The sequence below is a fragment of the Pan paniscus genome, chromosome 5 (assembly GCF_029289425.2).
Source record: "Pan paniscus chromosome 5, NHGRI_mPanPan1-v2.0_pri, whole genome shotgun sequence".
Lineage (NCBI taxonomy): Eukaryota > Metazoa > Chordata > Mammalia > Primates > Hominidae > Pan > Pan paniscus.
In genome coordinates, this window is record NC_073254.2 from 67,442,020 (window position 1) to 67,725,884 (window position 283,865).

The 283,865-nt window shown below is 41.9% G+C and overlaps 6 protein-coding genes, 2 non-coding genes and 1 pseudogene across 10 annotated transcripts; 3 read left to right on the plus strand and 6 right to left on the minus strand.

Annotated features, from left to right (window-relative positions):
• Positions 1 to 7,081: 7,081 nt before the first annotated feature.
• Positions 7,082 to 24,543, minus strand: GSTA4 (glutathione S-transferase alpha 4). Of its 2 annotated transcripts, none has more exons than XM_003828948.4 (7): positions 24,387 to 24,543; positions 23,292 to 23,396; positions 16,494 to 16,545; positions 14,583 to 14,715; positions 13,591 to 13,732; positions 11,698 to 11,829; positions 7,082 to 7,721 (listed from the first exon to the last, which is right to left on the minus strand). In XM_003828948.4, exons 2-7 carry the CDS (start codon positions 23,376 to 23,378, stop codon positions 7,599 to 7,601), a joined length of 669 nt encoding a protein of 222 aa, XP_003828996.1. In that variant the 5' UTR covers positions 23,379 to 23,396; positions 24,387 to 24,543; the 3' UTR covers positions 7,082 to 7,598. The 2 variants fall into 2 exon arrangements, with proteins under 2 accessions (XP_003828996.1, XP_054969651.1); XM_055113676.3 differs by having other exon boundaries at positions 23,292 to 23,536; positions 24,387 to 24,500.
• Positions 24,544 to 30,416: 5,873 nt separating this feature from the next.
• On the minus strand, positions 30,417 to 70,423 carry CILK1 (ciliogenesis associated kinase 1). 2 transcript variants are annotated; one of them, XM_003828946.6, is made up of 13 exons: positions 70,288 to 70,423; positions 67,090 to 67,144; positions 61,686 to 61,807; positions 60,218 to 60,297; positions 48,349 to 48,481; positions 47,452 to 47,623; positions 45,206 to 45,373; positions 42,791 to 43,111; positions 41,164 to 41,354; positions 40,896 to 41,044; positions 38,555 to 38,683; positions 35,427 to 35,549; positions 30,417 to 34,415 (listed from the first exon to the last, which is right to left on the minus strand). In XM_003828946.6, exons 1-13 carry the CDS (start codon positions 70,386 to 70,388, stop codon positions 34,261 to 34,263), a joined length of 1,899 nt encoding a protein of 632 aa, XP_003828994.1. In that variant the 5' UTR covers positions 70,389 to 70,423; the 3' UTR covers positions 30,417 to 34,260. The 2 variants fall into 2 exon arrangements, with proteins under 2 accessions (XP_003828994.1, XP_063461385.1); XM_063605315.1 differs by lacking the exons at positions 67,090 to 67,144; positions 70,288 to 70,423 and adding an exon at positions 62,660 to 62,796.
• Positions 70,288 to 90,742, minus strand: LOC129397965 (uncharacterized). The gene is made up of 2 exons (XM_055113677.1): positions 90,600 to 90,742; positions 70,288 to 70,560 (listed from the first exon to the last, which is right to left on the minus strand). Exons 1-2 carry the CDS (start codon positions 90,643 to 90,645, stop codon positions 70,418 to 70,420), a joined length of 189 nt encoding a protein of 62 aa, XP_054969652.1. The 5' UTR covers positions 90,646 to 90,742; the 3' UTR covers positions 70,288 to 70,417.
• Positions 90,743 to 94,614: 3,872 nt separating this feature from the next.
• On the plus strand, positions 94,615 to 94,884 carry LOC130541593 (uncharacterized). Its single transcript, XM_057302520.2, has one exon. The coding sequence runs from the start codon at positions 94,615 to 94,617 to the stop codon at positions 94,882 to 94,884; it is 270 nt and encodes an 89-aa protein (XP_057158503.1).
• FBXO9 (F-box protein 9) lies at positions 94,871 to 127,163 on the plus strand. The gene is made up of 13 exons (XM_055113678.2): positions 94,871 to 95,003; positions 100,284 to 100,370; positions 102,697 to 102,853; positions 105,693 to 105,752; positions 107,679 to 107,778; positions 109,820 to 109,950; positions 111,321 to 111,435; positions 121,242 to 121,360; positions 121,547 to 121,637; positions 122,280 to 122,375; positions 122,701 to 122,794; positions 124,323 to 124,474; positions 126,534 to 127,163. Exons 1-13 carry the CDS (start codon positions 95,001 to 95,003, stop codon positions 126,640 to 126,642), a joined length of 1,314 nt encoding a protein of 437 aa, XP_054969653.1. The 5' UTR covers positions 94,871 to 95,000; the 3' UTR covers positions 126,643 to 127,163.
• Positions 127,164 to 155,709: 28,546 nt separating this feature from the next.
• GCM1 (glial cells missing transcription factor 1) lies at positions 155,710 to 177,550 on the minus strand. The gene is made up of 6 exons (XM_057302521.2): positions 177,463 to 177,550; positions 174,280 to 174,490; positions 162,803 to 163,055; positions 160,750 to 160,862; positions 159,546 to 159,674; positions 155,710 to 157,691 (listed from the first exon to the last, which is right to left on the minus strand). Exons 2-6 carry the CDS (start codon positions 174,352 to 174,354, stop codon positions 156,951 to 156,953), a joined length of 1,311 nt encoding a protein of 436 aa, XP_057158504.1. The 5' UTR covers positions 174,355 to 174,490; positions 177,463 to 177,550; the 3' UTR covers positions 155,710 to 156,950.
• Positions 176,538 to 176,638, minus strand: LOC112440145 (small nucleolar RNA U3; annotated as a pseudogene).
• Positions 177,551 to 182,506: 4,956 nt separating the features above from the next.
• LOC112440185 (U6 spliceosomal RNA) lies at positions 182,507 to 182,610 on the minus strand. The gene has a single exon (XR_003028373.1). It is a non-coding gene; the product is annotated as a U6 spliceosomal RNA (small nuclear RNA).
• A 65,013-nt stretch (positions 182,611 to 247,623) lies between these two features.
• On the plus strand, positions 247,624 to 247,787 carry LOC112440301 (U1 spliceosomal RNA). The gene has a single exon (XR_003028466.1). It is a non-coding gene; the product is annotated as a U1 spliceosomal RNA (small nuclear RNA).
• The last annotated feature ends 36,078 nt before the right edge of the window (positions 247,788 to 283,865 follow it).

A 283,865-nucleotide genomic window follows, 5' to 3' on the forward strand; every position in this document is an offset into this window, starting at 1 on the left:
CCCCCACTGCCTTTTTTTTTTTCTTTTTGAGACAGGGTCTTGCTCTGTTGCCCAGGCTGCAGTGCAATGGTGTGATCATGGCTTACTGGGCCCTTGACCTCTTGGGTTCAAGGGATCCTCCCATCTCAGCCTCCCAAGTAGCTGGGACCACAGGTGCATGTCACCACACCAGATTAATTTTTCTATTTTTTGTAAAGATAGGGTCTCCCTGTCTTGCTCAGACTGGTCTTGAACTCCTGGGCTCAAGCCATCCTCCCACCTTGGCCTCCCAAAGTGCTGGGATTACAGGTGTGAGCCATCACACCTAGCCTTCAAGGGTCTTTATAATCTTGTTTCTCCTCCCATGCATTCATCCTTTGCCCTATGGTCTTATCTGCTGAATACACCTTGTAAAGGGAGCCAGTCTCTTTGCAGTGACATTCTACTGACAATGTTAACAGTCACTCTGGATCGTTGAGGCAAAACAAGCACGTTTTTCTCAATTACTTGAATAGTTAGGCAAAAGCAGGGTTTTAGTGAGTTTTCTGGATAATAAAAATTATAAGGAGCGAATTTAGGAGACCGCCAGTTTTAGGGATGTTTTGGGCCAGAATATAAGATGTCAATTCTAAATATATTATCAATAGAAGTATCCTTAACATTTACCTTAGCTTCAATAATGGATCAGAATGGCCTATCTTTATTACAACCAGCAGATAAGAATGTGTCACTGGAACTAAAAACTCTCCTGGCTAGCCCTGAATTTTGATTTGCTAGTTTAGAAAGCTGTAGCATCACTTTTGCTTTAAGTGTATAATACAACAGAGAAAGAATATTTTAAAGTTGGAAGATAACAATGATAATAACACAACCAAGGGTTCCAGTAGAGCTTTAAAGTATAGCCTTATTGTAGCTTCAGTAAAACTTTAAATTTACAGTGATTGATTATAAATTATTTCTCTCTACTTTTCTAACATAAGACATGTTAACAAAAGACTGAATTAGTTGGGTTTGACATGCTACCAGCAAACATGGTCTCCTACATGGAACAAGCCCTTCCAAAAAAGATCTCAAGCATTTACATGGCACTTTTAGTACACAACCAACCAAACAATATTACTGTGGAGGAGGTGATGGTCACTTACTTTGTAAAATGATTAAGGAGGGAGGTCTATTGCAAGCTTGTATAAAAAGCATCTTCTCCAGAGAGCACTATATTTCATTTTCGGAAACTAAATTTCCTTTCAACTAGGGCCTAATGGATTGATTCATGTTTCCAAAACTCACAAGAGATTGACTTATACCTCCAAGGCTTACAAACATATTTACATGAAAAATATATCTGAGTCAAGAAAGAGACTTTTATCTACCCAGGTTTTTGAGACTTCTTGGAGAATAAATAAAGTGAGCCATCACATGGCTCATTGCTGTCGAAAGACTGGGGCGAGTCCTAGAAAAATTTGTGTGAGAATTTTTGAGTTCTCATCTTGGCATAGTTCCCTGGGGATGTAGAACCCTGAAGGAAGACCCCAGGGTCAGATCATTTGAATTAAATCTTCCAAGCATACATGGAGTAGATCTGTAGGTGCAAGAAGACTTAGTTTACCCGTTAGACACCATGGCACAATGTGGCTGGGGCCTATGTCCTTTTCAACTGGGTACAAAATTATCTGACATTTGCCTGAGATGGAAAAAATGTAATGGTCCAAATAATAAGTATTTTTAAATTCTACTAAGCGTATTATGTCAACCAATCAACTGAAACACCACTTAACTCTTAAATACTTATTTTTAAAATTACATGTAATGTGTGATGCAGGTATGGGGATATTTTAATACGTCTGATAGTATGTATATTAGGCATAGACAATAAAAACCTTCAAAAGGTCTTGTCTACACGTACATTGGCTGTTTTTCGTTTACATTATCTACTCTGCAGAAAACAGTATCTGTTTATTTGATAGACTCAGGCTTGGAAATACTAAGCATTAAATTAACCACAAAGTTAAAACAGTTGCTGAATATAAGTAGAAAATTAGGCAGTAAAATATTATAACTATCCAACCAGGCCCCCAAAAGAGTATGTAAGAACTTCACCACTCACCTTCTCTCTTAGGCTCTTATCTCCAGGGTGCTGAGGGGAGATTAAGTGAGGGTTTATAACCCTCTCCTTTCCTATTGAAAGCTCTGCCCACTCAAAGTATCAACCAACAGTCATTCCAGTTTGGGCCACACCTCTGGGGTTTCACTTTACATTCATTTTTAAAAAAATATTTTATAGCACATTGAGCTAACTAAGAAGAAAGTAACATTCCACTGGCTATAACAATTGTTTGCTGAATACCCTTTTCTGCCAGACATTGTTTTAGGATTTGGCTCTATAAAGGTAGGTATGACAGGATTTCTGCACCTGTGGTGCTTACATTCTAGAGGAGGATAAGCAGCACATATATATTTTTTAATGTGGTTTGTTCAAAATAATAGCAACAATGTATTGGATGATTATAACTTGTGTATGAGTTAATGTATGAAAGCAAAGTTACAAAGTATGGGAAGGGGCAATTAGGAGCACTGTGTTATGAGGTAGCTGCACTATTTGAGAAGTGATATAGTGTTACTTGAAAGTGGTCAAGATTAGTTGTTAATATATACTGCAAATTCTAGGGCAACCACTAAAAATATGTTTTTCAAAAGTATAATTGATTTGCCAAGAGAGGAGAGAAAATGGAATCATATAAATAATACAACCATATGTGATGGTTAATACTGTCAACTTAATTGGATTGAAGGACGCAAAGTATTAATCCTGGATGTGTCTGTGAGGGTGTTACCAAAGAAGATTAACATTTGAGTCAGTGGGCTGGAAAAGCCAGACCCACCCTTAATCTGGGTGGGCACATCTAATCAGCTGCCAGCGCAGCTAGAATATAAAACAGGCAGAAAAATGTGAAAAGACCAGACTAGCCTAGCCTCCCAGCCTACATCTTTCTCCCATGCTAGATGCTTCCTGCTCTCAAACATCAGACTCCAAGTTCTTCAGTTTTGGTGCTCGGACTGGCTCTTCTTGCTCCTCAGCTTGCAGATGGCCTATTGTGGGACCTTGAGATCATGTGAGTTAATACTTAATATTAACTACATATAATATATATATATATATATATATATCCTATTAGTTCTGTCCCTCTAGACTAATACACCATACAAATGGAAGAAAAAAAAGAAATAAAGGAGCAACAATAGGAAACAGCTACAAACATGGTAGGTATACATCCAACTACATCAATAATTACTTCAAGTGTGGTCTTAAATACACCAATTAAAAGACAAAGACTATCATGAGTAGATTAAAAAAAAAAAAACAAGACTCAACTGTGCATATACAAGCAAGCCATTTCATATATAGAGACACAGATTGATTAAACAAATAAGCATGCCAGAGGGTGCTGAGTGCTATGAAGAAAATAAAACAAGAGGATAAGAAAGGGGTTATGTGGGGGCTGGGCGCAGTGGCTCACTCTTGTAATCCCAGCACTTTGTGAGACTGAGGCGGGCAGATCACTTGAGATCAGGAGTTCAAGACCAGCCTGGCCAACTTGGTGAAACCCCGTGCCTACTTAAAATACAAAATTGGCTAGGCGTGGTGGTGCATGCTTGTAATTCCAGTTACTCAGGAGACTGAGGCACAAGAATGGCTTGAACCTGGGAGGCGGAGGTTGCAGTGAGCCAAGATCGCACCATTGCACTCCAGTTTGGGTGACAGAGTGAGACTCTATCTCAAAAAGAGAGAGAGAGAGAGAGGTATATTGGTGTATGGGGATGGGGGTGGGGGAAGCTCTGTAGATCTTATGGTCAGAAAAGGATTCCCTCACGTGGGGATATTAACACTAAAGGAATAAGAGCCTGCCATGCAATGTTCTGAGGCTTGTTATTTGGGTTAAAGGAATAAAATGCACATTCAGCCATGAGGGAACAACAGCAAATACAAAAGCCCCTACTGGTTATTGTCTGTTGCAGCCCCTGTCCCGAGGGATTCACTTTCTGCTCTGTTCCATCCCCTAGGGAGGTTGGCCCCTGCAGAACTGCCTCGGCCAGGTGAGGACAGGAGGAGGGTCAGAGTCAAGTGTTTCTTCAAGCACTCAATCTGCCAAAACCTCTCCGAAAGTGTGGCTTTATTCTGGGTCCCTTGGCACTTCTGTCCTAGACACCAGGGTCCCAAGCTGTCCATTTTTCCTCTTTTGTTCCTGACACTGAAGCCTCTGCAACTGCCCCATTTTTAGGCATGGCTGTGCACTTTAACCCCGTTGGTTCACGTGTCGTGGCTTTTACTCAGTGAAGCTCTTGTCTTCCTTCTGCTGTTTCTTGCACCCTGTCTCACTCATGCTGACTTTGGGTTTAGCCTTGAATGCTCAGCATGTTGATATTTTTTGAGGATCAATGATCCTGTCCCTGACTTCCTACTCTATTATCAAAGTCTGATAACTCATGAAAATTGTGGGGGGTAATGGTGATGGTGGTGGTTGGAGGTTTGAGACTAAAGGGTGGGAGCCTGCACCAAAAAAGGAAATGATGAAACTGGGGTAATGCCACCTGAGGCAGAACAGGGTAGGAGGGTGCTGATTTCCAATATGGAAAGCAAATTGCACAATTTAAGGTCATGCAACCATGAACACGAGAAACATGGGAACCTCTTTTTGTTGGAGAGGGCCTGGTCTCTTGTTTTTATTTCTCTAATCCTTTAATTCAATGCAGAAGCCAAACTTCCTCCCTGGTTTTTCCCTCAAAGAACCAGATTCAGGGGCCCTCTTGTGTCTAAGAGAATTAAAACCCAAGCAGCAAGTACTTGCAAAATGGTTTAAGGTCTATATAGCCAGCCCTTGATTAAAATTATCAGGCAGTGGCACTGGGTAGTCAAAATAGCAACACAGTAATATAAACTAGCCCAAATTTGCTGCCATCCCACAAAACTCAGTACAGGTTGAGTATCCCTTATCCGAAATGCTTGGGACCAGAAGTGTTTCTGACTTCAGAATATTTTTGGACTTTGGAATATTTGCATTATATTTACTGACTGAGTATCCCAAACCAAAAAATCCCAAATCCAAAATACTCCAATGAAGATTTCCTTTGAGCTCCATGTCGGCACTCAGTTTCGGATTTTAAAGCATTTTGAATTTCTGAGTATTTCGGATTTCAGATTTGGGCTGCTCCGCCTGTAATACAGACCCCTGAGGATTGTCAAGTCAACTGTTTGTTCTCATGTATAGTCTCTAAATATGTGTAAAATGTTTATCTTCCCTGAAGAGTTTAGAGGGAAGTTTGAGGGGAACCACCCTTAGGTTGGATGATTCATTCGAAGGACTCACAGAACTCACTGAAAGCTGTGATACCCATGGCTATGGTCTATTACAGGGAAAGGATACAGATGAAAACCAGCCAAGGGAAGAGGTGCATGAGGCAGAGTCCAGGAGGGATCCAAATATGGGCTTCCAGATGTCCTCCTGTGGAGACATGGCAGCGTTCACTCCTTTCGGCAACACTGTGTCAATACCCATGGTGTACTGTCAACTGGGGAAGTTTACCCAAGCCTTGGAGCCTAGGTTTTTTACTGGGGGGTCCATCAGGTAGGCCTGGCTGACTGCCCAACAGGTGATCTGTTTTCACTCCGTCCAGAGTTGAGCTGATACCACGTGAACCAGAGCTCTCACCCAGTATCACATTACTGGTGTGGCTCAAAGCTCTCACCCTAAATCACATTGTTACTAGCTGGGTGGCCCAAGACCCCCAGGCAAACAAAGACACTCCTGTCAGGTCTAGCATTCAAAGGACTTAGAGACTGCCTTCCAGAAGCAAAGGCCAGACCTCTGTTGGGGCAGGGTGAAAGTCTTTACTACACACTTCCCATTTTCTTTTTTTGTTATTGGCTACTGCACTCAGGGGCCTGGCCAGGGCTGGGCCTCTTTCTCAGAACAGCAGCCTAGGTCAGCACTGTTCCTCAGGCCTGCCTCGGGGCTGTGCCTGCCACCAGGCTTTTGCTCTTGCAGGAATTTTAAATATCAGGGTGATAACAGAGTGCTCACATTATGTAAATATGAAGGCAAATCACTGCCTTGATGTTTGCGCTTGATTTTCCTCTGACGAAAACAGTATTGATTGCATCAGACAATGATCACCTCCCACTTGTCTTTTCTTCTTTTGTTTCCGCTGAGCAAAAAATCCCTTCTGTAGCGAGATAAATGAGTGAGACTCTCATCAAAAACTTGCCTTTCCTTAGTTTTAAAATTTCTGAGTAGTAGATACTCCAAAAGCGGCAATTCTTTCCTTTTTAAAATTACTTCTGCTGTTTACATGTGTGTCTCCCCCTACCCTATGCTGAATTCTTCTAAAGCAGGGGCTTTGCTCTACGATTCTGCCTCCTGGCAGTCTGCCTGGCATGTAATAGGTGCTTGATTAGTATTTTTTTTTTTTTTGAGATAAGGTCTCACTCTGTCGCCCAGGCTGGAGTGCAGTGGCATGATCTCAGCTCACTGCAGCCTCCGCCTCCCAGGTTCAAGCAATTCTCCCACCTCAGGCTCCCAAGTAGCTGGGATTACAGGGGTGCTCCACCACGCCGAGCTACTTTTTGCAGTTTTAGTAGAGATGAGGTTTCACCATTTTGGCCAGGCTGGTCTCAAACTCCTGACCTCAGGTGATCTACCCACCTTGGCCTCCTAAAGTGCTGGGAGCCCCTGCGCCCAGTTGATGCTTGATGAGTATTTGAGACGCGAATCAACACCAGTTTAACAGCAGCATTATATTAACAGACCATACTTTTAGTTCTGAAATGCAAAAAATTAGAAGCCTACAAATAACCATTTTGGGTAGTAAGAAGATAAAAATAATATATATTTGCATTTTCTTATACATGTGTCAGATGTAACTGGAAGGGTACACAAATAGTAACTGCATTTGCCTGTGAGAAGCAGGATTCGGTTGCGGGGAAGCAGGGTTGAAAAGACTTCCAAGACTGTAGACCCTTTTATACTTTTTTGATTTTTGAACTGTGCAAATGTATTCTATATTTGAAAAAAACTAATTAAAAAATTCTCACAACAAGACAATGAGCAATGACTCATAAATTCTTTATTTTGGCTAATACTGATTGCATTCATTACTACCATTTTATTTATTACAGCTCAGAGGAGAGTCATTTACTAGACATTCGGTTGTTATTAAACACTAAAAATTAGGCAGAGACTGGAGGGGATAAGGATAAGAGAACAGGATAAGGAGAGCAGAAAGACGCTCAGGAGAGTAGAAAGACACTCAGGAGAGAACAAGAGATCCTGCCCATTCTTATTATGAGGATGAACTGGCTACAGGACATGAGTAGCCCAATCAGATCTAACTTAAATACCAGCCTCTCCAAAAAAGTTTTCCAATAAAGATCCCCTAACAATTATTTACTGGACAAAAAAGGTTGATATTTCTAGAAGAGATGATCTCTTTGACACAAAAGACCCAACTTAGGACCCAACTTAATACATAGATAGCACCATGACAGAGCTGGGATCCATTAAGACATGACTGTAGATAGTACCATCTCTAGGAACACACTGTCACTCACACATGGATGTGTTGTTTTATGGCCTAAAGATGTTGTAGACGGTTCTCACATAAATTTCATCAGGGGGAGGCTTCTTCTTGCTGCCAGGTTCAAGGAATCTCTTAATTGTAGGGATATTACTTAGTTTCACTGTGTACTCCTGAAAAAGGAAAACCAAAACTTTAAGGCTAACAAAAATGGTATTAGATACTACGAAGATATGGTTATGCAAAATGGCCCATCAAAATTTGTTCAATAAATACTTGTTGAAGAGTTCCAAGCAGAAATGAAATCTAGCATTTGTTTAGCAGGGGTGTCCAATCTTTTGGCTTCACTGGGCCACACATAAAATACACTAACACTAAAGGTAGCTAATGGGCTGAAAAAAAAACCTCAAAATATCTCATAATGTTATAAGAAAGTTTATGAATTTATGTTAGGCCACATTCAAAGTTGTCCTGAGCCACATGCAGCCCGCGGGCTGTGGGTTGGACAAGGCTAGGTTAAGATCTGATCTCTATGATTATTTACAATCTCTGTCATCAATCACTGGTATCAAGATCAGGGTTTACACAAATCTCCAGGTTCACAAAAAGGTAAGCACTCTTTACAGAAATGGCAAAAGTAAAAACATACTCAAAATAGAATTATGACACTTAAGGTGAAAGAAAAGGAAGGGGAAAACTCACTGAAAACACCTCCAGTGTATTGTTTTGTATTGTTTTTTAACAGTAGTCAATTTGAAGCAGTGGGAGTGGGGAAGGAACAAAGAAATCTGTAACTGGTTGTGATCAATTAGCTGTAAACACCACTCGGACTAGCCACCTGAAGTGCACTGATCTGCTGGGAGAAAATGCATGAGCCACTTAAGTAAAGGTGCTTTAAAAAGTCACTAGATGGTACAATTTATATCTTAAGATTCAGCTTCTTCAGAGTTTTTACTCCTATCAGTAAATGAATCCTCTTTCTGGCTATGTGCAGGAAATAGCCAGTTGCATTTTTTTCATAGCCTCTGGCTCAGATACCAGATATTTATATAAACTGGAATGGAAGAAAAACATTGTATTTTTCATTCACAGAATCAAATCTTACCAATTCTCAGTAACTGAGAAGAAAAGCCCATTTGATCTAATGAAAAATCTGAACTATATGAAGAAGCATATGCTCATCATATATAATTATTCTAATAAAACCTTTTAAAGATATTTAAATAAAACCATTTATTTAAAAGTGAAGAGGTCATTTTAAATAGCTACTATTTATTAATTGCCTATTATGTGCAAGGCACAGCCTTAATTAAGCACACACACAAACATACATACGTCACTAATAGTAACAAAAACCCTAATGATGCCAATTAATTATATATAAATATGACAATTTTCTCTTTTCATTATGTACTTAAGCTCTACTTGTATGATTTTAAATATTATACCAAAATTTAGAATCTTGTTCCAAATGATGTATTGTTTCAAGATTTATCTGGGGTTCATAGTTATCAAAGTATAGTAAAATTTTTGTGACCTTTTAAATCCATTAATCAACACAGGAATAACCCTTTAAATTCAACACAGATCTGGTGTCCGATTCTGAAGTTTTAAAATATTGATGCTCAATCTGATCACAGATTAAAACTGTATTTATGCAGATAATGCTTGGGGCTTAAAAAAGGGTTGTTATTATAGTATCATCAATGTAAAATACCAATAGGTCCTGGTGCTACAGTTTACCAAAAAACCTTGATCTCTATCATTTACCCTAGACTTTTAAAATCTTTTGTGTCCATTCAATGAAAAGTACTTTACTGCCTGTGAGGTGTGTGTGTATGTGTACACAAGCATGTATATATATGCATGCCTGGAAAGATTTCACTTTTTTTGTTTTTTTTTTTTGAGACACAGTTTTGCTCTGTCACCCAGGCTGGAGTGCAGTGGCATGATCTCGGCTCACTGCAACCTCCACCTCCCCAGTTCAAGTGATTCTCCCGCCTCAGCCTCCGAGTAGCTGGGATTACAGGCACATGCCACCATGCTCAGCTAATTGTTTTATTTTTAGTAGAGATGGGGTTTCACCATGTTGGCCAGACTGGTCTTGAACTCCTGACCTTAAGTGATCCACCCACCTCAGCCACCCAAAGTGCTGGGATTACAGGTGTGAGCCACTGCACCCGGCCTAGATTTCACCTTTAATAAGCTTAGCATTCTACCTACTTCTGGGTTCAGCATCCCACCTATTTGGGGCCAAAGGTACTTCTAGTACTTCTAAATGTGTTTCTCAGAAACCACACAGTCTAGTGGAAAGAGTACAGACTTAGATCCCTGACTCCCCTGTGGCTCCCAACTCAGTCATCCACAGTCTTGCAACTTTATGCAGAATGTAATGTTTCCAAGCTGGTAATTTTCATCTGTAAAATGGAGATAGTGAAGCCCATCTCCTAGGGTTATTGGGGTGGGGTTGACGGGACAGATGAGCAAATGCATGTAAGTGCCTAGCAGACTGACTGGAATGAAGCTGGCACTCAACAAGTTGCAGATCCCTTCCTCTGATTTCCCTTCTCTGCTAAACAAGTAACGTTTTTAACAGTGCAAAAGAATACTTCAGGTGAAAAGTATCCTAAGTTCTGAATGAATAAAATCAAATTAAGGAAAGTCAATCTCTGTGTCTGCAAAAGTAAATGAAAAAAAAATTGAAAAAAAAATAAACTATAACATAAATGTTATGGTGGTTTATTGCCTTGTTGAAGATTTTTATTCTCATTTTCTGGGTGTACTTATTGAACTGGTGGTAATTGCTCTCATTAGTATATCAAAATATTTAATAGACTTGGCAAAAAATTGTTTTAAGTATGTGTGTTACTCTTTGGAGAGTTAGTGTATCTCTCTTGGCTTTTGATAACTTGGTCAAACATATAGCAATTTGGTCTGTATCCGGGCTGTTTCAGGGATTGGCAAGCTTTTTCTACAAAGGACCAGTCAGCAAATATTTTAAGTTCTGCAGGCCATATGGTCTCTATCAGATCTACTCAACTCTGCTGTAGAAACACAAAAGTAACCTTGACATTGTGTAAATGAGTGGGCATGGCTTTGTACCAATGAAATTTATGAATACTAGAATTTGAATTTCATATAATTTTTATGTGAAATATTATTCCACCGATTTTTTTCAACCATTTAAAAATGTAAAAACTATTCTTAACTCACAAGCTGTATAAAAACAGGTGGCATGCCAGGTTTGGCCCAGGAGTTACAGTCTGCACATTAGACTTGGAGATAAAAGGCTAAGGTTCTAGATAAAACTCAAGCATCCACTGGCTAAGCCAGCTTGGTTGCTGATTTCTTTATCCTGGGTCTCTACTTCCTCAAGTGAATATTGAAGTCATTAAATAAGTTTTTTTTTAAAGGCCCTTCTCTCCTTTAAAGTTCTATGATCAATCCTGCCAGAATAACCCTGAGGGATAATTTGAACCACACAAGTCTTTCCTTGGAATTCTCAGAAGGAGAATGGTAGGAATCCTTTGGGGTGATGTTTAGGGTGCTAATATCTCTCATTTGCTCTCAGAGCTCAGGCTTAGAATTTCCTAACTTGAGACCATACTATTTCTGAGAAAGGGGGTCATAGCCTGATGAATGAGACTGTTTTGATGTTTATCTCGCCCACTATTCCATCAGTAGATACATGTGAGTGTGAGACCACCTCATCTCTATGGTTATTTCTATGGAAAGTCCCCTGAGGCAAACTCCCTGTGCATGGAGTTTTTTCCAGGAGTGCAGTTATGGAACAAAATTAAGATGAAAATTTCTGAGCTGGGTGTGCTGGCACATGCCTATAGTCCCTGCTACTCAGGAGACTGAGGTGGGAGGATCTCTTGAGCCCAGGAGTTCAAGACCATTCTGGGCAACATAGTAAGATCCCACCTTAAAAAAAAAATCTTTTACACTTCAATGATCTTTCAACTTGAAGTATTTAAGGACCAGAAAAATAACTTTGGGTCCTTACTTTCATTTCATTTGCCAAACTAGAATTTTAAAAATATTACACATACACACACACACACTCCCCAAAGCCAACCAAACAATAGGCACTGAAGGAAGGCCCAAGAGTTCTAGGCCAATCTTCTAATACATAGTTTTATTTACCTGGAGGAAAGGAAATGCAGACAGGATATTAGGAATTTTCTCTTCTAGAGCTAAAATGGTTTGGAGTAAAATCACATCTGCAAGGCTCAGCTGATTACCAACAAGAAAGCTTTGTCCGTGACTCCTTAAAATCTGTAGGGAAATGGTGTGCATCAGTTACAATATTCCACATGGAGAGACTGATGAGGCTATTGAATCAGTGCAGTATCTGAGAAGAGGTGAAACTATGACCTTGTCATTTCATGCTTTCATAAATAACATCAATTAAGAGAACGCACCCTATATCTGACAGAGAGAGTGAGAGAGAGGGGGAGAGAGACAGAGAGAGAGTGAGAGAGAGAGAGAGAGAGAAAGTACAAAAAAGGTGTGGAAATGAAAGCATCCTTAAATATCTGCTGTGGATCTGAATGAGACATTGAAGTGGGGAAGGGAAAATTCCTTATTTCTGGATTTAGCATCTGGTGTTTTGAAAGGATATATCTACTCCAAAAATGTATCTACAGAAATGCATGCAGGAGGCTTGGGGAGGGGCAGGGTGATTTAAGAAATCTAAGTGATAGATCATCTTCAAGGGGCCCACTCTTATTTCCCAGTTCTGTTGCTAGAACATCAAGAGGTGTAGTCATAAACTCAACCCAATTACAAAATTAGACTTCCTCTTACATGTCCCAAAACAGAGAAAATGAAAAGCTTGAGTTCATCTTGACTCCCATTCTGAGGGTAACGTATAGGTGTGGGGCTTATAAGAATAGATTGTGATTAGGGAGAGGCAAGAAGCAGTGGTAGCAAAGGGGAGATCCCCTTCACAGTCAACTCTTGGATGCCCATGGGTGTCTGCATGTGCACAAGTGTGTGTGTCACAGGGACTCCGAACACAATTCCAGGTCAAATATAGCTACTGGAGCCAGAGTGGCATAGTACAATGCATCCTGAATTTGTAGTCAGAGGCCAGAGTTCCAACCCTGCTCTCCATTTTCTGGCCATGTTACCTTGGACAGGTCACTGAATCTCTTCATGACTTCATTTCATTATGTGTAAAAGGGACAACGGTTCTCACCTCATAGGCGTGTTGCAAGAAACCCTGACACAGTCTGGGCCCTTGGGACCTAAGAATGAGCAGTGAACCTTTGCCAAAGCACCAGGTCCTCTGTGCCCGTTCCAGACCACATTTCTTCATTATCCTATTTTACATTCACAAAGTGCCTGTGGGAAAGATACCATAAAACCTAGCTACAGAAACCCCAGAAAATACCTCTCCTTTTTCCTAAATCTAGTTGCATAAAGATGGTCAGAGGAAGCTTGCCAAATAGGTCTTCCCATACTTTCACACCCTCTTCTTTAGTGTTTGCACTGAAACACTAAAAAAGCTCCTCCCAGTTCAGGAATAAAGAATTTGAAGCTCAGAAAAGCAGATATAACAAGAGAAAAACAACAAAACCAAAAACAAAAAGAGCAAAGGGAAGATAAATAAAATGGAAATGGTTCTTCTACTCATATCAAATTATCAGGGAGGATGTCAGCTATGAGACAGCTGTTCGACAACTTTTGTTGAATGAATGAATGAGGTAGTTTTTGTTTTCTGTATCTTCTGAAGTGTCTGCTATATCCACACAAGGTGGGAACTTGGTGAATGCAAGGAACAATAAGGAACAAAGGCAGGGAGCCCATACTTTTTCTAGACTTCTGAATCATGTGGTCCTAGCAGAGTCCAAGGGGCTCTAAGACACCAGCTTTGTGCTGTGGCTACTATTAGCTCTTAGAAGTCCATTAGCTCTTAGGTTAGTTCAACTGGGCTCAGTTTTAAAATCCTTGGACAGAAAAGGGTGTTTGTGGCAGCTTCTTTATGGTTTGTGGTTTGGTTACTCTGTGTATGTAGGCATCTCTGCCACCTACCTTTTCAAACACAGGAAAGTATCTAATTATAGCCTTCTGGGCCATGTTAACCACTTCCTTTTGTTGATCATCTGGTTTTAAGAAAGGATGCATGATAAGCAGTTCCAGCAGATCCAGTGTCCCCTCCACGTACATGTCAATCCTTAAAACAAAAAAGCAGTTGTCTCAGTTTCTCCTCTCTTTGAAGCCATCAGTTTCCACAACTAAGAATTCAGAGTGCTTTTTTTTTTTTTTTTTTTTAAGATGCTGCAACTTAAGTCCCTAGAAGCATTTACCTATACCTGTCTCTTAAAAGCAAAGATATAAGGTCAATTCTAGTTGTAACTCAGAAAAATCTGTCACAGATCAGACAGCTTGACAGTCATGAGTGCTCTCTCTCCTGGCATCCTACTCCACTTTTACCCCAGCATCCATGTTTTGGTCTCTTTGTATGGGTCAAACTTCAACTTTATAAAAATAGTGAATACCACTTATTGAGTGCTTAGAGTGTACCAGGCATGGTGCTAAACACTCTCTATCCATTATCTCATTAAATCACATGACACTATGAGAAATGTACTATTCTTATACCCACGTTGCCCAGGGTCATACATCTAAGGGGTGCAAGGACCAGGCTTTGATTTCAAATTATAATCTAATGCTCACTCTCCCAGGCCTTGAATGTCACAGCAGCTCCTCATTCCTAATACTTAACAATAGTGAATGTGCAAGAAAGGGAAAAAGCAGTATCAAAGCATTTAAAAATGTTGAAATCTGAAACAATGACACCCTAGATATAGTATTCAATATCTGAATCCAATTCTTTTCTTTTGTTTTACTCAGACTCTCTCTACTGAAGTTCCAACTGGTCTTCGTGACCTTCTTGGGTTTTTGTTCCCTGATCTCACTAACTATGTAAGACATAAAGTAAATGTGGTGTGCTACAGAGGTTGCTAATCAGCTAAGGCATCAGTAAGCTGACAAGTGACAACACTCGAGAGGGGCCACAGTACAGGGTTCTCTCCTTGAGGTTCTTGCCAAAGAGATTGTGCTTGTCTGCTATGTAGTGGAGAATGCTTCGGGTCTGTACCAACTTCATCCCGTCAATTTCAACCATGGGCACTTGTTGGAACAGCAGATGGTTACCTGAGAATGGAAGCCCAGAGTTAGAAATGATCTTTTCTTCTCTGTCCCCCAACCCCTAAAAAATGCTCTGTGGAATGAAAAGAAACGGTGGAATCATGGCCTTAGGAAATAGTGTAAAGCTTCCAGATGACAGATAACCTTAACTTCATTCAGGAGAGCAGATTTAGCCACAAAAGAAGCCTGAAGGGGCCAGGTGTGGTGGCTCAAGCCTGTAATCCCAGCACTTTGGGAGGCCAAGGCAGGCGGATCATGAGGTCAGGAGTTCAAGACCAGCCTGGCCAACATAGTGAAACCCTGCCTCTACTAGATATACAAAAATTAGCCGGGTGTGGTAGCAGATGCCTGTTGTCCCAGCTACTTGGGAGGCTGAGGCAGGAGAATTGCTTGAACCTGGGAGGCGGAGGTTGCAATGAGCCAAGATCGTGCCATTGCACGCCTGGGCAACAGAGCAAGACTCTACCTCGAAAAAAAAAAAGAAGGCTGAAAACTAGCATTGTTATAAACGTTCCCTTTTCATTTTCACCCCAGGAAAAATACCTATCCACAGTGATAAGGGATTGAGGGGAATGTAGTGAAGATATTTCTTCAGTGCTACACTGGCCAATACAGCAGTCACCAGCTACATGCAGCTATGTAAATCTAAATTTAAATTAATTACAATTTTTAAAACTTAAAATTCAGTTCCTAAGTTGCACTAGACATATTTCATGTGCTCAACAGTCACATTTGCCTAGTGGCTACCATATTGGACAATGCAGAATAGAACGATTCCTTCACTGTAGAATGTTCTGCTGGACAGCACTGTTTTTAGAGAATCTGATCATGAAACCTAAGTAACTAGCTGAGACTCATGTATACTCTTTGGCTCATGTATACTCTATGGCTACTCTGTAGCCACAGAACAGACCGTTTACTACCAAGTTTGCTGTCACTAGTTAAAAAAACAACCCATTGTTTTATTTAACAAACCTGAATCCAACACTTTCCACATACCAAACCCTGGGGAGAGATGCCGGTATAGGGTACAGCTTGGCCCTTGAGGGTTTGGGCATTCGGAGCAGGTGAGGGGAGAGGCAAGAGGAGTACTTAGCACATGCCTAGTGGTTTCCAGCCACCGTCACACACAAAAGGTGGCCTTACAGCCCTGGAGAGCTGGTACCACACAAGGGAGCCTCCAGCTGGGCCTGAGGACCCTGCTGTGGGCTGGGAGGGAGGCTGCTCACAGGGTTGATGGGTGCATTCTTTATGGGTCTGCTGGTGGCTCCTGCTATAATGGATGGGCAAGGAGGGAGCAGGGCTGACCAGGAATTAAAGGTGAAGGGAGGGGGCAGTTCGTTGATTTCACTTCTGTGTAGTATTTACTTCAGAAAGTATCCCCATGTAAATGGGGATATTTATTTGCATACTTCAAGCAGGCCAGGATGCCTCAGATAGTATGAAGGAAGTAGGGAAAGATGAGAAGGAGGGAAGGGGCAAGGGAGAGAAAGAAAGGGGGAGGAAGAGATTGGAGGGGAGAGAGGGGAGAAGAAAGGGATGGAGAAGAGCTGTTCGCTTGGATGGGGAAGGAACTGCTCACCCCCTTCGGCCAGCTTTTATGGAACTATTGAATAAGAAGTGATTTCCTGGCAATTTCAACTATTTATTCCCTCTTGCTTTTTTTGGTTTTAGGATACTGTTCTGAATGTTCAGTGTCATTGAATACTTTTGCCCTTCCACATAAACAGCAGTTCTTAAAGGAAAATCAGTATTAGAGGCAGTTGTTTCATTTTCATACTCACCATCCTGCAACTTGTACAACTGTTCTTTTGTTTCCAGAAATTCTTCATCAAACTAAATTTTAAAAAAAGAAACGTATATATACATAGTGGAATATTATTCAGCCATAAAGAAAACAAAATCCTGTCATTTTCAGCAACACCAACAGAAACAGAGGTCATTACGTTAAGTGAAATAAGCCAGGCACAGAAAGACAAAGACTGCATGTTCTGATTCATATGTGGGAGCTAAAAAAGTGGATCTCATGGAAATAGAAAGTTGATTGGTGCTTACTAGAGGCTGGGAAGTGTAGAGAGGAATGGGATGTGAAAAGAGGTTGGTTAATGGTACATAAATACAGCTAGACAGAAGAAATAAAATCTAGTGTTCGATAGTACAGTAGGCTATAGTTAACAATAACGTATTACACAGTTCAAAATGGCTAGAAGAGAATTGGAATGTTCCGCCATAAAGGAAAGATAAATGTTTGAGGTGGGTGATGGATATCCTAATTACCCTGATTTGATCACTACACATGATACACATGTATCAAAATATCAAATGTATTCCCCAAATATGTACATTATGCATCAATTTTTTAAAAAGATATCCTCACCCTCCAAAAGGAGGTAAATATCATACAGGCTCAGGACAAAAAATGCCAAGTTAAACAGTCTTAAGAAGCAGAGAGAAAGAGCAGACTTAGCATCCACATCTTGGTTTCTAAATATCACTGCCCCCTAAAAGGAACTAGGGCTCCTATAAGAGAAGGTTGATTTTGTTATGCCAGAAAGCAAGGAAGTGCTCAAATGTGAAAGAGAAAGGCATGGAGGGCCCTGTAAGGGGAATCCCTACCAAATCTGGGAAAATTTAAGCATCAAAAAGAATGATGTCAATTACGGATTATAACACCCAACAACAAAATCTCTATGTCCATAAATGATGCTGCTAAAAAAAAAAGGTAGGAGGAAGGAAAAGCTCTTTTTTACAGAAGACTTAATTAAGTTACTTAATTATGATAAAGGGAAAGTGTCGATTTATAATGGAGAGATCGGGAGATCTCTCACCCTCTGTCTAACCAAACAATCAAACTTGGCTCCCCAGTGGAGAACACTCTGACATCCTGAGGCTTCTGTTGTTAACACAGTGAGAAGGGCACAGTCACACCTGCTAAAACAACACCAAAAATATTTACCCTGAATCTACACACAAGGTGAAAATCAGGTATATTCAGGATGTGGGACCTTACGAACATAATGGCCTGGACTTCTCAAGAGTCGAGGGCATGAAAAAAAAGTCAGGTCCTGTTGATGAAAATCAACTAAAGAGACTTAACCAAATTGGAAGTAGATTTCAGAGGAGAGGAAACTGTTATAACTGCTAAACAGACGTGTAACCATTATATAGACATTTGGGGGAAAACGGAACATTTGAATATGGATTGCATATTAGATGTTGTGAAGGCAGTGTTAATTTTCTTGGTGGTGACAATGGTATTGTGGTTATTAGGACAATTATTTATTTTGCCTTGGTGTCAGAGGCGTGTGAACCAGAGCAACTCCATCTTGAACAGGAGCTGGGTAAAATGAGGCTGAGACCTACTGGGGGGGCTGTATTCCCAGACAGTTAAGGAATTGTAAGCCACTGGATGAGACAGGAGGTCAGCAAAAGATACAGGTCATAAAGACCTTGCTGATAAAACAGGTTGCATTAAAGAAGCCAGCTAAATCCCACCAAAACCAAGATGGTGATGAGAGTGACCTCTGGTCGTCCTCATTGCCACACTCCCAAACAGCACCATGACAGTTTACAAAGGCCACGGCAATGTCAGGAAGTTACCCTATATGATCTAGAAAGGGGAGGCATGAATAATTTACCCCATTGTTTAGCATATTATCAAGAAATAACTATAAAAATGGGCAACCAGCAGCCCTTGGGACTGCTCTATAGAGTAGCCATTCTTTTATTCCTTTACTTTCCTAATAAACTTGCTTTTGCTTTGCACTGCAGACTCGCCTGAAATTCTTTCTTCTGCAAGATCCAAGAACCCTCGGTTGGGGTCTGGATCAGGACCCCTTTCCTGTAACATTGGGAGGAAGACACATGCTGATGTCTGCAACTACTTTGAAACAATTCAGAAAAAAAAGGAAGGGAGAAAGCAAATGTAGCAAAATGTTAACAATTGGTGAATTTAGTTGAAAAACATTCAACTTGGAGGGGTGGGGGAGAATCAGGATCATAGGCTTGGCTTCTGCTACTTGCCAGAGTGGGTGCTCATGGTGTGAGGAAAGGAGCCTCAATGCTCCCAGAGGATCTCTATCTAATGCTCATGAACAGTATCCTTGGGGCAACAATGCTCGAAGCCTAGATGGTCAGATGTAGTGCAGGCAGTACTCCTGGATCAATTGACAATTTGTCTCTCAGATAGATTCAGTTGAGGAATTTGTCCCTGGATATTTGTACTACAACATACTAAAATCAAAAGTCAAAACATCATATTAGTTAACAGAAAGGGTTATTTATTTATTTTTTCTTAGAGGTCTGTCACACAGGCTGGAGTGCAGTGGCTCAATCACAGTTCACTGCAGCCTCAACCTCCTGGGCTCAAGGGATCCTGCCACCCTCAGCCTCCCAAGAAGCTGAGATTATAGGCTCAAGCCACCACATTTAGCTCAGAAAGTTTATATGCTATATGCAGGGACAAGGTGCTCAACTGATGCTCCCAGTTAATGGTAGAAATGGTGTAAATCCTCCACGTCTCAAAGGGGATTTGCCTGGGTTTTAAGGGGTCTTCGGGCAAGTAAAGTTCCAAGCATGGAAGAAACAACCAACATAGAGCAATGTCAATGATGACTCAAATTAAGTGACTGACCAACATTGAGAACTCCCTGAATTAGAAAAGGCTGTTTTTCAGTAGGTTTTAGTGACCTAGTTACTCAGATGTGTGTGCTTCAACTTTAGGTTCAACCCAATCGTGGGATATTGAGAATCATGGACTTGTCTGGTGGCTGCCAGCTGGTCCCTCCCGACTGTCTCAGATCTATGTGAGCACAAACTTAACTGGCAAAGAGATGGGGAGGGCCCCTCCTCACCACCTTGTAAACCACGTGGTCACCCTGGGAGAGAGACCAATCTAGCTTCATCCAGTCTGGTCTGAGGAGTGGGCTCATTACTCTACCTGATCAGCCTGTTCCTGTGATTGGACTGGGGTAGGTGGGTCAGATGACTCATGTTCTTTTTTTGTTTAACTTATTTAGGGTTGAGTTTTTATTACTGTAACTAAAAATGTTGACTCATAGGTGAGTAGGAGGGGCAGGGTAGAATGAAGAGAGAAGATTTGACAAAGGGTTATATTACATACATATATAAGACATCCATTCAAAACCTATGAAATAAATCAAGAATTACAAACTCAGAAGCCTATGGGGGTTAGAAAAATGACAGACACAAGTGAAGTTGAGCAGGTTCAGGGGACCATGAATGTTTTTCACTTTCCTCTTAACAGTTAGCAAACACACCCTGAGACAAGAGGGCGAGGTGGGGCAGTCCTTATTCAGATCCAACAATTGCTGCCCTGTGAAAATGAGCTCAGGATCACCACATCTTCCAATTTCTAAAGACAAGTCAGAAATCAGAATTTGCATATGAAAATGATGTCAACTCATTTAGAAAATTGTAAAACACCATGTGGCAAGTTGTCATAGGCAAAAAATAAAAACAAAGAACAAACACAAAACGCATAACCCAACAACTCACATTTGCATCTTTGGAGGTTGCTAGGGCAACAACGCATTATTGTGAAAATTTATAATCAAGCATTTACCTTGCCTTTCCTATATGAAGCATATTTTAAAGTAATTAAATAGTTAATGAGTGACAAGTACTCTCTTAGAAGAGAATCACAGTTCATAAACATAGGTGAAATGATGGAAATGGAAAGAATTGCCATTTTGTAATCCCTAACAATGATGATGATCAATAGCTAGTAAAACCACAAGTTGAAAAGAATATGGGAGAAACTATAATGTGTGGATTGGGGTTGATATCACAGGAACACACCGATGAAGGTCGGCATCACTGAAAACGAGACAACCCCTGATGTGATACAATAGAAGTGTGTTCACAGTATCTCTTCTGACATAGTCTGGCAGGGAAAAAAAAAGTTAAAGAGAAAGAAAAAAGGAGGCTGAAGTGATCATGCCTCTGGGTCCAGCTAGTAATTTATGGGAAGTACAGAGAATAGAGGAGCACGTTAAAATAAAGGTATCCTCACTTTACCATGTTACCTCAAGGCAACACCTGGAGGGTAAGTAAACCAAATCCAGAATAGGGAAAATTCTACAGGGCAGTTTCTTCCAAAAATAAATGGCACTAGAAACAAACGTAGACATCTAGCACCCAGATCTTGGCTATTAATACCTTTTTTTTTTTTTTTTTCTGAGATGGAGTCTCGTTCTGTTGTCCAGGCTGGAATGCAGTGGGGCAATCTCGGCTCGCTGCAACCCCCGCCTCCCAGTTCAAGCGATTCTCCTGCTTCAGCCTCCTGAGTAGCTAGGACGACAGGCACATGCCACCACACCCAGCTAATTTTTGTATTTTTGGGAGAGACGGGGTTTCACCATGTTGGTCAGGCTGGTCTCGAACTCCTGACCTCATGATTTGCCCACCTCGGCCTCCCAAAGTACTGGGATTACAGGTGTGAGCCACCGTGCCGGCTGGTTAATACCATTTTTCTATTGAAGAAATTCCTGATTCTAGGGCTAGGGCAGGGAAAATATTAATACAAGATGAGCACAGAGCATTTTATACTGTCAGAAAGTGCTGAGAACAAAAAAGAGGCCAATCTGAAATAAAAAAGGGTAAACCTGAAAGAGCACCAGTGGCTAAAGCTGAAACAATTTAGGCAATTTAAGTCATCAGACTATAATCTAAAGTATAAAATCAATATACTTAGGTCTATAGTGACACAAAGAATTGAATAACTGAATAAATGAGTGGAGATAAATCTTCCTTATATAAAAATTCCAAATGTAGATACTCCCTCATCCAGGAGGTAGAGCTTAATTCTCATCATTTTGAATGTGGGCTGGACTTCATGATCTGCTTCAGAAGAATACAAGGAAACATAGTAACTTTAAAATGCAGCAACCTGGCAGAGACTACCTTAACCATGTGATCCAGGTTAATATTGCCAGTGACAACTCATGTTGATACGTAACCCCTAATATGATGACGTGAACATACTTCACCTCTGTGGCATTCTTTCCCCAAACCCATAACCTCAGTCTAATCATGAAAAAAACAAGATAAACCCAATTTGTAGAGGATTCTACAAAAATATCTGACCAGTGCTTTTCAAAACCGTCAAGATGGTAAAATGAAGGAAACGACTGGGAAATTGTCATGGATTGTTGGCAACTATGGAAACAGGATGAATAAATATAATGTTGGATCGCGGGATAGTAAAAGGACATTAGCAAAGGGCCGGGCGTGGTGGTTCACACCTGTAATCCCAGTACTTTGAGAGGCCGAGGTGGGCGGATCACTTGAGGTCTGGAGTTCGAGATCAGCCTGGCCAACATGGAGAAACCCTGTCTCTACTAAAAAAATACAAAAATTAGCTGGTCGTGGTGGTGTGCACCTGTAGTCCCAGCTACTAGGTAGGCTGAGGCAGGGGAATTGCTTGATCCTGGGAGGCGGAGGTTGCAGTGAGCCGAGATCACACCACTGCACTCCAGCCTGGGCTACAGAGCCAGCCTCCGTCAAAAAAAAACCCAGAACATTAGTAGAAAAAACAGTGAAATCTGAATAAAGTCTGTAGTTTAGTTAGTCATGCACCAATGTTAATTTCGTAATATGACATGGTGATGTAAGATGTTATCATTAAGGGAGACTGAATGAGGGACTGTATTATTTTACAACTTTTCTATAAATCTGAAAATATTCCCAAATATAAATTTGTAAAAAATGAAGAGGAAACTTACAGGTTTTTAAAATACCGAAAGAAACATAACCATTTTAAATGTAATGCGTAGACCAATGTCTAGATCCAAACTAAAACAAACTATAAAAACAAACAAACAAACAAAATGCCTGTTTGAGACAATCAGACTGAAGGTTAGATGACAAAGAATTGCTAATTTTGTTGGATGTGATAATAATATTGCTACATTTTAAAATCCTCATCTGTTAGAGGAAAATGTTGAGGAACTCCCAGATGAAATGTTATGATGTTTGGATTTTGCTTTAAAATACTCCCACAAAACAAGGGGGAGGGAGGTGATAGATGAAACAAGATTAGCATACAGCTGATGATTGCTGAAGTCGGGTGATGAGTACATGGAATTCATGGCAATGTTCTCTCTACATTTATAGGTATTTGAAAATTTCCATAATAAGAAGCTAAAAGAACAGAACGAAAACAAAAACAGACACACACACATATGTAAGCAAGATACCAAGGCTGCCAGTTTGAAGCCACTGAAGAAAACAAGAAATTTACCCTGAGAATGCATAATTAATAAGAGCTCAGAGTAACTGACAATTTTCAGGTAAATTTCCTTTCTTCTTATTAATAAATATTCATTGGTGCTAGATCAGAAGCCAATAATTAAGTAAAAGTCAAAAGGAAAATAGAATTCCATCAACTACGTTCTAATTATAAAGAAAAATCCCTTCAGGTATGGTATCTGACTCAGTGAAGCGTGCCTGTGATTTTGGTGGACGAGAACTAGAACTGAACGGTGCTTCAAAACGTATTTTTCTTTCAAAGGTCTCAAAAGCTGTATGACAAATCCGTGAAGAAACAGCATATAAGGTACCTCGACTCCGGCGGCAGCTAAAACCCATCTCACGGACTCCATCCGGCCTCTTCCGTTGGGATAGTGGAGCTTGGGCCTTGCTGCCATGATAGCTTTTCAGGCTTTCTGAAATACAAATGCAGCAGCTCGTCGCAGACCAACAGTCCCAATTTCGCGTCTTCAACCCAGTGCTCAGGGGCGAAATGAATATTCAGGATTTTGGCACGGGAAACTGTTCTTTATTTTTGTTGCTGCATTTGCCCTCACTCAAGAAAAAAAATACCACCATTTTAAAACATGGAGAAAAAAACCTTGGCTTTTATATGATTTCTATTTATGACTTCTTATCCTGGATCTTGGGAAGCTGGGGCCATTTGTTGTAAAAACATATGTGCTAGCAGTACGGGATTTCACAAATTCAGAATATTATATATTTTGACCTCGAGAATCTCAGATTTTCCAAATTCAGCTTGGGGATAGGGGGTGGCAGGCGTTGAAGAGGGTAGCGAAGGAAAATCGCACAGCCACTGGAAGCTCTTCAAGTATTCATGCTTTTACATACATCATCATATTTTATTATCACGGCAACTGGAAGGTGAACAGGCCGAGTACTACTACTGTCTGCAAAATGTGCGTCCACCGTCACGCATGCGGTGGCTGCCCCCCCCGGGTCCCGCGTGTCCACCACCCCTACTGGGAGATGAGCCCCCGGCCTTGTAAAACGAGCCGGGGGCCAGGGCTTGGCCATCTGAGATCGCACTCTCCCATGCTCGTCTTCCCCGCTCAGCCCACGCAGGGGCGTAGCGGCAGCCCAGCCAGGCCCGGGGACGATCCGAGCCCACCTTCCACCAATGCATTCAGACTCCGCAGAAGGGGTTTAAAAAAAAAAAAATGCACACTGAGCCAAGAAGGACCCCAGCTCCAGCCAAGGGGCCCACCTCTGCCCAGACTGGATGGAGCAGGAGGACAAAGGACAAGAGGAAGAAAAGACAAGAGAAGGACTGAACTGGGGGAGTGAGGGAAGAATGCGAGAGTGAGACTCAGAGAGTAAAGGGGAGGGAAAAAAAAGAAGAGAGAAAGGGCGAGGAAGGGGGCGACCGCAGGAGGGAGACAGACCTGGAGTCCACTCGGAGGCCTGGAGCCGCACAAAGCGCAAGGTCAGCGGTCCCGGCTGGGTGAGACCAGCAGGCGGCTCTAGCGCGCGGGAGCTGGGCGAGGCTCCGGGACGACCTCACCAATGGAGACTGCAGTATTTAGCATGCCCCACCCATCTGCAAGGCATTCTGGATAGTGTCAAAACAGCCGGAAATCAAGTCCGTTTATCTCAAACTTTAGCATTTTGGAAATAAATGATATTTGCTATGCTGGTTAAATTCGATTTTAGTGAAAATTTCCTGCTGAAGCTCTAGTACGATAAACAACTTGACCTAACTGTAAAGTTGAGATTTCCTTCAGGTTTATATAGCTTGTGCGCCGCCTGAGTACCTCGGATGTGAGGGCGATCTGGCTGCGACATCTGTCACCCCATTGATCGCCAGGGTTGATTCGGCTGATCTGGCTGGCTAGGCGGGTGTCCCCTTCCTCCCTCACCGCTCCATGTGCGTCCCTCCCGAAGCTGCGCGCTCGGTCGAAGAGGACGACCATCCCCGATAGAGGAGGACCGGTCTTCGGTCAAGGGTATACGAGTAGCTGCGCTCCCCTGCTAGAACCTCCAAACAAGCTCTCAAGGTCCATTTGTAGGAGAACGTAGGGTAGTCAAGCTTCCAAGACTCCAGACACATCCAAATGAGGCGCTGCATGTGGCAGTTTGCCTTTCTTTTGACCCGTTATCCATCGAAGTTAGATGCTTTTTTAAATGTTTTTTAAATTTTTAAATTTTTAATTTTTTTCATTATTTATTTATTTTTTATTTTTGAGACGGATCTCGGCTCACTGTAACCTCCACCTCCCGGGTTCAAGCGATTCTCCTGACTCAGCCTCCCGAGTAGCTGGGATTACAGGCGCGCGCCACCATGCCCGGCTAATTTTTCTATTTTTAGTAAAGACGGGGTTTCGCCATGTTGACCAGGGTGGTCTTGAACTCCTGACGTCAGGTGATCCTCCTGCCTCGTGCTGGGATTGCAGGCGTGAGCCCCCGCTCCCGGCCCTTAGATGCTTTTTAATCAGCAAGTACGCAATGCTTTCCTGACAGGAATGTCAAGTCCGTCAGGAAATCCACATAAGGGTGTTAAGTAGGCAAAGTACCACATACAGATTAAAATCAAAAGCACTGTCAACGCTTATTTAATTTATACAGTAGACCCTAACTTTTCTAATTTTGTGTATACATATATATATGTATACATGTATACAAACATACATATTTTCTTCTTTCTTTCTTCATCTCAGTGGGACATCTTGAGATTTCTCTTCGTTTTGTACATTTTAGAGACAAGTGCTCTATCGTCACGGTCTCAAGTCAGCACCTGTTTGGAAGGGGGTCTTCGGAGTTGGGGGTGGTGCTAAAAGAATAATTTGGCTGGCAAGTTAGTTAAAACATTAAAAATATATTAAAACTATCAGGGCTATATTATGGAACAATTGCAAAATTCACATGGATTTCAAAGTTTGAAATATATGCCTTCGAAAATAAATTTTGTTTTTAGAGGCAGCTTCTGCTATTTCTCAGGCTACAGATGTTGTTATTTTCTTCACCCACGGGGGCGCTCGAGAGTACCTTGCTTGACAAGCCTGGGTGCTGAACAATTGCAGCCGCTAACATGATCAGATTTTATTTTCAGTAGGTTTCTCTGGCCGAAGTGAGGCGAATGAATTGGGGTAGTAGGGGTAGAGAAAGAAACCTCTTGTGTCTGTGTAAATTAAAGTAGCACCATGAGTTTGAAGAATATGAGTAAGAAAAGGTGAAATACTAAAGAGGTAGGTGGTAAAGCATTTACTAATCAGATCAAAGGGAAGGGAGGAGGAAGAAAAGTCTAGAATGATGCCCTGTCCAACACACACACACACACACACACACACACACACACACACACACTTCTTGTCTTTTTTTTAATAACATGTATTGTCATCTAACAGGACATTTTTTATTTATTTGTCTGTAGATTCCTAGAATGTAAATTCCACGAGATCGAGGATTTTTGCGCTTTTGGTTTTCCTTTTGTACATCCTGGTTAGTATAGAGTAGGTATTCAGAGAACACTTGTTGAATGAATGAATGAGCAATGCTTTGGTTTCTAGTTCCATAAAGAGCGGAGAAGGAAGACAAAGTTTGGGGAAAATGGGTTGACTTGTCTTTTGTTGCTATGAACCATCCAGCTGGAAATACCCACTAGACAGTTGAAAAAGCCATTGAGGGCTGGGCGCAGTGGCTCACGCCTGTAATCCCAGCACTTTGAGAGGCTGAGGCGGGCGGATCACCTGAGGTCAGGAGTTCAAGACCAGCGTGGCCAACATGGTGAAACCCTGTTTTTACTAAAAATACAAAATTAGCCGGGCGTGGTGGCCTGTTCCTGTAGTCCCAGCTATTCAGGAGGCTGAGGCGGGAGAATCGCTTGAACCTGGAAGGCGGAGGTTGCAGTGAGCCGTGATCACGCCCCTGCAGTACAAGCTGGGCGAGAAAGTAAGACTCCCTATAAAAAAAAAAAAAAAAACCAAAAAGACAAAAACCAACCCAGTGAGGACTCAGTAGAGAGAACTGAAATCGGTTGAATTGGTGGCAAAAGAATGAGCTCATCCAGAGAAGGTATGCAGGGTAAGAAGAGAGGTAAGTCAAGGACCACTGGGCACCCCAAAAGTCAGAAAAGTCGTTTTCAAAAAAGACTTAACAGTGTATATCCAATCATATTTCCAGTTCTGATTTAACAGCAATTACTCAGTTTAACAGGAGTAGGAAGCCATATTTTCCAGCCTTGCTGAAAGTGGTCATTCTTTTTTTCTTGCTTTTAGTTTATAATTAAGGAAGCTTTATTGAACATCTGTGCTGAGGTCTACTGGATTTACTGAGACATAAAAAATAAATTATAAAATCCAGTTCTTGCCCTCAAGGAGCTTATTTTTTAATTGACAAATAAAATTGTATATTTTTACTGTGTACAACATGATATTTTAAAGTACAGTCATCCCTCAGTATCTGTGGGGGATTGGTTTCAGAACCCCCTCAGCTACCAAAATCAGACCATGCTCCAGTCCCTTATATAAAACGGTGTAGTATTTGCATGTAACTTAACACACATCCTTTGGTTTACTTTAAATCATCTCTAGATTTTTTATGTTAACCTAAATAACAAACAGAAAGAGGCTCTTTAAAAATATTTATTTGGAAATTGAATTTTGCAATAGGAATATGCATGCCATAGTAAATTACGTGTGTATTCAGGGAGGTAAAATAAAACAAAGATTTTTAAAGGACAAAAATGACGATGGCATAATTGTTTTAAAATAAGTATCCTTTGTTGCAAAGATGAATAACAAGGGCAATAATACCAGTATTTTTTTGTGTAAGACTGCAATGGCCATTGTGGAAGGTTGTGGTTTTTATAGTCTTTTGTGATTGTGTGTTGTTGTTGTTGTTGTTTGTCTTTTGGAGACAGGGTCTTGCTCTATTGCCCAGGCTGGAATGCAATGGTGCGATCAGGGCTCACTACAGCTTCAAGGCTCAAGTGATCCTCCCACCTCAGCCTCCTGAGTAGCTGAGACTACAGGCGCATGACACTACACTGGCTAATTTTTAGTTTTTGTAGAGAAGGGGTCTAACCATGCTGCCCAGGCTGGTCTCAAACTCCTAGGCTCAAGTGATCCTCCCACCTCTGCCTCTTAAAGTGCTGTGATTACAGGCATGTACCTCTGCACCTGGCTTTTGTGATTGCTTTTATTAGACATTTAAGCCAAGCACTTGTCTCCATTTGCTTAGTTCCAACTGGTTGAATTATACCAAATTGCTAATATCTTACTGTTTTTAACCTTCAAAAATGGCAGTTTCAGATGTCCAATCTTATAAAATAGAGGCAACATCATCCTAGAGTTAGGGAAACAGGAGTGTAGGAGAGCCAGGGTGACAGCATTTTAAAATCAACTCCATCTTACAATGAGAACACATAGACACAGGGAGGGGAACAACACACACCAGGGCCAGTCAGGGGGTGGGGGGGTGAGGGGAGGGGGAGCATTAGGACAAATATCTAATACATACCAGGCTTAAAACCTAGATGATGGGTTAATAGGTGCAGCAAACCGCCATGGCACACTTATGTAACAAACTACACGTTGTGAGCTTGTATTCTGGAACTTAAAGTAGATTAAAAAACAAAAAAATCAGCTCCATCTTAAGATGTCTACAGCTGAGGAAATAGCTTAATAATACCTGGAAGGACAAATTCCTATGACAGTAGAATGTCCAGATGTTCCAATATTGCATAATGCTAAACACCTTTAAGGTAATTATAGTCATGCTTTCACGTACTTACGCATGAAAATGCCAAGGATACCTTTCTTTAAATTAACAAAGTACTAATTTTTTTCATTCTGTTAGCCCACTTGCACGTAGACATTGCTTAGCTTACCTTTTACATAGATAAGACCCCTATCGAATAAAAACAAAGAAGAGGCATTCCTCCTCTTGCTTTCTGAGAATGCTCTACTCTGTAACTGAGTAGCTTTCAATAAACTGTTACTTCTCATGGCACTGTGTGACTCGCCTTACATTCCTTCCTGTGCGAGATCCAAGAACCCTCTTTTAGGATCTGGATCAAGACACCTTTTTCGGGTAACACTCAGCCTTGTTCACCTGAAAGTGTAACTAAGGTAGCAGCATAAGTGCTATTACACAGGCTTGGGGAGAAATGAAAAATCCTGTTATAATAGTTCTGGCACTCTATGACAGGTACCCCAAAGGCATTTTATTCCTTTGAAGCCCCTGACATCATCAACCTACTTGTTCTTGAAGACCCTTAGAGTTGCCCTCATCCTGAGACAGTCTTACTCATTTTATCTATCTATTCTACCTACCTACCTACCCACCTACCTACCTGATACATTTTCAGAGGCCCTGAGAAGTCTTCTTAGCCTCAACCCTTCACTCATCTGCTCAGTAGTAGGTAAAATTGCTTGCACAAAAGTCAAGAGCTTCAAATCTCAGTTTAAGAGCTTTGTATACTCCCAGAAGAGGGAAACATTTGACTTAAATTCAGCCTTAGCTATAAGCGATTGGTGTAAGACCCTATTCTAACAAGTGGGTTTTCTTATCAGGAAAGATGGTTGAGAGCTTGAAATGGCTTCTTCAGGGTTTCCGAAGGGGCAACATGGGCCCAACGTGATGCCAAAAAGACAAATGCCCATGACTACACAGTAAAGTCACTGTTCTGATGGCAAGAGGCACACTTAGGGATTCACCAATGCAAGTTTGATTGGTAGATCATGTTCCTAGAAAATCCTGTCAAGGAGTCAAAGAATGTTTAGAAAATGAATTTCCTGTGACATTCTTTATGTAGTTCATGAAGTTATGAACTTCTTTTGAAGGTTTATATTGTATATGAGAATGTGCTGTGAAAAGCTAAAAGACATACAAGGCAGGTTAAAATGATGAAATCAGGAACAAGAAACTGTTTCCACCTGCTTTTGCTTTTTTTTTTTTTTTTTTTTTTGAGACAGGGCCTCACTCTGTTGCCCAGGCTGGGGTGGAGGGGGGTGGTCTGGGCTCACTATAACCTCTGTCTCCTGGGCTCAAGTGATTCCCCTGCCTCAGCCCCCCAAGTAACTGGGACCACAGGTGCACACCACCACATCTGGCTAAATTTTGTAATTTTGGTAGAGACAGGTCTTGCCATGTTGCCCAGGCTGGTCTCAAACTCCTAGGTTCCAGGGATCCTCACGCCTCCACCTCCCAAAGTGCTGGGATTACAGGTATGAGCCACCACTCCCAGACGCCTAACTTTCTAAAAGCTGAACTTTAAAAAAACCTCCACATTGCAGGATAACTCTTCATTCTGCTGCTCTAAGTGCATGCATCTAATTTCATAGCAGTAGCACGACAGATACTAAGCATTCAGGAGAAGTTAGAAAACATCGAAGTTCCAAATGAACTAACAAAGGACAAAAATTAGAAAATACTAATGGAAGAACATGAAAACAAAAACAGAACACTCAAATCAATTTTTCTTAAACTTCAACTTTATTTGGACCAGGAAATTTTTCCTTACATAAGGTTGACATGTTTAAACACCTTAGGACAAACTATTTAAAAAGCAACATTTTTTATTTCAGAAGGGTCTTGCTTAAGTGGTTTTCTGAATTCTTCTCGTTATTATGAATATGTGCTTTATAAATAAATATATTGTCGGTTACTCCATTGTAATCAAATCAGCTGACTAATTGCTATCTGTACTGAGTTATCTGAGATCAGAAGACTTGATGCAGGTCATTTAAAATTCACATTAGCACAGTGTCTATGAGAAACTGATAATGCAGATTAATGTGATATTTACCTCTAGTTTGTTTTCCTAATGGCTTCCATGAGAAGGTCCTCACAATAAATTATATAACAGTACAGTACATTTGGTTGGAAATCGTAAAAATAATTCTAAAAATTAGCTCCATATATTATGTTGCTACAGTATGGTTTAAATGATATAAAATAATTAGTATGTCAAACACCTTCTTATAAACATATTGCTTTTGGTCATACACTGAACTGAAATGTACAGCATAAATTCCTTTTTTTCCTCTCCTGAATGGCACAAAACAATGGCTTGATGGTAGGGAAATGCTACTTCATGAGAAAGCATGGTGCCCATCAACTCCAACAGTACCTGTATTTGCACTCAAAAATAAAATAATTCTTATTTTGTGTTGTCTTGATTGTATACAATTTTTGATAACTCCAGAAGATGACACAGTGTTACTTTATTAGATGTATATAGTCCTTTAGGCAAGAGATACATTTAAAAAATTATTTGAAAATCAAGTTTCTTCCTACATAAATCCTATCACACATGAGCTGGGTGAGGGCTTGGTAATTAATGGAATTTTTTTGTAAAATGAACAATCATGTCAAGAGTAGTTTTTATGCAAATGCAGTTTTCCCTGCTCTGCTGGCACTATCTGGGGCACATCAATACCCCTACAACGCACCTTCGTCACTGAATTTCTGTCTCATTTCGGCACGAAATCAGAACCAACCCTGTATCATTTCCTGACATCCCAGTAAGCTTTCTGACTGTAAATGAGGTATAGTCCTGATAGGTACAGTTACAGGTATATCATTTCTGTTGGTGTCTTACATTACATTTCATAATTCTATAGTAACAAAAAATAGAGGTAACAAGTAGCATTTTGTTTTCATGTAACAAGAAATGGCTGCAGGTTCTCAGTCAGAACAGAAACAGAGAGACAAAAGAAATGGTTACTATTCCCTTCTATAGTGCATAGGTTTTTTTACACAATTTGTCCTTTACCCATTTCAGAGAAGGGGAGGAAGAGTAATTCACAGCATTTGCTAGTTAAAATTTGTTTTTTCAGTCCTTTAGTTTTCTCAACTGCACATCAGCTACTTGATTTTTTTTATGAATATGTGTTTGGCTTCCCCAGGGAAGTTGCTTGCTGATAAACAAACGAAAGCATAAAAAGAAAAAAGCGAAGTATTTTCTGAAGTTGGGCCCTATAAAGTATTAGAAAAACAATTTTATAATGTGCAATAATCAGGTAACTAGGTTTTTCAGTTAAAAAATGTAATGACCTTATATAAGCTAGATTACTGAGACTATGGTATTAAACAATCCATTTGCTCCTCTAAGGAATATTTACAATTTAAAACCTGCTTTCCAGCAAGCTGGGCCAGCTTTCACATTAATTTACTTTTCATATATAATACAGAAAATGAAAATAAATATTAACCTTATAGTAAAGGACTCATCTCTGAAAACACATGTTCTGATGCTTTAGATAACGAGTTGAGAATATAATACAGAAATGAATTCAGCTTCAAGTTGTGCTTGCATATATATTTTCTGAAGCTTTGCTGCCAGCTTGTTAACAGGAAAAGACCACCTATCACATCCACATCCATTATGTGCTTTTCTCATGCCCCTAGGGATCATGGTGCTTGGTCAAGTATATATTTGAGTCAGATTCTCCAAAGCATAAATTACTCTCCGATTTTAGGTTAGGGCCCTTTGGAAGCCATGGTAATTTGTTCAGAATGCAACATATTATTAATACACCAAGGCAATAATTTACCAAGTCATTAGGTTGAACCATATGAAAGTGTCTATATTCATTTCACCTATCATTTTAACCTATAAAAATGATCACTTGGCTGGGTGCGGTGGCTCATGCCTGTAATCCCAGTACTTTGGGAGGTGGAGGAGGGTGGATCACAAGGTCAGGAGATCGAGGCCGTCCTGGCTAACACGGTGAAACCCCGTCTCTAATAAAAATACAAAAATTAGCTGGGCGTGGTGGCGGGCGCCTGTAGTCCCAGTTACTCAGGAGGCTTGAACCTGGGAGGCAGAGGTTGCAGAGAGCCAAGATCGCGCCACTGCACTCCAGCCTGGGTGACAGAGTGAGACTCTGTCTCAAAAAAAAATAAAAAATAAAAGATTACTTACATATGGTTCAATTTGTCATTATCCTGGAACCAATAGAGAGTAGTTTGAGCCCTAGGAGAATATGAATCAATACACTGTTGAGATTGCATTGCGTTCACTGATGGTGACCTTCCCTCTTGCCTTTAAGGCAACCATAACTGAGGCAAATGTACCATATAGAGATGGATGAGACTGGACCTTTTGTCTTTTTCTGTCTCCAAACTGACTTTGTCATTTTTGAAACTGCTGTAAACATTCCTCTCAATGGAACAGCCTCTGCCCAACAAATAAAGTTCTCACTCTTGAAAGAAACTACACCAGGGTTAGGAGATCAAATGTGGCATGTGACTGTGACTTTGTAGATGAGTGGAACCTCTGCCATAACTCTTTCTGCTCCCCAAATTGTCCTGAGAATTTGGCTAGGACAGAACATTAGTCATTGACTGCTCCTAGCCAGATCTGGAGAACTGAGCTAGGCACAAAATTCCATCTCAGTTACTATAATCAAAAACCTTCTGCTGCTTTGATACTTAGTTTTTTGGCCATGCATCTTGGCAGGAATGTAAGTTTGATTGACTGTGTTAACCTTCATGTTGAGAGCCTTTTGAAGCAGAAATCTCTTTTATTGGTACACATACAACTTGATTTCAAAAATGGAATAAATTAGAATATAATGGCATAGTATAATTAAGCTTGGTTTCATCTGAGATCTGCAACCACATTAAAGGGTGTCAGAAAAATTTTTTAAAATGTATTTACTTAGAGTTCTTTCATCTGGGGAACAAAAGTAAAACAAAGTGAATTATATAATAGTCCTTTTAGAACAGCAGAGTGGTATCCAAAAATCATACCAATGACCTATTAAGAAAAGCAGAGGATCACTTTTCTAACAACAGTCCAAGAAGGCCTGAAGTACCTAGTGAGCCACACTTGAAATTTCACCACTTCATAAATATCTGCACACACTGAGTAAATAACCCTCTATCACATAGCCTTAAATTGCACCCCTGTTGCAATACTGCATTAATATTATTACATTTTTCAAAATCTGTAGAAAATATTATCTGGAACCCCAAAGGAAAATCAATTAATTTTTAAAAAGTTCATTACAAAGTTGACTGTATAAAATGCTAAAACATAATCCATATATACAAAATGCTGTTGTTTAAGAAAATAATGGGACCCAGTTTTAGAATAAAATAATTTTATACAAAAAAACCTACTGCATTCAAATCAATATTTAAAAAAAAAAACTTTAAAAAAGAATATTGACATGTCTTAGTTCAGAAGAATAACTATAAAGTGTTGATTTGCTTTTATGCCCTCTGCACATCTTGCAGGTAGAACACCAGTCAGCTGAGGGAAAGTATCCTGCTTCTCCCTAGGAAGAGATTCATCACCAAGGCAGACAGTCATCGCCGAGATGCGTACTTGGAAGCCCAGTCTGTCCGGCCATGCACTGGCTGGGCGGCTGGAGGCCGTGGTATCAACCCAGGAGTGCTTCTAGGCTGGGTGTGGAAGAATGGTCGCCCAGGATGAGGTCTCATGGCCTTCAGGGAGGAATAACCTGCAATGAAAGAAAAAGGCCGGCATGACTGATATGGGGCCAATGTAAGCAAAGTACAAATAAATGCATTTTGGTGACAAAAACATGAGAAAATAAGGAGTTCAAGAGGAGCATCTTGTCTCCTACTTATAATCTTCTCTACTGCAGTTAACGACATCGTTTTAAAGTTGTCAGGCCAAAAATAATGGCATCATTCTTGACCCCTCTTTTTTTCATATCCCACATATAATTTGTCAGGATATCCTATTAGTTCTACCTTCCAAATATTTACAGAACCTGGCAACTTTTTACCAACTGAACTACTACCACGCTGGCCCAAGCTAGCATCATTTCTTACCTGGATAATTTCAACATCCTCCTAATTGGATTCCCTGCTTCCTACCTTGCCCCTACTTCAGTCTCATGACAACAGCAGCTTGAGGGAGCCTGTGGAGATGGCTGTCAGATCACCTCACTTATGGACTCAAAGCCCTCCAGGGACTCCACGTCACTCAGAATCCATGACAATGTGCTTACAGGCATCGTATCACCCCTGACCTCATCTTGCTACTCCCCCTCTCACTCCTGTCACTCCCACACTCTGGCCTCCTTGCTGCTCCTTGAATTTGCCGGGCCAGTTCTGCCTGAAAGCTCAAGCACAGAACAATCTCCTGTCTGGAAAAGCCTCACTCATACTGTATGCTTGCTCAATCACCTCCTCCAGGTCTCTACTCAACAACTCCTTTGCAGTGAGCTCTTCTTTAGCTACTCTATCTAAAATTGTAACCTGTACCCCACACTCCAACCCCCACAATCCCTACCTCCTGTCTGCTGTATTTTTCTCCTTAGCACTAAGTCAGTAAGCATCTGACTTACTATATGTTATATAGCACTTATTTAGCTTACTTATTGTCTGTAGAGTGCAAGTTTCATTTATTGGTGGATCCCAGGCCTAAAACAAGCCTGGCACAAAGCAGTTGTTGAGTAACCATTTGTTGAGTAAATTCATGAATAATTTAAAATACAACTCACCAGGGGAAGGGTCTGGAATAGGTGCTAGGTGTACCCTCTGCATAGCAGAACCGATTTCTTTTTTCAGAAAGGAAGGGACATAGTTTCCAGTCAGTCCACTAGAACTTGTAGAGCTGGAACCAACTGATTTGCAAAAGCAAAAAGCTCATTACTACAAAGACATGTACCCAGGACACCAACAAGGTTAAATGACAGCACTGCAGAGCAATAACAAACTAAGTTTTTACTTTTAGGGAAAAGAGCAAATCATGATAAAAATGAGTTCAGAGCCAAGCATCCCACCATACTACCCTGTCAGAAAGACTGCGGGGGCCAAAGACAGTGCTGCTCCTGTGAGGGGCAACCAAATAGAGGGTGGGTTGGTTGTGAAATTTTTTTAAAAAAGGGAAATGTGACATTTGTTCTTTATTTTCTTTTGTAAAAGTAGATTTAGACTGTTCTAAAATTTGCTTTTTTCACTCCATAATATAGAATAGTTATCCTTCCATGTGAGTACATATAAATTCTAGAGTATGGCTAAACCATAATCCATTTAACCATTTTCTTATTGATCAACACACAGGTTATATTAAATTATTTAGCTGTGACAAGTAATTACACACTAAATACTCTTATCCACATCAGAAAAATTAACCATTTTTAAAAATGTGAAATACCTTAACTTTTTATGTCATTTCCACTTGGGAGTGCTTTAAGGGCAGGGACTGTATGCTACTCGTCTTGGTATTCTGGGGAGGATAACAGAATGCCTTGCATATAGCAGGTAATCAATTAATTTTGGATGGGTGAATGAATATAATTCTTATTATTTAGGCTTAAAGGTACACATGGAATAATGAAGACTGTTACTATTGCCCGTTATAGAAATGGAAATTCTAACCATTAAGAAAAGTCAGTAAGTAGTAGAGTTGCTCTGTTTTCACAACACAGAGCCTTTTCAGCAATTGTTTAAGGCAGAGTGGAAACACAGTCTAGAATGCCTGCGTGAGGAGTTGCGTTGGTCAGCTGGGGTGTATTTTGCACTTTGGTGAATGAAGAAACATGAAGAAAAATGGGAAGAGAATTTGAACAGGTAAGTCACAAAAGAGAAAAAACTTATAGTCAATAAACACAAGAAAAGATGATGAACCTCATTAGTAAATAGGACATGCAAGTTTAAACCACAATAGGATACCATTTCTCACTCATCAGATTAGCACAAATTTTAGTCTTGACAGTACCAAGTGGCATCAAGGATGCAGAGCAACTCCCATATCCCGCTGGAGAGCAAGTAGTTTGGCAATATCTGTGAAGTTGAAGATGAGCACACCCTTTAACCTAAAATGTTGACTCTGGCTGGGCATGGTGGCTCACACTTGTAATCCCAGCACAATGGGAGACCCAGGCGGGTGGATCACCTGAGGTCAGGAGTTCGAGACCAGCCTGGCCAACATGGTGAAACCCTGTTTCTACTAAAAATACAAAAAAAAAAAAAAAAAAAAAATTAGCTGGGTGTGGTGGCACATGCCTGTAATCCTAGCTACTTGGGAGGCTGAGGCAGGCGAATTGCTTGAACCAGGGAGGCAGAGGTTGCAGTGAGCCGAGATCATGCCACTGCACTCCAGCCTGGGCAACAGAGCAAGACTTCGTCTTAAAATAAATAAATAAATAAAAATAAATAAATAAAATAAAATAAAATAAAATGTTGACTCCTAGTTCTCGTACCCAGAGGAATCCTCACACATGTGCATAACAATAGGGGTACAATAATCATCTCAGCACTCTTTCTAATAGCAAAAATTGCAATCAACTTATGTATTTATCAAGAAGAGAAGGCATACATAAATTATGGTCCATATAAATAATAAGTTATGGTGTTGTATAGATATATATTGTATATGTTATATAATATATAATATGATATATATCTCTATAATTGCTACACATATATTTATTAAAATGCATGAAGCAGTGATCCAAGATTATCTTCACATAAATTTTAAAACCTGCAAAACCACACTATGAAGTTTATACAAACCTAAATAAACACTCGATCAGGCTGGCATGGGGGGAGGTAAGGGGAAGCAGGGAGGCGGGAAAGGCACAGACACTGGGCTTCATGTGTATTTGCCAAGTTCAACTTTTTTTTTTTTTTGAGACAGAATCTCACTCTATCACCCAGGTTGGAGTGCAGTGGCGCAATCGTGGCTCACTGCAACCTCCGCCTCCCAGGTTCAAGTGATATCCTGCCTCAGCCTCCTGAGTAGCTGGGATTACAGGCCTGCTGCCACCATGCCTGGCTAATTTTTATATTTTAGGTAGAGACAGGGTTTTACCATGTTGGCCAGGCTGGTCTCAAACTCCTGACCTCAAGTGATTCACCTGCCTCAGCCTCAGCCTCCCAAAGTGCTGGGATTACAGGCATGAGCCACCACACCTGGCCAAAGTTTGACTTCTTAAGCTGGGTGATGGCTACACAGGTGTTGCTATATTATCTCTTTCTTTTTTGTTTTCCTTAAATTAAACAAACACCTAATGGATGAAGGCAGTGCACTTGGCAGTGCAGAGGGGAAGCAGCACATGGCAGGGGCTGCCTGCATCAGGGAAAAATGACGCAGGAAACGTCTCTACTGTGAACAGGGTTTGTCAGCCTTGGGACTCAGTAAATTCATTCATCCATTTAACAAAAAAAGTGGGGAGGGTCTTCCAAACTGTCCACCTTCCAACTAGAAGGGATCTTGATACTCTGGGCCTGCAGCTGGGTCATCAGAAGGAGGGGACAGGCTGGAACAAGGCAGACACAGCCAAGGGTGACTTCCACCTCAGGAGGAGGGTGCCTGCTGCAGCCAGGGCTTTAGCCATCAGGCCTAGTAAGAGTCTGTAAAGGTATTTTTGTTTTTCCCTTGAGCCAGGGATGACTATGCTCTACTGCCCAGCTACCCTGGAAGGCAGACTCCCATGGGAGCTGGCTGAGTCCCAAGGGACTGCTGCCGAGAAAGAGAGGAGGATAGGGCTGGAAAAGAGGCCTGAGCTTTCAGACGACAAAGGCCCCTGTGCTTCCAAAGCCCGTCCCATGACTCCTTGTGCCCACCTTCCTGCATCCAGGGAATTTGCTTTTTGCCATTTAGGGGTTAATGATCATTACTCACCTGAATTTACTTTGCTGATTACTGACATTGTCCCTGAAGATTTTCCAGACAAGCCAGAACTAGACCATGGATTAGGTGGAATAAATTCCTTGCCTGGATTCGAGAGTATGCCATTTCTTATACTGATCCCTGATAGAGAAGAAATGATTTTAAAATGCAAAATACACAATGAATCTTACACTAGACTACAAAGATAAAATTAATGCAGAACTCAATTTGTCAAAAACTCTCTATGATGCAATAATCAAAGCAAAAACTGACTGTGATGATGTCATCTGACAGATGTCCGAGGAAAGATATCTCACTGGTTGGTGGCCCGAGAGAGGCCTCTTATGCTTCTAAGATCCAATGGATCTGTCCCACCTCTTGGCCCTCTGGTGCCATCCTGGGCTTCACTGCTGCTGGACATGCTGTTCTTCCCCTTCACAGACTACTTCCTTTCAGTCACCTTTTCAGTTTCTTCTCCATCCCCCACCCATGGCCTCCAACTCTGCAGCCCTCTGCTCTCCTCTCTCTGTCTTGTCCCCAGAGTTCCATCTTCTCACCCGACCTGGACCATTACTCCCATTCCCACAGGCACTGCAGCTTTTTTTCAGAACTGAAAGTTTAAATTCCCCCTTTATCCTTCTCCTTCTTCCCCTACAACCAAAAAGAAAGAAAATAGCTCTCTGATTCACTCCCTGCTCCTTTTTGCCTGTGGTCACTGTAATTCGAGGCTTGGCCACTCATACTGGATCACTCTATACCTGTCATCTGGATCTCTCTTCTTCCAGATCATCCTGGGGCCTGTCAGGCCAATCTTCTAAGAACAAAATGTCAATCCTGATGAAGTCTAGCAATATTTAGAAGCCACATTCCAAACCAGAGGGTGAGGAATTTCATGCATCAAGAGGGCCTGCCATTCTCACCCCATTCCTCCCTTCTGACTCCAGCTCAGCCTGTGCCGCCATCTCCCTCACCTGGATGACAGCTACAGCTTGCTGGCCCCTCCCCTACTCAGCACACAGGTGTTGATACAACCACATCACTCCTTCAGTTAAAACCCTTCAGGGACTTCTCATCGCTCATGAAGCAAAATCCAAATTTCTTACAAGGCCCCAAAAATGCCTCATACTACACATTACTCACCTCCTTTCTCACTATGCTCTGGCCACACTGGCTTCTGCCATTCCTCTCACAGGACAAGCTCTCTCCTGCCTCTAGACCTTTGCACTTGCTGTTTCCTCTCTCCCTGGTGTGCTCTGCCCTCAGCTCTCTGCACATTTGGTTCCTTCTCATTCTTTGGGGCCCAGTCAAGTTGCTTATTCAGAGAGGCCTTACCTGACCATTCTTTTACAATCTGTGATTACTATTTGTCTATTTGTTAAAGTCTCTCTCCCACCACTAGCAGATAAGCTGTGTGAGGGTGAGATGTTGTTTGCAAAGCTGCTGTATAAAGCTGCTGTATAAAGCCACTGTGTAGACTACAGTGTGAAGGAATTCCCCAGGGTTGTGTGACCCAGTGGCCCTGCCTGGCTGTTTTGTTCACAATAATATTCGCAGTGCTTGGCATGCAGTAGATGCTTGATACATATGTACTGAATGAATGATTCACTAATGCTGTAAGTTTGGAATATAGAAAATCAGGAGAGAGGCTTGGATACCAACCAAACTATAGCATTGACATTTAACCCCCATAGTACTGCCAGGACAGTGTGACTAAGCTCCTACCCTGGTTTCCCTATTGGCCATTTCCCCTAAACCTGGTCTGGTAGAGGGGCCTCAGACATGCCGCCCAGCTTTTGCCAGTTCCTCCCTCCCTGGAGGCTGGACCCAGTTTCCTATACCATATTTCTTATCTTGGGTGACTATAAAAGATAAAAATGTGAGGCCTGGGCCCAGGCACGGTGGCTCATGCCTGTAATTCCAGCACTTTGGGAGGCCGAGGCGGGTGGATCATTTGAGATCAGGAGTTCAAGACCAGCCTGGCCAATATGGTGAAACCCTGTCTCTACTAAAAAATACAAAAATTAGCCAGGCATGGTGGTGGGCACCTGTAGTCCCAGCTACTCAGAAGGCTGAGTCAGGAGAATCGCTTGAACCCAGGAGGTGGAGGCTACAGTGAGCCAAGATGGCGCCATTGCACTCCAGCCTGGGTGACAGAGAGAGACTCCAACTCAAAAAAAAAAAAAAAAAAAAAAGTGAGGCTTGGGCTTCAGCAAATATTTCTATGATGTTCCCCTCAGTTCTGAAGGGAAGCCCCCTAGTATCTGCCTTCTAAAACAGAACCTTTGTGAATATGTGATTCCAAGGACAGGGTTTCTTATTAATAATCAAAGTAAAGCCAAGTCATTTATATTACCAGGCAAGTATCGAGAGTGCTTCAAATAGTGCTGCTTGGCTGCAGATCTCAGGGTGGGCGTGTCTCGCCGCTGATATGACGTCTGGGTGGGGGCACTGTTTCCTGTGCCCACAGGCTCAGAGGGCTTCAGGTCCAAAACACTCTCAAACCTGAATGAAGAGAGCATGGCTTGGGTCAGCACGAGAGACAGTATGTATTCTCGGATATGTACCCATAATCTCATGAATTCCAGATTCAGTCTGTTTACAAATGTGAGCAGCACACTTGCCTGCAGAGAGTGTCATCACTCTGTCTTTTCTTGTTTTTCAGGTCAATCCTGCTGAGGGATGGACTGAAATCCAAGTCATCCAAGTCAGCCCAATCATCTGAATCCTTTGTTGACCTGGAAATAAGACCCCACCTTCTCCTACTCTTTGGCTTTATCTCACCATTTTTGTGCTCCAGGCCAGCTGTGATTTTCTGTGTAAACAAATGGGGTGGGGGGAAAGCAATACTTGGCATTAACAGAACTCATCCATGAGTAATCTCCATCTGAACTTTCTCTGCTATGCAAAGGAGGATCCTGGGGCATAACATTGCTTATCTGAAGGCGCAACTGTAGAAAACACATTCCCAATCTTTCTGTCTCACTCATCCTTCACGGATTGTATCAGCTGCCATCCATTGATGATGTTAAAGTTGTATAAAATAAGGATAAAAAAAATTTTTAAGATACTTCTTACACACCAGGAAGATGGCTAAATTCATACTCAGTCTCATCCTAGATGAGTTAATATGATCTCTGTTATAAATATGGATGTAAGAAATTAAGGCTAAGATGTCAGTTAGCCTGTCCTTTTACAGAAATCAATGCAAATAATGCTTTTTTTTGCCTTCTCAGTACATATAGTTACTATCTCTTAGCTATAAAGAATTAGCTACAACAGGACATTTCCATACACATACCACTTCGAAATTGTGTGCTGCAATAAAGTGACTAGGCCAGAGATACCACCCTTGCATCTCACATTGTGGTGGTTGGGAGCCAGCAGTCAGCAAATACTAACTGACACAGAAAGTGCCACTTTTTCATAAAGGATAGACAGTTGGCCTCTTCAGACAGCACTGCAAAGCTAATAAAAAATAGAACCCCTTGTCAGGTTATTATTTTACTAAATCTAACACTCATTGTTTTCTTTTGAAAAGCAGCCAAAGAGGAGCAGAAAGATCTGGGCTCAGTTAATAGCCCAGCATTAACGTATTGAATAACAGCAGTAATGTGGATAACAATCTACAAATATTAACACAGCACTTTATGCTTTTCAAAACATCTTAAAAACATCATGGCCTTTGATCCTCATGAACAACCCTGTCTGGTAGGTAAGACATGCACTATAATCTTCCTTTGATAAATGAGGAAACTGAATCCATAGGGATTAATAACAATTACTGACCTTTACAGAGTTGTAACTAGGTACCAGGTATTATTCTAAATTCTTTTCAAGTATTAACTCATTAGTCCTCAAAGCAATTGTATCAGGTAAGTACTATTATTATCCTTATTTTACAGATGAGGAAAATGAGGAGCAGAGAAGCCAGATAACTTGCATAGGTATCAAGCTACTAAACAGCAGAGCTGAGATTTGAGCCCCTGGCAGTCTGGCTGCAGAGAACAGCTCCCAGCCACTACCCTATAGCTGCCTCCATTAGTGACAACGGTTTTAACAGGCACAGCCAGAACTTGAATTTAGATCTTTCACTCCAAAGCCAAGCGTCTTTACAATTCCATGCTGTTGCAAACATAAATCTACCATAACTGGACCCTGTATACTGAAAAAGAAAATATTTCACACAATAATGGGGTCAGAAGAGGAATAAACAGACACGAAGCTCACTGGTGAATCTGGGCTGCTCACCGACTGTGGATGCTTGTTGTGGAGGGATGGGAAAAGCAACGGGCTTGGCTTGTCCTCCTGGAGATGGCTTGGGTGATCTGTCCTGGAGATCTCTGCTTTGTAGGGGTACGTGAGATGCAGAGGGGGCTGGCTGGCTTGATGCTGTCGTGAAGAAATTCGTGTCTGTGGCTTGGTTGGCGGCTGGGCAGGTGGGACTGGCTTAATATGAGGAGGTGGGCCTGCCTTTTCCAGGATGCCTTTCTGTGGTTTTTCTGAATCCTGAAGGTTTTGTGTGGTGCTGCCTAGTGGGTGTCCAACTTGGAAGTAAGGATATCGAAGTGCCTGGAATGACAAATAAGGCTTTAGGAGAAAAGTCTAGCCAGGAAAGTTACCACTGTCTTGATTACTGGGTTATATTTCATTGTGACCAGTTTACTACTGTTTCTTAGCCCAACTAGAAAACAGTACCTTGAATTTTTAACACCCCTTGTGATTTTTCTTATCTAAGATACCATAAAATATATGTAATGATTGCAACACAAAGTTATTTATATATAGTAGCCAGTTACACTGCTGTTACCCTGGCTACTTCTAAAAAGCATTCTGGATCAACACAGATCCTGGTTTTGTAACTTATTTGCTATGTGTCTTAAATAGAGTATTTCATCCTTCCAAGCCTATTTCCTCATTCCACAGAAGAGGAAAAAAATAATACAAAACTGAAAGAGCCAAACATAATGATCCTGGAAGACTCTGAAGAATTGAGTACAAAATAAGCAGGCACATATGCTTTTATCCCAAAAGTGCCAAGAGTGTAATACATGATATAGTTAATCCTTCCCTATCAAGAACAAAACCGTGTCAGTTGTTCTGGATAACTGAGTTTTCTGGATAGCCAAGAGATAACTTAAAGTTTAGGGGGTTACAATTCTTTCTGAAATATTTCCTGTATTCTCTTGTCTTTCTGAATGAAAGTTATTAAGCATAACATAATCTTTCTGAGTAGGCCTGGGACAGTTATAAACATCTGTAATGATTATATGCAAGTGTAGATACAGAGGCAATTAATGGGAATAGCCTGGTAGAGGTCCCAGACTCTAGCATCTATTATAACTTGAAAGCCTTCTCTGTAGTCACAGACATTTTTGCAAGTCTTAACTGATTTGGGGGGTATTTTTAGCTTTTCACACTATTCTTAAAAGCATACATTCCTCTCTTGCTTCCTTGTTACAGAATCTTTTTCTTTTCATTTCTTATATGCATCTGTTAAAAAACTGGGTTCATCCAAAAGCTTCTTTTCTGCCCTGCAGCCATTTGTGAATTTCACCACCAGAACTGCATTCCTGAGAGCTTTCCAACCCTTGAGCCATCCAAAGTCTTACGGCACCAAATTGTAGTTCTTTTTTCCTTGAGCTTTCAGAAAATTGCTTTTCTACACTCCTTAATTATTCCTCCAATTATCGTCTCCCCAGCTATCACAAATTCTACCACCACATTGGCACTTTTCTTCAAATATCCTCATCACTCTTCTTCTGAACATCTTCTCTGATTAGAATTGGTTACTTATATGATCCTCTGAGCAATGTAATTGTCAGTGAGACAAGTTGAGAAGGGGCCAGATGTAACTACCACAAAAGGAGGCTTGCAAGATGCCTGTGAGTGATAAGAGTCCCCAGCGTTACCATACCTCTTTTGGGTATATTTCATTATTTAAGTCTAAGTGGCCCATGGGAGGATGGATTGGGAAAGGAGCTATGAAACCAGTGGACCTGACTTCATACTTCAGGTCAGTTGGTTGAATTGTAGTTAGTTGCACTATTTGAACTAATTAATGGATGAGTGATTAGAGCAAATTGCTTAAACTTTCCAAGATTGAGTTTTCTCACTCACAGAATTGAAAACAATAATGCCTGTCTCATGGAGTCTTTATTGGATTAAAAATCATATAAAATATATTCAAGCATTTGCACACTGTAAAGTGCTATGAAATACTAAGTGCAGTTACTATCCTAGGTCTATCTCATCTGTCAATCTCTTCAGGTCATGAGTCAGTTGGACTTTTAAATAATATGAAGTTCAACAACCAGTACCGGCTTATAAACAAACTACTATATAATTGTAACTCATAGAGAATAGATTTGAAAACATTCTCCAAAGACAGATAAATATATGTTTATTTCCATTTCCATATAAATGGTGATATAGCATGTGAATTACATGCCAATTTTCAAAGCAACTATATTGTTTACATTGTAACTACTTTATACCCAGTAAGTTTCAAACTATTTTAAGTTCTCATACCTTATATAGTACACCCTTAGTGGTATTCTGTACTATTTCTCACCCATAATACTAAATATTAAATATTTCCTGTGCAATTCATAGAAATTATTCAGAGTTAGATATGAACGTTATAACAAGAAAATGGAAGAAAACCTGACTAGCTGTTGGTCGTTTCTTGGGATCCCACTGAAGCATGTCTCTCAGGAGCTGGACTGCTTCACTGCTAGCATTGGGAATCAAGGTCTTTAAGTTATTGGGTACACACTGTGGCCAACGGAAGTTCATTGCACTTGAAAGTTGATAGCCTTCAGGCCAGTCAGTCTGAAAGAAGGAAAAGATAGAAAATCTTGCTCAGCCAATTGCTGTGATATAAGTTTGTATTCTGGCATGTGTGCCCCAAATGGAAAGGCAACCATGTCATTACCCACCCACATTCATTAACCACCCACATTCACTACTGTGGCATTGTATGGAATGAGACATAGATTTAGATTAATAGAGAGACCACCAAGACCATGAAATCTGGGGGAATAGTGGAAAAGACACTGGATTTGCCAACTTAATTATCTTTACATAAGAGATTCTCTTGAGATTTTGGGATTGAAACAAATTAATGTTTCCCCAACTGTGTTCCATGAGACAGAGGTTTTGAAAACTGCCAATGAGATATTCTTTTGGGGAAAACAAAATAAAACAAAACATTTTGTTCCTGGACAAATAAATTTGTGAAACTCTACCTACAGTATCTTCAACTTGATGATTGAAAGTATACATGTGGAGAAGACCAGCAGTAAAGAAAGGTGTTTCACCCAGTCTCAAGCTTTCCACTTTTTCATGCATCATTTCTATGGGACACTAAATGCTGGAGGGAATGATGGAAAATGCTAAAGAAATGGTCTTTAAGGTACCTTCTAGTTCTAACACTCTACTATTTTATAACATACAGCCTAAGGTAATTGTTCCTCCACTCCTTTTTAAAGCCAAGTGGCAATACATATAGCTTTTATCGTTCATTCACTTGACAGTTCTGGAATGCCTACTATATGCTTAGTGTTGTTGGAGATCCAAAAATGATCCAATATAAATCCTGCGCTTAAGAGTATTATTGTTCTTAAAAGAGAAAAGAGCATTTATTTAAAAATGGTATAATGCAGAGTAAAAACTGACAAAAGCTGCAAGAGATGTACAGGTAGAGATATGCAGAGGAGAAAGATTCCAGCATTGGACTCAGGAAACTTTCTTGAAGAGGTGGCATTAATAATTCATTCAAATGATTAAAAAAATTTTTTGAGGATCTAGTTTGCACCAGCAATGGTGCTGGGACCTGGGAAAATAAACATACAGCAAATCCTTGTCCTGAGTGAGCTTATGGTCTAGGAAACAACTATGTATGCAAATAATAATATTAATAACGTAGGACACAGCTGAAGATGGGGAGGAGATTAGAGAAACAGTGAGGAGGGGGATTACTGACGGCCATGTGACAGATATCACTCAGGCAGAGGGTGTTATGTGCAGAGCACAGAAGCAGGGAAATTTCAGGGCATGCAGCTGTTAGGTGTATAGGTATGAAGTGAGCGATAGGAATAGGAGTTATGAGGCTGGGCAATGGGGAGTCAACCAATACTTTTATGAGGGGAAGTCAGTACCAGAGCTGTTCTTTAGGAAGCTGAATCTGGCCACAGACTGAACAAGAAGCCAGAGTGAAAATACTTCAAGGCAGAAAGATGGGGAAGATGACATTAGACACAGGGGGTGACTGTGGTCCAGTCTGTAATGGCAGCAGTGGACTTGAAGGAACAAGAGCCATGTGGCAATATTCAACAGGATTTACCCACCAACCGCTTAGATGAAGGGAAAGGGGAGCAAGAGAAAGACAGAAGGTAAAGCTGAAATTCAGCCTCAAGGTGGGGGCTCTGGAATTATGATTAGACCACAAATGAAAATGGAGAATGAAAGAAGGAAGCTAGTAGGGTGTTAAACAAAAGGCAATGATGAGTTTGAGGTGATGGTGAGGGAGTCAGGAGAAAATCCCATAGAGCGTTGTAAACATGTGAGTGGAGTAATAATGGAGGGAGGCAGGGGCTAAGGATTACATTCAGGAGACTTCTGAACAGGCGTAGGAGTTGTAGCAATGAGAACTGAGAAGTTCTGCAAGGGAGGTGAGATGATACAGAGAGGAAGGCAGAAGGAGCCATGACAGATGTCATACTTAAGAACAGGAGGAGGAAGAGAAGCCGACCGTATCTGAGAATGTGGGCAGTGGAGAATGACTGAGGTCAAGAGAAAGAGCCTAGAATGGGCAGGTGCTCAATCATGCCAGTGCTGAACAGGGCTCAGCGGAGGAAGCATGGGAAGCTGTTGGCTTTGGCCCACTGGCCTTTGTTCTGTATCATTACCTTTTTTGGTGTCCCCAGCACTTGGCAAATTTTAAATATTGTGTCAATTTCACTGGCTCCAGGGAAGAGTGGCCTGAGGGTGTAAACTTCTGCCATGATGCAGCCCACCGCCCAGACGTCAATGGGGGAGCTGTAGTTGGTAGACCTCAGGAGTACTTCTGGAGCCCTGTACCTGGAGGAACAAAGGTTAACTGCTAGCTATTGCTTCCACCACTCAGACATTAAATTAAATAACAATCAGTTCTCAGTGAGGGGGTGTATATGTTCCTATTTTCTCTCTAGTTCACTGTGGTGTAATGGAATTGTGAGAACTTGGCAACTGCCGTGGGCTGCTGTTGACAAGTAGTGCTTCTCTAGTTCACAATATTTTCTACTGAGCATTTCTCTACAGGAGACATCTCTATGGCATCTTTGAGAAACACAGAGAAAGTAAGAATTAGGAAAAAAGAGAGAAAAGAGAAAGTGGAAGGGAAAAACTAAGAGAGAAAGGAAGAGGGAGGAAAAAACCTACAACTTGTGTGTAGACTACTTGGTCATGGCAAACTGCTTAAATCAAATTCCCAGTGTCTCAAAGTTTTCACAATAGCAATTAGATGGTTCTCAGACAGGTCTTTGCAGAATATTTTACATAATTCTTTTGTTAAGCTGTCCTCAGGAAGGCCTATATATAAAATTTTATTTACATTATAGAAAAGCATAATAAGTTTTCTTTTAACATGATTTAGAACACAAGATTTTTAACCTTGTACATTACCAACATATCTATAAATATATGTTTCAGACTGCACTGTTTCTCTTAGTGAAAAGTTAACGTTTGTGACTTTAATATTATCCTTAGCATAATGATATCTTTTTAAAGAAGTGCAATTAAATAATTTTGAGAAAAATGATATTCACCATCTGGTAGATACATAATCTGTATATGGAGGTTTTGATCGTATTTCTCGGGCCAAACCAAAGTCTGCAATTTTCACAAGTTCTGGTCCCATGCAGAGGAGGTTCTCAGGCTTTAAGTCTCGATGAAAGAAGCCTATAGAGACAGTAGAGGAGAAGAAATCCAAATGCAAGTTTGCTTCGTATTATTCTTTGCAATTGTATTGCTCTCTGCAAAATAGTTATAATTTAAAAAGTAGTCTGGCATGGCACCAAAGGCTTTATGCATTCATCCCACAGATAATGTAGAGTCCTTCGAACTTCTCATAGGATTACTACATTCATTTCCCTTTGCAAATCATTCAAAGGTGATCTCCATAATTTTTTTTAACTAGAGAGAAAATTTCTTTTAAAATATCAAACTGGATTATAGGCTGAGATAACTTTGCAAAAATAAACTGTCACTCAAGGGAAAAATATCACTGATGGCATCTCATTCTATTGCCTAGGTTGGAGTGCAGTGGCACAATCATAGTTCGCTGCAGTCTGGGCTCAAGTGATCCTCCTGTCTCAGCCTTCCAAGTAGCTGGGACTACTGGCACAAACCATGGTGCCTGGCTAGATTTTTGGTTTTTTTGTTTTTGTAAAGATAGGGTCTTGCTCTGTTGCCCAGGCTTGTCTTGAACTCTTGGCTTCAAGCTATCCTCCTGCCTCAGCCTCCCAAAGTATTGGGATTATAAGTGTGAGCCACCATGCCCGGCCCAGATAACTGTCTGATGGGAATTGAGAGTTTATACCACAGCAGAAACACAATTATAATTTTTGTTTAAGAAATAATTTATGAATATGACCTACTCATATCTGAGATTGTGGTGTATGTTGCAACATATGTTTAAATGTTAAGTACTTATTACTTTGCCTAGTGAGGAAGTACAATGGTACATTTGCAGCTCACATGAAAGGCAAAGATAACTCATCACGTAGGAAGCCTGTCTCAGCTATAGCAGAGCTCTGGAGGTACAGGCAGGAGATAGTCAACATGGCAATCTTCCAAGCTCACTCAAACGCCCAGTGAATTGCAATATATGTCTCTGAAAACCCCAAACCTCCCACTTCCTGAGAGTATCACCAACCTAGACATCATTTAATGTGGCTCCAAATCTCAATGGGACACCAATACTGGAAATACAACTCAGCTGCTGCTGATGCTATTATTTGTTACACTTTATCATTGCTATCATTACAGGCTGAGTATTCCCTACTCTGAAAATTCAAAATCTGAGATGCTCCAAAACCTGAAACTTTTTGAGCACCAACCTGACACATAAAGAAATTGCTTACTGCAGCATTTTGGATTTCGGATTTTTGGGTTAGGGATGTTCAACTGGTAAAATATAATGTAAATATTCCAAAATCTGAAAAAATCCAAATTCAGAAACACTTCTGGACCCAAGCATTTCAAGTAAGAGATACTCAATCTGTATCAATGTTGTGAAAGCTGGATTCTAACTAGCACATTATGGGAGAAATTAATAGCCATCACTGAAGATCTACACGATTCCTTGACAACCTGTATGTTGACAACGCTCAAGTCTACATTTCTAATGTGCCTTCTCTACCCTTCTGAAGACCTAAATCTCTATTTGGACAGCAACTGGATGTCACTATCATCCCTATGTTAACTTATCCAAAACCACTTTTGTCCTCTCCCAAATCATCTCCCCTTCCTAACCTTTGGATAAGATTTCTAGGTACCTTGCAGTTATGTTGGATCCATCCTTACCCAGTTATGAGATTGTGTCGTATTTTCTATCAAAACATCTCATATCAGCTAGGCGCGGTGGCTCATGCCTGTAATCCCAACACTTTGGGAGGCCGAGGCGGGCGGATCACTTGAAGGTCAGGAGTTCGAGACCAGCCTGGCCAATATGGTGAAACACCATCTCTACTAAAAATATTTTAAAAATTAGCCGGGCGTGGTGGCACATGCCTGTAATTCCAGCTACTCGGGAGGCTGAGGTGGGAGAATTGCTTGAACCTGCGAGGTGGAGGTTGCAGTGAGCTGAGATCACACCACTGCACTCCAGCCCGGGCAACAAAGCAAGACTTCGTTTTGGAGTGGCGTGGGGTGGGGGTTGGGGGGGGTAAATCTCATATCTGTCTCTTTCTACTTTCTCACTGCCTATGCCTGCATTGCCACTTTCTTGCAGACCTTCCTTGCTCCAGCTTCTCTCCTATAATCCTGACCACTTAAACACTATCTTTCCCTTGTCACTCTCTCATTCACCCACAAAAACCATCCATGACTCCTTTTTATATTTAACAGGGCTGAACTCCTTTCACTCTACCTAAAGAGAGGAACTTATTTTCCAACACTTATCAATACATGTAAAGTGTGCTCCAATCAGGTGCAACTCCTCATTCTTTGTAAGTTCACTGTATAGTCATGCACTGCATAACGAAGTTTCAGTTAATGATGGACTGCATATATGATGGTGGTCTTATAATATTATAATGAAGCTGAAAAATCCTTATCTAGTATTCACTATACTATACTTTTAATCATTATTTTAGAATTGTACTCCTTCTATTTACTAAAAAAAAAAAAAAAGGTTAACTGTAAAACAACCTGAGGCAGGTCCTTCAGGAGGTACCTAGAAGGCTTTGTTATCATGGGAGATGACAGCTCCCTGCGTATTATTGCACCTCAAAACCTTCCAGTGGGACAAGATGTGGAGGTGGAAGGCAATGATACTCATGATCCTAACCCTGTGTAGGCCTAGGCTAATGTGTGTATTTGTGTCTTAGTTTTTAGCAAAAGAGTTAAAAAAGTAATAATAATAATTTAAGAACAGTAAAAGCTTATAGAATAAGGATATAAAAAAATATTTTTGTATAGCCATATAATGTGTTAAGCCAAATGTTATTATAAAAGAGTCAAAAAGTTAAAAAAAGTATAAGTTTATGAAATAAAAAGTTTCAGCAAGCTAAGATTAATTATTGAAGAAAGAAATTTTTAAAATTTAGTGTATCCTCGGTGTACAGTGTTTATAAAGTGTCCTAGACCTTCATACTCACTCACTGATTCACCCAGAGCCATTTCCTGCAAGCTCCATTCACAGTAAGTGCCCTATACAGGTGTACCATTTTAAAAAAAATCTTTTATACTATATTTTTACTGTACCTTTTCTATGTTTAGATACACAAATACTTACCACTGTGTTACAATTGCCTATAGTATTCAGTACAGTAACATGCTGTAGAGGCTTACAGTCTAGGAACAACAGGTTATACCATATAGTCCAGCTATGTAATAGGCTATACCATCTAGGTGTGTCTAAGTAAGTGTACTCTATGATGTTTGCACAACAACAAAATTGTCTAACAACACATTCTCAGAACATATCCAGTCATCAAGTGATGCGTAACTGTACTTATTTCCATTAATAATGTGCCCTTTACTCCTTTTTGTCTACATCAATCCCAACTTTTGCCATCCTCCAACACCTGTTTTGAGTTTTGCTTCTTCCATCATGCCATTCTAACATGGTAGCCTTCATTCATTCATTCATTCTACCAACACATTTTCACTGAGCATCTACTCCATGCCAGGCAACAGATTAGGTTCTAAGGATTCAGAAACAATGCAATGGACATGACTCTTGCCCTCATGGACATAATAGGCCCTCCCCTCTAACTCCGGTTGAGCTCTATCAACTTGAGGTATGTTAACCATTTTTTTTTTTTTTTTGAGACGGAGTCTTGCTCTGTCGCCCAGGCTAGAGTGCAGTGGCACAATCTCAGCTCACTGCCAGCTCTGCCTCCTGGGTTCACGCCATTCTCCTGCCTCAGCCTCCTGAGTAGCTAGGACTACAGGCGCCTGCCACCACACCCTGCTAATTTTTTGTATTTTTAGTAGAGGCGGGGTTTCACCATATTAGCCAGGGTAGTCTCGATCCCCTGACCTCATGATCCACCCGCCTCAGCCTCCCAAAGTGCTGGGATTACAGGTGTAAGCCACCGCGCCTGGCTAACCATTTTTTATGAATTAGGCAGAAGCACTTTAAGGGCAGAGGCCACATTTATATTTCTTATGAATGCCTGGCACAGTGGCAGGAGCACTGTGGTCTCATAATATATTCTTGCTGATTGAACAAAGGACTTTCGTCTGTAGGGAACATTAAACAGCTTAATGTTAACACATCTACCTGAGCCAAGCACCAGGGTCAACTAGAGAGCAAACCAGAGCTGTGAGGAGGATGGGAGGGAGGAAACCCATGAGACAGCACTGAGAACTGAGAGAGAACAATGACCCAGTAGTGCAGGGGACAATGAGGGCTCAGAGCTGGTTGTCCTTGTGACAGAGGGAGTTGTATTAGTTGAATGAATGAATGAAGGCAGGAACTCTAGTAGGACTAAATCTTAGTCAAGGTTGTTTTCCAAAGACTGTCACTGCCCTAGAGCAAAGGGAGGGTGATTGTGATGTGGTTATATGTGAAAATACACTAATTGCCATTATCATGGAAAGGAACAATATTTTAGTAATAGGACAATCCTCTCTGTTCATCATTCTAAAGACAACAGTACTTAATACTGGGTCAAGTTCCAAATGGATAGTATTATACTATGGCATAATGGCGGATCTGTAGGAGAAGTAGCTGGCATAGATGGACAAAGTGAATGTAATTACAGAGCCTAGAACCCAGTAAATACAGAAGGGGATGAAGGTATAGAAGTGATCAGATACATTCAAGAGGGCATAAGTGAGAGGAGGAAGTACTTCCTTCCCATCACGGGGTTGCTTTTATTTTCCACAATCCAAGGCATTGATGAGATCAAAAAAGTTTGACATGGGTTAAACCAGAGACAGGCACAGCAAGTTTGCTATTTTATAGCACATGCATACACGGGTTTGTATGTATATTGTGAAATATTTATGAATATATATTCCACTGCTCATTCTTTATCCTGCCATTGTACTGGTACATACCTAATGGCCTTCCTCATACAATTCCTTGAAATATCCTAGTGAACATAATAGTAAAATAAACCAAAATTATACATAAGAACCAAACTTGAGGTTGTCAACTCAACAAATGCAAAGAGCATTCAGTATCAGTCAAGAATGGCCTTTAAAATGAAAGAAAAGATTTCTGATATGGACACATTTAGATGCTTATGATCAGCCTAATTAAATAAAGATTTATTCATGCCCACCACAGTGGGTGACATCTCTAAGACTTAGTATAACTGAGTCATTGTGTTTGGACCCTCTGTTCTTCAGAGCACCCTCCAGCTTGCAGAAGGCCTGATTGTGTGTTTCCATTTTGGAATTGGCTTAAGAATGTGTAAGGATACAAGCAGTGATTACAGTGATCTTTTGTCAATGCACCTGCGACCTCTGAAAATACATGAATTGTGAGACCATGGTTTGTCTTCCTAAAAACTCAGAGTGTTCAAAACATTCCAGTGAAAAAAAGGAATGGCAGGCATCATTTTCTTACTCAACAGATGGGAAAACTGAATCATAGTGGCAGGGGGCGGTAGATGAATTACTCCCAATTCCACCAAGAAATGTGTCATAGCTATTATAGTGTCCAGCTCTACTCTCCCTTTCAATCCATATAGCTAAATCTTTTTTTTTTTTTTTTTGTAAGACAGAGTCTTGCTGGTCGCCCAGGCTGGAGTGAAGTGGCACCATCTCAGCTCAAAGCAACCTCCACCTCCCGGGTTCAAGCAATTCTCATGCCTCAGGCTCCCAAGTAGCCGGGATTACAGGCCTGCACCACCATGCCCGGCTAATTTTTGTATTTTTAGTAGAGACAGGATTTTGCCATGTTGGTCAGGCTGGTCTCCAACTCCTGGCCTCAAGTGATTCACCCGTCTCAGCCTCCCAAAGTGCTAGGATTACAGGCGTGAGCCACTGTGCCCGGCCCATATAGCTAAATCTTGATTTGTTGTTTTGATCCTCTCAAGTCTAGATTAATGCTATTTCCCCTCATAGACTCCCTTTTTCTCATTTAGTTGGGGTAATTATTATTTCCAAACTTATGTGGCAGTTCCATTATAATGGGTCCTTTGTTCTGCAGCCCCTACCCACTATGGCAACTCCCTCTGGCATCATCTAGAACACCCACCACAACAAACTTGTGTCTTCTCTCTGCTCAGTTCTTCCTATCATCAATTCATACTCAGATGCAAGTATCGTGCTCACACTCCAGACCTCGTTCTTTGTTTCCACCGTAGTCATGCTCCTGTAAACACTGGCCACTCCTCCCATCAGCCAAGCTTTATCCTCTCCCTCACTGCTAACTCCTCTTTAATCATACACTTCCACAGAGGACATGCACACTAATGAAATGAGGGGAAGGAAGATTCCGATTCCCCACATATCCCTTTAAGCAGCTTCTCTTTTTATGGGCCCTACTTCAGGCTCAAAAAAAGCAAGGGAAAATGGCTGGGAAAGAAAATTAATTGCTAACAGACTATAAAAATGACTGATGAAAAACTGTATCTGTCAGTTGACATATGCTGTATTTGTTATATTGACTTCAAGTAGAAGTCTTTATAACAAATTTGTGAATATATCTGTAGACTATCTAGCCCTCTGTTAAGTACTGAATAATGTAGCAATGGGCTGTTATTAGCCTTATACACATGAGATCTATTCCTGGTAATTAAAAGTATAAGATCCTTATGTCATATACAGGTGCTTTTCATGTCTATTTTAACATGACATTACTATTTCCTTACAAGCGGCAATGCCGCATAGCGGGTAGGTGTGCAGATCAGCCAAGTTGCCTGATTTCAAATCATAATTCTGTTACTCACTGGCTGAAAAGTACTTATCCTTCCTGTGCCTTAGTTTTCTTATCTGTAAAATGGGGAAATAATAGCATCTACCTAATAGGGTTGTTCTGCAGGATTAAATGTGTTATATTTGTAAAGCTTTTTTTTTGTTTGTTTTTTGTTTTGTTTTGTTTTGAGACAGTCTCACTCTGTCACCCAGGCTGGAGTACAGTGGTGCCATCTCGGCTCACTGCAACCTTTGCCTCCTGGGTTCAAGCTATTCTCCTGCCTCAGCCTCCCAAGTAGCTGGGATTATGACCAGCTAATTTTTGTATTTTTAGTAGAGACGGGGTTTCGCCATGTTGGTCAGGCTGGTCTCGAACTCCTGACCTCAGATGATCCGTCCACCTTGGCTTCCCAAAGTGCTGGGATTACAGGCATGAGCCACTGCGCCCAGGCTATAAAGCTTTTTGAGCAGTGCTTGCACATTAATACCTTGCAAGAGCTGGTCATTAACAGTACTAATATTAACACATTCTCTCATTTTACTCTCCTACAACCTGTTAAAGTAGGGAGGCAGACATGGCTCCATTTTTTGCTAATAAGAATTACATCTGACATGCTCCATCGGTGAGGAGGTAGTACTAAAACTCTGATTCGTAGCAGGGTTCCAGTTCTGCTGATGTGCGCAATGTGACCTAAAACAATAAGCCTACTTCTTCCTTTGGGCTTCTGATTCACAATGGAAACCCTTTTAGTTGGGGTCATTCAGAGATCACGCAACAGCAAAGTGCTATTATGATAAGAACCTTCCTGTTCAAAACTGTTTGACTTCCAGAAGACAGGAACAGACCTTCAATTTAATTTCACCCCTATATGCCAGCTGAATAACAGAGGGATTTTCTTTCATCCTGGCAGAAAATGTGTGTGCTTACTTTTTCATTAATAACCCTTGGGCAAGGAAAACATCAAGCCACAAAGAAGGCTTTCTCCCCTCTACCACATTTTGTTATTGATGAATCAGATATGAATATATGGAAATAACCAGAGAATCTTCAAACACTATGAATTTATACAGGACACTTTCCTGCTGTGGAAACTTTAATTTCCCAGATATTATTAAATTCAAACCTACAATGTTTTTATCAAGAAGGCTAGAACGACGGCAATGCATAGAAAGGCAATGGACTATCTCAAGGTCATGCACAGCAAGACAGTGAGGAAACACAGAGGCAGAGAACCATCTCTTGGTGCAAAACATTGTCCTTCAGACTGCCCAATGCATTTCTATTTCTGGCACGAATAAGTGTGACCTGGATATCTGTAAGGTCAAGTCAGAGTTGAAACAGACCATTTGCATTAATTATTTAATTCCTGCAAAGGACATATGCTTTGGCATTGCTCAATCAGTACCAAGTAGAGCTGTATTTTCATTCCCCGTAGGAAGGAAATAGTGACATGAAGTATGGCCATAGCAACTACCTGCAGCACTGTTCTCCCCTCTCAGAGGAGTCTACCCCACAGAGGCAGAATGCACCTCCTCACAGTGAGAATGGGCTACCAGAGAAAAGCCTGAAATTTACATGACTAATCTTTGAAGTGCTTTAAGTGCTTTTTTTCCATTGCTGAAGGAAAGAAATATAGAGGTACACGTGCACTTAACCAAAGTCAATACCATACAAAAACCATTAGACAATTTCTAAAAATCATTTAGCAGTGAAAATGGGATAGGGGCTGGGTGCAGTGGCTCACTCCTGTAATCCTGGCACTTTGGGAGGCCAAGATGGGTGGATCACTTGACAGCAGGAGTTCGAGACCAGGCTGGCCAACATGGTGAAAACCCCATCTCTACTAAAAATACAAAAATTAGTCGGGCGCCGGGCGCAGTGGCTCACGCCTGTAATCCCAGCACTTTGGGAGGCTGAGGCGGGTAGATCATGAGGTCAGGAGATCGAGAACATCCTGGCTAACATGGTGAAACCCGTCTCTACTAAAAAATACAAAAAATTAGCCGGGTGTGGTGGCACGCGCCTGTAGTCCCAGCTACTCAGGAGGCTGAGGCAGGAGAATGGCGTGAACCCGGGAGGCGGAACTTGCAGTAAGCTGAGATCGCGCCACTGCACTCCAGCCTGGGTGACAGAGCGAGACCCATCTCGAAAAAAAAAAAAAAAAAAAAAAAATTAGCCAGGCGTGGTGGCATGCACCTGTAGTCCCAGCTACTCAGGTGGCTGAGGCATGAGAATCGCTAGAACCTGGGAGGCAGAGGTTGCAGTGAGCCGAGATTGCGTGACTGCACTCCAGCCTGGGTGACAGGGTGAAACTGAAATTAGTCTCTATACCACTTACAATGATTATTATTTTCTTCACCTCTTATTCTCTTGTTCTCGGTGAGCACAGGCAGGTTTTTCTAATCAAGCATGGCAAACAGGCATAGGCTATCTGAACTAATCTCCACTCAACCACTTTATTGCAATGGGACCTTTCACAGGTTTTTGAACTTCTCTGAACCTTAGTTTCCTCTTTTTTGTAAAGACTAGATAACACCTATTTGTTCTACCTGATAAATTGGCAAGGAAATAAGGTAACAGATAAAATGTTAAGCTCAAACTGGAACTGGGCACTTAATTGCTGAGGAAAAGTGTCAACAAGAATCTCTGGTAATGGCAATGGTGTTGAGGCTATAAAAGCCAAGGTCCGACCTTCTCCATAAACTGAGCCTTCCCTGGTACCTTGTGGTCTGAGTGTCTAGAGCATGGAGGGAAACACAGTGCAGAGTTCCAACAAACTGTTTTGACACAGTAACATATGGATGCTAAATTATGTGCTACAAATGAGTGTGTGTGTGTGTGTAAGATGAATGTATATGTAGGTATATATGCATGTGGGTATGTGTACATGTAGATGTTTGCATGTGTCTGCATGTGTCTTGGGGTGCTTATGTGTGGTCTATGTGTTTGTGTGTGTGTGTGTATATATATATATATATATATATATATATATATATATATATATATGCATACATTTGATTAGGTAGAGGCCTGGACAGAAGGCTACTTTCTGGCAACAAGTATCTGGGTCTAAAGAATAGCAACAAAAGTGAGAAAGAAGAGAAAACCAAAGAATATTAACTTTTGTTTAAGTCTACCACTCAGTTCCCAGTACTGAGAAAATAGCCTGAACAACTGAGACACTATGACTGGTCTCTATCTGAAAATGTGTTATCTCTTTTGAGAATCCCATTGAATTCTCATTATTTCTTTTCCCTGAGCTCTTAATCTAATAAGTGACCTTTCTCCTACTTGTCCCTAAGATACCATGCCAGAAGTTTTTAATGTTTTGCAAATTCACACCATCTCTTGTGAATTCTTGTGAATAAAGGCCCAAGTGCTAGTTCTACAAATGTCAGTGGAATCAGAGAAAACTTGTACTAGAAACTTTTGACTAGAACTGGTTCACAATTTGACTCAGTCTTGCATAGTACATGCTGATTACTCAGTATGTGCCTGAGGCAGACTAGGATTTGCAGATAGCCTAGGTTTGTCTGTGTTTCATTTAGTCTCTAATTGTAAGCAGCTACCTCGGAAGTAAAGGACAGGCTGGTAATGATCCCAGATGCACTATGCCACCTTCTTCAGCACAAGGTCTTTTCTACTCACTGTTAATTTACATCAAATCTAAACTAGCTACTCAGGAGGCTGAGGCAGGAGGATCGCTAGAGCCCAGGAGTCCAAGGCCAGCCTGGGCAGCATATTGAGACCTTCTCTTAAAAAAAGTTTAAAAATCTGAACTGACTATATTATCAAAGGGCTTCCACCCAGTCTCCTTGAGTAATAAAACTTATTTGTTGGTGCAATATTTACAATGGCAACAACATCCTTGGACTGAGAGTAAATGGATTTCTACCTATGCAAAATCAGCTTCGCCCATCTGTCTGTATATTACAATGACCTCAAATGACCTCCTGAGAAGACTTCTGGCCCACCTGTGGATACGTCCATCTGGTGGCTCTGTGCTCACAAGAAGTATTGATCCAACCCCAGCTGGGTCTGTGTCTAGTTAGTAACAACAAGCAGCAATACTCCAGGTAGTTGCTGGAAAATAGAACCTCAAACTCATTGCTGCTTAATACCTTTCAAAAGCTCAGCTAAGAACAACGGTGATGGGGGATTTCCAGAATGGTATGTGGTCATCGTTCCTTTGGATATTCTAAATTTCTCCCCAGCCTAACCAGACCATCTGTAGAACAACTCAGACTGGTCCCCGTAGAAATGTTTTCTCTGATTAGGTGATGTAATTGGCCTCCATTGAGGGATATGACAAAAAACTGCCCTCTAAAACCCATCACTGTGTTTATGATAAAGTCATGTTACATACCGTCCTCTCTAAAGGGTCCATGAAAAAAGCTTCTCTCTGGTCTTGGTATCAAGAATAGTTCTGCTTTTCTTGGGTAACTGGTCTCTTTTTACCTACGTGTGTTGTAACTGGTAATATTTCACATTTTGCATGGTCTGACAACGAGCTCACAATCAAATCTTAGCCTGCTTCTTCTACTGAAATGAAACTTGCTGGCATGCATTTTGAGGACTAACCTCACCTCTGGCTATATCCACACCTTGTTTTGCCTTTGTCTCTTTTTTTAGTTTGCTAATTTTTAATTTATTCTATTTTCCTGTGTCGCACACATTTTGTTAGACTACTTTTAAACTCACTTGAAACAAGTTGAAATATAAATACATTAGAAAAATGAGAAGTAACAGTGAAGCACTGTTAGTGGACCAAACATAATACATGAAACTGCTCAGAATTCTAATTGTAGGTTTCTCATTTAACATACTACTCAATGGTCAGAAACAATATTTAGATCTATAACCAACAAGCTTAATGTTAAAGCCTACAGAATAAAAACATGCAGACACAATAAGTAATGAGGGAAATTCAGAGATCAAGTTATAAAAGTTAATATATTTTAAAATCCATTGTCAGCCTCTCAACTCTTCAACCTTTTCTGGGAGTCAGCTACAAAAAATATTAATGTTTCCTACAACTTCTACTTGATAACAACATTTCACTGCTCTTCAAAAGCACAACACTCCGAATCACCTACCGTGTTTGTGAATAAATGCGAGTCCCTGTAATATCTGATACATGATATTCCTTATAGCAGACTCAGGAAACAACTTATTTCTGTATGAGGCAGAGGAAAACAAAGTTATAAATCAGAGGCCAGATCCTTTGATAATAAATACTAAAGAATACCATTTGTCCATACAGGAGAGCTACCTTATAAACACCAAATATATTCACATGTTACAAAAACAAAAAGATTAAACATTTGATAGTAAGCCAAAAAAAAGTTTTTCCTCCAACATAGCATATAAATATCAAAAAATCTCCTCTCTCCATGATTCAAACTAAAACTTTAAAAATTTTTGGTGGGGAAAATTTGAGGTCTTCCAGATGAAGCCCTTATGCAATGCAATGGCTAACATTTTCCTCCTGGCTGGGCAAAACACACAGCACACTGCTGTCATTGTGAATAAAGATGATATTTGTTCATTCAGATCACTCAGAGGAGTACTGTGAATGGCATTCATTTTGCCACAAAAAATGTGCCCAAGAGGCTCCATACGGTTCACCTTTGAAGTTCAAAATTACCGTCGCAGGTAAATTTCTTATTAGCCTCCTCTTGCCAGCATGCAATTACCTGAGTACTGCAGCAAGAGAGGAACTGAAATAAACCTAGAACTTTTCAACAGAGGTCTCAAAATCCAGGAAGCTGTGTCCACCCTTGACCTCTAGTTGCTCTGCCCATATGTCCTAGTGGTAATGGAAAACTGCAATGTCTATTAAGTCTGAGCTTCTTTGGATGAATAACTCTTCTTTTTTTTTGAGATGGAGTTTTGCCCTTGTTGACCAGGCTGGAGTGCAATGGTGTGATCTCCGCTCACTCCAACCTCCGCCTCCCATGTTCAAGTGATTCTCCTGCCTCAGTATCCCTAGTAACTGGGATTACAGGCATGCCCCACCATGCCCAGCTAATTTTGTATTTTTAGTAGAGACGGGGTTTCCCCATGTTGGTCAGGCTGGTTGTGAACTCCTGACTTCAGGTGATCGCCCGCCTCGGCCTCCCAAAGTGCTGGGATTACAGGCGTCAGCCACTGCGCCCAACCTGGATGAATAACTCTAAAATAAGAAAATGACTGCATTGAGAACAGCTTCCCTGAAGCTATCAGAGGGCCTCTAAAGTAGAAATATGGGTGGGCCCCACACCTAACTGGCAGCTTTCAACATGAAAGCCCAGTAGCGTGAATGTTAAAGGATTGGAGAAAAAATCAGAATAATGCAATAAGAAAAGAAGAGCACACCAGCATGGCACATGTATACATATGTAACTAACCTGCACATTGTGCACATGTACCCTAAAACTTAAAGTATAATAATAATAAAATAAAATAAAAAATAAAAAATAAAAAAAATAAAAAAAGGAGAGAAAGAAAACACAAAAGCAGAAAGAAAACACATCTGCTTTGCCTATTTATTTCTATAATAAGATAATGATGACCAAACTGTACCTCTCTTTAATGAGCTGGTAAAGATTTTCCTTCATGTACTCGAAGATAAAATAAAGATGATCATTTTCCCTGATAACTTCTTTTAATTTGACTACATTGGCATGGTTGAGCTTCTTTAAAGACTAAAAGGCAAGGAAGAAACACAAAACAAAACAAATATTAGAGAAAATCTGTTGTTGAAAAAGAAAAGTAATCCTATGTATACTTGGAAAGAAACAACTAATTTTAGAACCACAGAAATGTCCTAAATTATATTTTATTGACAATTTAATAAATAGTATACCTCTGAAATTTATAGTAACTTTACATAGAAAAACTACTTCAATGAACTGAGTAGAAGGTACGTATTCGACCAGTAAATGGTATTTCTGGCTGCCCCCAGCACCAGGCAATGTACCAGGGCTATTTTGGGCCTACCCCCTCCAGATGATGGAATTCAGGCTGTGGAAGAAGCCAGAGGGGAATCAATAAAAGCAGCTTAGATTTTTCTAGCTGCAGCTGCAGTGGGCTGAGATCACCAGCTAACAGTTTGCAGACACTCTGAATAGGAAATTGTTCAAAACGACGAAGGGTTGATGGCCTGCTTCTCTTGACTTTTGTCTGACTCATGTATGTCCATGAGGCATAGAGCACTCCTTCTTACAATGTGAGTTTGAGTTACAGAGGACCAGAAGGAGACGGAAGGACCCTGAAGTAACAAGAGAAATCCCTCTGCTTCCAAGAACAACGAAGGCAAAAAGTCAGGCAGTGGATGAGGAATGAGAGGGTGGCTCAGAAAATGGTGCGTGGCCTTATATGTGTGAAGATTACTCATCTTCACACATATGTACCTTTCCTCTTCCTGGAACATGTGCATACATGTGAGTATAGCCATGTGCACACTGTTTTCTGTTTGTATTGCTAGTTCTGTTGATAGTGAACAAATCAATTTTGTATTAGTAAGCAGCATCCCTCTTCTTGTACAGCAGACATACCTAAAACTGTTGGTTTGGATAATCAGAATCTGATCGACTGTCTCCTTCATGAAAGCCTCCAAGTGTCACTTTGGCCAGTGAGATGAATCCTTTAATTAAAATAGCCCTTTCCTCATACATAGAGAAGGGAGTCCAATATTAAGTTATCTTTGAATTTCACTAAAAAGAACATCCTTTTTATAAAACAAAGAAAACATCTGAAGAGGAAAGTGTTAAAACAAATATCCTCATCTAGAAGAAAACTCAGTGATAAAGTACCCAGGGTTCAAAGCTTGGGAATGTGTAATATAATCAGTTACTTCAAGCAGCTGGCGAGAGAGAGGAAATATGGTCAGTAAAAGAGAACAAAATAAGACTCTCTGGAGCTTCCTCCCCAGAAGAATAGTTCCTGCCAACATACTTCTCTGGCAGGGAATCCTCAGCTGTTTTGGCCAATTGTTTTGCTAGATCCTTCTAGTATGGACCAAAGGGGCTGATTACTTCTTTTAGTCGGGTTGGATTCCTGGTTCTCCATGAGTAACAAATATAAACATTGCTTAACTTCTAAGTATTCACTAAACTCTTAGTGATCACAGCTATCTTTTATGCCTGTTTGCTTAAAACGCATCACAAGCAATGGCTGAGGTAGCTAGTGGATGAGCAGCCTTGGGGAAAATTCATTCAGCAGAAAATGAAGTGGTTTTAAAGCTTTTCTGGGAGAGAATTCTAGGCAAGGAGTGGGGTGCCTCCAGCTCTTAGCCTGAAGTGTGTTTGGAGCCATGAATTACTGGCCCAACTCTATGGCAGCTCACAGCTCTTGTTTCTAGGTGAGGCTCATGAACAAGAAAGTCCCTAGTAGTTTAATACAAAAAGAATTAATTTTGTGTGGGGGACGTCAAGTGACTGGCTTTATGAAGATGTATTTCCAGAAAGAGGCATCTTATTTTGGCTCAGGAAAGGATTCCAAAGCAGAGATAGAGGCAGGTCAGTTGTGTCAGAGTGGAGAAGCAGAAGTAGCAAATTAAGCCCAATCAACAGTCCAAATGTGGACTGTTTATCCTCATGGATGAAGCTTTCAGTTGGATATTACCAATGTTGTCCACATCAGGGACTGAGCAACACTTTCTAACTATTAAAACAACAATGTACTGGGCCCCCAGGGTATCCTGGGGCTTAAGATGCAGTGCTTGCTCTTAAGAGGCAAACAACCTAATTGGAAAGTCAGGACATGGATACAAAATACATCTAATAAAATAAAGAAGATCATATTAAGTGTCAAGGGAATGACAGAAACAAGGACCATCAGAGATGTGTCAAGGAGTAATCAGCAAACCCTGAGTGGTCAGTGGGAGCATCACCAAGATGTGACTTGAAGGAAGAGTGACACCTGGATGAGCTTGCTGGGAGGGAGCGGGCATGTCAGGAGGGAAGCCCACTGCAGGTAAGGCATGGAAACTGAGTGGAGGACTCTGTGTCTGGGGGATGAAGGATGAGAATCAACCTAGTTTGGTTCTGAGGGAGACTCATCTGTAAGACTTTGGCTGGAGAAGTGGGCAGGGCGCAAACCATTTGGATGCCACGTATATACCTGCTGAGTTCTTCTGGTGAATCTGCTGCCTTAAGTAGAGTTGCAGAGGGAGATGCCTGACTTGATGAGGTTGAAAAGTAAATGGCGTGTGGGAAAGCTGCACTGAAGAAAGAAGTTTGGAAGGTAATGTAAGAAAAGGAAAGAGGTAGAAACTCAAGGGGAGAAGGGCTTGGGACTTTTTTGGGTTAGAGAGAATGGTGGGCACATTTATAGACTAAAAAGAATGAGCAGGTGGAAAAAAAAAGAGTTTAATGATATGGGAAGGAGGGGGAAATTGTTGCAGCAAGAACCTACAGATATAAAAAATTAAGATGGTTAAAGAAAACCAAAACAGCAAAGGAACACGGTAGGCAGAATATAGGCAGCCTATGGTTTCAAGATGGTGTCTAGAACAGCATAGTGCCATGTAAGACTATGCTTCTAAGAAAAATAGCACCAGGTGCCATTCCCCGCATGACATCATGGGAGCAGGGATTCCCCTCCCTGCCATGGCCGTGAGGTGCAGAATATCCCTGAAGTCCACAGGGTCTTCATGGGCAGACATGGAAATGTACAGGCAGGCAGCAACGAGGAGAAAGGAAGAAGGAACAGTGGCGTGGTGAGTATCCAGGATTTCCCTTCAGTTCCCTTTGCTGCTGGAATGAAGCAGCTGGCAGGACATGAGAAACGATAGTGATAAGAGGCCTTCAGTGACCTTCCTTTCCCTTCCCCTTCTGAGTCAGCAGGCACAAAAAAGAAGGACCTCATCAAGGAGGAAGGGATGAGGAATCTTGTAAGGTGCGCCTCCTTTCTACCCGCTTCTGCCTTCCCTCCCCTCTGTGTTCAGGGTTAGGCTGTGGCCCAGTGCTGGTAAGTCTGTGTGAGGCCCAACAAGCGCGTGGGTGTGGGGGTGGGGAGGATCCCAGTTGGCAGCCGATGTGGCATCTGTGCAGGCAAGGAAAAAGAGTGGGAGTTGTCTGGTGGTCATCAGCTAGAGGAGCAGTTTCTTCAACTATCTTGCCGAGGCAGTCACTTGCTTCCTAAGACGCTATGTGCCCATAGTTTTTCTAAACTGTATATATGAGTAATCTCTTTTGAATTAGAACTAATACACAATTAGCTGTATGGAAAAATAAAGGTTTAACATCCAAGCCATGGATACCTCTCAGAACTTCATGTCACAGAGAAAATGTCCTTGGATTATCTTTGTTTTTTATCTCTGATGTTTGTTTTTTTATATCTGATGTTTTCGGATCATCTCAAACTTTTATTTTCTAGAACAGAAGTTGGCGAACTATGTCCCATGGGTGAAATCCAGCCCACCACATGTTTTTGTATAGTCCACAAGCTAAGAATATTTTTGTTTTTGTTTTTTTAAGACTGAGTCTTGCTCTGTCACCCAGGCTGCAGTGCAGTGGCACAATCTTGGCTCACTGCAACCTCCACTTCCTGGGTTCCAGCGATTCTCCTGCTTCGGCTTCCTGAGTAGCTGGGATTAGAGGCGCCCACCACAACACCTGGCTAATTTTTGTATTTTTAGTAGAGAAAGGCTTTCACCATGTTGGCCAGGCTGGTCTCGAACTCCTGACCTCAAGTGATCCACCAGCCTCAGCCTCCCAAAGTGCTGGGATTACAGGTGTGAGCCACCACACCCAGCCCAAAAAAGATAAAAAAGAATACTTTTATAAATGAACGGTTGCAATCAGTTTGATGACAGGGAACACTAACTTTGAACTCCAATTAAGTTAAATATTATGTCCCCTCAAAAAGAATATCATTCTTCTCACTGGAAGACCTCTAATACAGAAAATTATACTAAATTATTATTACATTTTATATTTTATAAATAAAAATTTTATGGAAATTTGTTTTTGCTCTTGTTACACATGTATCTATATAACATCTTCAATATGACCTTTTAGTCCTAGAAGCATAAAAGACTGACTATCTGGCCCTTTACAGAAAACGTTTGCTGATCCCTGCTTTAGACTTGTAACCTCACTTCCACATACAGGACCCCTTTGGAGAAAAAGAAAGGGTGTTTTTCAGTATTCTATTAGGTGTTTCAAACAGGGCTGGGTGAGAGGACTAAAATTAGATGAAGCACCACTCCACTGCACAAGAAGAGAATTATGCATGTAAAACTCAATGTGATCAATCTACTCTGACAGAGAGAAAAATTGGAACAAAATCAATAGAAGAAGGGGCAGGGGGAAAGGAGGAGAATAATGAATCCCAGGGGCAGGGGGAAAGGAGGAGAATAATGAATCCAGTCAGAAGGCTGAATAAAAGTAAAGATCGGTGCTCCACAATGCTTGACACGGCACAAAAGAAGGACCTCAGCAAGGAGGAACGGATGAGGAATCTTGTAAGGTGCCTCCTTTCTACCTGCTTCTGCCTTCCCTCCCCTCTGTGTTCAGGGTTAGGCGGTGGCCCAGTGCTGGTAAGTCTGTGTGAGGCTCAACAAGCGCAAGGGTGTGGGGGTCAATGAATTTCCTCACAGAAAGTGGAGTGCAAATTATTAGAGCAAGAAACTGAAGTAAGTACTGCTATTATGTCTAGGAAAAACACTCCACAAGTGATTTTCCTTTACGTTAATAATTAAGAAAATAATTAGGCAATAATAATTCACTAAATCAACACATTCAACTTCTTTATATTGAAATATATTGATATAAGTGATCCATTAAAGATGAAAGCTTTCTAATAACAGTATATACAATTATACCATAATCTTCTGCTTCAGCTGTAATGTTATCATTTGCCTCCCTTTCCAGCATTAGTGAAAAAATTCAAATGAAATGACTATATCAACTATAAATCTAAGCATGTACAAAGCTATTTTAATCATCCATAAATTATTCCTTGGTATATTAATATATACCTTAACCTCCCGAAGGTTCATGCATTCCTCCCAGGAATAAAATTTTCTTTTCATTCTAGAAGAGAAGAAAGAAACAAACAGCACACTTATTCTCAGTAATAGGTTAAACTTTGCTTTTAGAAAAATGCTTCCATTCTGATCCTAATTAACAGTACTTAAAGTGGGTTTAAATTTCTACCCAGTATTATACTATCCCAAACCAGCACTTATTTTCAAACGGCAGTGCAATAATCCTAAGTCACAAATTTTGCCAGTAGCAGTGGTGTGGTGCAGTCCAAAGAGGCCTGGACTGCTGTCTTACTCTACACTAACTAACTAACCTTGCTCTGGAAGGAAATTGCTCAGGCTTATTCTATTTAGACCAGAGCTGTCCAGCAGAACTTTCTATATTGGTGTAACTGCTCTGTGCTGTCCAGGACGGTAGCCACTAGACACATGTGGCTACCGAGCACTTTGGCATGTGGCTAGCACAATGTGGGAACTGAATTTTAATTTTAATTAAATTTAAATTTAAATGCCACATATGGTTACTTGCTATCATACTAGACAGCAGAGTTCTAGACCCTCTAGTGCAGGAGTCAGCAAACTATGACCCATGGGCCAAAACCTCACCACCATCTGTTTCTGTACAGCCCACGAGCTAAGAATGGCATTTACCTTTTTAAATTGGGGGACAAGTCAAAAGAAGAATAATATTTCATAATGTGAAAATTTTGTGCAATTCAAATTCCAGTTTCTATAAGTGAAATTTTATTGGAACACAACCATACTCATTCATTTATATACTGCCTGTGGCTGCTTTCAAACTACAACAGCAGAACTGAGTAGTTGCAAGAGACCATATGGCCTGTGAAGCTTAAAATATTTACAGCCTGGCCCTTCATAGAGAAAGTTTGCCAACCCCTGGTCTAGAGCCTCAATGGAGAAAAGAAAACTCCAGAGTTAATCAGAAATCCAAGTTTCAAGGTTATATTTTTCAGTGCATTTCAATCACATTGTCTCATTTGTCTTATAGCAGTCCTGTGAAACAGATAGGACAGCTGAGGAAACAGAAACAGAGAAGGTACACGACTTTCCCGAGGTCTCACTGCTGGCCAATAACAAACTTCCCATCTCTCCAGCTCACTCTGTCCTTGTCACACTGTCTCCCGGTAGAGTGATCAAATCCTTTATTCATGCCCCAAATATTATTTAGCCCCTGCTATGTAGTACAGTAGGTGCCTTGTCAGGCACTGGAGAGACAATGATGAGAAAGACATCCCTCATGAAACTGACATCATGGCAGGAAGGTAGAAAATAATTTTATGTACCAAGTGCTGTGAAGAAAGGAAAAGGGCCTATAAAAGTGAACCTGACGGGAGCAGTGGCTCAGCCAAATGATGCAGCAATTTGTAGGTCACATTAAACATTTGGGGCTTCATCCTAAAACTGCCAGGAAGACATTGGAAGCTGTCTTGGTTTGGATTCCTCCAAAAGCAGGGCCTGGGCAAGAACTTGGGTGCAGGTAGTTTATTTGGGAGGTGATTCCAGGAAGCCAGGGCAAGGAGCAGGAGACTGAGAAAAGAGAGGTAGGGAACCCAATAATGGGTGTATGAGTAAGCCAATAACAGGGTTGGCAACTGGCTCAGGCAGGCTGGGGACCTTTTAAGGAGCTGGACAGAATGCACCTTGGTTGAAAGTCTCCCACATGCACTTGGGATGGGGTGCTGGCATGGGCATAGAGCTGTGCGCTACAGCTGCACTGACATCAGGTGGGAGCAAGGGATGTGTTCATGCAACACAAAGAACATTTGGTCAAGTAGTTTTTGATGATGGAAGTTGTATGTTTAAAATAATCCCTTTGGTCTGATATGAATAGGGGGAAAAAAGCCAGGAGCCCTAGTGGCGGAGGACCTCATGGTGGAGGTGGCAAATGGTAATGGGTTGAATGGAGGTTAGCAGTGGGAATATACAGAAGTAGGTGGATGACATAAATATTACGTAAAATTGACAGTACTAGATGACTAAAGGTGAGGCATAATGGGGAGGGAAGGCAGGAGGACTCCCAGGTTTTGAGGGTATAGTACCAATTATTGAAATAGGAAACACTGAAGAAGAAACAAATTTGGGGTAAGAGAGAATATGCTAAATATGAGTGTAGTTTTGGGCATGGTGAGTGTGAAATGTCTGCAGGGAATTCAAATATAGATGCTGACAAGGCAACTGGATAGAGATGGTTGTGGCAGTCTCCAATGTGGTTCCCAGAGACTCCCACCTCCTGCTACCCAGGGCCTTTTAGAACCCCCTCTCCTTCAACGACTTGCTTCTAACCAACAGAATATAGCAATTTGACAAGGATGTCACTTCTGTGATTAATTTACAAAAGCAAGATATGACTTCCATCTCAGTACAAGTCTCTCATTGCCTTCAAGACTCCCAAGTTTTGATGAAGCAAATTGCCATGTTGTAAGCTGCTTTTTAGATGCCCACATGGCAAGGAACTGAGGGCAGCCTCCCACCAACAGCCGGCAGGGAACTGAGGCCCTCAGGCCAACAACCCATAGATCAACTCACAATCACAAAATGAGCTCAGAAGTGGATTCTTCCCCAGTCCAATCTTTGGATGAGACCCCAGCTTTGGCCAACACCTTGACTACAGCCTCCTGAGAGATACTGAGGCAAAGAACTTAGCTAAGTTGTGTCCAGACTCCTGACCCAGAGAAACTGTGAGATAATAAATGTGTGTTGTTTTAAACAACTAAGTCTTGGAGTAAATTGTTACACAACAACAGATAACTAATACAATGTGTCTGGATTCAGGTTGTGAAGGGCAAGGGGGGGCAGAGGGAACAAGACAGCAGTCACCAGACCACCATACGCATGTAGATGGCCCAAATGAAGTCATCTTATTTCTTAGAGTTTCAGTTTCCTCTCATGTAAAATGATGTTTATTAACCTGCTTGTTACTACCTCACAATAAGAGAAAACACACTTTGATAACAAGTACTTTTACTATGTGCAAAGTAGTAAATCTAAAGTGGAAATGTTTTCAGACCTCTAACATGAGTGTTACAGAGTCAATAATCATCTAACCCACAGCCATCATTATCTAAGGTTCTTCTCTAGGCATCCTACCCACTCCCCTTTAGAACTGTTACAAAGATGGGTAATGGTGAGGGTAGAGTTAAAATTATCATGGCAGTGAAGGATCAAACTTACTTTTTAATAGCAATCAGCTCCCCAGACTCAATGCTTCTTCCCAGCAGGACGGAACCGTAGGTTCCATCCCCGAGCTGCCTGATTGTTGTGTATCTATTCATGGTGTGCCTGCTCAGGCCGGACACTCATCTCATGGCCGAAGTGGTTCAGTTCTGCAGTGGTAGCAGTCCTCCCCGGAGTGTAACCAGATTTTTCGATGGCAGCACCAGCACAAGGTATTCAATAGGACGTGACTGTCTCCCAAATACATATTTTCAAAAATCAGTCTTCTGCCTGCAGAGAAAAATGAGAGACAAGGATAAACGTTAATATACATTTTGAGTATACGTGTTTTTGTAAGTCTAAATCTGTGTTTTATTGGAACACAGTCATACCCACATACTTGCATACCATTCATGACTACAACAGCAGAGCTGAATAGTTGTGTGACGCTGTAGAGCCTGCAAAGCCCAAAGTACAGCAGGTTTTGGAATAATGTTGTTTCATTATAATGTTGATGAGGGACAAAAACTTGATTCCCGGCGGGGGCTGCTGTCCATGTGGAGTTTGCACATTCTCCCTGTGTCTGTGTGGGTTTTCTCCAGGTGCACACTAGGTGAACTGGCATGTCTACACTGTCTCAGGCTTGAGTGAGTGTAGGGTGGGTGTGTGAATGTGCCCTGCAATTGGTGCCTGTCTAGGGTTGGTTCCCACTCTGGGCCCTAAGCTGCTGGGATAGGCTCTGACCACCCACGACTATAAACTGGATTAAGTAGGTAAATAATTACCTTACCTTTTTTTTTTAATCTTTCTTAAATGTATTTATAGCTCACATTCATTCCAATGTTTAATATTCAAAGTGTTTTAGTCTTTATTTGGAAGTTTGGTGATGTTTTTATGACCAGAAATATGCTGTAGGAACTTAACTCTTGTTTATATCAATTAGCCTATGGCAAAATTGGTTTTGTTATATGTTGTTTAGCATAAAGTCACAGTTTCCAAAGAACCTATTGATAAGTTAAATGAGGACTTAGTGTATTGACTATGTTGCCCTTTACACAGTTCACTAACCCTTGGTCTAAATAATGCTGTTTTCTAATTTCTTATACAACTAGAGATATTACGCTTGGAAAGTAAATTTGTCACTGACTCAGAAATGAATCAGCTCCAATTCAATGCTTTTCTGCTGACTAACCATTCTGGGCAAACACTGAGAGATAACTGTGGTCGATGAAAATTGCCAAGCTATGAAAATTTCGCTAAATATACTGTGTTCTATACACTTGAGCTACAATTAACAATGTAAACATACAAAAGCTAAGAAATGCTAAAGTTCTCCTGATACAGAACTTAAGTGTGCTCCATGAACTATGTGTGGCTAAGCATCAATGGTATTATTATCACTACTAGACATTCAGAAGCTAAACAAAGAACTAGGAATTCAAGGCCTATGTGCAGGGTATGCTCCTTTTAAAGTCATTCAGTTTGTGTCTTAAAAATAATGTCATTGATTTTTCATTTATATAATTCAGTCTGCCTATAATAAAGAAACTGTAGTAATAATGTAAAGTGACTAGTATTCCTACAAAGTGTCCAGATCACAAAAGACAAGGACAGACTAAGGAACTGTCACAGATTGGAGGCAATTAAGCAGACATGCCAAATAAATGCAATGTGGGATCCTTCACAGGACCCTGGAATAGAAAAGGACACTAGTGAAAAAGTTGGTAAAATCTAAGTAAGATCTGTTGTTAGTAGTATTGTGCCAATGCTAATTTCCTGGTTTTGATCATTGTTCTATGGTTATGTAAGATATTAATATTAGGGAAAGTGGGGTGAAGGGTTTCTAGGAACTCTGTACTATTTTTGCAAGTTTTCTGTAAGTCTAAAATTAGTTCAAGATTAAAAATTTAAAAATAGGCCAGGCGCAGTGGCTCATGACTGTAATCCCAGCACTCTGGGAGGCTGAGGCAAGTGGATCACCTAAGGTCAGGAATTTGAGACCAGCCTGGCCAACATGGTGAAACCCCTTCTCTACTAAAAACACAAAAATTAGCTGGGTGCGGTGGCATGTGCCTGTAGTCCCAACTACTCGGGAGGCTGGGGCAGGAGAATCGCTTGAACCCGGGAGGCACAGGCTGCAGTGAGCCGAGATCACGCCACTGCACGCCAGCCTGGGTAACAGAGTGAGACTTGGTCTCAAAAAATATATATATATATATAAAAAAATAAAATAAATAAATAAATCCAGACTGTGTTCTCCTGAAAGCCGTGTGTGAGCTTGAAAAATCTTGACATATAAAACTCCTGCCTGATTTTACCATGCTTTATCACAGAATCAAACAAGCTTTTAGAGATCAAGCCCCACTCTACCCACCCTCAGCTCATTCCCTTTCCCCTAGAACCACTGTAAGGCCTCTGGTTGGAGGGGCATTTTCCTTCTTGAAACTCTTCAGGATCAGACTCCCTACAACCTCCTTCAGTAGCTCTTTAGGGTGATGTATTCCATTGATGACTAATAAATATTTATAAAGCACCTTCTGTGTGACAGATCCTATCTTTAAGCTCTGAGGATATAGAGACCAATAAAATATGGTCCCTTCTTTTAAAGAGCTTAGAGTCTCCTGGCAGGGGATGGGGGTGTGGATGGGAGGGGGGAAGCAGATATGTACCACTCATGAATACAAACTAAGATATTTCAAGTATGCTTAGGGCACAGGATGTGGAGGGGAATTAAGGAGAAAGCCCTCTTGGTTTCCAGCTGGGTTAATTCCATCTGAGCTTAGGGAGGGCAGGAAAAATCTTCATAAAAGATTGTCTTAAAAAAGAGAAAAGTAGGTGTTTTGTAGGGCAAATGGGGTTCTAGCACTCCAAGAAGCAGAAACTAAGAGGCAGGGCTTGAAATTAGGGGGTGGGAAAGGGGGAACTTGTGGAAAGAGTTGGCAGAGTTTTGTTTATGGAGGAACCCAGATGCCATTTTTTAAAATACAGGTTTTGACTGGATTCTGTACTGGAGAAGAAAATGCAATAAAGCAGGGGTCCCCAAACCCAGGGCTGTAAACCAGTCTGTGGCCTGTTAGGAGCTGGGCCACACAGCAGGAGGAGAGCAGTGGGTGAGTGAGCATTACTGCCTGAGCTCCACCTCCTGTCAGATCAGCAGCGGCGGCATTAGATTCTCACAGAAGCACGAACCCTACTGTGAACTGCCCATGGGAGGGATCTAGGTTGCGTGCTCCTCAGGAGACTAATGCCTGATGATCTGAGGTGGAGCAGTTTCATCCTGAAACCATGGACAGTAGATTAGATAAAAATATTTATCTGTGTTAAAGTTATTGTAGTTGTAGTTACTGTCCTGTGATTCAGTAAGAATATAGTTTCATTCTTGGGAAATATACTCTGAAGGGTTTACAGGTAAAGGGCCATGATGTATGCAATTTATTCTAAAGTGGGTAGAACAAAAATTCTGTGTGCATTGCGGGGAAAACAAATGGGGTAAAATGTTAACAACAGGTAAATCTGGGTAAAGGGTATGCTATGGACTGAATGATATCCCTCCTCCAAATTCACATGTTAAAGCCCTAACCTCCAATGTGATTGTATTTGGAGACAGACCTATGGAAAGGTAATTAGGCTACAGAGGTCGTAAGGGTAGGGGTCTGATACAATAGGGCTAGTGTCTTTTACCTCTCCCCCACACACCCTAGCACATGAGGACACAGGAAAAACGCAGCCAGGAAGACAGCCCTCACCAGAAACCAAACCATTTGATCTTGGACTTTCCAGCCTCCAGAACTGTGAAAAAAATAAATTTCTGTTAAGACACCCAGTCTATGTTACTATGTTATGTATGGTAGCCCAGGCAGACTAAGATAGGATCTATGGGTATTCTTTTGGTATTCTTGCAATTTATGTAAATTTAAAATTATTATAGATTAAAAATTTCAATTATCCCTAAAATGATAGAAGAAGGGAAATTTTTTAAAGATACAGGCATCTTAAATGTTTTATCTTAGATCAAAACATACAAACGCAGACTTATTTAATACAACTTGTTGAGAAGACAGAACACTATCATATACCATGGTTCCTCCACTTCATGATTACTGTATTATGGAATAGATTGGATTCAGGCTGTGCCTTAACCCAAAAAGTATATTTGGACCACAGCACAAGCAATTTTGGCTCTGCATTTGTTTTCCCCTTTTTCTTCTTTATCTTCAACTATTTTTTTCATATAGCATACACACAGTCCTCAACTTATGATGGTTTGACTTACGATATTTTGACTTTACAATGGCGCCAAAGCTACATGCATTTAGTAGAAATCGTATTTCGAGCACCCATACTATTCTATTTTTCACTTTCAGTGCAGTATTCATTATATACATGAGATATTCAACACTTTATTATAAAATGGGCTTTGTGTTAGATAATTTGCCCAACTATAGGCCAATGTAAGTGTTCTGAACATGTTTAAGATAGGCTAGGCTTACAATGATGCTCAGTAGGTTAGGTGTATTAAATGTATTTTTGACAATGATTTTTTAACTTACAATGGGTTTATAGGGATGTAACCCCACTCTAAGTTGAGACACATCTGTGTATGAATCCTCCATCATTCATTATTTCACTTTCCAACAAATTAAGACTCCCAAACCATCGTTGTATGTCATCTTCCTAAAAAAAAAAAAAAATTCCTGGAAGCTTGATTTGTCAAAAAAAAAAAATCAGCCAACTAATAAACAATGTCTTTATTTTTATTTTTTAAAGAAGGCTTTGCCCTATAGACAATGGGAAGTCAACTAAAGTTTTGTAACTAGGGACTAACATGATCAGATCTGCATTTTGTAATCCAGTTAGAATATTTTTCTTCATGTCCAACCAAAACTTGCATATTCTAACTTAAGCAAATTTCTTCTGCCTAGTTTTCTGTGGATATAAAGAAGCTATGTCATAAAAATGTCTATGCACATGAAATGAGTAATCAAGCGTGTGTCTCTCAGCCTTCTCCTGCCTTAATTACATGACCTTTTCTCAGAGGAAGCATTTTCCACTCCTTTAATTACCTTTGGCATTCATCTCTGAATCCTCACACATTTCTCCATCTCCTTGATGAACTATGGTGACCAAAACTTAATAGTAACCTATATTACAGTAGCATGTGGGCTCCCTCATGCTTTTTGCAATGGCATTATACTACTGATTTATATCAGTTATTAATAATAAAGCCTTTTTTGGATAATTAATGTCCCTTCCTCATCCACTTAAATTGTACAATTGGAACAATGGTTCCTAGATTATCACTGAGAAAGCTATCTGTGAAAGAATTAAGAGCTTCATTGAAATCCAGATAGAGTGGGTCATTCATTCAATGCACAGTCACCCCAACAATTCCTCCTTGTTATAGTCTGTCATATTATCAAGGAACAAAATCTAATTACTCTGGCAAGATATGACTCTCACCATACCATGGCAGTTACTTTCTAATTTCTAATGCTACTTCAGGTAATTACCTAACAACTATACAATGGATCAGACTAGTGTCTCTTCAAGCATTGATGGCACATGGTATAATTTTATTTAAACTTTAATAAGATGCTAAGCATTATGCAAGGCTCTTGGGCACATTATGGATAAGGCTAGGGTCTCTCCTTTAAATGACTCACAACTGACAGATACACAAAAAATGTAGAAACTGCTATGAGAATGCAGTAGACAGCAACCAACTCTTGGGAGGAGGAGAGAGATCTGACAATCCTTCAGAGAAGAGGTAGTATTGAGATATTAAAAAATGAAAAAGGTTTTCTTACACAGAAAAGGAGAGAAAGAAATTATAAGTGGAGGAAACTGTAAAAATGTTGGCGAATACAAGAGCTTGGTGTGTTCACAAGAGGGCAGGCACAGCCTAATGTTTCTCACCCTGGTTGAATACAGAATCACCTAGAGAACCTTTAACATTTACTCATGCCTAGCCCCAGCCCCAAGAAGCAGGTCAGGATGGGGGCTGAGCTTTGAGAGTTCTGAAAGTTTTCCAGGTCTAATGTGCAACCAGGGCTGGGTACGAGGCTAGAGCGTAAAACCAATTCAATAGAGGGCGATGGGGCAAATTGCAGGAAATAGCTAGAAAGTTAGGGTGGGCCCAATTATGAACGAGTATGTGTGTCATGCAGGAGTTTTTTGTTTTTGCTTTTGTTTTGTTATTTTTTTGAGACACGGTCTCACTCTGTCACCCAGGCTGGAGTACAGTGGTGAAAATCACAGCTCACTGTGGCCTCAACCTCCTAGGCCCAAGTAATCCTCCCACCTCAGCCTCCCAAGTAGCTGGGAGTACTTGGTGTACACTACCAGGCTTTTTTTTTTTTTTTTTTTTTTTTTTTTAGAGATGAGGTCTCTTTTTTTTTTTTTTTTTCCCAGGTTGGTCTTGAACTTTTTGGCTCAAGCAATTCTCCCACTTTGGCTTCCCAAAGTGCTAGGATTACAGGCGTGAGTACACCTGGCCTCACGCAGGAGTTTGATTTTTATCCTACAGAAGGGAGTTCCTCAGAGTTTTTAAAGCAGAGAAACAGCATGAATAAAATCCCTCTGGAGACTACATAGATGTTAGAATAGAGATCAGAGGCAGAGACTAATTAGGAGGTTACTCCAATAGCCCAGGTGAAATATGATGAAAGCCCAAACAAAGGCACTGGACTGGGTGAGTCTTAGATACAACAGGAGACTATGGGTTTGAGATAGGGAATGTGTGTTTTTGTGTTATTTGGACAATGTACAGAGATGTGGGTTCTGTTTTCTCGGGGGCTGAATTTGAGGTATGTACAAAACCTCTCACTGGAGATGCTCAACAAGCAAATAGCTCTAAGGTTGTTTTATTTTTCCCCAAAGATAGAGTATTATTGGAGTTCTTATTGGGAACACAGCATTCAGACAAGGCTGATACACTGTGTAACTCCAGGGTACTCCATTCACATAGAACACAACGTGAAAGGTGCCCACTGGAGTTGTTAAATAAGGCAGCCTGTGTTCAGAACAAGGAATGCAATAGTCCCATCACATCCTTGGTTTACTGCTCCAGAGGCCAAACTTCAAGAGAAATATTAAAGAACATAGTGAGGCATCTAAATGAAAGTACAAGAAGGGTAGATGAAGAAACACCGGATGCTGGAAGCAAAGGAGACTTGGAAAGCCATGATAATTGTTCCAAGTGTACAAAGGATATCAGAGAGAAGGGTTAGTTACACTAGGTATGGTTCCAGAGAACAGAACCATGACCACTCTTTGAGCTTTCTATTATTCACATTAGTGAATTATTTCCCATACTGAAAAAAAGTGAATGGTATTAGCCAAAATAGCATTAGACAAGAAGCACCAGTCAGCTCACAGTCCAATCTGAGCATATCCTAGCAGGATGTGGTTAAATACATTTGAGAATGGTATTGTTCAGCTATTCATCCTTTTTGTGGTGGCCAAATATGATGAGTCACCTCATAATCTGAAAGTAAAGAACAAAAACTTACTGTTGCTCTGGGAAAATAGGGCGATGGACAATGCACTAGAAAAAAGAAGGGAGCCATGGTAGGCGCCTTCGCTGCTCTACTCCATAGCAATGCTCCTCTTCTTGCTTAGTTTACAGAACCTGATTTTACTCAGGATTCGACATACTCAGGCACAGCAGCCACCCCAGGGCATGAACTATGATAGATCTAAGCCAAGCAAAGGAATTCTACTTCCTTACTAAAATCTGTTTAGGAGTGGTGCCATGGCTCGGACTTATGAGAATGAAAGGGAAGTGAGCTGGTGAGGAAGAAGAGCTTCTGAGAAGGAATCTACTCCCTAATAAAGACAGTTGACAAAGAAGCGGCATTGAACATGGCTGTGTAAAGTGTGATATTTAGGGCTGAGGCAGAGACGACTATGAGACATCAGCTCTAAAGATGAGAATCCCAGCTGCAGAGGGTGTATTCATAGAAAGAGGTTGAGTCCTTGATGACATCAGTGAGCTGCTGCTTGAACCCTGAAAATATATGCCTTTGGGCTTATTGTTCTACAACCTAATTGAAGGTCTCTGTTGAAGAAGTCACTGTTAATCTATCCACTACAGCTCAAAGCATTCCTGATACTATGGGCTACACCCACTTACAGTGGGCTATACTAACTTTTGTATTTTAGGTGACAAAATACAAAATTCTCTACAGGAGGTGACAGATAGACCTTTATGGTTAGCATAGTTTTGAAGACTGAAAGAGGTGTACAGCTGGAGACAAATTAGAAGTAACTATTAGCCTAATGTTCATTTGCTTTCCATTATCTGCTTCCATTTTGAAAGAAAATAAGATGCAAGTAAGATACAAACCTATTGTGGTAAAAGAATGTCCAAAAACGGCCCTCAGTATCACTCCAGGTTGCTTGGACAACTAGCTAGCTGAAGCTTTGTGACCTTGTGCAATCCAGTCATGTGCCTGTAACATGGCAGGTGGGAAACATGAAAGGATTCCACTTTGCATGACAAGTGGGGCCCAACATGGGGACCACTCTGCATGCCATCCATAGTGACATTTACTACAGATAACCACAGAGCTTCAGTCAAAGGCAACCAAGGCAAACACAGAACTCTCAAGCTGAGTTCTTTTTTCTTTTTGTGAGACAGGGTCTTGCTCTGTCTCCCAGCTGGAGTGCAGCTGTGTGATCATGGCTCACTGCAGCCTCATGGGCTCAGACAATCCTCCCACCTCAGCCTCCTGATTGGCTGGGACTATAGGTATGCACCACCAGGCCTGGTTAATTTTTGTATTTTTCGTACAGACGGGGTCTTGCTATGTTGCCCAGGTTGGTCTTGAACTCCTGAGTTCAAGCACTCTGCCCACCTCAGCCTCCCAAAGTGTTGGGGTTACAGGTGGGAGCCCCTGTGCCCAGCCTCAATTGGAGTTCTAACAGGAAAAAAGGTTTCAGCACTCTAATGACTATTTTTAGTGTATTAATGTTAATACATCCTTCTTTGATACTTAATGGGAGACATCTACATCTACAGAGTCAGTACTTCAAAGAAAGAAGCAGGCAAATATCAAAAATTTGATACTTGACAAGACATCACAATTCCAGCCTGAAATCTCTGAGTATATGACATTAGCATACAAAGATTTCACACTGTGTAGACCAGAGACCACATACTGGCAGCATAATATTTCACCCGTAAGTCACTCCATTGAGACCTCACTCCACAAGTAGAAGACCATTTCTACTGTTGGGTTCTTTACAATTTGTTAAAAAAAAGAAGCCAACTATTATCTTTTCTATGGTTGTGAGGTTTACTCGCATTTGTGTGTGTGTGTGTGTGTGTGTATATATACACATTTCACATACATATAATATTCATATATTATAAATACATTATATATAAGTATATATGTAAATATGTGACATATTTATTTTATAAAATTATATAGGCTGGGCGTGGTCGCTCACACCTGTAATCCTAGCACTTTGGGAGGCCCAGGTGAGCATGTTGCTTAAGTCCAGGAGTTCAAGACCAGCCTGGGCAACAGGGCAAAACCCCATCTCTACAAAATACAAAAATTAGCTGGGCTTGGTGGTGCATTCCTGTAGTTAGTCCTAGCTACTTATGGGGCTGAGGTGGGAGGATTGCTGGAGTCTGGGAGGCAGAGGTTGCAGTGAGCCTAGGTCACACCACTGCACTCCAGCCTGGGCAACAGAGCGAGACCCTGTCTCAAAAAAAATTTTTTTTTAATTTAAAAAAGCATATAAATATGCATTTTTGATATACAGCAATATCTGAAATATGCTTAAGACACTTAAGTGTCAACAAAGCATCACTCAAGTGAAAAATTAAGTATAAGGCCCTACGTTCAGTACTGAGATATAAGATCCACAGAGCTGTGGGTGGCAGATCTGGCCTCTGGGGACTTCTCACGCAGTTGGAGAGGTGGGAAATACACAAATGACCAGAAGACATGGACACTGGATTAAGTTCCTACATGGAGTGGAGATGAGAGTGCTACCAGTGCACAAGGAAGGAGTCACTTTGTGGATCACTGGCTAGGAATCTCAAGGAAGGCTCTGGGCCACCAATTTCTAAACTACAGCTAATTTTTCTTGTTAAGGACATGTCACTTATCCATATTTTAATCCAGGTATAAATAACAAAAAAAATTTTTTAAACTATACAAAGTTTTCCTTGTCAGTTATATTAATTTCCCACAGCTGCTCCAAAAATTTTCACAAAGTTGGTGGCTGAAAATAGCAGAAATTTATTCTCTCAGGTTTCTGGAGGTCAGAAGTCTGAAACCAGTATTCCTGAGTTGAAGCAAAGGTGCTGGCACTTCCTCCAGAGGCTCTAGAGGGAATCCATTCTTTGTCTCTTCCAGCTTCTGGTGGTTGCAAGCACTCCTTGGCTTGTGACCACATCACCCCAATCTCTGCCTCTATGATCACATTTTCTTGTCTTCTGTTTTTAAATCTTCCTCTGTCTCTCACTTATAAGGACTTGTGTTTTCATTTAAGGCCTACCAAGATACTGCAGGATAATCTCTCCATTTCCGATTTTTTGATTCAATCACATCTGCAAGGTCCATTGTGTCATATAAAGTAACACTCACAGGTTCCAAGGATTAGAACCTGGTATCTTTGCAGGCTATTATTTAGCCTATCACTCCCTAGCAAAACATCCCAAAGACTTATACAATCATCTAAATTACACAGCAGCAGTGTTATTCATTCAAAGTTGGGTGTTTTAGAAATGAAATCAGAAATCTGTGCTTACTTACCCAGCAAACAAGGACATTCTGTTTTAAAATATAGAATGTACTTATCTCTTTTATTTTACTTCAAGTTCCGGAATTCATGTGCAGAATGTGCAGGTTTGTTACATAGGTATACGTATGCCATGGAGGTTTGCTGCACCTATTGACCCGTCCTGTAAGTTCCCTCCCCTCGTCCCACCTACCCCACAACAGGCCCTGGTGTGTGTTGTTCCCCTCCCTGTGTCCATGTATTCTCATTGTTCAACTCCTGCTTATGAGTGAGAACATGCAGTGTTTGGTTTTCTGTTCCTGTGTTAGTTTGCTGAGGATGATGGCTTCCAGCTTCATCCATGTCCCTGCAAAGGACATGATCTCATACCATTTTATAGCGGCGAAGTATTCCATGGTGTATATGTACATTTTCTTTATCCAAGCATACTTCTCTTTAACTTTGCACAGTGAACAAGACTTGACAATTCTAGCCTGAAATCTCTGAGTATACGACATTAGCATATGGAGATTCCATGCTATGTAGACCAGAGATGGCACACTGGCACTCTGGGGGCTGAATCCCAGATTTAAAAATAGGGAATTTCGGCCAGGCACAGTGGCTCACACCTGTAATCCCAACACTTTGGGAGGCCAAGGGCGGCAGATCACGAGGTCAGGAGTTCGAGATCAGCCTGGCCAACATGGTGAAACCCTGTCTCTACTAAAAATACAAAAATTAACCGGGCGTGGTGGTGTATGCCTGTAATCCCAGTTACTCAGAAGGCTGAGGCAGGAGAATTGCTTGAACCCAGGAGGCGGAGGTTGCAGTGAGCAGAGATCGCACCACTGTACTCCACCCTGGGACAGAGTGAGATTCTGTCTCAAAAAAAAAAAAAATCAATAAATAAAAAATAGGGAATTTCCTATATAAATCCCTATTTGGAGCTTCTCTGGAAACACTGAAGGTCTAACCACCTGGGGTCCTTAGCCCTTCACGGTAATAAGAAGTGGAAGAAATGTCCGTACCTCTTCAGGCTGGGCGTGTGCTCTGCAGCTCACCACAGTCCCCATTTTTTGCCTGTTGCCACTTGCCATTTTTTTTTTTTAGCTGTCCTTTTTTTGTGTGCCTTCATAGCCACTTGTTTTACTGGATGAAAAATATTTCTCTGTTCCTATGCCTATAACAAAACTGACAAAGTAAAAGCCTGAAAAAAAAAAAAAACCTTATACTTAAAGAAAAATTGGAAGAGAAGAAAAATTGTTCTTTTTTAGAAGAGAAGAGCAATTTCTTACTGTTTGACAAGCACACACCCAGCTTCCTTGAGTCTTTTATTTTCCTCCTCTGCCCTGACAGCATTTAAATTCAGCTTCTGGTACAGATAGTTAACACTGCTTGAGAAGTGAATGGAATGTAGCAGCCTGTCCATTACCTTGAGAATTAGCATGTATTTCTAACTCGCAGTATTTCTAAATTCTGCTTTGACTCCAAGAATTAACTTGGATAAATCATTCACTACAACGAATCTACACTTAGCACCCTCATATATCAAATATGCCCAAAACATGATAATTTTAGTACTTAGTATGTGCATAGTACTATTATAAGTGCTTATGCATATATTAGTACATTTAACCCTCATAATTCTACCAGGCAGGTACTATTACAATTATCCCTATTTTACAGAGAAGGAAACTGAGACACAAGTTACATGTCTAGATTATACGACTAATGTGGCAGAAATGAGACAGGAACCCAGGCTGACTGTACCAAACTTAAGGGAAAGCTTTCAAAAGATCATGAAATCTTTGGAGGATCTGAAAATGACAGGAACAGAAGTAGTACTTTGTATCTCAAAGCCCAAATATGGAAATGAATGATATGGCTATGTTCTAATTGTCTTCATTCTGCAATCAAATATCAGCGAATCCACTGGAGCCATCAGCAGCACCAACATGCCCACAGTGGAAGCAAAGTGAGGGACTGGTTCCAGTTTCCACTCAGCACTGATCTGCTGTGCCTCGGGGCATCTCTTGGTCCTTGAGTTTACTTTTGGTGGAATTAGGGCATGGGACTTGCTCTAAGGTGGTTTCTTCCTCTAAAGCTGTGTGATTCTGTGACTCTGTATCAGAAATTGAGCTAGCATTTGTCTAAGGAAAAAAAACGGATAAATGTTTCTGCTTTTTGCATCACATGAACAAAGGTTAGCGGAGAAGACAGTGCCACCGAAGGACCCTGTATGCTACACACCTTTCTTTCAAGAGATGCACAAGTGCCCCAGTGCCTCAGCCAGGCCCCAGTAAACATTAAACATCGATTCCTTCTCTTTCGAGCTCACATGTCACCTCTTCCAAGCCTCCTGCCCCAACCTACACATATAGACCCGAGAATGGTCCTCTCCCTTGATGCCATAGTGCCTTGTCCTCACCTCACTGCCAGCCCCTTCCCCGTGGCAATGACCTGCAGGTGTACCCTCTGCTTCAGCCTCGACACTCTCCAAGACTGCTTCATCTTTGTCTTCTCACTCCACTTGCAGTAGCAAGTCCTCAAAGATTGTTTGAAGGGCCCAAATGTGAGTTTTAGTCTTTGCTATTATTTTCTGTACCACCTTGGCTAAGTACCTCAAAATTCTCAGTGCTTCTATTTTGTCATACGCAAAACAAAGATAAACTGTTGGGCCCAACTAAAAGTTCTGAAGTTCTGAAGTGGAAGAACAGTGAATACCACAGAATAGCTGGGGCAGGCAGGCAGCCTGGGCCCTCCCACAACAATGCCAGGATGACTGAGTCTCAGAGGATCACAGAAAGTCCCCCTCCATGCGGTCAGATCAGGCCTTTGGCCTTTGGGTAAGGCTGTACTCAACTAACAAAGAAAGACAGCTTTATCTCTCTTTCAAAGAGTTCCAGCAAACCTTTGAAGTCAATGTTATGATGTTCCTGGCTAGGTGACATTGGGGAAAAGCTTCCTGTGATTTGCCCCAATTCCCTCCCCTCAGCGTCAATCCTCGGTGGAGGCAAAGAACATTTGCTCATGGCCAGCAGCTCACATCAGGTGCCTTGCTCATTCACAGCCTAAAAAATGGAGGCGAGGGGCAGGGAAAATTGTAGTTCATTCTTTATTTTGAAACCTTAATCAATGAATTAATGCCATCATTACACATTTTCTAAGACAGGAGACAAAAAATTACAGCAAACTTGGGGTTCTCTGGGAGTTGTGGTTTACCAGGCCCACTGACACCATTCAGTTCCTCAGAAGGAGCTTGTCTCCCTTTGCATTAGTTATCTTACATTGAAAAGATTCTGTTACTTTCATTTATCCTCCTAGGAAAAGTGGATTATATGCAAAATCATTAGATGACCCTTCTCATGGTACTTCTGAGTTCCATTTTACCTTTACAGGTTTATAATTACACTTCGTATTCTAGGTTTGAATGTGTCCTAACTTTACAAAAGTCAGTGAATACTGTTAATTTCTTTTAAAAAGGTACTAGAAATAGTATATCCGGGTTTATGTTTTTCTCCTGGACCTAATTCTTCTGCCTCTGTACATTTTAGCAAGCCAACCTTTTAAGCATTTTGCCTCTTGGACTACTGCTTTTTTTCTGCATAAGGAATAGCAGTTACAAAGCCAAAAGGACCTTCTTTACATGGATCTTGCTTTGTCTTTACCTTGACAGAGGAGTGAATTAAAGATGCATTCAGCTATTGCATCAACTGGATGTTAACAAGAGAAGATAATCCGTTACATGATGTGCCTTCTTCTGTGCCCCAGAAACTTCTTCATACCTTTACCATCCCTCTCCTCTTTCAATCCCAGCTTCTGAAAAAAGAACTCGTCCTGCACTAGGTCCTTAATCCCATGAGAAGCTTCCACAACTCCCTGTCGCTTCTCTTACAATATAAAAGGTGCTCACGCCTTGAACCTTAAAAAAGTTCTTCGATCACTTGCAGATGATTTTTAAACTAGGACACATAGTTGGCTTTGGTGGACTGTAAAGAACTGAAGTAAAGGCGAAATGTTAAAAAAAAATAAAAAATAAAAAAACAGCCAGAAAAACAAACCTTTGCCCTGCCATGTGTGAAACTGTAGATGAGCTAGAACGAGAGTCCCCAGCTTAATGAAAACTGCCGAGGGTGGCAATAGTCCTGCTTGCCTGTGTTTCAGGGGTGGGCAAGATAAGGGATAGTGAAGATAGGGGAGTGACTAAGAGCATATCACAAGTTCATGTAGATAGTAACTTTCATGATACTGGCAAATAAGTAGCTGGACGTTACACAACAATACTTTACCTTTCTAGTTCTAACGCATTATCTTTTATGGTAGTTACAAGGACAGCCACATGTTATCAGTATTTATATGCTATTACAACACATTTGACTAAGGAGCTGATCTCAGTGTAAGATGCTTTGCTAGCATGTATACAAAAAATCAAAATGAATTAAAGTAAAGGAAGTAAAGGCTTAATGTAAAAATAAAATAGGGCAGGGATAAGCACATTTTTTCTGTGAAGGGTCAGTAAACAGGATAGGCTTTGCAGGCTCTCCATCTCCGTCACAACTCCACTCTGCCATTGTAGCATGAAAGCAGTCAAAGACAATATGTAAATACATGGGCATGGCTGTGTTCCAGTACAAATTTATTTACAAAAACAGGCAGCAGGAAGGACTGGCACACAAGCCATAGTTTGTCAAGCCCTGAAAATGAGGAAATCCCCCAAATAAGCAGAAGCACTTTAGTACTCTCCATAGAGCCCTCACATACCCCTAGGTTACAGGGCTACATACAAGCTGTGTTTAACCTTAGAATATAAGCTCTGTGAGGGCAGAAACATTGCTATATTCACAACTGTATTCCCAGTACTCAGTTCCCAGAGAACTGGCATAGTTGGCACAAGTATGGACTCACAATAAAGACATGTTGAATGAATTAACTAATGAATGAACAACTTATGGAGCTTTAAAAGGCAATCCTGACCATAGATGATTTTCCTATACTACCACGTCCACCCTCACTGTCATCCCGTCACGCCCCACTTCTTTGCAAACTGGACAACTGTACTGGGACTAGGGTACCAAAATTATGACTCCTTCTAAAAACTTTTACACTAATTTAGGAAAAAACTTGCTTTTCAACAGCTAAGATCACATGAAGGCATGTATATCTTACATTTTTCTTACTCCCCTTTGTCTTAGTTAAATGATTCTCTAGTAAATTCTCTTTCAAAGCAAAGGCAATGTCCAAGAGGGCAAAACCATTAATAACTATCTTTTGGGAACCACAAGTTCATGCAGATAGTAACTTTCATGATATGGCCAAATACGTATTTGGGCATTATACAATAGTACTTTCCTTTCCGGTTCTCAGGCATTATCTTTTATGGTAGTCAAAAGGGCAGTCACATGTTATCAATACTTTATCACAGGTCATGCTTCACCTATAGAAAGGTAAAAAATAACTCACACTGATCTCTCCTAAAAAAACGTGTGGTTCTCATAAGCTCTGGGCCATCGTTATACATTTATTAAGTGGCTACTAAGGGTTCTTGACATGGTGGAAAAAGCACCAAATGAAAAGCAAGGCACTATTGTGGCCCTTTCATTTCAAAAAAAGTGAGTTAGGATGACAATCATCTGCTAGGAACTACAGGTTCACGCAGATAGTTACTTTCATGATATTGTCAAATATAGTTGGACATCACACTTATAATACTTTATCTTTTGGTTCAGAGGCATTATCTTTTATAGCAGCCATGATGAGCTTATTTAAAGATAAAATATAACTGAATGCTAATTAACATAGATTTGAATGCTAAATTCATTAGGAACTATGTTCAAAGCCTAATGTTGAACAAACTTCAGACAATAGAGTTAAGAATTTTTTTTTTCTGTAAAGGACCTTAATGATTACTTGACATTCTCACTCTACAGATGAGATCCAACTAAGAAGAACAGAATACTTGCTATCTTCAGAGTAGAATATTTTGAAATGTGTGAGTATAATACATGTTTTATAGCCAACTAAAGATGTATCAAATATTCCCCACGTGCTCCTTAGTAAAAAGCATATGAATATTTTGCTAATCCTGAGCCCATATAGTTTAAAAAAAGGGGGGAGCAGATGTTTGAAGATGTGCTATCCTCAAACTCAAACATGACTTCACATGTCAACATATGTTGGATTTGATTTCAGCCTGCTCAGGTAAGTCCCACGACAAGACACTCTTCCTACCCAGGAAGACTTCAACTTTCAAAGCACAGAGAGTCAGGTACTTAATGTGCAAAGATAGTTCAGTTTCCTTGGAAGAAAATCAGGAATAGAAGCCTTCTGTTTGGGTTGAGTGTTTCCCTAAAACCTGTTGAGTAGTAGTTTTTCCTAATATTGGACAGTAGTTAACTAGGAGCAGACAGATTGAATGAAGATGCCCATATCAACCTTGGTTACCATCTTGAGGTAGACCTGAGCTGCTGCTTTTACTTCTTTGGCTGCAATCAAAGGCATCTCTGATTTTCTTCCTGCCACAACATTTCCTTAGCATTTTAATGCAATTTGCCCCAGAAAATGATTTGTTTCACCAAATTCTTTTTACTAGGTAATTTCCTAGAACACATGTGCTTTTATAAGGAAGTTAAAACTGTATTTCAAAGGTAAGCACAACCACAAACTAAGACACAATTACACTATAATCCCAAAACGTGTATAAGTCATCCGGCACACACCTCTGTTTGCGCATTCTCCCTGATTCAACCACATCAACTATAAACACAGGTTCACAGATAGGAGAGTTCTAATACTCTAAACATAGGCCCTTCTCAGAAAGCCACAGTCATCAAAGACCACAGGTGAAAGACAACAGTTAAATGAGATACTATTCACAGGCTTTCAGATCAACATACACAGAGAGGTCATTATACCCAGAATTCTCCCAAGGAACCACCAGGCAAATACACACACTCACATAGATCCCACAAGCAGAAAAATGCATTTTATAAGGGCAGACATCAATAGAACGGTTAGGTACCACTCCAACTCTGCAAGATCCTACAAAATGAAATGGAGGAGACTGCTGCAAGAGGAGCAGTATAAAAAAAAAAAAATTAAGCAGTAGTGTTCCTGGCAAGGTTCAGATGGAAAAACAGCAACAGATCCCAGAAGCAGAGCTGCAGCCAGGAATAACCTAAGCTCAAGCCATTTTAAGTAAGGGCAGGATAATACTTACTAAGGATTCACTGCATGGTTACCCTGGTTCTCTAGGCCTCCAGGCTGAGTGTTCAGGAATTGGACTCTGTTAAGTTACTGTCAAGGGATAAGCAGACCTTTATCATGTATATGCCAGTTATGGGTAGGCACTATAGACCATCTTCACACCACAACTCGGGGGTGAAACTGGGGGGGAGCATTTTCCCTATTTTGCACATGAGATTAATAGTAGGAGAATTACAGAAGGCCACACAACTAATAAGTGGAGTCAGGCCCTTGCCCCAATTCTGCTGTACTTCAAAGCCCACAATACCACATTACCATGCATAACATATGGCTCCGGCCCTAAAGAGGCTTAAACTAACCTAAACCAATTGGAGATCAATACAGCCAGTATAATGAAGGGCTAACAAGCAAGTATCTTGAGAAATAGAAAGAGGAAATATTATAAGAGAAGTAGACTTAGGCTCCTCTGAGGACAGGTAGGAGTCGCACAGGAGAGTAAAGAGAAGGGAGGTAGTTTCTAGGGAAAGCACTATGAGCAGTGACACTGCAGTGGGAAGAAGCCTGGCACCATTAGCAGGACAGCAAGAAGACCAGACTGCTTAGAGTGCAGAGATGCATGCTGAAATGAAAAGAGGATTTTAGATAGGAAGGGCAAGGCTGATTATGATAGGCCTTGAGAAGTCAGGCATATTATTTTAGACTTGAGATAGTACATAATGGAGATAAACTGAAGGTTGCACGTCCAGAATAGATATGATGAAGTGATCATTTTAAAGATTAGACAGGCAATAGAACACTGAAAAGACCACAGGGATGCTTCTCATTCATTCATTCATTCATTTAATGAGAGCTTACTAAGAGTCAGGCTTGGGAGGCTGTTGCAGTACTGCAGGAGTGGAAGAGTGAGGACTAGATTAGAATATAGAAGGAGGGATCCATATAAAACATATTTCAAAGGTCTTGATGACTCATTGATACAGAGGATGAAGGAAATGAAGGAAAAGATGGTTAAAGATAATTCCAATGTTTCAAGATTAACATAATTTCCACTGTACTAGGAACCTCAAAAAGCAATGAGAATAACAAACAATAAAGTATAAAAAGGGCTCTGATGATGTTGAACAGTCAATAAATAAAACTGCTAAATGGCTTGTTTGATATCCTAGTAGTTCATTTACACTTAGTCTGTGGAGAAGAAACTTCAGTGAAAAGGCCTTTTCTTTGTGATTAAATGCTGAGTTCCCTTGGCAAGGACAGCAGGGGTCTACCTAATCAGACAGGCTCCATCAACCCTCCAGCACACTCCTCCACCATCTGAACCTAGATTGGTTTCATTAGGAAATGTGACGGCCTCCCTGCTGCCTGGCCACCAGTTTTGACTTTGGAGAAGGGGATAAGGCAAAGCAGAAAGGGAGAAATAAAAAGTGGGCAGGGTCACTTAGAGAATGGGGAATGGTACCGGATGTCATTTTAAATAAAGGATCCCAGTACTGCTTTCCTTTCTACATCTACTTCTAGTGTTTTACAAGTCCTGGTCCTCAAGTAGATAGGAAAGCCTTAAACAGTCTTTACCAAATTGTAGCGCATTGTTCAGAAACTATTTTAAATGTGCATATTTATGCATATATTAACTCCCAGCACAGTTCAGCAAATGATTGAGACACAAATTCTTCTTAATAATTTATATGTTGACTACAGAAATTTAAAGCTCATTTAAACTTTATATTCGGCAATGGTGCCATTCACTATTGAAGCACACCCTGAAACTCCACTCACTGGGAAATGTGAGAAATGAAAACTGTAACTATCAAACTTCTGTTACTACAAAGAGTTCTACCGGCCAAACAAACAAACAAAAAAAAAAAAAAAAAAAAAAATTCAAACCCCACAAGCGCCAATACCTTAGAGAAATCCATCCCGCTTGTAAAATTCAGTGTGGAATTCCCTCAGCCTAGCACAGCTCCAGCAAAAGCAGGTCTTATTTAGTTGCAAGTGGAAAGGAATACTCTTCTCTGCAGAATGATGCATTAGCTATATTACATATAAGTCCTTAATGTTAGTGTCAAAGTCAAACTTTAAAAGGTTAACATTACAAAAGAATCAGTTGTTCTGGAAAATCCGTCAATATCCTTCTCATAACAGCTACTCAGATTAGTAAGAAAGAAATCAGAACAGAAAGAAATCCAGTAAAAAATGGTTGCAAATAAGTACTCGAGGATTTTTGCTCAGATCCCTTGTGGGACAGCCAAGGGCCTAGTCAGGGAAATTCCGAAAGCAAGTCCTCAACGTGCCCCGCAACGAGGCTTCAAATTAGCTAGGGTCTTCCCCCTCCTTAAGACTAAAAGATAAACACCCGTCAAAATCCTCCAGGCTCCGAGTTTTCATACCAGGAAGGAGAGATCCACAGGATCGCGGAAAGAAACTATAACCCATTAGCCTCTTCCTGCGCCTCCGATCCGTCGCGGGGCCACGGCCAGGGGTCTCCCCGCCGCCCCATCCCAGTGGCCACTACAGTGACAGGTCGCCCGGCAGAAGCCCCTAAATCCCAGAGCCCCACTTACTGGCGCCGCGAACGCAGGCGGGGGCCCGCCCCTGAGGTGAGCGCAGCTCCTCGACTAGCGGGGCGCAGCCGCCCGCTCCGGAGCTGGAAATGGGGACAATCCCTGCTAGGACCGGCCGAGGGCTCCGTACAGGGACGCCCGCGAGGTCCGGCGAGTCGCACGGGCCGCACGGCGCATGGTAGTGCAGCAGGAACCCGGCCGTTTTCCAGCCTCCGGCAGGAAAACAAACAAAAGGCTGGGTGGCTTCTACTGGGGACGACCGGCCGCTTTCCCTGGGAAAAGTTACCCTGCAGCTCCCCTCGCTGGCCCTGCGCGTCCCTGCACTGCGTCCTGTTCGCCCTGGCTCGCGCGGCCGAGCCGCCAGGCGCAGCTCTGGGCCGAGGGCAGCACAGCACCCAGGGACCCCTAACGCCCGCTGACCGCAAGGCGATCTCCGACTCCGAACGAACGCCTCGTTGCAGATCGGCTCGATCAACCATCAAGACTTAGAAATGGAGGCTGTCGATGGACGTTCTGAGCACATTAAATTAAAGATAATCGTTGTGAAAACATTTTTCTGATTTGAAAAAACGTAGATGAGGTGGCACGACATTGTGAAAGTAATCAATGCCACTGAATTGTATTCAAAGTGGTTAAACAGCAAATTTCATGTTACCTTTACAGAAAAATAAAATGAAAACGCAACTGATTGCCTGTTAGCATTCCTTTGAACTCTTAAGAGTTTTTATGTTGTTAGCAAGTAGTTGTAAAGACTGGACTCTTAACCCAGGTGGGAAACTGACTCTAGTCAGATATCCTCTACACAACAATCGTCCTCTGTAACTAGTTATAGGGAATCTGACACTAACATGTAATTTTATAACACATTGATTTATGTCATAAGTGATATTGTAGACATTACCTTAAATCATCCTTATAAGGCTAGAGCGGTTTGAATAAAGAAGTTGCTTCCAGGTCCCTGATTTTAAATTTACATAATTGTTCTAAGCCAACAGTTCTTAAACATTAGCGGGAAGCATCAGAACCACCTGGAGGACTTGTTAAAACAAATTCCTGGGCTGCACTCTCAGAGTTTCTGGTGCTAATGTTGCTGGGTCACACTGCTGTAAGCAACACAAATTTAATTAATAAAGCAGTAACCCTTTAACACTTTGTGGACTGTTCTCTGAGTTTACAATTCCCAGCTGATCATATCAGTTTTTTTCTCACTATTTTTATTTTTGAATTCTACAGACTGAAGATTGTTTTTTACTGAAAAAATCTATACCAAGGCCTGAATCCTTCTCTCCTCTTGATCTTGTGGAAGAAACATGCAAGATATAAGACAGTCAAGCTTCTTTAGATTTCCTCTCCCAAATGGAAAAAGGTCATCTGGCCACTTGACATATGTATAACATTGATATCTACCTTTGTGTTTACCTATTTAACAGCCAGCCCATATGGCAAATGAAAACTGAAAATCATTATCAGTGAAAAGATAGAGACACGACAAGGAATCTACCAAGTCATATACTACTCCCATGAAAAGCAATTTCTAAAGTAAAATGATCAGTTTTAGTCAAATTGTCCAAGCAGGTCTACCTGGCAAACAAAGGTACTGTCTTGGTCTACCTTTTAGCAAGAGTCTGCTAGGCTAAGTAAGTAGCCTAGATCAGTAGTTTTGGCCTCAGGAAATTATAATCCTGTAAATATAATATGAGAATATAACCTTGTAATGAGGTCTAGTGGATACTGTGGAACTGACTGAAAATAGAAAATTAGTAGCTATGAAGCATAACAGTATTTTAATGCTCAATTTATCTTTACAAATATTATTTTATTAAGCTTTAATTACTTGCTAGAATAAAAGAAACCATCTGTGTAATTGACCAGGCTATTTTAAACTAGCACTCAACATTTTAAATGAAACAGATTTGTTCCCAAACTATTTCAATACTTCATTCTCAGTATGTAAAAGAGTCACATTTATCATTTTATTCTATTATAAATCTTAGATTTAACCTTTCCCCCCAATTTAAATTTCAAAATTCAATTTTAAGGAGTTCATTGGGAGGAAATTTATCCTTAAAAAGACTTAAGCCCTAGAGTCTCCTTTAAAACAAAAAAATTTAAATTTTTGCCCTCTTTTAAACAGTAAGGCATTTTTTATAGGTAGCTGACTTAGGGTGCAAATAAAAACACACGCATCCGAAGGGTGGATCCCAATATTAAAACATGGCAGGCCGGGCGCAGTGGCTCACGCCTGTAATCCCAGCACTTTGGGAGGCCGAGGCGGGCGGATCACGAGGTCAGGAGTTCGAGACCAGCCTCACCAACATGGTGAAACCCCGTCTGTACTAAAAATACAAGAATTAGCTGGGCTTGGGGGCGCTCGCTGTAATCCCAGTTACTCAGGAGGCTGAGGCAGGAGAATTCCTTGAACCCGGGAGGCGGAGGTTACAGTTAGCCGAGATGGCGCCACTGCAATCCAGCCTGGGCTACAGCGAGACTCTGTCTCAGCAAAACAAAACACGGCATTTGGACTTCCTTATTGTAGCTCGTTCTCTCTCCCCTTCACTCTCTCTCTCTCTCTCCCCTCCCTCAGCACTTTCACCTCCATTTCTGTGCCAAAGATGTACTACAATTTTTTTTTTTTTGAGACGGAGTCTCACTGTGTCGCCCACGCTGTAGTGCAGTGGCGCGAACACTGCAACCTCTGCCTCCCGGTTTCAAGCGATTCTCCTGCCTCAGCCTCCTGAGTAACTGGGATTACAGGGGCGCGCCACCAAACCCGACTAATTTTTGCATTTTTAGTAGAGACGGGGTTTCACCATGTTGGTGAGGCTGGTCTCGAACTCTTGACCTCGTGAGCCACCCGCCTCGGCCTCCCAAAGTGTTGGGATTACAGGCGTGGGCCACCGCGCCCAGCCGACGTACTGCATTTTTAATCTCTCCAGAATAGAATGGATTAGAAATTTAAACTCTGTAAACTCGTTGAATGTTTGGAAGCCTATTAGTCCCTGGCACCACTAGAAACTTTAAAAACTCAGTAAATGTTTGCTAAATTAAGGTTATAGGCTATGAAGCCTATCAGTTTTCACAAAACAGGCAAACCCGTAGTTAAAAAGATTTAAATTGTGTAAAAGCAAAGTATAACCTTATGAACAAGTGCATTCACTCAAGAAGAAATCAGGTAGTTTGGGCTTTAAGAGGTGGGGGCGAGGACCAAGTGTAAGTTCCGGTGCTCAAACCTGAGCGGCCGACTACAAATCCCAGAGTGCCTCGCGGGCGCCGTCTCCACGGCACTTCGGCTTCAGGGCCATGGAATCGCAAGCCCTTTTCGCACTGCATTATGGGATCTGTAGTGAGACATGCCTTGCGTTGGCTCTTTCCTCCTGCTGGGCACCAAAGCGCGTCTTTTCCTCAATCTCCAGTAAAGCGCGTCTTTTCCTCAATCTCCAGTCTGTCTGTGCTCTCAAAAACTTTAGTTGTTATAACAACTGTGACTGTTGAGAAATTTCACTGTTTTCCCGCATTCCTGGCGCGGGACTCTAGCCAGAGGCTCCGAGGACTTTGTAGCGACTGTCCCAAACGTCCAGTTCGATGCTTCTCAGGGCGGCTTGCTTTAAGGGCCCACCCCTAAATTTGGGTTGTAAAAATTTTTGAGGTAATGCTTGTTCAAGTTCGCTTAAGTGTTCACTCAGCCCAACACGCGGGTTGGGCTTGAGGTTCGGCACCCGGGCAGCCTCACCCCCCGCGTCAGGCGCGCGTACACAGTAGGTCCGCGACCCTTAGCCCTCCACTAGGCAGCCCGCGGGGATGGGTGGCCGGGCCGCGCACACGGGCAGCACCGGCACTGCGCATGCTCGGCGCGTCGGCGCAGGTTTCCGCAGCTGAGGGGGCAGCTCCGCGGCGGCGTCCGGGGTCTCCAGTAGGGCTGACGCTCCGGTGCTCGCACAATCCCCCGCCTCGGCTGGCAACGGGCGTCCCTCCACTCCCCGAGTCCCCGGCAGCCGCCGCCACCCCAGCGCGCCCCGATCTGGCCCCCTGCCCCGCGAAGATGGCTGCCGTACGCCGGGCCCGCAGTTATTGCCGCTGCCTGGTGCGCTTCTCCGACCGAGAACTCTGCTAAGCTCCGCTGCAGAGACAGGCAGGAGTAGACACCCGGACACCCAGCACCCCTCCTCCGGGGGGCGGTGCAGAGGGGGCACGGAGAGCCCCTCGAGCGCAGCAGGCCGCCCCGCCAGCATGGTAACCTGGCCAGGGGGCTCGAGGGTGGACGCCGCGGGGCGGGAGCGTGGTGTGCAGAGGGGCCGGGCCTAGGGCTGGGGGTCGGCGGGGACTCTGGGAGGAGTGGGAGCTTCACGGCTGCCACCCGTTAGAGGGCCCTGGCCTGAGAAGGAGTGCGTCGGGGGGCGGGGGGTGCCAACCCTGGCTTCTCCCCAGGATTCCTTCCTGCTGAGCCTCCCCAACCCCCGCCGAGCTCGATGTGAGGAGGAGGGTTTGCAGGACAGCCGGGGAAAATGTCCCTTCTCGGCTCACTGAGTATATTGAACCGGTCTCGGTCCTCTCGAGGGATTTTATCAGAAGCATTGAGCATAGATTGAGGTAAGCTGTCACAGCGCCTGAATTCGGGAGGGAGCTCTGGCAAGAGGAGACACTTGTTGATTGCTCTTCTGCCGAAAAACCAGGCCCACCGACAGGCCCTGCCGGCACCTTGAGGAGCCCTGGGTGTAGGACGCATCTGCCCCGCGAGGCGTCATTCCCTGGGTAGGATGTTGGCAGGCGGTCCTGGCGGAGTGGGGTTGGAGGGTTCGTCTCCGCGGCGTCGGTGCCGTCCAAATGAGAGACTGAGCTAAGTTGCAGAGCTTGACAGTGAAGATTCCATGAGACTGTTCCATATTGGAATACGTAGTCTCTGCCCTATGCCTTTCTTTGGTTTAGAATAAATTGTTCATCTGAGAAACTAATCTCTGGCTGGGGCTTAAAGAATCAGGGATGCAATAATTCCAAACGATTTAATTTATAGTGGACTCAAATATTTATTGCATAAATGAATGGCTGAATTTATTTTTATTAAATTAATCTGGAGGATAGAAAAGGCAATTGCCCCTGCCCCTAAACTTTCAGAAGTAGTTCTCTGACCGGGATTAAGTACTTAGCCTTTATAATTTATTAATCGCACCTGTGAAACAGGAGTAACATGATGAAGACATGGACTACTCATACACGTGAGCTATTCAAGTGAAGGTGATATTTAGGTCAAACTCGATTATGAAAAATAAAAGGAAAACCTCCAGGTGGCATCTGAGGCCCTACTTATTTCAAGTAGTAGTTGAATTGACCAAATGTCAACTCAGCCGATCCCAGATATAATAGTTTGTTTTTGTGATCATACTGTCAAAATCAAAGTAAGAATGGTTTAGAGCTCCACTGTAACACAGGGGAGAAGAAAGATGCTGTCTATATTACACTTCTCCCATTTCCTTTCCTCATCCTTCAGATACACATTATCCAGATGGCATTTTATTTGTCGATTCAGCCAATATTTTTGAGTACCTATTAGCCTGGCATAGTGTGAGACTCTGGTACAACACTAGATCTTCAATATAACCAAACCTGCAAGGTGATTTATGATAAACTTTTAATCACAGAATGTCACATGAAAAGGGACCTCAGTAGATCACCATACCTCTTTATAGATGTCCCATAGACATGACAGCTGAGGCCTAGACAGGCCTTTACTACAAATCAAGCAATGTGTTTGACCTTATGGTTACAGAGGTAACTGAGATGTGTTCCTGTCCTGGATGCCTTAAATCTAGTAAATGAAACAGCCAACCTCAGTACAAATGTTGTGATAAAAGTAAGCACAAGTGTTATGGGAACACAAAAATGTTGAAAAATGCTTCTGACTAAGATGAACCCTGAGCTGAATCTTGAAGAATGAGTAGAAATAGCTAAGTGAGGAAGAAGGCATTCCAGATAGAGCAAGCAGCGTATGCAAGCCAACTGGACAGAGCAGGGGAAGCTCTTGAAGTCAGTTTAGAATGACTGCTAGGCAAGAGTTAGAAAACTAAATTACAAAGGATACCCCACAGAACTCAGGTCCCCTCGCATTACCTGTACTTAGAGTTTGCAATAATAAAGCAGACTCTTGAGAAGAGAGAGAAATACACTTCTCAGTGGGATTTATACGCTCAGTCTTTCATTACATATTTTCCTACTAATGGTGTTCTTAGTAGGAAAAGCTCCCAACTTAAAGAAACTAAAAAATAATGTATTTGACAATACATTAATCCTTAAATTTTCCATTTTTCTAGAAATTCATCTGAGTTCTTGATCTCATTTATTTCTTCACAGATGTGTGCTTTACAGTGTGCCCAGCATTTTACCATATACTAACTGGTTCAAGTCTGAAAGGCACCTCTGCTTTGAGTCTGCTTGCCAGAGATAAGATAGGAGGCAAGGCTAATTTATGTTCTGTAATATAGTGCAAGTATATCTGGTAGCTGTGTTAAAGATGTGTGTTAATATAAACATTACCCTCCCCCCACGCCGCCCTGAAATAACATATGACTAAAATTTGCAATTGTAAAACTTACCATCTTTGGAACCAGTAAAATTAAATGGGTTTTATTATTATCTAGCTTACCTTGAAGGCCATTTCCCTGATTGCCACATTTTTTTACAGTAAGTGTTGAGCAAGTTTCATTTGCTAATAAATCTATTAGCTAACAGACTGAACTGAGGCAACATGCCATTTTCACTGGAAGGTAGGATTTAGTTTAATTTAGCACACATTTATTGAGAATAAAAGGATAAAATTAAAGTCATCTGATTGAAACCTTTATTAAGCTCCAAGTCACACACAGTAATTCCAGTCTAGCTTTATTCCACTGAAGCCGATCCAATATATAAAAATTGGATTTATAGACAGATAAAATAGAAGGGGTTTCTTTACAAAAGCATTTACTATTAAAAGTCTTTGACTAAGCTTTCCTAGTACATATAAAATACACAGAGGTCATATTTGCATAGAACACATTTAATAACATGCTAGCTGTATAAAAGAAGTGACATCATCTTACGGAATATATATATATATGTGGGTTTTTTTTTTTTTTTTTTTTTTTGAGACAGGGTCTCTCTCTGTCTCCTGGGTTGGAGAGCAGTGGTGCAGTCTCGGCTCACTGCAACCTCCATCTCCCAGGCTCAAGCGATCCTCTCACCTCAGCCTCCCGAGTAGCTGGGGCTACTGTGTACCACCACCCCCTGGTAATTTTTGTATTTTTTGTAGAGACGGGGTCTTGCCATGTTGCCCAGCCTTGTCTCAAACTCCTGGGCTCAAGCAGTCCTTCCACCTCAGCCTTCCAAAGTGTTGGGATTACAGGCATGAGCCACCACACCCTGCCTGGACTGTATTCTCTTAAGTGATCCATGAAGCAAAAACTATCTGCTACAGCCAGGTATGGCTGCACAAGCCTGTAGTCTCAGCTACTCAAGAGGTGGAGCAGAAGGATCTTTGGAGCTCAGGAGTTTGAGGCCATCCTGGGCTGCATAAGGAGACTCTGTCGCAAGAAAGCAATAACTATTTGCTGAACTCCATAGGACAACTAAATGTTACTATTTTCTGAAACAAAGTTGTTATTTTTAGCCACCTAACAATACATTTTAACCTAGAACCCAGTGGATTTGTTTATTCTACAATATCAAAAAAAATTCAAGTATCAAGTTATATCTGATTGGTATCATTAAACTTACCTGTGAAGAAGATAACTATAAAGAAGCAATGTTGTATTACATTAACATGAAACATTAGAGTATTTTCTGTTTTGGGACTTGTAGAAGTTTATGGACACTAAAATTATTTGGGCTTTTTGCCTTAGACTCAATTATGTTTGGAACATCTGTCACAGCACCTTGTCAACTGCATTCCAGAACATTTCTCCTCCTGATGGAAAATACAATATGACCTATGAGGCAGTCTTGCAAAAGAAAAAAGAAATAGCAGAATCTAATCTAGCCTTTCAAGATCCTGCCACAATTTATAGGAAATAAGAGTAAGACGTCAAAGGAACATATTTATTGACACCTCAGCAAAATCTAGCTTCTACAGAAAAACGACCCAGTTTCATCCCAAATAAATTACAAGAAAAAAGAGTGAGGATTACAAAAGACTTGAGACATAGCAAGCAATTACAATGTGGACTTTATTTGAATCTTGATTTCACAAACTGTGAAATATATGTATTTTACATATGACATCTTGAGAAATATGAATACTGTGACTTGATATTTGATCTAAGGAATTACATTGATAATTATTGAAGTTGGGTCATGAGTACTTAGGGATTAATTCTCTTTAAGTGTTTTTCTCATAAAAAGTTTTAAAGTCTTGTAGAACTAAAAAAATACCAAAGATGTTCTAATTTTATTTCATTTTTTTCTAAGAAGAAAAAGTGAAAATAATATTTTTCTTTTCTTTTTTCCTTTTTTTTTTTTTTTTTTTTTTGTGATGGGGTCTCTGTCATCCAGGCTGGAGTGCAATGGCGCAGTCTCGGCTCACTGCAACCTGCATCTCTCAGGCTCAAGCAACCCTCCCACCTCAGCCTCCCGATTAGCTGGGACCACAGGCGTGTACCACCACGCCTGGCTGATTTTTTGTATTTTTAGTAGAGATGGGGTTTCACTATGTTGGCTTGGCTGGTCTTGAACTCCTGACCTCAAGTGATGCTCCTGCCTCAGCCTCCCAAAGTGTGGGGATTACAGGTGTGAGCCACCGCACCTGGCCAGAAAAAGAGAAAATAATTTTTATTATAGATTATCAGTAGTTATGTATATTAATGAAGAATTTGGCTTCATTTACCTAATTAGATTAATCATAAATCATTTATGAATAGTAATAGACTTGAATTGTTACTTTATATAACACAGTTGGCCCTCTGTACCTGCAGGTTCTGTATCCTGGGATTCAACTGTGGATCAAAAATATTTGGGGGAAAAAAAGCAATACAACAATAAAAAATAATACAAATTAGGAAAAATATACTACAAGAACTATTTACATGGCATTTACATTATAAGTAACCTAGAGATGACTTAAAGTATATGAGAAGATGTGCATAGGTTATATGCAAATATGCCATATGAGGGACTGGAAAACCCAGGGATTTTGGTGTCCTGGGGGCTCCTGGAACTAATCCCCTGTGGATACTGAGGGACAACTGTAATTAAATTGATTTTTGGATGGATGCAACTGATGTTAAATTTGGCGGGGGGGAAATGTTAGGATTCACAATAACGTGAGTACTGTGGGTTGGAGTAGAGAATATGCTTTTCAGACTCATTTTCCTTTGGAAATTAATAGTAAGGTCTCAAGTGCCCCCTACAGCCTTGCTACTCAAAGTGGGTTCCACAAATTGTTGACAGTATGGTACTAAATAGAAAGTGGCTGAATGAGAAATGTAGATTGCAGAGGGCAACTGGTGTGTTTATATTCCTGACATTATTTGGGTTTTCCCCCCTCAGGCAGAAGCTGAGGAAGATTGTCATTCTGATACTGTCAGAGCAGATGATGATGAAGAAAATGAAAGTCCTGCTGAAACAGATCTGCAGGCATGTTTCTTCAATTGTGTCTTTGATTTTTATTCCATTGTTCCCATACATATGCAGAAATTGATCATAATCATGGGTATTTGTAGGTTATTACTGTTTGCATTGAATTTAACTGTTTCCATACTGGTTTATAGAATACTTAAAACTATGTTATGGCTTTCTTTGTGAAAAGAAATATCAATAATGGCTGCTTGTAGTTTAACATGGGTTTAAAGTATTCAAACTAAGGCTTACGCATGACTCAAAACCCATAATCTTAAAAAGATTGATGGGTTTGACCACCTAAAAGTTTAAAACCTGTGTATAAGAAAAGGCATCATAAATAAAGTTAAGAGAAATAGCCAGCTGGAAAAACTGTTTATTATATATGGGCAGAGGATTCATCTCATTACATAGAGCACTCATATATTTGGAAGAACAGAGGATAAAAAGATATGAGTGGACTGTTAATGGCAAAATAATACAAATGGCCATTAAATATTTGAAGAGATAATTAGCCTCATTAATAATTTAATCAGATTGGTGAATAATGTGCATCGCTGTCCAGGCTGTGAGAACACTCATGCAGTGCACATGAAAATGTAATCTTTCTGGAGGGCAGACTGGTGATATGGATCAAGATGAAAAACATGCATTCCCTTGATACAGCAATTCTACTTCCAGGAAATTAATTTTAAGGAAATAGTGGGGAAAGTAAATATGCAAGTATAAAGATGTTTAGTATAGCATTGTTTATCTGGAAAAACATCATACAACTTAAATATTCATTACCTGTTATTAAGTAATGATGCATCCATACAGTGAAAACACTACAGCCATTTAAAAGGATGAAGTAAATCTTTATACATTAAAAGAGAAAAAAAGTTGCTGTAACTAGTTAAGTGTGTCTCACTGCACTTGTAAGGTTAATAATAATTATTTGGAACAGCTCATCTAGTAGACATTGAATGCTGCTAAAGATTCTGCAGGTCAGAGATCTATGTGTAACAGGTTAAAAGCGTAGCAACAAAGCAGTGTACAGAATATAGAGAAAAATTAATTTAAAACATTCTAGATACGTCTTTTTTTAAAAAAAGGAAGCCAGGAATAACATATGCATCCCTGTTAGCAATGGCTGCCTTTGGGCAGAGCGTGTAACCCAGTTTGGGTTCCCCAGGAAGCAGACTAGGTGAAGATTGCTGTGCAGGAAGTTTATTAAGTAGTACTCTTGGGATCAACACCTATGGAAGGGAAAGAGGGAAACAAATGGGCAGGGAGAAGACCAGCTGCAATGCAGTCTTAATGGACTGCTTAGCCATCCTCGAGGGAGTTCTGAAGATGAAATACCCTTTCAGAGATGACCTGAGTTGCAGAGAGCCAAGACTTTATTAGCAGTTGATCAGTCATTGGGTGGGGATTGAGAGGACAGTGTGATTTTGCTGAGGCAATACCCAAAAGGGCTGACAACTCAAGTGTTTTCAGATAGAACTCTCAGCAGTTTGGGTAACAAGTTCTTTATTTCTGAAAGGGAATCTGGGCAACACACCAGAGTCTACCTTATAGGGTTCACTTTTTATGTGCTTTTACTTTTTTTTTTTTTTTTTGAGATGGAGTCTCGCTCCATTGCCCAGGCTGGAGTGCAGTAGCACGATCTCTGCTCACTGCCAACCTCTGCCACCCGAGTTCAAGCAATTCTCATGGCTCAGCCTCCCAAGTAGTTGGGATTACAGGTGCCCGCCACCACACCTGGCTAATTTGTTTGTATTTTTAGTAGAGACAGGGTTTCACCATGTTGGCCGGGCTGTTCTTGAACTCCTGACCTCAGGTGATCCGTCTGCCTCGGCCTCCCAAAGTGCTGGGATTATAGGCATGAGCCTCTGTGCCTGGCCTTTACATTTTTGAAATAATAAATATTTGAAAAAACATTTTCTTTTTGAAATACAGAATGTTAATAGATTTTGGGCTTACCTACAGAATTTTTGGCAGCATTCTTAATGTCTACTAGATGATATAGTCATTAAAAAATTATTGGAAGCTTATAACTTCAGTCTGTAAGTGATGGCTTATATTTTCAATTCTAATTAAAATTTGGTTCTCCAATATAATTTGACTTTTGGTGTACTGGCATGTATTTTATGCTAATTTTCTTGATTCTTTAAGTTTTGAGCAGAAAATTATTTTAAAAGATGTATTTAATGGATATTTAATAATTCAGAAGACAGTGATTTCTGGACTTAGAGTAATAAGTATATACGTGGAAGTAGATAGACGTTGGACATATTGATACATTGTTCCAGAGTTGAGCTACCCTTCCTTGATGAGTCCTAAAATGCTGTTCTCCCCGTAGGCACAACTCCAGATGTTCCGAGCTCAGTGGATGTTTGAACTTGCTCCAGGTGTAAGCTCTAGCAATTTAGAAAATCGACCTTGCAGAGCAGCAAGAGGCTCTCTCCAGAAAACATCGGCAGATACCAAAGGAAAACAAGAACAGGCAAAAGAAGAAAAGTTAAGTATTATAGATATTGTAACAAATTACATTTTTTTTTGGCACATGGAAATTTTCACTGACACAGTAAGTAGGCATTATAACCAGACTTTCGGGACATAAACACATATCTTGTAAAATAAAAATTTTGACTAGTATACTAGTTTATATATTTCTCACAATTTCTTCTAGGTACTTTGGATGGTACCACTACTCCTGCATGGCTTTTTTCTCTGTAGGTACACTGTCTTCATTGAGCTGTCTTTTGTTAATTTATAGACCTCCGGGATTCATGTGGTTCCTAAAAGATTGGTGTCTCTGAATGTATTAACAGAACCAAAAAGAAAAAACAGAATTTTCTGAATTTATTAATAGAACCAAAAAGATTGCTCACATGTTAATGTCTTTCCAGAGGTCTTAATTTCATGCAGTATTTTGTTATATTTTGAATTGATCAGCTTACAATAATGCATTAATCATTTCCTTATTCTGGAAAATTTTGAAATATTTTCACACTGAAAATATTTTGAATGCTGTCTAACATTCATATCTCTTCTGGTACTTACTCACACAGAGTAGGCACAGCATACCATTTCATTTCTTATTCTTCTTCCATAGAGGCTGCCATCTTTTTACCATCAGATCCAAGTTTGTGTTTATAATTAGTCATCAAATAATTGGCATTACCATGATGACTTACCTTCTATCTCCTCTTAATTTTTATTTTGAAATAATTACAGGTCCACAGGTATAGGGAAGTCCTTTGTGCCCTTTAACCTCCTCCGATGGTAACAACTTGCATAACTATAGTACAGTATCAAAAACGAGGAAATAGACATTGGAACAATCCACAGTTTACTTGGATTTCCTGAGTTTACAATCGCTTGTCTGTGTGTATGTGTATAAATAGTTGTTTGCAGTTTTATTACAAGGTAGCTTCATGTAACCACCACCACAATCAAGATACAGAACTGTTTTATAGTTATATACTCCCTTTCCCTAGCCATTCATAACCACTGGCAACCACTAGTCTGTTCTCCGTTTTGTAATTTTGATATTCCAAGAATGTTGTATAAGTGGAATCATCCAGTATGTAACCTTTTGAGATTGGCTTTTTTCACTAAGTATAATTCCCTCAAGATCAGTCCAAGTTACTATGTATCAGTAGTTTGTTCCTTTTTATTGCAGAATAGTATTGCATGGTATGGATGTACCCCAGTTTAACCATTTATTGGTTGAAGGACATTTGAGTTGTTTCCAATATTTGGCTATTATGAATGGAGCTATGGAAATATGTGTGTAGGTTTTCGCATGAACATAATTTTCACTTCTCTGGGATGAAACCCCAAGAGTACAATTGCTAAGTTCTATAGTAAGTACATGTTTGATTTTAAAAGAAACTGCCAAAGTGTTTTCTAGAGTATCTTATACTAAGTTCCCACCAGCAATGTATGAGTGATCCAGTTCATCCTCATCAGCATTTAGTGTTGCTACTTTTTAATTTAATTTAATTAATTTATTTATTTATTTTAAGACAGAGTCTCACTTTGTCGCCCAGGCTGGAGTGCAGTGGTGTGATTCCAGCTCACTGCAACCTCTGCCTCCCGGGTTCAAGCGATTCTCGTGCCTTAGCCTCCCAAATAGCTGGGATTACAGGCCCTGTCAGTAACGCTGGGCTAATTTTTGTATTTTTACAAATTTTTTGTATTTTGTATCTAGAATGCAAAAAGAACTTCCAAAACACAATATTAAAAATATTAGCAATCTAGCTGGGTGCGGTGGCTCACTCCTGTAATCCCAGCACTTTGGGAGCCTGGGGTTTCACCATGTTGGTCAGGCTTGTCTCGAACTCCTGACCTCAAGCAGTCCACCTGCTTCAGCCTCCCAAAGTGCTGGGATTACAGGAGTGAGCCACTGCACCTGGCCTTTAATTTTATTAATAGCCATTCTGATAGGTATGTAGTGGTATCTCCTTGTCATTTTAATTTGCATTTCCCTAATGGCTTGTGATGTTGAACATCTTTTCGTGTGCTTATTTTTCATCTATTAATATATATTCTCTCTCTGAAATATCTGTTGATGTCTTTTCTAATTGGATTACATATATATATATAAAATTTTTTTTTTTTTTTTTTTTTTGAGATGGAGTGTCACTGTGTCACCCCAGGCTGGAGTGCCGTGGCACGATCTCAGCTCACAGCAAGCTCCGCCTCCCAGGTTCAAGTGATTCTCCTGCCTCAGCCTCCAGAGTAGCTGAGACTGTAGACGTGTGCCACCACGACCGGCTAATTTTTGTATTTTTAGTACAGATGGGGTTTCATCTTGTTGGCCAGGCCAGTGTCGAACTCCTGGCCTCAGGTGATCTGCCGACCTCAGCCTCCCAAAGTGCTGGGATTACAGGCGTGAGCCACCGCGCCCAGCCAGATGCTAATATTTTTGATGTTTTGGAAGTTCTTTTTGTATTCTAGATGCAAGTCTTTTATTGAATATGTGGCTTGTAAATATTTTCATCCTCTTAACAGGGCATTTCACAGAGCAAAAATTTTTAATTCTGACAAGGTCCAGTTTATCAGTTTTTCCTTTTGTGAATGGTGCTTTTGGTGTCAAGAACTCTTTGCCTAGTCCTAGGTCTCCAAGATTTTCTTTGTTTTCTTTTCTTCTAAAAGGTTTATGGATTTTACATTTAAGTCCATGATCCAGTCAAGTTAATTTTTATGTAAAGTATGAGGTTTAGGTCAAGGTTCATTAATTTGCCTATGAATATCCAGTTATTTTGCACAATTTATTAAAAAGGCCCTCCTGCCATCCATACTAATTTTTAATGCAGGTTTTCAAAAATTTTTACTTTATATTTTTATAGGCTCGAGAACTCTTCCTAAAAGCAGTAGAAGAAGAACAAAATGGAGCTCTCTATGAAGGTAAAAATTCAGAGCCCAGGTTCATATCATAACATTTCTGAATAATGACTCTGTTATTAACCATATTTTTTTTTCTATAACTTATTTGGTATAGAACATCACTTTTCTTAATACATTCTTCCTTCAGTACTCATTGGAAATTGGTTCCAGGACCCTTTGTAGATACCAAAATGCTCAAGTCCTTTATATGAATGGTGTAATATTTACATATAACTTACTTATCATGTAAATAGTTATTATACTGTATTTTTTTTAAAATTTGTATTTATTTTAAATATTTTTGATCTGTAGTTGGTTGAATCAGAGAATGTGAAACCCATGAATACAGAGGGCCAGCTATATTTGAAATTGTTTTTTAAAAAATAAAAAATAGAAATTGTTTTTCTATATAACCTGTCTTTTTGCAAAAAAATATTGCTGGGAAACATCATCATGTTGGTAGGATGAGCAAAATAACTTTTTTTTACATTTAGCTTTAGTTATTCTTCATTAATAAAGTATTTAAAAATTATTCATTTTAAAATATGCTCTTTTTATAGGTGAAAATTACTTCAGAGGATGGGAATATAAAGGATAAATTGAGGAAAAAATACATGTTTTTCTTTCTAAGTTCCAATTTACATATTACCAACAGAAATATGTGGTAATATATGTGTCAGCTTTGTGTCTTTTATTAACCCAATAGAAATGTGTAAATAAAGTGATAGGACTATTTGCCATATTAGGTTTGTAATTATGCTTTCCTTTTGTGATAGTAAAGATAATAATTGATGCATAGGAAAAATCCTTGTGCTTGAATCGTTTGAAAATGCCCCAAAACTAACATCATTCAGAGTTACTGCATTTATATGCAAGTTTCTTCTAGTGATATTTTTCTTTAGATTTTTAGAAAGGCCCAGTTGATCAAGTCCCTGTGCAGCCTTCATTGGTTTGTGAAATTCGCATCTCCACTTAGTGTATGGTAATTCATCCAGAATAATAGAACATGGCAGAATATATTGAATCATAAACTCCTTTGTAGGGAAAAAGAACTAGTCAGCCTCTATAGCTCCAAGTTCTACTGGTGTATCTCTGTGGGGAGAGTTATTGAATATTACAGCTCTAAACTACCTGTCTAGGAAATTTGTAAAAAATAAGTTTTGAAGATTACTTAGGTAAATAAGAGGCAGCTGGGCTAAAAGAAGTTAAATTTAAAGGATAATTAAAAAACAAAACCAAAAACTATTTATTCCACCCAGTAGGAAGCATTTAATTTTCCTCAACTCTGTGTCTTAGAAAAGTTTGCTTAGAAGTGTTTTTGGCCAGGCATGGTAGCTGACACCTCTAATCTCAGCACTTTGGCAGGCTGAGGTGGGAGGATCGCTTGAACCCAGGAGTTCAAGACCAGCCTGGGCAATATAGCAAGATGTTGTCTCTACAAAAAATTTAAAAATTAGCTGAGTGTGCTGGCTGGGGCATGCCTGTAGCCCCAGCTACTCAGGAGACTGAGGTGGGAGAATCACTTGGACCTGGGAGGTGGAGTCTGCAGTGAGCCAAGATCGTGCCAACTGCACTCCAGCCTGGACAACAGAGTGAGACCTTGTCTTAAAAAAGAGAGAAGTATTTTTGTTGGCTATAGCAATTGCATCTTCAGAGCCCAAAGAAAGACAACTATTTAAAAATCATGATACGTAAGAGGGTGAGGAAAAATATGGGAAGGGCTAATATATAAGAGTAAAATACAACATCTTAAGTTTAGGGAAAAGTTTCTTTCTGAGCATTAAGGTTTGGAAATAGTTTTGTGTCACTGAACTACTGTTGCATGTAGAAAAACAGAATTTGGCCGTTTGTAAAGAAAGTTACCAAATTAAACCACAGTTAAGGGTAATCAAAGGAAATGACAAAAATGTGTGGTCACAGCTAATTTAGCTTTATTTCTTCTTTTAGCCATCAAGTTTTATCGTAGGGCTATGCAACTTGTACCTGATATAGAGTTCAAGATTACTTATACCCGGTCTCCAGATGGTGATGGCGTTGGAAACAGCTAGTGCGTATATAATTTGATAGATAGTAATGCATAGAGTTTGTTAAAGTTAAGCATCTTTGCCATGTTGACTCTTAAGATGGTGCTAATTCTGTTGAGCTCTATACTCTTTAGTATATCTTTGTTTATAAAGTTGTAGAAATTTTTTAATTAGGGAAATTGCAAGATAACACATAGAAATGCACCTTTTAAACAGATACAAAAATAAACATACAAAAAAAGGTTTAAAAAAATAAAAGCAGTAGTTACTGAAAGGAGTAAATTAAAGGACACATTTCAACTTTCTGAAACCTATTTGAAGTAGAAAGTTTTAAAATGTAATTAGGCTAAATTTGGCAAAATATTAATAATGGTTAAAATTGAGTGATGGGTACATGGGAGTTTATTACACTAGTTTCCTTTCGTATATGTTTGAAATTTTACATTTTAAAAAAGGCTTCTAATTTTATTAGGAAAATGCTGAACTATAAAAGATGTTATTATTCTCTTAATGTTTTTAGTAAAACATTAAAACTCTAACATTTATTTAAAAGCACAGGTGCAGAATATATTCCTAAAAGAAATCATGTTTGAATTGTATAGTTGCCACTGCATCAAAGCCATGAAGTAGCGTTGGTTTTATATGGATAAAGATCAAGAAAACTTATTTTTAAGGCAATACTTTTGCAAGACAATTATAAAATTGTTTTGGCTTAATTGCACTATCTCCCAAAACTCAATTTGCTGATATTAGAAGAGAAGGGAGTCTGTACCCATGAGAGAATGTCAGGTTAAAAATAGACAGTACAGAGAAAAAAGTTTTGGTAATGAAATATTATATTAGCTATTATATTAATATATTCCCTCTGTCATGAAATAATTGTCACCTTTATTGATAACATATGCTTATTGCCAATGTTTTTTAACTGCATATGGTATTAACACTTAAGCTTTGGATAAGTCATATTAAAAACATTCCCAACGAGGTCAATATTAATAGCCTGTTTAAATTTTCAGCTAATAATATTGTTCACCAAATTAGAGTTAACAGTGTGAGGTAGTTCATACTTAAAATGAATCACTTGGGTTTTTTCTAAACCTTCTTTAAATTTGGGTAGAGTCGTTTAGACTCAGCTCTTAGCCAGTTTTATAAATATGTGCCAGATGCTGTTAAGAAAGATTGTATTAAAATATTAAAGAGGCATTTCTTTTCTTTCCCATTTTTTATACAAACCCAGACGCTATGAAAGTTCTTTAAGGATTCATCTTTTTTTTTAAATAAGATCTGATAAGCCCTGAAAGTTTGCCTTTTTTTTTCTTTCCTGTAACATGTTTGTAGAATAGCCATTGAGTCCATCTCGCCTCAACCACACTTATATTTTGTTGTATTACAAAATGCCCTTCCTGGTTTTTTTTTTTTTTTAAGTCTACATCACTTGAAACTTCCTGGTTTTCTAACTTCGCCTTCATCCAATCCTCTTTGTAAGTCTGATCATCTTTAAGATTTACTTCAGTAAAAATAGAAAGCTCATTTTTCTAGCACCATTCACTACACATTTGTGTATACTGGTAGATGATTTGTGAACCCTAAGATGTTTTCAAAGTAGGTATTTTCCTCTCTAAAGGTAGGCTGATAAGGCAAATCTGTTAGAAAACCCTTGGTAAGTAACTACCTCAGATGACATCTGTAGATTTGGTTTTTATCCAGTTAGAATAAATTAAGGTTAAAGAACATACTATGTTAAGATTTTCGAAATCATTTGAAAGCTTGCAGTAACTCATAAAATCTCTACTGTACAATAAAATTAGTTAAATCTCAACACCTGTATCCAAAAATTCTAACTCTTTCTGGATGATAATTACTGAAGCTTTTTTCTTTGAAAAACTTGATACAGTATTCCTTTGTAAGACAGGATAAATTCATCACATTTAAAAATGTATCACATGTTGAATAAGCTTTAGGTGACTTTTTGTAAAGCAAATTTGAAAATGCTATGAAAAATCAGTTTCTAAACTGTACGCTTGTAGACTGAGGCACTTAATTTATTCACCTCCCTTCTTTCAGCATTGAAGATAATGATGATGACAGCAAAATGGCAGATCTCTTGTCCTACTTCCAGCAGCAACTCACATTTCAGGAGTCTGTGCTTAAACTGTGTCAGCCTGAGCTTGAGAGCAGTCAGACTCACATATCAGGTGTGAATACTTGTTTTTCATAACTCAGTGAGAAATATCTTAACCTTAAAGATTTCCAAATTTATAAGGTCAGATAATTTGCCAGATAACTGCTGCTTTAGTTCAGAATATGGTGGAAGATCTAGTTATAATTATCATTTGCATATACTATTAAGCTGTTTTGTTTTGTTTTGTCTTGTTTTGTTTTTTGAAATGGAGACGTGCCCTGTCACCCAGGCTGGAGTGCAGTAGTGCAATCTCGGCTCACTGCAACCTCCGCCTCCTGGGTTCAAGCAATTCTGCTGCCTCAGCCTCCCAAGTGGCTGGGATTACAGGCGTGTGCCACCACACCCAGCTAAATTTTTGTATCTTCAGTAAAGACAGAGTTTCACTATGTTGGCCAGGCTGGTCTCGAACTCCTGACTTCATGATCTGCCCACCTCGGCCTCCCAAAGTGCTAGGATTACAGGCGTGAGGCACCGCGCCCAGCCCAGTAGTAAGCTGCTTTACAATCTGAAGCAGAACAGTTTGTAGTGCTGTTGTTTAAGGATGCCATACCTTTTTCAGTAAAGATCTAACAGGGTAAGTCTGAGTTGTTGAGGTAGCATTTCAGCCATGTTGGACAATTGTCCTGAGACAGACTGAATGTTTAGGAATTAATGGATTTTTGTTCGGGCATGGTGGCTCACGCCTGCAATCTCAGCATTTTGGGAGGCTGAGTTGGGAGGATCACTTGAGGCCAGGAGTTCAAGATAAGCCTGGCCAACATGGTGAAACCCCACCTCTACTAAAAATACAAAAATTAGCTGGGCGTCGTGGCGCATGACTGTAGTCCCACCTACTTGGGAGGCTGAGGCACGAGAATTACTTGAACCCGGGAGGCAGAGGCTGCAGTGAGCTGAGATTGTATCACTGCACTCCAGCCTGGGCAACAGAGCAAGAACCTGTCTCAAAAAAAAAAAGAAATTCATGTATTTTTAATATGTTAAATATTGTTTGGTTCGGGGCTTTTTCAGAGGAGGACAATTAAAAGTTTTCAAGGAGATGAAAATAACTTTAGTGTTAATAGATGCAATATGGATCACACACACATAGATTATTTTTCTAAAACATTTATTTTAATATGTCTGGCAAAATAATCTTATGAGGGAAAAGAGTGCTTTATAAAACGTAGCTTCAGATCTATACTGAAAAAACAAAGATATTTATGTCTTGATGTTAAGAACCATTCATTATTATTATTGAGTAGCTAAATACATTCATGCTTTAGCTCTGAGCAATACAGAGGGTGTGATTATAAATTTCTAGGAAGGTATAAATGTACTGGGAATGTAGTTGTGACAATAGAATGACATAGAGGAGAGTCACTGAAGGATGATTTTCTTTTGCAGTGCTGCCAATGGAGGTCCTGATGTACATCTTCCGATGGGTGGTGTCTAGTGACTTGGACCTCAGATCATTGGAGCAGTTGTCGCTGGTGTGCAGAGGATTCTACATCTGTGCCAGGTACTAAGTTTTTGTTTTTGTTTTTTAAACAACTGAGGCAATGGTGAAAAGAAAGATGGTCCTTTGCCAATCCTGATAAAATTACTTGATTGGTGTTCTGAGTTAAAGCTTAGAATAAACAAGTTTTGCTAAGCTGTACTTAACTTTCTCAAATAACTTAGAATTTAAAGGCTAGAATATGCTAGGTTTCTAGGGTATAGAATAATATGTAGGACAGATGTAGTAACCCATACTACTACCATAGAGTTTGCATGCTAGCTTAACTGATTTGGGAAAAAGAGTTATATTAGAAAAATATATTCAAGTCATTTTTATACTAACTGTAAACTCATTGTGGTAGTGGTTTAGATTCAAACAGCACTAGCATTTTCTTACGGCTCATTAAAAGTTATTCTATATTTTGAAAATTTTGCTATGTGTGGGAAAGGACTCTATTCAATAAATGGTGCTGAGATAAGCGGCTAGCCATGTGCAGAAGATGGAAACTGGATCCTTTCCTTACAGGACACACAAAAATCAAATCAAGATGGATTAAAGACTTAAATGTAAAACCTAAAACTATATACTTAGTCCTTATATAGAATTTTTAAAAACAACTTGTTCTTAAAATTCAGATGCATTATTTTTAAATTAATTCCATTTGGAATCTTGTAGTTTTCATAAAATATTTGAATTTCTTGAAGACTCTTTTTCACAATTCTGTGTGCTAGTATATTTAACAAGTACCTATTAAACACCTAGTGGATTGCCACTAGAGTCTCTAGCACTGTTATGTCAACCTAAATAATAAGCAGATAGACTCTCTAAAAGACATTTATTTGAGAATAATACATTGCAATGGGAATACACATGCCATAGTAAACTATTCAGGGAAACAAAAGTTTTTAAAGGAAAAAATGAGGATTACATAATTGTTTTGAAATACTTAATCCTTGACTACAAAGATCAGTAACAAGGGGGACGCCAGTCTGAGATTGTACAGACAGTTTCTTGGGCAGATGTCCTTAGCAAAAATATTTTTTGTATAAGGCTGTGATGGCCTTTGTGCAGAGCTGTGTTTTTTGTAGTCTTTTTTGTTAACCAGTCATAGAAGCCTGAGAACCTTCTCTTCATGGCCTTCCTCAGCTCTCTTTCTCAGGGTTTTCTTAACATTAGTGGCTCCATTTTTATTTTAACAACTTTCACATTTTCCCCTTTTGATCAGTATCTTTCTCTGATCAGTCATCCTGTAGTTAGGTTTTGACATCCCATAGTACCAGCATAGACCAGTCCTGGTTTCTAGTCTCATCCCATGTTGGGGAGAATGATTAGCAACTAGGAGTCCGTGTCAAAACCCTTTTAAGCCACATTTGGGCAAGAAGGGACGTTTGAAGGGAATGACTCTCAGGCTGTGTCTACCTGGATTCCATTATTAAGTTTGATTTTTGTCTATTCCATAGTCTTTGTTACTCAAAATGCTGGGCCAGCGTTATTGTTAGGTGTGGTACTTCTGCAGAAATTTAACAAGTAACAAAGTTAATAGTAATATGACAATTCCAATTTGCATAATGGTTTTGAGCCATGAACCTAGGCTTAAGAACAACTAATTGAGTAGACCAGTGACCGCAGGGAATTAGGTGAGACCATGTAATCATGCGACCTGTTTTCTTATTTTGTGTACATGGGTCTCAACTTTATCAGAGGGATTTATCTAGGTACAGCATGTACTACTAGCAATAACACAGATATTTTCTTTTTTAACCAATGAGTACTAAAGGATTTCTTGGGTTAGGTTCTGTTAAGTTACCAGCAGAAGCTATTGATTATGAAATTTCAATTACACCATTATCCTGTCAAGTGAAAAAAGTAGCATTAAGTGGGGGTAAAAGTCTTATGATATGGTTCTGATGTCATGGGAAAAGCTGTCTACAGCTTTCACAAAAACATCAGATTCTCCTCCTGATTTATGTTTGAATGTCTCTGGTCATGATATTGTTGTGTGGCTCATATATCAGGCATGAGACTTGTTTCTTAAAATTTGAATAGTTTCAGCTTAAAGGGCTTTACGAACAGAAGCTTTTGTTTTTAGTTGGCGTGTTGTAGTCCAATCCTGGAGGAAACTAGGAGAATTCATGAAACAGTCCGGTGTACATGTGGATAACAACAGGTGTATTGCAGTTTTTTTTAAGAAACTTTTTTTTCCTACATTGATCATATAGGAATTTCAGATTTAAAAATCTCTTGAGGCTAGGAAGTCAAAGAGAGGTAGACTTTAGGCTTCACTTAGGGTCTTAAGGTTCTTGGGCCTGCTAGGAAGTGACAGGTTTTACTCACGATAAGGCTGAGAACTCTTAAAGCCGGATGTTTTATGCACATTCTTAAATATGACATTTTCAGTCAAAGCCTTGGTAATATAACTAATGTTTCTAATTGTATCCTCATATAAAGAGAGTAGATTTTTATTGAACTTACATAAATAAAAATAATATGAATAGTTTCTGAATTTTGGAGAAATCAAGTAGGGAGAAAAAGCAAATTGTTCCACCTTTGTTCACAAAAGTCTTCTAACGTCATAAAGACATTCTCTTCATCATTTACATCAATTTTATGTAATTTTTTATTATGCTTGATCTTTATTAGCAGTTCAATGAACCCATGAATTTATTAGAGTTCTGGAAATTTTTATTTAGTCCATTGATCTTAAAGTTAGCAAAAATCTTTGTTCAAGAGTACTGCTAGAGTCTTTTCCATAAACAGCAGTTTTGGACTGTAGCTGATTGCAAATGTTTTTAGAGAATTCAAAATAATAATTGTGATGACAAAAACTTAGAATAGCCATGTAAAATCTGATGAAAGTTCTCAGTTGATGAGGGAATTTAGTTATTTCTAGTACATGTAGCATTTTAAGATAACCAGAATCATGACTGACACTGTCACATCAGGACTATCAGACTTTTATATAAATTTCATCTAGTCTTTAGAATACTCACATTAATAACATCTATACAAATATAACTTTAGAAAATATTTGACATAATAGAAATTTATAACTAATAGCATACTAGATTTTTATGAGTTTACATAGTTTTGGAACATTTATATCAATAATATACCCATAAATGTAACTGAAAGAGGATCTAATACTTATTATTTAACAGTGCCTCCCATACAGTTTACCAAGTGAGGTTAATCATTTGATATATCTACAGGATGAGAGATATGTTCTTTGAGGCTTTCCAGGAGCCCAACTAGAAAATCCCAAAGTTGGCTGGGTGTGGTGGCTCACGCCTGTAATCCCAGCACTTTGGGAGGATGAGGCGGGTGGATTACCTGAGGCCAGGAGTTCGAGAGCAGCCTGACCAACATGGAGAAACCCCGTCGCTACTAAAAATACAAAATTAGCCGGGCGTGGTGGCTCATGCCTGTAATCCCAGATACTTGGGAGGCTGAGGCAGGAGAATCGCTTGAACCCGGTAGGCGGAGGTTGTGGTGAGCTAAGATCGCACCATTGCACTCCAGCCTGAGCAACAAGAGTGAAACTACATCTCAAAAAAAAACAAAAAGAAAATCTCAAAGTTAATTTTAGATTGGAAAGCCTTAATTTAGGATCTTGACTCTGGGGAAACCTGCCAGAGATGTCAAAGGTTCAAAACATTTGATCAAAACAAAATTGCTGGCCACTGTGAAGTTACTTATTTAACCATACTGATAATCAAAAGATCTTAAAAGCAATGCAGAAAGTTACATGGATGTAAAAGCCTTAATCCTTTCAAAGCTCAGTTTTCCTAAGTAACCAAAAACCTAATAAAGAAAACACAGGCGTTATATTGATAAAACAATAAATTTTTTTTTAGGCCAGTTGCCAAAAAGATAAATACCTTTTATATAGGGTATTTGCTTCTCCTTGTGGGAAACCTGTTTAGATAACTTGTAAGTTAAACCTGATTAAAAGGGTACTTGAATTTACTTAGGGACAGGAAGTATCCAGGGTTATATGTCTACATTAGAGAGGAATATAAACAAGAAAACTAGTAACTTGAGCAGGAGAATACATGGCTCTTAAATAGCATAGGAAGTTTCCTGGTTACATGGAGTAATTCAGATGTCACATAAAGCCAAGAGTACAGAATCAAGTTATATTGGAGGAAAACATTGCTCTTCTAGACCTTTAAACTAAACATTTCAGGCCGGACATGGTCACTCATGCCTGTAATCCCAGCACTTTGGGAGGCCAAGGTAGGAGGATTGCTTGAGGTCAGGAGTTCAAGACCAGCCTGGACAACATCTCTACTAAAAAAGCAAAAAAATTAGCTGGGTGTGGTGGTGCACGCCTAGCTACTTGGGAGGCTAAGGCAGGAAGATGGCTGGAGCCTGGCTGCAGTGAGCTATGATCATGCCACACCAGCCTGAGTGATGGAATGAGACCCTGTCTCAAAAACAACAACAACAACAACAAACACAGGTGCAGTGGCTCACACCTATAATCCTAGCACTTTGGGAGGCTGATGTGGATTGATGGGTTGGACCCAGGAGTTCGAGACCAGCCTGAGCAACATGGCGAAACCCCGTCTCTATGATAAAATAGAAAAATTAGTTGGACGTAGTGTGTGTACCTGTGGTCCCAGCTACTCAGGAGGCTGAGGCAGGAGGATCACCCGAGCCCAGGAGTTCAAGGCCGCAATAAACCGTGATCATGCCACTGCACTCCAGCCAAGATGACAGAGTAAGATCCTATCTCAAAAAAAAAAAAAAAGAAAGAGATAAACATTTCAGTGTCAGGCTATTAACAGCAGAGCTAGAACTGGAGGGAAAAAATTAAGAGGAGTTGACAAAAAGGTTGAAAGAGAGAGTTATCACCCTAGCCAAGCAAAAAGATACACTCTTTCAAGGGGAGAGAGAACAGAAGGCAATGGTGTATGACCTGCAAATCATGTGCAGGAGGGGTACAGCAAAAGTTGAACTTCTGATATAAATCTGAGAAGCTTCAGAAAGAAAAATTTTACCTTGAGAAGTGAAATTACCATTCTGAGTGAAAAAGACAGCATTTCCAACCTGGAACTAGGGAAATTAATTAGATCCCAGGAAGAAATAGAAACTGTAGTTTTGCAGATGGCTGTTCAACAGATTTTAGAATTTAAAATCAAAACCTCTTATAGTTTTATTTATACTAAGAGCAAATTAATACTTTAAGAAAACTTCATTGTTCTAACAGAGGACCAAGTTTTTTAGTTTTGTATTAGTGTATTTCTAATAGCAAAGCTCAATCTTTAGAAAGACTTATAAACAATTCTCTTCAATTATAGCCAACTTGACCACACACAAAATCTTTTATGAACCTTATCACAACTTATATTGATGACATGCTTGGACTTTCTGCTCTGTTGTATACCTTCCTCTTTCTTAACCAGTCATTTTACTTTAGGACAAAAATCTACCATACAAGATTCTTTTTTGTACAAAATTATTCTCTTTTTCATCTTTTTTTAACCAAAAATATATCCTTGTAACTTTCTTCACATCTCTGTCTCCTACTTACTGATTTGTTTCTTATGCCATATTTTGAAATAAGCTTTAAATAACTTTAAAATTACACAAAATTCTTCATTATTTAATCTTGGTCACATGTCATAAGCAGTGAGTTTTATCTCAACATGAATGGAAAAGTCAGCAGATTCAAAGTGTGAAGAAAAAAAATAGAGAACTTAGACTATATATATTCTATAGTTGCAGGTTTTTGAATGATGATAATTTGAGCTGTAAATTTTTCTTGATGTAATTTTGCCCATCAGTTTAAAAATGTGCACAACAATAGGCTATAAGATGTAGTCAGCTGGAATCCCAGAAAACCTGGCATGTTTTAACATTTGAGAATCCCATTCTGTTTCTTACTACTCTATCCAGAGGAAAGAAAATTCTGCAAATCCTGTCAGAGAAAGTCAGGAGTTTAGACCTGTGTTTTAGGTGGTGGTGACTGACCTAGTGTTTTGTCTTTTTTTTTTTTTTTTTCCTTTTGAGACAGTCTCACTCTGTCGCCCAGGCTGCAGTACAGTGGCACGATCTTGGCTAATTGCAACCTCCGCCTTCCGGGTTCAGGCGATTCTCCTGCCTCAGTCTCCCGAGTAGCTGAGATTACAGGCATGCACCACCACCGCCTGGCTAATTTTTGTATTTCTAGTAGAGACGGGGTTTCACCATTTTGGCTGGCCTGGCCTCTAACTCCCAACCCCAGGTGATCCGCCCACCTCAGTCTCCTAAAGTGCAGGAATTACAGGCGTGAGCCACCGCCCCTGGCCTTAGTGGTTTTTTTCTTTTTCTTTTTTTTTTTTTTTTTTTTTGAGACAGAGTCTCGCTCTGTCGCCCAGGCTGGAGTGCAGTGGCGCAATCTCGGCTCACTGCAAGCTCCACCTCTGGGTTCACACCATTCTCCTGCCTCAGCCTCTGTAGCCCTAGTGGGGTTTTTTTTTGTTTGTTTTTGTTTTTTTTTTCCAGGCGGAGTGTCGCTCTGCCGCCCAGGCTGCAGGTGCAGTGGCGCCATCTTGGCTCACTGCAAGCTCTGCCTCCCGGGTTCACACCATTCTCCTGCCTCAGCCTCCCCAGTAGCTGGGACTACAGGCGCCCGCCACCAGGCCCGGCTAATTTTTTGTATTTTTTAGTAGAGATGGGGTTTCACCATGTTAGCCAGGATGGTCTCGATCTCCTGACCTCGTGATCCGCCTGCCTCGGCCTCCCAAAGTGCTGGGATTACAGACGTGAGCCACCGTGCCCGGCCAGCCCTAGTGGTTTTTAATTAGCCATCTTCTGCCCACCATTCAGAATCTTTATTTTTGCTTATGGAAGATTTTCAGAAGAAGCAAGGGAAAAGAGTCAAACCAAATCAAAAACCAAAATAAGAACATTCACAAATATTTTATCCCAGGCATGCAGATCAAACAAAATATTAAACTGAATGCACAGACCAAATCAAAAGTAAATTCACCAGAAGACGTGAACAGAATGTAAATGCTGTAGAAACCAAGAATACCCAATCTAAAAAGACACTTTTCTTTACACCAGAAAGGACTTACCAGGAAAGACAAAAAGTTTATCATCTCAAAAGGGATGTATGGTCCTTTATTAAGGTGACCTTATCCAAACCAGATCCCAAATGATATCAAGAAGCCTCTACCAAAAGGAAGGAGGCTCAGCCTGAAAGAAGATTCACCAGGGCAGAAAAGGCAAGCCGTGGAAGTAGAGTGCTCAGAGCACTCAAGTAAGTACTGCACACTGGTTCCAAGAATCTCTGATTCCTTCAGTTAATGATCTTTTCAGATCCCGCTTCTGACACTTCTGTATTTCAACCTAAATAACAAATGCCCAAAAGTTATTTGGGATTAGAGCATCACAATGGGAATACACATGCCGTAGTAAACCATGTGCTTATTCAGGGAGGTAAAGGCAGGCAGGTTTTTAAAGGAAAAAATGAGGATTACATAATTGTTTTGGAAATAATTATCCTTGGCTACAAAGATCATTAACAAGGGTAATGCCAGTTCAAGTTTGCACAGGCAGTTTGCTGGGCAGATGTCCTTGTAGAAGTATTTTTTGTATAAGGTTTAATGGTCTTTGTGCAGGGTTGTGTTTTTTGTAGTCTTTTTTGTTATCAGGCATACAAGCATGAGAACCTTATTTTCATGGCCTTTCCCAGCTCTGTCAGGATTTTCTTCACATTCATGATTTAATTTTGATTTTGACAACTTTCATAGTTATTCCATTAACTTGTAATTGTATGTGAGAAAATACTATAAAGAAGGAATTGGGCTGGTCTGAGTGCAGTGGTCGTTTACATCTAATTGATCACAACCAGTTACAGATTTCTTTGTTCGTTCCCCACTCCCACTGCTTAATTTGCCTAGCTTAAAAACAAAAACAAAGAAAGAAAGAATTGGTTAAGCAAATATTCAGGAATAAAACTTCATGTGTCATCATAAAAGTAATTCTTTAAAAGCAAACATTTTAAATATACATTTTAACATAAGTTTGAGGGGACTTATCTTTTTCAATCTGACACCGATCTAAGTAGTTTTTGCTTCATTTACTTATTTATGAATGAATGAACAAGACAAGGTCTTGTTCTGTCGCCCAGGCTGGAGTGCACTGACACCATCATGGCTCACTGCAGCCTCAAACTCCTGGCCTCAAGCCACCCTCTTGCCTCAGCCTCCTGAGTAACTGGAACTACAGGCATGTGTCACCATGCCTGGTTAATTTTTTTTTTCATTTTGTATTTTTGCCTAGTTAATTAAAAAAATTTTTTTTAAGAGATAGGGTCTTGCTATATTGCCCAGGCTAGTTTTTACATCTTTAAAACTGAATACTTAGCTGGGTGTGGTGGTGCACATGCCTGTAGTCCTAGCTGTTCAAAAGGTTAAGGCAGGAAGATTATGTGAGCCTAGGATTTCTGGGCTCTAGTGCACTATGCTGACTGGGTGTCCACATTAAGTTCAGCATCAGTGTAGTAAACTCCAAGGAGCTGGGAGCCACCAGGTTACCCAGGGAGGGGTGAACTAGCCCAGGTTAGAAATGGAGCAGGTCAAAACTCCCATGCTGATCAGTAGTGGGATCATACCTGTGAATAGTCTCTGCACTCCAGCGTGGACAACATAGTGAGACCTCATCACTTTAAGAAAAACAAACCCTGAATATTTTAAGTTAGAGATGGAGTTAGAAATACTTTTAGTTATAGCAGAATCATGTCAATTTTTAGTACATCTTTTACTTAGCTTTTTGCACACTTTTTTTTTTTTTTGAGACGGAGTCTCGCCCTGTCCCCTAGGCTGGAGTGCAGTGGCACAGTCTTGGCTCGCCGCAACCTCCGTCTCCCAGCTTCAAGCAATTCTCCTGCCTCGGCCTCCTGAGTAGCTGGGACTATAGGCACCCACCACCATGCCCAGCTAATTTTTGTATTTTTAGTCGAGACAGGGTTTCACTATGTTGGCCAGGCTGGTCTCGACCTCCTGACCTCGTGATCTGCCTGCCTTGGCCTCCCAAAGTGCTGGGATTACAGGCGTGAGCCACCATGCCCAGCCCCTGCACTAATTTTTTAAACAAAGTCCTGTTGGTGCTCCCTTCAAAATTTATCTCCAGTCTGACCATTTTACCACTTCTGCAACAACCCTTCTGACTCAGCCACTGTTCTGTTTGGTTTGGGTTACATAGTGGCATCCTACCTGGTCTTCCTGTTTCCACTCTTATACCACTAGACCATATTCTCCATAAACCACCAGAGTGATCTTTTAAAATAAAAGCATAAATTATGTTCAAAACCCTCCAGTGGCATCCATCTCATGTAAATAACCACTCCTTCCTACAAGATGCCACCTCACCTGCCCCGACTGCCTCATCATAGTTCCCTCTGCACAATGCCCACTTTGCCACAGCTGTGTGCTCCTGCTGGCTCTTGGATGAGCCCACCAGTCACACTTCTGCCTGAGGGCCTTGCACATGCTCTGGTTGCTGCCTGAGATACTTATCCCCATCACTATGATCACCTTCCCAGAGAGGCATTTCCTGGCCTCCCTATTTCCTCACCACCATCATTTCTGTCTGCTGACTCTACTTTGTCTGTTGATTGATTTTTGCACTAAGCATACTACCAGAAGCTTTCCTCTCAATTTGCTTTCCCACAGTAAAAGAGCAGGGCCTTTGCCTTGTCCATTAGTTTCTCCTCAGAACAGTGCCTCCCAGGTGTTCAACAAATACTTGCTAAATAAAAGATGGCTGATAGCAAAAATATTTATGTCTATGTATAGGGACTTAGTTTTTATTGACATTGCGCTTTTATTCCCTAGAGACCCTGAAATATGGCGTCTGGCCTGCTTGAAAGTTTGGGGCAGAAGCTGTATTAAACTTGTTCCGTACACGTCCTGGAGAGAGATGTTTTTAGAACGGCCTCGTGTTCGGTTTGATGGTAAGTTGGATTCTGTAGAACTCAGCAGAAATACTGATCTATAATGCTGATTTTTATAAATACGCCGTTTAAATTTTCTGTGATGAACGTGAGTACTGTAAGCATGTTTAAAGGAAACCACAGTAAATATAATGCTGGGAATATCTGAATATTATAATTTTTAACTTTTTAAAATTATTTTCATAGGAGTGTATATCAGTAAAACCACATATATTCGTCAAGGGGAACAGTCTCTTGATGGTTTCTATAGAGCCTGGCACCAAGTGGAATATTACAGGTACAACTGTAGTACACTGAGTGAGTGGAAAATTCTCTCTCTCCATGTATTAGTTAAATGGACATCTGTTCTTTGTTGCTTTTGATTGACCCACAAAATGGCCCTCAGTATTTTTATCTAGTACTCAATGTAGGAATTGCACTAAAAAAAAAAAATAGGCTAATATAAATTACAGAATTTCTTCTGGCCTCTTTTAGATTTCTCCTTGTCTTTTGCCCTGGGTGTATTTACTTGCCTTTTCAAATAGCTTGTGCTTTTATTCCACCTTATTGCTTGCCAAATATTATTGTCATTTAGAAAAAAATAGACATGTTAACCATTGTGTGTGGCTCTCACTTTGTTTGAAATTGTTGCTTTGGGAAAAACACAGAACTTTAATAAAACAATATTTGACTTTTATTCAGTGAGTAAAACTTAAAAGTTCAACAGTTTCCCCTGAGGAAGATAAAATATCTTTGGTTCTTTGTTGCTGAACTAACAGGTAGTCAGTCATATTTGTTTTAATGTTTTAGCAGTTCTTTAGCCCGTGGTATTTCAGTGTTGGTTTCATAGCTATGAATAGGCATAGGTACTAATAGATAAGGACATATTTTATACTTTGTGTGTGGGGTGTGTTTTGGTCTTCTTTTTCTTATTACATAGGTACATAAGATTCTTTCCTGATGGCCATGTGATGATGTTGACAACCCCTGAAGAGCCTCAGTCCATTGTTCCACGTTTAAGAACTAGGAATACCAGGTAGCATTTATTTTTTAAATGGCTTTCCATCCAGTCTATGTTTTATATGGTTGCTTGCAGGTTAAAGTAATCCAGTGCTTCTTTCACGTAATACTGGATGATTTTAAAAGCAATCATTCGGGGTCTTAGGAAAAATACCAATTTCTGGGCTTTTCCTTAGAAAATCTACTTCAGCAGGTCTTTGGAGCCTTGGAATTGAGGTTTACTCAATCCTAGCTGATTCTTTTCAAGCAAGAGTAAACACTGTTGTAATTTGTTACTTCTTAGATTACTTAAATCCACTTAATAACTGATTTAGATTCAATTTGTTTTTTTTTTTTTTAAGGACTGATGCAATTCTACTGGGTCACTATCGCTTGTCACAAGACACAGACAATCAGACCAAAGTATTTGCTGTAATAACTAAGAAAAAAGAAGAAGTGAGTATACGAGGTGTAATTAATAGTTTTCTTATCTTAATAGCCTATTCATCCAAGCAGTCTCGATTAGAACAACAACAAAAAAAACCCTTTCTGATTATTTATACTGTTATATAAAATGTATATTAACTTCTAGCAATCACTGAAGAAAGCTGGAGAGTTTTCTAAAATGTTATTTTTTATTGGATCACCTTTTTTGTTTTTTACCAGATAGTTTGTTTTTTATATATGAAAATGTAAAGCTGAAATCTCTTGTGAAATAACTAGTAAAATTATACCTGAATATGTTTTTGGCTCTGCTCATGTCGAATCACAGGGGATTTTTTTTTCCTAAATTAGCTCATATAGATAATTCTTTCCATAAGGATATTGTTAGAACTTCAGTTTCTACTGGAAATAACCTAACTTCAGATAATTTTCTTCTTCCTGTTCTTAAAAAAGGAAAAAAATGCCAAGCAAATATGATTACTGACATTATTACATTCTAGAGTGCTTTAAATTGTCCTAACAGATTGGTAGCCTAATTTTTTCACCTTTCTCCATATGCACGTTTTCAATCCTGGTTAAAAATTGTTATATGTACCCAAGAAGCCAGTTGTATGGTATTTGGAATAAATATTAATATTTACTTGTTGCCTTTATAATTAATACAGCTTTTGAAGGATATTTCTCTTGTATGAAATTCCCCCTTCTCTAACATCATATGTCCAGACAGGGCAGAGTTTCATCTGCGAGTCCTATCACCTTGTGGCCACCTGTTGCTGGCGTCTCCACTTCCCTCTGATGGGCTCCTGGAGCCTGGGCAGCAGCAGCCTGAGAGACAGAGAGAGTTGCTTTGACTGTGACTGCAGGTTTCCTGAGGTCAAAATTGGGAATTTGGAAGGCCTTAGTTGCTTAGGTTTTATCTAATTAAAAGAGTTTAGGAACTCCCATGTAGAATGTCAATTTTCTCTTCAGAATATGATGAAATATTCACAGTGTTTACATTATTTTGTTTTTAGCAGCAGTATTTGCAGAAGTGTAATTCTAATGAACCTTGTCACAGCTGTTTGCTCATTTATTTTACTGTTATTGCAAAAGATAAGTTATACTCTGTGCTTTTTCAGCATCCTTCACCAATTTATCACTTTCCCTCTTAAAAAATGTCCAAGTGTTTTCCAGTAGAAGGAAATACTAGGCTTAGAGATAGGAGATAATAATTTTATATCCCATCTATGTAATGTTGGTTACATGGTAGTTTTACCTCCCTGGATCTTCATTTTTTAAGCTAGTAAATAGAAATAATGCAATCATATTTAACACATGAGGTTATTATGATGATTAACTGAGATGATGATGATGGGGGAAAAAATCTGATATTTTTAGAGTATTTAACAGTTTTTAAAGCACTCATTCTTGTGATAGTCAAAACAACTCTTTACTGCATGCAAATATTATGTTACTTTTAGTGTCACTGTTGCATAATATTTCTATAAACATAGAAGTGAGGTAAGGTTTCATTATAACTTATGCATCTTTTCTTTTGCAGAAACCACTTGACTATAAATACAGATATTTTCGTCGTGTCCCTGTACAAGAAGCAGATCAGAGTTTTCATGTGGGGCTACAGCTATGTTCCAGTGGTCACCAGAGGTTCAACAAACTCATCTGGATACATCATTCTTGTCACATTACTTACAAGTAGGTGAATGCAATAGAAATAACAAGGTTACACTATAAATGTATACTTCGTATCCAGCTTAAGAATTTCAGATATGTTTCTAATTTCTCAGAGTTAACACTACATTACAAACTAAAACCAGTACTACTACAAACTACTACAAACCAAGAAAATGGCCCAAACGAAAAAGACTAAGCATGCTTGAGGAAGCAGAGCATCTGGAACACTCATATAGTACCCATTGGAATGTGAATTGGTACCACCACCACTTTGGAAATGAAAGTAGCATTCCATGGGAAGAATGGTACTTAGTCAGCTGTGAGCTGTCCATGTATGACTTAAAGCCATTTTAAAATACCAGATCATTTTTCTTTTCCCACAGTTACCATTTTTTGCTTTATTTCCATTTGTTTTATCCTCAGGGATTATACACTGATTTAATAAAATTGTAGTTAGGAAAGTAACTCTACTAAAAAAATAAGAGGTATTCCAAAGCCAAATTTGTTAGGTGATTCCTATTTAAAACTCTTTGTTCTATGCAGTAGCATTTACCTGTACATCATAATCAGTGAACTGAAGAGGGGAGGTATGAGAAAGGAGCCATACAGAAATACATAAAACTTAAAAAGGAACCAGGGAAGTGAAATATCAAGTCCCGTGGCAATTAAGGTTAGCTCTTGTTCAATTTGAAAGAATATTGGTACATGACTGAAGGCTCTTCGTTCTGCTTGAATCTAAAATTCTGAGAGAGAAGTTTTGAGGTCAGCTTCCATTAGCCTCTTTGCAACCTTAACCACATTGTTGAAAACTGTGTCACATTTCCACTTTACAGATAACTTTTCCCTGCTCATTTGGAAGGTCCTGACAACAGAACGTTTTTCTTTCTCATCTTTGCCTACAAATTCTACTATATCTCCTTTTTGCTTCTCTCTCTAATGCTGTGGGATTTTTTTTTTTCTACTTTTCAAAGAAAGAAACCTAAGCAGGTGTGGAGGCTTATGCCTATAATCCCAGGACTTTGGGAGGCCAAGGCAAGAGGATCACTTGAGGCCAAGAGTTTGAGACCAGCCTGGGCAAAACTGGGTGACCCCATCTCTACAAAAAATAAAAATATTTGCCGGGCATGGTGGTATGCACCTTGAAGTCCCAGCTAATTTGGAGGTTGAGGTGGGAAGATCATTTGAGCCCAGGAGTTCAAGGCTGCGGTGAGCTATGATCACACCACTGCACTCCAGCCTCGGTGATAGAGCAAGACCTTGTATCAAAAAGAAAAAAAGAAACCAAACCCTGAAGTAGAGCCAAGCAAATGAACAATGGATGGTTATAGTTTATACTTGACCCATTAGAAAAACATTGTTTATTTAGGAGAAAAAAGGACATTACCAGAGGCATTATTTGTAGCTACTAATTATCACATTGACTTCCTTGTAATATTTATAAAATCACTTGAATTCTCTGCTTTCGTTTGTCTCTCTCAGTGGTAGCATAACTTACCACCTACTTTCCCTCCCCCCTGCCTATAATTATGCTGTTGATCATGCAATTATTAAATAATCAAATTCTATTCTAGGAATATAGTTCTTTCTGAAACATTTTAAGAAGAACCTAATGTCTATAGCTTCTGACTTAAAAATTCTATCTTAGGAATCTCTGAAGGACATCAAAATCACATAATTTTTAATTGAGAAATAGTAGACACAACCTAAATCTCCAATTAAGTAAACTGTGGTACAAGCAGACAGTGAAATATCATCCTGCCACTAGAAATGGTTTCTGAAAAATAATGATGTGGGAAAATACAAATAATTAAATGAAATAAAAAGAATTACTAAGTTTGATCTCAAGAAACACTAGAAAATATCCTTCATATGGCTCTGAGTGTTGGAATTATGGTGATGTTTCTGTATACATTTCTAAATTTTTCGAGTTTTCTACAATATGCCTATATTATATAGAATTTCCTAAGATGAATTAAAAATAAAAAAGGCTAAAGCATAGAATAACCTTCCCCAAACACACAAGGATTTTAAATGAATTGAAATTTCCTCATACTAGTAATTTTGTGCTTTTTTTTTATAGATCAACTGGTGAGACTGCAGTCAGTGCTTTTGAGATTGACAAGATGTACACCCCTTTGTTCTTCGCCAGAGTAAGGAGCTACACAGCTTTCTCAGAAAGGCCTCTGTAGAGCCTCAAGTCCAGTCCTCTATCACTTTTGCATGAAATAAAGTATATAGCGCAAAAGAGCACCTAAGTTATAAATGTGTGTGTGTGTGTGTGTGTGTGTGTGTGTGTGTATATATATATATATGGAATTGGAACTTATTTTAAATTGTTGGAGTTCTTTTAAGAAGAATATAAATTGATTATTTTTTTTATTTAAAGGGATAGTTGATTCTTGGGGTGTTTTGAAATTAAGTTGGAATTAAGTTGCTTAAGCATATTTATGTTGTGAGAAACCTTAATATGAGGTTTATCATGCCCTTTTTCAAGCAGATTTATGAGCAGATTTCTGTCACATAAGTCGTCTTCTGCTTGAGTATCCTAATATTTCAATGCATCAGGGGAGCGCTCCACTGGATAAGCATTTTATTTCCCGCATGGCATAATGTTTTTGCACTAAAGGCTCAAAGTGTGAGAACCTGTTCTGGATTTGTTTGAAATTATTTCACCAATAAAGATCATAAATAAATGTTTCTTTCAAGAAAATATATTTGGATGGCCTTTTTAAAGTAACAGGATATTTAATAAGAGTCCTAGATAGCCAGCGGAGACTTTAAGAATCATTGCCTCTAGCTGGGTGTGGTGGCATGCACCTGTAGTCCCAGCTATTTGGGAGGCTGATGCAGGAGAATAGCTTAAGCCCAGGAATTTGAGTCTGGGAGTTTGAGTCCAGCATGGGCAACATAACAAGACCCCATCCCTTATTAAAAGAAAAAAAAATTCCTCATTTCATCATTGGTCTTTATATGTAGCCACAAACACTGACCTCATGTAGGCACCTTACCAATATATGACATTAAGTGAGAGTGAATCCCTTAGGACTGGAACACTTCAAGCTCAACCAACTGACTCAGTTGTCATTCTTCACAAAAGAATAGTAGAGGATCATGTAAACCTGAGCCTAACTCTTGTTCCAGTATGAAAGTTGGGGGAGAGCACCAGCCACCTAGGAAAACTGTATGTTACCTTTTTACTCAAAGGAGTCCCCCTGCCCAGTAACAGTCCTATTAGTGTTTAATTTCAGAGTTTGTGTCTGGTAGACCTCTACCTGATTCAGATTTGGTTTTGTTGTTTCAACCATAGTTAGAGACAAATTCTCATGTACTTTCAGAAATCAATATCTGCAGCCACTGTTACTTTTAATTGACATTAAGAGACACTTCATAGGTTCCCACAATTCAGTATGGGATAGGCTTTTTAAAAAGCACATACAGACCAGGCGTGGTGGCTCATGCCTGTAATCCCAGCACTTTGGGAGGCTAAGACAGGCAGATCACCTGAGCTCAGGAGTCCAAGACCAGCCTGGGCAACATGGCAAAACACCGTCTCTACAAAAAAAAAAAAAAAAAATTAGCCAAGTACAGTGGGGCACACCTGTAGTCGCAGCTACTTGGGAGGCTGGGGCAGGAGAATTGCCTGAGCCTGGGAAGTGGAAGTTGCAGTGAGCCAAGATCGTGCCATTCCACTCCAGCCTGAGCAACACAGTGAGACCCTATCTCAAAAAAATAATGATGATAGTACACGTTATGTTAAAGGTGAAATGTGCATAGAGAAGGAAGAGAGTTGGCCAGGTGTGGTGACTCACACCTATAATCCCAACACTTTGGGAGGCCAAGGCAGGAGGATTGCTTGAGGTCAGGAGTTTGAGACCAGCCTGGACAACATAGCAAGACCTCATCTCTTCTAAAAATTAAAAAAAAAAAAAAATAGGCATGGTGGTACACACCTGTGGTCCCAGCTAGTTGGGAGGCTAAGGCAGGAGGATCACTTAGCCAGGAGGCTGAGGCTACAGTGAGCCAAGATTGCACCACTGTGCTCCAGCCTGGGTGAGGAAGCGAGACCCTGTCTCAGAAAAAAAAGAGAGGTTGGCCTTTTGTAGCAATCTGAGAAGTGTGTTTTTCAAATTGGAAAGGAAGGAGAAAAGCAACTTGCCTAAGATAAGGTAGCTCTTCATGATATGACTGTTATTTCTGATATACAAATAAATAGAACATGATTAGGACATAGTCAAATATAGCTAGAAAAATATATTCCTAAGGAAAGTGAGATTTGAGGAGTCCCTGTTGTTCTGCAACATCCCTAGATTGAATGATCTGTTGCAGATGGTGGATACCAAGTTCAAATTTAAAGATTTCTTTGTAAGCAGTAAAGTGACTTTCACTTATTTAACTTGGAACTGGAAAAAGTAACTTTTTTCCAGATTACATTTTCTGTATATTTGTAAAATGCAAAAGCAATATATATTTGTTGTGAGAAAATTAGAATATACAGATAAAATAAAATTTAAAAAAACACCCAAAGATAACCAGAAGAAAATTTTTGCTATGTAACCTTTTTCTTCTGGTCTTTGCAAATCCTGCCGTAGAAACTTTTTAACTTCACGGGTGTCCTTCCTTTGCTCTATTAGGACATTACAGAAACCAATACTATGAAAAGCTGACAGCAGTATCTGGATTAACTTTTTAAAAACAATGAAAGCATTTTACAGAAATTACATTTCAGATCGTGCTGGAACTGTGTTCAGGAGATATCCTCAGAGGGAATCTGGCCTGAGCACCATCATGTTTAATCGCCTCCTCCTGTCTTGCATTTTCCTCCCAGCCCCCTTCCTACCCCTTAGCAGAGGGCCAGGTGAGGGTGCTTGGGGCCCATGGGGGCTGGGAGTGTAGACTTCAGTTACACCCCCAGCCCCCAGGGGAAAGCATTAGCCTTGAATCCTCAATCCCAGGCCCTCTACTAACCACTCTCAACCTATGGTATTTATCTTTTGATTATTCTGTGCATCTATAAAAATGGGATTATATTGTACATAATGCTTTGTAAGCTTTCTCTCCCCACATAAGAATGCCCTGTAAGCATTTTGTTAAATATTTTTAATGACTTTAGAGTCCAACTTTATACTCCTCTTTATGCATTTTGGTTTTCTAATTTAATGCTAGTGTAAACGTTTTTGGAATAAACATTCCTGTGGCTAAATCTTTGCATACTTCTTGAATTATTACTTTAAGATGTTTCTAAGAAGTAGAATGACTGAATCAAAGAGTGAACATTTTAAAATATCTTAAAATATACATTTTTGGTAAATAATGTATACACTGTAGAAAAACTGGAAAATAGATGAGCAGACAGAATAAAATGTAAATCACCTGTAGTCACCTCACCCATTATTCACTTTTTGATTTTAATCATCCTGGCCTTTCACATGTATGTGTGATTTTTCAGTCATACAGTGAAACACTTCCAGTTCTGTCTCCTTTATCTGATGCTTTCATGCTCTGGATCTTAAAACCTGGCCAATCATTTCCCCAGTGATGGATGCTGAGTGTCAGCAACAGCTCTAGGTAAGTTGGCAACCATGACATGTATGGGCTAAGGCTTGCAAGGCTTCTCTGGCCACAGAGGATCCAATTGCAGTCAGAGCAGAAACAGAAGCCAAGGCGATGCAGTGGGATCCCAGTTTCACAGTGACCATCCATTGGTCACTGTGACCAGTCACGATAGCCTCCACATCCAAAAAGTGATTTCAGTCTTTGGTTATGTATAGTGAACAACACCTGCACATTTATCTCCACTGTCTCCTGAAACTCCACTAAAATAGTAGTAAAGAAATAGGGCTGGGTGCGGTGGCTCATGCCTGTAATCCCAGCACTTTGGGAGGCTGAGGCCAGGGGATCACTTGAGTGAGGGCAACATAGGGAGTTTGAGGGTAACATAGGGAGACCTCTGTCTTTCAAAAAAAAAAAAGAAAAGACTTAAGTCCTTCAAGACAGGGAGGACAGGAGAGGTGCTGAAAGCAGACAGGACAGGTTAGAATTTGGAAAATAGAAAGCAGGTGGGCAAGTGGTACAGTGGCATTAAGCACGGGCTGTGTGTTGAAGTGCTAGATCCACGACTGAGTTCGAGCAAGTTAGTTAACTCTCCATGTCATGATAAATTAGAGGAAATATTATCATAATACCTACCCACAGAGTTGAAAGGAGTAACAGATAACACTCCACGTTAATTGCATAGGACAATGCCTGATCGAGTTGGTGCTCAGTAAATAGCAGCCATTATATGTATTATAACTGTTGCTGTTCCAGAGAGATCTGAGACCTCAGCCAGAAGCAGGGGAAGCTAAAAAGTGCAAATCAACTCAACTGGCCTCCCACGGAAGGTAAAGTACCACATGGAAACAGCAAGACCCTGCGGGAAGTATCCCCAGCCAACTCCCAGAACTCAAGTTGTCAGGCTTACACCATCAGGCAGGAAAGTGGAGGCTTCCCCTCTAGGAAAAGACCCCTTCCCACAAAAAAAAGACCTACGGATACTGACATTTAGGAATCAACAGAATAGGTCCTCTCCCACGCCTCTCAGTCAGCAAGTACCACCTACCCACGTAGTTTCTAGTTAACATCGTAGTGGCTCCTTCTTGGCTATCAATGGACAAGCAAGGAACACCAAGTATTTGAAGACAAAGTCTAAATGAGTGACAGAGAATCAGAGCTTTTTAAATAAGCAGAGAAAGGGGACATGATGGAAATAAAAAAATGCAGGTAGTAGAAGAAATCTGAAAAACAAAATTCTATTTCTTCAAAGACATGGAAGAAGAAACAAGAACAAAAGGCTATGAGGAAACATTGGAAGTCAGAGCCTTTGAATAATACTTACGTGATAGTGAAATATTTTTAAATGTCAGATGACACATAGAATGTCAAAGCTGGAAGTTTCCCTAGAAGTCACTTACTGACCAACTATCCCCATGTGGAGGTGAGGAAATGGGGGCTCATGAAGGGTGAAGTTGTTTGCCTCAGGTGGTATAACCAGGACCCTCACAAATTAAAGGCGTGTATTCATGCAGAGGGCCTGGCAGTTGTAAGCACTCAGTAAATTCTAGTCTTAATAATGTTTATTAAGAACTTAGATGTTACTGCATGATCTTACTTATTTGTAAAATCTAAAAAAGTCGAACTGATAGAAGAGAGTGGAGTGGTGGTTACCAGGGGCTGGAGAGAAGGGTGGATGGGGAAAGCAGAGATATTAGTTCAAGGGTATGTAAAGTTTCAGCTAGGAGGAATACATTGTAGTGATCTGTGGCATAACATGGTCACTGTAGTTATTAACAATGCATATGTTTAAATGGCCAAAAGAGCATATTTTAAATGTTCTCACCACAAAGAAAGGATAAGTATATGAGGTGATAGATACGTTAATTAGTCTGATTTGCTCATTTTGCAATGTGTACATGTATCAAAACATCAAATTGTACTCCACAAACATGTACCATTATTTGTTAATTTAAAAATGCAGAGAATCAAGAACTTATATGTTCAACCTGGGCAACATAGACCTCATCTCTAGAAAAAATAAAAACAAAATTGGCCAGGCATGGTGGTACGTGCCTGGAGTCCCAGCTATTCAGAAGCCTGAGAAGTGGAGGCTGCAGCGAGCCAAGATCACGCCACTGCACTCTAGCCTGGGTGACAGAGTAAACCCTGTTTTCAAAAGAAAGAAAGAAAGAAATTATATGCAAGTAATAATAAAGTTGTTTAAAAACTTTGAGAGATTATGTGTTAAGTATGGGGCAGAAGGCCTTCTTTTATATGGATTATCTCATTTGTGCTCACAACACACAGGTATTATTGTTCCTATTTTATAAATAAGAAATTTCAGGTTAAGAGAGTTTAAATAAACTTGTCAAGCTCATCCTGGTTACTGAGTAGTGGAGCAAGGCTAACTCCAGAATGCTTTCTCATAGCCAGAGCCAGGAGTAGAGTCCAGTTCTAAAGAAATAACATCAAAACTCCAATATGTTACAATTCCCACTGGAGCTTAGACCAGCGCTGCCCACTAGAAATATAATTTGAACCACATATGTAATTTTTAAGTTTCTAGAGCCATTTTTTATTAAAAAGGTGAAGTTAATTTTAATAATTTATTTTAATCCAGTACTATCCAAAACAGTATCATTTTGACACGTACTCAATATAAAAATTACTAATGGGATTTTTTTACACTTCAAAAAATTCTAAATCTTTGGAATCTGGAGTGTAATTTACACTTCCAGCACACTTCTACTGGCTTAGCCATGTTCCAAGTGCTCATAGCCACATGTGACCAGTGACGACTGTAATGGACAGCGCAGCCATCAACCAAGGGGTGCATCATAAGAAAGAGAGTCAATGGATGGTGTGTGTCAAGTTCAACCTCACAGTTTCTCTCCTTGTGTAATTGGCATAGGGATAGGTAAGCCGAGCAGGGAGCTAATACCCAATTAATTGTTAGGCTCAGTACCTATGTATACTTTTCCTGATTCCACCAGAAGGTGTCCCTTGTCTGTCTCCAAAATATTCCACATTGCCTCTATCCCAGCAGTTATCACATTCCATGTTAACTCTGTTTTTACATGCGAATGCCCTCCATCAAACTGTGGTTGAGGACAGGGTCCATTTCTTTTAAATCTCTGATTCCAAAGCACCTCTCTGTTGTGAACATGAGATAAAAGGATCCCTATAAAGCACTGGACACATTTAATGGGCTCTTGATGCTCTATTGGAAGAAACTAACAAAAGCATCCTTTTGTCACTAGGTGACACTCTTGTCCCAGCCTTTTTGTTTTTGCTCTTATTCTTCATAGTGTTAGGGGGAGCTGATTTTCACATTCACAAGAAAATAGGAATACCCCAGATCTTTCTGACTGACTTTCAAAGCTGCAAGTGACAGGATCTAAGATTTAAGGTGTATATTCAAACAGAAATGCCATTTTTGTGACAGTGCCCTAACTCCTGCCATACCAACTCTTCAGCAAGTAGCCCAGAAATCTCAGTTTTCTTGGCCATTGTTTTTTTTTTTTTTTAATCTGGCCAGTTTGTCCTGGCTGCATGAGGAAATTGAATATCCTGATTTGGAATGAATAGGAAAGGGATCCTGGGATTAGTATCTGAGGTTGGGGTTGTTGAGATCCAGAAGAGGGGCCAACCTGTCCCCATTTGACAAGCGAGTGGCCTGATTTGTGACTCTCTTGAGAGGCCCACAGCCCCTCTTGCTGTGGTCTAATGCTCAGTGCAGAGTTTTTGGGGGATCACTGTTAAATTCACTCAAGGCTTCCATATTTGCACCTTCTTCTTATGAATCCAGTAAATATCTAGCAGCAGAATTGAGATTCAGAAAACTGTGCAAGACTATCCTAAGAATGCTGGCCAATTCTGGACATGGTGTGCATGTGTGTGTATGGTAGATTGAAGAAGGATAGTGTGGAGATTGCATAAGCAGCACAGGCTTCTTTTGCTGAAATGGCTTTTCTGTGCAGACTAACTTTTCCTCAAGTCCTGGAAATACATCCAGCCCAATTTATTGTATTCAGGCCAAAGGAGCAGTAAGTTGAAACCCGCTCTATAAGTAGGGTGGTCAAATAGTCAATTTATTGTCAAAATCAGGACACTTTTTAGAGGAAAGAGTAGTGTTTTTTTTGTAATTGCACTGGAACAGCAAGCATAAATCGGGAGGCTCCTGAGCGAACTGGGATGGATGGTCACTCTATACTCAAGGCATGGCCAGTGCCCTACATTTGGCTTTTTGTCAGATGTAACTCAGAATGAAGGTTATCCATTCTTTTCTGGTTATTTTTCTTCCTCTATAGAAGAGAAGAAAATACCAGCGGTGTTTCCTAGTGTGTGACGAGTAGAGTGACGATTAGACCTCACTAATTTCCATGATTTTACCAGGAAAACCACTTTGCAGAAGGGTCCAATGTATCTGTTGCCCTGCACTGGATTCTGAAGTCCCTCGGAATGCTCACTGACTTCTGCATTTGGCTAACAGAGGCTTTAGTACCAGGAATTCCCAACAGCTTAAAAAAGTGAATCCATATCAGATAACAGTTTCTACTTTTCTCATGATCTGTTCTTTATTTCCATCTGATTTCTTTAATGACTAGCTAATTTCCTCCAGGCCTGGACCTATAATCCCAAATTAATGTGGACAGTTGCAGAGAGATATCTTTCTTTGCCTTATAGTTTGTATGTCTTTGAAGTGTGTAGCTAAAAGCAAAGTCTCCTCTCTTTGCTTGTTCCTTTGTCCCCCACAGGGGTGTGTACCTCTGCACTATCTCCTAGAGGAGTGGATTTATTTTGAGCACTGCGATATAAAGAGCCAACTGCATGGTGTGGTGCAAAGACCACAAACTGGATCAGAAGACATGAGCTCAGTGAACCTAGCACAGATCCTGACCCTAGCAGATACTCAGTAAATGTGAGCTGATTCCCAATCAGATCATTATAGTTAACCATTGCAGTGGAGGGGAGACTTCTGTGGCTTCTACCAACACTGTGTCAGAGGAGTTCTTTGCCTGGGTGCCCCCAATTCAAACCTAGTCGATGCTAGGACCATTCAGAGCAAGTGAGAACTACCAACACTGAGGCCTCTACAGATCTTTCAGCTTTGGATCTTTCAGCTTTGGAGCCTTTAAATCTTAAACATGATTCCTTTAGGTCCCTGGGGACCTGAATAAGAAAGAATCATATTCTACCCAGACATGAACAAGTAAGGCCTTCCTCTAACTCAGAATTTGACAGGAGAAGTAGGGAAGTATCATAAAACAGTGGACAGAATCTGGACTTTGGGGTTAGATAGCCCTGGGTTTTTAGTTGTTTTTGTTTGTTTTTTTTGGAGATGGGGTCTCACCCTGTCGCCCAGGCTGGAATGCAGTGGCATGGCCTCCTGAGTTGAAGGGATTCTCTTGCCTCAGCTCCTGAGTAGCTGGGACTAGAGGGGCACCATGCCCAGCTAATTTTTTGGTATTTTTAGTAGAGATGCGGTTTCACCATATTGGCCAGGCTGGTCTTGAACTCCTGACCTCAGGTGATCTGCCTGCCTCAGCCTCCCAAAGTGCTGGGATTACAGGCATGAGCCACTATGCCTAGCCAGCCGTGAGTTTGAACACCCACCCTTACCAGCATCTACTTAGTCAAAGTCACTTACCACCTGGAGCCTCATTTGTAAACTGGGGATAATGAAAACTACCTGCAGGGTTGCTATGGCAATAAATACTACAGATGTTAGGTCCCAGCACATAATAGGCTCTCCATATGGAATCTATTATTATCTAAAAGGACAGTAACACTTAGGGTCAGTTGAGAAAATAGCTCTGTGCTAAGAAGGGACCAATGACTGGGAGATGCCAGAAAGCAGACTCTAAAATCATAAATCTCAAAACAACAACCCTAAGACTGTACTTGTGAGCCATTTCAACTATGTAGTTTATAGGAGCAATCCCTTTACACTACAGCAAGTTAAGCTTCAACTTAAATCAATAGCTGGGCTTGATCCATTGGTAGTGGTTGTCTGAAGTGCTGGTTAAGAAATATTCTGCTGCTGAGTCAACTCAGTAGGGATGCGTGACATGGCTGACTGATCAGCGATGCCTGCTCTGGGCACAGGATTGGGAAGCAGAGGGAAGTATGCCAAATAGTTACCCTGTGTTCTTCACCCACCAGCGGATGAGACTGCCCTTAATACAGGGAAGAATTTGCAAGTCTAGAGTAGCACTCAGGCTTTGGGTAGCTTAGGGGAAATAAATGAAAGGTAGTGATGCGCCAAAGACTGATGCAAATAGGAAGGTTTGGGAGATTGTGGGAAATCTTGATAGTATGTAGGCAAATTTCAATGATTTCCTAACCCTACCCAGGAGCATCCCCACAACAGTAGTCAAAAGGGCCTGAGCAATTGCCTCTAAGAGTCAAGAGAAAATTCTGAATATTGGGAAACCCTAAGTCAGTCCACAGAGCCTGAGTTAAAGTGCAGGAGGAGATGGGAAGCACAACAGAGTATAAGGTAAAATTAAAGCAAATGCCCAACCTTGTCTTTGGAAACATTCGATTAAGAAGCAGTAGCTTGGGCCGGGCGCGATGGCTCACACCTATAATCCCAGCACTTTAGGCCAAGGCTGGTGGATCATCTGAGGTCAAGAGTTAGAAACCAGCCTGGCCAACATGGTGAAATCCCGTCTCTACTAAAAAATAAAAAAATTAGCTGGGTGTGGTGGTGCATACCTATAATCCCAGCAACTTGGGAGGCTGACGCAGGAGAATCGCTTGAACCTGGGAGGCAGAGGTTGCAGTGAGCCGAGATCATGTCATTGCACTCCAACCTGGGCAACAAGAGCGAAACTCCATCTCAAACAAACAAACAAATAAACAAACAAACAGAAAAACACTAGCTTGGAAACAGCCAAAATGGTCGAGAGCGAGAAAGCCTTAAATGTCCCACAAAGTAATGCTCCTTCCAAAAATCTAATGGCCTTCCTGTAATTGCTGAATGACGTCTCAATACATCTGTTTTGAGAGCTCTAATCTTGAGCAGAATTGAGTAAGAAAAAGTACAGCCTGTTTCTTTCTTAATGATAGAGTAGAAAAGATGACCTTTATAGAGGTCATGGAGATTATAAATAGCAAATTCCTATTCCTAGCCCTGCGTGCCCCCTGCCCCAACTCAACAAGAAATAGCAGCATTTGAAGCAGACCTTCTGAGTTAGGAAAAATAATCCTGAAGAACTTGAAGAGTCAGGAGAAAAGTAAAGATCAAGAGCCTTAACTTTAAGAAAGAACAAGTTTTGGAACAGGCTCTTCTTCTCCTACCAAGACTGTCATTAAGCAGGTTTCTCTTGACGTGAGAACAGCTGCTCATGTGGCCACTTTGTTGCTTGTACCCTGAGGGCCAGCTGCATGAAGGGGCATGGTACAGCTCTCCCCCTAATCTTTTTAAGTTTTTTTTTTTTTGTAAATCTTTTTAATTTTGGTACCATTCCTACTGAAGTCTTTCTGAGACAGCCAATATTCTTTTGTCTTTTCTTCCTACATTTTCCAATGGCACAGCAGACTGGGAAGCACCTGTGAGTTTTTCAAAGTTTTTGGCAAACATTAATATATCAATTCTGGCAAATGCAGAGAGGCATTAAAAGAAATTTGGAATTGCCCATAAACTTACCATCAGAGATAACCACTGTTTACTTTCACTAGCTTAGTATATATCATTGACTAATGGGTGCCCCGGTCATCCTTCTCCATACGTGCTGTGGGACATTGGTATGTTAGGAAGGGGTTCTTAGTGTCTCCTTGCCACTTTCTCACCAGGAGCAGTACTGGCAGGGTTTAGGATGGGGGAGGCAGAGGAAGGGGACAAAAACGGTGATCACTACAATGCTGAGAAGTGGGGGAATGGAAAGTATTTGTGAGCATGGTGTAAATTTAATGCATTATGCTTATAGATGTGGCAACACTAATGGTTGAATGGGGGAATAATTTGGTGACAGTCTTCTCTGATGCGTTCTGGCAGGTGGAGAAGTATTTCACTGTTTGAGAAACATTGTTTTTCACGGTTTAAGAAACATCTTTCAAAGCCTAATTTCTTTACTCCTCAGGTGTCAAGACCTTTGTTTACACCAGATCAATTGTTCAAAGTTCCCTGCAACCTAGAAATGAAGCAATTATTTCAAATCTATTTATGGGACACAGAGGACACACAGTGAGATTTTGCTGATAGTGCCTTTAAATCTCAACCTTGGGTCCCACCCCTCTGCCAGGCCACATTTGTCTAGGTAGGCAGTGACTGCCCAATTTACCTGGATTGGTAGGGGTGATGGGGGAATACAGAGGAAGAAAGACTCATTAGATGCTGTTCTAAGATTAGCTCTAGTTCCTGATCATTGGAACAGTCTTTGGAATTCTCTGCTCAGTCCTGGGAAGATGTTGTCAAGGGGATAATTGTCAGAATGGTGCAAACACTGCAGGAGAAACAGTAGATACACTCACCAAAAAGATAAGGAGGTGTTTTCTGGAAAGATGGCCCCTTTGCACTTAGTGACTATTCAAAATTAAAACTACCTCCTTTCAGTTACCCAAGTAACTGCCATTCATAAATGCCTGAGTTGTGGTTGCATTTACCTGTGTGCAGAGAAACTGACCACAAGACTTTCAGGACTCAGAGGACTGAATTGAGGGGTGGCTGCCTCTCAATGAGGAGTCAGAGGAGCAGGGTGTCTTCCTCAGGACTCACCAGGAACAATAGGACCCATGTGATGAGATTGGGCCCACCTGGATAATCCGGGCTAGCCTTCCCATCTGAAGGTCCTCAATGTAATGACATCTATAAAGTCTCTTCTGCCACGTAAGGTTTTGTCACAGGTTCTAGTGGTTAGGATGTGGACATCTTTGAGGGACCATCATTCTGCCTATCATAGCCATGACTTCCTGGGTATAGCAACACTGCTCAAACTCTATGCCTCCACTTCTAGGGATCTGGACACAGGTCATGAGCTCAGAGTTTTTAGAAGATGGTGTCACTAGGGTAGGTATTAATATTAGCCTCAGCACAATACCAGCAGTTTGGCACCCATGATTATCCCAGCAAGCTTCAGACATCTAGTCTTCCTTCAGGCATCTGTAGACATTTGCATTTTGGCACTTCCATCAGCTCCCAAACCCTTTCCTTTGGCTGGCTCAGAAATACCTAGCACCATGCTTGACCCTCTGGTAGGGAGGTCTAAAGAAAGGTCCACCCCCATTTTATCCCTTCCCCTCACTTTCCACCACAGATAACAACCCAGATGGATGCAGCTGGTGTGTCTTCCTGTTGACAAACACCATGGGGAGTGAGTTGTGCCAATTCTCTTGCCACATCCACGTTATGTCTCCCCTGACTCCTCTGTAACTCCCTCCCTCCAATTCTCTCCTCATGACAAAAAACCTGGGACTGCAGACTGGCTTATGAAAAATGTGGATAACAATGTGCAAACAGATGGGTGCGGTGGTTTATGCCTGTAATCCCAGCACTCTGGGAGGCCAAGGTGGGCAGATCACTGGAGCCTAGGAGTTTGAAACCAGCCTGGGCAACATAGCGAAACACTGTCTGTACAAAAAATACAAAAATTAGCTGGCCACAGTGATGCCCACCTATAGTCCCAGCTACTCAGGAGGCCAAGGTGAGAAGATTGCTTCAGCCCAGGAGGTTGAAGTGGCAGTGAGTGGTGATCACACCATTACACTCCAGCCTGAGTGACAGAGCAAGACTCTGTCTCAAAAATAAAATAAATAATGTGCAAACACTCACACAGCATTTTCTATGTGCTAAGTGCATTATTCACATTAACTCATTGAATCATTGCAGCATCCCTGTAAAGTGGGTGTTATCACCTTTTCTTAAAAGTGAGGAAACTAAGGCACAGAGATATTTAGTAACTTACCCAATGAGTGGTTATGATGGGATTCACATCTAGGTAGGCTGGCTCCAGAGCCTACACTCTGTCCCCAATGCTAGCGTGCCTCTAGACAAATATAGATCCAATGATAATATTCAGACCATCACTGGGAGGTGAAGTGCTTTCTCCTACCTTCCTAGATGTATTTGCAGTTTTAAAAAGCACAGAGAGTGATGCTATGTGTCACACGAGTACACCCTGCCCAAGGGAGATGGATTCAGACTGGGAGCCCATGGGTAAAGGTTTGTTCTGGTTCTGCCATTTTGCTGGCTGAATGATTGTAGACAAATAATAGATCATCTCTGAGTCTCAATTTCTTTATCTGCAGAACGAGGATGACAGTCACAATACCAAGCTCACAAGGTTCTGGTGGGGAATGACATTCCTGATCTCATTGGATAGAAGTGTTAAAGTATTATTCACTACCTAGAGCTAAGGTCATTTGTTTTCTTTTTGTTGAGACAGGGTCTCACTCTGTCACCTAGTCTGGAGTGCAGTGGTGTGATCACATCTCACTGCAGCCTTGACCTAGCTAAGGTAGTATTTTTATTAGAGCATGGGATTCAAGCTTGTTGAGCATGAATCTGAGACAGAGAGCTTGTTGGCCCTCAAAGCACAGCACTGGGCAGCCTCTGTTCCTTCTGCATATAAGGCCACCTCTTTATTTTCATTCACTGCCACTGACTGGGTCAGGACCTCACCACCTCTAGCTTGAACCTATAAAACAGTTTCCTATCAGATATTCTTCCTGTACTCTCGCCCCTTCCCAATCAAAACGCTGGCATCAGGTTAGTCTGAGGCACAACCTTCCTCTGTTATCCGCAAGTTGTGACCTTCTAAACTTTCTACAGCCTGCTGTCTCTGGCAAGGGTGATGAACTCAAACACCTGTGAAGGTCCAGAGGACACTACAAGTGAGTGAGGTGGACCAGGTGTGCAGGCAGTGGCAAGCCAGACCCTGTGTCTCTTGCCTGAAAGGGAAGCGGCTACTCAGCTTCCGTTCAAAGATTCTCTATAAGGCCTGACCTTCCCATTTTTAAAGAGAAGCTGGAAATCCATGTTGTATGTGAAATGTTGTATGTTTAACCAAACTCAAGTTTAAAAGGAAAAAAATAAAAACACGATACAGGTCAAACAAAAGCCATCTGCAGGATGAGTGGAATCGGCCACTTTTTGACCCTTGGTATGCAGGTTAAAGCCCAAATCATAAACTTTGCCTTCTAGGTCTGTACAGGTTCGACACTGACCTACCTTTCCAGCTCGCCTCCTGCTCCTCCTCCAGGTCTGCTCCTAGCCAAGAGTGGTTCTGGTTCCCAGGACACCCAAAGCCCTTCCCTACCCCTGCCCCTTTGCTCTGCTGGCATCTGGAATGCTCTTTCTCTCACCTTCCCCACCCTCCAGCTCCTCCTGGAAGTTCTACTATTCCTCCTGGAGGCTTTCCACAGTTTAACTCCAGCCAATGAATGATTAAATAATTACACACAATCTACTCCCCCTGGGCCTCCAGGGCACTCTCAAAGAGCTCTGTTTCACCTGTGTTTACTTTCTACCACATCCTGGCCAGTGCCACACCTCAGAAGGCTTCAGAGAAAAATTGTGACTAATTGACTTGTGTCACTTCTCTCCTACTAAATCATAAGCAAGTTGTCTGCAGAGCCCCCCACTGCCAGCTCCTTGCCCCAGCTCCTCCCACCACCACCATGACCCAGGACAGCGCCTTATAGGTCCCAGATGACTGTCAAGGCTTCTTGAAAGCTTTGGCTGTAAGGGATTAAACTGGAAGACTGCAGCTGATTAACTCACTAGGTTTAAATTAAGTTCTTGGGCTTGCTGCAAGCAGAGCAAAACTCTCCCGTCTCTCTGCAGCCCCTTCTCAGGCCTCTGCTCTCTTTGTGGGCATGGCCAGCGTCTCTTAGCTGCATCCTGGGTCACTCAAGGTCTCAGGGTAGGAGAGCTGGATGTACAAATCACACCCTCATCCTCCTGGGGGAGTGGATCCAGGTGCTGGTGGAGGGATGCCAGCATCACCTGGAAGCAGAAAGTTATGCCCTGAGGGAGCTGTCCCTTGTTTGACTAATCCAAATTAATACCACTATTATTGTCTTACAGTGTTAGGGCCATGAGAGGCCATATAACCATTTAGACTGAAGGAGGAAACTGAGACCCAGAGAAGCATGATTTGCCCAAAGACAAGGTAAGGGTGAACTCTAGATAGGATCCAGGACATCTAACTCCAACTCTGGAGACTTTTTTCCACTAAGCCAAAGATTTGCTGCTATCATTTGAAGTGTTCTGATAAAAACACAAGTGAGATATCTCAAGACTACATTTTTCAGACACTCCATCTCACAGCTGTGCAAAAATGGGCTGCCGATTTGTTTTTGTCCTTTCTGCTTCTGTGAATGTGGCATTTGGAGTGTGACATTTGCTGCTCCAGCCACTTCTGATCTCAGTGTAATTTCCTTAGCTTAGGAAGATGCGTGGTATGTGTCTGTGTGCTTGTCCCTACATTTCAAACTCCCCGGAGAACATGTGTCGCAGAAGTAGACAAAATGAGAAAATAATCACTGGTAGTTTGCTGCAATGTCTCTTGGTCTGTTCTCTTTCTCAACCTTCCTAAGTTTGTAGTTGGGACAGACTTCTGCAACAAAGGACAGATTAACAAGAGAACAGTCCAGCTTATCAACACGTACAGGACACAACACGTGGGAGAAACCTCAGTGAAGAGTTAACTCAAGGCAGTGTTTACGAGTCTGCCATATATAGTATGTCGAATAAAGAACAATAAATTTCAGAGAAGTGACAAGACAAAGGAAAGTAGTCCTGGACTTCCAAAGATGGGAAGCTATGGGAAGGTAAATATATGGGCAAACACTAATGGAGTAAAGTCTGCTCACAGGTCCCTCTGGCACCATCTCTGAGCTGATCAAGGGTTGTCTCCAGTAATGAAGAATGTACATCTTATCTTTAGGTAAGAAAAGAGACAGGGAGGATAAAAAGACCTTTTGTCTCTGTAAATCTCTGTCCTGCTTTTAGGCAAGCAAAGGGAAGACACAGAGCTCCCCTGCATCTTAATTATCTTCAGCTCAACAATCCTCTTATTTTGAGGAGGCATATTCTGGTCTCCCACAGTTGCCATATTTCCCTGGGAACATTCAAACGAGGAATAGCTGCCATGAAAGTCAAGAAAAGACATTTTGGGAGCCTCTCCAAACCTATTCTGGGTCAGAGGCTGCCTGGTTTAAGAAAAAAGGGAGAGAGAAAAAAGGAAAAGATAGTTTACACTTACACTACTTTTTCAAAATAAGAGATTATTCTGTTTATTCTCATGCCCATGATGGGAATCTCTGCTGAAGAGTAAGTCAATGGAGGAAGGCATCTATTGAAGCGCTAAGACAAGATCATTACCTTCATTTTACAGATAAGGAAACTGAGGCTCAGGGCAACTCAAACTAAGCACCTACTATGTGCAGGTTGTGTTTTAAGGACTCTATATTTATTTACCCAGTTAAGATTTACAGTAACACTATGAGGCTAGTGCTAGTATCATCACTCCCATTGTACAAGTGATAAACTGTGGCTCAGAAAGAACTAATATTCCCAGGAGCATTTAGTTCATAGCTTGACAAAGCCAGGATTTGGACCCAGGTCGTTGTACTCAAAGCTGATGTTCAAAATCAGTCATCTGTTAATTTTTAGTCAAATGAATGGGCCAGGCACTGTGCTAGGTTCTGCAGATACAAAAGTGAGTGAAATAGACACAGTTCCTGCCTTCAAAGTGCCTCCAGCCTAGCAGGAAAGAGATTGTCAATAAATTATATAAAACTGAAAGGGATCAGAGTGTATTGCCTTAGTAAAAGGATTTTTTTGAGCTGAAGGCAACTGGGAAAGAGCAGACGGCAGAAAGGCTCTCTACTTTTCCCTATTTGCTTAAAAGCAGGGCATATATTTTTCTTTGTGAAGGTGTTCCCCTTCCCTCTCTCATACCGGGAAAGGCAGAATAACTCTTAGTCACCAGAGATAACTCTAGACTCTTTTCATCCCAAAGATGACCCCAAAAGGAATCTATAACACAAACCCTACTAAAATAACACTTACCCTCCATTAGCTTCCCCATATATTTACCTTCTCACAACTTCCTGCCTCTAGAAGCTCAACTGCCTTTTCATTTGTCTTGTTAGTTCTCCAGAAATTCATCGCCCTTTGTTAAAATGGTATATACACCTCCAACTCTGACTATGTCTTTGGGATTTTCATTTCATTTCTCTGAGGTACCTTACATGCCCATGAAATAAACTTTTTTCTCCTGTAATTATGGCTTTTGTCAATTTAATTTCCAGGGCCACAGCTGCAGAATTGAAAAGCATAGAGAAAAAAGTTTTTTCCCTCCCCTACAAAATCTCCTGGCACTTAATCCTATGCCCTTTCTAGTTCATGATGTTGATATCACACTCCTGAGTCAGCAGTGAATGACATTTCCAAGATTGTTTGTTCCATCCTTAATCCTCATGTGCTCCTTTTACCCAAACCTGACCTTCTCACCACTCTGTCTGCCTTCCTAAATGGGCTTTATTTTGTGAGGTGAGGCTTGAGATCTCAGTCTTCATGGCCAGCATTTTGTAGGTTTCTTGGCAGCATCTTTCAGAGTCAGTAGCCCAAAGCAAGCTGTGGCCCACATCTTATCAACATTGTGATGATGTGGCCCAGCCAAGGGAAACCAGAAGCCAGAGAGAGAGAGAGAGACAGGTTCAAATTGTGTTTTGTTTACAATTTCTTAGTGACACAAACAATGCCAAGCTTTGATGGTTTCTAAGAAATGGCAAGCATTTCTATGAAAGCTATCATTTAAAGTCAGCCGTTGACCTCTGCTCATGCAAAGCATGTTTCCACATCTAGGCCCAGATTTCTTTACCTCAGCCCAAAGTGCCATGTCTCTATCCTAAGCCCTGGCGCCTTCTGCTACTACAGAAGCAATAAAATCCAGCCAGAGATACCACAACTCTAGTAGATTAAACAGGCAGAGGGAGACAGAGTGACAACTGATATGCAAATGTATGTGTTTATTGGAACCTTGGGGATACCACGGAATGTAAAGAATTCTTATTTCCAAGTATTACAGAGGGGGCTTTGCTGGGCCCTAATGGTGGGACCTAGGTAAGTGTCACTGGATGTTGTGAGCACATACCTGGCCACAGTGTCTGAGTCCCTAAGCACTGTGTGACAGGTGTAACCCAGGTGTGCCTCAGGCTTACCTGCTTGAATGTCAGTTACAGTTAGTCACTTGGTAGTTACCCTGAAGTCTACTCCACCTGCTATGTAGCAGTCCATCTTTTTTCTGCTTCTTGAGCCAGGAAGCCCTGCAGTTGGTCAGGAGCTCTACAAGAGTGAAATCAAATCCTTCCATGGCTAGGATAAAGGTGTGTACAAATATGAATGAGGGACTTGAGAAGGGTGGGGGAGGATTGCAGGAAGTGAGGCTGTAAGGAGGAAGAGTGGGGATCCTAGGGGGAAAACTCCATGACTGCTAAGGAGTATGGCGGAAAGGCCAGACTCAGCACCGAGACCCAGATCCTCAAAGAAACTCTGAGGGCAGCACACCCCAGACACCACTCTTGCCACAGACTTGGGCCTTCCGGCCCAAGCATCTCTGCAGTGGGACTCCCCTGGGAACAGTTGTGTGTGAAAAGGAGAGGGTCTGCCCCTATTCTAGGAGAGATTGCTGAGTACTGGTGACTAGGAGCAGGTGGTGAGGTAGCCAAGTGCTGATGCTTTACACCCTAATGGTGTCAGAGCAATTGTTGGAGGTATGCACTTCTCCTTTACGCATGAGCAATTCCTCCCCCTTCCAAAGGTTTTAGACATCATTGAGCTTTGAGGGAACGTCAGCTTTGAACACAACTACCTGGGTCCAAATCCTGGCTTTGTCAAACTGTGAACTAAATGCTCCTGGGAATATTAGTTCTTTCTTAGCCACAGTTTATCACTTGTACAATGGGAGTGATGATACTAGCACTAGCCTCATAGTGTTACTATAAATCTTAACTGGGTTAATGAATATACTGTCCTTAAAACAGAACCTGGCATGTAGTAGATGCTTAGTAAATGTGAACCACTAGCTAGAAAATAAGCAGGGCCAGTGTGATGGAGTGCCCATAAAGCACCCCCCGGTCCTAGCATATCTCAGCATCCTGCTAAGGTAGACTTTCCATCCAAGTCCCTCCAGGCCCAAATTGTTGTCCCACAAGGGCCCCTACTAGGATACAGTCATTAGATCTTTCAAGGGTAACTCGTTCTGACCTTTAGCAGAAAACTGAACAGAGAGGATAGTTTTCACAGAAGTGGAGGGTAGTTCTCACACAACCCTGTGGGGAAGGTTCCGGGGTCCTAAGGAAAGGACACACCTAGATTGGCTCCAAGAGAACACAGATGGGGACTGTGCTTGTGAAAAGAATTTTTTTATTTTTTATTTTTTGAGACGGAGTCTTGCTCTGTCACTCAGGGTGGAGTGCAGTGGCGTGATCTTGGCTCACTGAAACCTCTGCCTCCTGGGCTCAAGAGATTCTACTACCTCAGCCTCCCCAGTAGCTGGGATTGCAGCCGCATGCCACCATGCCTGGCTATTTTTTTTATTTTATTTTAGTAGAGACGGGGTTTCGCCATGCTGGCCAGGCTGGTCTCGAGCTCCTGGCCTCAAGCGATCTTCCTTCCTCAGCCTCCCAAAGTCGTGGGGTTACAGGTGTGAGCCACTGTGACCAGCCATGAAAAGAATTTTGAAAGAAGATAGGAGGCCGGTGGTTGTACCAGTGAATACCCTCACCATCAATGTATATTAGAGTACCTGGCCACCAGGCTGTATGGTCAAAATCTTGGATTGTTGCCAATCTGGGAGGTGAAAAAAGAATCTTAATGTAGTTTTCCCTTGCATTTCTGTGATTATAAGGTTGAATATCCTGAAAAGAGTTCAAAAGGGATACTGAAGTAGGATATCAAAAATAAACTTACGTGATTCACACAAATGTATTCCAGGCTAGCCCTTTATATATATATACATATATATATATATATGTTTTATATGCTCTCATGTATATATATATATATATGCTCTATTGTGTATATATATATGCTCTATTGTATATATATATGTGTATATGCTCTTATGTGTGTATATATATATATATGCTCTATTGCCCAGATACTGGTCTGTTGCCCAGGCTAAAGTGCAGTCGCACAATCATAGCTCGCTGCAGCCTCAGACTGTTGAGCTCAAGCCATTCTTCACCTAGTGTGCCACCACACCAGGCTACTTTTTGATTTTTTGTAGAGAAAGTGTCCTCCTATGTTGCCTGGGCTGGTCTCTAACTGCTGTCCTCAGGCAATTCTCCTGCCTGACCTCCCAAAGTGTTGAAATTACAGGTGTGAGCCACTGTGCCTGGCCTCTAGGCTAGCCTTGAGCACAATTACTTGCAGTAGCAAATACCCCTGCCATTTCCTCTTCAAGCAAAGACTGCCTTGAAAAATTTTCCCAAAATTGAAAAGAAAGGTGTCTGGGTACCCCATCCGCCCACTCAAACACACATACACGAGGCAGTATTGCCTGGTTTGAAGGCTCATACTCTTCACTAACCATTACTCATACTATCTCTTAGGCATCCTTGTAAGTTACCTCCTTGTATCTCACAGCTCAGTTTCCTTGTTTGTTAAGTGAGGAAAACATGTTCTTCGTCATGATTGTAAGGATTAAATAACTATATAAAGCATTTGGCACAATGTCTGCCACACTCCACACTCTCAATAAAAAAGTATTAGAATATTTAACCTCCTGTCCCAACTGCCATAAAAAACGTTCAGCATCTCAAAACGGAGTTTCAACAGCTCGGGGACTTGAGTTCCCCAAATGAATGTTCTCCATCTCTCTTATGTTCAGAGCAAATACCAATGGGTCCAAACAGCCTGGAAAAAAACAATCCTGGTCTATCGAGGGCATGTGAAGACTCTGGACTGACAGGGAACTAGATACAAGTGATTTACTATCCTCAGAGAAGAGGATAGCAATTCTGTTTTTGTAGTACTCACAAAGAGAAAAATGCTGGCATGAAGTCCCACAAAGGAAAGGTGAAGAAACAAGAACACTCAGGCTTTTAAATCTTACCCTCCATCAGCCCCCAAAATCTTATGTCTTTAGATTACAATCCAAATATCATTTTATTTTAAACCAAAAGGAACACAGGTGCTCTGTAACAAATCAAAAATCTCAAGGCTTAGCAGGAAATGTTTAGATTCCAAAATCACTTTTTCCTGGCAAGGCAAAAAATAGCTAGGAAAAGAACTCTATGGGGATGTGTCTTCTCTCCTGGTCAGAAAAAAACTGTTGTGGAAGTGGCTTCTATGTAAATATTTGCAGAATGAGCAAATAAACCACTAAAATCACCCAGGGCCTGCCACATTCTGTCTTCCCAGGACAATGCTCTAAATTTAAGGGTGGGACTCTAGTCAGAATCTGAACTTTATTCTTTCTGTTTTGAACATCAGAATTAAAGTTTAGAAGTTGGTTCTGCTTTTAAAATTTGTCCCATTTTTTTTCCCCTTCATCATGACATTAAATTGTTTAGTTTCCACTCTTTCTCCCCCAGTCCTCCCCTCTCCCTACTTTTGAAGGTCTCTCTCTCTCTCTCACTCATCCCAGGAGGTTGGAAGGACCCATTTGGCCACAAAGACAGCATTTCCACCTACCAACCCAGCCCAGATGTCTAAGTCCAGCTTAGCTGTGACCCCTCCTTGTGGACTCCATGGCAGAGACAGGTGGACAAAAGCAATGACTGTTAAGGTGCCATCTGGGGTCAAGGCCACATACAGTCTGGCAGCACCTCAGCCAATTGCCTTCACCCCTATCCTACTCCATTGACAAGGCCAGGAATATCTTCTCCCTTGCCTGTCTGAGCTTAGTCCTCTTCATTTACACATTTCCTAATTAAATAGTACCCACAAGTGAACAGGAAAGCACTCCCCTAAATGGAGGGCCATTAGTGTCCTTGGGATCAGCTAATATGTCAGTAGTTGTTTGTAGAAAAGTACTGAATAGTAGCACAGCTGTTACTATTTATATGTAAACACAAATGGTGGCTGGCCGTGGTGACTCATGCCTGTAATCCCAGTGCTTTGGGAGGCTGAGGCGGGAGCCTCCCTTGAGCCCAGGAGTTTGAGACCAGCATGAGCAACACGGGAGACCCCTGTTTCTACCAAAACAAAACAAAACAACCTCCACAAATATTACTAATCATATGCAACTAACAACATAAGCTATTAAAAATATGTGTGACCAATTTACATTAAGATAAGTCCATCTAGTGATTTTTATTTCATTTTTGGATCAAAATCATTTGTACGTGGTAAAAAAATACAATAGTACACACAGAGTTTATGCTAAAAAGTATTGCCCCTCCCCCAATGCTCCCCAAGACATGGCAAATTTAAACCTTTTCTAACTTTGGTTTTTCTGAGGTAACCCTGATCATTCTAAATCACATGCTTATTCCTCAGTTTCTTAATGTATCAAATCTGGATCTCTATTGATTGCCCAGGATGAAAAATGGGGTTTACCTCACTTGTGTTTTTGCTCCTTTCCCTGTCTCTACCTTCTTCTTCTTGACGTTTTGCAGTCATATGCTGTTGTATGATTATTCTCCATGCCTCTACTAGACATCTTTGCAACTTAAAGAAACATTAAATCACTGTTTATTATTCCATCCTTAGCCAGTGTCTCTTGATACCCTCCCACACAAAAATGTGTTGACCCTAACCAAATCTTCCACTTTTTTTCTCTTTTGCCTCTGTCAACTACATCTTTACCACAGTGACATTCTGTGCTGGAACTATTATGGGGTCTTTTGTATTTCATCTGCAGTTAATTAAAAAGTTGGAACCCAATAATTATGTCTACACAAGTGGCTTAGGACACAGCTACATAGCAGCAAGGGCCATCTTTTCTTATCTGTGGCTTTAAAGTTTCCAGCATCAAGATCGAATGTCAGACAGCCTTCACTTCAGAGTGCCTTTAGACCTTCACCTCCAAAATGCAACAATACAAAATACTTTATTCTCTGGAACAAGTACCCAAGTTGAAGCCTCAGTTCCCCTAGAATAGTTAATTCAATTTCTCTTGAGGCAAGTCTTACTTTTAGTATTTTTATTATTTTTTAACTGTTTGTATTCCCTGGGATGCATGTTTGGGTGAAGTCCTAACTGGTAGCAGTTGATCTGCAGAAAGACTTTCAAGTATTGGTCCTGTTTCCGGTGCCCATCTCTCCTCATTCCTACCCTTCAGCTCAGTGACATCAGCCTGCAGCCTTTCCAGGGTCCTGCCTTTCCATTTCACTTCTTTGGGACTCCTCATTGTATGTCAATATACACTTCATCCACTTCCCATCTCCCAGAAATTTGTCGACGTTTCTGATGCACTCATTATCCCTTTTATGTTCTCTTGGCTCATTTTTTTATACTTCATTACTGACATTTAAGATCTCCAGCAAAGGCATACATTTGGTCTGCCACCTTAAGCTAAATAATAAATGACTTTTTATACTAAATAGGCAGTGAAACAAGTCCCTACTTTGGATATTTTATTCATACTACGTTTTTATTAAGATCAGAATAATAGTCCCAACAGTGGTTTGTTGTTGTTGTTGTTGTTTGAGACGGAGTCTCGCTCTGTCACCCAGGCTTGCTGGAGTGCAGTGGCACAATCTCACCTCACTGCAACCTCCATCTCCTGGGTTCAAGTGATTCTCCTTCCCAGCCTCCCAAGTAGCTGGGACTACAGGTGCACACCACTACTCCCAGCTAATTTTTGTATTTTTAGTAGAGACGGGGTTTCTCCATGTTGGCCAGGTTGGTCTCGAACTCCTGACCTCAGGTGATCCACCCGCCTTGGCCTCCCAAAGTGCTGGGATCACAGGTGTGAGCCACTGTGCCCAGCCCAACTTTTGATTGGCCTTTGATACTTCTTTACATTTGGGCCATTCTGAGGCAGTTATGCACACTGAGCATCTCTAGGAGCCTGGCATTGAGCCAGGTGCTAAACAGGAAATGATTTACACATACAAATCAAGACAGTATCAAATATAATACATTTTAGTGCTGTAGTAATATCCATGTTCCCATTTTATTTGCCTTTCATATTTTTTATTTCCTTTTCTCTTTTCTTTTTTTGAGACGGAGTCTCGCTCTATTGCCCAGGATGGAGTGCAGTGGCACGATCTCAACTCTCTACAATCTCCACCTCTCGGGTTCAATCAATTCTCCTGCTTCAGCCTCCCAAGTAGCTGGGATTACAAGCATGAGCCACCATGCCTGGCTAATTTTTGTCTTTTTAGTAGAGATGGGGTTTCGCTATGTTGGCCAGGCTGGTCTCAAAGCCCTGACCTCAAGTAAGCCACCCACCTTGGCCTCCCAAAGTGCTGGGATTACAGGAGTGAGCCACCATGCCCAACCCCTTTCACATTTTTCTATTTGTATTTTATCTTAACCTTAACAGGTTTGAATCCTTACACTCAGGATTCAATGTAATATCCTGTAACATTTTCTAGGCCCAAGTGTCTTTCTTGCCCTCAGTCAATGCTCACTAAACAGAGCAGATGCCGTTTTGCCTGGCAGAGCAGCCCACATAAGCACAGCACCCAGGATGAGAGCATTCTTAGGTGCTCCGTGAAAATTTGTTGAATGCAATACTCATCTGAAAAAAGTTCCAAAAAGACAACCGGAAAAAAGAAAGAAAAAAAATTTTTGAAAAATATAAGCACATATCCAAGAACTAAAAAATATGAATGATTATATTAAAAGCCACTGGCTGGGCGCGGTGGCTCATGCCAGTAATCCCAGCACCTTGGGAGGCTGAGGCAGGTGGATCACAAGGTCAGGAGATGGAGACCATCCTGGCTAACACAGTGAAACCCCGTCTCTACTAAAAATACAAAAAATTAGCCAGACGTGGTGGCGGGCGCCTGTGGTCCCATCTACTCAGGAGGCTGAAGCAGAAGAATTGCTTGAACCTGGGAGGCAGAGGTTGCAGTGAGCCGAGATCATGCCACTGCCCTCCAGCCTGGGCGACAGAGCGAGACTCTGTCTCAAAAAAAAAAAAAAAAAAAAAGCCTCAGGGCCTTATACAATGAATAAGAAATGAAAAGGCCCATTCAAGCCTTATTGTCATGAAATTTCAAGTAACAAGAAATAATAAAACTATCTGAAAGCTCCTAGAGAGAAAAAGCAGGCCATGTTCAAAGGACCAGAAATCTAAATGATATCCAGACTTCTCAACAGCAGCTCTGAAGTATTCTAGAGGACAGTGGACCAGTAACTTCAGATTTTTGAACTTTTTTGAGACAGTCTCACTCTGTTGCCCGGGCTGGAGTGCAGTGGCACGATCTTGGCTCACTGCAACCTCTGCCTCCCAGGTTCAAGCGATTCTTCTGCCTCAGCCTCCCGAGCAGCTGGGACCACAGGCATGGGCCACCACACCTAGCTAATTTCTTTTTTTGTATTTTTAGTAGAGATGGCGTTTGACCATATTGGCCAGGCTGGTCTCGAACTCCTGACCTTGTGATTCGCCTGCCTCAGCCTCCCAAATTGCTGGGATTACAGGCAGGCGTGAGCCACTGCGCCCAGCCTTTTTTCTTTTTTTTGGATGGAGTTTTGCCCTTGTACCCCAGACTTGAGTGCAATGGAGCGATCTCAGCTCACTGCAACCTCTACCTCCCAGGTTCAAGTGATTCTCCTGCCTCAGCCTCCCCAGTAGCTGGGCCTACAGGCATGCGCCACTACACCTGGCTAATTTTGTTTTTGTATTTTTAGTAGAGACGGGGTTTCACCATGTTGGCCAGGCTGGTCTCGAACTCCTGACCTCAGGTGATCTACCCACCTTGCCCTCCCAAAGTGCTGGGATTACATGCGTGAGCCACTGCACCTGGCCATTTTGTATGAAAATTACTTTCAACCTGCATTTCTAATCTCAGGTAAACTCTGTGCCAAGTAAAAGAACAAAAACAAAAACCAAGTATGTGATTAAGACATTTCCAGACATTCAAGTGCTCCAAAAATGTATCTCCCATGGATCTTTTCTTAGAGAACTAGTAGGGTGTGTGCTCTACCAAAATGATGAAATACATCCAGAATGAGAAAGATATGAACCCAATCAAGAGGGGAGGAAAGTAAGCCCAAAGATGAAGGAGCAACAGGATCAGACAGCAGCCTGCCCACACTTGTTCAGAGATAAAAGGCTCCAGGAGTTGCTGGGGGCTGGGGATCCCAGAGGGAATTGACTGCAAAAGGCACAGCAGGACTTTTCAGGGGAACTGCCATGTTCTATATCTTGATTTTGGTGAGGTTTCATTGTATACAATGACCACATGTACAGTGTTCAAAACTCTGTAAAATGAGTGGAGTTTTTTGTTTGTTTGTTTGTTTTTTGTTTTGAGACGGAGTTTCGCTCTTGTTGCCCAGCCTGGAGTGCAATGGCGCAATCTCGGCTCACCGCAACCTCCACCTCCCCTGTTCAAGTGATTCTCCTGCCTCAGCCTCCTGAGTAGCTGAGATTACAGGCATGTGCCAGCACGTCTGGCTAATTTTGTATTTTTAGTAGAGACAGGGTTTCTCCATGTTGGTCAGGCTGGTCTCAAACTGCCAACCTCAGGTGATCCGCCCGTCTCAGCCTCCCAAAGTGCTGGGATTACAGGCATAAGCCACTGTGCCTGGCCGAGTTGAGTTTTATTGTATGTAAACTGTACTTCAATACTACTGATCTTTGTAATTTGCTGGAAGAATGCATGATCTAGGCGGAGAGTGGTGCATATGTCCTAAATCCTAATCTATAGTCAGAAAACAATAGACATATAAAACTAAAAGATGTGTAAGCACATTCTCTAGTAATACAGAGGTAACTACTAGAAATAACTCAAGGAGTTAAAAAGTGGAAACCTCTTGGAGGGGTGGGAATAGGACTTGGGAGCAGAGACAGCTGTTGTTCATAGTAAGCTTTGTGATGCCAGCTGACCTTTAAGCTACGTACATGTTCTTACTTTGATAAATATCAATATAATAGTTTTTGGATTTTATTTATTTATTTTTATTTTTTTGAGACAGGATCTGGCTCTGTCACGCAGACTGGAGTGCAGTAGCACAATCATGGCTCACTGCAGCCTCGACCTCTTGGGCTATAGCAATCCTCTTGCTTCAGCCTCCCAAGTAGCTGGGACTACAGGTGCACACCACCACACCCAGCTAATTTTAAAAATATTTTTTAGAGTCTTGCTATGTTACCCAGGCTGGTCTCAAACTCCTAGGCTCAAGCGATCCTCACACCTCAGCCTCCCAAGGTGCTGGAATTACAGGCATGAGCCATCATGCCTGGCTAAGATTATAGTTTTTGAAAGTGAGAAAAGGTTTGGAATAACAGGATGCCTAGTCTGGTGGAGGTAAAATGTTTGCAATACCCAGAAAGCTTTGGACCAACAGGAGCTAAAGTTTCCTTCAGACAGTTACTGTTTATTTAGCTCTTTCATTTCATTTAGAGTGAGAATAAAGAAATGTATTACAGCAATGAAAATAACAAATTACAGCTACCCTCTTATGGATACAATGTTGAGCAGAAAAGGCAAGATCATAAAAAAATGTACACTAACTAGATGATAGCTAGACTGGTGTGTTCTTATGACAATTGAGCTCTATGCTATGAGCTGTGCACTCTTCTATATGTACATTACACTTCAATTAATTCTTTAAAGTATACCATATGATTCTATTTGTTAGGCTCCCCAAAAAGACCAAACGAAACTATAGTTTAGGGATACATACAAAGGTAGTAAAAATGTAAAGAGCCAGTCTAGTGATCACCTTTGGGATACAGGGAGAGGGTTGTGGATGGGATTGAAATCCACAATAAGGGGAACTTCTGCAGTGCTAGTAGATCCTATTTCTTGGTCCAGATAGTGTTTACACAAGTATTCACTTTACAATTCTGCTAAACTGAATATAAAAGGTTTTTATTGATTGATTGATTGAGACTCTGTCATCCAGGCTGGAATGTGGTGGCACAATCATGGCTCACTGATTTGATAAGCATCGACCTCCCTGACTCAAGTGATCCTCCTGCCTCCCAAGTAGCTGAGACTACAGGTATGCGTGATGACATCCAGCTAATTTTTAATTTTTTGTAGAGACGGGGTCCCGCTATGTTGCCCAGGCTGGTCTTGAACTCCTGGGCTCAAGCGATCCACCCGCCTTTGCCTCCAAAAGTGCTGGGGTTACATGTGTGAGCCACCATGCCTGGCCAATATATAAGTTTTATATATAGTCTTATCACTTAGACAAATGAATTTAGAAGATTTGAACAAATCTAAATGTTTATCAATAGGGACTATTTAATTATAATAGTCATGTAATGCATAATGCATCATTAAAAATGAAGCAGCTGTGATCCTATATGCTTATAAGAACTTAATGCTCAAATTGGCTCCTAAAACGACAAAACCATGTTAGAAATGAATCTGATATGATACCACTTATGTCGTCTCTCTTATATATATATAAAAATATATTTTATATATAAAAGATATGTGTGTATTTTATGTAATGTATTTCATACACATTACATATAATTATATATATGCAGAGAACATCTCTAATATCTGGAATAATAGACAAGAAACTAGTCAGTGTTGCAGAGAGGAGACTAGAACTAGGAGACTTCTTTTTTTCACTTTTGAATTTTGTATCATGTGCATCTGTTACTATTCTAATAAAGAAGAAGGAATAATTTATTTCAAAAATACTTGTTTATTGCATGGTTCTCTCCAGATTTTATGCCTAGGCTTACTTTTATCATAAAGTACTTCAGCAAAGAAGAGAAACTGGCATTCAAACATGGCCGGCCAATCATTGCCAGGCTAATTGCACAAGAGCTTCTCCAAGCAAATATTTCTCACCTATTACAAACCCCACATTGATGTAGGTGCCACAAATAATAAATGGGACAAAACAGAAGCCCCTGTGCAAGGGGAAGTCAGTGAGGAAGAGGGAAGGAAACGAGAGGCAAGGAGACCACGCACATCACTGGTATTTCTCTTCATATGGCAATTTAACATTGCTGTTCTTTGTCTTTATGAAAAATCGGGTTAGGTCAGGTTCCTTGTCATCACAAGTCTTAGAAATCATCTAGAAAACATATATTTTACACACTAATCTCACAACTAGACAACATATTCAGTACTTCAGTGGTAGAATCTTCAGCTTTTCACACCTTAGGCAGTTCTTCCACCATCTATTTGTTTCTTCATTCTCAGTTCCCAAGAAGGCATAGATCAGGTCCTAGATAGGTTAGCATTTCACATGTCTACTCCATTTCATTTGCAACAATGGCAATGAAAACCCAGCATGCAATGTGGCTGAGGTGCTGGGAACCCCAAACAATGTGGGGGAAAAAGCAGAGGGCATTTCACATCCCAGACGGGACAGGTTTCCATTCCTTACTAAGGGTGGAAATACTAGAGTGGAGAAGAAGCCAAAAAAATTACTCATGTGAAGAAAAAAGCCTTGTCAGCCGGGCGCAATGGCTCACGCCTGTAATCCCAGCACTTTGGGATGGTGAGGTGGGCAGATCACTTGAGATCAGGAGTTTGAGAGCAGCCTGACCAACATGGCAAAACCCTGTCTCTACTAAAAATAGAAAAATTAGCCAGGCGCAGTGGCAGGTGCCTGTAATCCCAGCTACTCGGGAGGCTGAGGCAGGAGAATCACTCAAACCCGGGAGGCAGAGGTTGCAGTGAGCCGAGATGGCGCCACCGCATTCCTGCCTGGGCAAAAGAGCAAGACTCTGTCTCAAAAAAAAAAAAAAAAAAAAAAAAAAGAAGGAAAAAAGAAAAGGAAAAAAGCCTTGTCTACTGCTTATCATGATTCTCATTTATCTGTGGTTATGTTTTAAAAATTATTTCCTAAGGAAATTCTTTCAGCCCTTCCCCATTTTTGAGGGGCTGGGGTGCACATAGTGAAAGATTTGGGTCATCTCAAAGGACACAGGTTCAGAAGCATATCATTGTTGCAGTGATCCAAACCCAAGTATGTCATTTCTTCCTCAAAATCCCATTTGCTGCTCTTGCTTGGCAGTGAATATTGCTGATGAGGATGAGAGGCGTAGGTGAAGAGAAAGGGGTCTTCTTGAGGTGAATGGTATGCAGGAGACTGGACGTAGCTGTTAAAATCCACATGTACTTTCTCTTCATAAAGATTACCCGCTGGATTTGGCCATAATGGGGGACAGCCAGTTTTGGCTGCAGGTGGCTCCAATGGAAGCTGCTGGTAAAAGGGTTCTGAAGAGTTTTGGGAAGGAGAGAAGCTGCAAGGCCAGCTGGTCAGAGGAAAAGGATAATTGGAATAACAGTTGTCAGTAAGATGATTTCTCCCCAAAGCAGCATTTTTACTCCACGCTTGTAGATCGCCATGATCAGAGTAGACTCCGGAGGCAGAAGGAGGAAGCAGGTCTCCACTACTGTAGGTTCTGCTACTGGACAATTTGCGCTTTTCATAGAGCTTCGTGGGGTCCACAGTGGAAGTCTGGTCAGTCAGATCTGTGATTCCTCCCAGACCATAACTCTTGGAGAAGGAAAAGCAATCATTTAGTGAGTTCTGCTGAGGAGTGTTAGCTATTAAATGTCCACTGTAACTACCAGGCAATTGGACGCCTTCCTGGAAAGACCAAGTTAAAGGTAAACTCCCCTGACTTTGTGTTTCACCTGGAAGAGACTGGAAAGGAAAGTGAAATGCTCGTGTTAATAAGTTAAGCAAATCAAAACCACTGCCATAGGCACCCATGAGTTACTCTGTACAAATAAGAGCTCCATCAGATTTTCCTCATTCCTTACACATTAATACTTGACGCACAAACACATGCAGCGGCTTGACCACAACCACGAAACACTTGAAAAAAGCAAAGGCTGCCTCTGTTTCCATGTTAAAGCTTGCTAACCAGTAACAGCCAAATTTCCCTACATTCAGTAGAGACATGAGTGTGTTTAAGATGTTTCACACTCAAACACAAATCTGATATCCTAATTGCTTTTTATTTATTCTTTTTTTTTTTTTTTTGAGATGGAGTCTCGCTCTGTTGCCCAGCCAGGCTGGAGCACAGTGGCACGATCTTGGCTCAATGCAACCTCTGCCTCCCGGGTTCAAGCAATTCTCATGTCTCAGCCTCTCAATAGCTGGGATTACAGGTGCCTGCCACCACGCCCAGCTAATTTTTGTATTTTCAGTAGAGATGGGGTTTTGCCATGTTGGCCAGGCTGGTCTCGAACTCCTGACCTCAAGTGACCCACCCGCCTTGGCCTCCCAAAGTGCTGGGATTAGCGACATAAGCCACAGTGCCTGGCCTCTAATTGCCTTTTTAAGGAACTTATAAGGAACTATTTACAAAATATCAAAGTATAACTTCAAAGATTTATATTATACTCAGCACAACTCCCAGGGTCTCTGTCTCTCAACATTTCCTCCCTTGACTATTCTATTTCTTAGTGCTGGTTGGAGTGTGAGAGACCATGGTTGCTATTGTTTTTTAGTTTTTCCTTTCCTCAAGAGATTTTTCTCTGAATTCGTGGGAATTTTGTTGAACCATAAATCAGACCTCTAGAACACGAGTGGTACATTCATTTATTTTTCTAAATGGAGGAGGTATATTGTTCTTTAGTTAATCGTTAAAAAAAGGATCTGGTTGAGAATTAAGTTATGCTCTTGTTTAGGTAAAACTACTAGCTGTTAAGGGGATACTTTTAGGGGGTAGAGAAAAAGGGCTGTGACCAGGTAGATTGGATGAGAGACTGAAATGCCACTTGACTTGTCCCATGGCTGGGAGAAAGGATGAGGAAATAGCCATTTGGGTTTGGGGGGCTTGCATTTCCCTACAACAGATCCACATTACAATTGTTTTAAATAAAGTACATTTACAGCCTCTAGGGATGGACCAGCTCCATCTCTGTTCTCCCAAAAAGAAATGTGCACCTTTGAACAGTAGAAAAAGTATAGGAACTACTATCAATATTAAACAGACAAACGCAAAAAAACCTATGATCTGCTGCCCATAAAGCAGTGGACTTCACATCAGTTTGTCTATAGGGAGTAGCCTCCACTCCACTATTGCCACCCTGGGACAGCTATCATTTTCGGAAACTGCTTGCTTATTTCATCTTGGTAGAGTGTGCTAAGAAAACAATCTGTTTGGGGACATATGGAAATTCAGGAGGGCGGGGAGGGGGCAGGCGGTGAAATGCATAAGGCTACTATTTTGTGGAGATTGTTTCAATTGTTTTTGGTTCTTGCCAAATATAAGTTAAGTGCTAATTCAAGTTTCTCTTTGTAATTGTAGTAGGGAAGATGATTCTCCAATTACATGGACTTTATGGTTCCCAGCATGCTACAAAGATGGTAGAAAGTAAGAGTAAAGCCTCAGATTTAATTTCTTTAGCAGATGCTTGTTTGTAGATGAGCCTGATCATCCATGATTTCTGGCTTTCCTGCGTCAGCAAGGGACCCAGGAAATCTACCGCCCCCAGCACAGGCGTGGCAAGCTACTGCATGTATTGAACATATATAATGAAGGATTACCCTGGTCTCTGTGCTCCCCTTCAGGCTCAATGAGACGGAGGAAGGTGCTGTGTTCACTTTCTTCATGGCTCTTCTTGCCTCAGCTTCTAACTTGGTTTCTGGTTTTGGATGATCATGCTCTCCCTTTGACTGAAATGAGACAAGGAAGTAGAAAGGAAATGATATAACACTGACTAGACTGTGCTTCATGGTGCATCAGTTTTTATTTACTGTGTGTCCTGCCCCGGGGGTGGTGTTGCAGTTGCCTATGGTAACCAGACTGGATGAACCTCTGAAGGCGCTCCCAAGAGCACCATGCTCCTGCCTGCCTGCCTCTCACCCACCCAGCAAAGCCATAATCACAGTGCTAAGTAACACTTACTAAATGCTTCCTGTGGTATGTGCCAGACACAAATAAACACCCTGTGTGCCTTATATCTCATTTCATCTTCAGCACAACCATTGAGGTACACACCATTATTATCACCCCCAGTTTACAGAACAGGAAACTGAGGCATGGAGTGATTACGCCAGCTGGATAACCTCCTCTAGAAGTGAGGGACCTAGGATTCCCCTACCTGGAGCTGGCCAAAGCTGAGAGTCAATAGTTAAACATTCAGGAATTTTGTAGGCTGATTGTTAAAAATGACTGCTGGCTTGAAATCAGCCACGGTGAGAATATTTCCATTACAGAAGTTGGCAAATGCTACAAATCAGGACATTTTCTTTTTGGAGAGCTGGTTTACCAGCATCCCACTAATTCACACCCAGGCAGTCTGAGTCAGGGTCCATTCTTCACCACTGTTGGTGCCACTGCCCCATTAGTACTCTTACACATTCTACAGAAAACTGGGACGTGGAAGAGGAAAGTCACCTGCTCAGGTTTAAAGAGCGAGTAAAAAGTCAGAGCTGGTGTTCAAACTCAGATTTGCTGAAGGCTACCAGCAGCATGCAGCATGCAGCATGCTTAGAAGCACTATGCTAACCTCAGTGTGACTAGATTAGCTGCCACTTCTCCTGAGAAGTAGAAGCAGAGACAGGCAGCTCCCCTTCTAGAGCTCCCCAGCACTTCAAACATCTATTAGAAGTGCAGGGGACAGATACTTGCTCTCTTAGAGTGTGAGCCCTCGGGGATGGTGCAGGATCTCATTCACAGGTGCATCTCTAGCCTCTGGTGAAACTCCTCAGTAATGAAACTCTCATGTAACTAACTCAAAAATCCAACCTGGAAAAATATAAAGCGTCCGTCGTGCCTCCAGAAGTTGGTGACCGGGAAGCCCCCATGACCTCGGCAAGGGATGAGCTTCAGAGGCCCGTCACAGTTGGGACAGCGTTTCCCTACAAAAGAGCAGAGGAAAATGACCACACCTGGCTGAACCATGTCGGTTGTTGACTCCTGTGCAGTCTTGAAGATTTTAGCCCTGACTCAAGGACGGCAGAGGATAAATCTGGGCAGAGTTTCATGGGCTGAAATCCACTAGATATTACCCCTGACCCTCAGAAGCCTGGCCACTAAAATGGCCCAGATGGGTCTCACACATGGATAGGGGAAGTGGTTGCCTACCAAGTAGGATATTTCGCAGGTCAAGGCAGAGCTCTTCTGAGCAGAAAATCCCTCCCTACTTATTTAGTGATATTTGAAATTCTGACCAGGCACAGTGGCTCACACCCATAATCCCAGCACTTTGGGAAGCCAAGGCAGGCGGATCCACCTGAGGCCAGAAGCTCGAGACTAGCCTGGCCAATATGGTGAAATCCCATCTCTACTAAAAACACAAAAATTAGCTGGGCGTGGTGGTGCACACCTGTAGTCCCAGCTACTAGGGAGGCTGAGGCAGGAGAATCGCTTGAACCTGGGAGGTGGAGGTTGCAGTGAGCCGAGATGGCACCAATGCACGCCAGCTTGGGTGACAGAGTGAGAGTCTGTCTCAAAAATAAAAAAGAGAAGTTCTTTCACCTCACAATTAGAACTAAGGGTCAAGGGGCCAAGCTACATGGGAGAGTGAATGCAGCTACTACATTTTCACAGAGGTGTAAATGACTGATACCAGGTCCTGACCTAAGAGCAAGTTTTTAAAACAAACTACTGGGAAAAATATAAAGTAACTTGAGGTTTGAAGTGGGCAAGGTACAGGGCATGCTGAATGTATCTATTTCATAATCCAGTGAATGTGTTTTAGAAAATGAACAAATATCTCAGCACGTGATTATGATGTGAACCTAAATGAATGGAATTGAGTCTAACCTTTCACAGCTGCCACTCCACATTAATGCACACATTGAGATCACTTAGGGACCCACAAGAAGTCCAGTGGCAAGTCCAATAAACTACTTTCTTCTAAATTTTACATGGGTCATTGATGAATTAACATTAACCCCTTAAGGGATACATTTTTCCTTTTATTTTTGGATGGAGTCTGTCACCCAGGCTGGAGTGCAGTGGCACAACATTGGCCCACTGCAACCTCCACCTTCTGGGTTCGAGTGATTCTCCTGCCTCAGCCTCCCGAGTAGCTGGGATTACAGGCACATGCCACCACACCCGGCAAATGTGTGTGTGTGTGTGTGTGTGTGTTTTAGTAGAGATGGGTCTTCACCATGTTGGGCAGGCTGGTCTTGAACTCCTGACCTCAGGTGATCTGCCTACCTCAGCCTCCCAAAGTGCTGGGATTGTAGGCATGAGCCACAGTGCCCGGCCATTTTTCCTTTTTTTTTGGAGACAGCATCTCACTCTATTGTGCGGCCTGGAGTGCAGTGGCTCCATTATGGCTCACTGCAGCCTTGACTTTCCAGGCTGAAGCAATCCTTCTGCCTCAGCCTCTGGAGTAGCTGTGACCACAGGCATGTGCAACCACACCCGACTAATTTTTAAATTTTTTTGTAGGGGTTGGGGTCTTCTTATGTTGCCCCGGCTGGTCTGGAACACCTGGGCTCAATTTATCCTCTCATCTTGGCCTCCCAAAGTGCTGAGATTACAGGTGTGAGCCACCACACCTGCCATCTTCTCTTTAACAGGAGCCTTCAGTCCAGTGCCTTAACCCAAGGAGGCATTTTTGATGGTGGGTGCTCTGGGTATGGCAGATCTGTGGGGTCCTTGCTGGAGCACAAGGGGTCTGGTTGGTTCCCCTCCATATGCTCCATGTCAGAACAGCCTTGGCTGCCACTACACTCCAGGATGACGGTTTTGCCCTTGGGCGGTGCTGGGACACAGTGACCCATCTGGCAGGGGCATCTGAGGGATGCCAGCTTTTTTGCTGGTGCCACTAAGCTCTACTCACGCTGCTGCTTCTGCCGGGCCTTGTCACAGATGGCAGGTCTCAGGTAGATCTTCCGCCCCTCCTCTGCGAGACAGTCGCGGCCGCACACCACCACACCCAGGCAGGACTTCTTGAGGATGCGGGAGTTGTGGTTGTTGGTATTGCGCATGGCCCAGCTGCTCAGGTGCCGCTGCGCATTCTTGTCCTCCGAGCTGTAGATGTGTTTGGCATAGGAATCTGGCCACTCCTGGAACCAGTCGGTTTTTTTCACATTCTGATAGAAACACGAAAGATACGACTATACTTTAAGCTAGAAAACACAGCTGTCACCCACTGTGGAGTGAGTAGATGGGAAGGATGTTTTGGCATTCAGGAGCTGGGCAAGAGACCTTTGGCAAAAGCCTCCCTACATTTAATTCTGACAGTGGGATCAGCGAGCCCAGCACAACAGTGGCAACTGAGTGCTGTGTCTGTCAGGCATTCAGCTGCTGGACCAAAATAAATGATAGCCCCTGTGAGTTCCATCTGATTGACACTTCCCTAGCCCTCAGTGACACAAGAAATGACCATTTCTCAGTAGGAATTTTTGAAGGTTAAGTAATGCTATGCTCTTACACAATAACTATAGAAAACAGGGCCCAGTGTGGTAGGGTGTGCCTGCAGTCCTAGCAACTCAGGAGGCTGAGGTGGGAGGATGGCTTGGGGCCAGGGGTTTAAGACCAGCCTGGGCAACACAGCAAGACCCCTTCTCTAAAAACTCAAAATAAACTGTGGAAAACATTGTGGCGGGATAGTGAGATAATGTCTCGTACCACGCTGTGGTTATCTTACTGGGAGTCACACAGGTTTATGCAATGTCGCCAGAGATAAGCAGTGGGAGGGATGAAAAGCCCTGGTTCAGAGAGATCAAAGAGCCACTTTCTTCCCCAGAGATTTTCTTCCTTTATCTTTAACCCTACATTCACGTGCCTCAAACATGACAAGGGAGTAAGAAAGAGCTTGTTTTGACTGAAAGCGTCTCTGTTATTGCCCAGGATTGGCGCTATGCCCTGTGTATGAACATTTGACTAAACTCTCCTTTAAAACACCACAGACAAGGAGAGTTGTCATTCAACGGACAAAGTTTCCATTTGCAAGATGAAAAGGTTCTAGAGCTCCTTTGCACAACAGTGTACATATAGTTACCACGACTGTACTATGCACTTAAGCATGGTTGAGATGGTAAATTTTAAGTTGTGTTTTTGACCAAAATAAAATAATAATTAAAGAAAGGCCGGGGACACCGGACACTCAGTCCTTATAGCATACATTATTTTGCTCTCTGTGCCTCTGTTTCTTCATCTGTAATGTAGGGATAATGAGACCTGCCTACCTGAAGAGTTGTTATGAAGATTAAATATGATTATATATATTAAATACTTAGCACAGCACCTAGCATGCTGTAAGCTCTAAATAATTGTTAGTCACTGATGCTGTGGCTCATATTCCTAGGCCCTACATTGGTGCACAGATGCTGCATTTGACAGACCCTTCCTTGTTCTTAGAATGAGAATCAGCAAGCAGTGTCAGCACTCAAACTTAGGCTGTGCCCATGCCCTACGGCTTTCAGAGACTTAGCATGGTGTAAGAACATTTTTCATCTAGAAGGTTCTAGAAAGTCAAAATAGAAGATTCTAGAAGGTCCAGAAGAAGAGACTAGGCTGCTGCTTCTTTGCTTTCCCAACCAGAAAGCACAGCCCACAACATAAAAAAAAGACAAATTTTAGAAGAAAAAAGTAAATGTTAGTGTCAGGATTGACAGGCATTTATTGAGTTAGAATTCAAATTTAGAACGTGCCAAAGAACTTTGTAACTTGAGACTCTGGGCAAGTAACTTTGTCTTTAAAGCCTGTTTTGCTCTTCTCTAAAACTGAAACATTGATTAAAACTGCCTCACAAAAGTGCTGTGAAGAGCAGATGTGTTGTAAACTATAGATTCCACATAACGATACTTGTTGAATGGAATGTCATGGGGCCTGAGGTGGTCTGAAGAAATATAAATGAGAGGTTTTAGGTACATGCAGGGTAGTACTGTTTAGTGGTTAAGAGCTGCAGTGTGCAAACTAGGGCGCATGGGCCAAATCCTGCCCATTGCCTGCTTTTGTAAATAAAGTTTTATAGGAACACATCTATGTTCATTAACTTAAGTGTTGTCTATGGATGTTTTTACACCACCGCAGCAGAGACTGTATGGCCCACAAAGACTACAATATTTACTATCTGACTCTTCACAAAGATTCTGAGATTCCTGGCTGCAAGCTTGGACTCTGGAGGTATACTGTCTTTCTGGATATGAGTCTTGAGGAAGTTCTTTTCTTTTCAGTGCCTCTATTTCCTGCTCTGAAAAACGGGGTAACAGGAGTACCCCACAGGGAGGTTTTGAGGACTTACTGAATTAACATACACAATGCACTTAAAATAGTGCCTCACACGCAGCAGGTTCCACCTCAATGTTAACTGTTATTCTACCAGATCTGGAACTGCCCTCAGCCAGTCAATGTGGTTGTAAGAGTCACTGGCTTTTGGGAGAGAGAAGACCCAGTAGAGGTCACTTCATGCTTTAAACCTTGCCAAGCCAAATGCAAGATAAGAGTCCAAGTCCCGGCTGGGCACGGTGGCTCACACCTGTAATCCCAGCACTTTGGGAGGCTGAGGCAGATGGATAGCCTGAGGTCAGGAGTTCGAGACCAGGCTGCCCAACATGGCAAAACCCCGTCTCTACTACAAATACAAAAAATTAGCCAGGCGTGGTGGCGGGCACCAGTAATCCTTGCTTCTTGGGAGGCCGAGAAAGGAGAATCTCTTGAACCTGGGAGGTGGAGGTTGCAGTGAGCCAAGATCATGCCACTGCACTCCAGCCTGGGCAACAAGAGTGAAACTTTGTCTCAATTAAAAAGAAAAAAGAGTCCAAGTCCCTATAAAATAAAAGCTTAATTGGTGCACCTCTTGTTCCACAACCTTCCTTCTCAGGGCATGACAGTGGCTAGCCCTTTGTGTGCTATGCTGTAACTACTGTGGTTTGGGAAGGGGGAAGGGTATAAATAATAGGAGGGTGGCATCTGGAAAAGTTCCCTGTGGTCCATCAGGCAGCTGCAGCAGAGATTCCCGAATGGCCAGGCCAGGATGCTGGTTGGACCATTTGCTTTTTCCAGACTGTCCCCTCTCCTCCCCAATTCTCTGGTAATTTTGGGCTTGCTGAGACTCAATGCCCGGGGTGAGAGAAGCTCCCCAGGCAGCATGCCTCCTGCTCTCTCCACCCACCTTCTCTTCCCTTCCTTCCTTCCTTCTTCTGACCCAAAGCTGCAAACAATGCTGTCTTGTTTTCTGTCACAGAAATGCCATAGAAAGCATAATAGAGTATTTTATCTTTTGAAATAATAATGTAGGTTAAAACATTAAAATGTCTACTTTTGGCCAGGAATAGTGGCTCACACCTGTAATCCCAGCACTTTGGGAGGCCAAGGCTGGAGGATTGCTTGAGTCCAGGAGTTCAAGACCAGCCTGGGCAACACAGTGAGACCACGTCTCTACTAAAAAAACAAAACAAAACAAAATTTGAGTGTACTTTCCTCTAATATTGGACTGTAAAAAACTACTGGTGCACTTGAATTATTCCAATATAAAACACAGTTGTCAGGATAGCAGAGATGAGGGCAAGGTGGACTTAGAGGAAAGCTGAGATTTTCATGCTTTAAAGGTGAGTGGCCACTTGAGGCTGGTCAGAGCCATAGATCCCATGAACCAGAAGGAGTGGAATGTATTTGTGAGAACATCTCAGATGTTCTGATTAAAGCAAAGACTCCTTGCCTGTAGAGGAAGAAATGATCTTTATCATCCTTTAAGCTTTTTTCTGACAGTCCCTCCACTGGTACCTTAGTTTTCCAGTTCTATTAATAATGCAGTAATGGCCAGGTGCAGTGGCTCACCCCTGTAATCCCAGCACTTTGGGAGGCCAAGGTGGGTGGATCACTTGAAGCCAGGAGTTCAAGACCAGACTGGCTAACATGGCGAAACCCCATCTCTATCAAAAATACAAAAATTAGCCAGGCATGGTGGCACATGCCTGTTATCCCAGTTACTCAGGAGGCTGAGGCAAAAGAATCGCTTGAACCTGGGAGGCAGAGATTGCAGTGAGCCGAGATCATGCCGCTGCACTCCAGCTTGGGTGACAGAGTGCTTTGTCTCAAAAAAAAAAAGCAGTAATAATTTGGACAACGTATGGACTGAGAACATTACTAGGAGTAAATATACTCACATCAAGCTAGTCTCTGGGCCATTTATTCATGCCTAGTCTTTGACCTGGACATTTAGTGGGGTCTTTGATGTCTTTTTACACTGAAATTAAGAGAAAACCCAGATCTCAATAATGCAGAGGAACCCAAGTGTCAGATGGATGACTGTGATTTCTGAAACTTGTTAAACCAAGACCTCAGAGAAGTAAAATTTAATAAGAATCAATAATCATTTCTTCATCATGTTTAGCGAATCCCCACAAAATACTTTCTTCTTTTTAGATCCTTTGTTTGTTTTAATTTCTAACTTTTCATGAGTAACTCTTTGTTTTTCCTCTTAGTTAAGAAGTTTATAATTGAAAGGGAATATTTCTGAGGTTTCCAACATGTAGACCTAGCTAATTTGTATTTTATTATCTCCTGGGTAACATCACTGGGGGGTTAACTGATATTTCTATGACTTCTGGGTATAATTTTTTACTAACGGATTTAATCCTCTAACTCAATCAAAATCTTTGTAGCTCTATGCACTTCTAGAACACCCTTCATACTCACCTCATTCTAACTTATTCAACTACTTGAAGTTTTCAGAGGGTATCTGAAGAAATGAAGTATGTATTGTTATATAAAACTAATCAATTAAAATACAAATTCTGAAATAAAGTATCAAAAATATCTACATTATCATATGATCATATTATGAAATTGATTTTCTTTTGGAATATAGTCTGCTCTTGCATAAAGTAAATATCTTCCAGGTTTTCATTAATTATATAAATAGCTTATTCATTACTTATAAATAAATATTTCTAAATAGAACAGGAATATCAAACAAACATACTTTAAAGCAAATTATATAGAGGTACAAAAATCAGATATTATGGAAAACAGGAAAAAAAACCTTCAACCAATGTTTTGATTTACATACAACTTTTCAGGAACTTATCTCTTCTGGGCCAACTGGAAATAAAACTCCAAGTGTTACCAAAGAAAAAAATTGAACTCAACAAAATGCTTTTGTGTTTGTTCAAGAATTACTCCTTAGGGCAGGCATGGTGGGGAATGTCTGTAATCCCAGCTACCCAGTAGGCTAAGGCAGAAGGTTGCTTGAGCTCAGGAGTTCAAGACCAGCCTAGGCAAGATAGTAAGACCCCCATCTCAAAAAAAAAAAAAAAGAAAAAAAAGAGGAATTACTGATTACTCTTTAGACTAATCCTGGTATTTCTTAGTCCAGAGATCAAGACTCAGGACAGGCCAGGCGCGGTGGCTCAGGCCTGTAATCCCGGCACTTTGGGAAGCTGAGGTGGGCAGATCACGAGGTCAGGAGATCAAGAACATCCTGATCTTGAAACCCCATCTCTACTAAAAATACCAAAAATTAGCCAGGCATGGTGGCACATGCCCATAGTCCCAGCTACATGGGAGGCTGAGGCAGGAGAATCGCTTGAACCCAGGAGGCAGAGGTTGCAGTGAGCTGGGATCACACCATTGCACTCCAGCCTGGGCGACAGAGTGAGACTCCGTCTAAAAAAATAAATAAATAAATAAAATAAGACTCAGGACAAAGTTCCTTATTTACTCTGAAAACACTAAGTTATGCCAAGTTACCCCAGCTTTCAAACCCCGTCTGTCTTCTCTTTTCGCTTCCCTTTTCCTTCCACCCAGCTAAGCAAGGGACCTACTGCAGGGTACCAGCAGATGCAATAATGCTCCTATCTGTATCACACCAGAAGCACAGAGTGGCAGAAGAATTCTGGTCCAAATAGCAGAGGCCCCAGTGATCATGGGAGCCCATATATGTAGAGCTCTCAGGGAAGTTCAAATGACCCTTGAGGTCAAGGAGAATGTCTGGCAAAGGGGGCAAAGTCGCAGGAATCCCCATCAGAACAATGACAACGTGACCTGCTCATACAGGGGATAATAATTGACAAGAAATCCACAATCTGGTTTACCTGTTAGCTCCCTAGCACCAAGACACATCTGAGTACTACAACTGGCTTGTTCTGATTACATGCGGCCACATGGATTCACAGAGAGAGCTCAAATATTCATGTTTGATCACAATTTGGGGCTTATCTTTTGCAGAGACAAAGGAAGTTTGGCTGGCTAAAATCATAGTCCAGGAATGAACTCATCAGAACTGTGGCCCTTTTGCAGTTGACTTTACTATTCTATACTAGAGAATGTTCTCTCTACCAAAAAAAAAAAAAAAAAAAAAAAAAATACTTAAACCTTGTAATTTTGTGAGTTAATGGCTTGGAGTGGCTTTGGCCATGGGTTTAATTTGCAAACTGCTCAGTGTGTAGGAACAAAATGATCCAGGGTGTTTGCTGGCTGTGGTGCTATTGGCACAACCCGAACTGAGAGAAACTGGCTGGTATTTGAAATGGAGTGGATGTTCTCCTCTAGCTAGTGAAATGGGTACTATTTAAGAGAAAAAGGAACTGAATTTCTTCCCAATTTTCAACCAGAAGAAAACAATTCTTAGAGATTCAAAGTTCTCTCAAGTATTACAATCAGTACTAATGAGAGTGTGACACTCTCTAGGACCATGTAATCCACATTTTAAATCAAGACTAAATCAACACCAGACATTTGCTGCTTGGATCAAGCAAACCTTAAAGCAATTAGATTTGACCTTTCTAAGTACAAATAATGATATAAATAATAGATGATTGATCTAATTTTTTTTTCCTCTAACCTTACACAAACTCTTCTGGCCTTGCTCCCCATGCCAGAGTCATGTTGAATTACACACTCATTCTTTCAAACTCCTCTAGCATTTTTCTACATGGCATTGATTCTCTATTTAAGCAGTAATCTTGTTCCACTAGCCCAGAAGATCATGAGCATTTCCACAGAAGTTAACATAGCTTAATGGCCCCAGTATCCCTGAGCCTACTACAGTGTCTCCTGCATTTCAGTTTCTCAAAAATGTCTGATATCTTAGTAAGGACATCACTGCTCACTGTTGTCAAAATTAACCCATAAACCTTGATGTATCTGAACTATTTAAAGACACATGGAGTTTCTCAGACCAGAAGATGTAACTGGTATTTGGGTAATCATTTTGAAACTTGAAGGGCCGGGCACGGTGGCTCACACCTGTAATCCCAGCACTTTGGGAGGCCAAGGCGGGTGGATCACGAGGTCAGGAGATCGAGACCATCCTGGCTAACACGGTGAAACCCTGTCTCTACTAAAAATACAAAAAATTAGCCGGACACGGTGGCAGGTACAAGTAGTCCCAGCTACTTGGGAGGCTGAGGCAGGAGAATGGTGTGAACCCGGGAGGTGGAGCTTGCAGTGAGCCAAGATAGTGCTACTGCACTCCAGCCTGGGCAACAGAGCGAGACTCTGTCTGAAAAAAAAAGAAAGAAAGAAAGAAAGAAACTTGAAGCCTGGGTGCAATGGTTCATGCCTGTGATCCTAGTATTTTGGGAGGCCAAGGTGGGCAGAGCTCTTGAGTCCTGGGGTTCGAGACCAGCCTGGGCAACATGGCAAAACCCCATCTCTACTAAAAAGACAAATAATTAGTTGGGTGTGGGGTGCACGCCTGTAGTCCCCACTATTCTAGAGGCTGGGTTGAGAGAATCACCTAAGCCCAGGAATTCAAGGCTGTGGCGAGCTATGATTGCGCCACTGCACTCCAGCTTGAGTAATGAGAGTGAGACCCTGAAAAAAAAAAAAAAAAACAGAAAGAAAAAGAAAGAAAGAAGGAAGGAAGGAGAGAGAAAGAAACTTGAAACTGGAAGCATGTGAAAGGATAAACAGAAAAGGAATTTTCCTACGTGTTGTATAACTAATAATTCTGGCAAGAATATAAAATTATGAAATATAAACTATAAATGATCTAGATCGATGGGACAGAGAGTGAAATTAGAGAAATTTATAATCATAACAAGCCATTGCATTTGATCCTTTAAACCACATTTGTTAAATGCCAAAAAGGTAGTCTGGGGAACATCAACCCCTGAAGGGCTTCAGGAAAAAAGTTTCATGGTCAAAAATAAGTTGGGGTAATACTGCCTAATACAGCCTCCTTCGGAGAACCACCAATGCACAGGATGGTGAAAAAGACTCCAAGCCTGCAGTCAAGAAATCTGTTTAACCTTGTTGAACTTCGTATTGCTCTTTTTCTTTCTTCACAGTACCTATTAAAATTCCATGTAACTTGTACTCTACAGAATATATTTAGGGAACACTATTCTAAACATCTTAGAGACTGAGGCAGGATATGTGGAGAATTCCTATTTTCATTCTACAGGAGGTAACTAAGACTTAAGAAAATCAATTTCTCCAGGCTCACACAGATTCTAAACAATGGAGCCATTCATTAATGAATTCCATATTCAACATTTGTTGTTTCATACATGTCAGGCACTGTGCTAGGCACAAGGCTGACATTTCTAGAATTCTAGACTATTAGAACTAATAGGTACATACCAGACCATTTGGCGCAACCCCCTCATTTTCAGAGAGGAAAGGAAGTTTCAGAAAAGGTAAACAACTCAAGGCTCTCCAAAAAAAAAAAAAAAAAAAAAAGGGAGATGGAACTAGAATTCAAATCTAGGGCATTTTTCTCCAAGTCCTGTACTTTTCATAATACACCCCTCTGTCTCTGGATATGCTCACACAATATAAACAATATAAAATCTAATGTCTGGAAATCTTTCCAAGAGCTCAAGTGTTTCTTGGTCTGATGACAAAGCTAGCATTAAACCTAGACGAGGATGGTATTCTCTCTATTCAGAAAATACTAAGGAATATTTGCATTTTAAATCATTTCCCCGACATATTTAACAAATTGGAAGACAGCTATTTCCGTGAGCAATCTTACTACTTTTTAATGAACTATAAATACATTTCTAAAACCAAATGTGCATTTTTTGCTATACATTTCTCAGTTTAATGTCATGGGTAGCTGCAAACACTTTCATTTTTGGAAATTCATGTTGGAACATGAACTTTTATGAGCCTCAAGTTTCCCTATAGGAAAGAGGTCTTCATCTCTTGTTTATGGATCTCATGAAGAATCCTGTCCCAGAAAAAAATGCCTGTTAAGACACAGTGTCACCCACCATTTCATGGGGTTCTCCAACTCACTAAAACTCTTGCTCTAGAATGTGACATTGTAAAGTCTTCTACATATCTGTTTACTTCAACTCTTGATTTCGTGTCTGTCCAACTTCTATTTGGGTGTTGTAATCATGAAGTTAGAAAAAGGTGAAAATATGGGTCCTGGAGCCAAGTGAAATTAAAGTTTACTTTAAAGTTTCCCTACAACAGTGACAATAATTGTAATACTAATTAAGAGCAACAACAAACACAAATCCCTAAAATCGATATTTGCATGATTTAACCGTGGTTTCTAGAACCATTTGTAAATGGATGGGAAGTGGGGCACACTTTCTGTTCTCCAGCTCTGTCCCAAGATCTACGAAGAGAGGATATAGATGTGGGGTCGGGGGTGGTGAGAGGGGTAGAGGGGGTGGGGTTGGAAGTTAAGGAAAAGCATAAAGAGAAACAAAAGGAAGTCTTCGTTAGAAATTCTGGAACAGTTACAAAGATAGAGGAATCTCTATTCCCTCTCCCCTGCTTCTGATAACTCAAATTCCTTATTACCCAGAATCAGGCAGACTGGATTGACTTTTTCATGACTTGGTACTGGTGGTGTCCAGTCCTAGCCTTCTAGTCACCTTTTCAAACAACTTCTAGTGAGATCATCTTAAATGTTAACAAAGAAAGTCAAGGAAGTAAACAGTGATACATGTCGAAAATCAGTATTCAACAACCAATGTGTGCCTATAATTCCAGATACTTGAGAAGGTGAGACGGAAGGGTTGTTCGAGGCCAGTAGTTTGAGACCAACTTGGGCAACATTGTGAGACCCTCCTCTCAAAAACATTTTTTTTTCAATTAGCCAGGAGTGGTGGCACATGCCTGTGGTCTCAGCTTCTAAGGAGGCTGAGGCAGGAGGATCACTTGAGCCCAGGAAATTGAAACTGCAGTGAGCTATGATGGTATCACTGCACTCTGGCCCAGGAGACCAGGCAAACCCCATCTTAATTAAAAAAAAAAAAAAAAAAAAGTCAATTGCCAAAGAAAATGTGAAATGAAGTCACTATTTCAGTGCATGTATGGTATTTCCAAAATAGGAGCAGAAGAGGCCAGGCTGTTTATGCCTGTAATCCCAGCACTTTGGGAGGCAGAAGCGAGTGGATTGCTTGAGCCCAGGAGTTCAGCACCAGCCTGGGCAACATAGCAAAGCCCTGACTCTACACACACACACACAAGTACAAAAATTAGCTGGGTGTGCCTGTGGTCCCAGGTAGGCAGGGAGATCACTTGAGCCCAGGAGTTCAAGACCAGCCCGGGCAACATGGCAAAATCCCATCTCTACAAAAAATACAAAAATTAGCTGGGCTTGTTGGCGTGTGCCTATGGTCCCAGCTACTTGGGAGGTTGAGGTGAGAGAATCACTTGAACTCGGGAGGCTGAGGCTGTAGTAAGCTGAGATAGCTCTACTGCACTCCAACCTAGTTGACAGAGCCAGACCCTACCTCAAAAAAAAAAAAAAAAAGTAGAGGAAGAAGAAAGAAAAGAAAAGAAAGAAAGAAAAGAAAAGAAAAGAAAGAGAGAGAGAGAAAGAAAGAAAAAAAGAAAGAAAGAAAAGAAAGAAAGAAAAAAGGAAGAAGGCAGGAAGGCAAGGCAAGGCGAAGGAAAGGGAAGAAAGAAAGAAGAGGAAAAAGAAAAAAGGAAGAAGAGCATGCTGTATTCCACAAGAGAACAATATCATCTGGATTCCAGCACATTCCAGTTAGAAATGAATCTGAGTTAAAACTATCACTATAGCAAATAAGGTTGTATGAGGACTTGTGCATAACAAAGAGTCAATTTATGGCCAAATAAGTCATCACGGATTTTATCATACTGTCTAGCCAGAGTGAGTGCAACCTGAGTTACGCCAACTTTGAAAGAGAAGGGAAGTAGAAATTTCTTTGCATCAGTCTCTAAGTGTGGGAGTCTGGTAAGTAAAGACACACTCAAATCATAGGTCTTGCCATCTCTTCTTAAAATCCCTCAGTCGGCTGTCTAGCTGAAACTCTAGGGGAGAGGAATTTACCCAGCTGGAATCCTCACCAATTTCCTTCCAGGTCTCTGCATGTTAATAGTCAAGACTTCACAGCCCAATGTTGAAGGCAGATTTTTATAGCAAGTACATACCTGTGGCAGTTTCACATCATTAATATCCCAGCTTAATATCTCTTTGTCTTCAGAATCAAAGTCGTCAGGTTCCATGATAAGGTCAGGCCAGCCAAGGTTTTCACCTATTCGACTCCCCTCAGAAATGCTTGAGAATTTTGTTCTCAAAGGTTCTTGATATAGCTGGATCGGCTCACTCAAGCACCTTGGACCAGGAGATTGTTTTCTAGGGCTAAAAAAATAAGTTATATTAGTATTGGCCATTAAAGAGATTTAAAAAAAAACCCAATGCTCCTCTGCCAGAAAAACCTGTTTCACTGACATTTTTGCAAGTACCAACATACTAGTAAAAAACAAAACATAGGAGCCATAAGTGATTTTACTTAAAACTTGGCCATCGGGAATTAGAAGCGTGTGATCACTGCTTTCACCCTTGGGTTTGGGCTTGCTTTCTCATTGCAAGATCCAGGTTGTGAAGGCCTTAGCAGAGACAGTTGTCATCTGTAACCAATGGCTAGGACTTTTCCTGCTAGGGCAGGAGGATACTGGCTTGGAGTTGTTTCCATAGAAATGCCTTTATAAATTAGCTAATGTGTGGTTGAAGCTGCAAGAGGAGAACATCACACTGAATTTATCTAGGAAAATACATATATGTTATATATATATATATATATACATTTTTTTTTTTTTGAGATGGAGTCTCACTTCTTCACCCAGGCTGGAGTGCAATGGAGTGATCTCGGCTCACTGCAACCTCTGCCTCTTGGGTTCAAGCAACTCTCCTGCCTCAGCCTCCGCAGCAGCTGGGATTACAGGCATGTGCCACCACGCACAGCTGATTTTTGTATTTTTAGTAGAAATGGGGTTTCACTCTGTTGGCCAGCCTGGTCTTGAACTCCTGACCTCAAGTGATCTACCCGCCTTGGTCTCCCAAAGTGTTGGGGTTACAGGCATGAGCCACCGCACCCGGCCAGAAAAAAAATATATTTGAAAATCCAAATCACTGTAAGGATTAGGTTTGGTCTCTGCAATAAATCCTGTGTGCATGATATATCTTCAGATATTATCAACTAATATGCTTATATCTGATTCATCTGAAACAGGGTTTCTTAACTTTGGCACTATTGACATTTTGGACCAGATAATTCTTTGTTGTGGGGAGCTTTTTTCATGTTGTAGACTGTTTGGCAGCATCCCTGGTCTCTACCCATTAGGTGCTAGCAGCCTGTAATCCCAATACTTTGGGAGGCCAAGACAGATGTATCACTTAAGTCTATGAGTTCAAGACCAGCCTGGGAAACATGCAGAAACCGTGTTTATACAAGAAGTACAAAACACTAGCTGGGCATGGTGGTGCACGCCTGTAGTCCCAGCTACTTTGGGAGGCTGAGGTGGGAGGATTACCCGAGCCCAGGAGGTTGAGGCTGCAGTGAGCCAAGATTGTGTCACTGCACGCCAGCCTGGGTGACAGAGTGAGACCTTGTCTCAAAAAATAAATGAATGAATGAATGAATAAATAAATAAATGAATGAATAAATAAAAGTTTGTTCAAATGGCATTTCTTCCCTCACGAGAAATACTGCTCTAATTTCTAAATATAATTGGTTAAACGAGGTTTACCAAGAAAAAAAGAAAGAAAATTTGAAGTGTTCTACCCTGAGGAAAAAAATGAATAATTTTGCAGATGAAAGCTACTTGTTAGTACGATTTGAAGTGAAACATGTTCACATGTATAACATTTCATTTATTGGTACTCTTATAAAAACAAGAGACATAATGATGTTATGTAGAGCTATTTAATAGTGAACTCAAACTATAAGGTAGATTAATAGTCTAAGCTTTGGCGAGACCCATGAACTCTTTTCTTTAGTTTTTATTGTTTTTTTTTTTTTTTTTTAAATGGAGTCTTACTCTTATCACCCAGGCTGGAGTGCAGTGGCGCGATCTCAGCTCACCATAGCCTCCACCTCTGGGGCTCCAGTGATTCTTTTATCTCAGCCTCCCAAGTAGCTGGGATTACAGGCACGCACCACCACACCCAGCTAATTTTTGTATTTTTAGTAGAGATGGGGTTTCACCATGTCGACCAGGCCGGTCTTGAACTCCTTTCCTCAGGTGATCCACACGTCTCTGTCTCCCAAAGTGCTGGGATTACAGGCATGAGCCACCGTGCCCGGCCTGTTCTTTAGTTATTTAGTGTTATATAATCCTAATACTTGTCAATCACTGAACTCTACCAAGGGAAAGTGTATGTATATAAAAGACAGTTGACCTGAACATAAGAATGAGGTTCCTTTTTTCTTTTTTGTGTGTGCTCTAGATGTCCAGAGAAATTTCTCTAGTAACAAACTATAGAAATGATCCCTGAAAGTATAGTCTTTATAAATAAAGTTCTTGACCATTAAATGACAAGCTAATGAGAGTCTCTTCCTGTCTGTTCCACATACCCATACTGAGCTACAACCTAGTGGTTGCAGAGCACGAAGTTTCTGTTCCCCAACTGAATGTTGATTTTCAAGACTAAATCCTCATGGATTTTAAGTAAAATTCTATGTTTAGGAAACAAACATTGTGTTACTGAAGAAATGATGCCGCAAATCGACTCTAATTCAAAGGACTTAAATATCAGGTATAGAAGATGCAGATACCAAGCAGCAGTTCCGTGTACTTACCCCGAACAGTAACGATATCGTCTCTGATGGTGCAAATTTTGTTATAACTAACTGGAATAGATCTACTTTTTAAAAACCTTGGCAAATAAGATTCATATTTTCAAAAATCAAAAACGTTGTTATAAAGCCTAGGCAATATAGACATAATTATTTTGTTTTTAAATTAAGGGAAGAATAATAAAGAAAATTTTATTACAGAACAACTATGTTACATTTTAGATTTTTCTCTCGATATTAACATTTGCTAAGCGAATGAGCATTAATTTAATATTTCCCTAAAAGTTAAGAACAAAACATAGAAAAGAAGAAAAAACCATTTTACAGCCCTTAAGTAAACTCTGTTTTCCTCTTGTAGGATTGAAAAACTACACTTGTCAAGACTACTTTTTTTAAAGCAACTTGCGCAAAGTATATTCAATTTTCATCATTTCTACAGAAAAATGAACTAGAACAAATGAAACCCTGTAGGAATAGAGTGGTCGTTGCCACATCCCTTACATTTGCCTCTCCACGGGATTTCTGGCTTTCTTACCTTCTAACTTCTTACGGAGAAGCAGACAGCACTGTGTCGTGAAAATCTTACTGCTGGTTCAAGTCCCAGCAGGCTCTGGTCATTTTCTGAGCAGACGCTGTTCCCTATTCCAGGTCAGGGTACACTATGCTAATGAGTTCTGGCAATGGTCCAATCAAAATCTAGATGCTCTAGGCTCTGGATAGGTAAGAGCAGCCTGGGAGTCACTTAACCAGCCTGATTCTTCCCAGAATGCCAGCAATGTGATGAATATTCTATGATGTGTCTCTGAACTTCCCCCTCCCTTTATGTTATGAGGACATTTGAACTAAAATGGACATTGAAAAGAACCTCATAAGGAAGTACAGATGTTTTTCTTCTTGTGATGTTACAGGTTGGGCCCCAGGCAGACGATTCACAGTAGATCCTAATTCTCCCACTATTTACCCGGCAGGTAATAGTTCTCTCTCGTGTGTGCAAGAGAGAGAAGACAGACAGACAGAGATAGAGAGATATTATGGTGAGGAAATTTACTGGAATAGACAGTGGATAGCCAACATCCTCTATACCAGAAATACTGAAATGCTATCTTAACCCTAGCAATAATGTCCCACTAATTCTAAGTGTTCTGATCCCCTAAAAATATACAATTCTTGGCCGGGCGTGGTGGCTCACACCTGTAATCCTAGCACTTTGGGAGGCCGATGTGGGCGGATCACAAGGTTGGGAGTTCAAAACCAGCCTGGCCAAGATGGTGAAACCCCGTCTCTACTAGAAATACAAAAATTAGCCAGGTGTGGTGGCGAGCGCCTGTAATCCCAGCTATTTGGGAGACTGAGGCAGAGAATTGCTTGAACCCGGGAAGCGGAGGTTGCGTGAGCTGAGATTGCGTCACTGCAGTCAAGCCTGGGTGACAGAGCGAGGCTCCATCTCAAAAAAACAAAAACAAAACAAAACAAAACAACAAAAAAAGAACAAACAAAAACCAATTATTTCTTCTAGAGATACCCTCAGTGCTATTCTTCCTTTTAGAGACATCCGCAGTACAGCCTAAATCAGTTCAGTTCATATGTTTTGTTCTAGGTAGTCTGCCAGGCCTTGGCAACACAAGAGAGAATGAAAGCCATTAAGAAGTTCATTCTAGTAGAAAAGATGATTAAAGCTACTAAATAAGGCCGATTTAATTTGATGTATAGAATAAAAGTGATATAAATGAGAAGGCTATTAAGCTGGAGGGAGGAGAACCAAAGGAAACCCACCAAAATAATGCTCGATGAGCCTTTTGAAGGACAAATAGATATTTATCAAGGCGTGAAGGACTGGAAGAGGGTGTTTCGGGGAGTGACAATATCCTGGACAACATGACGAGGGATCAGTACCTGTCAGGAAGGTCCAGACTTTCAAGGATGAGGCTTAGGAGGCAGAGATGAGAAGGCTAGAAGGCAAAAGGCTTGGAAAGCCTCATAGTTGCATTCGGCGGCCCCTAATAGATTTCTCATTCGTCTTTCAGTTCATGAACAAATTCCTTTCCTGCCTGAAGTTTAAGACCCTGCTTCATCTTTTTTTTTTTTTTTCGAAACGGAGTTTTGCTCTTGTTGCCCAGGCTGGAGTGTAATCGCACTATCTCGGCTCACCACAACCTCTGCCTCCCGAGTTCAGGCGATTCTCCTGCCTCAGCCTCCTGAGTAGCTGGGATTACAGGCGCACACCACCACGCTCGGCTAATTTTGTATTTTTAGTAGAGATGGGGTTTCTCCATGTTGGTCAGGCTAGTCTTGAATTCCCGAACTCAGGTGATCCACCCGCCTCGGCCTCCCAAAGTGCTGGGATTACAGGCGTTAGCCACCACGCCTGGCCAACCCTGCTTGATCTTATTGTACTTTATCTGGCCAGTCTTGGTCTCCGCTCTGTAATCCCTTTGTTGGTCAGGAGGACATTTCTCCATCCATCAGATACATTGTATCAGGACAAAGCCTAAAATTATGCCAGCTGGTGAAAGAGGATGTCTACAGGATCTAGCTCCAGAATCACAAGCGGAGTAAAGAGTGGATTTAGTGTCGACAGGCAATAAGTCAATCACTGGCACACCTGTCGTGCTTATTCACTTACTTAGGTAAGTCTATTCTCTAGTGTATTTTTCACATCCATATATCTGAACCCTGTCTACCCTTCAGGATCCCCAAAATGCCACCTCCTTATGAGAGCTTCCCACACTATTCAAGAACACATGATTCCTCATTTCTGTGATGCTCTTTTGTTTCTTCTTTGAGACAAGGTCTCACTCTGTCACCCAGGCTGGAGTGCAGTGGTGTGATTATGGCTCACTATGGTCTCGCTTTCCTGGGCTCAAGTGATCCTCCCGTCTCAGCATCCCAAGTAGCTGGGGCTACAGGTGCTCACCACCACGTCCCGCTAATTTTTGTATTTTTTGTAAAGATGGGACTTCACCATGTTGTCTAGGCTGGTCTTGAATTCCTGGGCTCAAGAAATAGCCTGCCTTGGCCTCCCAAAGTGCCGGAACTACAGGTATGAGCCACGGTGCCTGGCCATGTTGAACTCTTAACTGTGAATTATATGCTGTCTTGTATCACTTGGATCTAACAGTGTTTTTAAATTACAAAATAAATTCATGATTTTTAAAAAAGTCATATTCTCATCTCCCATAGGTTTCCACTGTTAACATGTCAGGCGTGTCCTTTCAAACTTTTGTTTTCCCATATCTTTTTGTTCCCATATAGAACAAAAGATATTATTTTTATTTGCAATCCTATTTTACGTGCTATTGCCTTTAGTTGTTTTGTTTTGTTTGTTTGGTTGATTGGTTTTGTTTTGCTTTTTTTGGAGATAGGGTTTCCCTGTGTGGTCCAGGGTAGACTCAAACTCCTAGGTTCAAGTCATTCTCCCCACTGAGCCTCCCAAGCAGCTGGGACCCCAGGTGCCCGCCACCACATCAGGCTATTGCTTTTCATTGTTGATGAGTGTTGGTTCTGGCTCCCCAGTGAGGCTGCTAGTTCTTTCACGGCCAAGTTGGGATCTTCTACTTTCCCTCTCCTCATAGAAAGACTTGCTGAGTTTCCAGCTGCAGCATCACAGCCATCCTTGTCCCAAGCACCAACCCTACTCGGACACAGGAGGGCGCTGAGAAGCTCTGCCTCCACACTCTGATAGAGGTGTGACATGATGTCCAGACTAGTAAGGGTATTTTTGCTTTGTTAAGGCCAAGGTCCCAACTTATTACCCAAATTCTCCTAATTGTTTTTGTTTTGTTTTGTTTTTTGACACAGGGTCTTGCTCTATCGCCCAGACTGGAGTGCAGTGGCACAATCTCAGCTCACTGTAGCCTCCTCTTCCCAGGCTCAACCTATCCTCCCACCTCAGCCTCCCAAGTAGCTGGGACCACAGGCACATGCTACCACACTCAGCTAATTTTAAAAACTTTTTGTAGAGACAGGGTCTCTCTGTGTTGCCAGGCTGGGCTCGAACTCCTGGGATCCAGTGATCCACTGCCTCAGCCTCCCAAAGTGCTGAGATTATAGGCGTGAGCCACCTTGCCTGGCCAAATTCTCCTAATTGGATCTCTGTCATTGTTATTAATAACAATAATCATAGTAGCTTCCCTTGACTGCACATTTACAATGAATCAGGCGCCATGCTTAATCACCTGTCTGTATTATCACTCTTGATCCATACAGCATCCCTATCAGATAGGTACTATTTTTATTATGCCTCCTTTGTGGAGAAGGAGATCAAAGCTCAGACAAATAGCTTTACACAGAAATGTAAGTAGCAGAGCTGGGGTAGAACTCAGAGACATGCCTGTTGACCACGGTACTGCATGAAGAGCCCTATGTGTTCAGCATCTGGAGTCTTTGTCTCCACTCCTATAAAATCTGAGTTCTACGTCACTCTTTCCACCCTGTGCCTCCTCCCCTAGAGACAGGAATCCTGCCTTAAGCCAGGTGGCTAGAGGCCCTATTACTTGGTAACTGACCTCAACCACTAATGATTGGATTTCTCAGTATCTCTACTCTTGCATTCCCTGACACTCTGAGGCCTGCCTATTGAGATCATTCTGGTTTTTTTTTCATCAATAGTGGTGCTTTAGGCATTTTAAGCAGGATAATTATTTGGGTCAGACTGTCCCATGCACAGAATTCCCAGACGCAAGATGCCAGCAACATCCCAGTCACAATATCAACCATAACCCACACCTTCATATTTCTACATGTTCGGGAACCAGGGAGGGAGCAGTATTGTGCTGCCTTTGGTTTGGGGTGACCATGCCAGACTCTCAGGGCTGACAAGTTTGCCTAGACTATTGCCTGCGGTTTCCAATTCACAGCCTACAAGATACCTTGTTCTACCTAATGGATGAACTTCTACACTTACAGTTCTATCCTTCTGGTATCTACCCTATCTAGTTTCAGCCATTTGCCCAGTTCTACTGTGGACTTTTTTTTTTTTTTTTTCAAGACAGTGTCTTGCTCTGTCACTCAGGCTGGAGTGCAGTGGCGCAATCTCGGCTCACTGCAACCTCCGTCTCCCGGGTTCAAGCGATTCTTGTGCCTCAGCCTCCTGAGTAGCTGGGGCTACAGGCGCATGCCACCACGCCCAGCTAATTTTTGTATATTTAGTAGAGATGGGGATTCGTCATGTTGTCCAGGCTGGTCTCGAACTCCTGACCTCAGGTGATCCACCCACCTCAGCCTCCCAAAGTGCTGGGATTACAAGCGTGAGCCACTGTGCCCAGCCGTTCTATTGTGGACTTTTATTTATCATTTATTGTGTATCCGGCATTTTTCCAAACATTTAGTTCTCACAACCACTTCATGAAATTAATATAAATTTTTAGTTGTTGTACATATTTGCTGGGTACATATGATATTTTGGCTACATGCATAGAATGTGTAATGATCAAGTCAGAGAATTTGGGGTGTCCCTCACCTTGAGTATTTACTGTTTCACATGTTGGGAGTATTTCAAGTCCTCTCTTCTAGCTATTTTGCAACATACAATACATTGTTATTAACTATAGTCATCGTACTCTGCTACTGAATATATTAAGAAATATATGGAATGCTTCACTGACTTGCATGCCATCCTTGTACAGAAGCCATGCTAACCTTCTCCATATCATTCCAATTTTAGCGTATGTGCTAAAGGGAGTACTGGTATTATTAAGCTATATAAGTATGAAATTAGTATAAGGAAACCGAGGCACAGAGAGGTAAAGTAGCTTGATGTTTACAAGGTGGTGTAACCAAACTTTTGGCATCAGCAAATTGACATAGGTCAAAGGAAAAATATGAACTGGAGAAGAATGATGTTAAAAGTCATTTCCTTCGTGGGAGAGTATGTCTATCTAACATTCTGATCCCTTCTGGTGTCAACATTCCCCTGCCTCCTTACCTCACCATTTTTTAGGAAATTGCCTTTCCCCCAAGGCTGTCCATTAGAACGTTCTGTCCCTTCTGACATAGAGCCTGACCTATTCAGTCTTTCCCTGGAATTTTCCAAATTAGAGGTGGAGGAATTGCTCTTTCATCTCAGATGCCAAATTGTAAGCCTGACCTCAGTCTTGCTGATGGTCATCTCTGCTGCACATGGCAGAATCTGAGAGAATGGAGACAAGAGATGAGCGACGGAAAAAGGAAGGAAGGAGGGAGCACTGAACATAGCCAAGCCCGAGGCCAGCTCCAATCCTCTCTGTTCCAGTTATGTGACCCAACAAATATCTTTTATGCTTTCATTCCTTGGAATTGGGTATCTCCAACTTACCCCTATGAGAGATCTACTAACACACTTCTCACCCTCCTAATCTAGGTAAGCCTACATCTCACCCAGATTTCAAAGTAAAACACTCTCCTTTTCATTGATACTTCAATGAAAGTGAAGTGGGCATCAAAAGTGACTTCTCTGACACTGCTTAAAATTGGAAACTTTTCTGTCGTGTCTCACTGGAATCAATGTGCAGGACACAGGGAATAGTCATTGTAGGCCTCAGTTTACACCTACCCAGCATGCGCAGTTGCTAAAGCAGGTAATCAAATCACTTTTCTGTGTTGTGTAAAACTGAACTTTGAATTTTTCCTTTAGGGTTTCTCAGTTTGGAAGCCATTCGTGGCTCTCATGCGGAGTTTCTACAAGTTCTGTATAATTTACTTCAGTGCTCAAGACCAAACTGCATCATCTTAAATTGGATTCTGAGCTGTATCTGTTCTGAGAAACAAGAAGTGTTCTCTTTCTAAATCTCTGGGCAGACAAGACAAGCCTGGATGACTGTTAAAATCCCTAGATGATTGTGGGAATGTTCCTGGATGTCACGGTCCTCTTTGGAAAATATTGTGAAACTTTAAAATACGTAATTATAAGACTTGAAAACTGTTTTACCAATAGAAACTATGACTAACATATGTATATGCAACATCAGAATCATGAACCATGAACCCAAGAGTCAACCCCAAAAAAGGAAAACATAAAAAACAAGCTCCCAAATTCACAGTGGTAGATTATTTCCAATTTCCTGTAAATACTTGGCTATCCTTTTGTTTTGTGCTAAAAGGCAAAAAATGGGGTGTCCTATAAGTTAATAAAAATGCAGCTAAAAGCAGAATTGATTCCATTTCTTAAATAATTTTACAAACTGGGCAATCAACAACAACTTTTTAAAACTTAAAAACCATGACCAAACAAAGCTGGAATGTGATCCTACCATTTCCATGAGGCAGTAAGCTACCCCACCCTGGCTATTTTTCATACAAATATTATTTATGCTAAAATATAATGGGTTGAGCTGGGCGCAGTGGCTCACGCCTATAATCCCAGCACTTTGGGAGGCCAAGGTGGGTGGATCACCTGAGGTTGGCAGTTCGAGACCAGCCTGACCAACATGGAGAAACCCCATCTCTACTAAAAATACAAAATTAGCTGAGCATGGTGGCACGTGCCTGTAATATCAGCTACTCGGGAAGCTGAGGCAGGAGAATCGCTTAAGCCCAGGGGGCGGAGTTTGCAGTGAGCCGAGATCGCGCCATTGCACTCCAGCCTGTGCAATAAGAGCGAAACTCCATCTCAAAAAACAAAACAAAACAAAACAAAAACAATATATATACATATATACATATATATATAAAATGGGTTGTTACTCTTACTTGAGGTAAATTAATATTTCAAATTATTTTTTTCTAATTTCTAACATGCTAAACATAGAGATAGCCATATAAGTAAAAGCCTTTTGAGGTCCACATGAATTTTTAATAGTAAAAACTGGTCCTGAGACCAAAAAAGGAAAAGTTTGAGAACTGGTGCCATAAAGTACTAAGTACTAAATTTTTTTTTTTTTTGAGACAGAATCTCACTCTGTTGCCGAGGCTGGAGTGCAGTGGTGCGACCTTGGCTCACTGCAACCTCCACCTCCTGGGTTCAAACAATTCTCCTGCCTCAGCCTCCCAAGTAGCTGGGATTACAGGCAACTGCCACCACGTCCAGCTAATTTTTTTTAATTTTTAGTAGAGATGAGGTTTCACCATGTTGGCCAGGCTGGTTTCAAACTCCTGACCTCAAGTGATCAGGTCACCCTTGTCTGCCACCCAAAGTGCCAGGATTACAGGCGTGAGCCACTGCACCCAGCTCTAAGTACTAAAATATTAAGCCCTGATCATCAAAGGAGAGGGCTGTTTCCGATGATATTCAGTGCTCTGAGTACAAACTGCCCCATCTCCTGCCTTCCATGGGCTCCTATCTCCGGACTAGAAAGACACAAGAATCAAAGGGAGGAAGACAAGGAAATAGAGATGTTTTCGGTGAAACTGCACACTATCAATACCTATATGACAAAACTTCTATCAATGGGAGGGAGGCCCTGCCCACAGCAAGGCTTTGGGACACCCAAGACTGATTCCAATAGACCCCACCATTCCCATAGTCCAAGCTCCTACCTATCATCAGTGGAGGTGCCCAGCACAGCCCATAGGAGATGGCATCACCAAGGGCAACCGAGGTATCTCCTTTGGCAGGCCATTGAGACCTTAGCAACCAACATCACCAAAGAGGGCTACAACAGTAGAAGAAAAGGGTGGATGCTATGTGGTAACTGAGAAGGCTCATTGACGAGCACATAGGAGATATCCACTGAAGACAAAATTTAAAATACCTGGAACAGAGATGAGGTCCTGAAGGTAGATCCTAGAGCCAGCAAAATACAGTCTAAAACTCCTAATGTCACCCCAATTTAAACTCTGAAGCCTGGTTAAATTACAGGTTAGGTGTTTACAATTAAAGAATACTAAGAAAAATGCTTTAAAAATGGCATATTGGCTGGGCATGGTGGCTCATGCCTACAATCTCAGCACTTTGGGAGGCCAACGTGGGCAGATCACTTGAGGTCAGGAGTTCGAGACCAGCCTGGCCAACACAGCAAAACCCTGTCTCTACTAAAAATACAAAATTAGCTGGGTGTGGTGACATGCACCTGTAATCCCAGCTACTTGGGAGGCCTAGGCAAGAGAATTGCTTGAACCCAGGAGGCAGAAGTTGCAGTGAACCGAGATCATACCACTGCACTCCAGCCTGGGCAACAGAGTAAGACTCCATCTAAAAAAAAACAAAAACAAAAATATCTTGTTATTTGCATGATGGGATTACAGATAAAAATGTTTATTTCCTTTTTTATATTTCTCTGTAATTTTCTAAATTTTCTATAAGAAGCATGCACCCTTTTTAATAATGTGATACTTTTTAAAAAATCAATGGTACAAAGTAAAAATATGTACTATTTATATGGTACCTTATAGCAGCAGTGCTTAATTTTTTTGGTCTCAAGATCAGTTTACACTCTTAAAAGGCTTTGAGAGCCTCAAAGAACTTTGCCTATGTGGTTATATCTGACAATATGTACCATATCAAAAATTAGAATTAAAAAAAGTTTTAGGCCGGGTGCAGTGGCTCACGCCTGTAATCCCAGCACTCTGGGAGGCAGAGATGGGTGGATCACCTAAGGAAAAGAGTTCAAGACCAGCCTGACTGACATGGTGAAACCCTGTCTCTACTAAAAATACAAAAATTAGCCAGGCGTGGGTGGTGTACGCCTGAAATTCCAGCTACTTCGGAGGCTGAGGCAGAGAATTGCTTGAACCCTGGGAGGTAGAGTTTGCAGTGAGCTGAGATCGCGCCACTGCACTCCAGCCTGGGTGACAGAGCGAGACTCTGTCTCAAAAAAAAAAAAGAAAAGAAAAGAAAAAAGAAAAAATTTTAACAGATTTTAGATTATTAATTAATTAAAACAATAGTAACAACACATTACATTTTAACATAGATAACATTTTTCTGGAAAATATTTTATCTCCAAAAGAATTAATGAGAAGAGTAACAATGTTTAACATATTTGTGAAATCTCTTGAATGTCTGACCTATTAGAAGACAGTTGGATATCTTCCATCTCCTTCTGCATTCAATCTGTTACAAATATCACATGTCCCATAGCTTCTGGAAACTCCGTTGCATACTTGTGAAGAAAGGCAAATAGGCCAGGTGTGGTGGCTCACACCTATAATCCCAGCACTTCAGGAGGCTGAGGCAGGAGGATCACTTGAGTCCAGCAGTTGAGACCGGACTGGGCAACATAGCAAGACCCCGTCTCTATAAAAACTACAAAAAGTTAGCTGGATGTGGTGGCACGTGCCTGTGGTACCAGCTACTTGGGAGGCTGAGGTGGGAGGATCACATGAGCCTAGGAGGTTGGGGCTGCAAGGAGCCATGATCATGCTATTGCACACCGGTTTAGGCAACAGAGTGAGACTCTGTCTCAAAAAATAATAATAATAAAATAAAAAGAAAGGAAAATAACATCTTAATATTATCATAAAAGTAGTTTTGATCTTGGGGCCAGGTGCAGTGGCTTACACCTGTAATCCCAGCACTTGAAGGCCCAGGCAGGATTGCTTGAGCCCAGGAGTTCAAGACCAGCCTAGGCAACATGACAAGACCCTGTCTCTGCAAAATATACAAAAGTTAGCCGAGTCTGGTGGTGCACACCTGTAGTCCCAGCTACTTAGGAGGCTGAGATGGGAGAATCACCTGAGCCTGGGGAAGTCAAGGCTGCAGTGAGTTGTGATCACACCACTGTACTCCAGCTGGGGTGACAGAAAGAGACCCTGTCTCCAAAAAGAAAAAAAAATAGCCAGGCATGGTGGCTCATGCCTGTAATCCCAGCACTTTAGGAGGCCAAGACGGGTGGATCACTTGACGTCAGGAGTTCAAGACCAGCCTGGCCAACATGGTGAAACCCCGACTCTACTAAAAATACAAAAAATTAGCCAGGCATGGTGGCACATGCCTGTAACCTCAGCTACTCGGGAGGCTGAGGCAGGAGAATCCCTTGAACCCGGGAGGTGGAGGTTGCCGTGAGCCGAGATTGCGCCACTGCACTCCAGCCTAGGCGACAGAGCGAGATTCCATCTTAAAAAAAAAAAAAAAGTTTTGATCTCGGAAACCTCCTGCAAGGGTCTGGGGAGCCCCAAGACTCCCTGGACCACACCACTGCTTTATGCTTTACAAAATACAAATACATTCACAAATTTCATTCAACGCTCCCCAAAATATTTTAGTTGGGCATGTTTTGAAACAGATGAAGAACCTGAGATTTAGAAAGATTAACCAGTTCATCCAGATCACATGCTCAGATTTCTGTGTTTATACTCTGAATCTAGGACTGGATTCCAGATAACTACGACATCTCCCCTGTAAAAGCTTTTTGATCACTCACCTTTACCTAGATAAGCAACTGCCTGGGACACTCAAAGAATTTTTACACAATGATTAGAATAGCTAATATTTTAACTCTAGAATGTGGTAGAAAAATAGAGATCCAAAGAAGTTACATAAAACAGAGCATGACAAGAGAAAAAAAGCACAAGTCTTGGGAGGCAGTAGCCCTGAAGTCTGGATGCCAGTCCTTCACTTGCTGTGTGACTTGAGACAGGTGGCTTTACCTCTCTGGGCACTAGGATTGCCTAATCTGAAAAATGAGCTGATGATCTCTTACCAGCCTGAAGGCATGGGCTGGATCGGATGATTGCCCAAGATCCCTCCTAGTGGAAAGGCTGTCATTTACAAAAAAATCCCAGTCATTTAGAAGGCTAGGAATATAATTCAACTGAGATGGACTCTCCTCTTGAAAGTGTAGTCCCTATGATTTTGCCATTTTCTCTAATGTAGTATTTGGAATTTAGGATTTATTGAAAGAAATTTTAGTCACCTTTTCTTTAACTCCTTCAAATTTTGTCCAGAAAACTCAGGCTTGAGAATAATTTCAGCCTTGAAATCACTTGAAAAACTGGTATGTAGGAATCCAGTGCAATTCAACACATCCCACAAATGTACTGTTTACTGTTGTGTAGCAGATGTCATGAACACTTCATTTTCTTTCCTTCTCTTTCTTTCCTTCTTTCTTTCTTTCTTTTTTTTTTTTTTTCTGGAGTCTCGCTCTGTTGCCCAGACAAATATACTGGCGTGATCTTGGCTCACTGCAACCTCCGTCTCCTGGGTTCAAGCAATTCTCCTGCCTCAGCCTCACGAGTAGCTGGGATTACAGGCGCATGACACCACACCCAGATAATTTTTGTATTTTTAGTAGAGACGGGGTTTCGCCATGTTGGCCAGGCTGGTCTCAAACTCCTGACCTCAGATGATGCACCCACCTCGGCCTCCCAAAGTGTTAGGATTACAGTCATGAGCCACTGCGTCCAGCCACTTGATTTTATTTCTAAGCTTTTTCTTCATTTTTTTATTATGGTAAAATATACACAACATAAAATTTACTCTTTTAAACGTTTCTAAGTGGCAGTTCAGTGGCGGTAATTACACTCACATTGATGTACAACCATCATCACCATCCATCTCCAGAACTTTTTTATCAGCCCAAACTGAAACTCTGTACGCATTAATAATAACTCTCAATCTCTCACTTCCCCCTTGTCCCCAGCCCCTGGGAACCACTATTCTACTTTCTGTCTCTATGAATTTGCCTATTCTAGGTATCTCATATAAGTGGATTATATAATATGTGATCTTTTGCGTCTGGCTTATTTCACTGAGCAGAATGTATTTAAAGCTCACCCATGTTGTAGCATGTATCAGTACTTCATTCTTTTTTTTTAAGTGGCAAAATAAAAATCACATAAAACTTACTATGTTAAACATTTTTAAGTTCGGTAACAATGAGCACATTCACACTGCTGTGCAACTATCAACACCGTCTATCTCCAGAACTCTTTTCATCTGTAAAACTGAAATTCTGTCCACTAAATATTAACTCCCCTTTCCTCCCAGCCCCTGACAACCATCATTCTACTTTATGTCTGTAGGTACCTCATATAATCGGAATCATATAGTATTTGTGTTTTTGTGACTGGCTTATTTCACTTAACATCATGCCCTTGAGGTCCATCCATGCTTGTAGCATGTATCGGAATTTTCTTCCTTATTAAGGTCGAATAACATCGCGCTGTAGGTATATACCACACTTAGTTTATCCAGTCACCCATGGATGAACATTTGGGTTGTTTGTACTGCATTTCATTTTTTTAAGCCTTCATTTGCAGATTAGAGCAACTCCTGAAAACTGTTGGAAGTACAATCTAGTACTGACATAATGTGCTATACAGAGGTAAAGGAAGTACAATCTAGTACTAATATAATGTGCTGTACACAGGTAAAGAAAAAAACAAAATAGAGTTAATGGCAGTAGGCATGAATCAGAGAAGTATGCACTGAGTTATTTCAAGTTTGAAAAGGAAATTCCAGTGTTAAAAAAAAATGAAGCTAGATTTTTGTCTGTTGTTTTTCTCTCTAAAGGGATGTTACTAAATTGTAAGTTTCATAAGGTCAGAGACTGTACAACTTTTAACTGCGCATTCCATATTACACCTTGCAAAGTTCCTGGAAAACACCATTAACTTATCTATAAATACACCAGCATAGCGTACAATTAAGAAATATCTTCATCTAAATTACCACATTTGATTTTACGACAACCTGACAAAATGGGCAGGGCAAGTATTTGTGCAATCTTATGGACAAAGAAGCTGAGGATCTCAGCCATTAGCTCATTTCCAGGCAATGTGAGAGCAGGGACACCAACAGAGGTTTGTAATGCCATTCCCAGCTCTGTCCCTCTGTTTTCCCATCTCTCAGCAGTGGTGAATGAGCATGTGAAGTCACTTCCTAAGTATAATTTCATTTTAAGACACAGAAATATAAGCTAGACAACATCTTAAGGTCCTTCTGATCATGAAATTTTTTTGTGTGTGTGACAGAGTCTCACTCTGTCACCCAGGCTGGAGTGTAGTGGTGTGATCTCGGCTCACTGCAACCACTGCCTCCTGGGTTCAAGAGATTCTCCTGCCTCAGCCTCCTGAGTAGCAGGGATTACAGGCATGTGCCACCACGCCCAGCTAATTTTTGTATTTTCAGTAGAGATGGTGCTTCATCATTGTTGGCCAGGCTGGTCTTGAACTCCCGACCTCAAGTGATCCACCCACCTTGGCCTCCCAAAGTGCTGGAATTACAGAGGTGAGCCTCTGCACGCAGTGATCATACGATTTTATGTGATAGTTTCCCTGAGAGCAAATACTTATTTTTGAATATGAAGGTATGTCTATGTGAGATCAGGCCTACTAACATATATTTAGAAAATAATAAAGTGACCTCAACTTCTGTGAAAGACCCTGCAAAATGAGAGAAAACCAACAAAAAGGGACAAGGAAAGGAGGGGGTTATATAGGTTTGATAGGAAGAACATTGATTGTTCTTTGATTCTTGTGCTTAGTTTAGAAAAGGTAGGTATTAGATTGATTATAGGTATGATGATTGGTTCAAGCAGGATTACCTAGAACGAAATTACGAGTGCTCCTTGAGTGCTCCATCCTTCTTGGGTTTCCTCTCTGCAGATCCTTGGAAGGCACCTTTCTCAGCTCTACCCAGGGGCTCTATACTTTCAAGCTGCCCAGCATGCCCAGCCCTCCGATGCACCATCTGAGCCCTCTTCCCAGATAAAGCCCCACCCTCTGTTTCCTCATGAAAACTTGCCTACTTAGAACTTCTGGTTAAAAATGACAGACTGTTCACACACATTTATTTCCCCTCCTTCCCAAAACCCTGCTAGAGTAACTGTAAAACAGTGTAAAATAGTGTTAGACATCACACTGATCAGGCAAAAGTTAGAGGTACTCCCCCTAAGAACTGGAACAAGATAAGGATGCCCACTGTCACTATTCCTATTCGACATAGTACTTGAAGTCCTAGCCAGAGCAGTCAGGCAAGAGAAAAAAATAAAAGAAATCCACATTGGAAAAGAGGAAGACAAACTATCTCTCTCCACTGGTTATATAATTTGATACTCAGAAAGCCCTAAAGACTCCGCCAAAAGACTCCTAGACATGAAAAACAACTTTAGTAAAGCCTCAGAATACAAAATTAACATACAAAAATCAGCAGCATTTCTATACACCAATAACATTCAAGCTGAGAACCAAATCAAGAAAGCAATCCCATTTACAATAGCCACAATAAAATAAAATAAAATAAAATAAAATAAAATAAAATAAAATAAACACTTCAGGATACATCTAACCAAGGAGGTGAAAGATCTCTACAAGGAGAACTAGAAAACATTGCTGAAAGAAATCAGAGACAACACAAATGAATGGAAAAACCATTCCATGTTCATGGATTGGAGGAATCAATATTATTAAAATGTCCATATCCCCAAAGCAATCTACAGATTCAATGTTATTCCAATCACATTACCAACATAAGTTTTTTTGAGACAGAGACTTGCTCTGTTGCCCAGACCAGAGTGCAGTAGCGTGATCATAACTCACTGCAGCCTCGACCTCCCTTGCTCAAGCAATCTTCTCTCCTCAGCCTCCTGAGTAGCTAGGACTAAGGTGCATGACACCGCACCCAACTAATTTAACAATTTTTTTTTTTTTGAGATGGAGTCTTGGTTTGTTGCCCAGGCTGGAGTGCAATGGCACGATCTCGGCTCACTGTAACCTCTGCCTCCTGGGTTCAAGCAATTCTCCTGTCTCAGCCTCCCAAGTAGCTGGGATTACAGGCATCCGCCACTACGCCCGGCTAATTTTGGTATTTTTGGTAGAAATGGGGGTTCACCATGTTGGCCAGGCTGGTCTCGAACTCCTGACCTTGTGATTCGCCCACCTCGGCCTCCCAAAGTGCTGGGATTACAGGCGTGAGCCATCGCACCTGGCCAACAGTTTGTTTTTTTTTTTTTTTTTTTTTTTTTTTGTAGAGACGAAGTCTCTACAAAATGTTGCCCAGCTGGTCTTGTACTCTTAGGGTCAAGTGGTTCTTTCACCCCAGCCACTCAAAGTGCTGGGATTACAGGTGTTTGCCACCAGGCTCAACCACGGTTTTTCACAGAATTAGAAAAAAAATAATAAAACTCATATGGAACTAAAAAAAGAACATGAATAGTCAAAGCCATCCAAAGCAAAAAGAGCAAAGCTGGAGGCATCACATTACTTGACTTCAAACTATGCTACAAGGCTATAGTAACCAAAACTGCATGGTACAAAAATAGACACACAAACCAATGGAACAGAATAGAGAACACAGAAAAAAAGCCACACACCCACAACCAATTGATCTTTGATGAAGTCAACAAAAATAATCACTAAGGGAAAGGATACCCTATTCAATACATGGTGCTGGGAAAACTGGCTAACCATATGAAGAAGAATGAAACTGGACTTTTACCTATCACCATATACACAAATTAACTCAAGATGGATTAAAGACTTAAATGCAAGACCTCAAACTATAAAAATCCCAGAATAAAACCTAGGAAATACTCTTCTGGAGATTGGCCTAGACAAAGAATTTATGACTAAGCACTCAACAGCAAATGCAATAAAAACAAAAATTGATAATTAGGACCTAATTAAACTTCTGCACAGAAAAAAAAATTAACAGAGCAAACAGATAACCTACAGAATGGGAGAAAATATTTGCAAACTATTCATCTAATGACAAATATCCAGAATCTAGGAACTTAAACCAATAAGAGAAAACCAAAATAACCCCATTAAAGAGTGGGCAAAGAACATAAACAGACACTTCTCAAAAGAAGACATACAGGCCGGGCATGGTGGCTCATGCCTGTAACCTCAGCACTTTGGGAGGCTGAAGTGGTGGATCACTTGAGGTTAGGAGTTCAAGACCAGCCCGGCCAACATGGTGAAACCCCGTCTCTACTAAAAATACAAAAATTAGCCAGGCGTGGTGGCACATGCCTGTAATGCCAGCTACTTGGGAAGCTGAGGCAGGAGAATTGCTTGAACCTGGGAGGTGGAGGTTGTAGTGAGCCGATATCACTCCAGCCTGGGTGACAGAGCAAGACTCCATCTGAAAAAAAAAAAAAAAAAAAAAAAGACATACAAGTGGCCAACAAACATGAAAAAATGCTTGACATCTTTCACTAATCGAGAGTTACAAATCAAAACCACAATGAGGCCTGGCACGGTGGCTCACGCCTGCAGTCTCAGCACTTTGGGAGGCCGAGGCGGGTCAATCACTTGAGGCCAGGAGTTCGAGACCAGCCTGGTCAACATAGTGAAATCCAATCTCTACAAAGCAAAAGTCAACAAAGAAAACCCACAATGAGATACCATCTCACACCAGTCAGAATGGCTATTATTAAAATGTCAGAAAATAACAGATGTTGGCAAGGTTGCAGAGAAAAGGGAATGTTTATATACTGTTGAGAGGAATGTAAATTAGTTTAGCCCTTGCAGAAAGCAGTTTGGAGACTTCTTAAAGAACTAAAAATAGAATTACCATTTGACTCAGCAGCCTCATTACTGGGTATATAACCAAAGGAAAATAAATTGTTCTACCAAAAAGGAACCTGCACTCATATGTTTATGGCAGCACTATTCACAGTAGCAAAGACATGGCATCAACCCAAGTGCCCATCAATGGTGGGTTGTATTTTTTAAAAAGTGGTACATATACACCATAGAATAATACACAGCCATAAAAAACAATGAAATTATATTCTTTGCAGCCACATGGATGCAGCTGGAGGCTATTATTATAAATGAATTAATGCAGAAACAGAAACCAAATACTGCATATTCTCACTTATAAGTGGAAGCTAAACATTGAGTACACATGGACACCAAGATGACAGCAATAGGCTGGCGCAGTGGCTCACTCCTATAATCCCAGCACTTTGGGAGGCCAAGGCAGGTGGATCACCTGAGATTAGGAGTTCAAGACCAGCCTGACCAATATGGTGAAATCCCACCTCTACTGAAAAAACAAAAATTAGCCAGAAATCACTTGAACCCGGGAGGCAGAGGTTGTAGTGAGCCGAGATCGCACTACTGCACTCCAGCCTGGGTGACAGAGTGAGACTCCATCTCAAAAAAAAAAAAAAAAAAATGACAGCAATAGATACTGAGGACTCCAAAAGAGGGGAGGGTGGGAGGAGAGAAAGGGCTGAAAAACTACCTATCAGGTACTATGTTCACTACCTGGGTGATGGGATCAACAGAGGCCCAAACTGCAGCATCATGCAATGTAACTGCACATGCAACAAACCTGCACATGTGCCCCTTGAATCTAATTTCTAAAAAAATAGTGTTAAGCACCCCCCCAAAAGAGGCTAGAGGATCACAGTGGAAGAAAGATTTCAATGAATTTTTGAAAGACAAAGTAGACACCAGAGGAACCAACTTAACAAGGGAGAATGTTACAACATAAACAGAGGTAGATATGGAAGAGAAGAAAGCCAGCTGGCTCACAGACTTAGTGCCTGGATTTCCCAAGTACCACGAAGGAAAGACTTACATGAAACTAAAGCACTGGCTGAATGTTGAAGGGCTGAGCAGTTGGGTCATTCTCCTGTATCCACTCATAAGACAATAGCCCTCTCCGACCCGTAAGAGATCTGAGGATTGTTCTCTTGGGAAGCTGAATAACCAAAGCTTTGGATTTGGAAAAGTTCTGAATTTAGGGACATAAAGAACAGGGAAGGCCAGGCATGGTGGCTCATGCGTGTAATCCCAGCACTTTGGGAGGCCAAGGCAGGCAGATCATGAGGTCAGGAGTTCGAGACCAGCTTGGCCAACTTAGTGAAACCCTGTCTTTACTAAAAATTTACAAAAATTAACTGGGCATGGTGGCGGGTGCCTGTAATCCCAGCTACTCGGGAGGCTGAGGCAGGAGAATCGTTTGAACCCAGGAGGCGGAGATTGCAGTGAGCCGAGATCGCGCCACTGCACTCCAGCCCAGGCAACAGAGCGAGATGCCATCCCCACCCCACTCCCATAAAAGAGAAGGTTGGGAAGAGCACCAGACTGAATTCAGCATGATGAAAGTCTCCTAATAAACTGTGGGGACCACAGTTCTTTTCCCCATCCCGTCCTCAGAAGATCAGAGGTAAAGCCTGCCCTGGACACCACTGCTGGCTGTAGGAAATGAATGATCCTTCTTTTCTGCAAAAATGGAATGGCCTTAGAAATAAGAAGTACAAATAGCTTAGGGCTCCCCCACGAAAAGGGTGGCTCACAGATTGATTACCTAATAGGGAACCCACTAACTCGTCAGTAAGTCCCACATAGAACTTCAAATCTGCTTATTAAAAAATGACCTCACTGTCTTAAATAGGAACAGACAGTCAAGGAAGACTACACATTTGGGAAAAGTCTCCAACATAAAAGAGATTTAAAATCAACCAACTAACTAAGCCTTGGAGGAAAGAGAAATATTGCAAGAAGATGCAGCAACGATGCCATTAAGGTCCTTGAGAATGGAGCAACTGAGATACAACAGGGGAAAAAAACCCACAAAACATCGGAAACCAAGAAAGGGTTCTGGGAAACTGAAACTGTAAATATAACAGTGTAAATAAAAAATTCATAGTAAGTAGGAAAATTAAATCAGGGAATTCCACCAACCAGAAGATTAAATAAAAAGTCAAAGGGGGCTGGGCGTGGTGGCTCACGCCTGTAATCCCAGCACTTTGGGAGGCCAAGGCAGGCAGATCATGAGGTCAGGAGCTCGAGACCAGCCTGGCCATCATGGTGAAACCCCATCTCTAATAAAAACACAAAAATTAGCTAGGCATGGTGGCAGGAGCCTGTAATCCCAGCTACTTGGGACGCTGAGGCAGGAGAACTGCTTGAACCCGGGAGGTGGAGATTGCAGTGAGCCGAAATCACACCACTGCACTCCAGCCTGGGAGACAGAGCAAGATTCCATCTCAAAAAAAAAAAAAAAAAAAAAAAAAAAAAAAAAGTCAGAGGGAAGAAACACAGAAAACAAATTTAGAGGATCAAGGCAGAAAGTCCACTCAGCTAAAATTAAAAGCTGCCAGAAAACGAAATCATTGAAAGTGGAAAAAAGAAATGAATGAAGTGATACAAGACATTTTCTTGATGGACATGAGACTCCAGAATGAAAGTTCTACTGAGTGCTCAACACAGTAAGTGAAAAAAGACCTGCTCTGGACATGCCACTGTGAAAGTTCAGGACACTGGGAATCAAGAGAAAACATTCTTAAACTCCCAGAGAGAAAAAGGAAATTATAAGCAAAAGGTGGGAAATCAGAATTTCACTGGATTGTTCAAAAGCATCAACTTCAGAAAATGAGAAGAAAATGGCGTAATACTTCCAAAATTCCAAGGGAAAAGTATGTTCAACCCAGAGCTGCTAGAGTGAGCCATGATTCTGGAGTGACCCATGTCAGTTAAGTGTGAGGGAAGAATAAAAACATTTTGAAACATACAATGGCTTTGAAAATTCACTTTCTGTGCACTGGAAGCTACTGGAGGATATGTTCCACCAAAATGGGGGCAAGTGAATGAAAAGAAAGCATTCCAGAGAGCAAGGAAGAAAAGCTCAGGATGTTCCAGCAGGGCAGGAATGCAGAAGGCCATATTCATGAACAAAGAATCTGGGAGAGAGGTCATGATGGTTAATTTTTTTTAAGCTATGATGATTAATTTTATGTGTCAACTTGGCTAGGCCATGATACCTAGATATTTGGTCAAACACCAGTCTAGACATTGCTGTGAAGGTATTTTTAGATGAGAGTAACATTTAAATCAGTAGACCATCACGTGGTCTCATTCAATCAGTTGAAGGCCCTAAGAGCCTTCAGAGACTGACGACCCTCAAAGAAACAGAAATTCTGCCTCTAGACTGCCTTTGGAATGAAGCTGCAGCAGCCACTCTTCCCTGGGTCTCCAGCCTGCCAGGCTGCCCTGCAGATTTTGGACTTGCCAGTCTGCACAATCGTGTGAGCCAATTCTTCAAACTGAATTCCCCTCTCTCTCCACCGCCCCCACACACCCTCACACTGCTCCCCCTTCCCACAACACATACTCCCTTAGTTCTGTTTCCCTGGAGAACTCTGACCAGTACAGAAGTACATATAGGAAAAAAATGGAAAGCAAAGCTTTGTGAATATAGAAAATATTATTGCTGGGCATTGTGGCTCATGCCTGTAATCTTAGCACTGTGGGAGGGTGCGGCTGGTGGATTGCTTGACCCCAGGAGTTTGAGACCAGCCTGTGCAACATAGTGACACCCTGTCTCTACAAAAAATACAAAACTTGGTTAGGTGCAGTGGCTCATGCCTGTAATCCCAGCACTTTGGGAGGCCGAGGCGGGTGGATCACCTGAGATGAGGAGTTCGAGACCAGCATGGACAACATGGTAAAACTCCGTCTCTACTAAAAATACAAAAATTAGCTGGGCATGGTGGTGCATGCCTGTAATCCCAGCACTTCGGGAGGCCGAGGCAGGTGGATCACCTGAGGTCAGTTCAAGACCAGTGTGGCCAACATGGCAAAACCCTGTCTCTACTAAAAAATACAAAAGTTAGCCGGGTGTGGTGGCGGATGCCTGTAATCCCAGCTACTCGGGAGGCTGAGGCAGGAAGAATTGCTTGAACCCACAAGGCGGAGGTTGCAGTGAGCTGAGATTGCACCACTGCACTCCAGCCTAGGCAACAGAGTGAGACTCCATTAAAAAAACAAAAACAAAAACAGAAAAAAATACAAAACAGTGTAGGGCATGGTGATGCATGCCTGTAGTCCCAGCTACTTGGGAGACTGGGGTGGGAGGATCACCTGAGCCTAGGATGTTGTGCCTGGGCAACAGAGTAAGACTCTATCTCACAAAAAAAAAAAAAAAAAGAAAGAAAAAAAAAGAAAGGAAGGAGGGAAGGAAGATCATTGCTCAATGTGTGTCAGAGAGTCACAAAATTAAATTAATTATGGATACATTGAAAAGCAGGTAAATGAAAAAATGAGGCAATTATTAATTCCAGGAAAAACAAAGAATCATATCTTAGCAATGAACAATATTTGTCAAAGTAGTGTAAATGCCAACCACTAACTAAAGAAAATATTTATGTAATTACCTTGGGAGGGGCAAATGAATCAGTAAAGTCTAAAACTAACAAATTGAGAAACACAACATGAGCATATTATTCAGAAACACGGAGATAAATGCTTAGGGAAATTCCTAAAAGAGATAAGGATAATTTTCTGTGGGTGTAGGGCTATGAGATAAGAAAAGGCAGTTAGCTGGCCAGGCATGGTGGCTTATGCCTGTAATCCCAGCACTTTGGGAGGCCAAGGCGGGAGGATCACCTGAGGTCAGGAGTTCGAGACCAGCCTGGTCAACATGGTGAAACCTCATCTCTACTAAAAATACAAAAAATAGCTGGGCGTGGTGGTGCATGCCTGTAATCCCAGCTACTCGGGAGGCTGAGGCAAGAGAATCACTTGAGCCTGGGAGGCAGAGATTGCAGTGAGCCAAGATCACGCCATTGTACTCCAGCCTGGGCAAGAAGAGTGAAACTCCATCTCAAAAAAAAAAAAAAAAAAAAAGAAAAAGAAAAAAAAAAGAAAAGGCAGTTAGCTATCTGCAGTTTTTCATGACAAGCCTTTTTCACTACTCGAATTTACATGCAGGTATTGCTTTGATAAAAATAAAAAATAACTGAAAAATATTTGCCCACTTGCAGCTCTGTCTCTTTTGGGCTGTAGTGTCAGGTAACTAATTTGATATATTAGCAAAATAAAGCCTGATATATTGTCTAGCCCTATCAGATAATTTACTTAATTTTTCTTTTCTTTTTCTTTTTTCTTTTTGAAACGGAGTCTCACTCTGTCACCCAGGCTGGAGTGCAAAGGCACGATCTCGGCACACTGCAACCTCTGCCTCCCGAGTTCAAGCAATTCTCCTGCCTCAGCCTCCTGAGTAGCTGGGATTACAGGGGCCTCCTACTACGCCTGGCTAAGTTTTGTATTTTTGGTAGAGAGAGGGTTTTACCATGTTAGTCAGGCTGGTCTCGAACTCCTGACCTCAGGTGATCCGCCCACCTCCGCTTCCTAAAGTGCTGGGATTACAGGCGTGAGCCACTGCGCCCGGCCAATTTACTTAATTTTTCAAGGGCTCCAATACTTCTGTGCTAAAACGACTAATAGTAAAAATTTTAATCAACACAGGAAATTAGTGTGAAGAGTGGGGAATATTTGAGGTTTCCGAAACCAAATCACTGGGCAATGCATACATTATCCAGAGCCTAGAGCATCATGGATTCTCAGTTAACATCTAATGGAATGTGTGACAGAAGAGCACAAAACCCATTACCCTGAGTGTGGTACCCTATCTACGGGGTAGGATATTGGGGGCAGTGTGGACCCTTGCATCTAAAATATTTCCTGCATTTGTATTCCACAGATGCTTGAAATTCAATGATAATTTCATTTCATTGGTTCTCAAGGGTTTTTTGATATTTAGAGTTGTCTGCTAAGATGGGAAATTTCTCAGGAAAGGAACACCCCTTAGTAGTGGGTAATTTGCTTGTTACTGAGAATAAGAAGGGAACCAGGTATGGCAGCTGTGCCCATAATCCAAGTCACTTGGGAAACTGAAGCGGGAGGATAGCTTGAGCTCAAGAGTTTAAGTCCAGCCTAGGCAACATGGCAAGGCCCCCGTCTCTAAAAAAATAAAATAAGAGAAAAGAAATTTCTATTAAAAACTTATTTTAAAAATAAGTAAAATAGAATAAGAATGGAAAAGTGAAGGGTAGGCAAGGGCAGGGGTAATGGCCACACAGGACTAGCCTTCGGCTGGGTCATCTTTTCTACCAGTCACCAATCCAGGGCACTGAGAAAGTCCAGCAGCGCCTGTGAGCCTGCTGTACTTGCAGTAGCAGGGACTGGCCGGAAGATGACAGCCCTGTCCCAGGTCGGGTGGTGCCTCAGCCGCAGTTCCTGTCACGGCCATCGGGAGGCAGTGCAGGAACACGCACTGATATGTAGCAACTCAGCCTAAAAAGCAGTTTTTATTATAATACATTGCTGCTGTGATAAGCACTCAGCAAATATTTGTTTGAGTGAGTTGCCTCTATGTCAGTCATTAAGATCACTCTCTTGAATGCACCCTCAACACCTTTGCAGGTACCACAATCCTGGGTCATCACTTTAAACCCATGTCCGTGAATGTTACCCTGTATCCCCGCCGTCCGTTCATTCTCACACTGTTTCACACTTGCAACTCACTCAGCTAAGCTCCGACACCTCACTCTGCTCATGGCCTTGCTTTCCAGTTCACTGAGAAAACGAAGCAGATAGACGGGACTTCACAGCGCCCTACCACGCGCACAGGTCGGCCTTCCTGCCAGCGAAGGTAGGTGAACTGTCCTGGCTCCTAAGGGCAACCCTTCCCGTGCCCTAGGTAAAATCCCTTCTCACTTCCACGGAAACACGACTCCAGAAAATTTTCACGACCTTTTCCCCACGTCATCAGTTTTCCTTTCTCTACTAGATTATTCCTATTAGCACAGAAACCTGCTGTTATCTATCCCATCATTATTTATCATTCCTCTTGGGCCCCAATTTTCTATCAGCTATGACCCTATTTCTGTTCTTTTTTCCAGTAATTCCTGGGGTTTTCCATACTTACTGATATTCACCAACTCCAAAGCCTTCCCTGCTATTCTCGGCTACACCCACTGTAATCAGCTTTTGCTCAGACCGTTCCAAAGGAAATTCTCTTGACCTCTGCATCACTTACATCCATTAGTCAACCCTGTCCTCATCTCCACTTTATCTATAAACAGCACTTGATTGCTAGCTCCTCACTTCACTGATCCTCAGGGCACCATCAACTGGCTTCTCCTCCCCTCTTAGTTCTTTGTGGAGTCTGCCTTTTCTCCCCAATCTATCCTTACCAAGTTGTCTAAGGCATGGTCCTTGCACTTATTTATACCTCTAGCTCAGACTTCTCCCCTGAGCTCCATACTCTGACACCTAACTGTTCAACTTCTCTACATGACCATTTAATCGGTCCCCATACTGTTATCCTCATATTCCCCTGCTCTGCCCACAGTCTTCCTGTCTCAGTTAATGGCTACCCATCCTTCCAGGCTCTCAGGCCAAATTCACTGCAGGCATCAGCGACCACTTTATTTCTCTCACACTCCATATCAGCTCCCTCAGGAAATCCTGCTGGCTGTACCTTTAAAATATATTGGGATTCAAGCCGGGTGTGGTGGCTCACGCCTGTAATCCCAGCACTTTGGGAGGCTGAAACAGGTGGATCACTTGAGGTCAGGAGTTTGAGACCTGCCTGACCAATATGGTGAATCCCTGTCTCTGCTAAAAATACAAAAATTAGGCCGGGCATGGTGGCTCATGCCTGTAATCCCAGCATTTGGGGAGGGTGAGGTGGGTGGATCACCTGAGGTCAGGAGTTTGAGACCAGCTCGACCAATATGATGAAACCCTGTCTCTACTAAAAATACAAAAATTAGCCAGGTGTGGTGGCAGGCACTTGTAGTCTCAGCTACTCAGGAGGCCGAGACAGGAGAATTGCTTGAACCCAGGATGCAGAGGTTGCAGTGAGCTGAGATCACGCTTCTGCACTCCAGCCTGGGTGACAGAGCGAGATTCCATCTCAAAAAAAAAAAAAAGAAAAGAAAAAAATATATATATATATATATGGATTCTTACCATGTCTCACCACCTCCACCCACTACCACTCTGAGATAAGCCATCAATAAGTCTCCCCTGGATTACTCAATAGCCTCCTAGGTGGTCTTCCTACATCTCCTCCAATTTGTTGTCAATTGAGCACCCAGAGTGACCTCTTTTAAAAAGGCCAGACCATGTCACTCCTTTGCTCAAGACTATCTATGGGCTCCCCACATTAGTCAGAATAAAAGCCAAAATCCTTGAAAGGCATGCAAGATTCTAGACCAACAAAGTCCAATCAAAACAGGGCATTTTACATTTCCCAGGAGTCACAATGGAAAAGTAAAAATAAACAGATGAAATGAATTTTAATAATATATTCATTTAACCCAATATCACTAAAACATTATTTTGACATGGAATCAAAATTAAAATTGAGAAAAATTACAACTAATTCTCATTCAAAGTCTTTGAAACATGCTGTATTATTTAATCATGCAGCCAGGCTAGGCGCAGTGGCTCACACCTGTAATCTTAGCACTTTGGGAGGCGGAGGTGGGTGGATCACCTGAGGTCAGGAGTTCGATACCAGCCTGGCCAACATGGTGAAACCCCATCTCTATTAAAAATACAAAAATTAGCTGGCTGTGGTGACATGTGCCTGTAGTCCCAGCTACTTGGGAGGCCAAGACAGGAGAACTGCTTCAACCTGGGAGGTGGAGGTTGCAATGAACTGAGATCATGCCACTACTGCACTCCAGCCTGGGTGACAGAGAGAGACTCCATCTCAAAAAAAAAAACAAAAAGCCATGCAGCCCATGTCAATTTGGACTAGCCACATTTCAAGTGCTGAGAGCCATCTGTGGCCAGAGATGACCATATCGGGCTATACAGCCAGAGACCACATTTCTCAGATCATCTGTCTGATCATGCCTTCAGCTACCCTCTGCCTGGCTCACTCTGCTCCAGCCAGGGGGCATGCCTGACACTCTGCACTGCCTGTTCCCTCTGTCTCCACTGCTCTTTCCCCCAATATCCATAGAGCTGCCTTCTTCACATCTTGTCATCTTTGCTCACATGGTCAACCTGTTTAAAGGATAGCCACCACACGTCCCCTTCTGACACTCCTAATTCCTCTTACACACCCTATTTCTCCCTCTAGCATTTAGTACCTTCTAAAAGACTGTATATTCATGATGTGATCTCTGTTTTCTCACACTAGAAGATAAGCTCTGCAAGGCAAGGTGTCTATTTTGTTTGGCAGTATGGGCCCGACACTTACAACAGTGCCTGGTACATAGTTGGGCACTCAATAAACACTTCTTGACTGAACAAAGTAATGAGAGACTAAATCAATCTTCCCAGAGGGTTTTCAGGTCAGGGCTCAGAGCCAGCTTCTCACATAGCACAATAGCAGCAGTGACCTTGGCGTGATTGAAATGGGAGCTATTTTTTTTGTTAGTAATCACTGCAAGAAAGGGCAAAGCTAGATTCGATGCAGCAAGCATTTTCTGAGTGTCCACTGTGTGCAAGGCTGTAACTTTCATACATGTCTGCAGGAGCCATCACTAGGACATAGCCTCACCTTCGGGCTGGTACTAGGTTTCCTCTGTGCAGCTCCGGAGAGCAGCCCCAGTGTCAAAAGCATGAAATTGATAGAAACTGATTCCAAATTTTTTGGAAAGAAGAACTTTTGAGTAACCAGCTCCATTCAAAATGAATTGGACTGTCTTAAGAGGTGCAACTATTGTCCCAAATCTAGAAATAAATATTACTTAGAAGATATGGGCACTGAGAGGGAGGTTAAACTAAACCTCGTAAGCCAACTCTAACTTTAATATTCTAAGATATTAGCCTACATTTTGATATAGTAGAAATAGCATGTGTTTTAGTATCAGGCAGTCTGGGTTTGAAATCCTCTTCCATGCATCACTTAGCCTGCTTCTGGTTAGCCTTTTCTTTTTCTTTTTTTCTTTTTTTAGACAGAGTCTTGCTCTGTCACCAGGCTGGAGTGCAGTGGCATGATCTCGGCTTACTGCAACTTCCACCTCCCGGGTTCAAGCGATTCTTGTGCCTCAGCCTCCCGAGTAGCTGGGACTACAGGCACATGCCACCACGCTCGGCTAATTTTAGTATTTTTAGTAGAGACAGGGTTTCACCATGTTGGCCAGGATGGTCTCGATCTCCTGACCTCATGATCCTCCCGCCTCAGCTTCACAAAGTGCTGGGATTACAGGCATGAGCACCGTGCCCGGCCCTGGTTAGCCTTTTGCATATGTTACATTTTTTTAGAATGGTACCTATCCCCAAGGATTTTTTTCTAATATCAGATGAGATAATGTATATAAAACTGGCTTCCATATGAGTTGACATATAATAGAAAATAAATAATAAACTTTACTTGGAAAATTTTCTCCTAAGTTCCAAGATTTCCAAAATTTTTCACGGTTTTCCTTTAAAAAAAAAAATTCTGATTTCCAATGGCAGGGCCTGGGGAACGGGTGATAGGTGCCATGTCCGGCCTCGAAGGCGGGAAGAAGAAGCCCCTGAAACAACCAAAGAAGCAAGCCAAGGAGATGGACGAGGAACAAGAGGCCTCCAAATGTGAAAAAAAAAGGAGAAGCAGAAGAAACCCAGGAGCTAAAAGTGAAGGCCAAGGCTGTAGGGAAGGGCCCTCTCCCTGAACATGGGTGAAATCTGGCAATCTCCATCTCTTTTCCTATCAGTAACAAGAACAATCACTACTCACAAGTGTTAGGTGCTGTGTCATTTAATCTTTGCAAAAGGCCAAGAGATGTTGGCCCAAATTAGTCTCATTCACATGAGGAAACTGAGGTTCAGAGATGCTAATTAACTTGCCCAAGGCCAATATCTGGGTAAATGGCCAAAGCTAGCCTAGGAGATTCCTAAGGTAGTCTTTCACTATTTTGTACTAATTAATTCACTCAAAAAGTGTTTATTAGCCAGGCATGGTGGCTCATGCCTGTAATCCTAGCACTTTGAGAGGCAGAGGTGAGAGGATTGCTGAAGCCCAGGAGTTTGAGACCAGCCTGGACAACATAGGGAGGGCCCTATATCTATAAAGATTTAAAGATTAGCTAGGGCATGGGGGTGTGCTCCTGTAGTCCCAGCTACTTGGGAGGCTGAGTCAGGTGGATCACTTAAGCCCAGAAGGTCAAGGCTGCAGTGAGCTGAGATCATGCCACTGCACTCCTGCTTGGATGACAAAGTGAGACCCTGTCTCAAAAAAAAAAAAATATATATATATATATATACACACACACATACATATATATATACACATACATATATATATAACATATATTACATATAGATAGCCCTCCTAACTGTGCCAGGAGCTCTGTGCAATTGAAGACACAGTTGTGCACAAACGTCTTCTCTGCCCTCTGGGAACTTAGTCCCTAGGGTTAGGCTGGAAGTTCTTGACAGTCACCTGTTCCCTTTCAAGAAGGCTTTGCTTCCCCTCCAGTCTCCATAAGAATGTCTGTAGATACTTTGGTTTTCTGCTCCTCTGGTAAGTCTGTAGCATTTTCCTGAAATTATTTTATCTTATAATTATGCAAATAACTTACGGAAATAAGTTGGAAAGATAATTTTCCATTTGTGATTGGATGCCAATGGATATTACTTTTTCCTTTTTTTCAGATAGAATCTTGCTTTATTGCCCAGGCTGGAGTGCAATGGAGCAATCTTGGCTCACTGCAACCTCTGCCTCCCTAGTTCAAGCGATTCTCTTGCCTCAGCCTCCGGAGTAGCTGGGATTACAGGCACGCACCACGCCTGGCTAATTTTTGTATTTTCAGTAGAGTGTTTCATCATTTTGGCCAGGCTGGTCTCGAACTCCTGACCTCAGATGATCCGCCCGCCTCAGCTGCCCAAAGGGCTGGGATTACAGGCATGAGCCACCGTGCCTGGCCTACTTTTTCTTTTTTCGTTTTTTCTTTTTCTTTTGTTTTTTTTTTTTGAGACAGAGTCTCGCTCTGTTGCCCAGGCTGGAGTGCAGTGGTGTGATCTTGGCTCACTGCAAGCTCCGCCTCCCGGGTTCACACCATTCTCCTGCCTCAGCCTCCCGAGTAGCTGGCACTACAGGCGCCCGCCACCACGCCTGGCTAATTTTTTTGTATTTTTAGTAAAGACGGGGTTTCACTGTGTTAGCCAGGATGGTCTCAATCTCCTGACCTGGTGATCCGCCTACCTCAGCCTCCCAAAGTGCTGGGATTACAGATGTGAGCCACCGTGCCCGGCCCTACTTTTTCTTAAGTGGCCGCACATCACAGCCTAACATCTTGCAGAGCAAACTGTAATTTGGAAACCTAACTTCTCTAAAGCCCCCTCCATGTCCTCCCTTGACTTCCAGTTTGTTTCAAAATCCCAGTCACACCATGTATATACGATGTGGAAGGGGAACGTGTGCACACTTAAGCAGTGCAGAGTTCTTAGTTAGTAAAAAATGTTGGCTTGCTCCTTCTGTCTCCTGAGGGGCCTGAACCTACACCTCTCCCTGTTCAGGTCACTGACCAAGGGCTTGCTGACCTATCCCTTAGCCCTCCTTAGAACAACCTTACAGTACCAACCACACCTATCCAATGCATATTTTAAGGGCTCAACCTTCCCCTTTTCATTCAGTCTGATTTTACTCATTTGTTTTAGAAACAAGCAAAAAAGGCTGGGCGTGGTGGCTCATCCTGTAATCCCAACACTTTGGAAGGCCAAGGTGGGAGGATAACAGGAGTTGAAGACCAGCCTGGGCAACACAGTGAGACGCAGTCTCTACAAATAATTTTTTTTTTAATTAGCTGGGTGTGGTGGCGTGTACCCATGGTCACAGCTATGCTAGGGACGCTGAGGCAGGAGGATCGCTTGAGTATCAGGAGGTCAAGGCTGCAGTGAGCTGTGATGTGTCACTCACTGCACTCCAGTCTGAGTGACAGTTTGAGACCCTGTCTCGATAAATAAATAAATAGGAGGAAAAGCAGAAAACATGTCCTATTTTCTTTAAAAAAATTAAAAAGCAACCAGAAGACTAAGAAGGCCTGGAAAAAAACTCACCGCAATTTTTCTAATCCCAATTCATATGATTCTATAACACACATAAAACAGAGATATAGTTAATGCTCCAAACCCCTGTAGCTACATTACACGGCAATAAAACCACGAACCATGCACTTGGAATGTCTTACTTTTAACTTTGGAATAAAAAGGCTCAGGGACTAAGAGAAAAGTGTTTTAAGTATTTAAAACACTCATATTCAGGTATGCCAAATGAGATGGAGATGTACTGATTTAATTGATTTTGCTATTTTCTTTACAGGAAGAGGGGGGCGCTATTAAACTAGTGGTACTAAATTTCTTAGCATAGCGTTCAAAGGCCTCCCTAATCTAGAGGACTTTGCCAGCCTCTGTGGGTCCACAGATCACCCTAGATTGGAATACTCTTGATAATAATCTTTATTTTGTGTTCCTACACAGTCCTGGTCATATGATAAGCATGCAGTTATTTCAGTCATTTTATGGTATTATCAATACACTATCCATGTAGACAAACCTCTGAACCCTCAGTTCCTTGAATTCCTTACCTCCAATGATCTTGTCCACTGCCCAATGCCTCACACTCACCCCCATGGTTGGAACCTAAACCTTATCAAGACCAGTAACTGCAACTGGTCATAATCTCAAAGTCAAGCATTCGATCCATGCCTCCCACCTTCTATCATTTCAGATCAGCCTTTCCAGTAGCCTGGTAGCCCTCTTCAAAAATCTTTCCCCAACTAGAACCTCAAATCTATTGATCCTCTAACTCATAACACTCCCTCACCTGCTTCATGTTCTTTCCCTTCTAACCATGGGACACTAATTTTTATACCAAAAAATTATTGTTTGTCTGAAATTCACATTTAAGTAAGCATTATGTTGTGTTTTGTTTTGAGAGACAGGGTCTATGATGCCCAGGCTGAACTTGAACTCATGGGCTCAAGCAATCCTCCTGCCTCAGCCTCCTGAATAGTTAGGGCTACAGGTGCATACCACCGTGAGCAACTAGTCTGTATTTTTATCTGCTACATCTGGCAACCCTGCAATCATTATAATCACTCCCTTACATTAACTCCCAGCCTCCTTGGCTCCCTCTGACTTGAAACTCCCTCAGCAAAAGCACAGCTGAGGTTAAAGCCCAGCTTCCTGACCATTCTGTGTCCCCCTCATTGCAGCAGACTGTGGCTGGGGGAAAGCACAACCCTGCTGGGCAGGTCTCACTTTAAATTTACAGCAGCAGCCCTTGAATAGGGCCTTCCTGCTGCCTGGTGAATCGTCCTACTTAGATTCCTCTACTCCATTTACACTGTATTTCATGCCTGTGCCAATTTCCTCAAATCTTCTGTATATTCTCCCTCGTCCCCATCCTCGGGGTCCTACTTCACTGAAAAAACCGAAGCACTCAGGAGAATTTCCTGATTCCCCTCACCACATCCGTCCAACTTGTTTGTACCCATCTATGTTAACTTCTTGTCCATGACGTAGATCAGGGTAGGCAAACTATTGGCCCTGAGCCAAATCCAGCCCATTGCCTGTGTTTGTACAGCTGGCTAGCTAAGGATGGTTTTTACATTTTTAAATAGAGGAGATTTTTTTTTTCTTTTTGAGACAGGTTCTCAGCCTGTCTCCCAAACTGGAGTGCGGTGGTGCAATCTTGGCTCACTGCAACCTCCGCCTCCCAGGCTCAAGCCATTCTCCTGCCTCAGCCTCCCGGGTAGCTGGGATTACAGGCACGCACCACTACCACCCAGCTAATTTTTAAATTTTTGGTAGAGACGGGGTCTCACCATGTTGGCCAAGCTGGTCTCGAACTCCTGACCTCAAATTCAAATGATCCACCTGCCTCGGCCTCTCAAGGTGCTGGGATTATAGGTGTGAGCTACCACACCCAGCCTGAGGCGAATATATTTTATGACATGTGAAAATTATAAGAAATTAAAATTTCAGCAATCCTAAATAAAGTTTTATTGGAACACAGCCATGTCCATTCATTTTGTATTGCCTATATATTGCTTTAGAGCTGGGACAGTAAAGTGGTTTCAATAGAAACTGTATGACTCACAAATACTAAATCATTTACTATTTGGTTCTTTATAGAAAAAGTTGGTGGGCATGGAGGCGCACGCCTATAATCCCAGCACTTTGGAAGGCCTAGGCAGGAGGCTGTCTTGAGCCCAGGAGTTTGAGACTAGCCTGGGAACATAGGGAGACCCCATCTCTATAAAAAATTTAAAAATTAGCTGGGCATGGTGGTGCATACCTGTAGTCCCAGCTACTCAGGAAGCTGAGATGAGGATCGCTTGAGCCCCAGAGGTTGAGGCTCTAGTGAGCCTTGATTGTCATGCCACTGCACTCCAACCTGGGCAACAGAGCAAGATCCTGTCTAAAAAGGAAAAATGGAAAAGTTTGCTGATCCCTGCCATAGACTATATGCTCCAATCCAAGGCCAATAATTCGCATCCCTCTCCACTATTCAAGGATATTGCCCTACTAATTCTACCTTATCCTGTGTCATCATTTTTCATTAGCAAACCAAAAGGCTGTTATTTCTCCAATCTTTTTTTTTTTTTGAGACAGAGTCTTGCTTTGTTGCCCAGGCTGGAGGGCAGTGGTGCAATCTCAGCTCACTGCAACCTCCACCTCCTGGGTTCAAGCGATTCTCCCACCTCAGCTTCCCAAGTAGCTGGGACAACAGGTGTGCACCACCATGTCTGGCTAATTTTGGGATTTTTAGTAGAGACAGGGTTTCACCATGTTGGCCAATCTGGTCTCGAACTCCTGACCTGAAGTGATCTGGCCGCCTCGGCCTCCCAAAGTGCTGGGATTACAGGCGTGAGCCACTACGCCCGGCCTATTTCTCCAATCTTTAAACAAAACAAACTCTTCCTTGGCTTGCCCCTGCCACCATCAGTGAGTGCTCTTTTTGGCAGCAAAAAAATCCCTAAAGAATAAACTGTACTCGAGGTCCACAATTCTCCAAATTTCTCTGAAAACATCCTCCATCACTACCGAAACTGCTCGCTAAGTTACCAATGACCCCCACATGCTAAATCCCGCAGCCATTCTTGGTCTCCTCTCATCTTACCTGATCGTTGGGCAGGCAGCGTGTGACATGGTGGCTCACTCTTTGTGCTTCCAAGCACTTTCTTCGTGCTGCTTCCGAGACACCACACCCTTTTGATTTTTCTCCTCGCTCCTGGATGCTTCCTTGTCGTCTCCTTTCCTTGTTCCTCTTTTTCCGCTCTTATCACGGGAGGGCTCCAGGACCTCTTGCCAGACTCTTCTTGCTTTCCCCTTCATAGACTCTTTCTGTCTCACCCTTTAAATTATCTCTGTCATGCTGATGACTCCCAAATATATGCCTGCAGCCCAGACCTCACTCCTGAGCTCCCTGCTTCACTGTTGAGCCCCCTACCTGTCGTCAACACATGAGCATCTGTGTTGCTCATGTGTTGAGCTCGTGTGTTGACAACTCAAAATCGCCATTCCAGGAACAACCGGGGCATCTGCACTTGATTACCACTCTCTACTTTCACCCCCGACACTGTAGCCCCTGTCCCCTCAAAGGATCACTGCCCCTAAGGAAAGTATTTCAACACTGTGATGTGATTTTTTTTTTTTTTTGAGATGGAGTCTCACTCTGTCACCCAGGCTGGAGTGCAGCGGCGTGATCTTGGCTCACTGCAACCTCTGCCTCCTGGGTTCAAGCGATTCTCCTGCCTCAGCCTCCTGAATAGCTGGTATTACAGGCACCCTCCACCAAGCCCAGCTAATTTTTGTATTTTTAGTAGAGATGGGGTTTCACCATGTTGGCCAAGCTGGTCTCAAACTCCTGACCTCAGGTGATCCATCTGCCTCGGCCTCTCAAAGTGCTGGGATTACAGGCCTGAGCCACTGTGCCTGGCCTGTGATGTGATTTTTAAGATTTCCTTTCATAGGCAATTTCCAAGCAAAGCTTAATTGGACCAATCCACCACAGATCACACTGCAGATTTTCCATGTTAACATTGTGGATGATTTTTAATCAATAAACGCTGGAGATTTCTTCTCACCTGTCTCACCACTTGCCCAAGCTGCCAAAAACCTGTGGTTCTGTGTGCCAGGCCTTCACTTTGCAGTAAAGGATGGAGTAAGGGAACTCTGTGGGCCTCAGAAGGTGGGTGCCAGAGAGGGGGCTGCAGGGCTTACCAGTAGACAGCCCCACCTGGTCCAGGGGAGCTGGAGGCCGAAGCAGGGTCTCTGTCCTCATGACTCTCCGGCTGACTTCAGGCCCTGAGAGGCGTGTGCAGAGCTCAGGGCTCCTGTGTGAGGGAGGACGTTCTTGACTCTGAGCCAGGTGAAGCCAGTGTGGGGGTGCTTACAAATTCGAGCAGTAAGAGAGGAGGTTCTGGGAGCTTCCAGCCCAGGATAGAAGCCTCCATGGCTTCTGGCAACTGGGTGTCCAGACCCAGGTAGTAGGGTAATTTTGGTGACAACAATGTGCCCGTCCCATTGAGTGTTACACCCCTGAATGGGTGAAAGACTCAGGGCTAGGCCTATGTGACCTGATGTGAAATTTCTGTCAAATAACAAAAATTTTAAATGGTTTGCTAGGATTATTTCTATATTGAAAGTTTCTGGCTGGGCGAGGGGGCTCTCGCCTATAATCCCAGCACTTTGGGAGTCCAAGGCCAGTGGATCGTTTGAGCCCAGGAATTCAAGACCAGCCTGGACAACATAGTAAGACCCTGTCTCTACAAGAAATAAAAAAATTAGCCGGGTGTGGTGGTGCGTGCCTGTAGTTCCAGCTACTCAGGAGGCTGAGGTGGGGGGATCACCTAAGGTTGAGGCTGCAGTGAGCTGAGATCATGCCACTGCACTACAACTTGGGTGACAGAGTGAGACCCTGTCTCAAAAAAAAAAAACAAAAAAAACCTTCTAATTATACTTTAAAAACTACTAAAGGTTCAAATTGCCCCCCAAAAGACAAAACAATATTCTAGTCCAACATTGAAGTCCAGCTTCCTCTCATCCCCAACCTGTCTTCCTTCCCTCAAATACTGGCAACCTGTCCTTCCTTCCTCACAGTCCTACATCCTTGTAATCATCTTTGGTCACTCTTTCTCTCAAGCTCCATCTAGCATCTGTGAGGACATTGTGTTGACTTCGCATTCACAATGAATCCAGCACCTGACATTTCTCACCCAATCTCGCCTCACCTCATCAGTCTGAGCTAGATGACTACAATCCTTCCTAATAGTTCTCCCTGCCTCCTCCCTTGTCTGATAGTCTCCTCCCCACCAGAATAATCCTTTCAAAAGGACATCAGATCCACACCCTGCAGTGGCTCCCCATTTCCCTCAGAGCCAACGCCCAAGTCCCTTAGACAGCTTCCAAAGCCCTTCTTGATCTGGCAGGCAGCCCCACCAGCCCTCACCTCTTCTGCCCTGTCTCCTGTCATTCTCCCTAACACACTCAGCACAACACATTGGCCTCCCTGCTGCTCAGGAGACAGGCCTGTCTCCACCTGGAGACCTTTGTGCTGGCTGTTCCATCTACCTGGAATGCTTTTCCCTAGATAGCTGCTAGGCTGACCTCTTCATCACCTTACAGTCTACTCAGATGTCACATTTCAGTGTGACCTACCCTAGCCTTCTGACCCCTCAGCCATACCCACCGTCTGACATCACTCTATCAACTTGCAATATATTATACAGCATACTTACTTATTATGCAGTTTAATAGAGCATTATCTTTACAAGGCAACATGTTTTTATCTATTTTGTTCATTTTGATTATTTTGGTCCAAGTGCTTGGAACTAAAAAGCATTCAATAAATATTTGTGGAATGAATGAATTGAATATCTACTTGTTAAATGACTTCACCTTCATGTTTTTACTTAATTTTTCAGCCACCTTGAGAGTTATGTGTTACTCCATTTTACCTATAAAGACAGCAACCTTTAAAAAGTTTAAGTAACTTATACAAATCACAAGTTACTAAGTTGAAAAGTGAAATTGGGGACCAAGGTGTTCTTTTTCACCTCATAACTAGTGTCGTTTCTAGGCTCTCCATGTGGCTGCGTCCCACTTTGGTATTTGTGAGAATCAAAGGAAAGTCAAGTTCATTCACACCAAATTTCTTTCTTTGTTTTTTGAGATGGAGTCTCCGTCTGTTGCCCAGGCTGGAGTGCAGTGACACAATCTCTGCTAACTGCAAGCTCCACCTCCCAGGTTCACACCATTCTCCTGCCTCAACCTCCCAAGTAGCTGGGACTACAGGTGCCCACCACCATGCCCAGCTAATTTTTTGTATTTTTTAGTAGAGACAGGGTTTCACCGTGTTAGCCAGGATGGTCTCGATCTCCTGACCTCGTGATCCGCCCGCCTCGGCCTCCCAAAGTGCTGGGATTATAGGCATGAGCCACCGCGCCCGGACATTTCACACCAAATTTCTGTAAATCAAGGCAGAACTTCCCAAAATAACCGCTAAGGAAAAGTTAGAAGTGGGCACTTACTCATAATTATAAATGCATTTGTTCTTAAAATAATTCAACACATTTAAATAACAGAAATTTAAAAGTATTAAAATAGGTAGAAATCATTAAAAAATATATAAAGAAGTAAACATATAACAAATCACTTGCTTTTATCAGGTTTAAATATATCCTTGATGGAGTTGTGGTTAAAAAGAATCAAGATGAACTTCATGGGCCTGGCGCGGTGGCTCACTGCTGTAATCCCAGCACTTTGGAAGGCCGAGGCAGGTGGGATCACCTTAGGTCAGGAGTTCGAGACTAGCCTGACCAATATGATGAAACCCCGTCTCTACTAAAAATACAAAAATTAGCCAGGCATGGTGGCAGGTGTCTATAGTCCCAGCTACTTGGGAGGCTGAGACAGGAGAATTGCTTGAATCCGGGAGGCAGAGGTTACAATAAGCTGAGATTGCACCACTGCACTCTATAGAGCCTGGGTGACAGAGCGAGACTCTAACAACAACAACAACAACAAAAAACAAGAACTTAATGAAGTCTGATTGGAGGTTTTGGGCCAGGAAAAGTGACGGGTTTTTTTTTTTTTTTTTTTTTAAGAATGAAGGAAGACGAAAATAATAAACCAAAAAAAGTCATCTAAATAATTTGGACAGATGACATTCCCTAGTCTGCTAGAGGCTGCTGATCTCAGAGAATCGTCCTTTGTTTTAAAAAATCTAAAGACTATTGCTGGGCGTGGTGGCTCACGCCTGTAATCCCAGCACTTTGGGAGGCCAAAGTGGGCAGATCACCTGACGTCAGGAGTTCGAGACCAGTCTGGCCAACATGGTGAAACCCCATCTCTACTAAAAATACAAAAAATTAACTGGGCATGGTGGCGGGCACCTGTAATCCCAGCTACTTGAGAGGCTGAGGCAGGGGAATTGCTTGAACCAGGGAGGCAGAGGTTGCAGTGAGCCAAGATCATGCCACTGCCCTCCAGCCTGGGCAACAGAGTGAGACTGTCTCAAAAAAAAAAAAAAAAAATCTAATGGCTATTTAGCCTTTATCTTTGGGACAACTAAAGGCTATATAGTCCAAATAGAGATTATCTTTACCTAGAATAGAAAACCAGAACAAAACCAGTAGAAAAGCTCTTACCTTCTCATCCCAGGGCCTGTCAACCTAAAACCCAAGCTCCTCCCATTCCTGTGCCTGGAAAGCCCTCAGATTTGCATCAGAAACTTTGGAAAAGCTTTCCTTTGGTTCACATGGCAAACTGAAAAGTGGCTGTGCTAAAGGGTACACTCATCCCACCAATCTGTAGATATGGCTTTAATTAATTTGCCCCAAGATTTATGGGAAGAGAGGAAGGAGACAGTTTTTTTGTTTTTCTGTTTTTTGCTTTTTTTTTTTTTTGAGACAGAGCCTCACTCTGTGGCCCAGGCTGGAATGCAGTGGTGCAATCTCAGCTCACTGCAACCGCCACCTCCCAGGTTCAAGCAATTCTCCTGCCTCAGCCTCCCAAGTAGCTAGGATTACAGAAGCCTAGCGCCATGCCTGGCTAATTTTCATATTTTTAGTAGAGTCAGGGTTTCACCATGTTGGCCAGGCTGGTCTTGAACTCCTGACCTCAGGAGATCCACCCGCTTGGCCTCCTGGAGTGCTGGGATTACAGGTGTGAGTCACCACACCTGGCCTGAAAAGGACAGTTTTATGTGTCACCATGACTTCCCATTTAAAATCAATATAAAAACTGTAGCATCTCTGCTGGTTAATCATTAAATAAAAGAAGCATTACTGGTATAGCAATATTGGTATGATGCATTTTTAAATCACATGCTGCAGATAACTGATTAAGTGCTGTCATTGCTCTAACAATGCAATGTACAAAAGGATAGCCAGGACACTTCACAGGGCCTCAAGAGCCTCCACCTGTATTTCTTCCTCATTCCTCCCAAGTTTACTTGTCGCAGGTAGAAATAACAAGAGGCGGCCGAGGGCGGTGGCTCACGCCTGTAATCCCAGCACTTTGGGAGGCCGAGGCAGACAGATCACCTGAGGTCAAGAGTTCAAGACCAGCCTGGCCAACATGGCAAAATCCCGTCTCTGCTAAAAATACAAATATTAGCCAGTTGTGGTGGCTCACGCCCGTAATCCCAGCTACTTGGGAGCCAGAGGCAGGAGAATCACTTGAACCCGGGAGGTGGAGGTGGCAGTGAGCCGAGATCACGCCATTGCACTCCAGCCTGGGCAACAAGAGTGAAACCCCATCTCAAAAAGAAAAAAAGAAAAAGAAAAAACAAGAGGCAACCACCTAAATAACCCAATGGAATAGGAGGGTGTGGGGTCAGGGCCATTAAGCCTGAACTGCCCCACCTGCCTAAGATAATTGCATTTGAAGGGATCCTTGAAATGGTTAAACACACAAATTTTGAAGAAGAATTTAAGTGATTTCCAACCTGGAACTCTGTAATCCCAGCTACAGGCAGGAGAATCGCTTGAACCCGAGAGGCGGAGGATGCAGTGAGCCAAGATCGCGCCACTGCACTCCAGCCTAGGCGACAAAGCGAGACTCCGTCTAAAAAAAATAAAAAAATAAGCCGGCCGGGCGCCATGACTCACGCCTGTAATCCCAGCATTTTGGGAGGCTGAGGCGGGCTGATCACGAGGTCAGGAGTTGGAGACCAGCCTGGATAACATGGTGAAACCCCTTCTCTACTCAAAATACAAAAATCAGCCGGGCGTGGTGGCAGGCGCCTGTAATCCCAGCTACTCGGGAGGCTGAGGCTGGAGAATCACTTGAACCCGGGAGGCAGAGGTTGCAGTGAGCTGAGATTGCGCCAATGCACTCCAGCCTGGGTGACAGAACAAGACTCTGTCTCAAAAAAAAAAAAAAAAAAAAAAAAAGCTAAAGAGAAGCCGGAAGTGCTTCCTCTGAATGAAAAGGTGAAAGTTCTCAGCTTAAAAGAAGAGGAAACCATCGTATTTTGAGGTTGCTAAGATCTGCAGTAAGAAGGAATCTTGTATCCCTGAGATCGTGAAGAAAGAAAAAGAAATTCATGCTAGTTTCGTTGTTGCATCTCAAACTGCAAAGCTCACAACAGTGTGTGATAAGTGCTTAGTTAAGGAAGAAAAAAAAAACATTAAAATGTGTGGGTGGAGGTCATAAACAGAACTGTGTTCCGCTTGATGGCGATCAGGTTCAGTGCTATGGGCAGTTTCAGGCTCTGAACTTATCCCCTGTGGATAAGGGAGCGGGAGGGCTACTGTCATCCCTGTTCAGGAATCAGTTGCAGAAGAGATGTCTCTAGAACTCCTCCCACCAAGGTGAAGCTCCACCAAAAGCACCAAGAACCATAATACTGGTATGTCTGATCTGGTTTTGTTTTTGTTTTTGTTTTAGAGACAGAATCTCACCTGTGACCCAGGCTGGAGTGCAGTAGCTCACTGCAGCCTAAAACTCCTGGGCTCAAGAGACCCTTCCAGATCTCTTGGGACCGTAGGGTCCCAAGTAGGACCACAGGCATGCACCACCACACCCGGCTAATTTTTTATATTTTTTGTAGAGACAGGGTCTTGCTTTTGTTACCTAGGCTGTGATCTGTTTATTAAAATATGTCACTAGAGGTTAGAGCTACATCTCCTACTATTCTGCCTAGTAAGCATAATTAAGTAAAATATTCACTAAGTATAATTAAGTAAGTATTCATTTAGTGAAATAACTGAGTAGGAATCTAAGAACTAGGTTCCAGCCTAATCTATACCCGATGTGTAAGATATTACATGGGATCTGATCCTTAGCAAATGTCTTTATATTGATCCACAGTAGATCAACAGAATATATTTTTTAAAGACCTGTTCAAAGTTTTAGACAACTAGGGCCAGGCGTGGTGGCTCATGCCTGTAATCCCAGCACTTTGGGGGGCCGAGGTGGGTGGATCACAAGGTCAGGAGTTTGAGAGCAGCCTGACCAATATGGTGAAACCCCGTCTCTACTAAAAATACAAAAAAATTTAGCCGGGCGTGGTGGCACATGCCGGTAATCCCAGCTACTCAAGAGGCTGAGGCAGGAGAATTGCTTGAACCCAGGAGGCGGAAGTTGCGGTGAGCCGAGATCGTGCCACTGCACTCCAGCCTGGGCGACAGAGGGAGACTCCGTCTCAAAAAACAAACAAACAAACAAAAAAAAACCACAAAAGTAGATCATACAAAGTTAAAATATAACTTTCTTGAGAGTCATGATTATATTTAGCAACTTAAATCATTGCTACTGAAAAGCTTGGCTTCAGTTTTAAGCAACTAATCTAAAAGCTATGGCACAGAGCTTGCAAGGTGTGGGCTGTAAAGGGTTACATTCCATAGCTAAATCATATAGTTGCTTGGCTGCCTTTATGCTAGACATCAAGTCAGGCAACTGGAATTCAACTCCTGGCAACCCCACTTACTACTTAGCTCTTGGACAAGTCACTTAATCTCCTTGCATTTCATCTGTAAAATAAAAATGATAATACATTCCTGCCTCATTCCACCACTAATGTAGGTGGAATAACATAAGTATGCAATAACTCTAAGACTCTAAGGCTCTGTGAAAATGTTAGTTATTTTTAACATAAACTACAATAATGGTCAAAATGGCCAATATTGGCTAAAACCACACAGGATCCTTCCCAATCCCTTGAAATCACCTTCTGATAACATTGTATATTATTATATTTTATATATTTCTAGTAGATGGACACCCACCTTCCACCCTCAAGTACACCCCAGCGCCTGTTGTTCACCTCCTAGTGTCCATGTGTTCTTGATGTGTAGCTCTGACTTATAACTGAGAACATGCAGTATTTAATTTTCTGTTCCTGTATTAGTTTGCTTAGAATAATGATCTCGTTCTTTTTTTATTGAGATGGAGTCTGGCTCCATTGCCCAGGCTGGAGTGCAGTGGCACGATCTCGGCTCACTACAAGCTCTGCCTCCCAGGTTCACGCCATTCTCCTGCCTCAGCCTCTGGAGTAGCTGGGACTGCAGGTGCCCATCACCACGCCCGGCTAATTTTTTTTGTATTTTTAGTAGAGACGGGGTTTCACTGTGTTAGCCAGGATGGTCTCGATCTCTTGACCTCGTGATCCGCCCGCCTCAGCCTCCCAAAGTGCTGGGATTACAGGCGTGAGTCACCGCACCCAGCCAATCTTGTTCTTTTTTATTGGCTGCATAGTATTCCATGGTATATATGTAACCACATTTTCTATCTTTTTTTTTTTTGGAGACAGAGTCTCACTCTGTTGCCCAGGCCTGGGCGACAAGAGTGAAATATGTCTCAAAAAAAAAAAAAAAAATTAGCCAGGCATGGTGGAACATGCCTGTAGTTGCAGCTACTAGGGAGGCTGAGGCACAAGAATCATCTGAACCCAGAAGGCAGAAGTTGCAGTGAGCCGAGATGGTGCCACTATACTCCAGCCTGGGCAATAGAGCGAGACTCTGTCTCAAAAAAAAAAAAAAAAAATAGAAAATGTGATTACATATATACCATGGAATACTATGCAGCCATAAAAAAGAACAAGATCATGTCTTTCACAGCAACATGGATAGAGCCAGGGCCATTATCCTAAGCAAACTAATGCAGGAACAGAAAATTAAATACTGCATGTTCTCAGTTATAAGTGGGAGCTACACACAAGAACACATGGACACTGGGAGGTGAACAACAGGTGCGCTAGGGCATACTTGAGGGTGGAAGGTGGGAGCAGAGAGGGGATCAGAAAAAATACCTATTGGGTACTATGTTCATTGCCTGGGGACAAAATTTTCTGTACACCAAACCCCTGTGACACACAATTTACCTATTTAACAAACCTGCACATGTACCATGAACCTAAAATAAAAGTTAAAAAAATGGGAGAAAGAGAGAGAAAAGAATCTGGTAAAGCTTTCTTTTCTTTTCTTTTCTTTTTTTTTGAGACGGAGTTTTGCTCATCGGCCAGGCTGGAGTGCAATGGCACCATCTCAGCTCACTGCAACCTCTGCCTCCTGGGTTCAAGCAATTCTCCCACCTCAGCCTCCTGAGTAGCTGGGATTACAGGTGCCTGCCACCACCATGCCCAGCTAATTTTTTTTTTTTTTTGTATTTTTAGTAGAGACGGGGTTTTGCCATGTTGGCCAGGCTGGTCTCAAACTCCTGCCCTCAGCCTCCCAAAGTGCTGGGATTACAGGCGTGAGCCACTGCACCTGGCCTCTAGGTGTATATACTTCGGTAAATAAATATTGATATTTATATGCATTAAAATCCTTGGAAGAATAAAAAAGAAACTTGTTTTAGGAAGGGAATGCTGGGTAGATGGGGGACAAGTGTAGAAAGAAACTTCACTCTGTAATTTTCTCCTAGTTTTTTAGACATAGGAATGAATTACACATTCAAACATTTTTAAAAATAAACAATTTGGCTGGGCGCAGTGGCTCACGCCTGTAATCCCAGGATTTTGGGAGGTCGAGGTGGGTGGATCACCTGATGTTAGGAGTTTGAGACCAGCCTGACTAACATGGTGAAACCCTGTCTCTACTAAAAATACAAAAAAAATTAGCCAGGCATGGTGGCGCATGCCTATAACCCCTGCTACTTGGGAGGCTGAGGTAGGAGAATCAGTTGAACCTGGGAGGTGGAGGTTGCAATGAGCCGAGATCGCGCCACTGCACTCCAGCCTGGGCAACAAGAGTGAAACTCCGTCTCAAAAACAAAAAACAAAAAACAAAAAAATAATTTAAATATGAAATGAAAGTAACCCTCTTCTAAAATTCTTATAGTGTGGTTTCTTGGTGGCCACCAAAACCCTTGTCACAACTAGCTCTGGGAGTTGAAGATGTATAGGAAGATAAGTGGTTTATTTTGCTATTTAATCAACTTTAAGTCTTTAACAAGTATACTTTGATTTAATGAAAATGGCAACTCAGCAAAAGATTTAGGGCTGTAATTCAGGATGAAACAAACAGGTTGTGATGAGGAAACTCCCCTGCCTGAAGGGTGTCCTGAGAGGGTCAGAGGCTCCAGTCTAGTGAGATAGGAAATGCATTTGCCAAAACGGAATTTAAATTTTTTTAAAACTTTTATTTTAGATTCAGGGGATACATGTAGATTTGTTACATGGGTATATTGTGTGAAGCTGAGGATTGGGATACGGATGATCCCATCACCCAAGTAGTGAGCATAATTTTTCAAACCTTGTCCCCTTTCCTGCCTGCATTCAAAATAGAAATTTGAAAATAATTCTCCACACACTGCAGTGGATGTTGGCAAGGGAACACCATTGTTTCCTACTTAACCCTTGCTGGATGTTTTTAAGAGTTCTTACCAGATTGCTGGCAGCAAAAACACTAATGTATTCATTCATTTACTTAGATCAGTACAGTCCGATTCTTTGCCAAAACCCCTGTGTTACTGCTTGTCCTGTCTCTCGAACAGGGTGTTCTGGTCAAATCAAGAGGAGATCAAATGTCTAGGCCTTCACTTTCAGCAGCTGGAACTGAGTTGAAAAAGAGAAATCACAAAACAAAGGTGAAGGGAGAGGGCCATCAACAAAAGAAAAAGAGAAGCTGAATTTATTATCTTTTTGTTTTTCTCCCTGAGGCAATGGAAACAGATAGCAGAGGCGTGGCTCTCCAGGCGACTTCTGTGCTTGCCTGGTCGGCGCATACAGGGCATTCTTCCTAGCTTCCAGCCTGCTCTGCAGAGTCCTCCCCTCCTTCCTTCCTCCCAACCTCCCTCCCTTGCTCTCTTCCTTAACTCTTGGCTTCATTCTGGGTTTTTTTGTTTGTTTGTTCTAAATTCTGTTTGTTCGTTCTAAATTCTGTTTGTTCTTCGTTCCGTTTTTTCGTTTGTCCTAAAAGTCAGGTTTATTAAAATATAACTTACATAGAGTGAAATTCACCCTCTTTTGGTGTACAGTTCTATAGTTTTATAACCACCCAGATATAGAGCATTTCCATCAAGACATAGACCATTTCCAACTGGGTATGGTGGCACACACCTGTAGTCCCAGCTACTCGGGAGCCTGAGGTGGGAGGATGGCTTGAGCCCAGGAGTTTGAGGCCGCAGTAAGCTACGATCATGCCACTGCACTCCAGCCTGGGCAACACAGTGAGGCCTCATCTCTCAAAAAAAAATTTATAATAAAAATAAAATATAACAAATTAAACTTGGCTACAAATAGTTTCAAAACTGCTCTCTGGGAAACAGTTCTCCACCTTTGACATTTAATTTTATAATTAAAAAAATTTCCATCACCCCTCAAAATTCCCTGTGCCTCTTTGTAGTCAGTTTCAACAGATGGTCTCTGTTCAAAGTCATCTCTCTGCTTATTGATTTTGTGCTGTGGACAAATGACTTGGCTTCCCTGTGCCTCTGTTTCTATATGTTTTAAGTGGGGATAATGATACAAACTAGTTCATGGGGCTGTTGTGAGGAGTAAACACTCAAAAATGACTTGTCATCATCGTTATTGTGTGCATAGTTGGTGCTCTATAAACAACAGTCTGTCATATGGGCAGGCACATGCTGAAACATTGGTACGTTGCATACTTGCTTCATGTTCAAGAGTCTGGCACCAGCATACAGTTGGTTTTCTCTAATTCATAGGATTTTATGATCCCGGAACTGATAGGTACAAGAAATTAACTAGTCCAGTCCCCTGCCTTCCATGACAGGATAAAATATTGTTGTTCTCATCTTAAAGAGGAGCTCACTGGGCCATCAAAGGCAAATCTGTTCACCTAAGGGGTAGAAAATGAAAGATTTAATGGAAAATGAGAAAGATCAGGCAAGGGATACATTGCTCAAGGTAATCATAACAGCTAAGAAGTGCTAAAGGAGGAACAGATTTCAGATTTCCTGCTTCCAAATCTAGAGCTCTTTTGACTACATTATAGCATTAATAGATGTATCCTTTCTAGATCTTTGGTTGTAGTTAGTGACAGTAACTGTAACATTGAGCAAAGACTAACATTAATAGATGTATCTTCTCTAGATCTTTGGTTGTAGTTAGGGACAGGAACTGTAGCATGGAGCAAAAACTAAATTAACATTAATAGATGTATCTTCTCTAGATCTTTGGTTGTAGTTAGGGACAGGAACTGTAGCATTGAGCAAAGACTAAATTAACATTAATAGATGTATCTTCTCTAGATCTTTGGTTGTAGTTAGTGACAGTAACTGTAACATTGAGCAAAGACTAATATTAATAGATGTATCTTCTCTAGATCTTTGGTTGTAGTTAGTGACAGTAACTGTAGCATGGAGCAAAGAATAAATTAACATTAATAGATGTATCTTCTATAGATCTTTGGTTGTAGTTAGTGACAGTAACTGTAACAAGGAACAAAGATTAAATTAGAAGGGGAAAACTTGCAAGGCCAGTTTGGACAGTTCACTTCTGCAGCAGTTCATTTGCTGTCAGTTTTGTTGTAGTCTTTTTTCCTGCCTTTCCCTAGTAAATATTTCCAGTAGAAAGAGAGAAAATACAGCTTGAGCAACATGGCAAACCCTGTCTCTACTAAATATATAAGAAATTAGCTAGGCACAGTGGCGCATGCCTGTAGTCCCAGCTACTTGGGATACAGAGCTGGGAGAATCACTGAGCCCAGGAGGTCGAGGCTGAAGTGAGCCGAGATCATGCTATGGCACTCCAGCCTGGGAAACAGATGTGAGATCCAGAAAGAAAAGAAAGAAAGGAAAAAAAAAAAAGAAAGAAAAGAAGGAGGAAGCAAGGAAGGAATATAAGAAAGAAAGGAAAATAAAAGAAAAGAAAGAAGAGAAAAGGAAAACAAATGCAGGAGGTAGGAAGGAAAGGAGAGGAGTGGAGAGGACAGGAGGGGAGGGGAGGGAAAGGAAGGGGAGGGGAGGGGGGGGAGGGGTGGCCAGGCGTGGTAGCTCACGCCTGTAATCCTATCACTTTGGAAGGCTGAAGCAGGAGGATCCCTCGAGTCCAGGAGTTCAAGACCAGCCTGGGCAACATAGGGAGACCCTGTCTCTATTAAGAAAAAAAGAAAGAGAAAGCATACTTTTTCCTGCTTGAATATCTGTATGAGTAGCTATGGGGCTGTGTTCAGGCCTGGGAATGAGTAGTCTATCACCCACATACCTGAATCTCTACCTGTGGGGCCAGACACTTTAGGATACCGTAGGATGTATTATCTTCAGGAAAACACCACCTGATCACCCAGACCTAACCCTAAGGCATCCGTGCCTTACCTTTCCTGCCCCCACCAGCCCTAGCACCTGAAAAACAACTTGGAGAGAGTTTTTTCCCTTCAGCCAAGCACCCAATTGCTTCATTAAAGTGCAAACAGACCCTAAAAGAGGTATGACAATAATTGTACTAAGTAACGATGACTCAGTGTTCCTCCAGTCATTCTGATTAAATTTAGGAGAAGATCCCTAACACTTGTTAATTATCCTTTTAACAAAAGATCCCACCCTTCAGCAGGCAAAGGTATTAAACTAGATTTAAGAATACTGTTTTATTTCTGTGGTATTTATTTTAAAGTTACTTTCTATTTGTGGCAAATACCTTTCATCTTACGATGTCATATAAATTTTCCTTTTTTTCTTAATTTTTGAGACGGAGTCTCACTGTGTTGCCCAGGCTGGAGTGCAGTGGCACGATCTTGGCTCACTGGAGCCTCCACCTCCCGGGTTCCAGCGATTCCCCTGCCTCAGCCTCCCCAGTAGCTGGGATTACAGTCGCACGCCACCACACCCAGCTGATTTTCGTATTTTTAGTAGAGATGGGGTTTTACCATGTTGGCCAGGTTGGTCTCGAACTCCTGACCTGAAGTGATCCGCCTGCCTCGGCCTCCCAAAGTGTTGGGATTACAGGCGTGAGCCACTGCGCCGGGCCTGAATTACTCTTTGTCTATTGCAATTCCTCTGTCTTGATGAATCAGCTGTGTCTAGGCAGCAGACAAGGTGACCCACTTGGGCAGTTACAAGTACAGTGTTTAATATTTATCACATTACATTTTCTTTTTCTCTTTTTTTGAGATGGAGTCTCATTCTGTCACCCAGGCTGGAGTGCAGTGGCTCGATCTCGGCTCACTACAACCTCTGCCTCGTGGGTTCAAGCGATTCTCCTGCCTCAGCCTCCTGAGTAGCTAGGATTACAGGCTCATGCCACCACGCCTGGCTAATTTTTGTATTTTTAGTAGAGATGGGGTTTCACCATTTCGGCCGGGCTAGTCTTGAACTCCTGACCTCGTTATCTGCCCACCTTGGCCTCCCAAAGTGCTGGGATTACAGGCGTGAGCCACCGTGCCCAGCCTCACGTTACATTTTCATAGCTAGCAGGATAATGGTGGAGTTATTGGCACTCAGGTCACATTCTAGGGAATGTTTATTGGGCAATCTCAATAAGCTAAATGACTTCCAGTGTTTCTCGTCTTTGTGCTTTCTTCATTGCCACCTTTGCCCAAGGCATCTGTTTCTTCTGGATCACCCTTGTACAGCCAATGATGGAATGATCTTCTGAAATTGAATCTTCAGTAGACACATTGGCCACACCATCTTTGCCAGCCATCACATTGCCCAGGTCTCCGACATGCCTCTCTTGATCCTTTGGGCCACCGTGTTTTTTGGTTAGAGGATTAAAGTGTGGATCAGCCTTGTTTATTAGCTCCAAACTGAGGGACATGGAATCTATGCTGAACTTTAGTCAATCCTATAATGCGTCCCAATACCACAGCTTGCCCATTTTCCTTCTGTTTAAAGTGGATGGTGCCAGCATGAGGCCTTAGGCCTCCAACATGCACACGGCCCTTGTTGTCATGGCTTTTGTGGGGTATGCTCTGGTCCAGGCTCTGAAGGCTGTGATGGAATTTTGGCTTAACTTAAAAAAAATACTTTATTTATTTATTTATTTAGAGATGGACTTTCACTCTGTTGCCCAGGCTGGAGTGCAGTGGTGTGATCTCAGCTCACTGCAACCTCTGCCTCCCGGGTTCAAGCCATTCTCCTGCCTCAGCTTCCCAAGTAGCTGGGATTACAGGCATCCACCCCCTCACCACGTCTGGCTAATTTTTTTGTATTTTTAGTAGAGACAATGTTTCACCGTGTTGGCCAGGCTGGTTTCAAACTCCTGACCTCAAGTGATTTGCCCACCTTGGCCTCCCAAAGTGCTAGGATTACAGGTGTGAGCCACCGTACCCGGCTAAAAATCAACTTTAAATTATAAAATAATGTAAGCAATTTACAGAAAGTTTGGGAAAGAGAGAAAGAGAAGGAAGGAAGGAAGGAAAAGAAGGGAAGGAGGGAAGGAATGACGGAGGGAGAGAGGGAGAGAGGGAAGGATGGAAGAAAGGAAGGAAGGAAGGTTTGTTACATGGGTATATCACGTGATGCTGAAGTCTGGGATACTAAAGGAAGGAAGGAGGGAGGGAAGGAAGGAAGGGAAGGAAGGAAGAAAGGAAGGAAGGAAAGAAAGAAGGAGGGAAAGAAGCAGAGATGGAGGGAAGGAAGAAAGGAGGGAGGGAAGGAAGGAAGGCAGGCAGGCAGGCAGGCAGGCAGGGAGGAAGGAAGCCATACACCTTCCATACATTCATATCATCTATGATCCTATTCGCATTTGAGGAGAGTTCACTGGGAAGGGTCTTTAAAAGTAAGGCCCCTGGGATATAAGAGGCATGGCAGGTATATCTTATAGGGTAAGAGGGGATAAAACTAGGAGAGAGACATCCTGGAACAGGTCTGCATGGGAAGACGGGAGGAGGAGAGAGAAGTGTAGGAAGGTTGTGATAAGAGGAAAAGAGAGACTGGGGAGGCAGATGAGAGATTGTTAAGGGCACCATTCCCTAAATTAGCCAAACACAGTCATGTCTGGGTGATCCTGGAAGGAATTATTTGAAGAAACATCTGTCATCTAAGTGCCTAATGGCCAGATATGATCTTTCATTTTCAAGGACCAGGGACACTTTCTGGGGAAGATGAGGACTAACCACAATTCATAAGTGGGCAACAGAAATGCTGATTTATGAACTTCCAGTGGAAAAAGTGACTCTCAGGTTAAGGCATCATTAGATATCATGCTGCGATCAATGCCTTCGAAGTCACATCTTAAGCAGAATAATTATTTGTTGGCCTCCTGCAAGAATCCACCCCATACAGGGACCAAAAGTTTTCATAAGTTGCAAATCTCTCCCAATAGATGAAATTAAAATAGAGTTTGAAAGCTCCTCAGTAAATGTAGTATCAGAACACAGAGTTAGAATGTATTGAACATCTATGATGTGGCTAGGCATGGTGGCTCACGTCTGTAATCTCAGCACTTTGGGAGGCTGAGGTGGGTGGATCACCTGAGGTACGGAGTTCAAGACCAGCCTGGCCAACTTAGTGAAACCCCATCTTTACTAAAAATACAAAAATTAGCTGGGTGTGGTGGAGCACCCCTATAATCCTAGCTACTCGGGAGTCTGAGGCACGAGAATTGCTTGAACCAGGGAGGCAGAGGTTGCAGTGAGTGGAGATCACACCATTGCACTCCAGCCTGGGCGACAGAGTGAGACTCTGACTCAAAAAAATAAAATAAAATAAAATAAAAAATAATAAAATAATAATATATTGAGCATCTACAATGTGTCAGGCATTGTAGAAACTAATTATAATGTGGTAAAAGATGGACAAAGTCAAGTACTTGCAACCTAACCGAAGACAATAAAATAGATGAATAAATAAGACTATTTCAAATTTTCAAATAGACATGACTTCTATAAAAACAGAATGTTGAATAGGACGAGGAGAGAGTCAGAGAAAGTGTGTGTATGCTTGTGTGTGTTTTGCGCGCACCTGTGTTATTTCTTTCAGTTGGGTGATCAATGAAGGCTTCTTTAAGGAGGTGAAATTGGAGTTAAGACCTGAAGAATCAAAAAGATCCAGAAAAAGGTCTGATGGGTGTGGCAGGAAGCATTCAAAGTACTGGGCAGTGCGGAAGCAGAGGCAGATGGAAGTGAGAGTTTGAGAGGAACCGAGAGAAGGCCTGTGGGTTGGAGGGTAAGAATGCAGGGGAGAGGGAGACTACAGTTAAATGTTTAACGGAAGGCATTCAGCACGACATTAGACTCTTTCAGTTCAAATCCCCACCCAACCACAAACTAGTTGTGTGACCTTGGACAAGCTAGTTAACTTCTTTATGGGTTGATTTCTTCATCTGTAAAGGGGTGAAATCAGAGGTAACTACTTCATGGAGCTCCTCTGAAGATGACGTGAGATAGTCTAAGTTAAAGTGCGGAGCTTAGGCATATGGTTGGTCCTGAATAAGCATTAGATGTTGGCATTAATGTGTCCATCTCCACAACAGACTTTTGTCCACTGAGTAGGATTCCCTCCCCCAAGAAATGTACTTGGATGGGTGCTGCCAGTTTGGCGTCTTCGACTACTTAGTCAAACTTGAGACGTGTCAGAGGTCTGCAAACTATAGCTCCCTGGGCAATTCTGTAAACCTTCAAGTTAAGAAAAATGATTACATATGTAAAGGGTTGGAAAAAATCAAAATAAGAATACATGTATTTTCTGCTTTTATTTAAGGTGCAGGGGGTACATGTGCAGGTTTGTTACGTGGGTATATCACGTGATGCTGAAGTTTGGGATACAAATGGTCCCATCACCCAGGTAGTGAGCATAGCACCCAATAGGTAGTTATTCGCCCCATGCCCCCCTCCCTCCCCCTTTCTTCTAATAGTCCCCATTGTCTATTGTTCCCATCTTTGAATATGTGTACCTATAAGTGAGAACATGTGGTATTTGGTTTTCTGTTCCTGCATTAATTTGCTTAGGATAATGGTCTCCAGCTACATTCATGTTGCTGCAAAGGACACAGTTTCATTCTTTTTATGGCTGTGTAATATTCCGTGGTGTATATGTATCACACAAAATCAGAATATTTTGTGTGTGTGACACAAGAAAAATGTATGAAACTCAAACTTCAGTGTTTATAAAGTTTTATCAGAACACAGCCACAGCCTTCACTTATGTCTGTGTATGGCTTCTTTCTTGCTCCAACAGCAGAGGTGGGAAGTTTCAGCAAAGATCTCACGACCCACAAAACCTAACGTATTTACCATCCGACGCTTTACAGAGAAAGTTTGCCATCGTAGTTAGGAGGACAGGTTTTTGGAGACAACGTAGTTACCTGGAGCCTGAATTTTCTTCTAAGAAAATGGGTGTAATAACAACGCCCTCAACAGGTTGCTATGCGAATTAAGAACATTTGTCCCGGCCAGGCGCGGTGGCTCACGCCTGTAATCCCAGCACTTTGGAAGGCTGAGGCGGGCGGATCACGAGGTCAGGAGATTGAGACCATCCTGGCTAACACGATGAAACCCTGTCTCTACTGAAAATACAAAAAATTAGCTGGGTGTGGTGGCGGGCACCTGTAGTCCCAGCTACTTGGGAGGCTGAGGCAGGAGAATGGCGTGAACCTGGGAGGCGGAGCTTGCAGTGAGCAGAGATCGTACCACTGCACTCCAGCCTGGGTGACAGAGAGACTCCATCTCAACAAAACAAAACAAAACAAAACAAAACAAAAAAAAGAACATTTGTCCCATAATCTGAGTTCAACAAATAGTACCCATTGTTTTGTTGTTGTTGTTGCTGTTTGTTTGTTTTTTGAGACAGTCTCTGTCTGTTGCCCAGGCTGGCCTGCAGTGCTGTGATCTCAGCTCACTGCAACCTCCACCTCCCCGGTTCAAGCTCAAGTGATTCTCCTGCCTCAGCCTCCTAAGTAGCTGGGATTACAGGCGTGTGCCACCATACCCAGCTAACTTTTGTATTTTTAGTAGAGACAGGGTTTTGCCACGTTGGCCAGGCTGGTCTCAAACTCTTGGCCTCAAGTGATTTGCCTGCCTTGGCCTCTCAATGTGCTTGGATTACAGGTGTGAGCCCTCGCACCTGGCGTAGTACCTGTTGTTTTGAAAATGAAGAAGAGAGTGATGATGATAATCCTATTTCCCTACCTGACAGTCCACTGTCTGGTTGATAGCTTTCATTTTTATGTAGATTTTTCCTATGGAAATGTTGAGGCTTAGAAAGTGATACCTCAAAATGAGACCTCAAAAGCAGCCTGAAGCAAAAGTTTCTCTCTGAACTTCTCCTGCCCCGCTGTCTCTGGCCCTTCATTCTCCCCTGAGGCCAGCCATAGAAACTAGAATCCCTCTTCCCCAAGGCCATAGAAACCAGAACTTCTTTTCCCCCAAACCAGCCACAAAACCTAAAAATACTACTCTAACTTTCCTCCTGCCCCTTCTGTATAAGAACTGGCTATAAAGAAATTATCTGACCCACCTTACATGATTGTAGGTCATAAGACCCCCATTCCAGAGAGGGTCCTGACCCACACCCAGAAGGAAGGAATGCTGCTCAGAGAGGCCAAGAGGAATCTAAACAGAAGGGCCTTGCTGGGTTTCCCCGCTCAGCCTTTTAGCTTTAGAGCACACCCTTTTTCTCCAGTTATATTTCTACAAGGCTGTTGATACTTTGTAGAACCTAACCATAAGAATGAACAGTTTCCCTTGTATCTTTGTGCCTTCATTCTGAAGGGTCTTGTGTCATATAAAAGTATGAAAAAGTAAATTTGTATGCCTTCTCGCCTATTAATCTGCCTTTAAAAAAACAGAGATGGGGGTCTCCCTATGTTGCCCCGGTTGGAGTGTGCTGGCTATTCACAGGCATGATCACAGTGCATTACAGCCTCATACTCCTGGCCCCAAGGGATCCTCCCTCCTCAACCTCCTGAGTAGTTGGGACTACAGGTGCATACCACTGTACCTGGCTGTAATCTGCCTTTTGCCAGTTGATTTTAAGTGAACCTTCAGAGGGTGAAGGGGGAGCTTTCCCTTGCCCTACGGGAACATAATCTTTCCAATCTGGAAGCCAGTCTTTTTTTTTCAGCTCACTTTGCATATATGTATGCATACTACTAGCTTAACTCCACAAGGGCAATATTTTCCCTTCACTTATAAGTTCCTTTTTTCATTGCATTCATTTTTCAAGAGTCACTGCCACCCAAGAAGAATCCTCCTGGTGCTAATAAACCTTTCCAGTTCCATTGTTCATTGTAAATTTCTACAAGGATGGACATATTCTATATTTGCATGTTCTATATATTTCATTTTTCTTTTCTTTTCTTTTTTTTTTTTGAGATGGAGTTTCACTCTTGTTGCCCAGGCTGGAGTGCAATGGCAAGATCTCGGCTCACCACAACCTCCACTTCCCGGGTTCAAGTGATTCTTCTGTCTCAGCCTCCTGAGTAGCTGGGATTACAGGTGCGTGCCACCACACCTAGCTAACTTTTGTATTTTTAGTAGAGATGGGGTTTCACCACATTGGCCAGTCTGGTCTTGAACTCCTTACTACAGGTGATCCACCTGTGTTGGCCTCCCAAAGTGTTGGGATTACAGGCATGAACCACCATGCCCAGCCTTGTTTTTTATATATATATAATTTTTTTGAGTCAGAGTCTTGCTCTGTTGCCCAGGCTGGAGTGCAATGGCGCAATCTCAGCTCACTGCAACCTCTGCCTCTCGGGTTCAAGTGATTCTCCTGCCTCAGCCTCCTAAGTAGCTGGGATTACAGGCGCCTGCCACCATGCCTGGCTAATTTTTGTATTTTGAGTAGAGATGGGGTTTCACCATCTTGGCCAGGCTGGTCTTGAACTCCTGACCTTGTGATCAACCCACCTCGGCCTCCCAAACTGCTGGGATTACAGGTGTGAGCCACTGCGCCCGGCCTTGTTCTATATATTTCTATATTTGCACGGTCCAATACCATGGGCCCTGGTCATATGTGACCACTGAGTACTTGAAATGTGGCTCGTTCAACCAAGGAAGTTTAATTATTAAATAAGTTTAGTTAATTTAAATGTAAATAGCCATGTGCAGCTAGTGACCACTATATTGGACAGGTCAGTCCTATATGATTAGGTTACTTGAGTGCTTATGAAAATTAATATACATAATATACATTAATATACACTAATATACATAAGCTGTCTTCAGAGTTATTGTGCAATTAATCATGTTTATACAAGGATGACAGCTGTTGAAAAGGCAGCTCAGTAAGCCTTTCTAGAGATGTGCTACTTAAAAATCTTGTTTTGGGATTAAGATAGTAAAAGATCCATTTCATTTCTCTTCAATGATGCAACATCACTTTATTTTAAATCCAATGATTCCTGAAACATAAATACCCAAACATAACTCAATCAACTCTTCTCTCCTTCTTGGATTTGTACAGATTTGAAGAGCCCTTTGAACTAGCCACACCGGCACTTTGGGCCTTGACATCACTTACATCATCACCGGACTCCAGGTTCTCAGGCATGGCTTTACTCTGCCCTTCCCCACAGTGCCTGGCAGACAGCAGGTGTTCCCTTAAGAAAGCAGGAAGTGTGAAGAAAACAAACGGCTTGTTTTACAGAGCTCTGAATTTATTCAAAGTATTAAAAGATTTTGCTCTACCCTCCAAAATGTTTTACAATTAATAATAATCAAAACTAGGCCAGGCACGGTGGCTCACACCTGTAATCCCAGCACTTTTGGAGGCTGAGGCGGGTGGCTCACCTGAGGTCAGGAGTTGGAGACCAGCCTGACCAACATGGTGAAACCCTGTCTCTACTAAAAAATACAAAAATTAGCCAGGCATGGTGGCGGGTGCCTGTAATCCCAGCTACTTGGGAGGTTGAGACAGGAGAATCGCTGGAACCCAGGAGGCAGAGGTTGCAGTGAGCCGAGATCACGCCATTGCACTCCAGCCTGGGTGACAGAGCAAGACTTTGTCTCAAAATAAAATACAATAGTAAAATAAAATAATCAAAACTGTTGTGTATTTTGTCAGCCACTGTATGAGTTGCCACTTCCTTTTCTCACTCAGCACCAGCCCCTGCCTCTCCAACTCTTTCCCCCCTCTCTCTGCTCTCAGTATTGCTGTAAGACTGTTAATAAAACCCTCCTCTTCTCTCTCCGCAAGCCCTGCCCAGAGTGGCTTCTCCTCTAGTTCTAGGCCCAGGGCTGCAGGTGAGGCTGACTGGTGAGATGGATGCCTTAGGAGCAGAGAATGCTTTGACTTCTGGGGGATCGGCTCACTAGCTTTTTTATTGGTTGAGTGGAGAATTATTGTCCTTTTTGTCCTATGGACACCTGCCCAGAGTCAAATATTTGGTTTGGGGTTTTTGGTACTCAGAAAATGATACCCCAAAATATGGAACTAAAGAGGAAGCCTCAGGCTGGGCTTCGTGTCTCGTGCATGTAATCCCAGCACTTTGGGAGGCTGAAACAGGAGGATCACTTTAGGCCAGGAGTTAGAGACCAGCCTGGGCAACATAGTGAGACCCTATATCTACTATTAAAAGAATAAAAAGGCCGGGTGTGGTGGCTCCACGCCTGTAATCCCAGCACTTTGGGAGGCCGAGGCGGGTGGATCACGAGGTCAGGAGACCGAGACCATCCTGTCTAACACGGTGAAACCCCGTCTCTACTAAAAATACAAAAAATTAGCCGGGTGCGGTGGCGGGCGCCTGTAGTCCCAGCTACTCGGGAGGCTGAGGCAGAAGAATGGTGCGAACACAGGAGGCGGAGCTTGCGGTAAGCCGAGATCGCGCCACTGCAACCCGGCCTGGGCGAAAGAGCGAGACTCCGTCTCAAAAAAAAAAAAAAAAAAAAAAAAAAGAGTAAAAAAAGAAGCAGCCTCAACGTCTCTCTGACCTGCCCCCTTCCTATCTCTCTGATCTTCTGTCTCTCCTCCTAAAGTGCAGGATGAGACCATTTTCTGAAGTTCCCTTATCGTAGAAATTGGGCCCCTGAAGAGGAACATAATTATCTTCAATCCCTTCCCTGAAATTTCTTTTTCTTTTTTTTTTTCTTTTTTTTTTTTTTTTGAGACAGGGTCTTGCTCTGACACCCAGGCTAGAGTGCAGTGCTGTGATCACTGCCCACTGCAGCCCCAGCCTCCCAGGCTCAAGTAATCCTCTCACCTTAGCCTCCTGAGTAGCTGGTACTATGGGCACATGCCACCACACCTGGCTAATTTTTAAAATTTTTGTAGAGGCAGGGTTTCACCATGTTCCCCAGGCTGGTCTCAAACTCCTGAGCTCAAGCGATCTGCCCACCTCAGCCTACCAAAGTGCTGGGATTTCAGGTGTGAGCCACCGCACCTGGTTTGAAATTTCATTAATCAAAGAAGATTAAAACTCATATCACAGAGGAAGAGACTGTGCCACACCTAGAGCCCAGAAAAATTGTCCTAAACTATTGTTTGTTCTCCAGTCCCATTCAATCCCCAAAGAAAACTATTTACTCACCATTCTCTGAGCACTGGGTCCATTCTTTTCCCCTGAAAATCATTTTCTCCTGCACCTCCCATCTCCCCTTCCCCTATGAAGAAGGGCCTATAAGCACCTGCACCCTGTTGGGTCATTGGGCAATCATTCTCTTGTGATTCCCCCATGCTATGCATGTTAAAATAAATTTTGTATGCATTTTTCTCTTATTAATCTGCCTATTGCCAGTTCATTTTCAGCAAACCTTCAGAGGTTGAAGTAGGGGCTTTTTCTCTTTTTCACTACAGGGTTGCTCTGCCTCTTCTCTGGTTTCCCTAGGCATGGGTTCATGACAGCTGAGTCTGATGACTGTACCAAGTATCTGCTTGTGGATGTTAGGGAGAGCACAAATGGCACACGACTAGAGTGCAGCTTGATCGAGCCCCAGCTCCTCAGAGCATGGACAACAAACCCCCAGGGGTGAAGTAAACTTTTTTTTTTGAGTTGGAGTTGACTCACTCTGCCGCCCAGGCTGGAGTGCAGTGGAGTTATCTTGGCTCTGGTCTCGAACTACTGACCTCAAGTGATCTGGTCGCCTCGGTCTCCCAATGTGCTGGGATTACAGGCGTGAGACACTGTGCCCAGCCATATTTTGATTTTTTGATAGGCAAAGCCAGAATCAGTCAGGGCCATGAAAGATAGGGACATGGGAGGAAAGGTCTAACCACTTAGCTCTGGGGTGAGCAATGCTCCTTCTGACATCCCCTCTTTCATCCCCTACTTCATCCTACAGGTCCCAGGATGATTCCAGAAAGGAGGAAGACAAAGAAGAAAAGGATTCTGTCATGCTGCTGGGAAAAAGACAAATGGCAGAGTGCTCAGGGCTAGGAGAGGCCTGCTAGAATTTGTAGCTGTCACTGCTTCCCTGTTCTGTGTGGAAGGGTCCTGGGGCCGTGAACCGGTCGCTCAGAGGCTTCATCAGCTCCACTCCTTGCCCTTGACTAATAGAGGACCACATGGTTCTCCAGCTCTTTGCCTGTCATCTCCACCAAGCTCCAGGCATCCTCATCCCGCTCTGAGCCCGGCTGGTAGTTGCTGTCCATGTCCCAGGCAAAAACACGTCCATCACTGATCACAGTTTACCCTACAGAGGCCCAAAGCCACTGAGGAGACTGAGAAGATGGTACCCGCCTGGAGATGAGGGTGGGCATGTTCTTCTCCTTAGCACCCATGAAGGCCCACCGTCTATATTCAGCCTGGCCCAGGCTGCATGCTTTTCCTTCTGAATCCCCGAAGACGGTATGGTGCTGGCCACCAGAGAAGCCTACCTGGACTTGGTAGAGTTCTTTTTTTTTTTCTTTCTTTTTTTTTTTTTAGACGCAATCTTGCTCTGTCACCCAAGCTGGAGTGCAGTGGCATGGTCTCGGCTCACTGCAAGCTCCGTCTCCCTGGTTAACGCCATTCTCCTGCCTCAGCCTCCCGAGTAGCTGGGACTACAGGTGCCCACCACCACGCCCAGGTAATTTTTTTTGTGTTTTTAGTAGAGACGGGGTTTCACCTTGTTAGCCAGGATGGTCTCAATCTCCTGACCTTGTGATCCGCCCACCTCAGCCTCCCAAAGTGCTGAGATTACAGGCGTGAGCCACTGCGCCTGGCCTGGACTTGGTAGAGTTCTTGAAGGATCCCAGGTTCTGGGGTATGAAGCAAGATTCTGTGCCTGGGGTTCCAAGCTGATGGTTGTTGAAGAGGCCAAAGTCATATTCTGTGTATGTGCCCTTTATAGGGGATGGAACGGTGAGGCAGGTGCTACAGAAGGGCATCAGGTCCCAGCTTCCCCTGAATTTCAGCATCATATCTGTGGGACCAGGAATCATGCCCTGTCGGCCATCACGGTTGGCACATAATTCAAGCACAAGGCCCAGATGGCCTTGTTCCCACAGCACAAGGTATCTAGGTCACTGTCAGCTGTCAGCATCACCAAGTGGCCATTTCCTGAGGCCACCTTCACTGTGGGCATGTCCAGCTGCACTTGCACAATCATCATGCTCTTCTTCATGGGATCTAACAGCCTGATCACACTGTAATTGTTCTGGAAGCAGCCTCAGAGGAAGACACGGCCATCTTCTGTGAGGACCACTATATGACTGTCTCCTGCTGACACCTGTATCAACTTCTCTTGCAGTTCCACTTTCCCGGGGACCATCTCTGAGACCTCCACTGATGCGTCCCTTCCCACGGCATCCTCCTCATTGCAGCCGAAGCACTAGACCTGGCCATTTTGCTTAGACATAATATGGTGTGCCTGTCCCCAGCCTCAGCCTACACAGCATCCTCTTGAACCAGCACCAGTGCTGGCTACTTTTTCTTTTGAATGTTTGTTATGCAAATTGGGTCATTCTTGTGATACCCAACTAAATCAAAGTAGAAAGGACAGGTTGGAAAAGCATCAGGGCACATAGCACTGATCCAATAACTGAATTCTCCACAAGCCCAGCTGCTGCAATGGCCTGCTATAGGTAAGATCAGTTTTACCCAGTAGCTGCTGAAATGTCCTGCTGTGACTCTACGACTAGCTTTACCGACTACTGTCACTCACCAATCGGAGCTTGCCAGCTCCCAAAATCTTCTCCAGTGCCAACGAGCTTTCTTTCAAAACCATATGTAATATTTCCCTTTCTAATAAAACTCCTAACCTTCTCTTTGTCCTTCGGACACACTGAAGACCACCCCATCTGTGTGTGTGCACCAAATTGCAATTCTGTGATTCCTAAGGAGAAACATTACATTTAGAGATTTGTCTTTATATTTTTATTTTGACTTTGACGCTCCCTGTCACACTCTCACCCAGCTCCAGTGAGCCTGCATTGCCCTGGGCCACTGTCAGCACCAAGCCTGGTTCAGTTTTATGGGACCTCTGTGAGACTGAGGGATGAAGAAGGTGGCCCCGTCAGGTTTTCTGGTCAGGAGGGCTCAGCTGTTGGGGGAGCTAAAAGCATGGCAGGAGGCAGTGGATCTCACTGTCTGGGTACAAGTGTCCTTCACCTTCTTGCTTTTGGGGATGAAATCTTCTGGGAGTGATCTTCTCTTAGTTGTGTACTTGGGTGAAATATTCCTGTCCTCAGCACAGGTTGACCTCAAGGAACACCAGTGCTCACCAGCAGGGCCACCAAATACCCAGAACACATCCTCTGCAGGCCTCGTCCCAACCCTGAATGAGATGAGAAAGGGCATTTATAAGTTCTTAAGTGTTTTCTTTTCTTTCTTTTTCTTTCTTTTTTTTTTTTTTTGAGAGGGAGTCTCATTCTATTGCCCAGGCTGGACTGAAGTGCCGCGATCTTGGCTCACTGCAACCTCTGCCTCCCGGGTTCAAGCAATTCTCCTGTCTCAGCCTCCCTAGTAGCTGGGACTACAGGTACCTGCCACCACACCTGGCTAATTTTTGTATTTTTAGTAGAGATGGGATTTCACCTTGCTGGTCAGGCTGGTCTCAAACTCCTGACCTCAGGTGATCCACCTCCCTCAGCCTCCCAAAGTGCTGGGATAACAGGCGTGAGCCACCGTGCCTGGCCTCTTTTCTTTTCTTTTTTTTTTTTTTTTGAGACAGAGTCTCGCTCTGTCGCCCAGGCTGGAGTGCTGTGGTGCGATCTTGGCTCACTGCAAGCTCTGCTTCCTGGGTTCACGCCATTCTCCTGCCACAGCCTCCCAAGTAGCTGGGACTACAGGTGCCTGCCCCCACTCCTGGCTAATTTTTTTTGTATTTTTAGTAGGGTCAGGGTTTCACCATGTTAGCCAGGATGGTCTCGATCTCCTGACCTTGTGATCCACGCACCTCGGCCTCCCAAAGTGCTGGGATTACAGGCGTGAGCCACCACGCCCAGCCCTTTTCTTTCTTTTTTTTTTTTAAATTGAGACAGGGTCTTGCTCTGTCACCCAGGAGAGAGTGCAGTGGCACGAACATGGCTCACTGCAGCCTCAATCTCCCTGGCTCAAGCAATCCTCCCACCTCAGCCTCCTGAGTAGCTGGAACTACAGACATGCACCACCACACTTGGCTAATTTTTGTATTTTTTGTAAAGATGGGGTTTTACCATGTTGCCCAGGCTGGTCTTGGACTCCTGGGCTCAAAGGATCCTCCTGCCTCAGCCTCCTAAAGTGCTGGGATCACAAGTGGGAGCCACTGTGCCCAGTTCTTAAAGGTTTTCCTACTTAAGCTTTCTAAGTCTTAAAAATGCCTGCGACTACTGAGTACTCTCCCTCTCCTATCCATGCCCAGCTTGGCAAAGGTTAGTTCTACTTAAATAAACACATTTACACTGTTACAGTTTCTTTTTATTTGCTTTTTGAATAAGTTTGGATTGTTGTATGCTATCTGGAGACAAGCTGTCAATATATATCATCAGGGGTCAAATGTTCTCCTAAATTCACTGACTTCTTTTTCCTTTTATTCTTTTCTTAAAGTCAAATTTCTTTTTATTTTTTAAAATTAATTTTTCTAGAGACAGGGTCTCACTGTGTTGCCCTCTTCCCTGACAAGAGGTATCAATAAACAAAGTAGATACAAATCCCTGTCCTCAAGGAGCTTACATTCTAATGCCTCTAAGGGTAACATATATAAGGTCAAGCCTCTCATATGACACCTCATGCTAGTAAGGTTTTGAATTTACAAACGTTTGACTGCAGAATGCACTGAAACGTAGGGAGAGCTTGAAAGCTTCTCAGGGGTGTTTAGTGCAACCTAGATACCAATGTGAACCACAAGAAACATTGAAGTGGAAGCTGTTACTTTGTGTATAACACGCTATTTTCACCATAAGTGTTTTCTAGAGGTTAAGTTTTTGTTTTTTTTAAAGCATCTTTACGATGATATTATAGGAAGTATATGAGAACAATACGAATGGCCACCTCTACCCACTGCCCACACACCTCAATCCAATGTGGTTTTTTTGTTTTTGTTTTTGTTTTTTGAGACAGAGTCTCGCTCTGTGCCCAGGCTGCAGTGCAGTGGTGCAATCTCAGCTCGCTGCAACCTCTGCCTCCTGGGCTTAAGCTATTCTCCAGCCTTAGCCTCCTGAGTAGCTGTAACTACAGGTATACGCCACCATGCCTGGCTACTTTTTGTATTTTTAGTGGAGATGGGGTTTCACCATGTTGGCCAGGCTGGTCTTGAATTCCTGACCTCAGGTGATCTGCCTACCTCTGCCTCCCAAAGTGCTGGGATTATAAGCATGAGCCACGGCGCTCGGCCTCAATCCAATCTGGAATCAGGGAAATAGGACTTACTGCCCTGAAGAGTCAAACTCTGTACTGAATAAGGGAGATATGAAAAGTCAGTAGATGCTGCTAAGTAGGCTTTTTAATTGCATGGACACAACTAAAGAATGAATGTGTGAATCAGAAGGAAAGGGACTTTGATCAGCAATGGCAGTGAGGGAAAGAAAAGTGAAAGAAGTAAATGTTTGCTGTTTGGTGGAAGGAGAGGTGCCAGGCACAGTTTCAATCCTCAAGGCAGGTGTTGCCAAGGAAGTTTTAGAACATCCTTTGTGGATTGGCTTTTGGAAATGGTTCAGTACCGAAAAATATTTGCTGCTATTGAAAGATAAACTTAGGTACATTAAAATTTTGGAGAGTTTAGAGTATAAAGTTATAGTTAGTAGGAGGAAGAACAAGTTCTGGGTTCTATTGCACAGTAGGGTGACTACAGTCAATGACAATATACTTCAAAATAGTTGGAAGATGGTCAGGTGCAGTGGCTCACACTTGAAATCCCAGCACTTTGGGAGGCCGAGGTGAGCAGATCACTTGAGGTCAGGAGTTCGAGACCAGCCTGGCCAACATGGTGAAACCTGTCTCTACTAAAAATACAAAAATTAGCTGGGTGTGGTGGCACATGTCTGTAGTCCCAGCTACTCAGGAGGCTGAGACAGGAGAATCACTTGAGTAGCTGGGACTACAGACAGGGTTTCACCATGTTGGCCAGGCTGGTCTCAAACTCCTGGCCTCAAATGATCCACCCTCCTTGGCCTCCCAAAGTGCTGGGATTACAGGTGTGAGTTATAGTGCCTACCCAGCTATTTTAAAATATACAAAAAATTATTATTGACTGTAGTTACCCTGCTGTGCTATCAAATACTAGATCTTATTAATTCTATCTATTATTTTGTACCCATTAATCATCCCCACTTTATCCACCCTTCTCCCCACTACCCTTCCCAGCCTCCAGTAACCATTATTCTACTCTCTCACTCAATGAGTTTGTTTTAATTTTTAACTCCCACATATGTAAAATTTGTCTTTGTGTGCCTGGTTTACTTCACTTAACATGTTGTTGCAAATTACAGGATCTCTTTTTTATGGCTGAATAATATTTCATTGTGTATATGTACCACATTTTTTTTATCCATTCATCCACTCACGGACACTGAGGCTGATTCATGGGAGTGCAGGTATCTCTTTGATATACTGGGTTTTTTTCTTTGGGATATATACCCAGCAGTGGGATTGCTGGGTCATATGGTAGCTCCATCTTCAGTTTTTTGAGGAAGCTTCATACTGTCCTCCACAGTGGCTGTCCTAATTTCCATTCCCACCAACAGTGTACAAGGGTTCCCTTTTCTCCACATCCTCACCAGCATTTATTATTGCCTGCCTTTTGGATAAAAGCTGTTTTAACTGAAGTGAGATGATACCTCATTGTAGTTTTGACTTGCATTTCTCTGATGATAAATGATGAGCATTTTTTATATACCCACTGACTATTTGTAATGCCTTTTGAGAAAGGTCTATTCAGATCTTTTGCTCATTTTAAAATAAGATTATTAGATTTTTTCTATTGAGTTGTCTGAGCTCCTTATATATTTTGGTTATTAATCCTTTGTCAGACGTGTAGTTTGCAAATATTTTCTCTCATTTGGTGGGCTGTTTAGAAGAGAAGGTTTTGAATATTCTCACCGCAAATGAATGACAAGTGTTTGAAGTAATGAATATGTTATTTATCTTGATTTGATCATTACACAATGTATATATGTATCAAAACATTGCACTGTATCCTATACATATGTACAATAAAGTGCCAATTAAAAACAAAATAAAACTTCTTTTTTTTTTTTTTTTTTTTTGAGACAGAGTTTCGCTCTTGTCGCCCAGGCTGGAGTGCAATGGTGCAATCTTGGCTCACTGCAGCCTCCGCCTCCTGGGTTCAAGCAATTCTCCTGCCTCAGCCTCCCGAATAGCTGGGATTATAGGCGCCCATCACCATGTCTAGCTAATTTTTGTATTTTTAGTGGAGATGGGTTTCACCATGTTGGCCAGGTTGGTCTTGAACTCCTGACCTCAAGTGATCTGCCCACCTTAGCCTCCCAAAGTTCTGGGATTACAGGTGTGAGCCACTGTGCCCAGCCAAAATAAAACTTGTTAAAATTGTTTTTTTTTTTATTTTTGAGACAGAATCTCGCTCTGTTGCCCAGGCTGGAGTGCAATGGCATGATCTTGGCTCACTGCAACCTCCACTCCCAGGTTCACGCCATTCTCCTGCCTCAGCCTCCCAAGTAGCTGGGACTACAGGCACCCGCTACCACGCCCGGCTAATTTTTATTGTATTTTTAGTAGAGACGGGGTTTCACTGTGTTAGCCAGGATGGTCTCAATCTCCTGACCTCGTGATCCACCTGCCTCAGCCTCCCAAAGTGCTGGGATTACAGGCGTGAGCCACCGTGCCCAGCCCTAAAATTGTTTGAAGATTTTATTTGAGCAGATAGCAATGCATGAATTGGGTAGCACCAGATTGCATGTGGTTCAAAGGTGCCACCAAAGTGGGATCAGGGAGGAAGACTTTTATGAGGTGAAGGCAGAAGCAAGGCAGATAAAACATTTCATTGGCTGAAGTGAACAAGCCTTATTTGGATCATTCTGATGGAAAGTTCCTAAGCTAAAGGCTAGTTGGTAGTTTCTGATTGGTTAAGCTTAAGTTTCATTTTACTATTTATACTGATCAGGATTTCAGTTTGTTTCTGTAGGAACCCAGGGTGCTGGAGCCACCTCAGCCTAATGGCCTCCAATTAATAGTTTTAACACCTCCTGTGTGAATATTCACCAAAATGTCCACCCACAGGGGAGGCTCTTAGTAATGAGGTTGAAAAGATGCCAGACACTGGATTCTAATCCAGATTCTACATTTACCAGCTGTGTGGTCTTCGGCAAATGGATTTAGTAACTCTGTGCTTATGCATCTAAAATGCAGATAATATTAATACCTTCTCATAAGGTTTTAGTGAGGATGATATGAGGAAATAAATATAAAGCCCTTAGAACAGCATCCAATACATGGTTAGTGCTATAAGTATTTGCTATTATTAATAGTAATGTATGTCAGGTACTGTTTAGTGGAGCTTACACTCTCACTGTGAGGGGATGTTGGGAGACAGCCAACAAACAATCATAGTGATTAAATTGTATAGTATGTAAGACTATACATACTTGCATATGTAAAGTATGTAAGGGGACTGGTAAAGGTAAAGGAGACTGGAGTGAGAACTGCTCACAGTTTCCCATCTACATTAACATTCTCTTATCACTGGGCTGTCTTCACTAACATAGCTTTTCTATTCTGTCTTCATCAATATAATTTTCCTACTCCAGGAAACTCTTGCCCAAGAGATACAATTGCATGTAACCTTATCATTTCTTCCAGGAACTTCCCAAAATACCCACTAAAATGAATGGTTTGATCAAAGACTGTTGACTCATCTCAAATGCTGGTTCATCTCAAACCTTCACCTTGCTCTGTCTACCAACTCTAAATTATATCATAATTTTATGCAACCCTAAGCAAGCCCCCACAATGAAAGATCTGCCTTAAACCTGACTCACATACCTCATAAACATCCCAACTTCACCGCCTGTCGGCTCCAAGACTGTCAAGGTAGTGCACACTCTTTCTGTCTTATTGTAGTATGAATGTAGTCAGCTTTGTCTTATCAATAGGTTGTTTCTATGATAGTTTTTGAAAGCCAGCATTTGACAGGGATACTTTGCAGTTTTAAATATAATCATCAAAGAAGGCCTTGACAGAGTTCAGGACATGCTACCCCAAAGTTTGACACTTTGGCATTTGAGAAAATAACAGAAGCAGAAAGGTCCCTCTGCCCTCCTCCCACTGTTCTCCCCTGAAACAGGCCATAGAAGAACTGTTTGATCTTCCTCTAAAGCAGGTCATAAGGCCCTCATTCTAGAAGGGTCCTCCCTATACCCAGAGGAAATGAATGAAGACACAGAGAAAAATCTGAACAAATAGGCCTTGCTAAGTTCCTCCCAGTTAATTACCATATCCCTTTGCTCTCCAATCATATTTCTGCATGACCCTCTACAAAAATACAGTTTTCCCTGTTTCCCTAAGTCTTTATTTCTGAAGTCTCCCATGCCATGTTAAACTTACATTAAGTATATTTGTATGCTTCCCCTGTTGGTCTGCTTTTCTTATAGGGGTCTTTGTGATGGGAGAACTTTGTGATGGGTGAGAAAATGTTACTTTTTCTCCCTTACAGCCTCCTTAAGAATGTGGTATTTGGACAAAGACTCAAAGATAGTGAATTCACCCTAGGTATTTGTAGGGGAGGGTGTTCCAGGAAGAGAGAATAGCCAGAGCAAAGGCTCAAATGGGGCCAAGGCCTGTCTTGATTGTAGCAGAGTGAACAACGCAAGAGTCATGAGACATGAGGTCTGAGCTTCTGTGTGAGCCTGGATGTGTGTATATGTGGAGAAGCTATTCATGTAGGGTCTTGCAGCCAAGAATATGTTTATATATGTTTCCCTAAAATTATGCCTGATAACAATTTTCTCTTTCAGGAGATTACTTAGATCCAAACCATCCTAGTTTTCATTTCTCTTGGCATTTTGTCCAGCTTCCTGCAAGCTGCAGCTCCTCAGAATTTCCCCACCACTGCTACCTTATTTTCTTCGCACATTTAGCTCAGTCCTGTCTCCAAGAGCATCACAGCTCTGTCATTTGAAAACACTTAGTGAGTTTGGTAGAAAACTAGGAATTAATACTATCACAGAAGCTGAAAAGTAGTTTCAGTACAAAGAAAATGGTTACAGTCAAGTCCCTTGTAGGGCTGTGTCAGGCAAGCATAGTGTCCTTTGGTTACAGAAGAACTAACAAGTTACATTTCTATTTGACAGGGAGCATTTCATTAACTTTAAAGAAATGAGGGCCTGTGGAGCAAACAATGGAAACCAGCAAGCCATATTGTCTAGAATTAAATGGTTAAAACAGAGAAAATAACCACGAAATGAAAGAAGACTGGGCATCAATTGAAAAGACAGAAAGTCTAAAGGTTTTTTTTAAATAGGTAACTTAAATGTAGTTAAATATGGTTAAATATTACATATTAAATATGGAACAGAACAACACTGATGACCGACAGTTTGGCTGGTTCTAATAAAAAGATCTTAGTCTAGTTTAATAATTAAAATCTTATTTTGACTGATATGTTCATTACCGGTTCAGTGAAATTTTAAAAGGGTCACTTTCATCTCCAAATACGCTGACCTGGAACATATCTGATCTGGGTAATATAAGACTCATCCCAGAAAGTTCAATGGTAAGAAGGTTAAAAAAACATTCTAGCAATTAACTGTCAGAAAGTTTCACAAAGGCCTCTGGGCAGAAAATCTAATTATATCAGATAAAAATGCAATGCTATCAAGAAGAAAAAAACAATGTTGATCATATAGACTGAATATTTGTGTCCCACCAACGTTCATATGTTGAATTCTAATCCTCAATGTGATGGTACTAGGAGGTGGGGTCTTTGGGAGGTTATGAGGTCATGAGCAGAGTCCTTATGAATGAGATCCTTGTTCTTATTAAAGATACCCAAGAGAGATCCCTGCCCCTTCTGCCATGTGAGGACACAGCAAGAAGATGTTTATCTAGAAACCAGGAAGTGGGCCTCACCAGACACCGAATCTGCCAATGCCTTGATCTTAGACTTTCCAGACTCCAGAAATAAATTTCTGTTGTTTAGAAGTCACTCAATCTATGGCACCCTGTTACAGCAGTCCACGTGGACTAAGACACTTGATATATCATATATATCATATCATATGTATCATATAATCTTTGGAAATATAACTAAAGAAATTCCTCTTGTTTCAAAAGAACAGAAAGCAGACAGGTGGTTTATAAATACTCTATAAAACACAAGAACACCGTGAGGAAATGTGATACATCTTAGTAGGGGCCAAACATGGAGGTGGTCTCCTTGAGAAAATATCCCCTGCATGTTCCAGACAGACCGAATGGCCAACCCTGTGTCTCATGGGTGGCCCTCTGGAAGCACAGTCCACATTACACTGACATTACCTATTTATGTGCTTGTGTCCCTAGTCAGAGTGTAAAGTCAAGGTCAGAGCCTGTGTCTTACTCATTTCCCAGCATCTAGCCCAGTGCCTGACCCATGATAGGTATCCTGCAATGGGAGGGGAGCTGAAGTGAGTGATACTGACAGAGGTTAGTTAGGGGAGGTCTTGTACTTCTCTTGAATCTTTAACCTACCTTCTTATTGACCACAAATTAGAAGCATTTATGTAAAAAAGAAACTTCCAACCATTATATTCATGTTTTTCTTTCAGCTCACTTGTGGGCAAGTATTTCTAACGTAGAAACCTAAAAAACTTGAGGCATTCTAATACCTGTTAAACGTACAACTACAGACCAACTGATTTGCTATATATTTTTTTGCAGTCTACTTGAGGTGTCTACATAATGAGCAGAATGGGCTCCCGAACACTGGACAGTAAAATAATTAAGAGCTGGTCTATGGTATGTATATATGTATGTATGTATTTATTCTGAGACAGAGTCTCGCTCTGTCACCCAGGGTGGACAGCAGTGGTGTGGTCTTGGCTCACTGCAACCTCCAACTCCCAGGCTCAAGTGATTTTCACACCTCAGCCTCCCGAGTAGCTGGGCCTACAGGTGTGCACCACCACATCCGGTTATTTTTGTAATTTTTGGTAGAGATGGGAGTTTCGCTATGTTGGGCAGGCTGGTCCCGAACTCCTGGCTGCAAGTGATCTGCCTACCTCAGCCTCCCAAGTGCTGGGATTAAGGCATGAGCCACTGCACCCGGCCTATGAGTCTTTACTGAGGGCCTGCTCTGTGTGGTTTTCAGTACTAGGTATAATATGACAAGATAAAGTCCCTGACCTTCATGAACTCACACTCCAGAAAATAAATGAAGAAAATTTCAGATAATACGAGCTGTGAAGAGAAAAAGGAGTGACTTGAAGGAAGAGGTATGACAGGGAAAAACTCTTGAGGAGTTGATGTTTGGCTGCGACCCAAGTGAAGAGGAGGCAGCCACATGATGACTCGCAGGAAGACCATTCTAAGATGAAGGCCCAACAATTTGAAAGCTCCTGGAGAATTTGACAGATAGAAGGAGGCCAGTGTTGCTGGAGACTGGTGGATGAGCAGAAGAGTGTGGGTGAGGACTGAGCAAAGAAGGCAGGGTCAAACCATAAATCATGCTAGGGGCTGGGTTATTACCCAACACATAACTGGAAGCTTTTGGAGGAATAGCAATGTGATTAAGTAAAATTTTTGTTTGTTTCTTTTGAGACAGGGTCTTGCTCTGTCACCCAGGCTGGAGTGCAGTGGCGTGATCATGGCTCACTGCAGTCTCGACCTCCTGGGCTCAAGCAATCCTCCCACCTTGCCCTCCCACAGTGTTGGGATTATAGGTGTGAGCCACTGTGCCTGGCATAGCAAATGTTTTTAAAATATCACTCAGACTGCCATCTGAAAAGGGGCTGCTGGGATGGCAAGAATGAAAGCAGGAAGAGAGGATTCCAGGAGGGTGGGTTCCCTGAAGCCTAGAGAAGAAAGGGCCTCCAGAAGGATGGAGTGGTCAACTTGCCAAATCCCACAGAGAGGTAAGGTAAGGACAGAGAATGGACCATTGGCTTTGGCAAGATATAGGTAGGTCACTGATGACCTCAGTAGGAGCTGTTTAGTAGAGGGATGCCATGGAAAGCCTCGTAAGAGTGGACTGAGGATGTGAATAAATCAACTACAGTCAACTCTTTTGAGATGGAGTCCAGTTTCATGCCTAGACTGAAATTCAAGATTCATAATGAAGAATTCACTTTTATCAAGCATTGACAGGAGTTAGACACATCTCAAACCATATTTTAAAATACAGCCAGATTACAATGTTACCTGATTCTGAGACTGCCTGTAACTTGATTCGTAATAGTGACAGACAGCACTTGGACTAGGACACTAGAGCTGCTGAGAAGGAAAATTGCACCCAGCTTCTTTGCTTCCTGCAAAGATGCACCAGGATCAGAGAAGAAAAGACCAAGTTCTATACTTACCTGGCAGGGGAGATACCATGAACACGAAGGTGGTTTTCCCAGGGTGAGTCTCATCCATTGCCCTCCGGATGTGCTGACCCCTGCGATTTCCCCAAATGTGGGAAACTCGACTGCATAATTTGTGTTAATGGGGGACTGTGTTCACGCTTTCCGCCAGAAAAAAAAAAAGAAGAAAAGAAAAAAAAAAAGAAAAGAAAAGACAAGACCAAGTTCTGAGAGTGCTTGAAGAAGCTGTACTAGAAGACTGCACTGCCCTAAAACCTTTGACCAGAGATTCTGGGAAGGCTTGGACAGTGACAGGCATGCTGGACCCTGCAGCTGTTGACAAGGGAGAAATCTTAATTATATTGGGTGAAATTCTCCTATAGAGAAAAGAAGATAAAACTATATGTTTTTGACCAGAAATGCCCAAGAGAGCTCTGCTACCCTCAAGAATCTATTCTTCCTGAAAATGTGAAGATAATGGCTTAGATCTGGAAACCAAAGATAGTCTCAGATGTGGCTGTGAATTTTAGTGGGTGGGCAACGTGGGGTGGAGTGGGGATAGAGGGCTGTTGTGGAAAAGGCAGCCCAGCCTGCTCAGAAGTGTCTATATAGACCCACATTGCTGGCAAGCAACTCATCTCACTACCACACAATGTTTTTTTGTTTTTTGTTTTTGTTTTTTTTAAGACAGAGTCCACTCTGTTGCCCAGGTTGGAGTGCAGTGGCATGATCTCAGCTCAATGCAACCTCTGCCTCCCGGCTTCAAGCAGTTCTCATGCCTGAACCACCTGAGTAGCTGGGATTATAGGTGTGGAGCACCACACCTGGCTAATTTATTTTTTTTGTATTTTTAGTAGAGATGGGGTTTCACCATGTTGGCCAGGCTGGTCTTGAACTCCTGACCTCAAGTAATCCGCCCACCTCAGCCTCCCAAAGTGCTGGGATTACAGGCGTGAGCCACTGTGGCCAGCCACAAACAATGTTTTTTTGTTTTTGTTTTTGTTTTTCTTTGAAACAGGGTCTCACTGTTGCTCAGACTGGAGTACAGTGGTGCAAACATGGCTCCCTATAGCCTGAACCTCCTGCACTCAAGTGCTTCACCTGCCTCAGCCTCCTGTGTAGCTGGGACCACAGATATACGCCACCATGCCTGGCTAGCTTTTGATTTTTTTGTAGAGATGAGATTTCACTTCATTGCCCAGTCTAGTCTTGAACTTTTGGGCTCAAGTGATCCTCCCACTTTGGTCTCCCAAAGTGCTGAGATTACAGGTGGGAGCTATTGTGCCCAGCCTTTCTGCAGCTGGAAAAAGAAGACCAATGAGCTGTAGAGGGAGAAATTCCACAAGGCATAAAAATATACCAGGCTTATATCATCCAGAGCTGCAGATGAGCCACAGTCGAGGAACCAGGCCATGGAACACAGTGAGGGAATTCGTTCTGCTAAATTAAAGCATCCTTCCTCCAGGATTGTCACCATGAGGGCATGGCCTGGCCAGAGTTGAGACTGTCAAATGGCTCTCAAGATAGTTCTGAGGTCTAATATAGAAGAGGCTAATGAAAAGGGAAGTTGCTCATGAATGCTCACCCACTTACTTTAAAGAGGTAAGTCAACAAGAACACTAGGTGGGATGGAGTGGGGGATGGGATAATTGTTGCTGAATAAAAAAAATTCGCAAAATTGTTAAAATAAAGGCTGGAAAATAATCACCTACAATGGATGTATGACTGCTTATTTAGGTATTCCTCTATTGTCAGACACATAGAATGCTTCCAAACCTTGTTGATGCAGCCATTAGCATGGTTATCATGCTGCTACGGCACAGAGAAGAGGATGCCAGGCAGGACCACCTGGACATGCACTCTGATTGCAGAATGTGAAAATCTCACGCAGATCGAGAAAGATCAGAAAGGGACATTGAAAAATGAAAATATTTTCGTTAGGATTGTGGGCTTATGTGTATTTTGAAAAGTTTAAATTAAAGTTATTATCTATTTAAATGTTCAGTAAATTTTTTAGGCAACTGTTTTGTTTGCTTGTTTGAGACGAAATGTTGCCCTGTTGCCCAGGCTGGAGTGCGGTGGTGTGATCTCAGCTCACCGCAACCTCTGCCTCCAGGGTTCAAGTGATTCTCCTGCCTCTGCCTCCCTGGTAGCTGGGATTACAGGTACCCAACCCCATGCCCAGCTAATTTTTGTGTTTTTAGTAGAGACGGTATTTGGCCATGTTGACCAGGCTCGTCTTGAACTCCTGACCTCAGGTGATCCGCCTGCCTTGGCCTCCCAAAGTGCTGGGATTACAGGTGTGAGCCACGGCACCCGGCCCCAGGCAACTGTTTTAATAATAGTTTTGGTAATGGCAATAGATGAAGTTGTGAGCCGCTGGGCACATGGCAGCGTTAACTCATACTGGTTGCCTTTGTCCACATCTCCAATCCAAACACTGCGCTTTTCCTGAGCCCAGAGAATTGTGGGGCCTGGGACCCTCCTCCACAGGAGAAAGCAGGCACAGTTACCTTTCTTACTTGAGTCTGCTGAGGACTGAAGATCAGCCACGGAGAAGCCCTGGGGTGAGAATCAGACCAAACTCTAGATGCTTGAGGTGGGAAGGCCTGTTGATCCCTGGGGGAGGAGCTGTGCTTGTCCACTCAATAATTCCTTAGAGGTTGCTCTCCCATGCCAAGGAGTGAGGGAGCTAAGCTCTTTCTACCCGCAAGGCCTACAGCCAGTCAGCTGAGGAGACTGGGGAGAAAGAGGCTTCTTCCTTGTGCTCAGGTGGGCTCTGTCAGCTGGGCAGTGGTTGCACAGCTGAACCATGTGGGGAGATAGTAGTGTTCCTTCCACCACTCATGGTACTGCTGCCTGCTATGGTCTGAATGTTTGTATCCCTCCCTGACAAATTCATATGTTGAAACCTAATCCCCAATGCAATTGTTTTAAGAAGTGGGACCTTGGGAGGTGATGGAGCCCTCATGAATGGAATTAGTGCCCTTATAAAAGATGCCAAAGGGAGCTCATTCACCCCTTCTGCCATGTGAAGACACAGATAGAAAATGCCGTCTATTAAGCAGAGAGTGAGCCCTCACCAAACACTGAATCTGTTGACATCTTGATCTTGGAATTCCCAGCCTCTAGAACTGTAAGAAATAAGCTGTTATAAGCCATCTAGTTTAGGAGATTTTTTTTTTTTTTTTTTTTTTTTTTTTTTTTTTTTTTTTGAGACAGAGTCTTGCTCTGTCGCCTAGGCTGGAGTGCAGTGGTACAATCGCTACAATCACCTCTCACTGCAGCCCCGACCTCCTAGGCTCAAGTGATCCTCCCACCTCAGCTTCCTGACTAGCTGGGTCTATAGGCATGCTTCACCATGTTTGGCTAATTTTTGTATTTTTTGTAGAGATGGAGTTTTTGCCATGTTGTCCAGGCTGGTCTCCAACTCCTGGGCTCAAGTCATCATCTCGCCTTGGCCTCCCAAAGTGCTGGGATTACAGGTGTGAGTCACCATGTCCTGCCAGGATTTTTGTTACAGTAGCCCAAATGGACTAAGATGCTACCACTGTAAGTTCTCCCCAGGCCTCAGTGAGCCACTGAGGGAAAATAGCAAAGAATACCTAAGGGACCCAATAGCCAGAGAAACGGCAAACAAGCAGAAAGTCGGCAGTCCCCACGAAAGTGGAACTGTTGGAGAAGATAAATGACAACCTGAACCAAAACATGATAAGAGCATTTACAAGAACTCTAGCAGCCCCTATGTGGGGACAAGACTGACTTTATTTTAACTGCTAATCTGCCTGACTAAGCCTGAGTCCAGGAATGCCTCCAAAATATGTAGTTGATGTATTACTCCTTATGTAGGAACACCTATTCATGGTACATTTCTTCCAAAACAACCTTCATTGCAGAAATCATATGCTGTGACCCCCAAAGTCACCTACATGTTCTTTCCAGGGTACTTATGCTTTTTTCCCATGATATAAGCCCTGGGTCTGAGGCCCTGTGGGGCAGAGCTCTACCTGTTTCTTGGCTGCCCAAGACCACACTTCTCTCTGTAAGTTCCCTTCATAAATCACCCAATGCTGAGAAACTGAATTTGTCTGCCTCATCCTTTGGTTTCTTGGCTCCTTCAACATTGGGGTTCACTTCACATATATGGACCCTTTCATGGAATACCCCCGATCCCCACACAAAAATTTCTGGGAACAAAAATCTTGATTTGTGAGCTAGAAGCATTAGTAAATAAACTAAAAGGGAGGATGATCATTGTTGAGATCTGAAATGGTGGCCTGGAAGTCTAAAAGTGGTAGAAATATATCACAACCCAGAACAAAAATATAAAAAAATAAAAATCATGAAGAAAATGATAAAGGACTCAGATCTAAGAAACTTCCCATGCAAATAATAGGAGTTGCAGAAAAATCAAAAAGAAATATCAAGTAGGGGAAAGAAGACACAATGAGTTCCAGGCAGATTGATCAAAAATAATTTCTGAACTGGAAAAATAAAGAGGAAATCTTATATATTTCTAGGCAGAAAGAAAAAGAAGCAAATGGTTGGATGCGGTGGCTCATGCCTATAATCTTAGCACTTTGGGAGGTCAAGGCAAGTGGATTGCCCGAGCTCAGGAGTTCAAGACCAGCCTGGGCAACACAGTGAAACCCCGTCTCTACTAAAATACAAAAAATTAGGCCGGGCGTGGTGGCTCATGCCTGTAATCCCAGCACTTTGGGAGGCTGAGGCGGGCGGATCACAAAGTCAGGAGATCAAGACCATCCTGGCAAACACGGTGAAACCCTGTCTCTACTAAAAATACAAAAACAAAATTAGCCAGTGTGATGGCAGGTGCCTGTAGTCCCAGCTACTCAGGAGACTGAGGCAGGAGAATGGCGTGAACCCGTGAGGCAGAGCTTGCAGTGAGCCAAGATCGCGCCACTGCACTCCAGCCTGGGCAACAGAGCAAGATTCTGTCTCAAAAAATAAAATAAAATAAAATTAGCCAGGTGTGGTGGTGTGCGCCTGTAATCCCAGCTACTTGGGAGGCTGACACAGGAGAATCCCTTGAACCCAGGAGGCAGAGGTTGCAGTGAGCAGAGATTGCACCATTGCACTCCAGCCTGGGCAACAGAGCGAGACTCCATCTCAAACAAACAAACCAACAAAAAACAAAAGAAACAAACTAGTATGTGACTGCAATACTGGAAGGAAAAATACATTCATGTAACATCCTCAGACTACTGAGAGAAAGTGACTGCAACTCAAGGATTTAACATTCAACCAAAATATTATTCACCTGCCAGGGTAAAAGAACGATATTTGCCGACAAACAAGAATTCATAGACTCTCTCACTTGCATATGCCACTAAGAGCTCTTGCCAAACAACAAGGTTACTGGAACAGAGATTTAATATGTGGCAGAAGACTTATTTCACATTGACATGTGGTTAAAAGGATAATGATAGAGTACCTAGGAAAGTATAATTTAAACATTAAATAAAATGTCTTGAAAAACAAAAGATGCAATTCATTAGAGGGAAAACCTGCTAATGGCCAGGAACACAAAGGACTAAACTATCTCTTCAAAACGTAGGAGCTGGCCTGGCATGGTGGCACACTCCTGTAATCCCAGCACTTTGGGAGGCTGAGGCAGGTGGATCACCTGAGGTCAGGAGTCCCAGACCAGCCTGGCCAACACGGCAAAACTCCATCTCTACTAAAAGTACAAACATTAGCCAGGGGTGGTGGTGCATGCCTGTAATCCCAGCTACTCGGGAGGCTGAGATAGGAGAATCGCTTGAACCCAGGAGGTGGAAGTTGCAGTGAGCCAAGATTTCGCCACTGCACTCCAGCCTGGGCGACAGAGCGAGACTCTGTCACACACACACACACAAAACAACAACAACCTAGGAGTTGAGGTATGTTGGATAGATGGAGGAAAGTAAAAGTGATCTAATATTTGCACTAAGTGGGGAACTAAGAGGATTCTGAGGGTCTTTAGGGGAAGAGAATAAACAGTGGGAGAATTAAGCATTTTCCATAAGAGAAAAAGGGTGCTCTCTTGCTCTCTTGTTTCCATATAACATTATACTAAAGAAATATATAACTATAGGGAAAATAAAAGGTAATCAATGGTGGAATAAAAAATTACAATAAAACCTTCAAGTTAGTGAAGGGAGAAAAGAGAATGAAGAGCAACTTGTCAAAACCATAAAAGCAAAGACAAAGAAAAGAGAAAAATTAAATAAATAGTAAATATGATGACAAAAAGAATAAAACTAAAAGGTCAATTTTACTAAAAATGAGGTAATTTTTCTATTAACAAATTCTAAAATATTATAACAGAAAACAACCCCCATCTCTATATTATTTATGAGAAAGACATTTAAAATGGGGTAAAAAAGTTTTAAAACCAAAGTGATACACTGAAGTAATACAAATAAAACAACAGAAAGATGGACATTATGTTACTGTATGACTTACAACATATAAAGGTATTACTACATCATAAACCTGTATGTACCAAACAACATGGAGCTAAATTTAAGGAAAGGAAAGGTGATAAAATATAATGATTTTTAAAATTGTTATTGGGAGATTTTATTTTATGGAAGACTTTCATATACATCTTTCAGAATCAGAGAAACTTAATAGTCTAAAAGTAATTAAAGGCTGGGCATGGTGGCGCATGCCTATAATCCCAACACTTTGGTACGCAAAGGCAGTTGAATCACTTGAGGTCAGGAGTTCCAGACCAGTCTGGTCAACATGGTAAAACCTTGTCTCTACTAAAAATACAAAAATTAGCTGGCATAGTGGCACAGGCCTGTAATCCCAGCTACTCGGGAGGTTGAGGCAGGAGAATCGATTGAACCCAGGAGACAGAGGTTGCACTCAGCCGAGATCAAGCCACTGCACTCCAGCCTGGACTACAAAGCAAGACTCCATCTTAAAAGAAAAAAAAGTAAGTAAAGACACTGGGAAATTGAATGATATAGTCAAAAATTTCAAGTTAGTAGATATGGTCTTTGTATCTTTTAAGTAAGGGTATGTGTGTGTGTGTGTGTGTGTATTATATATATTTTATATATATGATATATATCATATACCATATATATTATATATTATATATCATATATATTATATATGATATATATGATATATATCATATACCATATATATTATATATTATATATCTATATATTATATATTATATATACGATATATATCATATACCATATATATTATATTTTATATATCATATATATTATATATTATATATACCTTATATCTTATATCTTATATAATATATGTATCATATATTATATATTATATATGTATATTTCTTCCCATATGTCCATGGATTATTTATAAAAATTGTTTGGTAATTGGTCTCAAAGAAAAACTTCTAACAAAATTTTAAAATTTTCACAAAGTTTGCAGGCCTTAAAGAAAATCTCAAGCCAAATGTTTAAAAAGCTTAGCGTATAACACAACAAAATTAGAAATAAGTGTAAAAAAGATACACAAAAAGACTCAATTACCTATAAATTAACACATTTCTAGGCCAGATGTGATGGCTCATGCCTGTAATTCCAGCATTTTGCCAGGCTGTAGCAGGTGAATTGCTTGAGGCTGGGAGTTTTTAATCAGCCTGAGCAACATAGCGAGACCCTGTCTCTATAAAAATTTTTTTTTTAAAATTAGCCAGGCATGGTGGTGCCTCCCTGTAGTCCTAGCTACTTGGGAGGCTGAGATGGGAGGATCACTTGAGAACAGGAGTTCAAGGTTACAGTGAGCTATAATCATGCCAGCTTGGGTGACAGAGCAAGACTTTTTCTCAAAATAAAATAAAATAAAATAAATAAAACAAAGAAGAAAAGAAAAAAAGGAAACATTTCTAAAAATCTTGGATTAGTGAGAAAATCAAAACAGATTAGACATATGGAATGCAATAAAAAGGAAAATATGCAAAATGGAGGGAATGGAATACAGTAAAAGCTGCATTCTGAAGGAATTCTAGTAGTCTTTTTTTTTTTTTTTTTTTTTTGAGACGGAGTTTTGCTCTTATTGCCCAGGCTAGAGTGCAGTGGCGCAATCTTGGCTCACTGCAACCTCTGCCTTCCGGTTTCAAGTGATTCTCCCACCTCAGCCTCCCAAGTCACTGGGGTTACAGGTGCCTGCCACCATGCCCAGCTAATTTTTTTGTATTTTTAGTAGAGACGAGGTTTCACCACGTTGGTCAGGCTGGTCTCGAACTGTTGACCTCGTGACCCACCTACCTCAGCCTCCCAAAGTGCTGGGATTACAGGCATGAGCCACCGCGCCTGGCTGGAATTCTATTAATATTATTAATATTATTAATTCTCATTAATTTCCAAAGAAGAAAGACTATAATAAAAAACAAACCTGATAGTAATCTTAATAAATTAGAAAAATTCATAAGATATTCTTTTAAAAAGTATGAAGGGGGAATAATAAAAATAAAAGCTGAAAATAATGACATGTAAGTAGAAAAAATAATAAAAAGAAAAATTTTAAAGTTGATTCTTTGAAAAAATAGTAAGAGAGATAAACTTTTCCCAAGCCAGATTAATTTTTTTAAAAAGGAGAGAAGGAAACAAAAATACAGAATTAAGATGAAAAAGGAGATAATCACAGACTCTTCACTGATGAATGAAATTATAAGCAACTGTAACATTTAATATCATAGAAACTAATGAGAAAACCTAAAGGAAATCACCAGTTAGAAAAATATGTTTCAAATTTGTCCCAAGGAAACATAAAATAACTCGAATAAACTATCAGAGAGGAGACTCAAAAGGTATTCAGAGATCTATCATGTAATAAACTTTTAGGCCAAGCACAGTGGCTCATACCTGTAATCCCAGCACTTTGGGAAGCTGAGGCCAGAAGACTGCGTGAGCCCAGGAATTCGAGACCAGCCTCGGCAACATAGCCAGACCCCATCTCTACCAAGAAATTAGCTGGTTGTGGTAATGTGCGCCTGTAGCCCCAGCTACTCAGGAGGCTGAGGTGGGAGGACTGCTTGAGCCCAGGAGGTCAAGGCTACAGTAAGCCATGGTCATGCCACTGCACTCCAACTTTGGGTGAGAGAGAGATACCCTGTCTCAAAAAATAAAAGGCACTTGGTAAATGCAGCTGGCAGATATAATAATAAAAAAAAAAAAGTAAACCAGAATATGCTTGGGGAATTCTCCTTGGCACTCTTGGAGCTAGGGTATAGGTACCAACCCTGTGATATTCATCCCACTTGGGTTAAGATATAATTCACAAAAGCAGGGGTCCAAGGGGGATTTCCTAATAGGACAATATAAGGGCACTACTTTGATAAATTTCAAGGATAGCAGTAGGAAAAAAAAAAGTCAAGATTTCAGACATAGGCAGAAATTTCAAGGCAGTATTTTTCTGGAGAAGCACTTTTAAGACAGGCAGTGCCAGCTTCTAAAACATATAATCTGTGCACTCACACAGGGACCTGCATTTTCATTTTGTACTCAGCTCTGCATGAGATTGATCCTGAGTATAGGTTAGCACTCATCTTCAAGGCGGGTGTTTTGCTGCCACATACAGGTCAATTTTGACACACTTTAAATGTCCTCAGGTGAATTAAAGAAGCTAATACAAATATGTTGGTGGTCATATTCAAGAATGAGGCTACCTAGTGTGGATGGGTAGACAGGTTTAATGTTTCTAGGCATTGTCATTCTTAGGTATCCTTAGAATAGATGCCCTTAATTTCACAATTAAAAATTTAAAAATAGTTTAAAAATATAGTTACTTCTGAATATTATTTAACCTTAAAAAGAAAGGAAATCTTGTGACATGCTATAACATGCATGAACCTTGAAGACATTATGCTAAGTCAAATAAGCCAGTCACACACAAAGTACTGTATTATTCCACTTATATGGCATATTGAAAGTGAGCAAATTTATAAACAGAAAATAGAATGGTGGTTGCCAGGTACTGGGGAGAGGGGATAATAGGAAGTTATTGTTCAATGTTACAGACCTTCAGTTTTGTGAGATGAAATATTTCTGAAGATTGGTTGCACGGCAATGTAAACATACTTAACACTACCGAACTGCACATTTAAAAACGGTTAAGAGGCCAGGTGTGGTGGCTTATGCCTGTAATCCCAACACCCTGGGAGGCTGAGGCGGGTGGATTGCTTGAGGCTAGGAGTTTGAGACCAGCTTGGGCAACATGGCAAAACGTCTCTACAAAAAACAAAAAAATTAGCTGGCTGTGGTGGTGCGTGCCTGTAGTTCCAGCTACTCAGGAGGCTGAGGTAGGAGGATCACTTGAGCCCAGGAGGCCAAGGTGGCAGTGAGCTGAGATGGTGCCACTGACTGCACTTCAGCCTGGGAGACAGAATGAGACACTGTCTCAAAAACAAACAAACAAACAAACAAACAAAACACACACCCACAAAATGGTTAAGATGGCAAATTCATGTTATGTGTATTATACCACAATTAAAAATAAAAAATGGACAGATAGAAACTTCTGAACAGTATAGTGGGGTGCTTAGGCAGAACATATGAGGTGCTTTCCTCCATAGTAGACGAAAGTATGAGATTTCCTGATGCTTAATGAGAGATTTGGTATCAAGAAAGATTATTTATTTATTTATTTTGAGACGAGTCTCACTCTGTGGCCCAGGCTGGAGTGCAGTAGTGCAATCTTGGCTCACTGCAACCTCTGCCTCCTGGGTTCAAGCAATTCTCCTGCCTCAGCCTCCCAAGTAGCTGGGATTACAGGCACCTGCTACCATGCCCGGCTAATTTTTAAATTTTCAGTAGAGACAGGTTTTACCATGTTGGCCAGGCTGGTCTGGAACTCCTGACCTCAAGTCGTCTGTCCGCCTCAGCCTCCCAAAGTGCTGGGATTATAGGTGTGAGCCACCAGGCCTGGCCTCAAGAACGATTTCAAAGGTTTGGTTTACTATCCCATCTTTTCACCTCCAAAGAACTATACGATGTGAACTATGTTATTCTGACTCCCCCTAAGTGAGAATGGGACTGGACTTCCCCCAGTCCTCTGATTATCCTAGTCCCAAACATTTTTTTCCAGAGCCTACAATGCCCGAGGCACTGGCCTAAGCACTGGGGACACAGTGTCAAATCTCAATAGATTCACCTCATTCCCTGACTTCATTGGAGATAAGGTTCTTGTGAGGAAGACAGCTTATCACACAACTAACTCGTGATAAATGTTGTGAAGCAGACATTAAAGAGGCAACGAGAGAAGTGATCTTCAGCTGAAGTAGAGGTGATATTGAGCTTTAGTGATCTTCAGCTGAAGTGGAAGTGATATTGAGCTTTAGCATGTGAACAAGGTTCCCAACATTGCATCATGGCAGTGGTTTTCAAGTTGTACTTTCTAGAAGCATTTTTGGGCCTCTAAGGAAGAGTGGGGAAAGGGGAAGAGGCCTGACAGCTCAAAGTAGGGTAGGGTTGAGAGGCAATAGATTTATTTACCCAAGCAATGGAGACTTACTTTCTCTGAGTATCATAGCTGCAGCAGGAGGTGGGATGAATTTGCAACATCCGAAAGCAAAAAGATTTGAGAGTTGCTCATAAGGGAATAAATAAATACAACCCGATATTCCCTGGTTTCGTGTCACCAGCTTATCTATAAACTTACAAACGTCTTATGATTCCTGGAACCTCTCCTGGTCTCTGGCACCCACAGCTTCAACTCCAATTTCCCGGGGTTGCTGGGTGCTTACCCCCAAAAGCCCAGCTGCGTCAGGACACTCTGTCGTATTGAAATGGAAGAATGTCCTGGTAGAGCTGAAGCTCTGCTTCTACTGTCTCATGCCGCAACAGCTGCAAGTCCTGCTCCCTCCAGAAAGCCATGCTTGCTAGTTAGGTCTTTCTCCATCTCTCTCAGGAAGGGGGTTTAAAACAAGAGGAGATGCTAGACAGTCTCTTTGTTAATAACAACCACTGCTATTTATTGCATGCTTACTGTGTCCCAGTATTTTATTTTTAATATCACAACAATCCCATGAGGAAAGAAATATTAGCTCTGGGTCCTAGATGTGAAACCCGAGGTTCAGAAAAGTTATGAATCTTGCCCAAATTTATACTGCTCATAAGTGACAGTGCCAGGTGTGAGCCCTTTGTGTGTGCTCCAAACCATTCAGTGAAAAAAGCAAGAAGTCAGCCGGGCGTGGTGGCTTACACCTCTAATCCCAGCACTTTGAGAGGCTGTGGCGGGCAGATCATGAGGTCAGGAGTTCGAGACCAGCCTGGTCAACATAGCGAAACCCTGGCTCTATTAAAAATACAAAAATTAGCCAGGCATGGTGGCACACGCCTGTAGTCCCAGCTACTCAGGAGGCTGAGGCAGGAGAATCGCTTGAACCTGGGAGGCAGAGGTTGCAGTGAGCCGAGATCATGCCACTGCACTCCAGCCTGGGTGACAGAGTAAGACTCCATCAAAAAAAAAAATAAAATAAAAGGCAAGAAGTCTTAGACCACTTCTCTAGTGGTAGGCACAGAGTCATTCAGATAAGGCCATTAAAAAAGAAGGTGGAAGGGGAAGATGAGTTAGTACTTGAAATTCTGCTGTCTTGACACAAATAGCCTATCCCGAAATGATAAATGTATTTGTTAATGGAATTTACCCATTTTATACATCGCACATGTTTTGTATGTGGTGTTGAGCATAGAGGTCTTCATTATGAGTCAGGAAATGTAAGTTCCACTTCCAATATGAGCTGCGTCTCTGTCACAAATGGCTTTATTATTCAAAATTTTCAGACCACAGTTTCTGTCTTCACTTGACTGAGAATAATTCAACGACAGAGAATGTTCTAGTCTCCTGTGTGTCTCTAGTATCTAGTACAGGCCCCAAAATGTTTCAGGGTGGAATGACTAGGGAAGGAGGAGAATAAAGGAGGAAGAGATTTATCTTGTAACATCTGTCCTGGTGTTAGCAATATTAATTAAAACAGTTTGCAGGTTTTGTTGAAAAGGTCTGTTGTCCATCTTGGTGGCAAACTAGGAGGAAATGGCATCTAGCAAGGGCCTCTTTGGCATAAAGGGCACAGAATGTGAAACTGACATGTACACACAATGAAATGCCTTCCTTTGGCCACCTTTCGTTTCCCCTTGTTCTTTCCGAAGCAACTGACACCAAAAAATGAGAAGAGGTGGAACGGGAGAACGGCTTGCAACAATGACTTACCTGGCTGCTTCCTTTTCAGTTACCTTTGTGGACAGACACAAGAATGCAGAGGCCAGAGCTGCCCTAACACAATGTGGAATTGTGAGCTAGTTTTGTGCCACTAAATATTCTTTGTGCCACTATGTATTCTTCAGTGTCCTCAATTCTTTTTACCTTTGCAGAGCTAACTCTTATTTTAGGGTTGTGCCAGGATTTAAACTGGGAGCATCAGCTGCAGAGGGCAAAGGAGTCAAGCTAATAAGCTCTCCAATTCTGCTTCTTGCAGACTGCTTCAGTTTTGAAGGAGAAGTCGTCATTTTTAGAATTCTTACTTGCGTTCACCCTGTACCCTGAATGATTAACTCCTAGTGTGTCCCTCAAGTTTAACCCATATTCCCCCTCTGCTCCTAGGAATGTGAGCACGCTTTCCACTCAGTGACCAGGATTTTAAAAAACTATTTTCAATCTGCCTCCTCTTCCTCTACCCATTTCCCCAATTGCAGCCCTTACCCTCCACCCTCTCCTATTAAACTCATGTCCATTCAATCTCCAGACTTGTTGGGGGAAGTGGCAGCATTGTAAGATAAACCTTAAGCAATTATTATTATTTATTTATTTATTTTGAGACGGAGTCTCTCTCTCTCGCCCAGGCTGGAGTGCAGTGGCGTGATCTTGGCTCACTGCAAGCTCCGCCTCCAGGGTTCAAACGATTTTTCTGCCTCAGCCTCCCAAGTAGCTAGGACTACAGGCGCACGCCACCATGCCTAGCTAATTTTTGTATTTTTAGTAGAGATGGGATTTCATCATATTGGCCAGGCTGGTATCGAACTCCTGACCTCGTGATCTGCCCACCTCGGCCTCCCAAGGTGCTGGGATTACAAGTGTGAGCCACTGCACCCGGCCTATTTTTTTCTTTATCTTAAGTTCCAGGGTACATGTGCAGGATGTGCAGGTTTGTTACATAGATACATATATGCTATGGTGGTTTGCTGCACCTATCAACCCATCGCCTAGCTATTAAGCCCCACATGCACTAGCTATTTTTCCTGGTGCTCTCCCACCTCCGGCATCCCAGCCTGAAGTTATTATTAAAGTTCAGTTTAACTCTTGTGGTGTCTACAAAGCGTGACTTTGTTGAGTCTTCAACAGATTGTAGCATTACTCACCTTATGTCATTAAACTGGAGAGGCTGGGGTGATAGGATAAGGGAAGCACACAGCTCAGCATGTGGGGAGTTTATTTAAAACTCTTGTGTCTTTCATTGACTAGGCAGATGAAGTCATTGCTGACATATAAATCAACAAAATACTTTTAAAATGTAACTTTCTTTCGTGGTTTGTTATAATAAATTACCCTTGACTACTCTTTAAAAAAATCACAAAGAGAAAATTATAATTTTCCTTCATCGAGTTCAATACTTGTGAGCGTCTTTCAGGTAAATTAAGAGGAAAAATACATACAAATAGTTACATTTTGGAAATATTTGCACCTAAAACAACAGAATATGTTCTATGGGAGTAATAAGTAGTTCCTAATGTTGATTTATCTAAATGTATTATTTCTTTTTTTTAATAATGTGACTATGATGACCAGGAAAGGAGCCAAAAAAAAAAAAAGTTTGAAAATAAATGAAAATAAATGCAAAACCTTAAGTGGTGCACACCTGTAATCCCAGCAATTGTGGGCGGGGGAGGTGGGGCAGTGGCTGAGGCTGGAGAATGGCTTGAGCCCAGGAGTTTGAGACCAACCTGAGCAATATAGTAAGATCCTGTCTCTTTAAAAAAGAAATAAATCGGCCAGACATGGTGGTTCATACCTGTAATTCCAGCACTTTGGGAGGCCAAGGTGGGCAGACCACCTGAGGTCAGGAGTTTAAGACCAGCCTGGCCAACATGGTGAAACCCTGTGTCTACTAAAAATACCAAAATTAGCTGGGCGTGGTGGCGGGCGCCTGTAATCCCAGCTACTGGGGAGGCTGAGGCAGGAGAATCGCTTGAACCCAGGAGACAGAGGTTGCAGTGAGCTGAAATCACACCACTGCACTCCAGCCTGGGTGACAGAGCAAGACTCCATCTCAAACAAACAAACAAAAATAAAAGAGAAATAAATAAATAAGGAAAAAAGGAAAAAGAAGAACTTGTGAACTTGCAAAGAAAAATGGGCTCATTTGGTAACACTGCCCAAATTGGGTGATTTTTTTTTAATTTTATTTTTTAACTTTTTACTGACGAGAGATTCTCTGGCACGAACTGAAGGTGCCCTCTCTTCTGGGTGATGTGTATTAACATTGTACTGAGTCTGGTTAGGGTGGCTCTTGACAGGATAATACTTTCTTTTTTATTAAAAATAATTGTATTTAGGCCGAGTGCGGTGGCTCACGCCTGTAATCCCAGCACTTTGGGAGGCTGAGACTGATGGATCACCTGAGTTCAGGAGTTCAAGACCAGCCTGACCAATATGGAGAAACCCCGTCTCTACTAAAAATACAAAATTAGCTGGGCGTGGTGGTGCATGCCTGTAATCCCAGCTACTGAGGAGGCTGAGGCAGGAGAATCGCTTGAAACTGGGAGGCAGAGGTTGTGGTGAGCCGAGATCGCACCATTGCACTCCAGCCTGGGCAACAAGAGCAAACCTCAGTCTCAAAAAAAAAAAAAAGGAAAAAAATTTGTATTTACTTAGAAGCATTCAGAATGTCAATAAAATGTCAACAAAACAGCTGCAACTTTTTTTTTTCAATTATAGAGTGGTATTCAGTTAATGGAACAACAATTATTTGGTACAAGCTGCATCAGAGACAACTGAAGATGAAAAAAACTACCATCACCATGTATAACTAATTTGCGCTATGCACCAAAAAGAACCTGTTTGAAATTTCCATGCCAATTTACAACCCCCATACTTTACCAGGCAAGGTTAGTGGTTATTGAAAATACTAGCAGGGCATGGTGGTGTGCGCCTGTAATCCCAGCTACTCAGGAGGCCAAAGCAGGGAAATCACTTGAACCCAGGAGGCAGAGGATGGAGTGAGCCAAGATGGTGCCATTGCACTCCAGCCTGGGTGACAGAGGAGACTCAGTCTCAAAATATAAAAAGAAAAAAATACCACCAAGTCATCGCTATCTAAAGAAACATTTCGGTAATGTGTTAATTATACAAAAAAATACAATGTATGGTTTAAAAACAAATTTTACACAGCCTTACATTTCATTTTTTTTCTTTAAAAGGAGTGAGTTGTGTACAGGCGGGCTAAATGCTTTACAGACAAGAAAAAAAAACTAGAACCAACTTATTCATTATCATTGTCTTCTTCATCTTCATCTCTTCATCTTCCCCCTCCTCACCCTCTTCATTTTCCTCAGCTTCCTCCTCTTTTTCTTGCTTTTTTTCAGCCTTGACAACTCCCTTTTTTGCTGCATCAGGCTTTCCTTTAGCTCGATATGCAGCAAGACCCTTTTCGCATTTTTCCTTCAGCTTTGCAGCCTTCTTCTCCTAAGGCTGCTTGTCACCTGCAGCAGTGTCATTCCACATCTCTCCCAGTCTCTTCGCAGCATCACCAATGGACAGGCCAGGATGTTTTGGGCAATACTCAGAACAGAATAGAAAAAAAGGCTGAAGGAGGCCTCTTGGGTGCCTTGGGATCCTTGAACTTCTTTCTTGTCTCCCCTTTAGAAGGGATATAGGTTTTCATTTCTCTTTCATTATGGGCCTTGTCCGCCTTTGCCGTATCTTCAAATTTTCCTTTCTCTTTAGCAGACATGGTCTTCCACCTCTCTAAGCACTTCTTAGAAAACTCCGAGAAGTTGACCTAAGCATCTGGATGCTTCTTCTTATGCTCCTCCTGACAAGTTTGCACAAAAATGCGTACGATGACATTTCGCCTCTTGGCTTCTTAGGATCTCCTTTGCTCATGTTGAGTAATTTTTCCTCAGTGAGGCACAGAGTCGCCCAGTGCCTGTCTGGCTTTCACTTGCCCTGGTGCTGTCTCTATCGAGAGGATAATAATTTAAAAGTTTTAAATAAGCATGTCTTATCCTTCAGTTCTCTAAAGCAGGTTTTACATGAAATCTGAATCTGACTGAGAATGTTACTGTTCATTCTTTTCAAAGTTCCAAGTAGACAAGCCACAAAAGCAATTTCTCAGTTTCTTTGGTATGGCTCATGCAAATAAAAACTGGTGGCTAAGACCTAAAGAACAGTTTTAATCTCTGAAATACCGATGACTTCAGGCAGAAGCACAGATGGGTAGGAAGAGGGAGGCAAGGGGAGAGATTTCTCTCCCATGATCATGTTGTCCCAAAAAGGGTCCTTGTGTACAGTTTATAAGGTCACATGTTGACACAATGGTTGTTAAGACCTTGATGAAAAGAGTCAGAGGAAGCCAGTGTGAAATACTCAATGACATATCAGTGGTGAGGCCTTGAGGCATATAAAGAAGGTCATCAAAGTTTGCCATCTCTTTTATCTGCTCTTGCCCACCTCTGCCTAGATGTTACAAATGAAGGAAATATTTGTTGAGAATATATTTATCTGAATGCACTACGTGAATAACGAGAATGTTGGAAGAATGTATGACGGTATATATTGGCTCTTTCAATATTAAGGACCTCGTATAGTCCTTTACTAATCTTAAGGCTTGTCCAAAAAAGATTAAACAAATACACAAAAACAGCCTCCTCCCTCCTACAGTAAACCCAAATAAATCTGATCAGCTTGAAATTATTTCTACAATAACTCTCACGGCTATCAGGATTTAGTCTGATCTCCTGGCAAAGCCAACCCAGCCCTGCATGAGCCCCCGACCCTCTGCCTCCATCCTTCTCATTCCCTAACTCCCCGCTGACCCCACCCCCGCCCCCCGCAATGTTAACTGTGAGGTCCTTGACATGCATGCTCCCTCCTCACACCTCCAAGCCTTTCTTTCTCCTGTTCCCTTTACCTCCATGTCTGTCTACTCTCACCTGTCCTTCCACATTTAGTTCCGACATCACCTCCTCCTGAAGGCTTTCCTGCACTGTCTCCTTGCTCACACCAAAACTGGTGCCTCGCCAGTGTGTGCCCATGCATGCTGTCCAGGACTCCAGCACAGGGTTCTACTGAATGGAAACTTTTTATTTTCCTGTTTACTGTTTCTTGTTGTTGTTGTTGTTGTTGAGAGAGTCTCGCTCTGTCACCCGGGCTGGAGTGCAGTGGTGCGATCTCAGCTCACTGCAGCCTCCATCTCCCTGGTTCAAGCGATTCTCCTGCCTCAGCCTCCCAAGTAGCTGGGATTACAGGCATGTGCCACCACACCCAGCTAATTTTTGTATTTTTAGTAGAGATAGGGTTTCACCATGTTGGTCAGGCTGGTCTCGAACTCCTGACCTCAGGTGATCCACCCACCTTGGCCTCCCAAAGTACTGGGATTAGAGGTGCGAGTGACTGCACCCAGCCTCCTGTTTACTGTTTCTTTTGTCATAATACAAAATCTGTCGGAGAGTAAGTGTTTAATGTACATTTGATGAATGAATGGTTTAATCAGAGTTTGTTTCTAATCTTGTTTCCAGCCCACATTAGCTTATTCACCTGTGTGCAAAAGTGGATGAGGACAAATAATTGTTAAATCGTTTGCTTGACTAAGAACGTTTTACTGATAGCAAGTTGGCAATCTGAAAATTAGTGGGAGAAGTAGTGATGGGTACTGAACAGACTGCCAAATTAGATTCTGATTATCTGCTGTGAATCATTTCTTTAAACTTTGAAAGCTTTTTAAATTATTTTTCTGGGTATAATAATAATGTGGCTAACTAAAAATAATGAAGATCATGTTTATTGTAGATGTGTGCTAAACATCCATGTTTTCATCCAAGTGCTACAATTGCAACTCCCACATTACCTCCTTTCCCCACTCTGCCTACTCCTATCATACATGCGGGCATGCGTGCATGCACACACACACACACACACACACACACACCCCTAGACTAAACCTTACCAGATTTAGTCTTTAATAGAGTCCTGTAAGACACATTTCACCACATTTCCAAAGTTATAATGTATCTTGGAAGGGAAAGCTATGGAAAACAGTGATAGAAACATACTTATCACACAGCGATAGAGCTCCCTTTTGATCTCTTCAAACAAGACAAGAAACAAAGAGCGAAAATCATCTGAGAATTCAAAACTGCTGGACTATTCCCATTGCACCGAGTCATGTGGATCTGTGTCAAGTACACAATCAGTTGCAAGTCAGCTGATAGACAGAAAAGAGTTACTTCAGAAAGATAATCTCAGGGAGCTTATTATACTCCCTTTGAAGTAATGAGTCCAGTGAACTTGAACTGGAGACGTGAAGTCTCTGATTTCTGCTGTCACTGGAAAGGAATTCCTTTTTTTTTTTTTTTGAGACAGAGTCTCACTTTGTTGCGCAGGCTGGAGTGCAGTGGCGCAATCTTGGCTCACTGCAACCTCTGCCTCCTGGGTTCAAGTGATTCTCCTGCCTCAGCCTCCTGAGTAGCTGGGATTACAGGCGCGCACCACCACACCCGGCTAATTTTTTGTTTGTTTGTATTTTTAGTAGAGACGGGGTATCACCATGTTGGTCAGGCTGGTCCCAAACTCCTGACCTCGTGATCCACCTGCCTCGGCCTCCCAAAGTGCTGAGATTACAGGTGTGAGCCACCATGACCAGCCAGGAATTACTCTTGACAATTTTCTATGTAATTTATTGGAGAATGACAAAAGTGGTTGAAAATATTATTAGCTGGAATCTTGGCCTGTTTTGGTAAACAACAGATAAAAAGTTTTAAGGGTGGAACTTGCAAGTCTAATTACACAACATTAAAAATAAGTCTCCATATCAAACATAATTAGTAGATTTCAGATGAACTTGAGGAACTATTAGAACAACTTACCTAAAGCAGTTTTGTTTCTCAGAAAAATGACGTTATAGATCTGGCCTAGAATTTAGCATAGAAACTCTTCCTACAAGGTGTAATGAGAAACAGAATCAAAGCAAGAGTCTTAAGACTCAGTCTTAGTTCTAGTTTGGTCTTTGTGATCCTGGCCAAGTCACTTCAACATGAACTTGGTTTTCTACGTCTACAAAGTAAAAGGGTTGGGCTACTATCACTGCTGTACTACTACTACTGATCTATTTGTGCTGGATTATTCTATATCCAGATAAATGAGGCCAAGTGTTTCTGGCATCACCAACCACCACTTAAACAAACAGCATCCCCTCCATAGGGGAGGAGGCTGCACACATCTGCTGCTCTCCACCCTGAGAATGTGGATGAATTCCAATCAGCAGCCACCACCTGACTGATTTGCCCACAGCCTGCTCTGGGTCCATTGGCTGGGAGGCTTCTGGAGGCAGCTGGCTCATGTCATCCCAACCCAAACTGGTGATGTGAAAGAACAGTCACATGTGTGAGCAGGTGCATAACCCATTCTCAGGAGGGAGAATGGAGTGAAGGAACAGTGGTTTAGGTAGTGACTCATTCAGGTTATTCATTCTGTGTGTAAAGCCCAAGGCCCTCCAACTGGTCCTGACCTACCTGCCCCGACTCTTCTGCTTTCCCAACACCTTCTCTGGGCCTCTATTGCCCTTCTCGCTAGTGCAGCAGGCCCCTTGATGGCTTATATAGAAGATAATATACCTAAGTCATTCAACACCCCAACCCTTGTGCATAGGTTTTCCTTGTTGCCAGAACCTGGATTTTGTTCAAGGGTGTCCCCAGCCCTATGTGATCAAGTGAAGAACTCCTAAGCTTCATCCCCAAAGGAAAACTGATCACTATGCTCCCATTGGTTATTGGCCTAAGCCAATCACTGCACTCCCATTGATAATCGGTCTAAACCAATAACTGCGCTCCCATTGGTCTAAACCAATAACAGCGCTCAACTGCGCTGTCTGTATGAGATGCTTGCAATGCTGCTGCCATCTTTTGAAAAAGAGAATGATCAGCTGACAGGCTGAGTGAGCAGAGAAATGAAGAGAATCATCTGGGGCCTGAGTGAGATCACTGGGCTGCTTTGTTAATCTACCCTAGATGCTCTCTACATCTTGAATTCTTGTTATGTGAAATTACAATTTTTTTCTTACTGTTTGAGTCAGAAGCCCAAGGTATCTTGCTATTTTTCACACTGGCACACTGGAGAGGCAACAAGAAACCCTAAGTGGGGTTAGTGGAGGAATCAGTTCCTCCACTTAGAAGCTGTTACTGAGGAACAAATTACTTCAAAATTTAGTGGCTTGAAATAACAATAAGCATGTATTGTCTCTGTTTCTGTAGGTTGCAAATTTTGGATCTTTTTGAATGGGAAGTCTGGCTTAGATTCTCTCCTCTCATGAGACTGCAGATGGATGTGGGCTGGGGCTGCCCTAATCTGAAGGTTCAAATGGGGCTGGTGGGTCTGCTTCCAAGGAGGCTCACTCACTTGGCTGGCCAATGGGGGCTGGCTGTGGTGGGAGGCCTCAGTTCCTCTCCATATGGGCTTCACCACATGGTACTTGAGTGTCCTCTGTTTTAAAATGTAGGTTTTATTAATATTTAGGGGTCTGCTTCCAAGGAGGCTCACTCACTTGGCTGGCCAGTGGGGGCTGGCTGTGGTGGGAGGCCTCAGTTCCTCTCCATATGGGCTTCACCACATGGTACTTGAGTGTCCTCTGTTTTAAAATGTAGGTTTTATTAATATTTAGGGGTCTGCTTCCAAGGAGACCCACTCACTTGGCTGGCCAATGGGGGCTGGCTGTGGTGGGAGGCCTCAGTTCCTCTCCATATGGGCTTCACCACATGGTACTTGAGTGTCCTCTGTTTTAAAATATAGGTTTTATTAATATTTAGGGGTCTGCTTCCAAGGAGGCTCACTCACTTGGCTGGCCAGTGGGGGCTGGCTGTGGTGGGAGGCCTCAGTTCCTCTCCATATGGGCTTCACCACATGGTACTTGAGTGTTCTCTGTTTTAAAATATAGGTTTTATTAATATTTAGGTATGGCAAAGCCATTGGATCAGGAATGACTGCTAATAAAAAGATAGTTTGTTATGCTCACAGATCTCAAGAGGAAGGGGTGTGTCACACCAGCCACATGGGGAAGTACCAAGATCAGTCAGGAGGCAGAGGGAGCAGAGTGAAAACAGGGGCACAAACTTTTTTTTTTTTGAGATGGAGTCTCGCTCTATCGCCATGCTAGAGTGCAGTGGTGAGATCTTGGCTCACTGCAACCTCTGTCTCCCGAGTTCAAGCGATTCTCCTGCCTCAACTTCCCGAGTAGCTGGGACTACAGGTGTGTGCCACCATACCCAGCTAATTTTTTGTGTTTTTAGTAGAAACAGGGTTTCACTGTGTTAGCCAGGGTAGTCTCATTCTCCTGACCTTGTGATCTGCCCGCCCTGGCCTCCCAAAGTGCTGGGATTACAGGCGTGAGCCACCGCGCCTGGCCAGGGGCACAAACTTTTATTGTGGTTTCTGTGGGAAGGAATGAGTGAGGGAGGGTAATTGGGCTTTGGATTGAATAGTTTGAATCATTTCAGCAGGCTCTGGGCCATACGGGCTATCCCTAGTTGTCTAGTTCCTACTCCTGGGGTGATTAGGGCAGGTGGATAGTGGCCTGGAGGGTGAGAGCCCATAATGGAGGTGGCAGTGTGTGGGCTCTGGATTGATTGGTTTACATTTGTGACGCACCCTCATGGTTGTTTGCTATTTCTAAAAACTGGCTAGTCCTGGGACAGGCATAAAAATACAAAAATAAAAGACATGGTAAATACATTCTCACAGCATGGTGCTGGCTTTGCCCAGAGTAAGCAATCCAAGAGAGCAAGACAGATGTTGCAAAGTCCTTTATGCTCTCAATTCAGAAGTCACATATTATCCCTGCTGAACTCTACACAGACCAGTCCTAATTCAACATGGGAGTAGACTATGCAAATAAATACCTAAGAGGTGAAGATCACCGGGGGCCATCTTGGAGGCTGGGTATTACACATCTGGTAAGTTCCTTGACCTCCAAATGTCAGTGTCTTCACTTAAAAAAGATGGCAATAATATTATGTTACTTTGACTTCTAAGTTGAAAGCAAACAGAAAGTGACTCTGGCTTGCTTAGGCAAAAGAGGAATTTATTGAATCAGTTTTGGACAATTCACACAATAGAAGGGAAGGCTATAGAACCAGGCTTAGCAGAACCTAAGGGAGCTCAGGGAACAGGGAAAGTCATGCAGGGCAAAGCCTCAGGGTTGGTCTGGTTGGGAAACTGATGTTGACATCAACTGCACTGGCCACCGGATATTGTGGCCAGAGCTAAACACTCAGCACCACTGCTGCTGAGCAACTCTCAATCGCCTCTGTGCCCTGAAGCTTCCACAGTGTGGGGAGAGTGGAGAAAGGAGGACCAGCTCCCTTCTGCTTCTGGGATTACAGCACATGTCCGCTACAAATATGGGCTTCATGGGATTCACCAAAAATATATGAGCACCTTCCTTGGAAAATCGAGAATGCTCAGTAATGGTTGGTTGCTTAATAGAAAGGAGAAAGCAGATACTGTGGGATGGAATAGAGTGAGTTTGGAGATCTCAAGTAGAGAGTGAGAATAAAGCATGCTCATTACATTTCCAGCCACACTGAGCATTTCTAATCGCACTCTTACCTTGTCTTCACTCATATGCACATTTGCAAATTCTTAAATTGCTGAGATTTGTACAAATCTTATCTATATACTCTAATTATCTGGTGAACCAAGTTGGAGGCAAGGGAACAGTATGTTATTAAGAAAAGGTAAAGTGAAAGCCTCCTGTGAAAATTGCAATACTGGCTGGGAGCAGTGGCTCATGCTTGTAATCCCAGCACTTTGGGAGAACGAGGTGGGCAGATTAATTGAGGTCAGGAGTTCAAGACTCCTGCTTGGGCAACATAGTGAAACCATGTCTCTACTAAAAATACAAAAATTAGCCAGGTGTGGTGGCGCACACTTGTAATCCCAGCTACTCGGGAGACTGAGGCAGGAGAATCGCTTGAGTCCAGGTGGCAAAGGTTGCAGTGAGCTGAGATCACACCACCGCACTCCAGCCTGGGCAGCTGAGTGAGACTCCATCTCAAAGAAAAGCAAAGTGTAGAGAAAAGAAAATTGCAACACTAGCCTCTTGGTACCTTGACATGAACCACAATTAACCACACTCTTTAAGTGGTGGTAGCTTCCATTTCTGTCACTGTTACCTTCATAGTACTTTTTTTTTTTTTTTTTTTTTGAGACAGAGTTGCTCCTTCTGCTCACTGCAACCTCCACCTCCTGGGTTCAAGCGATTCTCCTGCCTCAGCCTCCCGAGTGCTGGGACTACAGGCACATGCCACCATGCCTGGCTAATTTTTTGTATTTTTAGTAGAGATGGGGTTTCACTGTGTTAACTAGGATGGTCTCGATCTCCTGACCTCGTGATCCCCCCACCTCGGCCTCCCAAAGTGCTGGGATTACAGGCGTGAGCCACCACACCTGGCCCCTTTATAGTACTTCTATCTCAGTTTGAATTTCCAAGGCAAAGCCAGACACCTTTTCTCACAAAGCCTGTGCTCTGTTGTTAGGTGTGGGCATGAGTCTTGCTGTTCAAACTCAACTATTTCATTGAAAGTGACCTTTCTTGGGTTTACAAATTCATTGAGGTTGAATGTGTAACTAAATTCTAAAATGTTAGTTCTAAACTAAGTTCTAAAATGGTTCTAAAATGTTCGTATGTAAGGAGCACCAGGAGGGCTTGCTGAAACACCAGTTGCTGGGCCCCACCCCTGGAGTCTCAGGTTCAGCAGGTCTAGGGCGAGGTCGGAGGATGTGCACTTCTAATATGTTCCCAGGTGGTGCTGAGGCTGCTGGTCTGGGGGCCACATTGAGAAACACTGACTTGAATGACTTGATGCTGTTGCTGGCCTGCTTTGTAAACTTCTTAGACCCTACCCAGTAATTGCCTTTCTTTTCTTTTTTTTTTTTTTTTTGAGACAGAGTTTCACTCTTGTTGCCCAGGCTGGAGTGCAATGGTGATATCTTGGCTCAGTGCAACTTCCGCCTCCTGGGTTCAAGTGATTCTCCTACCTCAGCCTCCAAAGTAGCTGCGATTACAGGCCTGTGGCACCACACCTGGCTAATTTTTTTGTATTTTTAGTAGAGACAGGGTTTCACCATGTTGGCCAGGCTGGTCTCAAACTCCTGACCTCAAGTGATCCACCCATCTCAGCCACCGCACCCAGCCAGTAATTGCCATTCATAAAGAAACCAAGATGACACCTACAGAGCAAAATTATGTGCTATTCAGGAATAAACATTGAAACATTATTTTGATTAGAATAATAGCTGCACGGAACAGAAACTTAGCTATAAGAGCTTAAGCAAATAACAGTTTGTTTTTCTTACATTCCCAAGAAGACTAGAAGCTGTGCTAGGCTGGTGAAATGACTTCACCTCATCAGGGGTCAAGGCTCTTTCTAACTTTCTCTTCTGTCATCCTTGGTAAATGACCTTTGTCCTCATGGTCACAAGATGGCTGCTGCATCTCCATGTATTGCCTCTGCACTCTAGGCAGGAAAATGAATGATGAAGAAAAATGCATGTATGAGCTTTTCTGAAAGTCCCTCTAGAGACTTCTGTTCCCATCTCATGGGTTAGAACTATGTCACATGGCCACACCAAGCTTCAAGGGAGCCTCAGCACTCATTGACCCACATAAAATGGGGTTCCCGTCGATGAGAAAGGAAGGAAGAATGGGTGGTAACCAGCAGGCTCTGGGATGCACTCACCTGCTTGACTCCCAAAGGGTCACATTGCGTACTCAGGCCAGAGCCACCTACAGTGCTAAACCAGCCACACAACAAGTGAAAGGGACAGAGAAAAGACATGAAGCCACTTCTGTACTAGCATTTCTTGCCTCCTGCTAATGGGTGTTATATGAAAAGGGAAAACTGAACTAGAACTTCTTTACTATAGACTTCTGAGAAGTTTTATTAAGCTTATGTATGTGATGACATTCCAAGGCAGGAAAAAACATACTGCATTTTCCAAGCTTATTTGACCACAGAGGCTTTTTAAAAATTTTTCTGGAGCATCTCCCTGAACTACATTCCATGGAAATTTTTGCCAGAAAACCTTGATATATACAGTGTCAACTATCAGTGTGTTTTTTAAGACTCCTTATGAGAAAAAAAGCCAAGTATGTTCTTCTTACATCAGTGAGATAGTTCTACTTTTTTTAAGGGGAAGGAAATGAAAATAGGAACAGTTTGTGAGTCAGGGCGGGGGGTGTGATGCCAGCCTGCCACCTGAGAACCATGCAACCTTGACAGGCCTGGTGGCCTCCCTAGAGTGGTTTTTTTTTTTTTTTTTTTTTTTTTTGTGAGACAGAGTCACCCAGGCTGGAGTGCAGTGGTGCAATCTCGGTTTACTGCAACCTCTGCCTCCCGGGTTCAAGTGATTCTCCTGTCTCAGCCTCCAGACTAGCTGGGATTACAGGTGCGTGCTACCACACCTGGCTGATTTTTGTATTTTTAGTAGAGATGGGGTTTCGCCATGTTGGCAGGCTTGTCTTGAATTCCTGACCTCAGGTGATCCGCTCCCCCCTTGGCCTCCCAAAGTGCTGGGATTACAGACGTAATCTACCACGCCTGGCCAGAGTCTTCTGTTCTTACTTGCAAAACAAGATCTGTAGGCAAGCACCAGGATGCATCCCAATAAACCAAAATTCTGCAACTTCACAGCTCCTAGAAAGATCAAGAAGGGATGCCTGGATCAATCTTTGGTAATGGGAGATAGAGGATATATGCCCTCCTGTTGGGCGACAGAGTGAAACCCTGTCTCAAACACTGGAGATGGACTCTCGGGGTTTCGACGTGTTGGCCAGGCTGGTCTTGAACTCCTGACCTCAGGTGATCCGCCTGCCTTGGCCTCCCAAAGTGCTGGGAGCACAGGTGTGAGCCACCACACCAGGCCTGGTTCTCTCCTTTTAAGGGCTCATGCATTCTATTAAGCTCACCCAGATAGTTTGAGATAATCCCCCCATCTCATCACATCTGCAAAGTCCCCTTTGCCATATAAGGTAACATATCTACAAGTTCTAGGAATTAGGACATGGACATCTTGGGACTCATGGGCATTCTGTCTACCATGCAGATGAAATCTATTGTTTAAAGAAGTATAAACAGTGTTGGGAAACTAAAGACTATAACAAAAAATTCAAATTAGGCTTAATAGTATGTGAGACAAGCAGTACAAAAGGTAGAGAAGGTTTATGTGAGAAAAGAAAAGAAAAAAAAACCCAAGAAAGGAGATCAATTACAATACAAGCAAAAGTAGGACAACACTAGTTACGAGCTGGAAGCACGTGAATCCTTTAAGAGCCCGAGCAAAGGGCAAAGGTTTAGTATGGGATTGTTGGAGTTTCTTTCTATTATATATTGTACCTTCACCAATAGAACTAAAAGTCTAAAATCACACTATTTAAAAACCGAGAATGTATCAGCATTAACCAGATTGATCCTACAGGCGCTGCTTGACTTTCAGGTGTGGAGGTGGTAGGAAGAGCCACAGAATGGCCTGAAATAATTGCAGAGCTCCAGTGTTTGAAGAATGTATAGGAACCTGGTGAGGTGAAGGCACCCTTGCCTTTGCTTAGTGGGGCTTCAGGATGTGGAATAAAAAGGAACATGACATCTACATCCAGGTGAGAATTAGGCTTGGGACAAAGGGTGGTGAAGTATTAGTCCAAAGGTCAATAAAAGAGTAAGAATCACATGCAAGTAAAAGGATCCAGGCAGAGGGCGTGCAATAAGAATTTCTCAGTCCTGGTCCTATTGACACTGTGAACCACATAATTATTTGTTGTGTGGGTGTCCCGTGCATTGTAGGCAGGTTAGCAGCATCCCTGGACTCCACCCATCTGATGCAGTGGCACCCTTCCCCAGGATGTGACAACAAAAAATGTCTCCAGGCCTTGTCAAATGTCCCCAGGGGGAGGAGACAAAAATCACCCCAGTTGGGAACCACTGGTATAGACTGAAAGAATAGGTAAGGGGACACAACACACCAAAAAGGGGGAGCCTGCAAGCCTGGAGAGAGTCTTTGAGGCTGCAAGGACACAAAAACCGAGGGAACCTTGTAAGGGGCCTGTTGCTGGAGCTGGTGGGCTGGCTGGGAGCCACCAAGCGCATCCAGCTGGTTTGCATACTGGCCTGTAACTTGGCCAGGGCAGGATCCAGGTCAGAAGAGCTCAAGTCTAATTTGTTCAGGGGTTGCACTCTGGTTGTTTTCCATTTGTTATGCAAGCACAGGTTTCAAAAGGCAATTCACCTGGGCAGGGGATATGCTTGCTTGCAATATAAACAGCTTGGAACCTATTATCTTACATGGTTGTTTCACTTCATCTAGGTTCACTGTCTGTCCTCCTGACCCCTGATTTGTAGAGGAGGGAGGAAACGAGGATGGTGGAGAGACTTGGATGCAAGTAGTGCCACCTCCAGCCTTTACAAGTGCCCTTAGGAGAATTAGAAAAGGTGCATCTCTGGCTGGATGAATTAGGAAAGAATGTCCCCTCAGGGAGGATCAGGAGTGGGGCTAGGCTAGGAGAGTGGATGGCACCTTATCTCCGACCCTAGCTGGGAGCGCAGAGCTGCGTGTCAGCGCCCCCATAGTGAGTACCTGCAGAGTTCCTATGGGAGCAAGCCTCCACCATGCACACTACATCTTACATAGCCTGTGAGGCAGAGGCTTACTCATGTAAACCTTGAGGGGCAGACATGACATATGGGGCCTCCGAGCTCTGAGGGGTACTAAACTTTCTTACCAGCAGGATTAGAATTTTAGTATGACACATGGTGAGAAACAAAGGCAATTGATTCTATAGGAATGAGTGTAAGGTGGCTTAAGAATATTCTAAAGGAGAAAAAAGCAAAATGGACAGCTAGGAGAGACTGTGCAAGGTCGCTTCTGTGCATCTGGCCTGATGAGCCTATTCATTGATAAATTTAGGACCTAGGTGATCAACGAGAGCACTGCACCTTTGCAAGTGAGGGCAGACCTCTAAAATTCCTTCTAAGGTTCAAACACTAATGGCCCAAGGCTATGAACTGCATCTAGTTCAGGGGATGTGTTCTATAAAGTAAATCATGATCTGCTGCATAAATTCCTATGCACTGGATGTTGTAGAAAAATCTTCCTTTGATGACCTTGGAAGACTAGACATGTTAGCCCTCTTTGTAAAAGGGCAAGGAAGGTATCATGCAGCCAAAGGACAGAGAAAGATTCTAAGTCAAGAAAACGCCCATTAAGTGCAGATGTGTCCACGTTATAGATGGAGACCTTGAACCATAGGGTCAGACTAACCCTAACACTGCAGAGTTGCAGAGGGTGAGAGTGTGAATGGAGACCTACACAACAACTGTCTAATTTTGTTTCTTTTGAGACAGGGTCTTGCTCTGTCACCCAGGCTGGAGTGCAGTGGCGCAATCACAGCTCACTGCAGCCTCAACCTCTTGGGTTCCAACAATCCTCTCATCTTGGCCTCCCAAAATGCTGGGATTACAAGGATTAGCCACCACGCCCAGCAAATGTCTAATATTTAAATAAACTTTCTTCCATCTTTGTACTTTGTCAAATATACTTTCATAGCAAGAAAATGGGGGAAAAGTGAAATTTACGGTTTTTATATGACTGAAAGTTGGCAAAAACAAGAAGAAATAACTGGACTTCATTATTACATGCCTGTAGGTGTTCTGTTAATGGGCTGACATGTGTGAATGCATACTAAAGACATATACAATGCATGCATTATATATTTATCCATAAAATTAATGTTTCTTGCTTTCATTTCAGGAAAATTACAATTATGTTGTTATAATCAATATTTTCACCTAATTTGTGTTCTATCGACAGTAATACCTAATTAGATTACCTTTCTTGAATCTTAGTTTTTCTTTTCATTTTTTCAAGTTTCCACTTAGAGAAACTGCTCGGCAGAGGCAGTAGCAATTGCAATTGTCATTAAAATTCTTAAAGCAACCCTTCCATTTGGAAATGAATCATGAATTTTATGTCAGTCATTATAATTGGGTTGCATATGGTATATTGCCATTATCACAGGGACTATCACAAAATAGTTTAATTTCATCCCATAAATTACTATCATTACATAATGATTTTCAAGATTTCTTATAATAATGTCTTAAAAATCTATACCTATATAGTTTTGTGAAGGGTTGCTATCACGTTTCATGCTTACATGTGCAGACCTACATATACACACCTTTAAGACTAACATGAAGGCTGGGCGCGGTGGCTCACGCCTGTAATCCCAGCACTTTGGGAGGCGGATCATGAGGTCAGGAGTTTGAGACCAGCCTGGCCAACGTAGTGAAACCCCGTCTCTACTAAAAATACAAAAATTAGCCAGGCATGGTGGCATGCACCTGTGGTCCCAGCTACTCAGGAGGCTGAGGCTGGAGAATCACTTGAACCCAGGAGGTGGAGGTTGCAGTGAGCCGAGATCGTGCCATTGTACTCCAGCCTGGGTGACAGAGTGAGACTCCGTCTCAAAAAAAAAAAAAAAAAAAAAAAGACTAAAGACTAACATGAACTGTTGTGAATATTGTGCTAATTGATGAGTAACTCCAGAATCTTAAATTGGAACATGAAGGGAAACAAGACTCTTGCATTCAGGCTGAGAGGAAGATTTTGGAGAGCTGTCTTTCCTCTTACCAAGGAGCTCCTGTTACCCCAGCTCTCCTCACTCCCCAAGGCAGTGTCTGTGTCTGATGCCAGCAGAAGTACAACCTACAAACCATCACAGCTCTGGATGTCATTACCTTTTGTTTGGAGAACACGGGGCAGAAGATTTAGAGGTCCCCTGGCACCTAAATGATGTTAGTCATGACTGGTGTTCAGGGTTACAAGTTGCACTGAGCCAATGGTGAATGTGAAGTGACCGAGGACCTTCTAAAGTGAGGGTCCAGGACCCCCTACCCTAGTCCTTGAAGGCCAATGCTGCACCCCTTGCTAAATAACCATACAAATATTACTGTAGTGGATTGAATGGTGTCTCCCATTAGAATGTCCACATTCGAATCCCTGGAACTTATAAATACAACCTTTTTTTGGAAAAAGAGTCTTTACAGATGTGTTAAATTAGGAATCTTGAGATAAGCTCATGTTGGATTATCTGTGTGGGCCCTAAATTCAATGACAAGTGATTTTATAAGAGACAGAGGGGAGTCGGAGAAGAGGAGAAGGCCATATGATTACACGGGCAGAGACTGGAGTGATGCAGCCGCAGGCCGAGAATGAGAGTCAAGTTATAGCCTTCAGAGGGAATAGGCCCTGCCCATAGCTTGATATTGGATTTCTGGCCTCTGGGACTGTGAAATAATAGATATCTGTTGTTTTAAGCACCAAGTTTGTGGCAATTTGTTACTGCAGCCACAGGCAACTAGGGCTGATGATAACAGTGACTAATAACCATGAGCATTTACCATGTCATTTAACAGTGACTAATAACCATGTGCCAGGCCCTCTGTGAAGCCCCTTTTACAAGCATTATCTCATTTGAATCTCACAACAGCCTCATAAGATTGGCGTGATTATTTACCCCAATTTACAGATGAGGAAATTGAGGTTCAAACGGAGCAAGCAGCTTGCCTGAGGCCACATGGCTAGCAAGTGGCTGAGCTGGGATCTGAACCTAGATCTGTGTGACGGTAAGACCTACTTGAAGCACAGGCTGAAGCCTCACTGCCTGGTCACATATGGAGCTGTTATAGACAAGCCCTATTCTTGGTGGTTCCGGGTTGATAGTTCTGTGTTCTTTGGCCCCCTACTTAAACGGTGGTTCAAATATTTTAGCACTTGCCCCCTCAACCTTCAGCTCTGTACCACCCCTCAGAAGTGATACATAAATTATAATCAACCATTTATCTAACTCAGAAGACTAAGGGAAAACTTTCCTTGCTATAAAGAAACATTTTAGCCATGCTTAGTCACATACAGTTCTTTGCAGCTATTTCGCCTCTGGGTCATTTGGGTTTATTTGCAGATGTTGCCAAATGAATCAGAAATCTTGGGAAATGGTCTTTGGAGAAGGACAGCAATCAGAATGATTTTTTGTTAGTTTCTTCTCCCAGGAGAAACCTTTAGTCAGAAATAAGTTTGTTTTCTTAAGACTTAAAATATGTTCTCTGAGCTCATTAAACTATCAGAACATGAAGTCTAGACTCTGGTAATAGTATGACTTAGACAGGATTTCTTTCCTTGTCTATCTTTGTCCAGTCTATTGGGGACTAGAAGAGATTGTTCTCTATCTGCTGGCCAGCCCAAAGACTGTGTGTGTGTTTTTGTGTAAGTGTGTGTGTATGGGGGTTCTGGATGAGGTGGTTACTTTTATTTTGTTATCCTTTATTTCTTTTCTTTCAAACTAAATCTACACCCCATTTTACAGGTGGAAACATTGAGTGTTTTGGTGACTGTAAACAATTTTCTCCATGGCGACTCAACTATGCAGGCTTATTACAAATGCTGTGCTTGTCTTCTCAAGAAATCATTCCATTTAGTGAAAACGAGAGCTGTTATACAATGAGTTTTGAGGCTAATTTTAAAGCAAGTCATGTGTCCCTCCCATTGCTCTGACCCAAATATGAGACAGGGATTCAAAGTTGCACACAAAGAAAACCAAAATCAATCAGGAGGCTCTATATGAACAATTTAGTGGGTTACAGGAATGCAAGCTTCATTTTTCAGCCACTGCAATGCTTTATCACTTGACATTTATTTAGTGTTCTAGTTAGTGCCTGGGAGACTGTTGGGAAGGAACCTTGAGTCCCAAGCTGGAACCTGAGACTGACCTTGGGTCACTTGTTCTCTCTGCACCTGGGTTTCCAGAGCAGTAAAGAGATGCTATTCTAACCTCTCTTGCAAAGATGCCTCTGTAGTGTGCTAACCAACCACTGCGAATAGAGGTTTGAAGCCATGATCAGGAGCATTCTCTTGAAGGCCGACGGTGAAGGGAAAGGATAGAGACAGGGTTGCAGATAATCCTTAATGCGGCCAGGGCTGAAGAGAGTTGGTGCAGACTGAAAGTGCCAGCGTAGACAAAATGGAAGTTCACCTCTAATTTCATGTGTCTGAACCCTTTCTTTCTGTCCAAAGTTAACTTTATGCAATCACTGGGCCCTGGGGAGCTTTCCTCCTCTCTTATTTCTCCAAACCAAAACCTGCTCCCAGGAAATAATCTGATAAATTCAGTTGCATCATGGAGAATGGACAAACTGTTATCTTCTGCAAGCCCTCACATTGAAAGTCTTAAAGCAAAAGTAGTGTGTCAGTGTGCAATTCCAAGCAACAGAGAAGATGGGGAAGAGAGGTGAAACCTGTGGTAGGGCAGGGAGTGTTGTGGAAAGTGTCAGGAAAGTTAGGGTCCCAGCAGGACAGGCATTGCCAGAAAGGCAGGCAGAAGTCATTAGCAAGGTATCCAGCGCCTGATGAAGCAGACCATGAAGCTAAGGAGATGAAGAGCAGAAAACCTTGAACAAAAGCTCATATGGAAAGCTATTTGCTTTTTCCCTCAAGCAAAAGATTCAAGAAAAGCAAATGTGTGTATAAAACTCATTCACTCATTCATTCGTTCATTCATTCATTCATATAACATTGTATTTACTATGTTCCAGGTATCAAAGAGCCAGGAAAAAGATAAAATCTCTGTCTGCATGGACCTTTCTCTCAGGCTAGTAGGTGAGGCTAACAACAAACAAATAATTTCAGGAGGTTGTAAGTGTTTTGAAAAAAAGTAAAACAGGGAAAGGAGATGAGAGGGTAATGGAGCTGGATGAGGGGGTTAGGAAAGGTTCTTATGTATGGCTGCCTGAGTTAGCAAATAAAAATACAGGACACCAGGTAACTTTGAGTTTTAGATAGATGACAAATGCTTTTTCTTTCTTTTTCTTTTCTTTATTTCAATAGGTTTTGGGGAACAGGTGGTGGTTGGTTACATGGGTAAGTTCTTTAGTGGTGATTTCTGAGATTTTGGTGCACCCATCACCCAAGCAGTGTACACTGTACCCAATGTGTAGTCTTTTATCCCTCACCCCCTCCCACCCTTCCCCCAGGGTCCCCAAAGTCCATTGTATCATCCTTATGCCTTTACCTCCTCATAGATTAGTTCCCACTTATAAGTGAGAATGTACGATGTTTGGTTTTCCATTCCTGAGATACTTCACTTAGACTAATGGTGTCCAATTCCATCCAGGTTGCTGTGAATGACATTATTCCATTCCTTTTTATTGCTGAATAGTATTCCATGGTGTATGTGTATATAAAATATATATATATATATATATATATATATATATATATATATCTCAACGTTTTCTTTTTTTTCTTTTTTTTTTGAGATGGAGTCTTGCTCTGTTGCCTAGGCTGGAGTAAGTACAGTGGCGCCATCTCGGCTCACTGCAACCTCTGCCTGCTGGGTTCAAGCCACTCTTCTGCCTCAGCCTCCTGAGTAGCTGGGACTATAGGCGCCTGCCACCAGGCCGGCTAATTTTTGTATTTTTAGTACAGATGGGGTTTCACCATGTTGGCCAGGCTGGTCTTGAACTCCTGACCTCAAGTGATCCACCTGCCTTGGCCTCCCAAAGTGCTGGGATTACAGGGTTGAGCCACTGCACCCGGCCCCCTATATACCACATTTTCTTTATCCACTCATTGATTGATGGGCATTTGGGCTGGTTCTATATATTTGCAATTGCGAATTTTGCTACTATAAACATGCGTGCACAAGTGTCTTTTTTGTATAATGATTTCTTTTCCTCTGGGATACCTAGTAGTGGGACTGCTGGATCAAATGGTAGTTCTACTTTTGGTTCTTTAAGGAATCTTCACGCTGTTTTCCATAGTGGTTGTACTAGCTTACATTCTCACCAACAGTGTAAAAGTGTTCCCTTTATACCACATCCATGCCAATGTCTATTATTTTTTGATTTTTTGTTTATGGCCATTCTTGTAGGAGTAAGGTAGTAGTATTCCCTTGTGGTTTTGACTTGTATTTCCCTGATAATTAGTGATGTTGAGCATTTTTTCATGTTTGTTGGCCATGACAATTTTTTTTTTTAGTATCAATATGTCCCATGCAATATTTGGGACATACATGTGCAAAAATATTACTCATTTATCTGAAATTCAAATTTAACTAGACGTCTTGAATTTTATCACATAACTCTCTCTACTCCCATGAGGCCCCCATGAATGAGGTGAGGTTGTATCCCAGGAGATAACAGTAAGTGCAAAGTTTTCCAGGCAGAAATGATCCTAGTTTGCTCAGGAAGAAACCCTGTGTGGCTGAAATAGAGGGAATGGGGATGGGGAAAGGTGGGGGTTTGGGGGTGGTAAAGATGACCCAGTGGAGGTGGGCAGGGGCCAGATCTTGTGGGGCTCCAGGCAAGTGTGAAGAGTTTGCATTTTATTCTGATCTTTGGAGTTTTAAAGAAAGCTCTCTCAGTACTACAAAGTGTTCATTTCCATGAATATTCCAATATAGTACTGTATTTCCCAAAGCAGTCTCCACTGACATTAAGAACAGACTTTATGATAGGAGAGAGTAGGTGCCCCTGCCCTGGGAGAAAAAGAGTGACATCCCCTCTAACTCCACCTGACCTCCCTTCTCTCCCTCCACCCCATTCACATTTTCTTCAGTTTTCCTAATACCATTTCACAAAACGTTAATAAATGAGCTTAAAATGTTACTGGGAGAAAAGACTTAGGTACTCAAATTCTTACTAGAAGGTAAGTGACTACTAGACTGCATATAGTATAGATTAGGTGAAGATGAGAAAATAATGAAAAAGGGAAATTTGACAGTGCTGGCCAAGTGCTGGCAGCTTGGCTAGTTTGCCTACCTGTGACCCTGAGAGTGAGAGTGTTTGCTGAGTAGAAATGAAATCCAATTCTCCCATTCTCTGTGGTGAGATGGCTAAGAAGCTCTCATGGAAGGGAATTCATTGGGAACCAGGCTGGCTGGGAACTGATACTGCCAGATGGCAGAGTAGTCAAAACAGTTAGCTATAAAGCCCACAC

Bases quoted from the DNA above. Each gene is read 5' to 3' on its own strand.
- GSTA4 (XM_003828948.4), bottom strand. From the start codon at position 23,378: ATGGCAGCAAGGCCCAAGCTCCACTATCCCAACGGAAGAGGCCGGATG. The intron at 11,830-13,590 runs GTAGGTGGCAGA...ATTTCCCTACAG, and splicing joins ACTTTCCTGTGTTTGAAAAG to ATTTTAAGGAGTCACGGACA. The intron at 7,722-11,697 runs GTAAATAAAACT...TTCCTTTTTCAG, and splicing joins CTGCATTTCCTTTCCTCCAG to GAGTACACAGTGAAACTAAG.
- CILK1 (XM_003828946.6), bottom strand. From the start codon at position 70,388: ATGAATAGATACACAACAATCAGGCAGCTCGGGGATGGAACCTACGGT. The intron at 43,112-45,205 runs GTTTTCTTCCAT...TTGTCATTCCAG, and splicing joins AACGACCAACAGCTAGTCAG to GCACTTCGATATCCTTACTT. The intron at 35,550-38,554 runs GTGAGTAATGAT...TTTGCAAATCAG, and splicing joins AATCAGCAAAGTAAATTCAG to TTGGTTCCAGCTCTACAAGT.
- LOC129397965 (XM_055113677.1), bottom strand. From the start codon at position 90,645: ATGGGTTATAGTTTCTTTCCGCGATCCTGTGGATCTCTCCTTCCTG. The intron at 70,561-90,599 runs GTATGAAAACTC...TTTTCTCTGCAG, and splicing joins CTGTGGATCTCTCCTTCCTG to GCAGAAGACTGATTTTTGAA.
- LOC130541593 (XM_057302520.2), top strand. From the start codon at position 94,615: ATGCTCGGCGCGTCGGCGCAGGTTTCCGCAGCTGAGGGGGCAGCTCCG.
- FBXO9 (XM_055113678.2), top strand. The intron at 111,436-121,241 runs GTACTAAGTTTT...TTTATTCCCTAG, and splicing joins GGATTCTACATCTGTGCCAG to AGACCCTGAAATATGGCGTC. The intron at 122,795-124,322 runs GTGAGTATACGA...TTTCTTTTGCAG, and splicing joins TAACTAAGAAAAAAGAAGAA to AAACCACTTGACTATAAATA.
- GCM1 (XM_057302521.2), bottom strand. From the start codon at position 174,354: ATGGAACCTGACGACTTTGATTCTGAAGACAAAGAGATATTAAGCTGG. The intron at 163,056-174,279 runs GTATGTACTTGC...TGTTTCTATCAG, and splicing joins ATGATGTGAAACTGCCACAG to AATGTGAAAAAAACCGACTG. The intron at 159,675-160,749 runs GTTGGATTTTTG...GTCTCATTTCAG, and splicing joins GACGCTTTATATTTTTCCAG to TCAAAGGGAGAGCATGATCA.